Source organism: Lissotriton vulgaris, chromosome 2_1 (assembly GCF_964263255.1).
Source record: "Lissotriton vulgaris chromosome 2_1, aLisVul1.2, whole genome shotgun sequence".
Classification (NCBI taxonomy): domain Eukaryota; kingdom Metazoa; phylum Chordata; class Amphibia; order Caudata; family Salamandridae; genus Lissotriton; species Lissotriton vulgaris.
In genome coordinates, this window is record NC_141687.1 from 213,897,253 (window position 1) to 214,141,045 (window position 243,793).

Genomic DNA, 243,793 nt, shown 5'->3' on the forward strand with positions numbered 1-243,793 from the left:
ATGGTCCAGGAGGAGGCCTGAGACATACTCTCCCAACATATGTCTGACAGGAAAGATGCAGCAAAGTTCACAATTCGATATGGGCAGGCCATGATCAGCTCGCTATGCAGAGCGGTTTTCTACGTCGGTGGTCTCAGGGTGCCACGCCTATCTAAGGACAACTGGCTTTTTCAGGGATGTTCAAGCGTTGCTTATGGGTATGCCCTTTGATGGCTCCCATCTCTTCAGAGATTAGGGAGATTCGGCACTGGAGCACTTCAAGGATAGCAGAACTAAGTGCTTTGGCCTTTCCATAGCCCCTCGCCAACCTCAGTCCGCCTTTTGTTCCTTTTTTGGCCACGTAAGGGACTTCCAGCTGTGTCTTTACCAGCCCAGCCACTGCGGCACGCAAACTTTCCAGCCTCTATGTGGCCCAGGACATAGTACCTACAGACCGCCTGGATTGTGCAGCCAGCGGTCAGGCTAGTCCACCACTCCACCAGCAGCTGCAAGCTCCAAATCCCTTTAGTTTGCCCTCTTACCATCATGGGCACCCAGTAGGAGGCAGAATACGCCATCATCCTCCCCTCTAAAGGTTTATAAAATCAGACTGCTGGGTTCTTCAGATTATCCAATGGGGCTACTCCCTACCCTTTGTGACTACCCCTCCACCCATGCCACCCACTTGCGACAGGCTGACGAAGACCACCTCTCCTTGCTCCATCAGGAAGTGACAGCTGTCTTGGCCAAGGGAGACATAGGAAGGGTGCCAATGCCAGAAATAAGTTGTGATTATTCCAGCTACTTTCTGGTTCCCAAGAAGGACAGAGGCCTGTGTCCTATTCTAGATCTGCACCTCCTCAGTTTCTTCCTTAAAAAGGAGAAGTTCAAAGTGCTCAAGCTCGCTCAAGTCCTGTTTGCTCTGCACCCGGATACTGGATGGTAGCAAGGGACTTGCAGGATGCATACTTCCACACTCCCGTCCAGCCTGCCCACAGGCACTACCTGCGGTTCACGGTGGGCCACGGGCACTGTAAGTTTACTGTGCTTTCTTTTGACCTTACCAGTGCCCCTCGTTCTCCAAGGTGATGATGGTGGATGTAGCTCATCTGCGACCAGTCTTCCCTTATCTCGACAACTGGCTGTTGAAGTCGGGCTCACCCCATGCTATTGTCTCCCACCTCTAGACTATGGGGAATCTCCTGCACTAGCTGGAATGCACTGACAACGTGCCAAAGTCACACCTGACTCCCTCTCAGATGCCATTCCGGCTATAATACCAATGTTTCAGCCTCTATCCTTGATTTCAGTGCGAATTACTTTGAGGCTGCTGGGCCTCATGGCCTCCTGCATCCTGCTGATGGATCATGCCAGGTGGGATATGCGGGCTCTGCAGTGGGACCTGAAGTTCCAGTGGGCACAGCATCAGGGGAATCTTTCCGATTGCATCCAGATCTCGGAGGGCACTGCACGCCAATTGAATTGGTGGCTAACGATCCAGGATTGGGTCAACATCAGATCCGTCTCACTTCCCCAACCAGATTTCGCAGTTGTGACAGATGCATCGCTTCTGGGAAGGGGCGGCCACATGGGGGAGGCTGAGATCAAAGGCCTCTTGTCTCCAGCGAAGTCCGGGGCTCCACATCTACCTTCTGGAGCTCCGGACGATTCGTCTTGCACTCAGTCTGTCCGAGGAAGAGCAGTACTGGTGTTCATGGGCAACACTACCTCCATGTGGTACTGCCACAAACAGGGCGGGTGGGGTCATGGACCCTCTGTCAAGAGGCTCTTCGCCTGTGCACATGGCTTGAACACCAGAGCATATCCCTGGTGGTTCAACAACTGGCAGGTTTACTGAATGCCAGGGTGGACGAATTCAGCCGCAGGTGCATGATGGATCACGAATGACATCTTCACTCAGAGGTGGTGTAAGGTCTCTTTCAGCAGTGGAGAGAGCTTTGGTTAGATGTATCAGCCACGGAAGAGAACGTGCGATGTCAGCAGTTCTGCACATTGGAATTTCCAAGGGGCACTCGCTCTGCGACACTTTTCGTCGCAAGTGGAGTTGCGGTCTTCCATACGTCTTTCCGCCTATACTACTTCTGCCCAGAGTGCTGAAGAAGATCATGCGTGACCGGGCCCAAGCCATTCCTGTGGCTCCGGATTAGTCACAAAGAGTTTGGTATCCCGAGCTTCTGCACATGGCCATCGATCATCCGATCGACTGCCTCTTCAGGAAGATCTTCTGTCGCAGCAGCAGGGGACGGTCTTCCAACCCAACTTGTCCAGCCTCCACCTCCTTGCATGGAGATTGAGTGGCAGCAGTTAAGAGCTTTTGACCTTCCTCCCGAAGTCTGTAATGTTATCTTGGCAGCCAGGCGTCTCTCCACTAAGATGGTATACGCCTGTAAATGGAACACATTTGTTGCATGGTGCACAGAAAAGGTTGTGGATCCCCTCTGCCCCTCTTTCTGAGGCCCTTTTGTTCCTCCTTTCTTTGGCCCAGCAGGGCTCTGCTCTGGGCACACTTAAGGGCTGTCTTTCAGCTGATTATTGATAAAATTGGCAGAGCTTGAAATTCACCTTAATATTTTAGGAGTTTACAGGAGGACCCCCCGGAGTAGGTTTAAATATATAATCAAGTCAGATTCTTTAAAAGATACCGACTTAAAATGGAGCGTGTTCTTTACACTAAAGATAATTTCTACCAAAGCGCTGAGCACATCAGTTTTTTCTTTTAGACTACTTTCATGACCTTGCATTGATGCAAACTGCCGCTTTTTGATTGCAGGGTATTTTTCTACTCTGTATATAAGCACCTAAATAATCTCATTATTAATCTACCAAAAACAAAATAATGATATTCAAGAATGGAAAGAATGCCCTATCATGAATCATAAGTAGAGGTGAAATTGAGCGTGTTACGGAATATGAATATTTGTGAGTCCATCATAAATCATCTTTCTCTTGGGGTCCTCCGCGTCGAAAAACTCAAGAAGCGGGCCATAATAAGGAGACTTCATGTTGGCTTTCCTACTGTTTCCTTTCCTTCTGTGCTGAAATGGCTTTGAATAAGAATAATTCAATTCCCAGTTACATTGCAATTATATACTTCAGTAAATTGAAATGAACACTGTTCAAGTGCAATTAGTTTCTGAATAATTTTAGATTGAGATAAAGTACACCTCAAGAAATTATTACGTAGGAATTCAGTAAAAAAAAAACTTTCTGAGGGATCAAAAGAGGGTGGGGATGCACTGAATTATTTGTTTAAATCTTAGATGGACAAAGCAGACTGTTTTTCTATGCATACTCTTTTGTGGGTAGAAACAAATCAAGTAGGACAAAGGATAAGAAGCATTACCTACCTCTTATCAATGCTGGATTATTACCAATTACATTGTATCTGGAAAGATGAGACTATTGTTTGCATTGTTGCATGTACTGTGTATGCCCATACTTAGCAAAACGTTTTTTAGGCCGATTAAGTAAATTTGAAGTTGGAGGTGATAATGCACCCCTCAAATGTTAACTTAAACTTCAGGTATAAATTAAGGTTTAGACTGCACTTTGGAAATAAGAACTTGATTATGTCGAACTGGACATTAGCTATGTTTACTGTACTGTGCTTTTGTACAGCTTTGCCTAGCTATAAGGAAAACATTTGAAACCAGTTCTGTCAGGGAAAAACGATATAAGTAAAAGATCAATGCTGCTATGTCTTAATGGACGAAAATTGTGTTCTAGCTGTAAAAAGTTGGGATTTAGCTGTATCGGTTTATGTACATTATGAATTAGCACAAGATGCTTTATGAAATAATTGATAGAGTGAATATTCTGTGATCCCTGAAGCAGATTTGTTTTATATTTTTAGTTAACCCCAGATTTTGGAAATTTCCAAATGCTTTGCTCTGTAGTCCTCCTTCAAGTTTCAATAATTAAGATGCGCTCTCTTGGCAAGACCGCCTCTCAAAATAACTGTAGAGTGAAACATACCGCTGCTCCCTCAAGTGAAACTGAAAGGCAAATGTATCCTCAATTATTGACTGACACCTTGCTTTTAAGATGTGTAAATAGAGGGAGGACTCTGTGATGTACGCTTTTGGGATGAAAGATTATTCTAGATGCTTTTCTATGTGTATGCCTAGTCTGACAACGCAGCAGCCAATATAGTAATCAGGTCAGGGGTGGGTTGTGACATAAAAGATTGTATGCAAGGCTTGGTAGTATTTTGGGAGTGCAATAGTCATGTAAATGGACTGGTGAAGTGCACACCCGCACATTACTTCCTCACTCATTGTTTTTCCTGATTCTTCTCTCTGCTTTTAGCGATGCCCGATACATGGCCCGAGATGTGCAGAACACCTTTTATGAAATTGTGGCAGAGTTTGCAAAGCTGGAGCAGGCTCAGGCTGTGGAGTACGTAAAGAAACTAATGACAAAGGGCCGTTACTCCCTGGATGTCTGGAGCTAAAACTATCTTGGTGGAGACCTGCCTGTTGTCCGTTGAAGAAACGCGCATGGAGACGATACACAGAGAAGAATTACAGCCGTGGAATGCATAACAACTTGATGGTCTCCTCCCATCTGCCCCCGGTATATCATAGCAGACTGTGGCTTCCTTTAGCCTTCCCTTTGGGAAGGAGTAGCGGGTCTGAACTTCATAATTACTAATATCAACCACTGTTGGATTCCATTAATAAGTGCTAGCCATCAGTTTCTTTGACTTCACTCTAGTTTCCAAGGTTAAAAACAAGAAACCGAACATGAACATTTTAGTTTTTAAAAACAAATCACGGAAGTTTTTAATATAATGTAGTTTACCATTCTTCATTTTGAGGATTGTAGAGGGTCGGGAGATGCATTCCCCCCTAGACGGTTGTTCACCCCTGCCTCTCGTAAACTTTGTGTCCTCATTAATGAAATGTTCACAGGAAGAAAATCACTTATTCCAGTTTGTGCTGGCTGCTGCAGGCACCTCTCTGAAGGAAGTGTAGTAACTCTCCTTGGTTGCAGAGAACATATGAAATTCTAAAGTTAAAAAAACAAAAAGAAACCTGCGAAGTAACATTAGCACTGGTTTAGCAAAGCAATGAAACCCTTGAAGAAGAGCAGCATTCCTTTTTGTGTGTGGGCTTTGTGTATATATTGTGATTAATCTTGGTGCACACCTACACCTGCTTTGCGTCAATCATTGCACAAGCATTTGTCTAGTTTCTCTGTCGTTTAGCCCAAAATGCCAGTAGGCGCTTGTCTCTCTGAATGGGACAAGCGCAGACTCACCCGAGCTCAGCTGGACTTCTGACCTTAATGAGATATTTCTGCAGGTAGGTTGTGTGCAAAGAGTGATGCCTTAATAGCTATTGTCCTTACCTTTCTATGTCTTCTTTTCTGTCGGTCCTTCCCCTTGGCACAGATTCTCTTTTTCTTCGCGTATACATCACAAGCGTGATAAAGAAATGGCCACCAAAATGGATCACTTGGAGATCTGCCTACAGAAGCGAAGACCTTTACGAGCGCCCAGATCAGCCCAGATCAAACATCTTTCCATTTTTGCCCTGTAATGGCCTTCCCATTGTGTCCCGTGTGTCTGTGGATAAAATGACTGTATATGTACGTCTGTGTGCAAAAAGTGCAACTAACTAAAAAAAAGAATCGATCTCATCCACTATTACTGAACTGAGTCATGGAAATTACTGTCAACTTGCCTTTAGAGCCGGCGGCTTGTGTAGAAATATAACCGAGTGAGTATCCATTTCGTGGCTTGCGACAAAGGGATACCCTCCATCTATTTCCTATGTGACAGATGCTCTCATTGTGTAAGGGACCAGTGCTGCGCTGATGACGCATGGAGTTTCTATAGGAGCTCTAAAGGAAAGGTCTTCAGTGCAGGAGCTGGCACCTGGCCCTGCTGCCAGTGGGCTGCAAGGGCCAGAGCTTCTTTGAGCCCACGCCATCAGTTGCTGGGTGTTCGTTAAGCAGTCATAAAAGCGGTTGTTGCACTTTCCCACAATCATGTTCTTTTCTCTGGAAACCCTTTGTATTCTAAAATACTGTTAATGCCTATTGTAAATGAGTAGTTAACTTATGAGCAATGTCATACGAAAAAAATAATTAAATATTGCACAGACTATTTCTAACGAATGTAAATAATTTTAACTATAGCTTTGACCCTTGAATAAAGTATATCGTTTTCCATCATTTCACATTGGACAATATAACAAGTGCTTGAGTTATTCTGTAGTGTGTTACCTTGAAAATATGAACACTAATCGAGAAGTAGCTGCAGTATTGCTCTGTCTCAGTTTGTTGTGTCTGTTGGAGCTGTGAAGATCAGCAGGTGTATTTCTGATGGAAAAAGGCCGCAGCTGCTGGAAGGGGCGTACCAGGAGGCTGATCCGTTTTCAGAATGGTGATCATTCCTAGGTGGTGGATGAAAGTGAGCCAATCATTGTATGGTTTCAGCAAATATGCACTGCTTGTTCTCAACAAATATTTTCCAAAGGGAAGAAATCGAATTGTAAAGAAGTAGGTGCTTCGACCATTAGGTGTACATGTATAGTAGCTACCCAAAGAAGTGGGGTAGAAAAAAGCTCCACATACAGCACTGCTACACGCATTTCTGTTGCAGGTCATCCTCCGTGTGGTTTACCAATTTATACTGCTGTGTTTACAAAATCTGAAGCGAGCAAGTCTACTTGTGTCCTGTCATGCGTTTATACAGGCTTGGTGTGTGTGGCTCTGTACCAAAACTACTAAGGAAATACATCAGTCTTGGCGATGGTTTAGGTTGACGCTATCTGTCCATAGTTGGGGTGTTATAGCTTATGTACTCTTTTAAGAATCTCCATTTCACCCAATGATTTGGAATCTGGCGCTTGCAGATACAATTGGTGATTTCGAAAAATGGCCCAGAGCAAGTGCAACCTGCTGGATACACAGTGGACCAGATTCCAAAATGTGTTTGTATGTTTTGCAAAACATGCATTTATCGGGAAAAAACGGGATCCTTCCTCCACTTCTCAGATCATGGGTGCCATTTTATACCTTCAGACCTTATTGACTTTCCTTGTTCGTGCCTTTCTCTATAGCAGTTGGGGACTCCCGTGTTTGTGCTGCATAAATTGTTGTTACTGTGGATCTGTCACTATTTGGTCAACATTGTGCTTCACTGGTTAATCAACATTTCCCTGTTTCTGAAATGGGGGTTCTTATTTGCCCACTCACTGAGTTGCTCATTGTTAAGGTCTCACAAAGGATATCCTGGATATCCAATGCAAACGGTATCCTAGATTTCAGTAGTTAAAATAAAGTATTTTCTACTTCATAAATTGTCTTTTTTGTCATTTGTTCAGTCTAAAACCTTTTGCATACCCTCTTCTGTTCTTTATTGTCCTTCTAAAAGGATGACTAATACCATTCAAACATGAAGTGTGAAGAGCGCACATATTTTGTCTTTATATGTAATCAAATAAGTGGTACTCCAATGCAGAAAAAAGGCTAATTTCCACGTCACTCTGCCCGACTGTTAGCTATTAGTCCCTCGTTTTAGCTCTATATAGTTTTCACAGTACATCAGGCACTGGTTCTTTGATGGTCCTTCAAATATATGGTTGTCCTACAAACGCACGTACAGAGTCCCTGGGAGTTTCCTCTGGGCAATTGCCTCCTTTTAGCATTCAAGGTTGCCCAACAGCCTCGGGCCCTTCTCTAAATCTAAGTTTTGACTTCACCTTGTTATTACACGTGTCTGCTGCTGAGAAAAGCCGCAAGAGACTGCGAGAGTGCACATTAACCAAACAAATCCAAAGCGCAGCCTCCAGTTCCAAAACGGCAGCCGTTTGTATTCCCAACCGCATGTATCCTTTAATCCCTTTGCTCATCCATCCTATTCAGAATCTGTGTACACCCGTGGTTCCTGCGTGATATTTCCATACAAACATATCAGTACTCAATAAAAATCTAGGAGGGATTTTTTGTTTTATATAGCGCAAACTCGACCTAAAGGTATCAGAGCACTTTACATGAGCACCAGTTGCGTTATAGATGGACATGTTAATTTTGTTAGGCACAGGAAGATTAAGTGAATTGTCCAGAATCCCAGGATGTTTGCTGAAAGATTCTGTAATGTCAAAGAATATTATGTCACATACTATTATAACATGGATACCACATCCTCTCATTAATGTCCAGTGACTTAGATACCTACCATAAATATCCGCAAGTAATCTGAAATATTCAAGAGTAAGCAAAGTAAATAGACATAAGCCTGAAGAGAACATACCCTGCATCAGCGTTTCACCTACTAAGCAATGTCACATTCCCATATTAATTACCATATACATATATATCGTCAGTGGCGGTAAGCCCAATCATTATTATAAATCTCCAGCATGAGTTTATCCATAAACCCCATCACTTCTTACTGATCCCCCACGTAGGTTTTACTACAAACCATAATGTACAAATCGCATCGCACAAAGATGTTCTCCAAGTGTACATATGTACATATGTTCATACTAGTGAATCCTACAATATAATACGCTTACCTAGTACCTTAGTTCAGGCGTAATGCTCAAATATCCAAGAGTGAGTAAAGTAAATCTGAGGAAAACGAAGACTCTGCATCAACATATCTCCTACTCCGTAATGTCACAGTCCTGTATCAATTGGCATTATATAGCATTAGATAAGTTAAGCCCAATCCTTTGTTAGAAATCACCAGCATCAAGTTATTCCATTAAACCCGTCACTTCTAACCTATCCCCACGTGGGTTTAACTAAAGTGAATGATGCACAAATTGCGCAAAACAGTTCTCAAAGTACACATAAATTCATGCTATTGAATCCAACCATGTAATACTACTACATAATACCTTTCCTCAGGCATAACGGAGAAAACACCAACACCTCTATGTTGCAAAGTCATCCTGGGCCCTGGGCACCCCCCAACTTTTTGCTGACTGTAACTGGTGGTAACGGACTCTGAGCTCTGTTTAACCAGGGCCAGGGCCAAGCTAAAAGGAACACATTAGAATACAGTTAAGACACCCAACATACACTAGGGTACACTATGGTGTGGTGGGGTACCCCTGTAATTGGCATGACCTACCACCTAAGCCCCTAGTATGTAATAGGGCAGGGGATTGAAACTACCTAGAAGTCTCCAGTATCCTGGGGCATGGCAGTTTAGAGGCCAGCAGATTCTCTGCACCAGCATGTGTGCAGTGCTGAAGCCTGAGGTCAGTTTAAAAGCTGCACTGGTGGCCAGGACAGCTTTTAAACCTTAAATTGTGCCCAAACTCGACTTTGGGGGTAGGGGCCCTTAAAAATTAAAAACCTACAATGTTTTTGCATATTAGGGACCCCCAGGGTCACCCCTAGGTATCCCAGGGGTGGGGGTCAGTTATCTATAAGGAGCGCGCTTATAAAATGAGTTTTTATGTGCCTGGGTAAAGTGAAATTTTACATATCTGAAAGAAACCGGTTAGTATTAGATTCCTTACCTTAGAATATCCCCAGGCGTCAGTCTGGACCCGGAAACTTTTGCGTAGCAGTACCCTTACGCGTCAGTAGGCGTCGTCTGCGGCTCCGTGTCCGTCGTCGGCGTAGTTGGATCCGGGATGACGTCGCCGGAGAACTTAGACGCCGCCCTCGCGCGCTGACATCAGTTCTTCTTTTTTCCGCGCCAGCAGCGCAGATCCGGAAAAAGTGGTACCCATAGTCAATTTTTGACTAACTTTTTCGATCCTATTTGATCATTTTTCGAAGTCTTCTCGACTCCGAACGGTGCCGGTAGGGATTCCTGGATTTAAACCCTGTGAGGACTGCGACTGACTGATGTCGGTTACCGACCCTCACCGCCGGTGCCTTCACTGTCTCGGCTTAGACCACGACGACAAGGCTTGCTCCGACTGCTGAGCCCTGACGTCGAAAGCTAGGCGGGAGCGGTCCCGCAAGCGGCTCGAGCTTCGGCAGTCGGCCCCGTGCCGCAAGAGGTCTTGGTCCGGACGGAGGTCGAGGGACCGTTCGCGCGGTCGGAGCCATCATAGCTCCAGGAGTCACCATCGACCTTCGGGCTCGAAGTCGTCGGGTAAGCACAAGAAGTCGAAAAGACGTCATCGCTCTTCTGACTCCCCCCGAAGCTCGCACGACGCGGACGGTGGTTCGGGTGACACCGCCCACGCGGCTCCGTCTGAGTCACGGGCATCACTACCTGCTTCATACCCTCCGGTCCCTAGGCAGGATGCGATGCCGGAGGAAATAGAGTATTTCCTCGTGGCCATGAGGTCGCTCTCTCCTCCAATGGGCTCTGTGGCGCCTTCGGGCCCAACGGACCCATCTGGGGGCCCCAGCGGGTCGGGTGCTTCGGGCCCGACGCCGGCGGGTGCTTCGGCCCGACACCGCCGATGCCTTCGGGCCCGGCGTCGCAGGGCCCTGCTGGATCCGCTTCCGGATCCGGGTTGTCGCCGGTTGACCCGACGACCTCACCGGCGCCGATCCCTAGGGTGTCACCTCCGGCGCTGCCTTCGGACGACGCTGTCCCCGATGCCTCCCTCGATCCGGTTCCGGCATCGGGGCGGCGCCGCTTGGCGCCGTATTCGACGCTGATTGGAGATTTTTACTTCAGCGAACCGGCACCATCCTTTGACAACCCTGATTATCAGGAGATGGGTGATTAGGTGTATTGGGAGGGGTCTGAGGACCCTCTGACACGTGATGGTCAGTCCCAGCAGGACTGGACAGGTGAATTTGGGAATGCCAGTGATCTGGACACTTCGCCGGACACTGGTTTTGTCTCACCTCCTACCGTGGCTACGGAGGAGGGGGCAACCTACATTGTGGTGCTGACGCGGGTGGCCAGGGCCTTGGCCCTTGAGCTCCCCGTCGCGGCAGTGAGGACTAACCTCCTCACCGAGGTCCTTAAACCGCAGTCAAGCTCGGCTGAGCCTCTGCTGCCGTTTAATAAGGCCTTGACTGATGTTCTTTTGGGCACTTGGTCCAGGCCCGCTACAGGTCCGCCTGTAGATAGGAACATGGCCAGACGCCACCGCCCGGCCCCGGGTGACCCTTGTTTCCTGTCCACCCATCCCACCTCGAGAGCCTGGTCATCCAGGCCTACAACTCCCAGACCGCATTCCGGACGGCTCCACCCGATCGGGAATCCAAGAGGTACGAGCAATACGGCAAGAAGGTATTCTCCTCCCTGAGTTTGGGACCGTGGTCTTCCAACACCGCATGCCTCTTGGGCCGCTACACCCACTCTCTGTGGGACACGGTCGCGGACGTGCTGCCAGAATGCCCGGCGTAGGTCAGGGCTAAACTCACCCAAGCCCTTGCGGAGGGTGGAGATGCAGCACGTTTTTCCATCCGGTGTGGGCTGGATACCACCGACTCACTGGGCAAAGCGATGTCAACGACGGTGGCGATTCGTCGCCACGCCTGGTTGAGGACCGCCAACTTTTCGGCCGATGTCCAGAATACACTCATGGACATGCGGTTTGATGGCCGTCGCCTTTTTGGCGACAAGGCAGACCATGCGCATGAGCGCTTTAAAGACTCCTGGGCTACGGCCAAGTTCTTGGGCCTCTCGGCCCGTGCCAGCAAACGGGTGCCTTTCGCTCCTTTCCTGGCCAAGGAAGGGGCTCCCCCACATGTGCTGCCAGCCACGCACCGCAGACTAATTTCCAACACAGTGCCGGCCGTGGAAACCGCGGCGGTCGGGGACAACGGCGAGGTCCGTCCACACCTTCCCCCGCAGCATCTGCCTCTAAAGCCTCTTAGTCTGTTCTTTCAGGCCCATGTGACGGCAGTGGGGGGCAGGGTTCGCCATCACCACTGCCACTGGCTCACTGTCACTTCGGACGGGTGCGTGCTGCAAATCGTCCGAAGGGGGATACTCCCTCCCCTTCGAGGCAACCCCTCCAGCCATGCCACAGCAATACCACCGCGTATCGGTGGATCATTTGCGGCTCCTACAGGAGGAAGTTTCGGCCCTCTTGGCCAAGGGGACCATCGAGCGCGTTCCTGGGCCAGAAGTAGGACGTGGTTGCTACTCCCACTACTTCCTGGTACCCAAGAAGGGCAAAGGGGGCCTACGCCCTATCTTGGATCTGAGGAACGTCAACGGCTTCCTCAGGAAGGAGAAGTTCAAAATGCTGACACTGGCTCAGGTCTTGGCTGCCCTAGACCCAGGAGACTGGATGGACGCGTATTTCCACATCCCCTTCCTGCCGGCCCACCGGCGTTACCTGCGGTTCACGGTAGGCCTCGAGCACTTTCAGTTTACCGTGCTCCCCTTCGGCCTTACCAGCGCCCCACGGGTGTTCACGAAGGTGATGGCGGTGGTCGCAGCTCATCTGCGCAGGTTGGGGGTCTCAGTCTTCCCCTACCTAGACGACTGGTTGTTGAAGGCGGGCTCGCCCCAGACAGTCGTCAGCCACCTCCAGACTACGGCGGATCTCCTGCACCAGCTGGGATTTTCCATCAATGTGCCGAAGTCACACCTGTGCCCCTCTCAGAAGCTCCTTTTCATCGGAGCGGTTCTCGTCTCGGTGCAGTTTCGGGTTTATCCGCCCGAACAGCGGGTTCGGGATATTCAGGCTCTGATTCCGATCTTCAGGCCGTTATCCCGAGTTTCAGTCAGGTTGACGCTGCGGCTTCTGGGACTGATGGCCTCCTGCATCCTTCTGGTGCATCACGCACATTGGCGGATGCGGGCTCTGCAGTGGGACCTGAAGTTTCAGTGGGCCCCGCACCGGGGCAACCTGTCCGACCATTTCCTGATCTCGGAGGGCACTGCGAGACAGCTGCAGTGGTGGCTCACGGACCGCGATTGGGTCAGCGGCAGATCCCTCTCCCTTCCCCAGCCGGAGCACGTAGTTGTGACAGACGCGTCCCTCCAGGGCTGGGGTGGCCACATGGGGGAGGCGGAGATCAGAGGCCTCTGGTCTCCGGCGGAGTCCCGGCTCCATATCAACCTTTTGGAGCTGCAGGCGATTCGTCTAGCACTGAAGGCATTCCTCCCTTCACAGACAACACCACCGCCATGTGGTACTGCAACAAACAGGGCGGAGTGGGGTCGTGGACCCTTTGCCAGGAGGCTCTGCGCCTCTGGCAATGGCTGGAACATCAGGGCGTGACTCTGGTGGTTCAACACCTGGCAGGTTCTCTGAACGCCAGGGCGGACAAACTCAGCCGTCGGTGCTCGATGGATCACGAATGGCGTCTGAACTCTGACGTAGCGCAAGGCCTCTTTCTGCGATGGGGAGAGCCTTGGTTAGATCTATTCGCCACCGAAGAGAACGCGCAATGTCATCAGTTCTGCGCATTGGAATTTCCAAGGCGGCACTCGCTCGGAGACGCTTTTCGTCGCAAGTGGAGCTGCGGTCTGTTGTACGCCTTTCCGCCTATACCACTTCTGCCCAGAGTGCTGAAGATCAAGCGCGACCGGGCACAAGTCATCCTTGTGGCTCCGGACTGGGCACAAAGATTCTGGTATCCCGAGCTACTCAGTATGTCAGTCGATCCCCCGGTTCGTCTGCCTCTTCAGGAGGACCTTCTGTCGCAGCAGCAGGGGACGGTCCTCCACCCGAACCTGTCCAGTCTCCACCTCCATGCTTGGAGATTGAGCGGCGACAGTTAAGGCCATTTGACTTGCCTCCTGAAGTTTGCAACATCATTCTGGCAGCCAGGCGTCCCTCCACAAAGACGGTATACGCCTGCAGGTGGAACAGATTTGTGGCATGGTGCACAGCAAAGGCTGTGGATCCCCTCAATGCCCCTCTCTCTGAAGTTCTCCTCTTCCTTCTCTCTCTTGCCCAGCAGGGCTCTGCTCTGGGCACTATCAAGGGCTATCTTTCAGCTCTTTCAGCCTTTCTGAGGCTGCCTGACCAACCTTCTTTGTTCAAGTCCCCTATCGTTAATCGATTCCTGAAGGGCATCACTCATACCTTTCCTCCTGTTCCCTTCGTGATGCTTCAGTGGGACTTGAACCTGGTTCTAACATTTCTGATGTGCGCTCCCTTTGAGCCACTTCACAACTGTCCTCTTCGTCTTCTTTCTCTGAAGACTGCCTTCCTGGTAGCCATCACCAAGGCCAGGAGAGTGAGTGAGCTCCAGGCTCTCTCTTGTAAGCCTCCTTTCCTTTCAGTCCATCCGGACAAGGTTGTTTTAAGGACTAGGCCCTCCTTCTTGCCTAAGGTGGTCACGGCCTTCCACATTGGGCAATCCATCACATTGCCCACCTTCTTTCCGCCTCCGCACCCCTCAAGAGAGGAGGAGAGGCTCCACCGTCTGGACCAAAAACGTGCGCTCTCATTTTATCTGAATCGCACACAAAAGTTCCGGGTGGATGATCAACTCTTTGTTGGGTACGCAGGCGCTAAGAAAGGGAAAGCGGTGCACAAACGGACCATCTCTTGGTGGATTATTTTGTGCATTCAGGCGTGTTACTCCTTGGCTAAGATGGAACCCCCTGTTGGGCTGAGGGCTCATTCCACTCGAGCCACGACCACTACAACTGCCTTGGGCCGAGGTGTGCCCTTGCAGGACATTTGCCAGGCAGCTACGTGGGCCTCGCTGCACACGTTTGCAAGACACTATTGCCTGGACAGTCAAGTCCGGAGGGACGGCTACTTTGGCCGTTCCGTCCTCCAGGACTTTCTGGTGTGATTATTGGTTCGCAGACCCACCACCACGGGGATGGTATTGCTGGGGTATCTATTCTAAGGTAAGGAATCTATCACTAACGTGTCTCTTTCAGATGCACAAGTTACTACTTGTGTAACGATATATCTGTAAGAGACATTAGTTAGTGATAGATTCCTTACCGACCCACCCATCCTCCCTGTTCTGCGAACAGATATCTAGGGTTAAGGTCATCCCCTTACAGGGCCCTAGTTTCTTGGCACCAGTGTCGGTTTTTGTCATGGCTCTGCGCTTCTGGCGCGGAAAAGCTGTGGCTAAGAACTGACGTCAGCACGCGGAGGCGGCGTCTAAGTACTCCGACGACGTCATCACGGCGCCGACGACGGACGCGGAGCCGCAGACGACGCCTACCGACGCGCAAGGGTACTGCTACGCAAAACTTTCCGGATCCAGTCTGACGCCTGGGGATATTCTAAGGTAAGGAATCTATGACTAACTAATGTCTCTTACAGATATATCGTTACACAAGTAGTAACTTGTGCGTTAGTGGGACAGTGGGTCTTCTATAAGGTTGCTGTGTGACCCAATTCTAGCGCCTTGAAACCAGTGGAGCACTATGAAAATCATGCTTTAACTGATGGTGTTCTCAGCCCGGTTTAACCACCTTGTTAGCAAAACATAGGGGCCCATATTATTCTTAAACACCACGTGGAGAAAGTGCCTTTCACTTACACTGCAGATCTCCATCTGCACACGTGCTTGGCTGCGTCATCATAGCGGAACAGCTATCTTTCAGGGCAGCTTCTGAACAATGTGCCAACAGACCTGTGCCAATCTTATTTAATAAGGCACAGCCTCTCTCTCTTTGGTGGCCTCTCTTGCCCTCTACCAGTGCTTCAAATGGGAAAATAGAAGTGCAGGTACTCTGTACCAGAGTACCTGCTTGTTTCTGAGAAGTGCCGGTACTCTCCAATTAAAAGTATAGCATTTCTCTTGAGAAGTGCCGGTACTCTCACCCTCAAAATAAAAAAGTGCCAGTACTCCGTACTGGACAGTACCGGCCCATTTAAAGCACTGCCCTCTACACTCTCTCTCTTCCCCCAACTATTTCCTCCTTCCCTCTCGTGCCCTCTACAATATATCTCCCTATCTTTCTCTCTTAATCCCTAACTTTTCCAGTCTGTCTACCTCTCTCGTGCCCTCTACTCTCTCTCTCTTCTGTATCTCTGTTTTTCTCTGGATCCCTCGCCCCTGCCCGTTAGTCTCTTCCCCATCTCTCTCTCTCTTGCTCTTTGCCCTCAGACTTGATCTTCTCTAAGCCGACTTTCCTTTCACTAGTTCTTTCTCACTATCATTCACCCGCCTCACTCTGCACACACACAAGCATACAAGCTTATTCACGCACACATCTTGTGCACCACTGAACCCTCGTGCTGCTGCACTTGAGAAGGCCCACGTTTCCTGATGGCGTTCAGATCCCAAAGGCCCTGGGGGCTCTTAGAAACCAAATACAGTGTACACCAAAGGACGGCGCACCGCCCAGTTACAGGTCACACATCAGATGGCTCACAAGTTCATACGAACATGAACATGATTCGATGATCTTTCATTTAGTGAAGATATGCGTGGACTCCTTTAAAAATATGTATCACAATAAATTAAATTAACATAACCGTAATAAAACCTACCTTCCTTTAATTTGCAGGATGAGTTGGAGGGGTCGGCTCGGCTAGAGGTGCGTTTTAACTGCACTGCCTTGTCTTGTTTGAATTGAGAAGGTCCGGAGTGAAGCGCAACTTTCTCATCTGCGCTGTAGCTCCTGTGACCGAGCAGCTCAGGCCGGCACTTCAGTTCGAGGCTGGCAAGACTGAGAGCTTGGAAGGCCCAGACAGCAATCCAAAATGCCCAATCCAGGGTGAGAAAACGAGTGTGCTGTTCTGGGCCATCAGTAAAATACTGCTGTTTGGTTGTTTTCTTCGATTAATGGCACTGCTCCAGACACGCCCTGGGCCATTGCGAAGTACGCCCAAATGGGTTTCTGAATCTCGCAAGGAACAATTGCCACTCCCACCACTCTTGACGTCAAATTTGAATCTTATGTTTGCAGGTCGAGCAATAGCTCGCAAGTCCCTGACAAAGTGCTGGATCGTTCTGTCACAGGCCATTCGTTCAGACCCTCACCCCTGCCTCAGAAAAACAAAGAATCAAATAAAATGAAATGCAAACTTACATTTTAAGCTGCCCAGTGTTAATTATTTTTTACCCTCTTCTTTCTCCTGTAAGTTGGGGGGGGGGGTAGCGCCCATTTCGACCATTAATACCAGCCGCCCCTGCTAATCGGAGACCTGAATTTCCACCTCGACAACCGCAGCGACTCCAACTCCACCACCCTCCGTGACATCCTCGCCAAACATCGGACTCAAACAACTCGTTACCACACCAACCAACAGGGCAGGACTCACCCTCAACCCCATCTTCGCAGGAAGAAACAGTTTCCGCTTCAGCCACACCAATGCAACCCACTTGGACTGACCACCACTGCGTACACTTCCTTGTCGACAAGCCCAAGGCACCCTAACCAGCCCCACACCCACCTCGAAGGAACTGAAGTAAAGTCACTGACGAGCAGCTCAACTCCACCATCATCTGAGACAACCACTCTGTGGCACCCAGGTGCCAAACTCGCAGCCAGGGAGTTCCACACTTGGATCGCCAACTGCGGGGACAAGCTCGCCCTCTACTCAACCCCGACAAACAGCGCCTCAGGAAAGTTGCCTGGTTCACCACTGATGTCCAATAAGCCAGACAGACCTGCAGATGCCTGGAGAAGAACTGGAGAAACAGTAAGACACCCGGAAAATACACCACCTACAAGGACGCTATGACAGACTACCCCCAACAAATCAGAACTACCAAAAGGACCTTCATTCACAAGAAAATCGTCGCCAACTCTAGCAACTCCAAGGAACTCCTCTCTGTCATTCAGGAATTCACCAATCCCCACAGCGAAGCCACGGGCATCACCCCCTCCCAGGACCTCTGTGACAAGCTCGGATCCTACTTCCACCTGAAGATCAAAAACCTCTACAACAACTTTGTCGACCATACGCCAGACTCCTCAGCCGACCCTCCCTCCAGCCACACCAGCCAGCCCACCATCTCCACCTGGACACCCATCACTGTCGTAGAGACTACCTCGACCATGAAAGGCATCCACTCGGGGGCCCCCACTGAACCCTGACCCTGCCCACTGCACATCTACCACAGAGCCGCCACCGCACCCGAACTACAACACACCATTAACACCACCTTCGAAACTGGCACCTTCCCAGATGACTGGAAACTCGCAGAAGTCGGGCCCCTGCTCAAGAAGCTATCCGCAGACCCCACGGACCTCAAGAACTACAGACCCATCTCGCTTCTCCCCTTTGCTGCTAAAGTAGTTAACTCCGAACTGACTAGATTCATCGAAAACAACACCGTCCTCAATCTGGATTCTGAAGCAATCACAGCACCGAGACCGTCATACTTGCCGCCTCAGATGACATCCACGCCCTCCTCAACCAAGGCCACACCACAGCCTTGATCCTACTCGACCTCTCAGCAGCATTTGACCCCGTCTTTCATCGTACACTCGCGGCCAGACTACACAACGCCGGCATACAAGATACCGCCCTCAAATGGATCCGATCATTTCTCACCGGCAGAAGCCAAAGGTTCAGATTGCTCTCTGACCCCCTGGAAATCACCTGCCGGGTCCCACAGGGGTCATCACTCAGCCGACCCTCTTCAACGTCTACATGGCCCCCCTCGCCGCCATCGTCCGACAACATGGCCTCAGCTTTGTATCCTATGCCGATGACACCCAGCTCACCCTCTTCCTCACCCAGGACTGCCAGACTCCACTTCCATAAAGGAATGCAGGACTTCACTGCCTGGATGCCCAACAGCTGCCTAAAGCTCAACTCTGAGAAAAAAGAATTCCTCATCCTTGGAACCACCCTTTCAGCATGGGACTACACCTGGTGGCCCACCGCCCTCGGCAGCCACCTGACCCCCACAGACCACGCCAGAAATCTCGGCATCGTACTCGACTCATCCCTCTCCATGAATCGACAGGTCAACGCTGTAGCCTCCAGCTGCTTCAACACACTCCGCATCCTCTATAAGACATTCAAATGGATCCCCCCCCCTAAGGCAAGGAAGACAGTCACCCGCACACTCATCACCAGCAGGCTGGACTATGGAAACGCACTTGGGAAGGATGTCTTTCCAATACTGCCTCCAGTGTCACTCCAAATATCCTTGGACTGATCACCATCAGGTCTGTAACTTCTCTCTCCCACCTGCATAGGACGAGGCCCTCCCGGCCTGCCTCGCCTTCTGCTGAAAGAAAACGCTGATGTATTGGTGTGATCAGAGACTTTCACAATAAAGATTGCAGCACCAGGAAGGAGGAGACACCCCCGACATTTTCAGAAAATGGAAAACAAAGAGGAGTCTGAGGCTGGCCTGTCCGGAGCACGCACTCTTCAGTTTTGTCCTGAAGCCAGCTCCTGATCAGAGTTGGAGGTGAAGAAGTAGCTGAACCCAGAGGCGCAGCAGCATCTAAAGTCTTTGGCCATGAGTACAGTCTTGCAGTCTGTAGTCGCACACCAACACCGTGACAAGGCCGAGCACCACCCCAGGAAGGGTCGAGCCCAGAAGACGGGACTGCGTTCCACCACTGCCTCCTGGCCATGGTCTGAACTGACAAAAGGTCTCCGATCCACCGGTGGTGAAGGCCCTTCACAAGACTCCGGTGTCTTCGGTGCTGACAGTCCTGCCAGTGCAGCAACCTTATTCAGTACTGAAAAAGATCTCTGCTTGGAGAACGCCGTTCGGCATTGCGCCACTTGGCGCCATAGCCCCTGTCGCCGGCAGTCCCATGTCTTGGAAGAGCTGATTCTCCAGCTTTTGCTGGAGGAGCTTGATGCATGGCAAAATATACTTTTATTGACCCACATATAGGAAAGATCTCTATAAAGTTGACTCCTAAGGCTTAAGACACTCTTCCAAGGAAAAGGAAATTAATCTTTGAGGAGCAGCTTGCCTTGGAAGCCCGCACCTCATCCAAAGCACAAGAAAAATCCGGACAAGGGCACTAATCCAATTTCTGCACATCCCCCTGTGCCATCATCTCTTCCCCAACTCCTCCTCATCCCCCTCTCCCCCTCCAGCTCCCAATGCCATCACCATATGTGCCCCCCACCTTTTCCAGAGGGTTCACCACTCTCCTCTTGTGGCTCCCTATGAGCCCCATATGACTCTGAGCCCAGAGGTGACTCGTGAGATGAAGACTATGTTGATCCCCTAGGAGACACAGATCAATACACTGCCAAACCCTCCCATCCAGATGACACAATTGTGTATAATGAGGTAATTCACTAGGCTGCCATTTTCCATAAGATAGGCATGCACACTATCCAGGAAGACGAGAACTTCCTGGTCGAGTCCTCTGCACCGCGCATCCTACAGTTTCTGCCAACGCTTATGGGGAGGATCTAGATGCACCAGACTCCTTTAAGGAGCTCATCAAAGCTAGGGTCATCAGCCCAGGATGGATTAGAAATGTAAACCCCCACCTAGTAACCCTTCCTACATCTCTGACTTGATAGCGCCAGAATCCATGGTGAGCCACGTGGTGCTGAAACACTCCATTGCACACCTCCCAAAAAGGTGAGCAAGAAGATTTGCACATCAGGCAAAAGAGATGTGGCGCAATCGAACACACATTGGACATACAATATGACAGAGCCTATTGGGACCTAATGGAGGAACTAATTCACTCTTCCCACATCAGAACAATCAGTGTGGGCAACAGTTAGTCACTGAGGGCAAGATGATCTCCAACACTACACCCTTACACAGCTGGTAACATGGCTAGGGGAATCAATTCCAGCATTCTAATTAGGCGCCACACTTTGCTTTGTGTCTCTGGCTTTAAGCCAGAAGTTCAGTTGCATTTGCATTTCATGGGTGCTCTCCAGACACCCTTTGTAGTCACCATTGCAGGAGAGCCTGCAAAACCACCTTCCGAGACTCGCCCATCACATAACAAAGCCAACACGTGGGCAAACTCTAGAGGAGTTACAGAGGTAGCAACATAGACACAGGGGAAAGGGGTGCCTGCAAGGTAGCCAACCCTGCAAAGCAGCGACTCACTCTCTCTTCCTCCCAATCACACTACAACTCTCATGTGAAGATGACAGGAGTTCCTCCTGCATTGGGAAAGAATCACCTCAGACCAGTGGCTCCTCTCTATCATACAACCCTGTTACTGTCTAAAGCTCACTGGATCTCTACTAAGCATTCCACCTGCAGACACACCCTATGTTCAAAACATTAGGGCTCCTTCAAGAAGTACAGGTGCTCACTCTCAGAGGAGCAATACAACCTGTGCCACTACACGAGCATGGCAGGGGAGTGTATTCCCTATACTTCATCATACCCTAGAAAAATGGGACCCTAAGGACTATACTAGACCTCAGGGCACTAAATGCGTACATCCTGTGAGGACATTTCCACATGGTCACTCGACAAGATGTCATACCTCAGCTACAACAAAGCAACTTTGGTAGCCAGACTCTATCTGAAGGACGCATCGTTCAACATACTCATCCACCCTGCACACCGCAGATACCTGTGGTTTGTGGTCTGCGTTATCAGTTCGAGGTACTGCCCTTTGGGCTCAACACGCCCACAAATGTTGCTTCTAGCAGTGGAGATTCTCCTTCGATGCCGACAGATATGAGACTTATCAAGGTCCATGAATATGACTATGAGAAAATGTGATTAATCTCCACGCAGCAAGTCGCACAATTTAACAAAAACCCATGTCTATGACTGTCCATTGTACAAGAAAATACAACTTGGGACACTATACTACGAAGTTTGAAAGGATTCCAATTTTCAGCACCATAAATTTCATCCTAAACATCTCTCTGATGAATAAGACCCTCCCGACTATTACACCTGACAAGAAATTTTATTGCCTTGAAAAAGCCTCAGTGTAGGCGAAACACGTGTCGGCGGTGCAAAGCTGGAAAACTTTTAATGTGTTTGAAAATAAAGATTTTGAAGTACAACGACTGTTTTGGATCCATACTTTGAAGCCTTTGAACTGCAAATGAACTTATTATTGACAGTGGTGTAAAAACCATCAAAACTAATACTTTACATAAATATAGCGGAAATTTTCCTTAAAAAGAACAATTTAGAGAGTGCTTGAGTAACTTGGTTTTCCTAGACGCCCACAAATGTATTTACAAAATACCTTGCCGTTGTAGGCACTCATTTCAGAAGGACCAGCATCCAGGGGTTCCCTTACTTGGACCACTGGCTTAGGAAAAGGCCAAACAGACAACAGTGTCATTCCCACACATACCTTCTACACGATCTATATCTATGCTTTACGAAAAATACAGTCAAGTCTCATAAATACAGTCAAGTCTCACTTTTAACCCCTCCAGGTTAAGCCCTTTCTCGGCACAGTTATCAACATAGTTACCAGGAAAGCTTACCCCAGCCAAGCATAGGTTTAGGCTGTTCCAAATTCTCAGTGCCGAAGCTGATCATCAATTTGGAGGCTTCCCTTTCTGGCTGGGAAGCGCATCTGCAGCATATGACCATCCAGGGTATGTGGACACGTCACCAACAAGGCTTTCCCATAAACTGCTTTGAGCTGCTGGCCCTCCAGTTGGCAATGAAAGCCTTCTACCAGGTTCAACACAAAGTAGTCTTTATCAAGACGTACATTACAGCCATGTATTACCTTCAAAAGCAGGGAGGCACACACTCCCCACCTCACAGCTGTCCGCACTGGTACAGAGCATTTGGCAGTTCACCCCAAAACATCTCCTAGCCAAGTACCTACCAGGAGTGGACAGCGACTGTAGACACCTGCTCAGCAGGATGCGGCAACAAGTACACAAATGGGAACTACACCCACAAGTTCTACTGCCATACTTTCATTGTTGGGGGGTTCCCAAAGTCGACCTCTGTGCCGTAGCCGAAAATGACAATGCTTTGCCCCCAGGTTTCCACACCTATAGTCCATGGGCAATGCACTATGGATGAATTGGTTGGGGATATTTTCCTAAGCATTTCTGCCCCTCCTTCTCCTTGTGTTCTGTTTTGTAGCTTACATTTAGTCTCCATTTTAGCTTATCATTTCAGCTTACCATCGTTTTCTAATGTTGCTTTGCACGTTTTCCGTAGTGTGAGAATATGCTATGCACGCATTTATTCCTGATAGATGTTGTTACTTTGTAGTCTGCATATGCAGTTCCAGGGTCGCACAACTCCCAACATGATTCATTGTTTTATTTTCAGTGCTCGGAGGAGAGGTGTCTGCTGCTTCAGTCTAATTAAAATATCTGCACCTCTGCCACAGTGTGATAAGCTTGCCGTTTTATTATAAAAATAGCATCCATGCTGAAGTCGGTCAGACGTTCACTTCCCTCCGGAGTCATGATGGAATGCTGCTGTGACCTGTGACTGAGATGCAATTTATCTGTCCCTGAACTTCATCCTGAGAAGCTAGATAGCCATGCAAAAATAGGTGTGCAGGCTTGCACATTAACAACAGAGTGCTTTGTTGATGCACAAAGGCCGGCTTACTGACATGCAGTACCAAGGTATGGCATTGGGTCATTCCAATAGGCTTGACAAATGGGTATGCCCAACATAATCTATTTAGCATAGAGATATTAGTAGTAGATACGAGTAATCTTAGTAACACTGTGAACAATTAACATGGTTGAATTGTTTGTGTTTCTCTCCATTTTAATAATGCTTATAACAATGATGCCTCATCTATTTGATCGCAGTTTATGTTTTATTTACAAAGATAAGAGCTTTCCAATAAGCCTTTGAAAATGCAATACCGTATGTTTTCTTTGTTACACGATGTGCATGCAAAAGTGACAAACTAAAAGGTTCGATCTGTTTCCATGAATTTCTTTGGAATTTTACAGTCTTGTTCGAGATTACTGAAAACCATCTATTAGTACGTTTTTTTGGGGGTTTTAAGTTTCTTTTTATTAACATTTTTAGAGATAGAAACCGGTGGACAGGTATGGGTTGGGCTGCCCACCTTCTCCGTTTCCTCTCGCTTACTCACCGAAGCTCCTCTTGTCCCCGGCTGATATGCGATACCAATGGGGATGACGGACGGAGCGTGTGAGCAAATCAAACACTTACTCCTAGTCAACTGATCTGGGTTTAATCCATCATCATTCTTTAGCTCACTCCACCACCCTGGTTCAGACATGGCCATATGCAAATCAGTCTGACCCTGTGCCTCATGGGAACTGTCCAGCCCGAACTGCCAAGCCATATCTTCCCTGGACCAGAAACAAGCATCCTGGGACTGGTTTCGGGTTCATAACCCTCATCAGCCAGGCTACCTTGAATCCAGAGGCAGAGTGAGCAAGGGACCCACTTCTGGGCATACCCTGCCAACTTAGGGAGAGCAAAACGATGCCAAATGTTGGCCGCTTTGAATGATGATGGATTAAACCCAAATCAGTTGACTGGGGGTGAGTGTTTGATTTGCTCAAACGTTCCGTCCATCATCCCCTTTGCTATCGCCCAGCTGATATGAGCTTTGTTTGGGGACCCAATACTCTGCCACTCAGCTGCGGTGCACCCAGGGTGCGTACCAGACGCACACAAGGCTGCTCAGCATCATGATGGTTTTCATCCCGGTGTTGCGGTCTCTTCATCCAGACTTAGGCCCTCAGATATCAGCAGTGAGGCACATATCCCTCACTCTGCAGGCACCTATGCCATTTTTTCGGGTTGATAAATTACGATGATCAGCACCAAGTCGGCTGAGCCTCCCAAAGTGACGGCAATCTTGCGTCCGTGCTCTCTAGCACCCCTCTATAAATCTAAGTTTAGAGATTTAGATGCAGTACTGTGAGTTAGCTAAACAGACCAACATTTACTAATTATATAAGAAGACTCAGTCTCTGTTTTATGAAGTTCTCCATACACAGTCCTACTAGATTTGTTGGAACCGTATTACAATACGTGGTTCGGAAGCTTTGGCAAATATCTCTCACTCTCCTCCTGGTGGCTGGCACGTGAACCAGGCAACCCTAGTTCACAGCTCTTCTAGACTTGTCACTGGTTCCCTTTTGAGAAGCTGACCAAAAGGCCAGACCTTCTCACTTAGAACCAAAGCACGATTGTAAATCTGAACGCCAGGCAACTCGATCTAGCGATTTGGCTCCTGAGTTCCTCGAGTTTGTTTGCCTTAATCTGTCTCCAGCATGTATGTCTATTAAAGAGGCATGTAGACCCACCACGTGGGCCTGTTATGCGGCCGTATGGAGAAGGTTTGCCCACTGTTATCTTCCCAAGCAAAAAGTTATGCTCAAAACAGCGGTCCAAAAGGTACTTTGCAACCTTCATCTTCAGAAATTGAAGCCAAGGCTAAACAGCAAGTACATGCCACTCCCATTCCACAATTCACTTGCAAGAAGAGGACCTCTATGGCTTTCTTTGGAATTATTCCCATAGTTGACATCCTCTATATAGTTCACCTCTCACACGTTCACAAAGTACTACTGTGTGAATGTCTTAGCACACTAAGAAGCAAAGGTTGCCCAAGCTATTTTAAGACCTCTTTCAGTTCTCTGCAACATCCTCTGGCTAGCCACTGGTTAGGAGAGTAATGCTTTACAGTCTATGCAGAGCATTTGTATCTAGATCTACACATGCCATAAATAGAATATGTTACTTACCCGGTAATCATCTGTTCATGGCATGTAGTGCTGTAGATTAACATGCCCTCACCAGCCTCTCTTGATACCTCTGGTTGTTACAAACGTCCTTTTCCTTTCTTCTTTTTGCATGGTCATCCAAAATTTCTTTCTTTATGCTCCATTTTCATCCTCCCCGCAGTGTTGAAATCAATCTAACAATGGAGTCATTAGGAGGAGTCACTATACCTCGTAACTCGAAATACTTCTTTTACGGAAAACAAATTGCACATGTATGAACCCAACATTAGATGGCTGGAGTATGCAGAACATGTGAATCTCCAGCACTATATGCTATAAAGTGATGCCTTACAGGGTAAGTAACATACTCCTTCTCTATCATTAGAATTAAATCATTCAGATACTGAATACATAACAGCCTCTGGGTGTGCAGAAAAAGCACACAAAATTGGATGATTTAGTGGGTGCATGTCTGGCTATAAGTGAGTGATTGAACGTGTCTTAGTGAATGCATGGGTGAATGACTAATCTGTGTGAATGTATCAGTCTGTCAGTTGGTGTGTAAGTGGCTGCATGGGTTGGTGAGTAGCTACATGAGTGTCTATATGATTTAATGATTGGTTGTCCGAGTAACTGTATGGGTGCCTGAGTGTCTGTGTGGGTGGGTGTGGGAGTGTGAGTGGGTGATTCACTGGGTGTATAGGTTCATGAGTGTGTATGCGAGGGGCTATATGGGTGAGTGCATATGGCTGTGTTTGTGAGCGAGTGGATAGCTCAGTGGTATATATGTGAGTAACTGCATATGTGAATGGTAATATATGTAAGTATATTAGTGACTAAATGTGAGAGTGAGGATTGTGAGTGATTGTATGAATGAGTGTGTACTTGTGTCAATGATTGTATAAGAGAGTAAGTGTGTTGGTATCTGTATGACTAAGTGAGGTGGTGTGTGAATAACAGTATAGGTGATTGATTCTTTGTGTGACTGACCAGGTGTATGAGTAACGCTATGGGTGAGTGGCAGTGTGTGAGTATCTGTATGGGTATTTGATTGCATATATCAGTGGCTGTATAGATGAGTGACTGCGTGAATGAGTGACTGTATGTTTGGGTGAGTGGATGTGTGTACACCTATGAGTCAGTGAGTGGCTATGTACTAACTGGTATTGGTGTGTCTATGGTTTCAAGACTGGTAGCCTGTATTTTAGAGTGGGTGTATCAAAGGTTATATTAGGGTATGAGGAGGTGCATCAGATCTTAGGAGGATGATGTCAGTGATGTCATTTGAGATATCATCAGTGATGTCACTAACCATGTCATGAGTGATGTAATATGTGACGTCATCAGCAGTGCATTGCGGGGGCACGAGTAACGGCCAAATTACTCTGGTTTTGTACAAGTGAAATGTCAACCTAACTATAACGTCCCTGAAACCTCTGTTTTTTCCAGTGAATTTCTAAGGTTTTTTAAATGCTAATTTCTAACTATGCCTACATACGTAGGACATTTGCAGAAAGAGGGAGAAAGGTGCAGAAAGAAGCACAAAAAATGCAGAAATAGGCAACATTAGTCAAGAAAGAGGAAGAAAGGTAGAGAGAAAAAATCAAGATATATGCAGAAAGAACCAACAAAGGTGCAGAAAGAGGCCGACTTTGACTGTACCTTACAACAGACTCATACAAAGTAGCCTAAACCCTAATCCTTCTACCAAGATGTCTTAAACCTCAGTTTTCTCTTGAAGGTTCACTATTAATAGACTGCTCAGAATGTTAGGCCTACCAAATATAAAACAGCAATCCTAAGCATATCACTGTTGTAAGTCCGACCAAGTTTGTGAAGGTATGCATGCGTGTCTCTGCTTTCACCTAGTGACATGTTACATAAAAGTAACATACAAATACTTGAATATATGTGTTTCAAACAGCATACTCAGTAAATGTGTGTACAAAAAGGTGTATGGATTTCTTTCTGCTCATAATACACGTCACATGGGTATTCAATAGTATATTTGAGGGGCTCTATAACACCTATATGCATAAGACATGTCTGCTTGTGCAACCGAATGATAGAGCAGAACTAAGAAGATTTGACCACCTGTTGGGGAAGTTACCCGCTTTTTAAGCTACCCTCTTCAGATTCATAACACATTTAAGAATACATGTACAAGTAGATATACACCTCAGTCACAAGAGCACGCTGACCTTAAAACTTGAAAGCTTGCACTTCCCATTACAGTACCGAAAGAGGCGAGAGAAGGTCAGAAAGAAGCAAGAGAGTTGCAGAAACAGCCAAAAAAGGTGCAGAAAGAGGGAACAGGGGTGCATACAGAGACAAGAGAGGTGCAGAAAGAGGAAAGAGGAGTACAGAAAAAGGCAACGGGGCAGAAATTTGCAAGAGGTGCAGAACGAACCAACAGAGGTGCAGAAAGAGGTGAGAGAAGTTCAGAAAGAAGCAAGAGAGGTGCAGAAAGAGGGAACAGTGGGACACAGGCAAGAAAGGTGCAGAAATAAGGAATAGGGGTGTGGAAAGAAGCAAGAGGTGTGCACAAATTGCAAGAGGTGCAGAAAGAAGAGCAGTGCAGAAAGAACAAACAGCGGTGCAGAAAGGGATAAGAGGGGTGCAGAAAGATGCAAGAGAAGTGCAGAAACAAGCAACAGGTACAGAAGCAGGCAAGTGAACTGCAGAGAGAGGCAAGAGTTGCAGAAACAGGCAAGAGGTGCAGAAAAAGGTAACCGGTGCAGAGAGAGGCAAGAGAGGTGCAGAACAAAGGAAGAAGGGTGCAGAAAGAGGCACCAGAGCTGCAGAAATTTGCAACAAAAGTCCAGAAAGAACCAAGAGCAGTGCAGAAAGAACCAACAGAGGTGCAGAAACAGACGAGGGGTGCAGAAATAGGCAAGAGAAGTGCAGAGAGAAGCAACAGAGGTGCAAAAGGAGGCAAGAGAACTGCAGAAACAGGCAAGAGAGTTGCAGAAACAGGCAAGATAGGTGCAGGAAAAGGGAACAAAGGTGTAGAAAGAGGCAGAAGAGGTGCAGAAAGAGGCAAGAGGGATGTAGAAAGAAGGAAGAGAGGTGCTGAAAGAAGCAAGAAGGGTTGCAGAAACAGGCAACAGTGGTGCAGAAAGAGGCACAAGAGGTGCAAATAGAGGAAAGTAGGGTACAGAAAGTAGCAAGATGGGTGCAGAAAGAAGGAAGAGGTGCAGACAGAAATAGGCAAGAAGGGTGCAGAAAGCAGCTAGAGCACTGCAAAAAGAAACAACAGGTGTAGAAGGAGGCAAAGGGTGTGCAAAAAGAGACAAGATAAAGTACAGAAAGAAGCAACTGAGATGCAGATAGGGGGAAGATGGGTGGAGAAAGAGGCAAGACGGTGAAAAAAGAAGCAAGAGAGGTGCAGAAAGAGGCAACAAAGGTGCAGAAAAAGAAAGAAAGAAGCAACAGAAATGCAGAAGGAGTCAATAGAGGCGCAGAAAGAAGCAAGAGTGGTTTGCCCACCATTAGTACCAATTTAACACCCACATTGAGCAATAGGTAACAGGTAACTATTCTAGGTTTGCTAAGGGCCTTCCACCACTTTGTAACACTTGTTGCTGTATTTTTGGTAACAGCCGTTTGAACTAGAAACACATGTTTTTTGGTTCAAATCTGCAGATCATGCAGCAGGTGATGGATTATGTGGCAAATGCGGAAAATGTATAAATGTGCGAAAGTCCCCCCTTCCCAGGGCCACATTACGCCCTGGGGACCTCATCCCCCAGGGCCTGGCCTCACGTTTGGGATCGCGGGGGAGCCCCAGTGACCCCACAGTCCCTGCCGGCTCCCTGCCTCCTGCCAGAGCCGGCCTTGCTTTTAGACAAAGGGGGTACAAAAGGGGGTGGTAATGGACGGAGCATCTGAACCAATCAAACACTCACACCCAGTCAAAAGATCTGGGTTTAATCCATCACCATTCTTTAGCCCACTCTGCCACCCCAGTTCAGACATGGCTATATGCAAATCAGTCTGCCCCTGTGCCTCATGGGAACAGTCCAGCCCGAACTGCCAAGCCATGCCTTCCCTGGACTGGAAACAAGCTTCCGAGGACCGGTTTCTGGCATTCCAGCCGTCTTCAGCCCGGCTTGCTTGAATCCAGTGGCAAAGTGAGCAAGGGACTCACGTCTGAGCATACCTTGCCACACCTATGTCGGCCAAAAGCGGTACAATTACCACCCCCTTTTGTACCGCTTTTGGTGCTATGATAAAGGCGCCAGAATCTTGCTTGGCTCGTAGCTGCCCAAATGTTGTGTCTACAATGTGTTACACGTACATGCCGATAAACAGGCTCACATGTTATGATAACCTTGGCAGCTCAGCACTCACTGTACAGACTGGGGGCATGATGTATGTCTAGAGATGTCGAAAAACAAACCGTTTCTCACGTATAGACCTTCGTGAAAGCTAACTTGCAAAAACATCTAAGCAGTGTTGTGTGCAAAAAGCAGCAAAAAGCAAAATGGCGTTTAAACTTCTAATAAGCCATGCTAACATAACATGCACGCAAAAAAGAGGCCCTAAACCATACTATACCCTCCCTTGTTCGGGGAACGCACAATAACTGGGCCAAGCTTCATAGAATGCAGAGTTCAAGTTCGAATGAGACAGAACCAAGTTCAGGAAATTTGCCAAACTTGATATTTTGGAGTAAATATCCGAATTAAAATAACCAAGTCAGTGAAACCAATCACAGGCAGCCATGGTGTGAAAAAAGTCCTCAAACCTTTAAGGAAAAATTAAGGCATTAAAAGAAAAAAATATTCACAAGTTCAGTACGTGTTTATGAAGCAGAAAAAAATCTGTACTTCAATCCAACAGCGTATTAGCACCATACGTTGCAACTGCATCCAGTAGGAAGTCGTTGTTATCATCCATGAACATTTCAGCCATCCAATTAAGTAAAGGGAAAGAACATACATGTTCCTCGATTGCCCGAGCCTCTAGTACCATCAGAGGGCAACTGTGGCTTACTTCAAGATAACTGCGCATCAGAAAGTCATTGGCCGCAGTTCAAATGTTCCAATTGCCTAGAACCCCATAAACCGCTGCTCACGCCATAATCCCGGCACTAGAAAAATCTAGTTCATGAGGAACTAAGGGACTCATTAGCAGATTAAAATCTAGGTCAGGAGACACCGTGTTGCAGAGACACAAATCCGGGGCCCATTCAAATCCACAATCTAGGCAATGGAAAACAGGCTGCACGCAAGTGAAAAATGAGAATCGGAAAGATAAACTATACGCCACACTCGGTGTCGCCAGGGGCAGCGATCCATAGTATTCTAGCATCCGGTTACGAAGGTGGAGCAGTCTGGACAGATTGTCGTGGGGCACAGACTGTGCATCCATTTTGCAGTAAACAAATTAACAGCAGAATGCCCGCACCTAAAGCCAGGAGCAAAGGGAAACCGCCAAAGACACAAATGTCTCACGCGCAGATGCAAGGGAGACTTCCTTGTGGGCCGAAAGAGCTCTTAATCGACTCATCTTGTTGAACTCTGCTTTCAAGGTCGGAATAGAGGGCCAGATGGAAACATCGAGCCTGCCATGCGGAGGAGGGAACAACACATTCCTGCAGCAAATTACACGCTGGAAAACCGTAACTATATAAGGAATTCCAGCATGCATCCCACAACACTTTTCATTATTTAATAATAAATAACTACCGTTTGCAAGCAATGTGAATGTCGGTGTAATGGCCGGGACTGGAGTACCTTTCATAACACAGGCTAAGTTCGGTGCAAGCACATTACAAGAACCGTGCAATTGAAGATTCCGGCATGTTAATGAATGATCTGGTGTTGTGGTGCAATCTTCGCCATTTAAATAAACTTCCTTTCCATCCCTCAAACATGTATATGTGAACGGGAGAATCCAGACTTCATGAAGATAAGCTCCACCCAGGGGCTCAAACCTGCCTATCGCATAGTGTTTCATTTGAACAGGGGAAAAGGTAGAGTTATCAACCCATGGATGAGCCAAACTGCCGAATTGGATTCCGCTACTGAAAAGGTAAAGGTTCTAACTTTTCAATATGCAACAGTGAAAACGTGGCATCCTTCATTGACATAAATTGCTGTTTAAGAGTCAAATTGAAAGGCAGAAAAAATAAACTCGTGTTCCTGTAATCCCATGGAACTCAACCATTTTTCAAAGTTTGCAGGGTCCACGCAAACTGCAAAACAGAACGCAATTGATTTTGCACATGATACAGTACGGCAACTTCTTCCTGTACAATATCAACTACAGATGACACAATGGTGTTAATGCTATTATCTACAACGGCAAGCACTTTTTCTAAATTGGCCTGATCAATAGCTCTAAGCCTAGAAGCAGCTTCAATTTGCGATAGTTTCCAAACCTCATTATAGCATCAGATATCCATCTCTTTGATCTGTCTGCTGCAGGACCTTCAACAAAATCATTTAAATCGACAGTGTCAGTGAGCTTGGATAAATGAAGTTTAACAGATGCTAAGGATGAATGTCTGAGTCAACTCTGGCATAATTTGCCTATAGAATAGGTTGTGACCGAATGTTGAGTCTGAAAACGGGGATCAACTCTAACCTCTGTATATCCAGGGGTCAGACTCAGAAAACGGTGCTGGCAGGAATCTGCACTTTTTTGCCATAGCAACTAGCCTTCGGGATTAATGTTGGAAACATTAAAAGAGGAATTTCTTACCAGGCCTGTAGGTCACTCAGGGAAGTACTGGTATAATTATTCCAATGGTGAAACTCACCCAAATCAGGAAATGAAGGAGCATTTAATTTTTTAGAAAGAATGATACTATTTCACAAAGCAGGTGGTTTGTGAAATAGTATCATTCAGAAACAACATATGGTTTGAGATGAGACATGCACGATGCAAAGCCTCAGTGCTTTGCACTTGCCACTTTTAGAACCCCAAACAGATTTAAGATCAATAATGTCTTTCCACAGATCATAGACCCCAACAGCCAACTGGTCAATGAAGGACTTCGAATAAAAGTAATTTAGTGTGGGTAAGTCTAACCTTGGAAGAGGACTTCTCAGTCATCATAAAATAAAACGCATTAGAGTTTGATTGATCAAAATCAGTAAAATATGAAAACTTTTTCAAAATGTTTTCGAGCTGCCTTTCATTGGTGCGGGACAGTGCACCCACTGTGTGTAGTTAACCACATTTCTAAATGAATTTGTCTTATGCACAAAGTGATTGCCAAAATGCTGGTAACAGTACAAATCACCATAATTCACGGATTCCAAATATAAATATTCAGCATCGAAAGCAGCATAATATTTCAAATCGGAAAACAAAGCTTCCACAGCTTTAACTTCCCAATCATCAGAGCAAATATTCTGTTTAACCACATCCCCAATAGAAACACAGAGTACATTGGGAACATTAATAACCTCTGCAGGACCATGGATATGGAACTTTACAGCATCCCATACAATCCCATCTAAAACGGGCCAAGCATTTATATTTACAAATATCTGGTCCCTCTTCATGTTGTACGAAGAGGAGTGGGGAGCCAAAGTTCCATCAATCATTCTAATTGAAGTTCTTTCTTGAACGTAGTGTCCATTGATAAAACGGATAAAAAATACACCACAAATCCTATGGACATGAATAAAAAAATTAAAATGTTTTTTAAACCAGGAAGCAAAAATCGAAACTTTTGTATGGGACTTGGATGTGGAAAGAGCCAGTGTCAAATGAAAAACGGGTTTGATTAGCCACACGGGTCTCCAGATCACGCATAGACAAGTCAGTGGGGTAAGTATATTCAGTTGCAAAAATAACAGGTGATGGACAGAATGCAGAACAATGTCATACATTCACCCCAGTACAGAGATCTGGGCCTAAATCCATCTTTTTTTTGCTCACCATGCCATTCCAGTTTGAACCCAACCATATGCAAATCAGTCTTGATCCTGTGCCCCGTGGGAACAGTCCAGCCCGAACTGCAAAGCCAGGTCCTCCCTGGACTGGAAACAAGCATCCAAGGACCGGTTTCAGTCTTTCAGCCCTCATCAGCTTGGATAGCTTGATTCCAGTGGCATGAAGAGCACGGGACTCATGTCTGAGCATACCCGTCCCACTCGGGGTGACAAATGCACAAACAACAGGTGATGGACAGAATGCAGAACAATGTCACACGTTCACGCCAGTACAGAGATCTGGGCCTAAATCCATCTTTTTTGATCACCATGCCATTCCAGTTTGAACCCAGCCATATTCAAATCAGTCTTTACCCTGTGCCCCATGGGAACAGTCCATCCCGAACTGCAAAGCCAGGTCCTCCCTGGACTGGAAACAAGCATCCAAGGACCGGTTTCGGGCTTTCAGTCCTCATCAGCCTGGATAGCTTGATTCCAGTGGCATGCAGATCACGGGACTCACGTCTGAGCATACCCGTCCCACTCGGGGTGACAAATGCAAAAACAACAGGTGATGGACAGAATGCAGAACAATGTCATACATTCACCCCAGTAGAGAGATCTGGGCCTAAATACATCATTTTTTTGCTCACCATGCCATTCCAGTTTGAACTCAGCCATATGCAAATCAGTCTTGACCCTGTGCCCCATGGGAACAGTCCAGCCCGAACTGCAAAGCCAGATCCTCCCTGGACTGGAAACAAGCATCCAAGGACCGGTTTCGGGCTTTCAGCCCTCATCCGCCTGGATAGCTTGATTCCAGTGGCATGGAGAGGACGGGACTCGAGTCTAAGCATACCCGTCCCACTCCGGGTGACAAATGCAAAAACAACAGGTGATGGACAGAATGCAGAACAATGTCATACATTCACCCAAGGATTCAACAAGGGGCACTCCTCCTGTGCCTCACGCAGTCGCACTGCAAAAAATGGGAACTGCTCCCTTCAATTTTGTTCTGTTAATCCAAGTACTCCATTATTTAACCATTGTAACCAATATGTATTCCATTACTTTTTTCCTGCAATTTGCTTATTTGTCTTTTCATCAGTCTGATAAAATTTGCAATCTTTATTTAAACACTTCTAATACCAGCTGCATGTCAATCAATCCAGACTTTTTACAACGGTACGAGCAGATTCATCGTAATATGAGATAGACTTTCATGTACCCAATGCATTTCGAGCCTCCTTAGGCTCTTCGTCAGAGGTTTCTACAACAAATGAAATGGACAGCTTAATTACATCGATCATCATGAGAAAGTAAACAGTGTATAAGTCATAACCCACACCCCCATTGTGTAACTTGCTCTTTGCTTTTCACATCCGAATTATTTCAAATAACTAAAACCACCTTGTTCCCACCCTGTTATCTTAAAAAACATATTCCTAGTACCTTGGTTCGTGATACCACCCGAAAAAAAACTAAACTCCTTATCGTAGTCCTTCATTATTCTCTCTACCCCCACCCATCCTTCTCCCTCTCTGTGAATCTTAAACAAACCTCTTCCGTGCTAATCTTCTCGCGCCGCTCTCTATGTGCGCTGCTGTCTTGCTGCTCTCGGCAGTAAGTGAAAACAACTCCTCTCACTCTCGTATCTTTAACCCAATCCTCCCGCGTGTTCTTGATTACCTGCACATGCCTGCCTCTCCCTTACCCACGCCCGGTAACAAGCCGATTTCCACCTCAAAACTCTATTTCCCATAATACCCTTCTCACACCCTGCTCTTCATAACAAATCAAATCAAATCAGAATCGTGTTGCGTAAAAACCCTAGCAATCTCCCCTATACTGTATAAAAAACCCAAAACCTGTCTGAGCATACCCGTCCCACTCGGGGTGACAAATGCACAAACAACAGGTGATGGACAGAATGCAGAACAATGTCACACATTCACGCCAGTACAGAGATCTGGGCCTAAATCCATCTTTTTTTTTTTTTTTTTGTTGAAAACCTTTATTGTGCAAGTAGAAGCATACAAATACAGGCCTACAACCAATCAGGCCGGCCACGACACATTATAGGCGCACAAAGTCAGCATTAGAATTCCCCAGCAGTTTCTCAGCAGTATATAACAAGCAATTACCATTAAAAAGGCCAAGTATTGCCGCTAGGAGCAGGATTAAAGAAGGTTAATTTTTTAATATAATAGGAAGTATAGCAGGAGCAGTAGCAACTTTTGACATCTGAAGTCCTATGACGGGCAGTTGGTAAAGCATCAATACAAAGGAGCAGTGAGAAGCGGAAGTAATAGCAGCAATTGGCAAAAGTCAACATAGAGTCGCCCGTTTCAAATCAGTTCCCACCGGTGCCCACCATCCACCCGTCACCACCTGAATGTGTGCTGGTACAGTTCAGAGGAATCAGAACAGCAACGCTAAGATAGCCATCTACTATACTATCCCAAATAAAGGGAAAAAGAGGGGGGAAGGGCAGAAAAAGGAATATTAAAAACAGGAAAGAAAGAACGCAGCGCCGCTATACGCGTCCCATGGCGAATAAAGTACACAGAACTAGAGACCCACGATCGGGGTCGAGGCGAGTAAGACATAATATATGTGCTATCATTGTATGTACGTGAGGAAGTCATACCCCACACTGCCGGCTAACACTCCATGGAGGACGCGCGCAGACACAGCGTCCCGATAAAGGGATACAAAAGAGCCATAGAACCAAGAAGAACGGACAATATAAAGATCCCATCCCTCCCACATCACCCTGCACCCCTGCAGAAGGCTACGGCCTACCCCCCCAGCAGCGTGCCTGTCACCCTAAGCGGAACCCGAAATATAGAAGAATCAGAAAGTGAGAAAAGAACACAACAGACAAAAAGAGAAGGGAAGGGGGGGAAAGAAAACCAGTGGGAGAGGAGGTCTGCAATCGTACATTCAGCTCCTACCCACCGCCTTAACACTGCTGAAACCCACATCGAAACAAGATCGACACAACCTCAAACGCCCACCAGAGCTGGGCGTTACCCCGATCCCAGCCTCCGGAGTGAAAAACCTAGGCATTTGGCTGGACCCCGCGCTCACTTTCACGGACCACACTAAGAAGGTGGCTGCCACGTGCTATGGCATCCTGCGGGGCATAAGGCCGGTTTTAAAGTACTTAGATCCCCCCACCCGGCAGCTCGTGGTCCAGGCATCGATTTTATCCCGGCTGGACTACGGAAGTTCGCTGATGTTAGGGGTGAACCAGGCGGAGGCCTCCAGGCTCCAAAGGGTGCAAAATGCCGCGGCGCGGGCCATTGTGGGCCTCCCCAGACATTGCTCTGTGTCAGGTACCATCTCGGCCCTACACTGGCTTCCGGTCAGACAGCGGATCAAGTTTAAAGCGCTGTGTCTGGCCTTTAAAATTCTGAAACTTTCCTCGCCGCCGGCACTTGCCAATTTACTCACTCCTTACATCCCTCTGAGATCATTAAGATCAGAGGCTCTTCATCTGGCAGTCTGCCCCCGTTTTAAATTGAGTAGAATGGGTGGCCGTTCTTTCCGGGTGCTTGCAGCAGGGTTGTAGAACTCGCTCCCGGTGCACATCCGAGCTCTCAATGATTTGTTCACCTTTAGGCGGGCGAATAAAACTTTCCTGTTTCCCGCCTCTGAGTAGCCGTCCCTTTTCTTTTACTGTGTGTTATGTTATAGTGCCTGTCTAAGCGCCAGGACGCCCCTTTGCTGGGGCAGCTGTGCGCTATAAAAATATAAATAACATAACATAAGATAACATAAATATCAGGAACATGAAGAGGAATCGGTCATATTGTTAAAGCTGCGAACAGTCCGTATCTCCATACAGTAATTAGCAGTCCGCCGAAGCAGTTCTGTCTCACCCCTGTCCTCTCTTGGTCATAACTTTAGTACACAGTAAAATAGAATACAGCAAGCAGTTCGGCATGGAGTGTACACAGGATCGAAACAAGGCAGGCCAAGGGCGCAGAACAGGGGATCCCAGTCTCAAGCAGCAACGCAAACAATGGCGGCAGAAGACCAAATTGTCAAAGAGCAGCATCAGGAGCAGCAAACAGACTGGGTGCGGTCCCGCTGCCCAAGGGGGTGCGGTATCCCCCGCGGGGCAGCCGTGGGGCCCCACCAAAGTAGTTCGAGTCAAACAGCCGCCAAGCTCCCCAGCCAGACTGACCTGGACGGGTCCCAACATGGGGCCCTCACCCACGTCCGCCACAATCAAAACTTCCTGGAGGTTCGGGGTCGCAGACATACGGTCTCCCAGATGAGCAGCGGCATCACTCTCTGCAACAGCCGAGGGAGGCAAAGCAGCACACTTCTTCAGTCGGGTCGCATTCACGGGGGACGGCCCAACAGGCATGGCGGCAGAACCGCTATCCTGCACAGCTGCGTCAAAGGCCATGGCCGCACCCCAAGAACATAGGGCGGCGAGGACATCGCCAATCGTGGGCTCACTCCCACTAGCTTCAGCCATCGTGCAGTTCGACAGACCAGACTCGCCGTCCCAAACAGGTCTGAGACCCAGGGCGCCGGCCGCCATTTTGTCAGTGCAGCAGGGACCCTCCGCTCCTCAACTCTCGGACCGGGCCGTCGAACAAGGCCCACCGGAGTTCCGTCAAGCCCCGGCAATGGCAATCTTGGTGCAGAAAGATGGGCCGCCAAAAACAAGGGGTCGCCGGCGCCACCGTCTCACGGGCACCGCCCGCCGATTCCGGGTGAAGGGCTTCAAGATGGCCGGACAGGACAACAAAGGGGGGACAAGCCTCCTGTACGGTCTACCCCCGTCCGAGGTGGGCCGCGCCCCGCAACAAAGCCCCCGGGCCACCAGACCGGGCCCGGTCAGTCGCCACCGGCACAACCGCACAATGCCTCTTCAGCCGGCCCCCCTCCTCCACCTGGGGCCGGCGTCGATGGCCCCCTCCGGCCGAGCGTCACAGGCGAGTACCCGGCCAGCACGCCGCGGAGGCTCCGGAGCAAACAAGAGCACAACTCCTGATCCGCGGCACCCCGGAGCCCCCAGGCCAGACGGTAAGTGCGAGCAGCGTTTCACATTCCCATATTCCGCCAAATGTGTCTCCTCGAGGCAGGATGAAGTACAGGATATGCGTTTCAGGCGGGAGGTTGACGGAGCCGAGCTACAATGCGGCCATCTCGGTCGCGAGCTTGGCTCCTCCCCAATCCATCTTTTTTTGATCACCATGCCATTCCAGTTTGAACCCAGCCATATTCAAATCAGTCTTTACCCTGTGCCCCATGGGAACAGTCCAGCCCGAACTGCAAAGCCAGATCCTCCCTGGACTGGAAACAAGCATCCAAGGACCGGTTTCGGGCTTTCAGCCCTCATCCGCCTGGATAGCTTGATTCCAGTGGCATGGAGAGGACGGGACTCGAGTCTGAGCATACCCGTCCCACTCTGGGTGACAAATGCAAAAACAACAGGTGATGGACAGAATGCAGAACAATGTCATACATTCACCCAAGGCCATGTCTGAACTGGGGTGGTGTGGTGAGCAAAATAACGATGTATTAAACCCAGATCTGTGACTGGGGGTGAATGTTTTGCCATTGTGCAACATTCCGTCCATCAATTGTTGTTTTTGCGGGGACTGTGTTACCCTCATTAAAAGTGAGGTACGTGAAACCCATCGCCCCTGGCACGATTGTTATCACCAGGTTGGTGTGGTTATCACGAGTCAACAAGAATTTTGATTGAAGTAGATCAGCTTGCAAAGATTGCAAGATGGCTGAATGTTCTGGCAACCAGCACGATTTGGAAAAAGAAGGTTGTATCAACGCATAAAGCGGCTTGATACGCTGGGCATATTCCGAAATGTAGGTACGACCGAAATTCAAAAAGCCCAGTAAACATTGTAGCTTCTTCAGTGTTGTGGGAGCTCGCAAAAGTGCGCATTTCTCCAGGAAGTGAGGAGCCAAACCTCGACCTTCATTGTTGAGCTTGTAGCCCAGGAACAACACTGTGTACTCTGCAATGTGCGATTTTGCAAAGTTTAATTTATAGCCTATGTCCGCAAAACGGCAAATTATGCGGTCAACACGGCACAGATGCGGCCATAACTCGTCGTCTGTGAGATAAATATCATCCACATATGAACATGCATCTGTGTCGAGCCTCTCCAGGAGAGAGACAATGCGGGCGGCAAAAACGCCTGGACTATTGATGGAGCCCATAGCCAAACGAAGGAAGTGACGCTGTTTGCCGCCACTGGTAAAAGCTGTCCGTTGACTACTAAGAGGGGACAGATTGTGGGCAAAAAAAACATTGCATATGTCAAGTGTGGTTTTAAACCTTTTACGCACAAGACTATCCACAACAGCAGAACTTTGAGTATTCTGCACCGCACACGTACGACAATGAGAGTTTAACTGGCGGTAATCCAATAGCAAGCGGTACGAGCCATCCGGCTTGGTCACAGTAAAAAGTGGGTTATTCATCGGAGACACAGACGTTTCAATTACACCTTGATATTCCAATTGTTCAAGGATCTTCGCATCGGAGGCTTTAGCTTCACGTCGCATGGGGTATTGGGGTTGAGGCCGTGGCATCGACCGCAAAGGAATCTCATGTCGAGGGGAAAGTTGTCCCATCCACAGTAAGTAAAGTAAAGACGCCGGCGCAAGCGCCTTAGCCCAATCTTCTGCAAACTACAGAGCCTGCTCCTTCGGCACTGTGTGCGCGAAAGCGGGGAGGATCACCTCCTCCCCTTGCGGAGCAGCTAAGACAAAGGGTGGGGGCCAATCGACCTCCGCCAACAAAATATCATAAGTAGTAGTTAGATTTTCCCAAAAGACCCCCTTTATGGTACGTTCTATGTCACCTTCAATTACAAGGACAATTTCATAGAGCCTGTCAGGGGGAGACACTCTAGTGTCAGCTGTCTCTCCTACAACTAAGGTGTCAGTCGCTGTCACGCTCAGCAGCGCCACTCGAATGGTAATCTCTGCCGTGCTGTCCAGCAGTGTCAGCGCCCATGTCAGATTCTTGAAGCTGCATTCTCACTATCTGTGGCATATCTTGCCGTTACCGCAGCAATTTTCTTCTTTTGAAACTGAGGCCTTTGACGCGGAGCTTCGTCCTGCTTGCCTTTTCCGTCAGCCTTACGAGGCTGCTTACGGCTCTGTTAGGCACCTTGAACTCTACCACCGCCTCCTTCACTGGTGGCTGTGAGCGATGTTTCCTGCAAAGAGCGAGGAGAACATTGTTCAGGAACCTGAAATTCTTCAGGTGACTTAATATTACTGCGGTCACGCAACTCACATGTACGCTCAACAGGGGCAGATGTAGGTGAAGCGGGACGGGACCCCTGTTTCTGTTGCTTCCCCTGTTTTTTGTTCTTACTCCAATTTTGTTTCTGAACTTTAGGGCAGTCATCTTTATCAGATGACGCTTGTTGAGTTTGCTGCTGTTTTTCTTTTTTAGCGAAAGGCTTAACACCCAAACTATTACGGCCAACGGTCTTATAAGCCTCCGTAATATTTTTCTGTAACTGACTGGGTTTGTCTGCGTCGGGGACATCGCGCAAAGAATTAGAGACCTGGAAACTTACCACATCTCCTTGACATTTGATCGCGTACCATGTCAAGCGCTCAAATGAGTCGCATTTCCACCTCCACAGCCGCCTCTGGTCCGTGTTTATCCTGAACACACTTGATCACAGAGGGCAGGACAGCCAATAACGGGGTGCCAAAGCACCTAGTATAGACTGCCGCAAATATCACACCCCAAGTTGTACAGTCATTTACGTCTGGCACTAAGTCTTTCTGCAAACTAACTGTAAGGATCCTGTGTTTCTCCACAGGACTAGTATTCGGAAATACTGCTTCCAGTTGGTCGAATTTCTCGCCAAGCCAAAAAGGCATCTCCTCTTTATCTTGGGGACGCTTGTCCATGACCGCATTAACCATGACGGACTAGGCTTTAGCCTGCCACCGCCAACTGGATGTGCCGTACCACCCGGGACCCCACCCGGGAGGTTGCAGGTAATGTAATGAACCAGACTCCTAATAACTGCTACTTTAGAGGCATACAGGGATCTCAGCTGTATAGCTGATCGCTGCCCTGACTGAGGATGCGGGTGTAAGCAGCTAAAACAGGCCAAGTAGCGCCTGGAATCGACTACAACCCTTTTCTGACCGCTGTAAGAACATGAGAGTACGCAGCTGGAGCATCAGCAGGGGTGTAAGTGTAAAAAACACCAGTATTAGCATCTACCGCGGGAAACGTAACCCATGAGTAATATAACTCAAATGGGTACACCCCATAAGCCGAAACAAAAAAAAACACTGCCTGTCCCTCTAAAGAAACAAGGTATTCCTGCAAATGATTCTGCACAGCCACACAACTGTTTGCTGGGATATCAACCGCAGCCATATCGAAACACTAATAGACAAGTACAATGCAATAGAATAAGGCACAACTGGGTAGTAATTCAAACAGAAAACTGTTTTAAATTGTCAAGCTTGAAGAAACCTATGTCTCTATAGGTAGGTTGTATCCGTCACTATCGTCAACCGGAAACAACTGTGAGGGGGTTGTAGACTTATATAAGCCTTACTCAAGTGTCTCATAATTAAAAAAAACGGCGCCATGTTGCAAGGATTTCTGCTCATACACAGAACTGTGCACAGAGACCTAGGACATTAGTGAATTGTGGTGTACCAGAAACTCACCTCAGTACCTAGAAACCCCAACCAGCTAGCAATTAGTGTCATATTAGCTCTTCATCCTATAGCAAAGTAACCAATGATTAGACAACCTAGAACATGCGACTTAGTACCATCTCAGGAATGGTGGGAAGTGAGAACACTCTTTTGTTATACTCTCATACCAGTCCACAACAAGAGTAAAAAAGAGACACGGTAAGGTTAAAATATTTATTTTAACCACGTGATATCATGTGCAGCATTTTAGTCAACATAAGCAGACATATGATTAAAATAATATGGTCAGCATGGTTACAACTCCATAAAATACAAAATGAGGAATCCTATTACAATGATAGTGCAAACAGGTGATACAGCGCCTAGTTTAAACATATATAGGAACTATGTATTATAAGCTATAGAAGGTCTCTTGAGCTTGTTTTGGGGGACCCCATTACCTGTCCGCTCAGTAAGTGTAAAGTACATCTGGATCGGCTAGTCTCTTTGCATCTCTGGAATCTTCCAAGTGTGTGAAATTATGGCAAGTGTGCTATGATAAAGGTGCCAGAATCTTGCTTGGCTCCCAGCTGCCAAAATGTTGTGTCTAGAATGTGTTACACGGACATGGCAATAAACAGGCTCACATGTTATGATAACCTTGGCGGCTCAGCAGTCACTGTACAGACTGAGGGCACGATGTATGTCTAGAGATGTCGAAAAACAAACCTTTTCTCATGTATAGACCTTTGTGAAAGCTAACTTGCAAAAACAGCTAAGCAGTGTTGTGTGCAAAAAGCAGCAAAAGGCAAAATGGTGTTTAAACTTCTAATAAGCCATACTAACATAACATGCACGCAAAAAAGAGGCCCTAAACCATACTGCAGTATAATCTCCCCCGGGTAACTGCCACCGGTCCATGGCATAACCCGGATCATCTGGGGGCCCATATAGCCTGTGATTCACTTCCTTAAGTCCGGCAACCCTATACCCCCGTCATACCAGGGAAGGGCAAATTTAGCGGAGGAAATGCGGGGTTTACCATCCCAGAGTAGCTGTCTCTGTAGAGCCTCTATTTCCTTAAAATAGGACGCGGGAACCAAATCCATCGTGTTCTGGAGAGTGTACAAAAACCGGGGCATCATCTTAAAAAGCACTGCTCTACCTAACAAGGAGTTTGGGAGAGCCTTCCAGGGCGCCACGTCAATTCTAAATCTCGACGGGGGGGGCCCAGGTTGTTATTGTAGCGCCGAGACACCCGTCTGGGTATTTGCGCGCTTTAAAAATCGCATAAAATAAATAACGGAGTTCGCGTCTAACGCAATATAAATGCCCAAGTATTTAAACACGTCAGGAGCAATTTGTATCGAACAATTGTCTGGAATGACCGGCCGGTTACCCCTCAGAACATATAGCACAGATTTAGACCAATTTACCGCGAATCCTGAGTACCTTCCGAAAATTGCCAAAACATCCAAGAAGCAGCTCGGGGCCCCCCTCGAGTTGGTGAGGAATAGCAGAACATCATCTGCATAAAGTGAGATTTTGTCTTCCCACTCCAATGTCCATCTCATTCCAAGTTTGGAACTGTCCTGGTGGACCCAAGCTGCCAACGGCTCCAATGCCAGGGCAAAAAGTAACGGAGATAGGGGACAGCCCTGCCTGGTGCCCCTGCTCAGATGGAAGTCAGGGGACCTACGATTGTTCACCACCACCCGGGCCAATGGAGCAGAGTAAAGAAGATGTACCCAGCCCATAAATTCAGGGCCGAAACTCAGTTTGTCCAGCGCTGCAAAAAGATAGGGCCATTCGACTCTATCTAACGCCATAGTTGCATCCAATGACACAAATGCCGCTGGCTCCTGAATCGTCGGGGCCCTACCCAACACCCCATGTAGCCTCCGCAGATTTAGCGCCTTATTTCGATGTGGCATAAAGCCCGACTGATCAGGATGGATCAGGGCGCTGATGAATTTCGTCAATCTCGCTGCCAGCAGTCTCGCCAGGACTTTCGGTTCCGTGTTTAGCAACAAGATGGGCCTGTATGACAAGCAGCTTGCCTTGGGCTTACCATCCTTGTGGATGACCACTATATTAGCCACTCGCTGATCATATGGAAGTTGCCCCTCTCCATTACTTTCCTCAAACATAGAGCGCAGAAATGGCGGGATTCTACTAGACCTTAGTTTATAAAGCTCTGTGGCTTTCCTGGAGTGCACTCCTCTGATGGCATGCGCCACCTCGTCATCCGTGAGTGGGGATTCCAGGTAATCTAGATTTTCCTCCAATAAAGTGGGCATTTAGATATCCCTAATCATCTCCCTGTTATCCGCTTTTGTGTATGTACCCACCGAAAGTATACACCCCACGATAATAATCTGCAAACGCGTCGGCGATTGCTTGTGGGTCTGTAATAGTATACTGGAGTCGTCCCCTTGCAATTCCAGTACCAGCCTTGACACCCATTCCCTCCTCTTCAACCATGCAATCAGCTTACCAGCCTTATCACCATGCTCATAACCCCTACTTTGACTCTCCGGTTTGTGCCCTCGCACCATCTCTGGCGATACTGACAAACTCATCCTGGTGCCATTTCAAACTGTGTCACCGCGGGAGATACCTCCCTTTCAAGCTTAATCACCTCCTCTTCAGCTTTTTTCAACTCCGCCTGCCGTGCTCTCTTTTTCCCGGCAATCGGGGATATTGCGTCCCCCTGGATAACAGTCTTATTCGCCTTTCATAAGGACTGCGCCAAGTCGACCGTGCCCTGGTTCTCCCAAAAGTACCTATCCATGGCCTGAACTATACTTTTCTTCGTGGTGGGGTCCCTCAGGTGCCATGGACTAATGGGCGGCCGGGACCAGAGTGTAATCTATCCTAGACAAGCTATGGTGTGCGCACAACATGTGTATACTGCGCAGTACCTGGGTTGCGCACTCTTCAGCCGTCTACAAGCCCCATTGTATCCAGAAACTCTGTGAGCCACCTCTGCGCCGGTCTCAATGTTCGAGCGGGGTGCCGGTCCAGTTCACCATCTATCACTGCGTTAAAGTCATCACCCAGCACCAGGATGCCTTGGGGCAGGGTCAGAAAGATGGAGCCCAGGTCCTGAAATGTCTCTGACTGTAGGCCAGGCGGTACGTAAATGGAGACAAAGGTAGCCATCCTCCCTTCCCAATGCCCAGATATCTCAATATACCTACCCCTTTGATCGGCTCAGGTAGCCTCAATAGTCAGGGGGATTGAGGTTCTTACCAGTATGCCAACCCCACTTGACCCTGTAGTAAAACCTGCATGTGCAACCAACTTGTAACCTCCTTTATGGAGGGCCATGCACCTATTCCCAATCAGATGTGTCTCCTGTAAAAGCACCACGTCCGGCGAATGACGTCTAATAAACTGGTTAACCATTCCCCTCTTTAATTTTGTCACCCAATCCATTCACATTCCAGCTCTGCACTCTTATCCCCGATCCCGGTCTATTGTTCATCATGGAACTGGTATAGAAACGTCATGTACACTTTACTGTCATCTGATGTTGCAAAACAAACTAAAACAACCAACAATCCCCCAAACAGTGCGCCCCCGAAAACAGGGATAAGCACGAACCCCACGTACCTCCTCCCCTCCCTGCACCCCTGCTCATGGCTTACGCCCATCCCCAACCAGCAGTATGCCTGTGGGCCTCCCGGGAGGCGACTGTCAATCCAATCCAATGCCATCTCTGGATTATCGAAAAAACAGGCTCTGCCCTCGACCTCCACCCTCAGTCGTAAAACATCATAGCATGTTTCACCCCTTTGTCTCTTGAGTTTTTTCTTCACCGCAAGGAAGTTCCGATGTTGTTTTTGGATGGTTTGCGTGAAGTCAGGGAAGAATGAGAGGGTGGCGTTCTCATATCGTAGGGGGGCTCAGGAGCGAGCCACCTTCAGGATCACATCCCTGTCCCTAAAATTCAACACCCTCGCTATCATCGGGCGCGGGGCGCTCCCAGCTTGGGTCACCCTCCCGGCACCCTGTGCGCGCGCTTAACGATGACAAAATTTCCCAGCCTCTTAAGCTTAAGGTGGTTAAGGATTAGTTCCTCCACAAATAGATCCGGGGCAGGGGCTTTGGATTTCTCGGGTATCCCAAGAATGCGGATATTGTTGCGCCGAGCTCTCCCCTCGAAATCATCCAGCTTTCATTCAGTCAGGTCAAGAGAAGCTTTGAGGTCTCTGAAATCTTGTTGGAGCAACGCAACATCATCAGTCAAAATGGCAGTTTTGATATCCAGCGACGTAACATTTTTGTTTACTTTCGTGAGGTCTGCCCGGATGAGGTTGACCTCTTTTGTGACTGTGTCTAACTTGCTGTCTAGCAGTTCCATTTTTTGCCCCAGTGACGACTTGATTCCGTCAATGGCCGCCATAACATCCAAGAGTGTTGGCTCGGCCGTAGAGCCCGAAGAATTTCCCCCTGCCAACTGAGCCTGTCTTGAGTCCATAGGGGAGCCCCTAGGCATTGTGTACAGGTCCAATGCCTCGCCCCTTTAGAGGTTCGTGGTTGGTGCCTGTCAACCTCAGGTTTGGTCGCCATCAGAGACTCTGTAACTCGGGTGCGTCAGCACTCCTTCCTCCTGCGGGAATGATGAAGGTTCCAGGCCAGACCACCCCGCCAGTTGTCCACCCCGCTCCGTATTTGACTCGACGTGCCCGGGTGAGCCCAGTCCAAAGGCACGGTAGCCTTGCAGGCAGTACTCTGGAACACCGCCCCTGCGTCCAAGGAGCGGCCTGAGTTCAATAAATCCGGGGGCCGCAACAATACCCCATCAGCCACAGCGCCCCCCTGAGAGCCGCACTATTTTGGCACTCCTCCGGGCCCTTGAACGGACACTGAGGGACCCACCAGTAATCACGCCCCCCCGCCCCCAGAGCCACCAACCTCGCCACTGGGCCAACTGGCAGCCATCGTCCAGCGCAGCCTCCAGTAAAGCAGGAACTCGCCCCACAAGACACCTCACAATACCTCAGGATATAGAAGGGAGGGGGGCCCAACCAAACAAGTCACTAGGCCAACTGGCGGCCCCCGCTCCGCCCAGCACAGCCTCCAGTGAAGCAGGAACTCGCCCCACAAGACACCTCACAGTACTTAAGGATACAGACGGGGGCGCAACCAAACACGTCTCTACACTCCACGTGCCCCCGGGCCCACAGTACCTCCAGCGCCCCCCTCTGGGCCTCGCCGCCTCTCCACTGCCACTGGATATCCTGCTGTCTCACCGGTGCCCTCCAGCGCCACTCCTCACGGCCGCCGCCGGGGAATCACTTGCGAGGGGACTGGGGTGCCGCTGTCACATGCCCCCACTCGTCCCCTCCGCAGCAGCCATTCGTAGCAGTCCCGCATCAAACTCGGGGCCGGCCCGGCGACTTCAGGTTCCGACCCCGATTCTGTTTGCCTCAGGCCCGGCCACAGTCCTGACTTAAGCCCCCGGCTTCAGCTCCAGAACAGGCCGTACACTCAATTCTTTGTATCTCTGGCCCCGGTGTCACAGTGGGGCCGGAGTCGCAGTCAGGAGCACCGGAGCCCTTCCTCTACCGATCTGCATGCTCCAAAGTCAGGACTGGGGTCAGGATAGTAGGGCTGGGGGACGGGTGTACAGGAGCCGAGGTTTTACGCGGCCATCTTGGGCCGGTGTGTGACTCCTCTTCCTGCAGCAGGGCTTTTAACTCAATTTTTATAGAAACGTCTCCCTAATGATGGGAGCTCCCCCACCCCTACAGACCGATCAGGAAGGGCCAAGGCCAGTAATGAAATGAATCACCTGCCAGGGAGCCCTTCCAACAACAAGTTCCTTGCAATACAAGAACAAAGTACAAACATTGGAAGTATAAACATTGAAAGACGCTAGTCTCAATCTTGCTCTTGGCTGTGCCACCCCCCAGGAATCAAACATAGACATGCAAGTGATCCACCCACTGACACCACTGCTCTAACTCAAGGAAACCACAAGCCGGTTGTGACAGCCCAAATACACTGCCAGCAACAATTCACTCTGCAGTCTCCTGTTCAGCCATCTCCCTTAGAACCTATAGGACCAGGATCAACTAAGACAGAAGTGTCAGGGCATCAACAAAACCTTGGGTACTTATCAATGATATTCCTGCAAAACTTGGAATCAAAGATACAAAGTACACTGGCGCTCACCCCAAAGCTCTTCAGAACGGTTTTCCCCCACCCCTACCCGAAGCTCTCAAAGTCATAGTCTACACATTAACAGTTTCATTAACGACCCCGGATCAACCTTACCCAGTGAAACAGTCCAATCCATGGGCAGGGCATTACTCTGGCAATCGAACAAAATGGAGTTGCAAATCGACCTCCTATCCACTATTGCACAACGGTTAGTGGAATTGAGCAACAAGGTGGACTTCATAGAGAAAAAGCTCAGCGACAATCAGAATAACCGACTTTGCACCTGTTCGTGTGCAGATCTCATTGATAAATGGGCAACACTTTCAAATATTTTAACAGAACTGGTAGTCTCATTAAAAGCTGGAACAGGATGCACCATGAGCCCGACGAACAACAGTAGCACTGCACTTATCTCAAACCCCGCTGACCCACACGGTAACCCAGTCATAAATAATTCGGGCAACTCCTTAACAAAGCCCGACACTTAAGGACTTTTCGTATACCAAACTCTCCTCAGTCCACCGAGTCTCAATTCTAGCTCCCGAATCTTAAATCCAGGGAAGAACCTTGAGGGCAATGCCTCCATTCAGACAAGTAAAGAAGGAGAGCCAAGAAAAAATTGAAGAAACCAGAGAAAAAGGCCAAGGACTCAAAAAAAGTTGCCCCCCTATTACCAACCCATACTCAAAATTCACAAATTGACAATGACAAAACACGGTTCTATTACATTTTCACTAAAAAGCACATCCCAAGCAACTCAACACCCCCAGCACCAACCCCTTTGGATGCCAAACAAGAGACTGACAGGCCATTACAGCCAATTCCCCGAACGGGGGACTCACACAGCCCATCAGGCCTGGCAACAACAACTCAACTACCTCACTCATCTAACATCACAAAGTTAGAGCAGAGAAGTCTACTATGCTCAACCAAGGAACAAGGGCCCAACATCGGGGACAATTTATCTAAGGGTCTCTTACCCCCGGACTCCCAGAGCCCTCATGATCAACCCGCTCAGCCATTCCAAAGCCCCATCCACCGTCCAGAGCCATGCCAACGGGATACTGGCCTAAGCCTTAATTTAAGTATTGCACAGATGGGTCTAAGTATCCAGCCCAAAGCAAACCAAGCCAGTAAAACTTAAGTAAATGTTCTGGGCATTGGTCAAAAACTAGTTCCAGAGCTACATGATGGCTTCACTGAAACTAAAGATTTTTGGTATCAAACATCTTGTATTAATAAAGCCACAATGATTACAGTGATTTATTTATTAATTCATGCACCCAGAGGTGCCCCCTTAAAACCTACCAACTACTAGTGTGATGGCTGACTGGTATAGACCGGTCTGCCGCCACAGACAGGTTTCTGACCCCCAGCTGTGAGAGCCTACGCTCTCAGGATGTCTGAAATGAAGGCTGCTCTGGAGAGGGTGTTCTACAGCCACTCCTAAAGGATGACCTGTAAATTAACATTCCAAGGAAGGGAGCATCAATGAGCCCACTGTCTCTTGTATTCAAATCTGGCTTCCCTTAGAGGTGAGGGAATGCCAAACCACCTGACCAGGGCCCATTTGGCGCCTGGACAGGAGGGAAAATTAGTAGTGAGAGAGGTGTGTCCACCCTCAGGCTAAGGCGGGCAATCTGATGTGGATGTGAAATTTAAAAGTCTACCATCTTTGCGATGGCAGAATTAGGAATTTTGGGGCAAGGGTTTAGCCAATATCCCACAGGAAATGGTCATATATTGGGGCCGTAATGACCCCAGGGGTAAGTGGCCCATTGGCTACTACCCTCCACTCCCCTAACACCACAAAATCTAGTGTTTAGGGGAGCCCCTGGCACTAGGAAATTGAATCCTGACAACCTGAATAAAGATGAAACCCGAAGAGTCGCCAAAGCAAGAACCAATGAGCAGCTCCTGACTTGGTGCCAACCCTGCTGGCCTGCCTACTGTCCTCGTCCATCGCACCAAAGTCGACTCATCCTGAAGCTGCTGTACCTCCAAAGCCTGGTATGACTTCCAGCCTTTCTCCTAAGACCCAAAAACTCCCATGGAGTGACAGAGCTGCTTTCTGCTCCCAGCAGGTACGGCAAGAGACCTTTGAGGACCCCGGACTGCAAAACCTGGTCACCAGAAAGCACAACTGCACCTGAGCAGCCTAGCCTGAAGTCAAAGTGGGCCAATGGTCCCAGCATGGTCCCCAGACCCTCCAGAGACGAAGCCCACCTTGGATTTGCCAACTATAGCCTTCCCGATGGCGCCTGCATCCTCTTTGTGCAGGCCCTCTCTACTGGATATTAATCCAAACAAGTATTTATTGATCTCTCATGGAGTACACACTCTCCTTTCTTCAAACTTGCCTCTCTACTGTAAGTGTCTCCAGTAACAAAAACCTGACACCTCAGAACACCTTCACACCCAGCCACCCCGACACACGGAGAAGAGGACCAAAGGTGTCCCCAAGCATCATAACACCTGAGCCCGATTGTTGGTTCAGACCGACTAGCCTCCCAGTCCCTGCCTGCAACAACTTTGAGACAAGACCAATTCCCATTGACTTATAAGTGGCACCTGATGTTGTATTGCACCTCTGCCAGAGGTGAGCTGTCGATGCTGCTTTGGACCTTTCCCAATATTCACTTTAAGTCCTGAAGATTTGTCTTGTGAGTCGCTGTAAAGTACCTGTATGCAGTATGTCTCTTTTTGAAAACTATAAACATTTCTCGAAATATACTTACCTGATTTTAATGACCTTAATGCCCAAAATTTTAAACAGATGAGTGCTATTTTATACATTGGTGTGGGTCTCCTTAGTTAGTCATGTGTACCATTTATTGACTGTGCGTGTATCGCAGATGTCTAACACTCCTTTCTGGTAAGCTTTCGGCTGCTCAACCACACTACCCCATAAGAGAACATCTTGGGATTGCTATAGCAAGCCCCTGTCCATTTATATGGGATACATAAACTCTTTGCACAGAAAACCTCTTTTTGGTAATCTAAAGAACCCGCTTTTTACAGTACCCGGAACTCCTGGGCAACAGCATATGTCCTTTGGCCAGGCTGTCACTTCAGGAGGATCTTTTGTCGTAGCTCCTTTTGGGCCTGTGCAATCTTCATCTCTATGGTTGGAAGTTGAGCGTCAACAGATGACTGCATTTGACCTCTCTCCCAAAGTTGTTGTCATTCTGGCAGTCAGGCGTTCTCCATGAAATCTACACACGCCTGCCGTTGGAGCAAGTTTGTGTTTTGGTGCGGTATGTGATCCACTCTAAGCCAAACTATTCAAACTGTTACTTTTTGTGTTGTCCTTAGCCAAGCAAGGCCTTGCCTTAGGCAGACTTTTTTTTTTTTTTTTTGGTAAACCTTTATTAGCATTAGTCGGTTACATTCAGAGTCTACCAACCGTCACGGTTGAACATAGGTATAGAGGTAGAGTAAGCAAACAATGTAAGACAGGAGCAATGCAAAGATACACCTCACAAATCTATGCTGTAACTCAGGAGAACTTAGTACCAATATGGCCACAGGATTAGGGAAGGTTTGTTTTTTTAAATTAAAGAAGAGCAGGATCTGATGCCGCACAATTAGACCTTACCAAAGCCAGGGTTACAAATGAAATAGGATATTCACAGCAGGACCACCATAGGCAGGATATTCGTGTCAGGACGTAGAAACAGGATATTCAATAAACAGTACATGTCCCCACCTAGACAGTGTCCGCCCACCGTGTAATAAAGCATTAAAAAACATACACCCTTTATCTGAACCAGTAAAACGCACGGAGAATAACCTCTAATCAGACCCACAAAGAAGAAGAAAAAGAAGAAAGGAAGAAAAGCAAAAGTTTAAGAAGAATAATAAAGGCCATAGAACAAAAGGGAAAAATGAAAAACAAAAATACCCCACCCCCACCCCCCCACCCTGCACCCCTGCATACGGCTACGGCCTACCCCCCTAGCAGCGTGCCTGTCGCCCCGTGTCTAAACCCGAAATATAGAGAAGAGAGATAAAGAGGAGAGAACGAGACAATATTCCACACAAAGGTAAGAGAAGGAAAGGAAAATGAAGGGGAAAATAAACTAAAACCCCACGATAGGGGAAGATGAAAACATGGGGGGTCCCCAGGACAGGCCCCCGGCCCCCCCATCCCCCGCCGCCCCACGTCATTACAATGATACCAGAGTGGACAATAAAGCGTCAAGGAGCAACAGGTTCAGAATCACAATTGCATCCCAGCCCCTTAAGCTACCGAGCTAGATGGAAATCTCCCCATACTGATACAAAGGAACAGAGTGTCATTGATGCACATGACTCATGTAGCCCTAAGCAGAAGTATGCCACAAATATTAGGAAGTGGGATAGGGCAAGTAGAATATCGCATTGAACGGGCAGGCCAGATCAGAAAAGAATAGGAAGCCTTGCAATGTTCCAGGTAACTACGCCGTCAAAGTTCATCCGCCGCCTTTGTAGCCGTCCACGATCCGGAAAACAATGTGTAGCACAACAAGGACAGCCATTTTGTAGTTTCCGGCACCCACATCAAGACTCGTCACCAGGAGATGCGCGCGAGAGGGAGAATAATAAAACATAGCCGGTGGTCGCTCCAATTGGACGATGTACCCCTGGAATCGGATGTCCATGAAGCAATCAATTAAAAACCAACAGGGAGTCTTCTATGGGCGAACCTCCCCTCTCGCCGCCGATAGAGTCAAAGCAAGGTCTCACCACAGTGCCTGCACAACAAGGCCGAGCAGGGGCCACATAAACAATGTCTCGCAACAAGGATACCGGCGGCAGGTTGTTTTCCCCATTCCAGTGATACCGGGCTAACCCCTGTAGCAATCCAGATCCGATTCCGCCCTTCCAGCGCACGGGAGGCATACGATCCCTCTCCCTTCGATCTATTGTGCGCGCTGCCAACGCCATTTGCGGACACGCCACATCACAACACTACTCACAGGAGGGACCCCCAACAGAACGCCGCATCGACCAGTGTCAGGGCCGCCCGCCCTAGGTTTGAAGAAAGGGGGATGGTGTCCATAGTTCCCCAACATTGGTACACAATAGAGGCATCGCCCCCACTTTGTGGCGTGTGAGCACATACGGGCCCCCGCAGTCAGGATGGTGCAACAGTGGTAAGGCTCCGCAACCAGCTCCAATTAACTGTGATGCGGAGTGTAGGCAGCGCATTGCGGGCCAAGCAAAGTTCCAGCAGAGTAGCAAAAAGCAGTTGGTCAACGACCGATGCCATCAGGGGAAAAAGGGGGGGGACACCAAACCAGCGCTGGAGGACAGCATGTGTCTTGCCCCCACGTTCAACGGGGCAGCGCTAAAGCCAAGTTCTCGGGGGCGGGCTGACCTGCATAGCGGTTCACCGGTACCTTCTGGGTCTGTGCGGCCGTTGTTGTTGCACTCTCAGGCGGCTGCGAGATCACGCGGGGTCCCGGCTTCAGGGCTGGTGCAGGCCAAAATCACGGAGGTCCGTAGCATCGCTTTCAGGGCACGGAAATCCCTTGGAGTCGGACGCGTCTGCTTAGCGCCCCTTCCGACACACGGGAGCACCGGAGCTGTGCGGGGTGGGCGATGGAATCAGGCGGCGGGAGAGGAGAGCCGGCGGAGCCGGGAGCCCGGGCGACCATCTTGGCCGCCGGTCTGGCTCCGCCTCCCCCGCCTTAGGCAGACTTAAAGGTTATTTGTCTGCTCCTATAGCTTTTTTTTGCAATTGGAATATCAGCCCCCTTTATTTAAAACACCTCTTGTGATGCCTTTTTTTCCTCTCAAAGGATTGCAACATATGTTTCAATCTCCTGCAAATGGTCCTCTTCCAATTCATAGCTGTCAGGTAAGTCCAAATTGAAAATCATACATTAGAACCTGAAGCATGACACTCCCTCTTCCTATTACTCTTATCAAGATAATTATGATGGAGGTCAAGGTGCATTTCGGTCATGCTCTCCTACCGAGGGACCGACCGAACAGCTGATAACAACGCTACAACAATTTGAAGCCTTCAAGTAAGCCATGTTGTGCATCCTTGGTAGCCTTCCATGTGCCTCTAGCATGCCTTCGGGCCCCAACGATCTGAGGGGGGCCTCCAGTCAGAAAACCATGGTGGATCCATCCTCGCTGCAGTCTCATGCCACAGTGGGACCTAAGCTTAGTCTTCATATTCCGAATGTCTACTCCCTTTAAACCACTGCACAGCTCTCCGTTGCGGCGCCTCACTCTTAAGACAGTTTTCCTCATTGCCATAATATAGGCGTTGTGTGTGAGTAAGCTACAGGCACTCTCTGTCAACTCTTCATGCATGCCATTCTTTCAGATTAGGCTGGTGTTGGGGATTCGATCCTCCTGTCTCCTGAAAGTGGTAACTCCTTTTCATGTTAGGCAAAACATTCCTCTGCCAATGTTCTTTGCTCAACCTCACCATCTAGCCAGAAGAGGAGGCTATATTGGCTGGATCCCAAAAGAATCAATAGCCTCAACATCAATTGTACTAGGAGACATCTTGGGGATGATCAGCAAGTTGTTTGACTCGCTACAGCAAAGAAGGGCACAGCAATGCAGAAAAGGACCATTTCCTGTTGAATTGTTTTTTGCATCAAAATCTGCTACAAATTGACTAAGAAGCAACGCCCATAAGACTTGCATGCTCATTCTACCAGAGCCAATGCTGCTACACTGCATTAGTACATGGAGTGTCTGTTCTGGACATTTTCTAGGCTGCTACGTGGCTGTCAATTCACACATTCACCAAGCACTATTGTCTGGACAGCCGGTCCAGCAAAGGGGCATTTTGCCCGCTATGTTTTCCAGAATTTTCTGGTTTGAGCCAATTCAAAGACCCACTAACTGGGAGGTACTGTTTTGGTATCTATTCAAAAAGTACAGAATCTGCGGTTAGAAGTATCCATCAGAGAAACAAGTAACTTACCTTCGGTTATTGTTTCTGTTGGATACTCTATCTGTTCTGATCAGGGGGGGAAGGATCACTTGTCCTGCATAACTTTGGGTATGCCGTAACTGTTCCGAGTAGTCCCAATGTTAACCCTCATGCACGTGCTGGTAAAAGGTGTGGTATTGAGCGGTATATCTTGTTCTCCGCCGTCCCTTGCACGTGTGTGCATAATCATCTGGTTGTTTTTTCATGCAACCTCCATCCAGGAGGCATTACCCATCGTTAAAAACAGTAGTGATAAGTGATGGTGAGGTGAAAAGGTGCTGGAATAAAATTGTCTCTCTTGATCAGAAAAATTATTTTTTAGTTCTGTATTTGGAGGCAATGGAATTAAAATTAAGACGGTGAACGTGAGTTATTATGACTCGTTCACACTAAGTGAAAAAAGGTCGACATGTTTCAGCCCTTTCTTATGCCTTGTAGGTCATGTGGTCTTTCTTCAGGACCGTGGTGTGAAATAGAGACCTCTCACGCCTCTATTAGTGGTAAGAAAAAAGATTTAAATAATGGAACAAAACGTTATGTTGCTCCAAAGGAGGTCAAAATGTACCTCCGTTCTTGGCTATATTAAGCCTCTTCGGTATCAGGGTGGGTCAGGGAGGCACGCTCTGGCTCTCCATTCACTCCTTGTGCTGACTCTGCCACCTCTGTCCCGGGATCCGGATACTCTATCTGACCACGGATTCCTCACTGGCCTCCCTGCTGCCTTGTTCTATGTGGACTCTTTATCTAAAAAGCTCCCAAGTCTAGAGATCTATATACTTGTCAGGACCAATCTGCTGTAAGCCCTGAGAATAGTGGCACAGACAGTGTAGAAAGTAACTGAAGTCAGTGCACATGGCCCATATATGCGGCTCCGCATGTCACTTCTAGAGCGGAGCAGTGCTGATGTAGAGCCGCACATCACCACCAACTGGAGCATAGGGGTACTGCTCGAAAAGTTCAAGATCCAACCTGAGGCCAGGGGAATATTCAAAAGGTGAGTAATGTGCAGTTTTATCGTGTCCACCAGAAACACCATTATCAGAGGTAAGGAAATTGGGTGTTATGTTTGGCCTCTATCGTTTATTTCAGTTTCTGAATTTCATGACCCTCTGAAGTGACATGGCAAGGGTTGATGATAAATCTGGTTACCCACTGTTTTGATGTCATAAAGGCCTCCCAGGCCAGGCTGAAGGGCCTCCCAGAGAGGGGGAAGGAAGGCAGGGAAGGTGGTGGGGGATCATCAAGGATGGCTGGGAAGCTATTTTGTTTTGTTTTTTAAGCTTTGGGACAGGGATATATAACAGAGGGGATGTATGTAGGACTCCACCATTACTCTTCTGCTACTTGTTATAAAGACACTGGAGGTAATATCTTCAAGAACAGCTTTATTCTATTAGTTGACAGGCAGGTACATGTGCACGACTTCTGAGCTTGCTGACCCCGTTGTAACTATCTCTCTCACATCACCAGCTTCATGTTCCATATTCCATGGAACGCAAAGTCAGCAAAGTATTCGAGATGATGTACAACATAAGCATAACATAACACTTCCCCATCCTTTAAAAAAAAAAAAAAAAATATCAAAGAATGCATGAATATCATCAAAAACAACAAAGATATATACGAGGAATGCAATTGCAAAATTACAAAGAAAAATGTTTTGTTATATAATCTTTTAACCAAACAGGAGGTATTTTTTCTCGCTTGGTGTGCCTGGAATCCGAAGTAAGTGTCTCTTGATTTAACACAGAAGAACTTCCTATATCGGCTTCTGGACTACATGACCTTGGATCCATGAATCATCTCAAATATTATTATTTACTATTGCAGGAAAATTCACATTAGTGTTGCTAACAGAATTATCATTAGACAATGGATCATCAAAATCAAACATGTTCGGTACCGATTTTGTGCATAAAGAAGGTGCAGAGCATTTAGCAACCCTCTTAAGGTTTCAAACTTTTCCATCAGTAAGGCGTACAGAATTGTTCATAATTTCAACCACTTGTAAAGGTTCGTAAAAACTGCTAATTTCCTTAGAGATTTTACCAGGTTTTTTCACTCTAACCCATTGTCCAACCGTTACATTAGACTCTTCCATACGATGTTTAGAATCGTCCCAATCTTTTCTTTTGGTTTGAAGAGCATCAGCTCTTTCTTTAACAGTGTCCTCGGATCAGTACTCAATATTAGATTTAAATAACCAACCAGGCGTAAACTTTGTTCCGGGATTCCTACCACGCATAAGAACAAAAGGTGGATACCCAGTAGCATCACAAATCGATACTCTGTATGCCCAAACCATTTTCAATACCTGGGTTTTCCAATCACCACACTTAGCAGACATCTGAATAGTGTTTTTATAACTCTATTAAAGTGCTCAACCGTGCCATTACTTTTCGGGTTATACAGTGATGTAGTTCTGTGGTTTATTCCAAGCTTGTTAAAATATTCCTTTGCTTTATTCAACATGAACTGTATACCGTTATCACTGAAAAGAACAGATGGAATACCTTCCAATTGGAACAATTGATCAAGGAAATGAAGAACAGTATCAGTATCTGCTCTGCTGACAACCTTGACAAAAGGCCATCTTGAAAATAAATCCATAAGTACCAAAATGTATCTCTGCTCAACTCCAATAGGACCTATGATATCAATTGCAGTGTACTCCCAAGGTGAACTAGGTTTAGACATGACACCTAAAAGAGGTTTGACTGTGACCAAAGATTTATCAGGAACCTTGCATAACTCACAGTCTCATACAAATGCTTCTATGTCACCGCCCATGCCAGGCCACCAAAAAGAACTCTTAACAGTTTGTTTGGAGCGGACAATGCCAAAAGGACATTCATAACATAGAGCAATTATAGATCAGCGCAAACTTGTCGGGGGAATAACTTTCATCTCTCCAAATATTTTCACCTCGCACACTCAAATAAAATCTGACTTCCCAAAATGGCTTGAGAATTTGGGGGCAGATGTATCAAAGATTTTTTTGTGGCAAACGCTGCGATTCAGCAAAAAACAAGCAGATTTGCAACAAAAAAATCGGAAAATGCAATGTATCATCTAAAACGCATCGCAATATTAGGGATTCGCAAATTTTGCGATTCCTTAATATTGCGTAAGCATTTAAGGAATTGCAAATTGGGATTCCTTAAATGCTATGTAACAAGCAATTAAGTTTTGCGAATTTACACTAAGAAATCGCAAATTACCACCAACTTGTAGTTGGTGGTAATTCGCTAATTCTTTTACAAATGCACTTTTTGGCATTTGTGTAAAGGTGCCATGTGGCACTCGTACATGCCCTTAGGGCATTTATGTGCGCCATATGCTCACACATGTAAATTTCAGGGGTGCAGCAGGGTGTCCTTAAGACACCCTTGCACCCTTGAAATTATTCTCAATTTGCGATTAGCTAATTGCGAATCGCAAATTGAAAATAACTTCCCATTCCTTCCTATGGCCTCCTGGCCCACAGAATTGAATGGGAAATTATTCCTTAATTGTGATTAGTAATTTGCTAAACGCAATTAAGGAATTTTAAGAAATCGCTAAAAAATATAGCAAATTTTTATAAACATACAATTTTGCAATTCTCAAATAGCGATTCTCAAAAAATCGCTATTTGAGAATCTCAAATAGGTATTTTGATACATCTGCCCCATAGTCCTTACCTAACATCCTTGGCCAAGATTGTCTAAGATGTGATTTAACTTGGCATAAATCTACATCTTTTAAATATTCTTCCTCCCATTTCTCTTTTAGAATGCCACAATCTCCAAAATCCTGTGCATACGTAACTTGAAAAGAGTTCCAAATTTCATCCTGACACTCGTCAAGTTGTTTGGGCATTCTTGAAAGAAAACCAGCCATACCATTTTTTCCCCCAGGAACAAATTCCATTTTGTAGCAATAATCTTGTAACCTGATTGCTAATATGGCAACTCTTGAAGATGTATTAATAGTGCCTTCAGTGGTAAGAACCTTGAGTAAAGGCTTGTGATCACAACGTAGTGTTAATTGTTTACCCCATACAAATGCCCGGAAATGATCGACAGCCCAAGCACAAGCTAAAGTCTCCTTCTCAATTACTGAGTATTTCTCCTGAGTAGGTGACAAGGATCTAGAAGCATATGCAAAAATGTGTTCATCACCATTGACACCAACTTGGGCAAGCCAGACCTTTGATACTTGCATCTGTAGTAATTATACTCTGAAAATCAGCGTCAAAACATTTCAAAGAAGCCACTCTGGTAATACAATCTTTAATATCATCAAAATCCTGTTGGCACTCAGGTGACCACTCAAATTTGATTCTGTTTTTCAATAATTGCCTAATGTTGTATGTTCTTGAGGTAAAATTCTGTATATACTTAGTACAGAATTCAGCAAGACCTATGAAAGATCTAACATCATCTTTGCAGTTTGGAGCAGGAGTGCACTTAATGGCATCACTAAGATTAGGTTTAGGTCTGATTCCGTTACTATCAATAACATGTCCCAAATAAGTGACGTGATTACTGGCAAAGGTACATTTTGAACATTCAATAGTTAATCCCTTAGATTCTAAAATCGACAAAACTTTGTCAAAGTTTTGTCATGCTCCATTTTGTCTTTTCCGAAAACAAGAATATCCTCCTGAAAGAATTGAGTGTTTTTGATATTGGAAAATAATTGATGCATCGACGTTGAAAAATGGCTGCAGTGGACGCCAAGCCAAAAGGCATCCTTTTGAATTAGAACCAACCCTATGGTGTAATAAATGTAGTGAATTTCTTGTTGCCTTTAGAAAGGGGAATCTGGTAATATGCAGCAGATAAATCAATCATGGAAACCACTTACACCTTCCAACGAAGCGAACATATCATTAATTTTTGGCAGCGTAAATTGATCAACTACTATGTTCTCGTTCAAACAGCGTAAGTCCACACACAATCTCAATTTCTCATTACTGTGTTTAACTACAACTAATGGAGAAACCCAAGCTGAAGCTTTGACAGGTTCAATTATATCAGAGGAAACTAGTCAGTCAAGTTCCATGGCAACAACATTTCTTAGAGCAATTAGGACACTCATTACTTTATGGATTTTGGGTACCTCATTGTCCTTGAGAATTATTTTGTGTTCAAAACCCTTTAATTTGCCTATATTCTTTTGAAACACAGAAGGATTTTTTTTAAAAGTTTTCTACCAACTTTTGTGCCCTCATCCATAACCAAAACCTGCTTAGCAGAGTCAGGGTCCAAAATAATGTGTACATTTTTCCTGATCTTTCCATCCAAGGACAGATGGACCTTTTTTGGAAATGTACAATTTGCCATAAGAATGACGATTCTTAAACTCGAATTTTAACCAGCGATAACCAATTATATCAATCTTTTCTCCTCCATAACCTTCTGGATCAATATCAGAGCAAAATAGTTTGGCACTCACTTTACATGTGAAATGTTTTTTCCAAACGTCCACATTGACGATGAAATAAGGTGAGCCGGAATCTGCATGCATATTTTTTTTGATAATCCATTTTATTGAGAGTTTTTTTTAAAACATACAAATTTATTGGTTGCAGTTCATTAGTTACCAGGAAAGAACTTGACTTTACACACTGGCAACAGAGAAGAAAAAAGGGCATAACCCAGCAGTCCATACGGTAGATACTGTCGTACACAGAGGAAAACATATAAAGGCAGACCATCAGGGTGAAAACATATTGAACCATTTGCCCCACACTTTATGAAACAGGTCGGAGCAACCTCGGGCTTCGGTCTCTTCCTGGATCCCGCACCAATCCACCCCTCTCCTCCAGCCCTTTACAGAGGGCGTCTTAGCCTGGGAACAGTGCACCGCTATATCCCTCTTTGCAACAGCCACAGCCGTCCCCAGCAGGCGCTTGTCCATCTTGGAGCCATCCAGACCATCAAACACCCCCAGCAGCATGTGTCGTGGATCATGGGGAACCTCCCACCCCAGGGCCTGCGTGAGCTCTCGCTCCACCCCCCGCCCCAAAAGGGCGCCAGAACTGGACAGCACCATACCATGTGATAAAAATCGGCTGGGGCATAAGTGCATCGCGTGCATTCTGGGGAGGCTCTCAGCCGGACCTGGAATAGACGTGTCAGGGTGAGATATGCCGCATGGAGGTAGTAAAGTTTGACTAGGCGCAGCTTGGAGGATGTGGTCAGGGTTTTGGGTGCCATAAGGGCATCCCTCCAGTCCGCCTCGTTCAGGGGGCCCAGCCATCCCTCCCACCGAGCCCTGAGCCGATCAAGGGAAGCAGGACCATTGTTCACCAGGGACCGGTAAAAACGGGACACCCCACCCCCTCCCCAGGTTCCCCATCATAACTTGAGCTTCCAGCAGGCTGAACTCCGGAAGGGAGACAGACATGCCCTTCATACATATGTCTCATAACCTAAGTTGTAGGTATTTATAGTGTTGGGAGTGTGGTAGGGCGTGGCGCTGTTGCAAATCCACACAGGAGCTAATGTAATCCCCCACCCAGACATCCCGAGCACTGAAATTCCAGTAAGGTCCTAGCGTGGAATCCCTGTAAGGACGAAACCTCCTGCAACCAGGACACGTGCCAAAGTGGCGTCTGTCGGGTCAGCTTCCGATCCCATCACACCTGGCGGAGAGCCGTACGCCAGGCCAGGAACACCGTCCTGGTAACCGAGGGTTAAATAGAGAAACGCCTGGATCTTCGGGAAATCCGACATGCTGAGTTGTAAACGATATGCAGGGTCGGACCAGCCACCCGCATACCAATCATGGACGACAATAAGTTTTGTGGCCAGGTAGTAGAGGTGGGGATTGGTGACCCCCATACCTCCATCAAAGGGGGGAATACAACAGTGTGACAAAGATAAACGTGATCTTGACCCACCCCAGAGGAATTGGGTGAGAACGCCGTCCAGCTCTCGGAACCAACTGCCAGGTAGATGAACAGTAGTGTTTTGCAATATATAAAGAAAACAGCGGAGAATCATCATTTTGAAGAGGGCACTCCATCCCAGGGGGTTAAGGGGGAGGTTCTTCCACCTTTTGAGATCCGCCTTCATCCGGACTACCAAAGGCTTAACGTTTAACGCCCATTCAAGTTCTGGCAGGAGGGTTATCCAAACGCCAAGATACTTGACTGAGTGCCTACTAAGGGGGATGTCCGACTGCCAGTCAAAGCAATCCATGGAGGGGTGCAGGGGAACCAAAGTGGACTTCGCCGGGTTCAGGCAGAGTCCGGAAACCCGCTCAAAGGCGGCTAAAGCTGCCAGACATCTGGGGCCCGAGCTGTCTGGGTCCGCCAGGTAGAGCAGAACATCGTCCACATATAGAGCTATCTTGTCCACCTGGCTTGAGTCCCAGGCCCATCCCCGAATCAGCTGATCTTGGCGAATAAGGGCTGCCAGGGGCTCCATCGCCAGTGCAAATAAGAGTGGCGAGAGCGGACACCCCTGACTGTACCCCCTCGGATCGGGAATATCTCAGAGAGCTCCCCTTGAGCACTCGGGCTCTGGGATTGGTATATAAGACCCCGACCAGATGGCGGAACGAGGGACCGAAACCCATCCAGTCAAGCACATCTTGCAGATAGCCCCAGTTCACAGTGTCGAAGGCCTTCTCAAAGTCTAAGAAGAGCAGTGCCAAATATGGGGTCAGGCACTCCCGGTGGGCCAGGTCCAGGTGGAGTCGACGAATACAGTGACGAGAGCCTCTAGCAGGCATGAACCTGCATTGGTCGGGGTGGACAAAATCCTGCAAAAGGGGACGAAGTCCCTGGGCCAAGACCGTGGCGAAGGCCTTGATCTCCGTATTAATCAGTGAGTTCGGACGATACTCCGCACAGATCAGGGAGGGCGGCTGTGTCTTAGGAATAACCACGTTCGTGGCGACATCCGACTCGGGCGGGAAGGATCTCGTCTCCGCAACATGGCGAAAAAGAGCCACCATGTGGGGGGCCAAGATATCCCGAAAAGCTGCATAGTATTCCGGGGGGTACCCATCAGGACCTGGCGTTTTACGGGGGTGTAAAAGCAAGACGGCGTCCTGGACTTCCTCCAGGGTGAAGGGGCGGTCTAGGGCCTCTGCAGTCTCTGGAGCGAGACACGGCAGACGGGTTTCAGTTCCATCCAGGAAGTCGGCTAGCGAGGCCTCCGGGGAATGGGCGGTATAGAGGGTCGCATAGTAATCAGCAAAGGTTTGTGCGATGTCCGAGGACATCATGTGGAGGGTCTCGGAGCTAGAACGGATCTCTGGAATGATACGATTGACTTTGGAGTAAGACACAAGGTTGTGGAGGAGCTTGCCATTCTTATCCCCCCATCTGTAAATACGGGCAACCGATGAACGCCAAAGCATCTTGGCAGATTCCAACGAGATCTGACGGATCTCCTCCCATACCACCGCTAGTTGTCGAGAGGAATCCCTTGCGCTATCAGTGGATTAAGCCGATTCAATCTGCGCCGCTCGGGATTCCAGCTGCACTATCTGGGCCGTCTGCTCAGACCGCTTTGCGTGGACTAGTCCCCAGGCCACCCCCGGATAACGGCCTTGCCCGCCTCCCACAGCGTCCCCGCCAAAGGAACTGAACCCTCGTTGGTGGCAAAAAAGGAACGTTGCTCCTGACTGAGGTACTCCACCATCGCGGAATCCTGCAAGAGCCAGGCGTTTGGCCGCCAAATTGCTCGAGGGCCCGTTGGAGGGAATCCAAGTCGGAGGGAGAGGGGAGAATGGCCTGATATCCCCCTGGGCAATATCGCGGCTCCAGAGACTAGCTGGCAGTCTGCGGCCGGCATCAGGAGAAGGTCGATTCTAGAGTGGGTATGGTGGGCTGTCGACGTGTGGGTGTATTGCTCCCCACGGGAGTTCCAGACCCGGCAGGCATTGCAGAGGCCGAGGGCCGAGGACCAACTGGAAAGGAGTTTCACGGAGGTAGCCCGGGCCCTAGACCGAGGCCCGTCGTGTCGCGATCAGGCTGCAGGACGGCATTAAAGTCCCCCCTCAACCACCACAAGGCCCTGCGGAAGGGAGGAGACCACTTGTGTAAGGTGGTGAAGTGTGGAAGGCAGGAGTGGGGGGGAATGTAAAGACATAGGAGGCTTAGGGGATGCCCCTTGATGGTTCCCGAGACGGCCACGTATCAGCCCTGTGCATCCGTCTCGGCTGTGGCCAGGGTAAAGGGAAGACCCTTCCAAAGTAAAATAGCCACCTGTGTCTGCGCCCTGAAACGGGGTCATGGAAGGTGATGGTCAGCTCTGCAAGCGTGGAATGAAAAAAAGGGAGGACCTGAACTGCCGAAGGAAGTCCCCGATGGCGGCCCGTGGGCGGCCAAAAATAACAAACCGATGGCAGATGTGGTCTACGTGTCACCTGTGGATCAGTCAGGAAGACAGAGGTACCAAGAAGAACTGCAACCAGCGGCCCTTAGGCGGCAGAACAAAACAAACAATCGATGAACAACGGTCCCCCACCCCTCCCAACCACCCCCAACTCACCCCACCCTACACTTCTGAAATGGAAGCATCTGTCACCGAAAACCCCAACTACAAATGACACCACGAACAGGTGATTCGCTATTCTAAAACGATTAGCAAACAATCAGTCCGGAGCATGGCTGAGTCAGACCCCTCTCCATATATATACGGATGCATGCCCACAATTAAGAAACATGGAGCGGATAACTAAAAGTCTCATGATGTTGCAAGTCCAGAGTGGCAATGAAAAGGTAGCCCTTGGCCGGGTCCTCCCGCAGAACCAAGGAGGATCCCACATCATGGGGCCAAAGAGAGGTGCATCATTGCAGGTCCTGAAGGGTGGAGCGTAGACAAGGAATAGTGGATCCGGATCACACCCCCTCCTCCACACCAGAGTCTCGAATCACAGGACTGAATCCGACATGGCCCTCCGCCGGGTGACATCTGTTCATGGGGCGCTGCCCATGTTGATGAGGGAGGATACCGGCGTAGGGGAGAAGGCCCTCTGGTTCAAGGGCTGAATCAGGGAGCGTCTGGGTCGAGCCCCCGGTGACCGAGAGCCCACCCCTCTCCGGTTGCCCCGTCCTCTGGACCCAGTGCGGCGCCGCTGCGCCTTGGCCCCCCCAGCCAAGGTGCTCTCCCGCCATCGGGACAGGGGCCGCCCCAGGTAGAAGGGGCCGCTCTTTTGTAAGCCAAGTTCATGCCGCCTGTGGCGTATCGAAAAGAAGGTATCCCCTGAAAAAGCACCTTAAGGCGTGCCGGGAAGAGAAGCCAATAGCGGAGGTCCATGGCCCTGAGTTTTTGCTTGACCTCGTCGTAGGACCGACGTTGTGTCTGTAACTCCCTAGAGTAGTCCAGGAAGATCATGATCCTGGAATCTTGGTAATGCACCGGACCCTGCACCCTGGCGGCCTCCAAATTTGCGTCCCTGTCCCGAAAGTTGAACACTCGGAGGATAATGGGACGGGCGGGAGCTCCTGGGGGGGTTTAGGAGCAAGGGAGCGATGCGCTCGCTCCACCGCAAACCAGGGGGAGAGCTTTTCTTCGGGGATCCAGGACCGGATCCAGGTCTCGACAAAGGTGTAAATGCGCCCCTTCTCCACTCCCTCCGGAAAACCGATGAGGTGCAGGTTGTTCCTCCGGGCCCTGTTTGGCTCGAAGACGATCACGAGCTAATGCGCATTGCTAGGCAGTTCCCGTTTGAACTCTGAGAGTTACAACATTGCACGGTGAAGATAAGTTTAAATATAAAAGGCTCTGCTCACCGGAAGGGTTGTGATGAATTTTCCGTGAGTTCCATACATCTGAGCTCCTTTGAAGTATGTGTCAAGATGCCGTTGCGTCAACCCTGCCTGTGTCTTTTGTAAAAATGATATCCTTCTTCAATGGTCCTTTTTAAATCCCGATCGTCGCCATTTGGTATAAAGACGCTTTACTCTATTAGTTGACAGGCAGGTACATGAGCACAACTTCTCAGCTTGCTGTCCCCGTTATAACTGGCTCTCTCACATCATCAGCTCCACGTTCTATATTCCATGGAACGCGAAGTCAGCAAAGTATTCGAGATGACGTACAACATAAGCAGGTTGAAAGCAGGGACAGGTGAATTTGTGGAAAAATTTAAGTTAAAATATGTTAACAATATAAGAGGAAATAAGGTTTAACATGGAACTATTTCCTATCACTATTTCTGCATTGATTAGTCCAAACTTCAAAATCAAAGCATCAAACATGGCTTCGGAGCCTTGCATTGTGGCATGCATGAAGCAACTGATCACTACCTGGATATCACATGTGTGATTAATTCTTCTAGAAGTTTAGTCCTTGAACCCCTCAAGCAAGTTATTATCACGCCCCTTTGCTAAATAAAAACCACAGCCACAAATATCTTTGCCACGAATCACTAGACCACCAACCTTCCTTTGCCCATAAAACCCAGAATAAGAGGTCACATATCGGCTACAAATGTATATACAACAAAGCCACCTACTTGTTTACTAATCGGGGTTTTGACTATCTAGAAGCTTTGAAACCACACTAACCTATGAAATCCTCACAGCAGTGGATGCAGATGAGCACGTGGCTCTGACCGGATTCTCTGCTGCAATATTCGCAGTTGATAACTCAGAGCTTTTTAAAAGGCTCCAGTCACTGGAGAGCTCTAGCTGGAATCGTCTCCTTCTTTAACCGCATGCACGCTAGCGGTTTTCCCGCTGAGCGCTGCGATTTTTAAAATCCCGCGTTACGTGACAAGGTCAACTCGTCACACGCACAGCGCAGGTAACGCCCATGACGAGCTGACCTTGTCACACGCATCGAAGGGGTTAAAGATCACAGCAAACAAGAGAGAATTGAGTTTGGTTGAAAAGACTAGAAATCCGTCGCTTTTTAACGGCCACTTGGAAGCCTGCCTTCTAAATACATAAAGGTAAAAAACATGTAATAGTTATGCAATGGAGGTGCATCTTTGTCCACTGAAATAAATTAATTGTCTAATCCTGTCGATCCTTGCTCTGAAAGCTCCTGGCTTTACTCTGCACTCATCTGGTGGAACTGACATGCTGAAGTATTGAATAGTGAGATGTAAAAGAGTCATAAAAAGGTTACTTATGCAGAATCATGCAGCAAGTCTGCACCTGAACCCATAAAGGTGTGGTCATGTAAAGCCACTGTTGACACTTGACTAGCTCCCAGAAGAAGGGAGTAGAAGTTTAATATTTCTTGTTTGGTGCATACAGCACACTGGAAGGAGCAGAAGAAGAATCTTGCCTCATTACATCCAAACCAGGAACCTTCAGTGAGTTCCATCACGCCAGAGCTTCCAACAAGCCTTGAATGAAGCGCAGAGGCAGATCCCCAGGGTGCATGGTCCAGCACTGTTGTATGTTCTGGACCCAACCTTAAGTGGAGAACTCCAATATCTGCACTTAGCGAAACTTTTAAAAACTCAGCTACTCAGAATAGCCTTTGATTAGACTGCAGACTTGATGACGGTGAGTAAAGACTTATGGAAACAGGTCATGCCTTGTAGTCTATTCACCTCCTACTGTTCCACATCCTGGAATTTAAGTCATACTGTACAACCCTATAAAGTAACCAGGATGGAATACCTACAATACTATACATCCAAATGAGAGTGTTCAAGGAAACGATAAAGTATTCCTACAGTTAGTATAACTAGAGTGAAGGAGAGTGTTAACAGTGTCAGTTAATTGTAAAAGTATCCCCATACCAAAAGAAGTTTCTGTTCCACATAGGCGTGTACAGTTATGTATAGCAACGAGATACTCAATTTATGCAAAGTGTTGGTCACTGTAAAAACAAATGTATTGGACCATTGCCAGGACTGATGAGGAGTGAGTTAGACAATCCAGGGAGCATGCATAGGGTGATCTGCAGAAGGTGGTGGCAAGAATGCAAGGCAATAAGAGGAAAATGTCCTTGCACTGCGGTTACTCTGACTGTGATGGAGACTGTCACAACTAAATCAATTTGAATGTATTGAGGGCAGTGAACAGACTGGAGAAAAATGTAATGTAGGCAAAATATATTTACCCAAGGATCCCAGAGGTTAACCACAAGCAGAAACCTATCACAATGGGGACAGGTGTGTATTAGACTAGTCTTAAAACGGAAGAGTCAAATTTAGACTGTTTCAGGACTGAGGGGCAGATTTACAATAACTGGCGCATCCCTACATATCAGCATGGATGCGCCATTTATTGTGCGCCACGGCTTCCCCACCATGGATGCGCCGCATTTACAATGCGGTGCACCATGGGGCAAAAACGGCACAGATGCGTGACGCATCCGTGCCGTAAAGGCGGCGCATTGCTGGAGTTGGGCCGCAAGCGCGAAGCAGCTCCAGCAATGCTCTGGGGGGCCCTATCTTTACAATGCTGCGTCAATCCTTTCGCCAGCTTCAAGCAGGCGCAGGGTTTTGACGCAGCATGGGCTCAAAAGTGACTATGTGAAATCTTGTAGATTTCACTCAGCCACTTTTGTAAGGCGTTCCTGCGCCAGAACGCCCCCCCCCAGTGCAGGAACGCCTACTACTCCCATCTGTGTTTGAACTACCCTGAAATGGCGTACGGCAATGTCCCCACTATGTATAATTTACCTGCATTCTGACTGTACAGAAATCAACACAGCTGCATCCGTGGACAAGGACAAATGGTCCTTTGCAAGAGCATCCAGAGTCTTTTGTAGATCCTGTAACACAGCACAATAGTTATCCAAGTCAAAGGTTGCGGCTGCCCCCACAACGTCTAGAACAACAAGGTCTGGCACAAACATTTGATGCCAAAAAGCATTTTGTATGGGGTCTGCCCACACAAGACATCTTCTAGGGAGATTATTTAAAGCATGTTGGACTCCATACAAATAAATCAGCCAATTATTGCCAGTATCTAAAACTCCAGCTGTCAAAGATTGCTTTAAGTCTCTGTTCATTTGCTCCACTATGGAATTTCCCTCATGCCGGTGTGGAGATGAAAATTGCACTAGCGCCCTCAGTGACTTCATTGCGTCCTTTTAAGCCTCAGAGGCAAATGCTGGACCTTGGTCAGAGTGGAAAGTGCTGCACGCAAATGTCCCGAAAAAGACACGCAAATCTCTAATGATATTTTGAGTGTCAGCACTACGTTGCAGCCAATCCCAAAGGAATCTAGTGCACAAATCTACTGCAACTAAATATGTTTATTTGCAGTATCTGAAGACAAAGAACCGCAGTGATCAAGGTAAATACAACCAAATGGATAATATGTAATATAAGATGGTGGACGTGCCACTGTGGACGGCTTAATCTCTTGACAAATGTCACAAGTAAGGACATAATTATGAGTCTGTCTATACAATCTGCGCCACGCAAGAGAGACACTCTGAGGGCATGAGCAGAAGCCATGCCCTCATGGGTGGCAATGATCAAAGCAATGAGCCGATCCCCAACGGACGTTAATGTAGCAAATGGGACTTGCTCAGGTGACAAATGATAAGAATACTTAGCAGGGAAATTCTGTGGGAACTTTGCCCCATTGTTCGTCGCAGCTATGGCGGCAAGAATATTGTATTCAAGTTTGGTATGGACCAAGTAACAGCTGCTACTGAACATGGGACTACTGCAGATTTGGCTGCCTCATCAGCCAAGGAATTACCAACAGTATGTGCTCCCACACATTGATAGGAAGAGTATAGATAACATGTGTGAGTGGCAAACATTCTTTATGAGTGGCACTATGATTCTCAATCATAGTGCCTGCTATAATAGCGTAGGCCGCCAAATAAGCAAGTTCCGATGCTACGGCTGGATGCGCAGAATTGTTGGTATAAAAGATACATTTGTACAGATCAAGAGGAAGCAAAGGCAACGGAGTGGGATGAACATGTTCATATTGTAAAAACTCATGTGGCTGTAACGACCGGTCAAAGATAAAAGTGACATCAGCTGATGTCAATGAACTTACCCATTGAATCCAGCGAGAATGCACAGCTTTAGAATTGGGAACACTCACCTTAGTGACCGCTTCTAAAGCAGGCACAGGAAAGACCATATGAATGCGTTTACCCTGAGCTCGGAGCAACGCCCGCCACAATGCTAAAAATGCAAGATGTGGTCCATTTTGCTGCTCAGTTTCTGAGGCTGAATAAAATGTTTAACTGCTGTTACCAGCATCACCAGAATAGGAAAATCGGTGGAAGTGGGCCCAAGATTTTACACAACAGCAATATTATTTAAAGGGCAATATTCTGAGACAAGGAAATGTTCAATCTGTCGTGTAGCTGGAGATTTAAAGATATACCTTTCATCAAATATTAAGATCAAAGAGTCTCATTGTGCATTTAAGTAACTTGTGGAGCATTATTAGTTGTGGGAGGTTCGGGTGCTTTAAAAGGTGTGTTTGGCACCGTAACGTCCCATTTCAGATCAGCAGCAACAACAGTAGAGCGCCCTCTTGTAGCCACTGAATGCTTATGTCACTCAGGTGGTCTTCTCACTAGAGCGGTGTGGGTTGAGGCGGCAGTGTTCTGTGTATCTGTGGCTTCCTGTTGTCTTTTGTAAATACCTGCTCCATCATAAGGAGTAACATTGTTGAATATTGTACAGGTGTGTTAGTGTAATGTAAATGGATGTGAAACATATTCAACCGCAAGTAATCTAATGATGTTACTACACGGCAAAGCAACAACTAACTGGTACTATTGACCAGACTTTCATAGTAAGTGATGGAACCATCATTCTTTAACCGACTGCCATCTGATGGGATGATACAGCTGGCTTATAATTAGCACATTTTCTATAAATTGATCTCAGAAGAAACAATTGCCTTGAACGGATATTAGAATGTTTCTATTCTGAGGCAGGTACAAATCGGTCCTTAAGTCCAAGTTCAGCCCTTGGTTTACAATTCTGGAGGAAAAGATTGTTTGCTCCATCAAAAGACAGGTTATTGATTCCTACATTTTGGTAAACGGAAATAAATAAACTCAATACACGAAGGCCTTTGAAGAAGAAAAAAAAAAAAAAGACGAGAAATATAATAATTGGAAGTCCTATTTATACTTTTCAAAATGCAGGGGAATTATGATTCCTCTATGTCGTCTTTATTACGTTGTCAGGCCTGGTAGAATAGTGGATTCTGTTTGTTTGCTTTGGGGGCATTTGTAGAAGGAAGACTCACTCACCGCAGACGCAGGGGGCTCACGCTTGCCATCACTGTCCCCCGCCGCGGTAGAGTATTCCGGCCGCCGAGTGGGGACGAGCCTTGCCTTGCGGGACTACACTACCCAGCGTCCCCTGCCTGACCGGGACGCCGCCTCCTCACACCTGCTGCTTCCGCCCGGAGGTGCTTAAACACCAGCAGCACCTCCGAGGGAGCGGGGGCCTCTGTTTGTTTGCTTTGGGGGCATTTGTAGAAGGAAGACTCACTCACCGCAGACGCAGGGGGCTCACGCCTCACACTTGCCATCACTGTCCCCCGCCGCCGTAGAGTATTCCGGCCGCCGAGTTGGGACGAGCCTTGCCTTGCGGGACTACACTACCCAGCGTCCCCTGCCTGACCGGGACGCCGCCTCCTCACGCCTTCTGCTTCCGCCCGGAGGCGCTTAAACACCAGCAGCACCTCCGGGGGAGCGGGGGCCTCTGTTTGTTTGCTTTGGGGGCATTTGTAGAAGGAAGACTCACTCACCGCAGACGCAGGGGGCTCACGCTTGCCATCACTGTCCCCCGCCGCCGTAGAGTATTCCGGCCGCCGAGTGGAGACGAGCCTTGCCTTGCAGGACTACACTACCCAGCGTCCCCTGCCTGACCGGGACGCCGCCTCCTCACGCCTGCTGCTTCCGCCCGGAGGCGCTTAAACACCAGCAGCACCTCCCGCGTCGCGGGACGCGCGCGGGCGGCGCCGGGTTAAGCCCGGGCAAAGGGCGGGCCCTCTGAGGTCGAGGAGGCCGGGCTGGGTGCACCTCCCTAATATTGACATTGTAGGTGTCCCCAAGGTACGTCTTCCCGCACTTCTTGTTGCCTCTGGATTGTCTTCCGAAATTCTACATATTTTACCTACCATTTGAGGGGTGTATCGCTGACCTGTGTGTATTTCGCTGTCCCTTGTGAACTCTACTGTATGGCATTTTGCTTTTCGCATCCTCCCAATCTCTACCCTCACAGTCACAGCTGGTGATATATCTGAGTGACTATAACGACTGTATATATCGTATTGGACTTATGCCCTACACTGCGTTTATTTCAGTACTGGGTTTGTTCCAACTCACCCGCTTCTGTGCAATAGTTTCCCTATAGGGGATTCGTTTGACATCATTGCCATTTAGCGGGGAAAGTGGGAGGGACAAAGCCGAGTATAACACCTTCTGTCTCTTGTTTTGGATTTGAGTAACATTATAATTGTGATAATATAAACATCTCAAAATTTACATTATGTCTACTAGGGGCACTAGAAGCAAAACTGCAGCTGGGGAGGCTCCAGTGATAGGCCCAATAGATAACTTCATAACAAGGGCCAATGATGCCATAGATCAGGGCATCTTACTCCTGGAGCGTAGGGTTTCGCAAGACCTAGCCCTAGCAAAACGATCATCCCTTGGACTCATTGCATCGGCAAGAACACCTGTCCAGGCTAGAACTACCAATACCGGACCCATAATTGATGTCCGTGCCGATATTCATAGTATACCAAATGAGGTTAATTTATCAGCATCAAACGCCTTAATAGACTCAGACCCAGAATCTAGCATGGAATTGGAAAGGACCCCTGACTTGTCTATCAATCCTACACCAGATGAAGCAGTCATAGACACTACAAGGCAATTAAGGGGCAGGCGGGAAGGTGCCATACGGAAACAAACAAAACACACAACAAAGCATAGTATCCCTAAGGCTAGAAAGTATAGCGCGCCAAAGCGAAAGCCTAGGAAGGGCGCTAACTCATACCCAAATACAGATGGAACAAATGCAACTATAGAGATAGAAAGCGAAGAGTCTCAGGGGAAGTTGCCGGGCACAGGGGACAAATTTGATGCAAATATTGTAAATGACCAACTGTTGGAAAGAATGGGTGAACTTCTCAGCATCTATTTGTCCCCGATAGAATCCAGACTTGTACGCATCGAAAAGCAACTAGCCGAATTAAGCGCTCCCACTAAAAACACTTCGAGCGATGGGGCGCTTATTTGCGTGGGAGCTAAATTAAGTTCCTCAAAACCTACATGTCCCAAACCCAAGAACCCCCCCACACCAAACACAACTACAAAGCTCAAAACCCCACAAGTTCCATGTAAAGGGAAAACTAGCGCTAATCCTACTGATAATCTCAATGCGACCAAGGTAGTTACACTGTCAGGGAAAGGGGCTAAATATTGCCCAGAGTAAGGGGATTCCAACGAGTCAAACTAATAACTCTGCACAATATCTCCCAAGGGCTCAGCCGGTTCAAAATACAGCAACTAACATGAGGCAGATTCCACCATGCATCAACCTGCCGCCTGAATGTGGGGCGTACGTGCTGGTCCTAGTTAATGTTTCCAAACTTAGGAAGGACCAAGAAGAAACCCCCACATCCCTTAAGATTAAGACCCTACATTGGCTTATTGCAAATTGCAACTTCCCAATGGAAGGGGCAAGGGAGATAATTCATACCCAGAGAGTGGGATTGATAGGCCCACTGAGGAAAAAGTTCGAGGGGGACTGCATAACCATAAACTTGAAGAACCCCCAATGGGCCGAAAAAACCCTGGCTAGTGCACCACTACCCACACCATGGGAATTTAACACCACCCTGCTCTCATTGGGTTATTTTTATAGACACCTGATTTCCCCCAAGCCGTATATGGCAAACAACCTTGCTGTGCCTTGCCAGGACCCAAATTTCTGTACTAGGATTAAGTCTCCATTCTTTCACCAGAATCAAGACTTTAATCCCCTGAAGGGCCCCGTCCAGCGTCATCAGGCACCATTGCCAGCACATTCGTTGTACTACCCTCACTTTCCCATAATGCCTCAGTACGACCACAGGGAAAGGTTATATCCAGCTATCACCCCAAACCAGTATACGCATCGGAATGAAGCAATGCCATTATTCAATATTCCAACCTATAATCGGTTTGAATATGCTTTTTCAAATTTAGATGAGCAGGATTGACTGGATAAAATGGCTGGTAACAACACCGGAAGTATAGACATAAGCAATGACAACAAGGGATATTTATTATCAGTAGAAGATAGAACAATTCAGAATAGACTAACTGGTGATATGGATGGCATTAGCGGCTGTCCAGTAGTTGGGAACATTAATGAGGAACACCCACTAGTAACACCAGCTAACTCCACCCAGGGAACAAATTAATACATGACCACACTGCTACACTTTTAGCCACACATGAATATAAAATTCTCAGCTGGAATGTAGCCGGGCTAGAACCAAGGCTCCCAGATCCTCAATGGGCCAAGATAATTGATGGCATAGACATTGTTATGTTTCAGGAGACTTGGGCTGTTGTGAAGCTACATACAGAGGGCTATCACTGCTTCAGTGTAACAGCGCCCAAACCTAGTTTTGGCCGAGCAGTGGGCGGTTTGTTCATTGGGATTAAGATATTGGCTGGTGGCACAATCAGAGATTTGTCTAGAGGGAATCCGAATATACAAATTCTTGAATACAAGTTAAAGACCCGGATTTATTTAATCAATTTTTATAATAATGATTTTTATTGTGTACCTAATAAGAACTTTGGGGCACTTTCAAAGACCCTACACAACCTGGAATTTAGTCCACAGGCTGATGTTGGATCAGGGATTTTAATTGGAGGTGACTTCAATGCAAAGATACCAAAGAATTATGGGACTGAGGATAGGACCCACTTAGATCAAGCGGAACGAAGGGGCATTGAATTAGCCAACATACTAAATGAGTTCACCCTTGGTGATGCCATGGAAACAGGCCACAACTCTAGTACTTCTCTTGCTCCTACGTTCAGAGGTAGGCACCGCAGTTCCACCATTGATTATATCTTTATGTCGCCCCATTTAATAGATTGTGTAGTAAAGTCTACAGGGATATATGTTGATACCACGCATACTTTTAGCACGCATACCATTACCACGCATTTTTTACATCGCAGGACCCATTACCACGGATACCTTTACAACGCATTACACTACAACGCAGGTACTATTACAACGCATACCATTACAACGTAAGTTTAGGTAAGTATATAATATTTTAAAATAATGTAATTAATAATAATTTACATATTTTAATTAATTAATATTTAGTTAAATTATTAAATATTTTAATTAATTAAATTAATTTTTATTTATTTTTTAAATATATATATAAAAAATACCCCTGTACCCCAAAACCCAAACCCAACACTGAAACCTAAAAATACCCTTGTACCCCAAAACCCAAACCCAACCCTGAAACCTAAAAATACCCCTGTACCCCAAAACCCAAAGCCTACCCCGAAACCTAAAAATACCCCTGTACCCCAAAACCCAAACCCAGCCCTGAAACCTAAAATACCCCTGTACCCCAAAACCCAAACCCAACCCTGAAACCTAAAAATACCCCTGTACCCCAAAACCCAAACCCAGCCCTGAAACCTAAAAATACCCCTGTACCCCAAACCCAACCCTGAAACCTAAAAATACCCCTGTACCCCAAAACCCAAACCCAACCCTGAAACCTAAAAATACCCCTGTACCCCAAAACCCAAACCCAACCCTGAAACCTAAAAATACCCCTGTACACCAAACCCAGCCCTGAAACCTAAAAATACCCCTGTACCCCAAAACCCAAACCCAACCCTGAAACCTAAAAATACCCCTGTACCTCAAAACCCAAACCCAACCCTGAAACCTAAAAATACCCCTGTACCTCAAAACCCAAACCCAACCCTGAAACCTAAAAATACCCCTGTACCCCAAAACCCAAACCCAGCCCTGAAACCTAAAAATACCCCTGTACCCCAAAACCCAACCCTGAAACCTAAAAATACCCCTGTACCCCAAAACCCAAACCCAACCCTGAAACCTAAAAATACCCCTGTACCCCAAAACCCAAACCTGAAACCTAAAAATACCCCTGTACCCCAAAACCCAAACCCAACCCTGAAGCCTAAAAATACCCCTGTACCCCAAAACCCAAACCCAGCCCTGAAACCTAAAAATACCCCTGTACCCCAAAACCCAAACACAGCCCTAAAACCTAAAAATACCCCTGTACCCCAAAACCCAAACCCAATACCCCTAATAAATGTTACTTAAAAAAGATAAACTTACCTATAAACTTACCTAAACTTACGTTGTAATGGTATGCGTTGTAATAGTACCTGCGTTGTAGAGTAATGCGTTGTAAAGGTATCCGTGGTAATGGGTCCTGCGTGGTAATAGATGCGTGGTAACTGTACTTCGTGCTAAAAGTTGCGTGCTAACAGTTACATACCGTCTACAGTGATGGAGTCATCGTTTGGCGATCACAATCCACTTATAGTAACCCTGGACGTAGCCCCTAGTTCGGTTTACACAAACTTAAATGGTGCAAGGGATATCACACCCTCGGCTGATGGTTTGCGATTGAAATGGAGGGGGGTTGACAGCGGGGTAATTTTGGATAGTGTACAAACTAAATATCCCCATCTGATTAACTCCTGCTTATCCATGGACGGTAATCATCACAGGATAATTACTGACTTTGGCAAACTGTGTTCAATCATAAAAACTCTCCCGTCATGACGAAGGTGGTTTGATTCGGCTTGTTCACTGGCAAATAGGGAATTACGAAGGGCACTTACCATTAAACCCAGGTGTATAACGACTGTTCAGACAGCTAGGAAACAGTACAAACTTAAAATAGCAGAAAGAAAGGCCACACTTCTCTCGGAACAGTGGGAATCGCTGGTCGCTAGCGCAAATCTGGGGGGCAGCGGGCCCTTCTGGTCTGCAGTCAGGAAAACAAGGTAAATGGGTAAAAAGCTAACACCAATTAGCTGTAATATAACTAGGAGTGTATGGGAGGCCCACTTCTCTAAAATTTATGCCGCACCATCCGAGGAGTCGATGACTTTCAGCCCCGGACAGCTGTGTGGCCTACAGATTGATTCCCATGAAGTAGAAATAGCTATAAAAGAGGGCCTTGGAAACAAGGCACCGGGCCCCGATGGTTTGCCTATTGATATCAAGCATAGCCCGGATTTATGGGCACCAATTCTTCTTAATGTCTTTAACAGCTTGCCAACAGCGCCCATGCCCACTACTTGGGCAACCAGCACCATCGTCCCAATCTTTAAAAAGGGAGACAGGTTGGACCCAGTCAACTATCGTCCGATCTCCCTCTTGGATAACAGCTTAAATATTTTGGGGCGAGTAATTTATAACAGGGTGCTCGAATGGACTGAAGACACTGACTTACTGGACCCGTGTCAGATGGGATTCAGGAGCAGGGTGGGGACAGTGGAGCAATGCCTGAACCTAAAATTGATAATTGACAAGTATAGTATTGCTCGATCATCCCCCATCTACCTCGCTTTTATGGATCTTTCATCCGCCTTTGATCTAGTGAATAGATATAAACTCTGGACCACTTTATTGAATTACGGACTAGATGAGGCTCTTGTTAACTTCTTGGCCTATCTCCATACTGACCTCAAAGCACAGGTCAGGATTGGAATGGGTGGAGAAGTCTCTGGAGCTATTGACATCGGCAGGGGGTGAGAGGGGTGCGTTTTAGCACCCCTGTTGTTCATTATCTACATTTATGGCCTAGCCGGAAGTCTTAAACAAGTCACTAGTGACGTACCGATAATCCTGGGGAAACCTTTACCAGTGCTATTATACGCAGATGATGCGGTGCTTATGGGTCGCACACCAAATGCCCTCCGCTAACTTGTTCAAAGCTTTGTCCAATATATGGAGGGATTAGATCTGCGTGTACATTTAAAAAAATCTTTTATCATGTCATGCGGCCCTGGGAAACGGAAGCTCAATACCATACATATAGGGACAGATAAACTTGAATTTGTCCCTACATTTCCATATTTAGGATTGGTCTTCACTGCGAACGGCTCGTGGAGTGGGCATTTGGCCCACGCCACGAGCAAGTTCTCGAAGGCAACCAATTCTATCTTGAGCCTGCCTAGCCCACAGAAAATTGGTGCCACAAGAGCTATCTTAAATTTTTTTTAGACTACAGTGCCTACCAGTAGCCTCATATGGAGCCGAGGTTTGGGGGTTGGGAAGTAGCCCATGCATTCAGCGGGAAGAATGCCGTTTTTGCAGAAAAATACTGGGCGCCCCAATCTCATCTTCTGATTTTATCTGTCATAATGAATTAAATCTTCCCTATGTATGTGATTTTATCAGAGCCAGACCAGCACTATTCTGGGTCAGGGTTTGGAGGAATAACTCAGCCACCCTCACACAAAATATTATAAAGGATTGCTTAAATTGTGACCATGGCATGGAGATTCCATGGCTCTCAGGAGTCTTTAAAACACTGAGCGCCGTGGACAGAGGTAATCTCTTCTCCGACCCCTCCAGGATTGAGCCCAAGGATAATATTGAGGTTAAACACGCACTGTATGCACTCTACAAATCTGAACGGATGGGACGAGAATTATCAAAATCAACTGTTGTAAAATATATGGGAAACGAACTGTGTAGGCAACCACTCCCGCCCTATCTTACTCTACCCATGACCAGCTGGGAGAGATCACTTTTGTTTCGTTTAAGAGCTGGTTCAGTGAAATTTTTGTTGTCCTTCCCTTTGGGTTACCGACATAGCACTGATTATAATCCATGTCCTTGTGATGGTGTCAGTACACAGGATGATTTGCACTTCCTATTCTTTTGTAAATTTTATCTAAGATATATCAAATGGTTTTTAACTCCATATTTTAAGAAACATAGACTCCTCTCGCTCGAGGAGTCTTATTTAATGTTGGTTTCCCTGGATTCAGATGAATTAATCTATCGCACCAGCACTTTTCTGAGACCGATAACACGAGTGCGCAAAATGATGGAAAATCCTTGAAATTAGCCTCATTAGAATTGTATTACATTTTAATCATGAATTTTTTGTAATAATGTGTAATGTAAATGAATTGTTTTTATGTGGTATTTTTATGAATTTTATGAAATTCGAATAAAGGTCTTTTGAACTTGAACTTGAACACATTAATTGCAGGGACTAGGGTTTGGCCTCATGGTCACAGGTGCCATTCCCGGCGGATACACCTAGCCTTGCATTTTGGGGGAGGTAGACAAATTGAGCACAAATCAATCTTTTTTGTGGGTGGAAGTGCACAGTGCACATACAAGTCATGCTATATGTCAAAATAGGATGGGCTGCATCTTGCATCACAAACACCTTTTGTGCTGGTGGGCAGGTTGCATGTTATACAGCGCAGGTTTTCAGGCAACTATTGGGGATTAATGCGGGGATCTACACCCTTCGCTACTGCTCGCCATAGCGCTATTATGTTATTAGACATCAGATTAGTGACGGTCTAGAGGTGATCGTATGAGGTTAGTAGGGCAATCTGTATTAAGCAACTAAAATAGATAGAGGAATCACTCATCCATAACAATACTTTACAAAGGGAGCACTTGCACTTTGGCACCGAACAGCCGTGGCAAAGTGACCAAAGCATATCGACCAGCAAAAACGAAGTCCAACACACAGCAAAAACACAGGAGGCAAAGGCAAAATACAGGGGAAACCCACGCCAATGGTGCCAGGTCTAACATCATCTTTTTACTTTTGCATTCATATTTCACTCTAGCTTAGTGCCCTTCATTGGCTGCCCAATAAAAAGCTAGCAATATTCAAAGCCCTTTTTTTTTATCATACTTAGGATCTTCTATTCTGTGAAGCCACTCCACTTGGCCCAAACTTTTTCCACAGAAAATCTTGGCCCTACAATTCATTTGGACTCAAGCCAATTTAAAATCGCCCAACTTTAAACCTGCCAAATATGGTGAAATATTGTTCATGATTTTAGGATAAAACCTCTGGAACAAACGTTCTATCTCTCTGGAAGATAAACTTAATTTGCTCAAATTTAAGAATTCTTTAAATGCATGGCTCTTTGATCAAAGTCTCTATGTGAGAGAGTCTAGCTCGATTGGTTTCATTATAGCCAAGAGACCTCTGACAGTATGAATGTATGTCGTGCTCAACAAATACCTATATAGATAGATACGAGAGTTAGTTAAAAGATATACATTAACCCCTTTAGTAAATATCTGAAGAGTATTCTGAATTATAAATTTTGCCCACTTGTAATGAACAATTTCTATGCCCTTGTCACTATAGTTTGAATTGAATTAATACAATACTGGAGCTGTAATGTACACCTCACCACCGCACCAAACCTTGAGTTCCATTGTCTATGTCTAGCTAAAATTATGGTTGAAAACAGCAGTTGAACAGGTTCAATTATTATGTAGCATTTCTAGCTATAAGCCGAGATGGAAAACAGTGCTCTATAGATCATTCTATTTTTTACTCATCTTGGCTGTTTAAATAAATTCTTGGAGAACGCATTTGGTTGTATTTTAAGAGTAGACTGCCTCTCTGAGGATGGCAGCTAGAGATGTTAAGATGTTTTATGTTTGAAATATCTGTACAATGAATTTAGAGAAACATGGTGTTCCTTGAATGGTTACTGTTCCTAAGAGGAGGTGGATTCTTGAAAATACATTTATGAGGACACTATAAATAGCTGCTGTCTTCATACTCCTCAAGGGAATGGTTACCTGATAGTCAGTGTTCTAGTGGACCATGAATAGGGTGTATTTATGAACACGAGAACGCATCTCCAGAGGATCCACTGACTAAACCCCTCTCTTAGAAAGGAATCCCCATTAATGACAGCGGTTTAACTGGGCTTTAGGGATCCTAGCCATGTTACTTAACCAATATATAGAGGCAATGTTTACCAAAGGATTGTCCTTCATCATACACTACAGGGTATTGAACATTCTACAATGAATCTCTGCACTTTTCCTTTACATAAATGCACCAGAAATAAACAGCTGTGTGAAAGGTGGAGGACCCAGCCTCTCAATGGGCCGAAGCTACCTTCAGGCTTTGGGTCATTTGAGGTTCTTGGTGTAAGTCATTATACCAGTCCATTTTATTCTTTCATGTAGGTTCTGTTTCTTCGTCCTTAGAAGCAGCTCAAAGTTTTGCTATGGCTTTAGCGGAAGGATGATCATCATGCTGTAGGATGCAAATGTGTTTCATCCTCCAAGATTATCGGTTCCTTTCTCTCTTCTAGTCATTGTTCTCTTACATTTCCCTGTATGGAATGATGTTTTCCGACTTGTCCATGGGCTGAGAGAGTATGTTTCCACCATTGCTTTGGGAGGTTTCCTTCTGTGTCTTACTCTTTGATAAAGGCATGTACGGAAAGTGCAAATGTGCACTCCTGTTAGACTTCCTATGGAGCTTGGGAGAGAACTACTATAACTCTTGGATGTATCTTATTTCAGGTTTCCACAGACGGAATCTAGAAACCAGATGGATAACTCCTTCCTTGGGTAAGATCTACTTTTGGAGAGGCGCTACTGGTTGCCCAATCAGTTAAAAAAATGTTTTATGTGGCTAGAGATATCCACTAATATTCAACATGCAATATTTTGTGCCCTAGTTAATTAAGTTCAGTCCTGCATCTGGGTCAGAACTGGCTCTATGAATCCACTCATTGTATGGTGACATGTCACATTGGATTACTAGCAATTGAGTTACCCTCTTTTTTAAAATGTTTTTATTTTTTTTATTTTACAGAGCTTTATATAGCGCAAACTTGACCCGAATCGGGTATCAGAGTGCTTTACATAGCACCAGTTGCGTTACAAGAGGACACATTCATTTTTGTTAGGCACGAGGAGATTAAGTGATTTGCCCAGAATCACAGGATGTTCAGCGTTATCGCCGAGACTCGAACCCAGTTCCCCAGGTTCGAGGTCGACCGCCCTAGTCCTAGGGCGAACTCCTCTCCTCCTATCTAGAATAATGATTTTCAGTAAGTGGTGGTAAGGTTTGCAAGTTAAGTTCTTCTTGCTCTGATTATGCCACGGGATTAATGTAATCTAAAGGAAGATATTGTCCTAATGTTATTATGTAGCTTCAATATCAATGCTCATTTTCTGCAAGTCCTCCCAATATTAGTTGAACAACATATTGATTTGATGGCCTACATGACAGAACTTTAGCTCCTACTTCAATACAGAACTATGCAATTGGGATGCTTCTATGAATCCATTATGTCTTTTGATGTTCAGTAGCTGCTCATTCTTCTACCAGTTTGGTCTAAAATTGTGTTGTTATTGCCAGCTGCTATATGGAGTCATTCCTCCCATTCAGTCAGGTACTTTTACCTGCCTCTAACTATAGGAAGTTAAACCATTTCATTTTTTTTTTATTCCTTTACACAGCATTAGTAAAGTCTTCCTGAGGGGAAATGTCTTTCTCGTCCCAAAATATTACTGCGAGTGGGGACAAAATGTATTCGCACTCAATATTTTGCGGCAAAGGTAAGAACAATTATAAAAAAAATTATAATGAAAGATTTAGAGCGGATGATTCATAGTTGTAAAGAACAGTTCGAATGGCAGAAAGAAAAGTGTCCACTTTCAAGAAAGAGTACAGAATTGAATGCAATTCTTTTTGTGTTGTCCCCGGACAAGTATTCTGAAAAGTGACAATAGATCCTCTGATAAAGAAACTTTACACTAAATACATTTTTCTGAAGGAGATACTGTACTGAAATAAATCCTTTGATGGGGATTTTGAATACTTACATACATCCTCGAATAAAGCTCATGAAATAGAGGCATACTAAACAGTGACATATCACGTGATATGGATAGAGGAGATACTGAAAACTGGCAAAGATCACGAGATAGGGATATTAGGTATAAAGCATGTGATAGGGATAGAGAGGAACATGAATACAGGTGTAAAATAAACACACTGGGATACAAAATGTTGGCGCACATTCTGTGATGGGGTTTGAGTATTTGTATAGATCCTTTTCTGGTAACTACTACTGACATAATGACTCTGATAAACGTAAGTATTCTTAACAAACATACACTATATATAAAGCTAAATTACTAGAGCTGATAGCAGCAAACACTGGGACCCACCAAAACAGCATTAATGTTACAATTGTTTAACTTTGTGTAAACTACCGGGATTCACACCTATGGCCGGCATAGTATATGGTTTCTGTACCAGACACTTACCAAACTAGGTTCTCTTGCTGGAACACTGATGACTAACTTTTTGCTGGATTACTACCACAGATCCTTTCCTGAGGACAATGATCACTGTCATTGATCTCGTTTCGAACGCGATGACTGCGGACATCGAGTGATCACTGGCGTAAATACTCTGCTTTGGCTATTGAAAGCTGGCATAAATTATCCGAAGGGGACCAATGAACACTTTGAACATTAAAGAGGTGTGGTGCTGGTGGCACCAAGTCAGCCCTGGTGTCCTTTTTCCTGCAGAAACTTAACAGAGAAGATATATTGAAGATGCATTCAGACGGAAACATAGGGAGGGCTGGAGACAGCTTGACCACATAGGTTTACTCAAACCCTTACAGGTATTCCCAACACTCCCTGACGTTCCTAGGGCGGCTCCCTGTTACCCCGGGGAGCAGTGTCGTGCTGAGAGGTGGGTGCCAGCATTGCAGCACATTGAAGACTGTTCTGCCCCAAAAGTGCCATGTTGCAGAGCAGATGCACTGCCAAATTATGGTGTCGTTTGAGCAGTGCACACAAAATACTCGTATTTTTTCCTGAACAAGTGCTACAGTGCAACTGACATGAAGGGTCCCAGTTTTGGCCACATTGCATGTACCATGTCCCATGGTGGGTGGATCGATTGCCAGAGGCACAGTTTCTAACAGTCACTGACCGACTCTACTTTATATTTGCTTGATTTTAGAAACGAAACCGTAAAGAATAGAAACTCTTTATCAAACAAATATTCAGTGAAAACCTATTCCCACTGTGAATGGGGATCCCATAATATAGTGTTTTATGAATGAGACTTTAATATCTTTTTTTAAAGAAATGCTCTTTCTTGCACTGTTTTATTGTGGAAATATGCGGCTGCCCGGTTCACACACGCGGGGCTGCACAGCAGCATAGTGATTACAGTGGTAGCAGGTCTGTGTCCAAACCTTCCTCCATTGCATACAAGGAGTGCCTTGGTAAAGTCCAGCCTCCCTGCGGGATCCAGATCAGCAAGATGCCGGCGAATCACATCCAAAGCGTCTGCTTTGCTCTTACATCTCCTTGGTATCGGTGTGCTGTGTCTTGAACTTCTGGTGCACCACTCTGAGGGTTGTGAAAAAATTTCCAAGAAAAAGAACAAGAAAGGGGATTCCACACATAAGCACCTAGGGAGAGCAGGAGGAGAACAAATGTCAGACATAACTTGCCAAGTTCCTTCCTATTATCACTGTGTACAGGTATTAACAATTAGCAATATTTATGCCTATTTAACATCTCACACACACACACGGAAAGAAGCCCCCCCAAAAATGACGGCCCAGCACCGAAGCAGGCTCCATTTGCATATTTCAAGCAAAAAGACTGCAGACTGACGCCTTTCAAACTTCAAATGGGTCTTGATCACAATATCGTTATGTGATGACGTACATCCATAACTATGTGGGCATCAATTAAAATAAAGGAAAGACATTACACTACATGAAAACATAGGCCATCAGAGAAATATATATAAATGGTAATCATCATATTCCATATAAATTAAAATCATTCTGAAACTGCAATATTCATGTTTTTTGATTATTACAAAGGCAGTTGAATATAACTCCAGTGGGTAAAAATCCGTCCTGCTGGTTATCGTGTTGCTATAAAGAATACAAAGAACTTTGTAGTAATCAGGACAACACTGGTGTGATGACATGCAATGTAGGTTTATTCCAATGACAGGTAAACAAGTATAAATCTTCATCAACAGGTATATATCAGTAGTTCTAAGTATCCATCAAAGTCCCACTGTGAGCAGCTTGCTAGCTGCTCAGCCCCATCCATCCAACTGTCATTCTGCTCCAGTCACCCAAGCAATCCACACACCAAACATTCCACTCAGAACACTCACACAGGCTGAGCAGCTAGGAGCAAGTTATCATAAGAGATAGATAGTAATAGAGAATACTACATATCTCTTTCCTTGTAAGCAAAAGACGAAAACAAACATCTTGAAAATATAAACCTAAAAGTACAAGATCAAATAAATATTCAAAACATCTTAAAACTACAAGCATAAATGTATAAGACAAATACATATACCAAACATCTTAAGACTAATAAAAACAGCAAAAGATAAGTAAAATAGTCAGTAACCCAGGGATGACAGAAATAACATCACGAGAGGGATAGCGACTATACTAGATAAAAAGAGAAGGGAAAAAGGTAAATATATAAAATACGAAATACCCATCTCCCCCTCTTAATAAAGGCAATAAATGGATAATAAAAACGTGTACAATCCCATGTAGGGAACACTCCATGTAAAGGTGTGGAAAGAGGGACCCACATTCCTGCCCCCACCCTAAACAGGGGACAACATGTATGTAAATGTGGACAAGAGGGACTACTACCCAATGTCTTGCCCCCGTCAACCAAAAGGGACAACCTGTAATTAAAAAAAAAAAACACACTAAACAAAGAATATAAAACGTCATGAGAACATAGGGACTTGCACCCAATGTCCTGCACCAATAGTTACTAAGGGACTACTTGTAAAGTAAAATGTGAAAGCTCTCCAATGTGAGGAGACAAGCAACAAAACTTGTGCGGCGCAATGCGTTCATTGCAGTGAATGGTAGTCCACCACAAATAATCAAGTCACTAACCTGTTAGGCCCAGACAAAGGTTTTAATAATTGAAACCTGAGCTCAACCCGTGGTAGCTGTGGTACAGAGCAGAGCGGCTTAACTTAAGAGAAAATGTGTAAAGCATTCAGAAGTATCAGAACATTTGAAAAGTCAGACACAACACAATAAAAATCCCACTCCAATTTATAAAAACAGGAAAAATTTTAATAAGCCAAATGATACCAAATAAAAAAAGGGTACTGGAGATAGGATTTTTTTAAAAGATTTAAGTGAAAATAGCAAAAAAAAAAATCAATCAGGATTTGTAGAGCGCAGCTGTCTCACCTGCGAGGGTTTTGATGCACTATCGGATGATGCGCCTATTTGTTGAAACATCCAAGTCCTTCCTGAACTACTGGAGTGATGGTGACGTTCTGAAGTGCAGGGGGAAGGTCGTTCCAGGTCTTGTCTGCCTAATGGGAGAACAAGCGGCCTTCACTGTTGGTGCGGCGGATGCGATGGTTGGCAGCTAGAGAGAGCGATCCGGAATCGAGTTTCCTGGTGGGCTGGTGAAAGGTCACGCGTTGGCTGAGGTAAGCTGGTCCTTTGTTGTGTAATACCTTGTATGTGTGAGTGAGTAGCTTCTATTGGCATCACTTCATGACTGGTAGCCAGTGGAGTTTCATGAGGTGAGGGGTTATGTACGTACGTCTGGAGAGGTCGAGAATGAGCCTGTCCACTGTGTTCTAGATTGTCTGGACTTCCCCATGAGGTGGACAGTTATTCCTACATAGAGGGAGTTGCTGTAGTCGAGTCTGTTGGTGATGAGAGCTTGTTTGACAGTTCGCCTGGTGTTGGTTGGGAACCATTTGAAAACCTTACTGAGCATGTGGAGTGTGAAGAAGCAGGCAGAGGAGACGGCGCCGGCCTGCTTCTTCCTGAATAGTTGTCAAGGATGATCTGGAGGTTGAGGAAGTGTTTGGTGGGTGTCGGAGTAGGGTCCAGCTCTGGAGGCCACCATTTGTTGTTCCGGTGTGTGACTACGCCGTTTTATGAAGATGAGAACTTCTGCCTTGTCGCTGTTGAGTTTGAGACAGTTGTTTATCCAGTCTGCAACATCTTTCATGCATCTTTGGAACTTGTCTTTGAGGGTTCTGGGATTGTTAGTCAGAGAGAGGATGAGTTGGGTGTCATCTGCGTAAGAGATTTTGTTGAATCCATGGCAATTGAAGATGTTGGCCAGGGGGATCATGTATGTGTTGAAGAGGATTGGGCTGAGGTATGACCCTTGAGGTACACCGCCGGTGATGCTCTTAGAGTGCGAGGAGTAGAGAGGGAGGATTATTTTCTGCGTTCTTCCTGTGAGGTAGGATGAGACCCACTTGAGGGCTGTTCCTTGGATTCCGATCTGGTGGAGCCTGTTGATCCGTGTGTGGTGGGATACAGTGTTAAATGCTGCTGAGAGGTCAAGAAGGATGAGGGCCACTATTTCCTTGGTCTAGCAGCACACTGATGTTACCTGTAGCTGCGACTAGAGCTAACTTAGTGCTGTGGTTTTTCCTGAAGTGGGGGAGGGGTGTCCAAGAGGTCATGGTTCTTCAGATGTCTGGTGAGCTGGATATTGACTGCCACAGAACCACAGTGTGACATGCCAGTCAATGGTCGCAGTAGATGGGGACCTACAGATGATTTGAAGTGGACTATGCTGGAGCCCGGGTCAGAAACAAGAGGTATATTGCTTCCGGTGAAAGTCTGGTAGCCCAAAAAAGTTAGAAAAAGTTTCTATATCCCATTTTAGAAGCGGACTTTGTCAATTTTTCGAAGAAAACATTTAAAGTTCTTCTCTGTCCCAACACAGAAAGGGACATTATCACTTTCTGAGCAGAAAAATCCTCCCGGAGTGTGGCACAGCTGAAATTGTAGCCATGGGACTGGAAGCTAAGGCTGGATACTTGAGGCAGGTTGGTTTCAATGGAGCCTTGGAGACTTTAAGCTGAAAATGTTCCAAAACAGAATGCAGAATGGGGTTTAGTTGTGTTTCTTTTAGTTTGTTTATGTTCTGTGGGCCTTGAGTGGGATAAAAATAAAATTCTATTCAACACCGTAGAACTGATGACTGGATACTTTTCCAATGGGTCTCCCTGGAACTCTGCAGGAAAAGTGTGCAAAAGTTTGCAAACATTCTTCTGGTGCCCATACAACCACAATAGTACACTTCTAAGGCCCCAGGGGTTCAGGCAAGGCAAGTAGAGACTCTCAAAGTTTCAGGCAAAAGCCAATCAGGTGCAGTCACCACTGGTCAGCTGGGCAGTTTAGGAGCTAGGCCTCTTATAGTTAGCTATGTCCCTATAGCTGCACAAGAGGTCAGCCAACTGACCCCTGGAGTCCACGTCTTCATCCTGGGTACATGAGGAAGCAGGTCCAGCCCGCAGGGCTCCTATCAGGTCATTGACAGCAGGTCCAATGATCTTCTGATCTTCTGCAGGTCCAGAAAGTGCTCTGAATAGGTGCCTTTGGGTGCCACATTTACGGAAGGCACCAGCTAGTGAGTGGGAGTGACTCCTCGGCATTACTAAATTCGGAGGGGTATTTCCCTGGGCAAACCTAACTGAAGTTTCAGCCGTCTCTGTTTGCCATACTGTAAAGACATCACAGAGCCTCCCTCTCACAATTCAAGATGGAGGAACCTATTCCCCTTGTGCCAAGCCCACCCAGAAGTGTGCCCAGGGTAATGAGCAGTGCGCTCCTCTGTGGTCACCCAAAACTGGTTCTAGCGACGTTTGAGATTTCCTTCCACCGGATCTGGAGCCAGCCTGACTAGGGGGACAAAGGACAGGGCCTTTGCAGGTGTCACCTGTGAGGGGGCGGAACCTTTTGAAGTCAATTACCTTCCTTGACCTACCTCAACTGGTCTTCCTGCTAGGGGTAGGAAAAACACCTTCCTACTTCCAGGCCATGGCTGGGACAGTCCCCACACCTGTTTTAAACCTCATTCATGCCAAGTCCCGATTGGCCAGTGCCTGGTGAGCTAATACAAATTAGCCTCAAGGAGCTTCATGCAGAGTAATGTAATTTTTGAAAGGTTAAATTTTCATTATATTTAATGAAAACCCTACTTTACGATTAGATTGGATTTTTTTTAATTTCAAAAATAAGTCTTTGAATGGAGTCTGTAGCAAGTACAGGTCGAAGGCTATAGATTAAGGTGCGCCATCTATAGTTTGACTTTTCTTATCTGGCAGTTACCGTCAGTGACAATGGAGTTTTGGGCATAGTCACTGGGAAACCTGCCATTTCTAATGTCACACATGTCCCACTCATAAATATTATAAATCTTATCAGTGGAAAGTAAGGTGGGCTAATGTGTCACAATTAAAATGCATAATCAGGTTTTCCAACCTGCCAAAAGGGTGAGTTTGACAGGTCTATACAACAGGGTTTAAGCTCCTGCTGCCAGGCTACACAAGGTAGTGCTGAAGTCATGTCTTCACTTGTGGATGGCACAATAAGTGCTGTACTTCATAGGCGGCATTTAACTTTCCATCCAAAAAGAGTAGAGAGCAATTACGCCCCATGCCCATTCGCACAGCAACATCCGAGATACTCAACAGACTCCATTTTTTAATATGATCATCCATTTTATTCAAATGTACTCCATATTTTCATCAAATGTTAATTCATGACTTTCTCTGTCCACATGCTAGGCTTCATGTTTTCCCATAGCTTCAAATGCTCAAGGTATACCTATCCAGGTCTTTCTCTCGATCACGTGGAGAATACATCGTTCATCCTGAATAGTCATCTTCGCATAAACTCAATGAATTTTGGGCTCGATGGCCCTTCATCAGGTGTAACTGCAAACTCCACGACCTGTGCTCCGTATTGAGTCAGCCTCAGCTGCTTCCCTTTCCACCATTGTGAAAGTGCAAAACCATCTTGACATTTAACTTTGCATGCCATTTGTGTAGTTTCTACACCATATACTCTGGCCTTATAAAGAGATAATATGCCAATCAGGAATCAACCAATCTGTACATGCTTTAGGCATCAGAGCACCTACACTGGGCACTGGACAGCAGTCACTCCCCAGTGTGTAGAATCTAAAAACCAGCAACAAACTACAGCAAAAAATTAGAGCAACCATGCAATTAGGGGTAATCTTTCAGACATGTTTTCTATAGGCAATGCAAAAATCCTGAGCAGTCATCCTTCTGCAAGTGCTTATTAGACGATGCTAATCTTTTTTTCTTCTTCTTAAAGTAGCTTTTTTTAAAGTTTACTTTACTTTAATTTTGAGCGTCAACATACATGTTAAAATTCAAAGTGGCATCAAAGGCAATGCAGGAAATTCACCATATTACAATGGAGAGTCCTCTATACATTGTAAGCCATTTGCATGTCACACAGGTGCAGGAATGTGCCATTGCTCGGAGTGGAGGGAGAGGAAGCATACAGACAGGATCCTCTGCCAGACTAGAGTGGGAATACTGTGTGCATTATTAAAGTCCTAATGCTCATTGCTCGAACTATACAGAAATTATGCTGTAGCCAAATCAAACACAACGGTAATGGGCCCACCATCAAATACACTTTGTACCCGATAATATATCTGTGATATAACCTCCACTGGAGCCTACATCTGTTGGGCCTTGCAGAAGATACAACTTCAAAGTTTGCCATATATCTCGAGGCCTGGCAGTAGGAGGTAACAGTTCATCATACAATCCAGTTGTTCGTTGCAGAATATTAGTTTGTTGAGCTATTGTTTAAGCATGGGTGCTCTTTCCTGACCCATCTACAACCCACCTGTCTTTTAGCCAACAGAAGAGCCAAGGCCACAAATCTCCTCTGCGGTGCAGTATTTCTTTTACTTCGCCTAAGAGAGCAACCACAGGGTTTGGTTGTACTACATCACCTATCATAGATGGCAGAGTTGTCCTAACCCCCACCCAATATTACTGCACTTTGCCACAGGACCATGCCAAGTGAAGGAATCCTACCCCAGGTAAGCTGCATCTGAGATAGCAATCATTGTTCTGCAGACCAAAGTTATATAGGCCTAAAGGAGTGTAATGGGCCTGCTGCAAAAACTTGCAGTGTATAATCCTGAGCCAGCTACTAGGGAAGATCTGAGTGGTCTAAATGCAAATGAATTTCCACATCTTACCCAATATCTCATACCCCAGCTCCACTGCCTCACCCCCCTTTGCTCTTATGAGGGCATATGATGCTTCCTCCTGGGCAGTATTATAAGGTATATTAATTAGATATTTGCTGGTAGTTGCATCTAGCAATCTATTTAAGGGTGCTGAAGCTAGGTGGCTCCAAAGGAAATCCCGGGGTGGTATGCCTACAACTAACACTTGGACCGTAATATGTATATATGCCCAAAGGAGAACCACGAGAGGCCACCTAAGTACTCTGACAATGAGAGGAATGTGCCCTGACATTGTAGGTCACTCGACCAAGACCAGCCCTTCGCACAGAGATGGGATCTTACATGTTGTTCATGTGTGGCTGGCACCAGTGGGTGATATGTCAGCAATAGCTGAGGGGAATAAATGATTCCTGTCCCCACTCTTTTGCACAGACTTCCCCATGCCCTAGTTGTGCAATCTTCAGTGGGCTGGCAATTGGCAAATTTTGTTAACAGGATACCATAAAAAGGAAGGGAGAGGTAAGGTGGCCATGTAGCTCTCTTCTACCGCCAGATGGGGGGAGGATGGGTATCTGGTGGCACCAGTAAATGGCATAATGGGCTTGGGTGCATAGATAATAAAGGTCCATGCCTGGAGCTTCAAATCCCCCTTAATGGAATGGCACCAGGAGCGTCGTCCATTTTAATTGGGTTGTTTCCCAGCCCATGCCAGGCAAACAAGCTGTGCTCTGAGTGCAGAGAAAAATGTAGCTGTAAACAGGAAGCGGAAATTCAAGAATAAATACAGCAGTTTGGAGGGCAGGATGATCTTAATTGCCCCTTAGTGTCCTACAAAGGACAGTGGGAGGGAAATTCAGCGGTTAATCTGATCTGTAATGTTATAAAGTGTGGTGCCATAATTAGTTCGTATCACTACTTATCTCTCCCGGTGTACCCAGACCAAGTATTTAAGTTTACATGTGCACCAGTGCAGAGGAAAATCGGGTGCAAACTGCATTGTAGGGAGTAAGCTGAAAAAGGGGGCGATTTTCTCATATTCCAGCAGCATGGCATCTAGGCTCCTACTTGGTTCACGTATGTAGAGGGTTATGTCATCAGCATACAGGAAAATTAACATCTGCTGGCTCGTGTAGCGAACTACATAGCTTGTGTAGGGCTGTCTTAGCTTAGCAGCCAGCGGCTCCATAGCCAGAGCGAAAAGGAGGAATGATAGCAGGCAGCCTTGCCTAGTGCCCCTCAAGATCTCAAAGGGTTCAGATAGCAGCCCATTAATCCACACCTTGGCCACAGGCTGAGTATATAGTAACACTATCCAAGTTAGGAACGCTAGGAGGAGCCCCATCCTGCGCTGCGCAGTGCGATGAACAGAAAGTCCCATTCTAAGGAATCAAATCCCTTAGTGACATCTAAGAACTCTTCAGCAGCATCTATATCGGGGTTTAGTCCACAAGTTGTGAGCGGTTGACCGCCTAGGGATAAAGCCTGATTGATCAGACCATACCAGATGGGACAACAGGAACGTTAGTCATTTCGCAACCAATTTGGCCAGAATTTCCTTTAATAGGGAGAGTGGTCTTTACTAGTCACATAGCCACAGGGCCTTCCTAGGCTTAAACAGCATAATGATCATCTCTTCATGCATGGGTATGTTAGCAGCCCTTGTTGCTATGCCACTTCGAACTGTCCAAGCAGATGTGAGCTTAGCAAAGCAGCGCATCGTTTATAAAACTTCGATGGGAGACCATCAGCTGCGGGTGCCTTGTAGGTCAGAAGCCCACCAATGACTTTGAGAATTCCTCTATGGTGAACGACTGGCCGAGGGACAGCCTGTGTTCGTTACTCAGGCACTGAAGGGCCACATCTTCAAGATAGGCCGTAGAGTTTTTGGAGTCAGTACTTACAGATGTGTATAGTGACGTAAAGGATGTGCACACTGCAAGTATATGTGTGGTGTCATGGCACTGCTCGCCCGGAGCATTTACTACGTCAAGTACATCATTAGCGGCAAATGGATGCTTAATCATAGCTGCCAATGTTTTCCCAGGTTGCTCCCCCTCCTCATAGGTCCATGCCCTGGTATATTTGCTCGTAAAGCTGCACTCTCTCTAAGTCAACTCAGTGTATTCTGAAAGCTTCTGATCTAGTCTAGCATGGTGATGTCGTTACCCAGTACTTGTGTCTGTTCTAGAAGTTTCAGGTCTCGCTCCAGTAGCGAGAGGTGGTCGTCTCCAGTAGTGAGAGGTGGTCGTGGAGTGTGCACAAGATGCCCTCTTGTTTAATGAGACACCTACCTTTGATGGTGACCTTGAATGCCTCCCATATTGTTCCAACCGAACTGACTGAACCTTTGTTATGTTCAAAGTATTCTGCAATTTCAGCCTGTAGCTCATCAGTGAACAGATTATCTAGTAAAGTGCAGGGACAGCTGTTCCAATTAAGTCCCTCTGGACAGGAGAGTGGTCTAAGAGAGTGTGTGCCAAATGCTCGACCTGCAGTACCCACGTGCCTAACATCACTAGTAACCAATGGCCAAGCTTCAGGTAGCTACCATGCACCTTAGAGTCATTCCCTGATATGCAGGTGTCGGACCCCACAAATGTCTACCAAATTGTGATTGTGCATCATGGCTTGTTAGTAGCTCGAGGCAAGAGCGCGGTAACTGGGAGGAATGAGAGTCTTATCAATGCTTTCTTGTGAGCACAGTTGAAGTCTCCGCCCCAGATTCAGGACTGCGGGTCAGTGGAGAGGACTTTGCCCCATAGATGATGAAAGAATCAAGGGTCCCATAACATTTGGCCTAGAACAGTTCACTTTCCCCATTTTGTTTCAATGTGCCTATCTTCTACCAGGCACAACAGCCCTGGTTGCCTTCAAGCAAGCCCAGGGAGTGAAAAGGAATCCTATTTTTTCTTATTATTGCTTCTCCACATGCATAAGAGGAACATGACAATAGTAGTCGATAGGCCGCTTACTTTAATGCAAAGGAAATGTTTGCTCACAGTGCAAAATTAGTTTCCTGTAATAGTGCTAGACTAACCCGATGACGTTCAATATATGAAATAAACTGGTTTAGTGTGTGTCATTAAGACCCCGCACCAGAGGTGTGTTTCTCCCCACTGCATTAGCCCCTGCCACCTTCCAAGAGGGAAGTCACGCTGCACTTGAGCAACTCAGGATATAAGGTGTATGACAGCTCTCCATAATATGTTCAGTGGGCACTGCCCTATGAAGGCGGATAAAGCCGATCAAATTTCCCTAAATTCGTCCTTGAATCCACACTGGAGGATCAATCCCACCAGAACAAGTATCCCTCCCACCAACAACAAAGACAGTGTATCGAACTGTAGATTGAATTACGCGCTCTCCGATTTCCCCATCTCTGGACTTTTTTGTTTTGTTTTTGCTTATCTTCCGTCCCGTTTAAAAGCCCCACGGAGCACAACTGCAGGCTACTCCAACTCAAGGAGCTAGGCAGTGTGCCAAAAGGGCTAGTAAGGGAGAGTGCGGTTAACCGCAGAGCAGCTCTTTGACGTGTGCAGCTCCTCAGTACATCAGTTCAACACAATGGAAGCCCTCAACTGGTGTTACACTCTTGTACTGGGCACCTCCCTCTGTGTTTGAGACTAGGCCTGGACAGTGAACTTCACTCCATTCGCGGAGTTTGCAGAGTTTTCTGCACTTCCGTCTCTCCCACCAAAATGGTGCAGTGGGAAGTGGGGGGTCACGAGCAGACCTCTTCTCCCTGGGGTGGCTGAAAGTTGAACATCTGTCCAGGTGGAGGCCAATTTGCAAGGATGTGCAGACAGGCCAACTCACTTCCCCCAGAACAGGGTGCGAGGGACCTGGACTAGCTCCATTGTGGTCGCTCCCCCACGCTCCCAGCCACGATCTCCAGGCTGATTGCTGCACTCCTCCTGCTCCGCTTGCTGCTTCTGACGACTGCCTGCCCCAGCTGCTGCTCCTAACACCCTCTGCCTGCCTGGGTGATCGCGCTCCGACGTAGCCTGCATTCCCTGAGCGCCTAGAGGGGAACATAGCGCCTGATATCGTTTTTACTACGCAAGGCATCTCATTGTATATTGCGCTGCTTTGAATGTGTATTTGTTTACTTTTGACGCTCTGATTGGAATCCCTGTTTGGTTTCCGCCCGTCCATTTTGGGTTTGGTCATTCGTGGACCGTGTCTCCTCCCCGCTCCCCGCCTCCCAGCAGCCCCTCCCACGCTCCGCCCCCCTCCACTATCTATATATGACAGTTGCTCCCGCGCGCAGCGTCCACGCGCAGCGACCACGCCCCATCCGCGCCGAAGGTGCGCCAAAGGTAAGCCCGTCTACGCCCGTCCGCGCCCGGACCACGCCCAGCGCCAGACCCCCTGGCCCTCGCATTGCCCAGCCCTCCCGCATTACCTACGATGCCACCACCCTCCTAGCCCTTAACCCCGGCCGCTCCCCCAACTGCGTCCAAGCCGCTCCTGGACACACCCATGGACCTTTCTCATGCTACTCCTGCAAATTCATCGGCACCGACAACAACTCCGCTACGACCACACCACAGATTCCCGACCCCAACCACCTACAATGCATCTTGCTCAACACCCGATCGGTCCACAGGCACGCCATTGACCTATGGAATCTACTAGACACCATCTCTCCGGACGTCGCCTTCCTTACAGAAACATGGATGAACGCCTCCTCCGCCCCAGACATCACCATTGCCATCCCAGAAGATTATAAGATCATACGCAAGGACCGTACCGGCCACACAGGAGGAGGAATCGCTATCGTCCATAAGAAATCCATCCGCATCTCAACCAGCTCTGACGTCAATCTCGCCAACTCTGAACACCTTCACTTCCAGATCCACATCGACCCCAAGACCACACTCAGAGGCACCCTCCTTTACAGGCCACCAGGACCCCGCGCACAATTTAGTGAGGACATCACGGACTTCATCACTCCACGTGCGCTCCCCTCCAAAGATTACATCCTTCTGGGAGACCTCAATTTTCACCTTGAAAAGAACAACGACCGCAACTCCACCACCCTTTTGGACAACCTCGCCAACCTCGGACTTAAACAACTGGTCACTTCCCCCACCCACATCGCAGGTCACACCCTCGACCCTATCTTCACCTCCAGCAATCATGTCTCCTTCAGCCACACTACGGCTCTCCTCTGGACTGACAACAGCTGCGTTCACTTTACCTACAACAAGCCCAAACCCAACAACCACCCCCTACCAACTCTGCAAAGAAACTGGAACAAAATCACCATCGACCAGATCTCCTCATCGCTTCTCTAAACCCCCCAGCCCACTCCTCAAACCCCGACCAAGCCGCCACCAACCTCACCCTATGGTTATCCAACAGCGCCGACATCCTAGCACCACTGAAAAAACGACAAAGCAAACTTGGCAGCAAGAAGACCTCATGGTTCAACGATGATCTTAAGAAATCCAAGAAACTCTGCCGCTCCCTTGAGAAGGCCTGGAAAAAAGACCCAACCACCAGCACCAAGGACGCCTTCAAAAACGCCACCCGCATACACCACCAACTGATCCGAAAGGCCAAGAAAACCGCCTTCAAGGACCGACTAGATAACAACGCCCACAACAGCAAGGAACTTTTCAACATCGTCAAGGAATTTACCAATCCCTCGGCCAACTCTAACGACATCTCCCCCTCTCAAGCCCTCTGCGACTCCCTAGCTTCATTCTTCCACAACAAAATTGCAGACATCCACAACAGCTTCGACAACCAACCCGGAGACCAACCCACCCAACCATCTGCTGGACCTTCACCCCCCTCGAACATCCTTAATGACTGGAACCCAACCTCCACTGAGGACACCATCCGCCTGATGAACTCCATCCACTCAGGATCCCCCACAGACCCATGCCCTCACCACATCTTCAACAAAGCAGACTCCATCATAGCACCGCACCTCCGAGACGTCATCAACTGCTCCTTCAACTCCGCCACCTTCCCGGAAAGCTGGAAACACGCTGAACTCAGCGCCCTTCTGAAAAAACCCACAGCGGACCCCACCGAACTCAAAAATTACCGCCCCATCTCGCTCCTTCCATTCCCGGCCAAAGTCATCGAAAAAGCTGTCAACAACCAGCTCGCCGCCTTCCTCGAAGCCAACAAATCCCTCGACTCCTCACAGTCCGGCTTCCGAGCAAAACACAGCACTGAGACCGCCCTCATCGCAGCAACAGACGACATTCGAACTCTACTGGACAATGGAGACACAGTCGCCCTCATCCTCCTCGACCTCTCCGCAGCCTTCGACACAGTCTGCCATAGCACCCTTCTACAGCGCCTCAGAAACATCGGAATCCAAGGAAAAGCACTAGAATGGATCACCTCGTTTCTCACCGGAAGAACCCAGAGAGTCCGCCTTCCACCATTCAAGTCAGAGGCCACTGAAGTCATCTGCGGCGTACCACAAGGATCTTCACTCAGCCCCACCCTCTTCAACGTGTACATGAGCCCCCTCGCGGTCATCGCACGCCAACACAACCTCAATATCATCTCCTACGCGGATGACACTCAACTGATCCTATCACTCACCAATGACCCTAACACCGCCAAAACTAACCTACACGAAGGAATGAAAGAAGTAGCCGAATGGATGAAACACAGCCGTCTGAAACTGAACTCAGATAAAACAGAAGTCCTCATCTTAGGTACCTCCCCCTCCGCATGGGACGACTCTTGGTGGCCAGAAGCCCTTGGAAAAGCACCCATCCCGACAGACCACGCACGGAACCTGGGCGTCATCCTGGATTCCTCACTTTCAATGAACAGACAAGTCAACGCCGTCTCCTCATCCTGCTTCAACATTCTTCGCATGCTCGAAAAAACATTTCGTTGGATCCCCACCGATACTAGGAAAACGGTCACCCACGCTCTGGTCACGAGCCGACGACTATGGAAACACCCTCTACGCCGGTACTACCGCTAAACTCCAGAAAAAACTCCAACAAATCCAAAACGCCTCAGCCAGGCTCATATTAGACATCCCGCGTAAAGAACATATCTCTGGTCACCTGAAAAACCTCCACTGGCTTCCCGTCAATAAGAGGATCACTTTCCGGCTCCTAACCCACGCACACAAAGCACTCTACGAAAGCGGACCAGAATGCCTCAACACACGACTGTCCTTCTACACCCCCTCCCGCCAGCTACGATCATCCAGCCAAGCCCTTGCCACTGTACCTCGCATCAACAAAACCACCATGGGAGGTAGATCCTTCTCCTACCTGGCAGGTAAAACCTGGAACTCACTTCCCACTTACCTTCGCCTTACCCAGAACCACCTAGCATTCAGAAAGCAACTTAAAACGTGGATATTCGACAAGTAATTCCCCACCCCCCCTCAAGCGCCTTGAGACCCTCTGGGTATGTAGTGCGCTATACAAATTCTCTGACTTGACTATCGCGTGGGTCCTAGCGCGGCCCCGCAGTCAAGCCTTCCCTCTCCTACAGGAACACTGCAACCAGCGGATCACACTGCAAAGCACAGTTCTAAGGGTTGGGCCACCCTGCAGGATCAATGCTCAATCAAAAGTATGGGGGCCAGTACAGTCCCACGACGGGCTCGCAGTCAGCGGGACACTGCCCAACAAGGCCTAGCTCTCTAGAGTTCTGCCGCAGTCCCCTGGGGAGGGGGGAAGAGGGCAAATTGGGCCCCAGTCTCACTCATCTACACACTTGAGAAACCACTGAACCCAGCAGAGCGCACTCCACAGGACAAGGCATTCAATAATGGATAGGGCTGGCTTGTAAGATGGGGGTCAGCCCGCATGCAGGTCCCATGTCCAGCGGCATGCGCCACACACGGCGAAGCCTCCCCCCCTGGGGCCAGGAGGCAGAGCCACGGTCCGCAGCACAGCAACCTCCTGTCCAAGCAACTCGCCTCACATGAGATGGCATGGTCCACTTCCAGACCTGGCTAGATTGCCACCGACGGCGGAGTGCGGAGCAGCATCTAGAGCTGATATTGTCCATGCGGTCCACCACAGGCTCCTAAGGCACAGAACAATCTAGATGTTTATTTCTACCGGCGCCACGGTCCCCAAGTCAGCAGGAAGGTAAGGAAGATGGCGGATTGTTTCCTCCAACTGCCAGAGCCTCATTGGTTTTCCAGCACTCCAGAGAAGATGAAGATGTTAATCTAGTGCATATGTTGCTGCCTTGGTACCAACAAGTTCTGGGAAGTTGCCTACCCTAACTTAGGTAAAATATGCATCAAGATCATCTGTCTCACTCACTACTGCCTGTACCTTGCTCAGCCAAGATCTTGAGCACCCTATTCAATTTTGGCTTTTCTAGCTTGCCACCCCTGCGGATGCTAATTTTAGATTCAAAATACAACACCCAATGATTTTCGTTGGCTTCCAGATTTGCGGGTCTACCACTTCAGTGACGTACCCTGCACCTACCATGTACTTCTTGCTCCATTATATTTAAATGATTTGCACACAATGTGTTATTGAGAGTGATATGCTTCCATCTACTCTATTGGTGATGGAATCATTTTAGCTTGAGTATCCCTGTTTGACTACTAAGTTCACTTGATATTCATGAGATTTATGCTGACCTTATTAACTAAAATAAATGTAGAAATATATAAAAAGAAGTCGTTTCATGTAAAAGTGCTTCAAAGGAATAGAATGTCGTGTCTGCTAGGCTTTCAAGATATATGTGAGGGTTGGGTACTAGTGTACATGTTATGGGAACGCGTGATACATTGCAGATACACCAGTGCTTGATGACCGGGGCAGCTCTGTGGTGTTGTGACTAATCTATCCATGATGCAGACAAACAATGTTTCTTTTTCAAAAACATATGGGGAATGCTTCTTTGGCAACTGCACATATACACGCAGGAAAAGACTCATTTAGAAGTCTGCTAGATGCTTTATGTTATGTTATGTTATGTTATATTTACTTTTGTATAGCGCGCGGCTACTCAAAAAGAGTGTCCCGGCGCTTTGAGTAAGGAGGGCTACAGCGTAATAATATAACACAGTTAAAAGAAGAAAGAGACCACAGACAGAGAGGACACACAACAGCACGGCGGCCTACTGGGTAAACAACCAGGTTTTGAGGCCTTTTCTAAAAGCAAGTAGGCTGGTGGCTCCCCGAAGTGTGAGCGGCAGAGAGTTCCACAACTGTGGCGCCAGTAGTCCAAAGGAGCGACCTCCCAGGCGCGCTCTCTTCACTCGTGGAACAGCCGCCAAAAACAGGGATTCCGACCTCAGAGAACGAGCCGGATGGTAAAAGGCAAGTCTCTTTTGGAGGTACTTTGCTCCCACCGCATGGAGGGCCTTATAGGCCAGGGTCAAAGTCTTAAAGGCGATCCGTTTGCGGATTGGAAGCCAATGCAAAGTCTGCAGCAAGCCCGCTGCACTGGCACGTCTATTCAAGCCAAAAATAGCTCTCGCCGCAGCATTCTGCACAACTTGGAGCCGCTGTAGCAGATACTCTGGCAGGCCCAGGTACAGAACGTTCGAATAATCTAACCTAGAGCCTATCAGGGCCTGCACAGTCAGCTTCTTGTGCTCCTCGGACAAAAGGGGAAGAAACCTCCGCAGCATCCTAAGGAGGCCGAAGCAAGTGCCCGACACCCCCAGGATCTGGGACTTCAACGTCAGCCCCTTGTCCATCTTGAACCCCAAGTTCTTAGCCATTTGGGATGAACAAGACGGAGGGAACATATTGATAGGCCACCAAGCCTGCCAGTCTGGCTCCGTGTCACACCCAAAGAAGAGTACCTCGGACTTATCGGAATTGCACTTGAGGCTGTTCAGTTGGAACCATTGAAAAACAGCCCCAAGGCGATCCCGGATACTCTCCCCATCAAAGTCTCCTCCTCTCTTGCACGAGAAGAGGAGCTGGGTGTCGTCTGCGTAGGATACGATCCGGGCCCCAAACGACTCCGCCAACGCCGCCAAAGGGGTCATGAAGATGTTAAAGAGGGTCGGGCTCAAAATAGAGCCCTGTGGGACCCCGACTCCCAGAGGCGGCATCACGGCGGAATCTGGCGAGGCCCAGACCGTTTGCCGGTGGCCAGCTAGAAAGGAAGAAAACCAGCTGAGCACCGTCCCCCGTAGTCCTATCTCATAGAGTCTTGCGAGAAGGCCATCGTGGGGGATGGTGTCTAAAGCCGCCGACAAATCCAGCATCACCAGCATGGCTTTGCCCCCAGTGTCCAGAACCCCTTTAATGGTTTCTGAGACCTCGAGGAGCGCGGTCTCTGTGCTGAGATTTGGACGAAAGCCCGACTGGGTGGCATGCAGAATCTCATTTGTCTCTAGAAAATTGGAGAGCACCGTCTGCACGTGCTTTTCCACAATTTTCGTGAGAGCCGGCAACAGAGAGATAGGCCTATAGTTGACTGGGGCCTTTGGGTCCAGACCAGGCTTCTTGAGCAGCGGAATAACCATTGCCTGCTTCCAAGCCTGCGGAACCACTCCCTGGCTCAGCGAGAGATTCAATAGCGGGTTCGCCAACGGATTATTCACCTCCGCAATTTTCGCCAGAAATTTAGCTGGGCACGGATCCAGGGGCGAGCCCGATTTGAGGTTGCCCATGAGTGCTAAAGAGGCAGGGGCAGAGATAGGTGGAAACACGCCCAACGTCAAGCCTGGCGAGGCCGGAGGGGACCGGACAGCCTCAGGGTTAATCAGCCCCGCAGGTACAGCCGATGGAAAAGAATCCTGTATAAGTTTGATCTTGCTAGTAAAAAAACTAGCAAGGTCAGAAGCCCAGGAGTCAGAAGGCCTCGCATCAGAGGTATTGGACCGTGGAGATATAAATTCTCTCACTATGGAGAAAATCTCCTTACAGGAGTTGGAGGCAGCTTCTATCCTCCCTGCCAGGTAGGCTTTTTTTCCCAGGCGAATGTCCTGGTGATAGGCCTTGACCGCCGTCTTGTAGGTCAGCTTGGTATCAGTGTCGTATTTTGCCCGCCAGGCTCTTTCGGCCACCTTACACTGCTGCCGCATAGCCGACAGTGCTGCGGTGAACCAAGGAGCGGAGACCCGTTTCGGAGTCAGGCGGGGGGCCAATTCCGGGGCAAGATCGTTAAGCCTGTCTGAGAGCCATACCTGCAAGGACTCCAGATCCTTTTCCAGGTCGCCAGAAAGGGGGCAGGGGTGATCCAGGGCGGCCTGAGCCAGCATCGCAGGGGTCACTCGATGGTAAGCCCTATGGATTTGACCCTGCTGCTGTGGCGTAGCAACAGTCGATTTAACTGTGCCTTTGATCGAAAATTTAGCAAGCAAATGGTCTGACCATAGTACCGGGATAATCTCTATCACCTCAAGGGGGGATGACGAGAAAACCTGGTCAAGAGTGTGCCCCTTGTCATGCGTAGGCCCCTGAAGATAAGGGATCAGTCCCAGCGGGGCCATAGCCTCTGAAAGTTTAATAGCGGCAGGGTCAGAAGGATCATCCATCCGAAAGTTAAAATCCCCGGCCACGATGCAGTGTTCCGCTTTCAGGGCCAGTCCCAATAAAACGGAGTCGAGATCTTCAAAAAACGTTCCAGGTAGACCAGGCAGTCTATATACCAATAATCCCTTAACTGATTGATGCTGAGCCAAAGCGATAGAAAAAGCAAGGGTCTCCGAGCCGCGAATGTCATCCACTGGCAAGACATTACAGGACGTGCCTTTCTTCACCACCAGTGCCACTCCACCACCCCTTCCCTTAGCTCTATCCTTCCTGAAGATGTTATAATCAGGCGGGATTGCCATGGCGACATCTGGGTTAGAGAGTTCTCCCCACCACGTCTCAGTAAGCATAAGACAAAGTGGCTTTACCGTATCGAGGAGCTCAAAAATGTCTTGTGCATGTCTACACGCCGATCTAGTGTTTAATAGCATGCAGAGATATCCAACACTGGCGATGTTATTGCTAGGTGACGATGACAGAGCGCGGTTGGGGCGCCAGCCACAGCCGGGGCAGATGGACTTACCTCGGTGGCGGCCAGGAAAGACAGTGCAGCAGCCACTGGCAGCATTGAAGAGAGAGCGAAGCTCCCCAGGAGTGTAACGCAGCGCTGGTGACCCTGTATGACACATGCCTGGTCGCAGAGCCCAGCCCGCCGCCCCGACCGCCTCCGGGACGCTGACGGGCGCAGACGGGCAGGACACGGGCGCAGACGGGCAGGACTCTGGCTTGACTCCGGCGCGAGTCAGGCGCCACCGCTGCGCATCTCCGCTGCGCGAAGGGAAGTGAGCTTTAAATGCAGCCTCACCTGGTCTCCAAACGGAGCTCTAGAGCGCTGGATCCGGTGGAGCGCTGGAAGAACAGCAGCCCCAATATGGCGGCCAGGCGCCACGAGTGAGCGACCAAAATGCAAATAACTCCGCTCTACAAGCGGTGGGGGGCCCAATTATGGTGCAAGTGTGTGGGCGCGGCGGCGATAATAAAAACAGGGGGTAAATAACAGAAACCAACAAAGATAGTAAAAACGGCAATTTTAAAATGCAAAAGCGCTGCGCGCCTACTGCAGCATAAGACAGACAGTGTAGCGCGATGATAATGCCAATCACTCCTTACTAGAGGTCGAGCAGCTCAGAAAGCTCGCCTTAAATGCAGCCTCACCTGGTCTCCAAACGGAGCACTAGAGCGTTGGATCCGGTGGAGCGCTGGAAGAACAGCAGCCCCAATATGGCGGCCAGGCGCCACGAGTGAGCGACCAAAATGCAAATAACTCCGCTCTACAAGCGGTGGGGGGCCCAATTATGGTGCAAGTGTGTGGGCGCGGCGGCGATAATAAAAACAGGGGGTAAATAACAGAAATCAACAAAGATAGTAAAAACGGCAATTTTAAAATGCAAAAGCGCTGCTTTAGAATCTATTTGTGCCATTATCAAAGAACAAACTTCTCAGAACCACGTCCTTAAAGATATTTTCGGACTGCTTGAAAAAGACAGAGTGGAGCTCAGCTAAAATGTACAACTGCCCCAAAAGTGAGTCTTCTGAAGTTTTTCTTAGAGGCTTCTGCAGTAACACTTAAACAGCTCAGTGTTATTAAAAGCGCAGAAACTTCTGCTTGTCTGTTCTAGGAATCTCCTACACCACAAACGCCCCAACACCATCCATGTTCAGTTTACTCATTAACAAGTAAGTGTTCTAAAATGTTTTCTGTGTTTGTTTTCGCCATACATGCTGCATAAGTGGATCTTGTCGAGACTTGTTGCTCAAGGTCTCACGCTTGTAAAGGTATGCATGTTCGAAACAATCTTTGAACGTCTAAGGCTAAACAGGGGGTCTCAAAATGTGATTTGCTTTACAAGCAAAATTGGCTTACAAGCAAAATTGGCTTACCTTTTGTGCCCTGAATGATGCACTGCTCACTGTGATTGTGTTATGTAGGGAATACACAGTTTGCAATGTGACACCTTTTCCCCTGAGATTTTTATGCGAGTAGAAAGACAGAAATTAAGCATTTGTATTCAGTGAAGCTATGTCCCAGCCCTACTTTTTCCATTCACAAAGCACTGACGTAATATTTTAGTTTGAATTGGGAAAATCAGTCTATAACTTAAGGAATGCAGGAACATGGTTTTCTTGTTGGTCTAGCGGCTATACACTGTAGATCAAAGCGTGTGATTTAGGTTTTACGTTGTAACTCCCCTGCCACAATTAACTTATCTGTCATGGGTGGGAGCACTAACAATAAACTGAGCACCAGTATAAAGTGCTGGAATGGAATTTCTCAATATACCTACTACACTCTACCAGTGTCACAGACTGCAAAGAGGTCAGGAGCTAATTTTAAGTAGGGGATGAACCGGTTCAGTTAGTGCTGTTCCACTAGGAATATGAGGTCTGGGGTAACCTTGGGCCTATAGACGCTCTATTGACCATGGACATGTCAATCCCCTGCTGCGGAAACCTATCTGATATCCAAGGCAGCACACACCCACACATGCTTTACAGAAAGGTTACAATACAATCCCTCCCACTCCCTGTACACCGTCCCTTTCAAACATGATTGCATCCGCGTCAGGAGAGCTTGCTCCAAGAATGCTGGACTCCATGTTCGACTGTTTAGTTGTCGAGAGCTGCCAATCCTAGGGCTCGGTAGGGCATGCAGGCTCCTGCACTCAGGTATTTATGTGTGCCTCATCGGTACCTCAACACTTCTGTAGAAGTTGTGCCAGGAGAGAAGATTAACCCCAGTGTGCTAGTGTGGTGTAAAGAGAGGTTTGAGGTGCCAAAAAAAGGCTGTAATCAAATACTTAGAATATTCAAAGTAAACTTACAAAGCCAACATTTGTTTTACTACTGGCATGGCCTGGATAAGTTCTACAGAATTACGTAAATCGACTGTTGCGAAAACAGGGGTTCGTAGTTTGGGTATGAAGACAAAGACAGCACGGTGAACTTGATACATTGCGAGAATTTATTGTCAGATTTGATCTGTATATTTTTTCAACAAGATAACACTGCTTCGTGCTACACAATCAGCTGTGCATAAGTCTGTGTACTACATGGCGAGACCAAGCCTATATCTTGGATTATGTCTCATGATAAGTAAATGTAAAGGTTTAATAAGGAAGTGCCTCAAGCCATTACAGTATCAAAAGACCCACTACTTAATTTTGTTCTTATAGGGCGAAGACTACATGTGACATATAAGAAGACCAATGCCAGCTGCTACAGAACGTCACAGCTGTGTTTGCAGAGCATTGGTTGGCAGTAAAGTAACATGGATTGAGGGCAGCAGGGAGAGAGCGTGCAGGCCATGTGACTAAGGAAAGTAGGGCGCTCCCACACACCTCTGAACCCTGCCCCTGAATATTGAGGCAATGCACAAGGTAAGGTCCTACAGATTGGCCCCATAATTCCCATATCTGCAGCCACCTGCTGGGAGAAAACCGAAGTCCAGCTCCTGTCTTGAACAGAATATTAGGAGCAAGATCTCCAGTGGCATGGGCGCCGCTGGAAACGTTTGGCTTCATCCAAACTCCCCCATAGGCATCAAGAACGTCAAGTCAAGTGTGGTGGGGCAGAGGTGGCCCGGGGACAGACCCCATTCAACCGCAATGAACACAGGCTTCTCAGACAGAATCTGCAGTAAACACCAAAGACCAAAACCACAATGAACATCAAAACTGTACATCCAATCCCATTGGACAGAGAAGAAAGGGCAAAGTGACTGAAGTAGATCAGAGAGTAAAATCACAACTCCTGGATACCTCATCCACGACAAGATTATCTCATCTTTGACAGGAAATATACTCCAGCAAGCCCAGCCCAGGTAAGTCACTAACGCCGCTTAGACAAACCAGGTCACAATAATACAGCGGACTGTCTTAAATGGAATTATCTCAGTTCAAAAGATCTGGAAGGCTCCCTTTTCCTCTGTATTTCTATGACTAAAAGACGTATAGTGTAAATGAGTGAGAACAGAGAGGAGTCCCTGCACCACGAAGCTAAAACCATCAGCACTTGAATTTTAGCATCACACGTGCCAATAGTTACCAAGCTTTAACAGGCGCCCCAAGACTACTTCTTGTTACAGCTCAGCCACTCACCTGCCATTCTTTGCACTCCTTGTGTTTGGCCAGTTGGAAGAGGGTGATCGCGTTGTACAGCTGCCAGAACTGCGGAAGAGAGAAACGGATAGTTTGAAGTCATCGGCAGGATCCAGAGCTTCCACGTCTGGACAGTGATGAGGAAATGACATGGGTGCTACAATCGCCATACCTAAAGCCCTCTGCCTGCATGTTCTGACATTCAAACTATCAGCAACACCAACTCCATTCCAGACTTTCCAAAGACTCTGCATCCCAGGATATCCAGTGGCGAGCTGTTCAGTTAGGACCAGATTCACAAAGGGCCTCTGCACTTGTGGTGGAGGCCCCGCAGTGGTGGGGGAGTCTACGCCTTAGTGGCGGAGGCCCGCAAAGTCGTGGCTGGGATCCCACTCTCGTGGTGGGACCGCTTTACAGCAGTTACCCATTGTGGAGGTCCAGCCACAAATTTGCATCCCACCACAACTGTGCAGCCTTCGGCACGTGTGCAGAGGCCCTTTGTGAATCGGCAAAATCTACTAACTCCGGTCCTGAATCCCCTTGCATGTGTGCACCCCGTTCCCACAAGTGTATTTCCCAGAATCCCCCAGGTATGTCATGTTGACTTTCTGATAGAACACAAGACCTTTAGGTGGGTACACCCTTGGACAGTCCCCATTTGCTCCAGCACTTGCTACCCAGAGGCTTTTTGTTAGTGGCTGCAAACTGGGCTTCTATTACTATCTGATACATTCTCAAATGTGGCTTTCCACCAAAAAAACACTTTTTGGGAGAGCGTTTCACATTTGAGGGATGCTCATCAGGCCCCTTCTTTTATTTGACTTTATTTTAATGTGATAACCTCTGGGGCGCCATTTTTGCCGGATACTCTGTAACCTAGAATTCCATGTCAATCCTATTTTTTACAGTACCGTGTTATTACCACATTAGTGCCCCAGCTGAAAAGGTTTATTAGGACGATCCATCCGTATCCTGCAGTGGCAATAATGCTCGAGACCACACAAGAAACAGGCCACACAACTGCTTCAAACATTCATACAGCAAAAAAAAAACTCTGGATGTCAGCGTGTGATGACATGTTCTATTTCACAGACCCCAACAACTGGTAAATAGCAACGCTGCCTTCAGTACCCAAGGAGTCTGTGCTTAGCGAAGGGATATCCACTCCTGCGCAGTCAAGTGGAGGGAGAATGAATGGAAAGATCAGGTGCTCACTCACCTGTCCAAAGAAGAGGAAGGGGAGCAGGAATGTCAGACCCCTCCACATCCAGGACTGGAAGCCCTCTGCAACGAGAGAATAGATGTTTGTGCTGGCACGATTGGAACCAAGAAGTTGTGGTTGCCTGATATTAACTTTCCCCCAGACCACAAGCCATGGTAAGCACAAATAAATATATTTATAGGACAAAACATCAGAAACTGACAAAATAGTGAAACAAAGAGCAAAACAGTGCTCTGTGTAAAACCAGTGGTCATAGTATTACCGCACGAGCTTTAAGGATCTACTCATAAACGCTAGATGCTATTGTTAGGTCTGGATTGACAGCGCAGCTGCCTTGCAAGACATTTTGGGACTAATACTTTTAAATAGCTTCAGCTCTACCCTGAGAAGTATTCCTCTCATACTATTGGTTGTTTGGTGTATCATTCCACCTCCTATAAAGCGCATGCATTGTAATGAGCACGGGACTTTTTCCCTCTCAAAAGTCCATTCGGTCATCGCATAGGAATCTGCTTTTCTCTTAAAGCGGCATTGTAAACAGAAAGTAATAGATTTTTTTGTTTTTCAAAGCAGCAGGGTTTATCAATGAGGAGTCAGAATGCACACCCAACCAATTTGCTTTGCGAATGCTGATTACGTTTGGCTTGATGAATGCCATTTGTGTTCTAATCCCAGGGTCTAATGAAGGTAATAATAATGACCTGTGATGCAATAGACCTGATGACTGTGTGAGGTGTTGAGCTGCTAGCTCCAAACATTAGGACTGGAACACGCCTTCTGCTCATCATTCTTCCAATGAGATTAGTGGTTTTCAGAGGTTCAGTTGGGGATAGAAATCAACATAAATCTTCACGACAACTTTGTTAAGGGCAGACATTCACCATCAAGTGCTACTGACATGCATATCAATGCCTTTTCCTAACTTATATTTCATATTCTCAGGGATGTGTCCTGAAGACAAAGCGAATTAGCTGTTTCACACCAATCCTCAAACTAGAACGATGAAGGATGTTCTGCAACGGAAGGCACAGCTAATACGTTGGAGAGCCCAGGAGGATTAAATATTTTTAAAACAAGTGTGCATTTCTGTTTTATAAGTGTTGCAGCATTTATTGAAAAATACTTTAAGTCCACTTGGGTCTAGGAAAATTACTGATGCTATGAAATTACCATACGATAAGTGCATGCTAACTTGCATCTTTCCTATTCGCATGTCTATTCCATCATGGAACCGTGTGAGAGCAGTACAGTTAATGAAAGTAAAGAACATAAACGTGTTCATTAATACATGTTTTGCTCATAACAAGTAAAGCGAAAAAGCAGAGAACCCATGGAAGTGACAAAACAAAAACATAATTAAGCACATTATAAAGAGAAAATACATTTTATTATCCACCAACTGATACTCTTAGCTGCTAAGTGGCGCATGTCATGTGAGACACTTTCAACAGAGTTTTGGAATTTTAGCCAACAGTGCTTGGTATACTTGGAATTGTAGTTTTGCTTTTACCATTATAAGTAAATATTTAAAACATCTAGCTTGCAAACCTCTGCTGCCCAAAGCACTAGGACTTGATTTTATGTATGACAAAAGGCATATGAACTAGGCCTGGGCGGTAAATTCAGCTTGCAGAATTTGGGTAATTTAGCATCCCGTGGAGAACTCGAAATTGCCCAAAATTCTGCGTTCCGCAGCTTCGCAAAATGTTTTGCTTGTTCGCGTTCTCAAAATGCATGTTTGCGAGATATTTCCCCCCCCCGAGCACGCAAACAGCAATTACGAACAGGAAAAAAGCATTGCGAACAAGCAATTCCGCGTGTTGGCGGAATTTCTGCGTGTTCGCAGATATTTTTTACGGTTTCACGGAGATTTGCATAACGCGATTACGCAAATTCCGCCCACCCCTAATAAGAACGTGTTTCTAGACTGAACATCACCATCCGTCCTCATTGTAGATCATTCTGTGTCCCTGCTGCATATCACCCTGTGCACACCTCATTCCCACTCTGGAGTGCCACTGAACTATAATCAATCTAGCCAACCCTGCTGTACAGAAAGTTGAGCTCTGTTCATGCACATTGTCACTTGCTATACGGTGTATGTATGATTGGTGGTCAAAATCATGTTTATTTCGGTTACTTAAACCCATAAATTACACATCACAAATGAATTAAAAGGTTTACAAAGAAAAAAAACAATACCCTCGTTCATAGGGAACAGTATCAGCCCGTATTAACTAGTTCTTTCGCATCCAGACTTGTCTTGCACTACGTCTTCCATAAAACCAGGTATAATGTGCAAATGTGACATTGCGGAGTGTACTAAAAGTGCAAGGGTAGCTAAAGTGAGAAACAAGGCAAAGGTAAACTATTTCTAAGCCGCAGGGATAATCCATCTCCGACTGTTTGCCTATTGTCTTATGAAAAAATGTGCATATAAACTGCAAACGTGACAATATAAAATTGGCAAAAAATGGAAAAAGACATCAAGCTAAAAAACATTTACTCGACCCCCTCTTCCCATAAGATGTGGCTCACCGGTTAGAGGAGGCAGTCCCTGATGCAGAGGTCAGACCCGGGACCAGGGTTCAATCCCCGACGCGGCAGGGCCTTGAGCTCAAAAATGTCCATGGACTCGATAATTCTCGCCTCAGTGGCTACTCGAATCGTGAGTTCACACTCTGCAATTCTGGAATAGCTTGCTTAATCTCCACTACGGCCCCACCGCAATGGGATGCCTGGTCTTCACCTAGGGGATGCCCAGTAGGGGTAATCTCGCAGGGAAAGGCCAGGACGGGTTCCCAAAGCAAGCGCCTTGAGACCTTACGGTGAAAGGCGCTATATAAGAACGTATGATTTACGATTTACGATTATCTAACAATGACCTTTCCACCAAACCGGATATATAGTGCAAATGTGACAGAGCAAGATATGCTAATTGTGCAAGGGTGTCCTTAAAGAGGAAAAAGGAAAAACTCTTTTGGACAACAGGGTCTCTTATACCACGTTGTCACCTATTGTCTTACTCTGACTCTTCCATAATACCAAATGTACGGTGCAGGTGTGACAACAAGATAACATTTACTCCAACTGGAAGAAAAAGATTTAAAGCTTAATACGATTACTCAACTGCCCCATCCCCACCAATCCTGGAACATTCACAGTTTAGCATTTTAGATGTAGGATTGTTATTCTGCGTTCAATGATGTTTCCATATGTGCCTTTTGGGTGCATTCTCTATGTGTACACGTGTACCAGAATGCCTTGTGCATCTATTTGTGTGTATGCTCTTTACGAAAGGAAAAACAACTGGCTTTGTCAGCACTTGTTCTCTGCATGCATCTGGTTTTAGTTAATGGCCTGTGCCAGTTGATCTGGCCATAGATAACTAGAGATGAGGCATTCACCTTTATGTCATTACTCCAGTATATGGACTAAGCACAAGATCACTCAAATACAGTGGAGAGAAGACTTCTCAGCAAGTATTCTCTGCTTTTAGATCTCTGTCTACATAAAAATACTTGCAACATAGACGGACGAGCTAATGTTCAGTTTTCAGAAACCCTGATGTCAAACAACTCTATCAAGGGAAATAGTAATCCAGAAAAATGCTTTCTCACAAAACTTGGTGTCTTTTATGACCAATCTTACTTACTACTAAAGCATACACTTGCATTGGGAAACATGAGCTGTGAAGGAACCTCTATGTCCAAGCTACTTGGGCTCCACGGACCCCTCTTGAAAGGGGCACAGACGAGATGCCGACGACACCCAGCTCATCCTCTCCCTCACCAGCGACCCCACCACCGCCAGAGCCAACCTACACGAAGGGATGAAAAACGTCGCCGATTGGATGAGGAACAGCCGCCTTAAACTGAATTTGGACAAGACGGAAGTCCTCATCCTGGGATCATCTCCCTCCGCCTGGGACGACTCCTGGTGGCCCCCGGCCCTGGGCACCGCTCCCAAACCGACGGACCACGCACGCAACCTGGGCTTCATCCTGGACTCCTCCCTGTCAATGACCAGACAAGGCAACGCCGTCTCATCCTTGTGCTTCAACACCCTGCGCATGCTCCGCAAGATCTTCAGATGGATCCCCACGGAAACCAGGAAGACCGTCACCCAGGCACTTGTCACCAGCCGACTTGACTACGGGAACACGCTCTACGCCGGAACCACAGCGAAACTTCAAAAAAGACTCCAACGCATCCAGAACGCCTCCGCCCGACTCATCCTCGACATCCCCCGACACAGCCACATCACCGGACACCTAAGAGATCTGCACTGGCTCCCCGTCAGCAAGAGCAGACTGTTAACCCATGCACACAAAGCTCTCCACGACCTGGGCCCCAAGTACCCCAACGACCGCATGACCTTCTACATGCCCACCCGCAGCTACGATCGACCGGCCACGCACTCGCCACCGTACCACGCATCCGCAGAGAAAATATACTCCATTCTCCGAAAATATCTTCCCTGGTAATCAACCAACTTGATTGACATGTTAGTTCATTCACGCCCTAGTAAGAAATTGCAATGCGTGAACCAAGCATCCATAACAGGCCTACCTATAATACTAGGTAATCATAGGTGTGGTTCTTGCCACGCTTGTGAGGCAGCCATTGTATCAGATGGTATCTCATACAATGGAAAGGAAATCAAGTTACGTCATCTTTCCAACTGTCGCAGTAACAATGTTATATACATTCTGTTCTGCAGTTGTGGATTAGCCTACATAGGAGAAACTGGTCGCGAATTTCGCTTACGATTTAGTGAGCACAAGTCTGCAGTTAGAACTAGGAAATTGTCAGCACCATTAGTACAACATTGTGCAGACATGAACCACAATGAACAAGATTTTAAATGGTCAATTCTTGAAAAGGTTCAACCCCTACCAGGACAACCAGTGGAAGTCACTCGAAAAAAACGAGAAACGTTTTGGATTTTCCATCTTGATTGCGTTAAACGTGGCCTCAACGAAGAAATAAACTGGTATGTCACTAGATAACTGCACTTCTGTAACCTATATTGACAATATTATTGGGTTTTATCCCATGATATCACATTATCATTATGATTGTGTTTATTTTTGTGTTTCAAAAGACTCCTTTTCTTCTTTATTTAATATAGTTGGTCATTTTTCTGCTTCATACGACTCTGTTTTATATATATCTTACATGTATTGTATTTACACATAGATTATTATAAATAGAGTCTTTCTCTTCATTACAAATAAATGTTTTTCAAACCTATTTTCTTTGTCTTTATTGTATCACTGAGGCCACTTACTTTATTTTTGTGGGAGCTCAGTTTATTATTCATGGCACTTATTGTTTTTCATCCTATGCACGTATTGAGTACGTTGTATTTTGTGCATTGGTGCATATTTCAATATGGCGGTACCCTAGTGCGTCTTCTATTTTCCTTAAGTGTGCAGTTGTCATTTTTTCGTGAATTGTTTATTTAAACGCGATATGTTATTAAGAGTGCCATTCATTGTACTGGCGTTTTTGTATCCCACATCCTTTATATTTATTGCTTTTCTACTCGGGTTTGTATTATATTATTTGCACTGTGCAAAGTGATTTACTTTAGTGCCCATTCCAATATGGTGTTACCCAAGTACGTCCTTTATTTTCATTTAGGAGGTTCATTGTTTTTGTTTCCTGGGTTTCCATTACATATCGCGAGATCACGCTGTTGCGCGAGTGTTTAAAATGAGAGACCTAACGTTTGATATTTTTTTCCTGTATTGGAGTTTACTGTGATGCGGATACGTTAGAATCGAGGCTCTATTTCGATCAGGTGAGCGTTAATATTCCGAATGTTGGGACGGCTAGTCATCTCACTTATTACGGGTTGTTTGCTTTAAAGTCCCAAACGCCGATTTCAGTCGTCTATGTAGCCGCTCTGCTTCTTCACGGGGCCTTGTGTTTCCATTCATCACCGTAAGGTCGCATTACATCGTACGGACCTAACCTGTTAAGCAAAAATGATCGACGCATGCCGTTCTCTCCTTAATACTCCTGAAATATTTTTATAGTCGGACATCTAGGTGCTTTCATTTCTTGTATGGGCTCAACGCGGTTTCTCTTTTCTGTGTAAACAGTATATCGGCAAGCCTTCATTAGTTTGGGAATCCTTAAACAGCTAACGGTAGTAAGGAATGGTTATTAAGTTGAAGTCAGATCTAGGATTTTGTTGTTTGGAAACCTCTCATGTTCATCCACTTTTAATTACTTTAAGCTACGACATGCCAGTATCGTTTTCGCCACATTGCAGTAGCATACATGCAGTGGTGCTTTAAATATGTATACAAAATGTACGGTGGTATCATTGTATATCAGCCTATTGAGATCTGTACTTTTATTTACTAGGACGCTCTAAAGTTTGGATGCAATACCCTCAGTGTTCTGAATAGAAAATGGATTTATAAAACCTTGTGGACATAATTGTCACCTAATAGAGGTAAGTATTGTAACAGATTTTTAGAGCAACGTAGTTAGCGAGAAATCATCACTGATTCTTCCATTTAGTCCTTCTCTATCTCTATTTTTATCTTTAGCTGGGACCCAATATTTGGTTTTTTTCAATAAATAGAAAGTCAAGGATCATACTGTATGCAGTAATCACGGAATACCCGATTTACTCCAACATCTACCTATATAGGGGTAAGAGCTATTTGTGCACTCAGTGTTAATCTCTTGTTGATGGGAGAGTCGTGTTATACGTTAGGCTTATGGCATGGGTTTTTGTATATTCTTCTTGCAGATCATTATTTGGAAGATAGATAATAAATTATCTTCTGAAACTTTGTAATTGGATTGTACCATTAGAACTCCAACTGTATTGTCAACCCTCGCTTCTCTGTGTAAGTATCCATGCACTTATGATCTTTACCAGTTAGACCCTGATTTTAACATCAAAGCTAGTGCGCAGGGTGTGAGAGTGTGCAGGGTGTGAGGGTGTCACCTTCCCTCTATTTAGATATTAGACAACATTGCTGGGACCTCTGTATGTCCTATAGGCTAATCCATGCATGCTTTCAATTTTCCTGTACTGTTGTTTTTACATGTATTAAGCATTATGTGCTATCTTATTGTCTTTTCTAATGTTCTGCTGGTCGCATTTATCGGGATGTCTCATTGTTGTTTTCAATGATGTGAAATATATACTTTTTCTTTTTTCTTTTTGGTGACAATGTTATTATTTATATATTGTAGGCCCCCTGGATATCTGGGTTTCTTTATCGGAAGTGGTCCTGAAGAAGGTGGCCTTGAGCCGCCGAAACGCGTCGACCAAGTGCGGGGTCTCACATTGACCTTGGAGACCTGTACTCATGATTTTTCTTCCGTGTTTTATATGTTGTGAGAATGTGTGAAGTTTGAGTGAGAATGTGGAGATTGTTATGAATGTGTTTGGATGTTGTTACCTTTTCTCTTTTTTCCAGGGGCTGTTTCAAATATGTACTAGTCTTCAGTCATTTGATTTGTTATAAATGTCTGATTCATTTACACTTTATGATATTTTCCTGTGTTCTCTTTTTCTGTATTTATAAAAATATTTTGTCTTTATAAAAATTGTAAATCTCACTATATCTGATGAATTCATGAAACAATGTTATTTGAAGTAAATTTATGGAGCATATATTTATAAAAATGAAATAAATAATATATATTTTGTTGTAATATTGCAAGTCATGGTCCAGTCCTTGTCACCTATATCTGAGAAGTTGCATTTTTCAATTATGTGGTAGGTAAGGGAAAATTGTTCTTTCTTGTCAAATCAACCAACTTGGGTCTTGACATCAGTCTCACGTCGTTTCCTCTCGGGGCCAAAATGTAGGAGTACTTGTTAGTATTGTGGGAATTCAGAACTAAATCAGTCCCCGAGTCCTCTTTAAAACATAGCACAGTGCAACGCGGTGCAAGAAATGGAAAACATGCTTCTGATGCCATTTTGACACATTTGTTTCCATAATCTAATGGATCAATGAGATGGTCTTCTCGAATGATGTCCAGTGGGTATTGCCAGTCTTTTCTTCTCAAAGCACTGCTGACACCTTAGCACAGGTCATTGTCAGAGCAAAGCTATTGCAATATTCTATAGAACAGGCTCCCCCAGAAATAAAAAGCAAAAAAAAAAAATCTGAATATTTCCATATGAAAAACAAGACATCCATACTGGAGCCAGTACCTCCCTCCCCCTTACCTAATTTTACAAACCCTTAAGGCTCCTTTACTCTAAGAAAATTATTTTCAGCATTAATGCAAAGTTATCGGTGTAAGCTACTACTAGACAATAGTACTCTGAGACAACTAATGCATTCACCGACTTCTTGAATTCCTATGGGTGACATACTGGTGATACTACGTCAAAAAGCACATGGTATCCGGCTTAAAAAAAGTGACCATGTTTTCCTTTACACACTTTGAACAAGTGTTGCCACAAGGCCCCTAAACTTACCTGTGTCCCTGATATCAATGAATACATTGAAATACTCTTTTAAAGTAAATCATATGATTTGTGATCACACTCTCGCCCACATTAGCACCAATATTATGGTTTGCCTGTCAATACCTCTGCAGCCTTATTCAAGCTAGATAATATTCTGAGGTCTTTCTGACGGATTACAGTAAGGCGGGCTCATTCAAGTCCTTCAATAAGACCGATGACATGTCAGCAAAATCCTTCTTCAGGATTCTGATGTTTTGATATAATCTAGGACTGGATCAATAACCAGCTTAATCGCTTCAGCACAATCCTAGGCCTTGGCAGGCACTGGTTACTTACAGTATTGATGGAGGGGCATCCAGACCCAGCTGCCCCACAGTCTTAATAAGGCTATGCAACACCGCGGCCAAGCTACCTATCTTGCTAGGAGGAAGCTTGCGAAAAGAAACAAAATACATGGGGTTATCCTTGAACTGGGCTGGCTGTGGAAAGTCCTTTGAAATGTCATTTTTTAGGATAGAACCAAGATCCTAATGTACAAAGGTTTTGTGAGTTGCACACAATTCACAAAAAGGCTTACGACACTTAAAATAGGCCAGTGCAATGGATCAAGTGGTCAAGGATCATGCCTGTATGCATAAACACTGTTTTCTGGCATTAGTTTGTGTGTTAATAGTAAGTGTTACAGTAGAAGCAGAAACTGTTGTGAACGAATGGACAACAGTTCCATTCCTTCCGTAGTGTAATATTAGTGTTTTAAGTGTAACAAGGTATTCCACCACTGATGGTTCTTTAAAATCCTTGAACTTGTGTTAATTTCTCATTATTTTAGTTTTTCCTTCATATCAACATAATTTTGTATTTAAACTTTGCAGGTGTTGGCTATAGTATTCATCCAATATAGAATGTCTTTACAATTTCTAAAAAATAAAAATCTTGCTCTGAATTTAATTATTTTCAAAAATAACCAAAAAATTTGAAACTGAAAAATAAACGTTTAATTTAAAAAGTGGATTCCATTAATTAATTCCTCCATTGCTTCAGTGATGAAACCCCAGCCCGTTGCTGCAGACTCTTGCCTCGAGTTCGCAGTTTTTTCTTTTGTCCTGGACCTTAGGTCATACCAACACTTTATCTCCTCCACACTCCTGTTGGTGTCGCCCATGGCTTTACTTGTCTCTTGATTACGCCTCCAAATCACTTTTTCAGTGCCCTCTGGAGTTGTAATCTTTCTAAATCATTTACCATTTTCAGCTGCACATTCTTCCAAGTAAAATGTCATGTTCTTGGTCACGTTTTCTTTTCATTCTCCTCACATCTTTCTCCTATGGTTCCTGGGTTGGCATTCTGTTGCCTTTCAAAGGTTCAGAAGACAAAGAAAAGTGTGCTCGTCTCCATGCTCTAAATTTAGTTGTTCATGGACATTACCTTGGTCTACGATATCAGTTCATTTAGTCTTTATTTCGAATAAAAAATTCATAAAAGACAGCAATATTTACAAAAGACATTATCAACATTACAGTATTATACAATGGTTCCCCCAGGTACATAGAAAAGATTTACCACAATCATATACAAACATTAAAACTGATTCATGTTAAAAAAGGGGTTACAATTAAAAAAGGGTTTACAGTTTCTTTGCGCGAATTAACCACATCCAACCCAAAAATTTAGCAATACAAATCACTGATTTAGCAGTGCGTACCGTATTTTCCGGCGTATAAGACGACTTTTTAACCCCTTAAAATGTTTTCAAAAGTCGGGGGTCGTCTTATACGCCGGGAACCAAATTTTTACGAGTCGAAGCAACGCTCCACCGCCTTTGAATTTGCACCCACGAACCCTCCAATATGGCCTCTGGGCTCTTACTCGCGCGTTCACACTCCCTGTGCCGTAGCAGGACTTTACCCGAAGGTGTCTGCCCGCTTCACAATAGGACCGGTAATGATACATGAAGAACAAATAACAAATACACGTTTACCGGTACATTAATCAAAAATTGCACATGATTCGAAAATAGTGCACAGTTACTTACAGTCCCGTAGTGCTGTAGTGCCGATGGGAGAGGGTCTCACGGGGCATTTCGGTATTTTCTTACTGCGTGTTCAGCCTAGAGACACAGCGGTATATGCGCTGATCTGGCGCCATAATCCTCACGTTCATCGGAAGGAGAGGAGCGTCACTACCGTACGTCATCTCCTCAGTTCATGGGCATTGAAAGGGGACTGCAGAAGGTTCCCGCCGGCAATACAGTACCGGAACATAATGTTTGGAAGTGTTGGAAGTGGGGGTAGTCCTATACGGCGAGTATAGCACGAAACCTACATTTCATCAAGAAAAGTAGGGGGTCGTCTTATACGCCGGGTCGTCTTATACGCCGGAAAATACGGTAAGTCGCGCAATTTAAGCAAGGCTACATTGCTTCCTCGACAGTTGAGTGTTTTGCAGATTGGTTTCAGCCATTTTAATCTAGGCAATCGATAAGCAGGACATGCAAAGAATATATGTCCTATACTTTCCACCTGGTCGGGACAGAAGGGGCATTTGTTGCTTGTGTTCATTGCCCACTTCGCAGTGAAGGACTTGATCGGCAAGGTTCCCACCCGAAACTGATGATACAGCTTACGGTCGAGTGTTTTGCATATCAAGTCCCAATAGGGTTCAAGGAACGGAGTTAACTTATGCGTTAGAAACTGTCCCGTTAGGCTGTTCTCTGAAGAAAGGGTGACCAGTACAGATTTCTTAGTAGCCCAAAATAGCTCTTTGAATTCCACTTTAGATGGGAAGCTAGAACATTCGGGGTGTAACCATAGTTCGGGGAGGCCCATAGAATACAATATTTGTTTAACCTCTTGTAGCCATGGAATTATCTGGGCACCCCACAATGCTCTAACCTCACCCAATTCATGAGCAAATAGACTGAGCTCTTCGGTCGTCCAAAGACGACACCATAGAGCTACAAGGCGATACTGTGCCATCTCATTCAGCGGTTTACAACCTAGGTCTAAAAGCAAAGGTTTAACGGGGGAAGATTGAGGAAGTCCTACTAAGTTCCGAAGAAACCTGTTCTGTGCGCTGGTTAACGCCAGCAAGCCCTTATAACCCCATATATCCGCCCCATACAGGATAGCTGCATTCACCTTGGCCTCGTAAATTTTTTACGCGGGTGTAATGCGTTTGGTCAAGGTTTTTTTCTGTTCCTTCAACAAGCATCCTGTGAGGCGGACAAATTTAAGAGTCAACACCTCCAGTTGGGGTTTCCATGTAAGTTGATGGTCAAGAGTCACGCCCAAATATGACATGACTTTAACCTGTTCTATTGGGACACCCTCTAATAAAAATGAACTAGAAATAGGTTTGTTTTTATTAAAAATCATAAATTTAGTTTTGTCAGCATTAATCTGAAGGTCATTAATTGTGCAAAATTCTGCAAATCTGTTTAGGGCAGCCTGTAGGCCGCTCCGAGTCCTGGAGAGGAGCAGGGTGTCATTGGCGAATATTAACATGGGATACTTTGAACCCCCCAGGGATGGAGCATCAGTATGTACGTCATTGAAAAATGCAACCACCCGGTTGATAAACAGGAGGAACAAGGTGGGGGCCAGCACGCAACCCTGCCGGACCCCACGTTCCACAGGGAAGCTAGCAGTCACCTGGCCCTGTTTACCCCATCTTACACGGGCAAAATTATCCTCGTGTAGGCGCCTAACCAGCTCTAGTAATTCAGGTGGAAAGCCCATGAGTCTAAGGGCTGCCCAGAGTTTTGCCCTGGGTACCAGGTCGAATGCCGACCTGAGATCGATAAAGGCAGCGTAGATGACACCACCGCCCAGAAGAACCACCTTCCAATACAGCATGGTAAGGCGAAACACCTGGTCTAAAGTGCTGGTGCCTGATCTAAACCCTGCCTGCATGGGGGAAGAGTATGTTATTTTGCTCTATCCACCCCTGTATTCTAGCTAGGGCCATTTGTGAAACCACTTTTTGAATAGTATCGATCAGGCTAATGGGGCGATAATTTTTCGGTGAAGATCGATCCCCTTTCTTATAGACCGGGAGTATCTCAGCCCCTTTCCAGGATTGCGGAATCCTTTCTCCAGCTGCGATGGAATTAGCCAAAGTTGTTATATAAGTGACCCACAGATCTAAATTTAGTTTAAAAAGGTCAGCTGGTACTGCATCAATGCCTGGTGCTTTCCCGGACTGAATAGAATTTAGTGCATATTCAGTGTCCGAGTTACTAAAAGTAAGCCTATCCCCGTGGGAAACTAATGTGGTCCCTGCTAAGGGGTCTTCAGCCAGCCGGGAGACGTTTGGGTTTTTGAACTGAGTCGAAAAAAATTTCACCCAATCTGCAACGGAGACATGGTTTTCAGGGGATAGTGAGTCTGAGCCCCTGCCCCATCTGACTATCTCCCAAAACTTGGTTTGGTTGGACGACTCACAGGCTTGAAGGAGATCAAGCCAGTAAGAATCGTCCCAATCCCTTTTAGCCTCCCAAATAATTCGTTTATAATCCTGTCTCGCTGCCCTGATAGTGGGGGTATTTCTAGATTTCACTGCAGCAATGAGAATGCTGTGGGCTTCTCTACAATTTTTATTATACCAACCCTTGGGTTGCTTCGCTTTCTGTTTCCGGCATGGCCTAGTAAGAAGTTCCTTAATAGCCACGAAGCAAGCCTCATGAAGATCAACAATGTTGGGCTTAGGCATGTCATATGAGGTTACTGCCATCATCCTATCTCTTGTGTCTAGGACCAATTCTTCTATCTGGCAGACAAGCTCATGGTCGGCTAAAACCCTATGCCATTTGACCCGTCTTCTGTTGTCACACAAGACAAGGTCAGATGTAATACAAGCTGTTTCTGCCTGGGGAAGCCCTAGTCCAGGAACCTTGAGTACAAGTGAGAGAGGATTGTGATCACTCTCTGGCCTGGTTTCTATAGACATGTCACTTACTAAAGCCCAGGATTCAATGTTGATTAGAATATAATCAATGCGACTTGCGCTAGACCCATTATCAAAGGTTGGTTTTCCCTCCTTGTCAGATAAACTACGGCCGTTCACCGCTCGGAGCCCCCATTCTAGGCAGAGTCCAAGCCAGTGGAGGGCAGCCTCGGTACCCCCGACACCCTTGGTAATTGATAGTGGGGGAATATCCCAGGCGAAATCTTCATCTGAACCTACATCCTCAGCAAGATTCAGGATGGGTTCAAATGAGCAGTTCAAGTCGCCAGCCACTATAATGAGCTGGTCACTTTTATACTCATTTAAGAAGACATCCAAATCATTAACAATTGGTTGCTTCTTACCCCCCTGACATCCTCTGGCATAGATATTAATAAGGATGATATCCTTACAATTCACCTTACTTAGGGATATACAAAGGAGATCAGGGTTCGTCACCGGGATTTCCTTAATACTAAAGCCAAGGGTGTTTTTTACCAATATGGTGAGACCACCCGAAGCACTACCCTTCATACCCTGTACAGCAGGTTTATAGAAGTTTAAGAAGCCTAATCTAAACAGAGGGGCAACAGACCAGGTTTCCTGGAAGGTGATGATATCATGTGAGGTGATGTAATCTACCCAATCATCATTGTCCAGGCGGCCCCGTAAACCTGCTATATTCCAGGAGGCTATTTTAATTTCATGAGCTGGGATACCAGGGCAAGGATTGTCTGACTGTGCCAAAATACCTAACTCAGCCGGGATGAGATTTTGGGCATTGACAGATGTTACTCGTTGGCCTGGTGGTAACATAGGACAACCCATACTGGAAACTGTCGCGGTGGGCGGAGTAGAGTCTGCTAGGTGTATTGTAACGTCCGCCCCCCGAGTCAGTCAACCTCCTCCAGGCAGCCAAACATATTTGATGTAGGAGCCCCCTGCCACCAAATACTCTGGTTTGGTCCACCGTTCCCAAAACCCCTATGCCTGGTTTTTTGAATTGTCGTCCATGACCCACCCATTCTATGCTGATTTTTAGGAGGATAGAAAAAAGTGAGGGGTCTGACAACAACTGTGTGGTCTTCTTCACAAGGGGCCCAAGAACAAAGATGCTGAGCAGTATGGGGGTCAGCAAAGGTCACCACTATGCAGTCACCCATGATGGATTTATGGGTGGGTCCAACCCATGGTACTCTTCGCACCCTTAGTACCCGGCTTCTTTGGTGACTGGGAAGCTGTCTGTTTGTATTAAGCCAGTATATTACCTTGTTTTTAAGAGACCAATGGTCCTCTTTTGTTTGTGGATCAAGGGTAGGTACACCAGCTAATACAATAACATATTGACTGGCTTCTGGCGGTAAGTCAATATAACCACCTTGGAAGTTAGGTCGATTATATTCGAGAGGTGGCAGGGTATTATAAGTTGATTGTTTGGGCTGCTGTGCGGCAGCTTGGGGCCTGTGTTTTGAGCGTGCCACATTCTGCTGGTGATGTGATTGAGTCCCAGCAGGATGTGCTGTATCCCTAGCATGACAGGTATTAGGTTTAGGTTTGGGTGGTACCGGGTCCTCAGACGGGAGGCAAACGCCATGATTTGAAGCGTTAGTGGCGTTGTTCCCAATTTTCGTGCGGGGTTTGGGTACAGGTTTGGGTCTTAGAGGGGGAACAATCGGTGCATCTGCCTCTATTGTCTGTGAAGTTGAACCCTCCCCCTGTGGAAATTTGGCTTCCATTTGCTTAAGACTTAGACTAGCTAATGTGACGATTGTCCTGTCCATTTCTAGCAAATGGTTTTCCATTCTGGAAAGTCTAAGTTCCAAGGGGGTAAGTAACTTTTTAAGTGTGTCCCAGACAGTTTGTACAAATTCCTCGTCCCCCCTCTTGTCCCCCTCTACGCCGCTCAGTCTACCCTCCCTTGGTCCATCTTTGCTCATTACAGGGAAAGCTTCCACCAGGGGAACATTCACAACACCATCTGAACCATAGGAAGTGGCACTAACAGGCAAAACTGTGTTGCTTTCTTCTTTTGCTTCCCCATGGCCAGAGGTACCTAATTGCCGTCGACAATTAAAAAACTGGGCTCTCGCAATTTTGGCCTTTTTGCGGGCAAATGCAGACCTAGCCAAACTTTTCTTTTGCTGAAGGGCAATTTTTTTAGCATGCGCAGCAGCTTTGGGCAGTTTACTTTTCCCTAGCGAGCTTTCACCAGACACAGGAGTGGGTGGTGGAAGCTCCACAGTAGGATTTAATATGGAATCATTGGCTTGCTGAGATGGGGACAAGGATGGGCGGTGGTGTACATCAACCGTTGTGAGCAGGGGTCGAGGGCCAGATATACGCTCAGGAGTGAGTGCCAAAGCAAGGTTACCTAATGATGATTTCTTAGAGGTAGCTATATTTAAGGACAATTTGCGAGCAGCTTCAAGTTCTAGGGAAACCCTATGCTGCATTTTGTTAATTTCGGCATCAATGGCCAAATTTGTCTTAGCTAGGAAATCGTCCAGGGTCCCGCTAGGTCCATTTAGACCCCTGGCAGTTTTACTGCGTGTGGCTCTTGTACACATGGTAAACTAAGGGGAGCTATAACACAAGTAAGAAAAGCTAGCTCACATGTACCCAAAGAGTTCAGCCAAGGGATATGGCCCAGACCAGACCTCTAAGACCTCGAACGGCCTCAAACGGCCCGCTCTTAGCCCGGTCTCTGCCCCGGGCTGCGTCCCGCGCTGCAGGAGTTCACACAATGTTTATAGTAGGTGGAAAGGGCGTGGGGCGGAGCTTCAGGGAGAGCGGACCGGAAGATGGGCTCGGTCTCGCAGGGACACCTGCGTCAGGTAGTCCCTGCACGCTCGCAGCCCTGAAGCTTTGCAAGTTCCAGACGCCAAACCAAGGAGCCCCCACGGCAGCAGGCAGAGACAGCACAGGTCCCGGCGCGAAGCGGCACCCGCAGAGCGGGTGCGGCGAGCTCCTCACAGGAAGACAGCAAGGGCGGCAGGTAAGCGCTGGTCCCACAAAGCGCTGACAAAATGCAGGTGTTCCCAAGGGTCAGGAGCAACTCCAGTTGCTTATAACACTCCTCCGATGGGCGGGGGCGGAGCTTCAGGGAGAGCGGACCGGAAGATGGGCTCGGTCTCGCAGGGACACCTGGGTCAGGTAGTCCCTGCACGCTCGCAGCCCTGAAGCTTTGCAAGTTCCAAACGCCAAACCAAGGAGCCCCCACGGCAGTAGGCAGAGACAGCACAGGTCCCGGCGCGAAGCGGCACCCGCGGAGCGGGTGCGGCGAGCTCCTCATAGGAAGACAGCAAGGGCGGCAGGTAAGCGCTGGTCCCACAAAGCGCTGACAAAATGCAGTGTACGATATCATAATTTGCTACTGCTGCAACATTTGCAATATGCATGTTAAGATTCTCGATTTGAAACCCATATTAAATTGGAAATTGGTATTGACGGGATTCGTGTACTTTGATATAATCCCGGGGCTAATTAATAAGAAAATGTTACATACAGATGTTCCTGTTTCTACATCGTCGTTATCTTTACTGAAATCAAATACTAGAATATTCTCTGCCGTGTTTCACAGACCCCGGAACACCATTTTACATAGTTTTCTTCCATGGAAAACAGCAGCATTAGAGCCTCTGTCCAGGGATATAATAATAGAAATTTAGAAGAAAAGCCTATCAGAGCTCTATTTTGTATTCTGAATGTGCATAAAAAAAGGTCATAGATTATTGAAAGAGGACTACTTTGCAGCATCTGTAATGGAAAACATTTGTTCACAGAATGTACATGAAGTAAAAAAGTAGTCGAACAGGCCAACATTGCAGTTAAAGCTAAAAGAAAACGAAGACTGTCTTTTTAGAGCATGGGAGGCTCTCCTTCCCACAATGCCTTGTACTGGCAGTTTGCCTCCCAAAGTTAGTTTTTTTCATGGCTAGGTGATTCTCTGACGGTCTATAGAGTGTAACAGCCGGGGACGCGGAGGGTCGTTTATGACTTCAATGAAGATACCTACAATTCGGAAACAGGACACGTATATAACCTTTTCTTCTGCATCGTAGGATCTTCATTGATAGTAATAAATGCTAGAATGAATACAGTAGCAACCTACGTGTGTGTGTGTGTGTGTATATATATATATATATATTATATTACTTTGAATCTTCTAGACCTCTGGTTCCCTTCTGACAGAAGTCACGGCACAGCAGCAGGTAAGTTTTCAAAGGTTTTTTTATTTTTTACACACCATGTGCAAAATTACGTTTAATTTAGGATGGCCTAAGTGTTTCGGCTACTGCTAGCCTTCCACTGGACCATAGGATATATATATATATAACGTGAACTCCGCTACATGGAAATCTTCCTTCCACAGATACGGACACAGACCCAGTTAGGTGCTTCAAGAGTTTATTCACCCGTCGCTATTACGGGAATACCTAATTGTGAATTCCTGTGAATCGCAATTAGGTAATAGCAATTTACAATGCATGAAACTCAAAAGGTTTCAAATTGTGATTCCGAGGGGGTTGCAAATTGCTCTACCTCATTAATATTAATGAGGTAGAGCGCAATTTGCGACCTCCTTGGAATCGCAAAAATCATGGGGATGGGCGTGCCAAGGAAGCCAGCATGGCGGACCCAGCCTAGACGAGCTCCGTCCCGCCTACATTGAATCCGAGAGATTATCCTGTCCCTCTCCCGCCCAACGCTTACCAAGTGGGGCGCCCGAGCTGCGGTGGCCAGCGGCGACTCCGGCCAGTGATTTTCGAGGCGCGGTGGCGCTCTGGTGACTGCTCTTCGAGCCCCGAGACAGCGCGGCCTGCACCGAGCCCGGAGACCGGGACCTCGAGTTTCGTGAGGCCCGGCGGCGGACAGCGTGGGCGGGCGGCACAGGAGCCGCTCGGTTCAGTGTGGTGCCCCGGAGACGATCCAACAATTCCCCGACCCCGCCGGGCGTGACCAGGTGCCCGGGGCCGTGAGAGTCGGCTGAGTGTTCGGGACGGTGGCAACGGCGCGGCCTACCCAGCGGCCTGACGCCGGGGACTAAATTTGTAGTGCTCCAGCGAAGGTGAGGAGGTGTGCCCCCCGGGTGGGCCGCGAGGGCCCGAGTGGTGCAGAGGCGGGTCAGGACTGGCACCAGACAGCTCGGCGGCCAATTCGGGCCGCAGAGGGGCAGTGGGCCTAAGGGGAGCAACTGTGGGCCATCGCCGGGGGCCGGGCCCACTCGAGACCAGAACACACAGCTGTATTCACTGCGGTGTGGTGCATACCAGGTCCGGACGGCGGCGCACCTAGCTCTTCATACATTCTGCGCCGAGAAGGCCTGCCCACTGCAAGTTGGGGCGCAAGAAGGGGCCCACGCCTACATAGCTGAAGGGCCAGCGGAGGGGCCCCCGGAGTGGCGAAGAGTGGTGGAGTGTGTGCCCTAGGCCGCGGACGGCGCTGCATGGACCTGGGGGTGGGCCACGAGTCGGCGGGGCACCAGGATCCGTAGCTGGATGGTGACGAATGCGGTGCTGTTGGTGACATTAGCCGCAAGCAAGGAGAGTCAGTACAGGCTGGTGGGGAGCCGAGAGTGGCAGAGACTGAATGCCTGACAGGCCTGCTGGGCCTTATGGAGGAGCGACATATTGGTGAGGTGAGCCCCCCCCCGACACTTGTGACAAGGACTGGGAGGCAAACACAGCGGATCCAGGAGTGGGATCCCCAGTCGCAATTCACGATGACCAGAGGCGGGAGCGGTGGGGGTGCCTCGAAACAGGGCACTATAGACAAATTCACCGGGCCCAGTGGGAGCGCCGGGGGCCCCGGGAGCCAGCAGCCGCAGGGGCCAGACAACGCGGCCCTAATGGCAGCCATCACGCAATCCAGAGACATGCTGGATGCGAAGATCAGGGCAGTTGGGGCAGATGTTACACTGCTGTGCCAGGACCTGAGAAATGCAGTGGCCCGTATAACTGAGGCAGAGACCAGAATAACAGGAGTGGAAGACGATGTGGCAACCCTGAAGAAGAAGGTGGAGGGAATTCAAAGGGGCCTGGCACTCCGAGTGGAGGACGCGGAGGGGCGGGCCAGGCGGAATAACTTGAGATTTGTTGGTTTTCCGGAGGGCTGTGAGAAGGGCAACATGGAGGCATTTTTAACGCAATGGCTGGAGGGATGGCTCTTTCCGGACTCCCTCTCCCGCTGCTTTGTAATTGAACGTGCACTTCGAGCGCTTGTCCAGAAACTACTGAACTACTACGACAGGGGCACCATTCTACGGCAAGCGCGAGTGAAGGAGCCTCCGAAGTTTGAAAACCACTCAATCCTGATATTTCCGGACTATACTAGACTGGTACAGCAACAGCGGCAGTCCTTTACAGCGGCCAAAGCTCGCCTACATGGCCTCAAGATCCCCTATGCCTTGCTCTACCCGGCTCGCCTACGAGTAGAATTCCAGTCCCGCACCTTGTTCTTCACTACTCCAGAGGAGGTGTTCAATTGGACGGATGAAACGGTCAGAATCAGGGTACACACTCCCCTGGGCCAAGACTCGGACTCACCCTCCACGACGGCACCGCCGCGGACCCTCCGACGATCACGGAGTAGGAGCAACTGGAGAAACCGATCCAAAAAACAATCTCCATCTAAGGAAGGCGCAGCAGAGGCTGCCGATGCTCCCAGCACCCAACCGTCGAACCACTGAAGGATTGATTTCTGTTGACAAACAATGGCGCTTGGAACTATGTATTATTCCTGAGTCACCCTGAGACTTCAGGCTACGAACTGAGCAACATTTAAGACTCAATATTGGATGTGCCTTGAAGGCCTTGGGTCGGCAGTAATGGGATGGGTGGGATTGGGGGAAGGACAACAGAGAGGGCGGGCTCACTCCCCAAGTTCATAGGAGTTCAACCCTTAGGGGGATAGAGTTGGGACTGGGTGGGTAGTTTATGGGGATCCATTGGGATAGAGAGTCCTCGACCTCCCGTTGGAGGTCGACGATAAGCTATGCCGGGACAGGTACTTCAACGTTTCTGAGGTATGGTGGGGGAGGCCGGGGAGTTGAAAGGGAGTTGGGGGATGACTAAGGGTCTGGAGGGTGGAAGTTGGGAAGGAAGGGAGGGTGGGATGGGAGTTGGGGGTGGGGAAGTGGAGTTACTTGGCACTGTGTCGTTGAGATCCTTGTTTTTGCTATGTGCATGCCAGATACGCCTTCTGTGGGACCCGGTGATGTGTCTGCGGTTGGATGGCGGTTGAGGATGCTGGACTACAGGCCCCTAGGGCCTCTGTGCGGGTGCTGAGTTAGAATGTGCGGGGAATGCTGGACAAAATTAAGAGAGGGGCAGTTCTACGATTAGGGAAAAGGGAGAGAGCTGACATTCTCTTGCTACAGGAGACGCACCTGCTGGGTAACAAGACGCTTAGTCTGCAGAGATATGGATACGATCAGGTTTATCACGCTGGGTTTGTGAGGGGGTCTCGAGGAGTGGCCATATTGATTCACCGTAGACTGGCCTACGTCCACTCGACACAGTGGGTGGACCCGCAGGGCCACTATGTGTTTATTAAGGGAATGATTGGTGCGGAGGCCCTGGTGATTGGAAGTGTGTATGCCCCACCCCCGCTGCAGTAGTCACTAGTAGAGAAGCGGTTTACGGTGTGGACTGAGATTCCGGGGGGTCTGGCTGTGATTGGGGGCGATTGGAATGATGTTATGCACAGCCGCATGGATAGATGTAGACCAGGAGATAACCAACCGGTGAACACACCTACTAAACTAGGCAATATGGTGCAGGGGATGGGTTGGATTGACACATGGCAGTATCTACACGCCCAGAAGCGGGAATATACCTATGTCTCAGCAGTTCACAAATCGTTTTCTAGACTCGACTACATATTTGTCCCTACAACAGCAGTTGAGAGGATCGACTCCGCGGCTATCCTGCTGCGGGGACTATCTGATCATTCCCCAGTCACGGTAAACATCACTCTAGACAGGGCGAGACAGCCGTTTAGATGGCGCCTCTCGGGGTGGAGCTTACAGCAGGAGGACTACCAAACTCACATGGGAGAGGCTATAGCCCACTATTGGGAAGACAACTTAGGCTCAGTGAAGGATGCCACGACGCTCTATGAGGCTTTAAAGCCTACACTCCGTGGAGTGGACATTGCCTGGTGTGCGGCGGCTCGTAGGAGGCGCAGAGAGGAGCTAGTGAAGGCCGCTGCGGCGGTTGAACTCTTTGAATCACGCTACGGAGCGACTGGGGATGGTGGGGAGGTGGGGCAACTACTCTTGGCTCAGCAGTCTTATGCATCCTTACTGCTAGATGAGGCCCGACAGCTGTGGTTGGCGACACGGAGTAGGATCTACCAGTGGGGCGATAAGTCGAGCACAATTCTGCATAGACTCTGCCAAGCCTCAGCACAAATGCCAGTGTTGCCGGCCCTCAGGGATGATACTGGGGCCCCGATTTCATCGGCAGGGGAGCTGGCGAACAGCTTCGCTGAATACTATGCAGCCCAATACGCCACACGGGAATGCCTATCGGCGCCGGACATTGATAAATTTATTGCAGACCTCCCGCCACGTGCCCTCCCCGAGGAGGCGCGAGAGCAGTTGGAGCTCCCATTGTCCGCGGAAGAGCTGGGTGCGGCCCTGGGAGAACTTAACACCGGCAAGGCCCCTGGCCCTAACGGGTTCCCGAGCGAGTTCTTCAGGAAGTACCATCTCCAGCTGGGACTCCACTATCATAGGGCCTTGGAGGAGGCGAGGGAACGAGGACTCCTGCTGCCCGATTGGAGACATGCTGAGATTGTAGTGTTTTGCAAACCCGGAAGGCCCCCAGACCGACATGAGTCGTATCGCCCGATCTCTCTTCTAAATATTGAGGCCAAGATCTTGGCCAAGGCGCTTGCGAACCGGCTACTTCCCCTAATAACGCACTTGATTCATCCGGACCAGGCCGGGTTTATGCCCCACAGGGCAACACGGAATAACATCAGGCGCGCGCATGTGACAATCGAAGCCATTGGGGGTCTCCGGGACCAGGCGGCGCTATTCCTAGCTGATATAGACAGGGCCTTTGATTCCTTGAGCTGGGTCTACATCTTTGCACTCCTCTCTCGCCTCAACCTGGGGCTAAGGTTCATGTCCTACCTGAAGCTACTTTATACAGATCTGACGGCCTCAGTGAGGGTGGCTGGAGCTACGTCAGTGTCTTCTCCATACAACGAGGCACTCGACAGGGATGCCCCCTCTCGCCATACCTCTTCGCCCTAGCCATGGAGCCACTGGCCGCTTGGGTCCAGATGGACGCACAAGTACGGGGCCCCGAGTGGGAGACGGGTCCGTCGGACAGGATTGCGCTCTATGCGGATGACGTCCTGTTTTTCCTTACGGACCTGAACAGGTCGGGACCGCGAGTCTTGGAAATTATGAAAGTCTTTGGCGAAGTATCAGGACTATACCTAAACCCGCGCAAATCCACCTTGTGGGTGCTGGGCGACCCTGGGGGACTCGGCTCATGGACCTCGCCACTACAAATGGCTACCGGCGGTCTCATGTACCTAGGAGTCTTTCTGACGACATCCCCAGTTATTGCTTGGGAGCGTAACGTGGTTCCGGGTTGGGACCGAGTTCGGATGGACATGAAGTCTTGGTGTCGTATGCCCCTCAATATCTATGGCAGGTCGGCCATCGTTAAAATGGTTGCCCTTCCACGCTTGCTATACCAGCTTCAGAACCACCCATATTTGATTCCGCCACAATGGTTCCGTCAAGTAAATTCGGCACTAAACCAGTTCTAGTGGGCGGGGGAGCCGTGAGGGTGGCCGTACGTACGTGTTTTCTGTCTAGGTACTGCAGAGGGCTTGCGACGTCCGATATTATGTCCTACTACCAGGCGTCCCACCTCCTTATCCTAAATGAATGGTGGTATGGGGATAGAGGAGACCCAGCATACGCCCTCGAGAGATACCTCATGGAACCGAACATGTTGAATACCATTCTTTACTCCGCACGGCTGAAGAAGGGGTTACCCAGGGTCACCCAGGTGGTATTCCAGACTTGGAGGCAGATACTGCGCCGTATGGGGTGGTGGGGTAGACTGACGGAGGAGACCCCGCTCTGGCATAACGGTCGACTGCCGGCGCTAATGGCGCTGGAGGGCTTTTGGGACTGGGACTCCATAGGGATCTCCACTTTGGGCCACGTCCTAAACGGCACAACACTGGAGTCCTTTCAGGAACTCAGTGAGGAGTTCCATATGCCCCGAACGCAGTTTTTCAAGTATTTACAATTCCGCCATGCCATTACACCTACTCTGGAGGGCTTAGACTCTTTGCCGGAGTTTAGCCCAATAGAGGCCAAACTGTTCATGGGAGACCTAGAAGACAAGAAAATATCCTGCATCTATCAAACCTTAGTCACACACTGCTCCTCCTCACTACAGAAACTGAGGGAGACTTGGGAAATGGATGTGGGGGAGCTGGAGGAGGAGGATTGGCGAGAGGCCCTTGAGTCCCCAAGAGGGGCGGCTATTGCTGTGCGCCTGCGCTTTATTCAATGTAAATACCTACACAGGGCTTACTACACCAGGGAAAGGCTTTGGCGTGCTGGATTGATTGAGTCCCCTGAATGCTTGCGCTATGGACATGCGATGGGCACTTTTATACATACAGTGTGGAGCTGTGGCCGTTTGACTAGATTCTGGACAGGAGTGTGGGATTGTTTGGCCGAGGTGTTGGGTTGGGACCTCCCGCGCACTCCCAGACTGGGACTCCTCCACGTCTTTGATGGAGTGGGAGGCAACATCTACAAGAGACATCTGCTCAAATTGGGTCTAGTGGTTGCAAAGCAGGACGTGGCTCAAGCCTGGAAGGATCCCCAGGCTCCTAAGATCGGGGTGTGGAAAAAGGGCCTAGATTTTTGTATGGGGTTAGAAAGGCCAATTTTCGAAGCCAGAGGCTGCCCTAGAAAACATTACAAAATATGGAAGAGATGGGCAGACTACTGGGCCATATGGCAGGAACCGCCAGCACTGCCAAGAGACACTGACGGACTGTTGTAGAGGGGTTCTATGAGCGTCATGCTATGTACAGCACTATATATTTAACTCGTTATTTCTTTGCAGGATGTAGATGACACTGTGCCGGGGGCGGAAGGGGGAATCCGGGTTGGGGGGGGGAAGGGTAGTGGTGGGAGGAGGATTTAGATGGGTCGGGAGCTAAGGGTTTTGTTATATGATAAAATATGGATTGCTGTATTTGATGACAATTGCTTGCTTGCAGACCCTCCGGGATACGGAGTGCTGCTAACTATTGATTATGTGCGATCTATCAATAAAAAGAGTTTTGAAAAAATCATGGGGATGGTGGCCTGCTGAGGTCAGCAGACCACCGTGTCAGTGATTGCTTAGCAATCTCTTTTTTTTTGTAAAGAAGCCTGATTCCATAAAGGAAAACTAGATGCTTTACAAAAAGTAAAATTAAAAGTTTTTTTTTCATTTTTTAACACCAGGCAGTGGTTTGTGGGACCACTGCCTGCTCTTAAAAATGCTTTCACAGCCATTCACAAAGGGGAAAGAGTTCTCTTTGGGACCCTTTCCCATTTGCGAATGAGTTACCACCTACTTGAAGTAGGTGGTAATATGCTAATGTTTCGCGACGCATTCACGGTCACAAAACATTAATGCAGGATGTTAGGATTCGGTATTTGGAAGGGACACCCTAAACACGCCCCTTCCAAAGACCGTATCGCAAACCCATTTTGCGATTCGGTAACAGGCTACCCAATTGCAAATTAGGGTTTCCTGAATCTTGAAATACAACAGAACAAACAAGACAGCATATTTCAAAAACATTGAACACAGGTCCATTATACAAATTATTTGTGTATCTCTGACCTCCACATTATTCAGTCCCCCCTACATACATTTCTAATTGGCCCTACCACAACAGAACACAATAAACAGACCTCTGGCACAATCATGAGCACAACACAGCACCAAAGCCAAATAATTAACTATCTGGTACAACCTCAACAATTCAGAACCTTACAAATCTACAAAGCAAAAACTCTCAGAGGAAGTTAGTTTATAAACATCACATTCACATGTGTGCAAAACTGGACGCAAGTCATATTATCAGTTAAAGAGGTCTTAAAACAAAACAGTCACCTCTGGTTCAATAATGAACAACTGTGCACTCCAGCTGGACAAAATAAATTGCGTGGTCAATTGGCTAAAATATCCACACTAGTAATGCATTGCAAGGATCCCTGAAAGGACCAGAAGAACCTGATTTGACCAATTATTCAATATAAAGCAGTACCAGACAATGCATTGAAAAAACGAATGCTCTACAACCAACTGATCACTTTGCATCCTGTTAATGAGAATCTCAGTACAGTAGAAAGACACCCAGCCATGAAAGCAACAGAGGAGTATACTCAAGGGTTTGATATATGCTATAAAAATCCTGGTAAAAAAACATAACAGCATATATTGGATACATCAAATAGAATGTCGTGGCATATTGTCATAAAAGAAAACTTTGGAGGAAATCATCAGTTATAGCCATTGCTGAAGCTGTATTTTGTTAAGTTGTTTGTTTACAACAAAGCGGATGTTCAGAAGTCAGCTCCTGAGTTTTAGAGATTTATTCGCTAAGCTACAGGTTGCAAGCTGCATGGAAATTACTGTCTGAAATCAATAGTCGTGTGTTGCGTAATTTTTCCTATGGGGTCTTCTATGCTTGATCAATGGGACACTTCCTTAACATTAATACAATATGCAGAAAACCAATTTTCCAGTAAATCAAATGATTTTGTTGTAAGTCTACAAAGGTTTTCAAATGCCACAACTCTTCCCCTGCCAACACACCTTCTGAACTGCCTGGAGAGAATGGTCTGTTTATGAGGGCATCATAGTAAATAAAGAACAAAAGATGGAAGATAACAGGTTCTACTTACCCACTGTGAGATCCATATTATGCCTCTCCCCTAATGCCCTCAATCTGTACAGACAGCCACTCTGGTAATAGTACTGGAGGAACTGAACGAAACCTGTGCGGAATCAGAAAACCAAAGTGGAAAAACCTTCTTAATCCAGCTATAGAGGTGGTTATAGTCAATATAGGGTGCTTGTATGAGCTTGGTGAGCATGCTGATAGCCTAACTATTTGTACCTATTGCACAACTCCCAACACAGCAATTAGTAAAGATCAGGACATCAGCACTGCGGAGAATGGGGGGACTTCCACCAAGTTCCAACACAGAAAATACGGTCCGAATACAACCTGGCAATCTTTTGCACTTCTGAACCACTTAAAGAGGTTATTCAGAAAAGGTAATCTTCTTAACCACTTGAGGCTTCGTTCTCACTCCCATGGAGACAGGAAACACATTTGCATGTTTAAACCCCACCTTAGTAACTCAGGCTTCTAATCAGACCCCTAAAAACAAAGAATGTACATGCATAAACTTCCTTCTTTTTACTAATTATGATTATGCAGTCTTAAACTGCTCTTAACCCTCTCAAAGCTAAGACTTGCTGAGATCATGCCCAGAGCAGAAAGCAATAAAAATGCATGCAAAAACTCCCACACCAACCACTTCAAAGTACTTCTCTTCAAATGATGATGAATCTACATGCATATTGTCTCTTGTTACACACTCATACTGCATGCCCTGGGAAACTGCACACAATGAATGCACATACTTACACTCTTCCTCATCCCTCTCAAAGCTAAAATTCAAGGTGAAGAGCAAGACGATCACCCACCCAATGTCAAGAAAGTAAACAATGAATGTAAATGCATACATTCAATTTCTCACTATTCAATGTTATCTCCCAGAGCCACTCCAGACAACAACTATGAGCCTTCTATAAATCACTCAATGGTATCTGCCTAGAAAGACAGTAAAAAATGTAATGGTATGTATGAACAATTTATAACCAGTCAAGGCCACCTCTTCAGTAGCCCACTCCTCTCCAGTAATCCACCGAACAATCAATGCACAGTTCTCAACTCTTAACCACTGAAGATGACTTCTGCACTAAGGAAGACTAAACAAATCGATGCACCTTCCGCCAGCAGCAAATGGCAAATCCTCCATTCTCCATGAATCAGCGTGAAGTACCTATAACCAATGCATTTTGAGCTGCTGCCCTTCGTCAGGGATAAAATTCACTAGTTAAATAAACCAAAACTCGTCCGTCTGTTGCTGTTGGAGGTAGGCTGGAAATGGCATCCAGTTGAATGTATTGGTTGAACATACTGTTTTGAAGATTATAAATATGCACATTGGATTAAAATCACAGAGTAAAATTACCAAAGTTGAGTCAAGACTGTTTATTACAATTAAATTTGCCCTACGGTGGTGCGGCCTGGGATACCAGACGGGGTTCCAGCTTCCTGTTTCAGAAACACCAACGCGTGCACAGACGGAGGGCGATACCGGGGTCACCCACCAAACTATTGCCATTGAGCATTTTAACATGGATTGAAATTTAGGGTGAAAGATTGAGATGAATACTGCCATTTATGTAAGTTTATACATTAGTGTAATTTGCAATAGGATGGAGCTAAACTTCAAGACAGTAGAAATCTTTTTACATTTGTCAATCTAACTTCTGCTACAGGACATTCTCTTTATGTATTTAGTGTGTGTGTATGCAAAAATGGCTTACTTTGGTACATAGAAAAGGAGAGGTACTGGTTTCGAAAGATCTGGTACATTAAACCGTCTGGCCTGAAAGAGGGAATACAATATATAGGATTAATGCAAACCAAAACTCCTCAACTTTCCCATTCTCCAGCATCTACTCTGGTAGTTACATCACTGTTTATAGTAGAAGATGCTTACTACTGAGACTCTGTCTCATTGCTGGTATTTGCAAGCACATGTTTATGGACATTTTAGCTTGTTTTCAGTATTTTTCTATCTACTGCAAAAGGAAAAGTAATATTGCATCCCGCAACATTGATAATACACCTGCCCATACCAATATCACCAGATGTGCTAGCAAACATTTTCAGCTTTCCATGCGTTTCTGAGAAAGATGCACTATTTTGTACCTTAAAAAAGTCAAGAGGCTGAAACTTGCCAAACTGCAGTGCTAATGAGCAGGCCCATGGGGATCTTTGTTGACCTTCTAAATTAGAAGAAAACCTTTCAAGCAATGATGGTCTGTGGGAGCATTCTTTCTTCTTTGCTTGCTGCCCCTTGTCCCCTCTGCCCCAGCTCTTACACGTTTTTTCCACCTTCTATATATCACAACAGAGCTAAAACGATGTACCCAAGTAAAGAGCCACTTTGCTCAGCTCCCAAAATACCGCCAGTCATAGCCTATAAAGATTTGGCTTTGCTATAACCCAATACCAATTTAACATGAGATTGCATGGCTAGCAAAGGACTTTCTAATGTGGCAAATAATATGTAGATAGGAAGAAAAACTGTTTATCATTAAGAAGTTTTCTGCTGGGTCCCAATCAACTTCTTGAGCAAACTGACCCAAGTAGATCTGCTCTCTGTCTTGGCATGCTTTGAGCATCTGCATGAACCATAAACAATGCCCATGTGCTGATATATTAGGAAGGGTACAGCCTCACAGATCTGACCGAAGAATAATGGCACATCTACCAACCCAACCATGAACATCTTTTCTGTTTTGTTGCCAGCGACACTGTTACATCAAACATTTTAGCTAACTCCAACTATGCAACTGTTCTTAGTTGTAAAGCATGTGCTTTGGGAGCTGTACGATGATGGCACAAAACTCTTCTAAAACCTTGAAATCATAGTTTATTAGTAGAAAACAAAAACCACTCAACTTTTAAGATCCTTAAAATGGCAATACCAAATGTACACTTTAATTTAGTACAATTAATTACTTCAATTCCTCATCCCTATATGATTGTTCTCAATGAGATCCTGCTGAAATTGGAATGAATCTACTGACTATAGCAACTCACCAGGTCAGCATGACACCAGACAAGAAGGTGGAAATATAGTGATTCAGGACCCACCAGCCCTTGATTCTGAAAAAGAAAAACACAATCAGAAAATCCAAGACCATAATTATAGTCTGTATAAGAACCAGGGGATGTCATTGTTTTAGGCTCCAAAAGGTGAGATTGTTTTGGGATGACCCGATTCTTTGAATTTGTTAATCAGACAAAATGATCGTGCCCGTTATGGATTACAACTCAAAATGAGAATATAGAACTACTGGTGTTTTGCCTCAAATATAAGAAATATAGCTCCAGCAATCTAGTGTTATACAAGCCTATTAGCTGGATATTAAAAATACACCTACACCAACATTTTATTTTATCAGGAAATAGCCTAGCACCTTTTTCAGGACATCTGGTGAATGCAGAAGCCAAAGCCCTCTCCTGTGTATGTCCACTCTCAGCACCTTCTGTGAGGCAATGAAAGGAACATACAAGTAACAGACTGAGGCCATGGCTGAGATTACACAAGCAGTTTAAAAAACAAATGTTTGAAAACTGCCTTTCAAGGACTTTTCCAGACATGCTTTTTATACTGCACACACAATCTTTCATTCCATCATAGGAGGGCCGAGGAGTGGGTAACACCCCTTGACATGCTGGGGCATGCACACTCATACTTGTAGTGGGCAAAGAAAAGTTACACACCCCAAAATGCAAAGTTCTATTGGGTTGGCTTAAAGCATTGGCGACTGTCATCTATAGCGCTTTGATGTGCTCGTCCACTCTCTCAGACCAAATAAAGAGACCAGTCAAAGAGATTAGTGTCCGCTACCAGGACCAACCCAATGTCTTGGAAAAAAATCAAATTGTGCTCTCATCAGTTTTAGTTAATTCTTGACACACTGACTGGTATTTAGTTGAATAGTAAAATAAATATTTTGTACACTCAAAAATCTAAATATTTATTTCAAGGGGGTTTACCCGATGTGGCTCTTTGAGAGTTCTTCAAAATAACATTTTGTGTAAAAAAACAGGTAGTGAAGCAAACAAAAGTAGTAGTTTATGGAAGGTAATACAACATCAAATGAGAGAAGGAGAATGCAAGAAATTAAAATACTTAAACATGTTACCTTCGCTGGAGCTAATCGTGCCTTTACAGCACTAACGTACACATGCATCGTACACACAATCAGTTTCTATAAAAGACATGTTTATGTCTGTAACTGTAAAAACCTACAACTTTCTATTAACTTCACAACTGCCCAATAAAGGAAACAGAAATGACATTGTGTAGGTAGGTGTGGTAAATATTTAATTACCGTCCTAATTTCTATGCAGGTAAGTACTTAAAATAAAATAACTCAATCGGAAAGAAAGACGCAGAGTCCGTGGTGTTAGAGTTCTTAGGGGTTTTATTCCTTAAAAAGGAATGGTTCTTGAACCGGATATCGGATTCCTGACACCACTGGGGTTCAGGAAGGGATAGAGCATACTTTATTGACAATACATAACTTTTATACTTAATGCACATAATGAAAACCAATGCAGAAGGCGTAACAGCTGAGAGAAACAAGATAAGAGCACACACGTGTTAGCAATACGTAATCAGAAGGCGTGAACTCGGGCGTGCACGGAGGTGTGTGCTAGAAACGTCATATGAAAGTGTCACAAGTGGGTGGGTACATGGCAGAATCTTGCAATGTCAGCAGAAATCTGAGGTCTGGATGCGCGCGCAGCTGCATGACGTGTGATTGACGTGAAGCTGGAGGGTGCAGGGGACTTGACATTTACACTAGAGGAAAAGAGACAGAAGTCTGGCATGTCAGATCAACTCGTTCCTATATCATATCTGATATCTGATGTTTGGGAACCATATTATCTAGAAGGAAAGGTCTCTTGGGCAGAGGCTATCCTACACTGACTATGAATACGTGCATATGTGCCTACGTGTCTGTGTGTAAAGCGAGGGGGCCATGGGCCTACCATGGTAACGGGAGCTATGAATTACTTGCATGGAGACAGAAAGGCCGGGCCCTTTGCTCTGCAGCCGGGGATTGTTTATCTATTCTGCTGGACTGGAATGTGTTTTCGGGAAGCTGAGCTTGGCTATGCTGATAACGTGAAGGTAAAATACTGTCTTTGGCTGGCAAGCAGGCCGAGCCAGGCTCCGCTCGCCTCGCAGGGAGTAGGACAGAGTTCACGGGGGGCATCCCACGTTGCAGTTTCAGTAGGCAGAGATGATTTTGAAAGGAGGCTCGATGACAGAAAACAGGGCCTAACTCGCACAGAGCCAGGAATACGTGAAAGTGCACCATACAAAGACGGTGGCAAGGCATATTTAGGAACGGAATATCCGACCCATTCAGGGTGGATCTAAAAGAGGACACGTTAACGTTAGACGCAAATGTATTTGCGTCTTCATAGCTGACACAGGAGGGAAGTTACATGCACTTTAAGCGCGTACATGGAGACAGTGGGGTACACGTTAGGGAACATTTCTTGACCATAAAATTTATATTTCCTCATTCCCTCCTTGTTCCCTACGGACCCTTCATGATATATCAATCTTCATTAATCCATTTATTTGAGTAGTTAGCATCATCTGCTCATCCTTTTTCACATGGGATTTAGAACGTTGACTTGAATGGGGAGTGCAGGATGTGGCGCACAAGCCGCAAATCGCTGGCCCACATTGTAAACATAGACAGCAACTGAACACTATAAGTAGTATTGTTCCAAGGAGTGACAGTATTTTCCATCCCCATGCTGAAATAGTAGTCCAGAGCCAGCCGGACCAAGTCCAAGTGCCTGGATTCTGATGTATCTGACTAGCTATCTTATGGAGACGTGTAATAGCCTTATATACGGACGGAGCATTATCTGGGATGAAAACACAGCAAGCTGACCCGAGGACCTTACAGGCTCCTCCTCGATCGGCTAGTATGACGTCAATAACAAGAAGATTTTGAAGAACGACAAGTCTCATAGCAGACTGTTCCTCAGTCAAGTTACCTAGGGCGGAAGTAGTCTCTTTTACTACTGCTTCAAGGGTTCTGGTCAAGTGACGGATAGACTTACTATTAAAAATAGCTCCTAAATAGGGAAAGAAACCTTTATTGAAATCTGTATACTGTTCCCATGCTGTCTCAGTATAGTCGACAATTGGGAGATCTCTTTTGGGTCTGTGAACTAGACGGGAATTTCTATGATAATCAGGTGGAGCTAGGAAAACAGGTGGCAGTAAGAATCCAATGTAACAGGTCCCATCCCAATCTAGAGGCAAACGTACATATGCTGTCTGACCACAAATAAAATAGGAATGACGTGTAGCTTTGAATGTGGACTTGCCCTTATCACTAAATTCGACCAAAGTAGTACATTTACTATGACCCAGGTGTACGGAACCATTCTTTCTGACACATAATTCACCTTTGACTGGTAGTACTGACATAGTGGGCAAGTCTGGCTCGGTTTCGGATTCAACATTCAGAATCATGAGATTAAGTGTAAACTTTCCTAATCCATATACTTCATTTTCTAGATCAGTCCCTGTCCTTTTGGGAAGTCCCTCTTTGTCAGGATAACATATTTTATGCAAAACTGTGTTCAGGTTTCCCCATACCCAGTTACCCTGATAAACTACGGAATTTGAATCTAAGGAATTAATCAAACTAAACCAGGCTCCACATGAACCATTGTGTGTGAACGGGTACGGGAAGAGGGGCAGAACTCCCCTGTATTTCTGGTAGGGAGGGAGTCGGCCACATATCCAACAATTAGTAGCGTTGCTGGTCTGATGAGAGTGGTGTAACATACTAATGAATGTATTGTTGCGCAGCGCAAGTCGGTAGGACAACTCGTGAGGGGGTAACTCACTAAAAGAATGCTCGGCAGTATTATTAGAAAAAGAATGTGCACGTGTAGCAATAGGAAAATAGATATGCAAAATTATACTTGTGACAATAATAGTAAGACTTAACGAAAACATAATCCATATGGTAACAATACAGTAACTTTTGAGAGATTTGCAATATCGTTGCTTCTTGATCTGTTTCTCTCTATCTCTCTCTCTATCGGGGTCTAGGGGATACATGTCAGAAACTATTTAACCGATTCACCTAGGGGAGGACTTAAACAATTAAACTGTCTGACTTGCTAGACCGCAATTTTAATTTATACTCCTCTTGCGGAGTTTTCTCTACCTTGGGGAGTTTAGAGTCACTAGAATATGGGCAGTCCTTTGAGGGGGTGGAAGAGTCAGTCTCTGGCAACAGTTCATTACATTTTTTAATATGACTCGTATGGATCCACCCCTTGCGGCCCTCGACCTTGATTGCAGTCCTCGTGGTCAGAAGGACGAGCTTCGGCTCCTGCCAACGGGGCTCCAGCGGACTCCTCCTGTCGAAATTTCGTATCAGGACAGTATCTCCGGGACGGACATCGTGTGGCTTCACGTCAGTGTTGTCGGGAAAAGCTGCGGCAACCTGTGAACGACATGATTGGAGTGCAGACATCAAGGAGGCAAGGTAATCTGTCAGCATATTACAGTCAACATCGGTTATTTTCTTAGGCATGGGCGTCCCCCACATATTTGGTGGCCGGCCAAAGACCACCTCATACGGGGATAGCCCTGATCTCGAATGTGGGACCATTCTCATATAGAATAGTGCAACTGGCAGGGCGACTATCGAGTCGACCCCTTTCTCTTTACATATTTTTGCAAGACGGGTTTTCAGTGTCTGGTTGTGCCTCTCTACAAGGCCAGCTGCCTCGGGATGTCGGACGCAATGGAATTTCCACTGATATCCTAGCAGGAGTGAAACCTGCTTCATGAGCTCGGATGAGAATGGCTGTCCGTTATCTGAGTACACGATACGAGGCAAGCCGTACCGTGGGAAGAATTCTCGAACCAGCTGCTTGGCAGTGGTCGGGGCAGTGTAATCTGGGACTGGATATGCTTCGGTCCAACGGGAAAGTGCACAAACAACTACGAGGACGTACTTGAATCCTCGACAACGTTCCATCTGGATATAATCCATCTGGAGGACTTCAAAAGGGTGATCGGGAGGATGAAATCCACCTTGCTCTACAGGGACGCTTTTACCTGGATTGAACTGACAACAGATCATGCAAGTACGCACTTTCTGTTTTGCTGCTGCTCGTAAATGTTTGTTGAACCAGAGATTCTGTAAACTGTCTAACATAGCTTTTTCTCCCAGGTGTGCTGGACTATGAACTGTATTTATTATGACTTGAACCATAGAGTCGGGGAGAAACCATGTAGATTTTCCCTTCGTCATCCATCCCTGATCTGTCTGGACCCCTCCTAGTTCAGTCCATTTCTTTATTTCGTCTGGAGTAGCATGTGTCTGAATATCGATTACATCTAGTGTGGGATCCCTAAATGTCATACAATGTGTCGGTACTATTGTCTTTGTCACATCAGTTGTCTGAGTGTGAGTCAATGCGGTATATTTTGCTGTTTGGTCTGCCAGGTCGTTACCCTGGGAAATAGAGTCTGTAACTTTAGTATGTGCTTTACACTTCATGATGGATATGCCTGAAGGCAGATGTATTGCTTCTAACAGTGCTTGAATGAGGGGACCGTGTTGGATCTTGGCACCGTGAGAGGTCAAGAAACCTCGTTCTTGCCATAGCATTCCGAAGTCGTGCACAACTCCGAAAGCATAACGTGAATCTGTGTATATGTTAACATTTCTGTTCTTGGCTAGTATACAAGCTCGAGTCAGAGCGATAAGCTCTGCTGCTTGAGCGGACAGCGTATCAATACGGTGTGTTTCTTTGACTTCAGTTTCGGTGGTCACTGCATATGCGGCCACTAGTTCTCCTGTGCTTGTTCTCATACATGAACCGTCCACGTAAAATGTCAGGTCTGGATTTGTCAGTGCAACATCTGTTAAGTCTCGTCGGGGCTTTGTTACTGCATTAATGATCTCTATACAATCATGCGGGGCTAAATCTGTCATAACCGAGGGTAACAATGTGGCAGGATTTAGAATGTTACAGCGTCTGATTTCTATGTGTGGCTGGAATAGTGTCAGTTCATAACCTGTCAGTCGTGCTATAGTCAGGTGTTGAGTCTGCGTTCGGTTTAGAAGGACTTCTACAGAATGTGGAACTTGTACTATTAATTGGTGTCCTAATACTATTGAATCGCTTTGTCTGATTGCTAAGGCTGTCGCTGCAACTGATTTTAAGCACGCAGGCAGAGCCTGGGCCACTGGATCCAATGTACTTGAAAAATAAGCGCAAGGCTTATGTGAACCTGCTTGATCTTGTGTGAGGACAGACAACGCTGTACCATCACGTTCTGTAACAAAAAGTGTAAAAGGTTTGCTGTAACATGGTGTCGCTAGAACTGGTGCTTGACATAAAGCTTTCTTTAATTCCTCAAAAGCCTGTGTATGTTCCTGAGTCCAAGGGAGGACAGTCGAAGTTGCTGCCTCCTGTGTTGTCAACTGTATCAGTGGTTTAGCTAGAAATGCATACTGAGGAATCCATTGTCTGCAGTACGAGGTGAGGCCTATAAAGGCCCGCACTTCCTTTTGTGTCTTGGGTTGTTGTAACTGTGCAATTAACTGAACTCGATCAGGTGCGAGCTGTCTTCCCCACTTGGACAGCAAGTGCCCAAGGTACACCACTTGCTGAACACAGAATTGTAGCTTCGAAGGAGACACCTTGTGTCCCTTGTCGGCCAGAAAATGTAAAACTGTCAGTGATGCTTGTTCACATTCGGATTCGCTTCGTGCGGTGATCAGAAGATCATCGACGTACTGTAGTAAGGCAGTGTTAACTGGCATTTGGATACAGTCAAGTTGTCTTTTTAGCGCTTGGCTATAGATGCTGGGGCTTTCTGTGAATCCTTGAGGTGCGCGTGAAAATTTGAAGCTTCGGCCATTTAAACTGAAACCGAAGAGATATTGGCTCTGTGGATCAATGGGTACACTGAAGAAGGCGTTCTTGAGGTCAATTACAGTAAAGAACGTCGCTTCTGAATCAATAGCAGTCAATAAGGATGAGATGTCGGGAACCACAGGATACTGTGGTACAATGCATTTATTCAGTTCTCGTAAATCAATCACCAGCCGATATACTGGCGGTGCATTGGGATCAGTACGTTTAAGAATCGGAATGATAGGGGAATTACAGATATTGGAGTCGGTTTCTACGACCACTCCTTGGGCAATGAGCTCTTCAATGATTTCCAGTAAAGCCACTACAGCATCGGGCGGCAACTTGTATTGTCTGATTCGGGGTAAAACAACTCCTGGTTTGAGTGTAACACGGTATGGTGTAATGTGCATACAACCTACATCGGTTGGGCCTTGTGCCCACAGGTGTTTCGGTACATTTTTCAATCTGACATCAAACTCCCGTAATACATAGTGACCCTTAAAGTCACGTAGGAAAAGTCTAACTCCCTCCGGAGAACAACATATCACTGCTCCTAGAGCCTTCAGTGTCTTGATACCTAACAAGTTTTCTGGACATGATTTTGTGAGTAACAGGTCTGTAACACGTGATAATGGACCTACTGCTAGGGGGACAGGTTCTGATACTTCATTTACAATAGGCTGTCCTGAAAAACCAAGGGAAACATTCTGTGAGCCTGAGAGGGGTGCCCCTGGAACTTCGTCGTGACTGATTGTGGTGCGACTTGCCCCTGTGTCAATTAGAAACTTTCTGTCTTTTCCTAATACTTGACTATGTACATAAGGACCCTCTTGATCTACAGGAATCTCAATAAGAGGCAAGCCAACCTCCCTCTCTAGGCTATTTCATGTGTATCGCTGATAATTGGGATAATCAGATTGGGCATACTGGTACATCTGCTGCGAAACTTGCTGCGTCGCGGCAATGGGCTGTGGCTGTGATACCGCTACGGTCTGTACTGTATGTGGGGGAGCATGCATAGGCTGTATATTCTGTGAAGTCTGTTGCTGGACCTGGTCTTGTCTAGGCTGACGCGGTCTTTCTTTAGTTTTACCTGTTGATATATTGTGTTTCAGGACTGGACATTCGTTTACGTAGTGACCTGGTTGTTTGCAATAGTTGCATGTCCCTTTAACAGGAGCTGCTGAATTACTTGTCTGGGTCACACCCTTTTTCTGACCGTCGGCTGAAACCGACTGGGCCACTAACATTTTCATTTTCGTGTCTTTCATACGTCTCTGTTCGTGATCTTGTTCTTCTCTAATTCTGTTCTGGTGATATTGTAACATTTGTAACATCTGGGATGGCATATTTGCTTGCCATGTACTTTCGACTTTATATACACGGTTCTTAACTTGTGTCAGGGAATTCTCGACTAATTTTGTTACAAAAAGGTGCGGGTATGACTCGCTACCTGGTTTCAGGCCACTATTAATAATGAAACATTTCTCGAATCTTAAATAGAAGTCACTAGTATCTTCATCGTGTTTCTGTTTACAAGCTGAGATTGCGTCCCAATCTTCCTTTTTAGTTGTCAGTAATCTTGGCAAAACCTGTACTATTAAACCTGGTAATGCTTTAGCTTTGTCCCCAAGGCCTAGCCCTGGAGTACGACCTTTTTCCTCGTCTTCTATTTCAGTCCAAATAATCTTTTTGTCTCCCACCTCCCATTCTTTTTCCTTGAGTTTCTCGTAAATGCCCGTGGGCAGCAGTACTTTTAACAATTTCATAATATCCGTATACGTGTAATCTCCCATGAGTAACATGTCCTTAAGTTCTCGGTGAAAACCTGCAGGGTCTTTATCGTGACAGGGCACTAGTTTCTTCATTTCTAACAATTCCAACTTTGTTAAAGGTGTGTACACAAACACACGTCGTAGGGTATTATCAGTATTCATAACTGGGTGTACTTCTCGTAAAGGATTCTGCCTGTCAAAATGAAACATTTTCCTTTCTGGGGGCGGAGCTGGAACATATTGTGGGCCTAAGAAAGCGTTATATCTGTGCCGTTGTTCTAGAATGATTTGAATTAACCTGGTACTTAGGCCTCTCCATCTATTCATAAGTAGTGCTTCTAATGTATCAGGTAAAGGACCTGGATCAGAATGTTGATGTCTGTATAACGCAATGAGATGCTGAATCATGTACATACCAGCTAATTTCTGCTCGTCTGGGGAAAGGTTCAAAAATGTCTGTGCTACTGTATCATCATTATATGTACTAGGATTGTCAGCCCATAGTACTGCTGACCGGGCTAGTTCTTGTTCATCCATAGAATTGAGTACATGGTACCCCATTCGTTCTTAAAGAATTTTATCAGTAACCTGAAACAGATATTCAGGAGAACTCGTTTTTGAGATGCCAGAGAGAAAAACTCTCCTGCTTTCTGGACGAATGCCTTTCTTATGGTAATTTCCCTTACCTACATATGCTATTATTTCTTTAGCCGAGTCTTGTTCCTCTGGTTCGTCCTCCTCGGAGGAGTTATTCCTGTCCCTATCTCCATCCTTTTCTTGTTCCTTTCTTTCGTGCATTTCTATTACTTCTTTCCTGATTCTTTTATACATACTTGCTATACAACTCTGTTTATCGTGTTTTCCATCGGCTATATTCTGACCCCACTTGTTTAGTGCGTCCATCTCGTCCTTGTCTACTCCAGGCCTGTCTCGTTCTCTTATTAAACAATTTATGAAGAAGCGTAATATACAACCTTGAGTGTCAGCTTTCTGGTGAGCCAGGGCCTCTTTAATACTTTCAGGATCTTCCCCAGTCTGGATAAAATGATATATTCTATCTAGGTGTTCAGTCATTCCTGGGAATAACACTAAATAATCTGTAACTTTTCGTAAGCGTAGAGATGCTAACAACATCCTATCGTCTTTACCAGGTACTGGATCGTATCTGCAAATTGGAAGGGGTTCTTTAAGCATGTCGTAACTTGGTGTTCGGGGTGTACGTTGCTTTAATACGTCCCTAAGGTTTAACCTATGTGTTTGTGGCGGGGTCTGGTGACCTCCTGTCGCACCTCCTGAGGCGGAGGCTTGAGCATGACTTGTCTGCGGAGTCTGTGTAAGTAACTGAACTTGGGTTTTACCAGGATCAGGCCCAAACGGATTCAGTGTATTCATCTTAGGTGTAGGAAGTGGTGGAGGAACAGGTGGAACAGGATTTCGAACAGGTGAACTCTGTTGCGGTACGGGCTGGGCATTGTCTTGGAGTGGGTTGCCACCACCGTCACCGTCAGTAGGCGGTACGTTGGTACGTGAATTGGTGTAAGCGGGAGCTACATCGTCTAGATAGGAGGCAAGGAATATGTCTTTGGTGGTCCTGTGACTTACTTTAGTCGGAACCAATGGTGGCGGCAGATCTTTCGGTATTTCTGGAGTGGCCTTAGGCAAACCCTCGGCCACTAAATACATGCCATTGGCAAGAGTGTTTCGCATGCGGTCTACTTGTTCTGCTTTTACTCGGATACCTTCAATAACTAATTTGTTTTCTCGGACCTCATCTGACTCTTCTCTATGTTTTTCTGCTTTTCGGAGTGCCTTTTCTGTACGCTTATGCGATTCTTTACGCCACAATTCTATGGCATCTTTCTGGGATTGTCTGGCTTTCTTTTTCCATAGCGCTTCCTCTACTCTCATGATGCACTCGGCATCCCATGTTCCTGTAGCAGGCCACCTGTGTCTCTCTTCTAGGTGCTTGGTATAATCAGCCCATAAATCTAGATACAGTATGGCATCTAAGCCATGCTTATGGTACATAAAATTTCCAGGAGTGTCCCTAGGGGGGACAGGAATTTCTTCCTCTAGTATCCCTTTCCTAGTTCCTATCTGTCTTAATTTATTGAAAAACGGCATCTTGTTACGTGGTACTGGTCACTCGATACTTGTTACTTACTCTGAACACAGCTAGTTACACAAGAACACAGTAATGTACATCAAACAGTCACTCATACCACGACATTTATCACATGAAACATTTTGAACACATATGGACTACCCTTGAATTCCAGAAAACGAGAACAAAAATCGAAACCTTGAATACTTTATATACTGCTAAACAGTACAGATACACTGCCAAGAACAGTGCAAGAACTTGAATGCCTGATGTACTGCTAAACAGCACAGATACACTGTCTAAAACAGTGCAGACCGTGTTTGTGTACCCAAACCCGTCTTTACCGGATACATAATAATGCACCCGTCTAGATGCGTCCCCAGCAATGGTACTCACCGGGAAGCACGGAACAGAAGGCCTCGGAAAACTCGACTGGACTGGACCGGACTGGACTCGACTCGACTCGATACGTGAATACTTCGGAACTGGTGGGCCTCTTGACACCTCGGACCTTGCTTCTTTCGGCTAGGCTCTGGTCGGGATCCTCCGCACTCCTCACCGCCTCGTCTGGGTGCTGATCGCAGTCTCCGTCACCTCCGTAGGCCTGAGGGAGATACAGGAAATCCTGCGGGTACGCGTAGTTGTCCGTCTTGACTGTGGCAGGGGGCAAAGGCTGCAACGCACCAACCGGCGCGTGGGGTGGGGGAGGGGTCCCTGTTCGGGCGCCAAATTACTGTGGTAAATATTTAATTACCGTCCTAATTTCTATGCAGGTAAGTACTTAAAATAAAATAACTCAATCGGAAAGAAAGACGCAGAGTCCGTGGTGTTAGAGTTCTTAGGGGTTTTATTCCTTAAAAAGGAATGGTTCTTGAACCGGATATCGGATTCCTGACACCACTGGGGTTCAGGAAGGGATAGAGCATACTTTATTGACAATACATAACTTTTATACTTAATGCACATAATGAAAACCAATGCAGAAGGCGTAACAGCTGAGAGAAACAAGATAAGAGCACACACGTGTTAGCAATACGTAATCAGAAGGCGTGAACTAGGGCGTGCACGGAGGTGTGTGCTAGAAACGTCATATGAAAGTGTCACAAGTGGGTGGGTACATGGCAGAATCTTGCAATGTCAGCAGAAATCTGAGGTCTGGATGCGCGTGCAGCTGCATGACGTGTGATTGACGTGAAGCTGGAGGGTGCAGGGGACTTGACATTTACACTAGAGGAAAAGAGACAGAAGTCTGGCATGTCAGATCAACTTGTTCCTATATCATATCTGATATCTGATGTTTGGGAACCATATTATCTAGAAGGAAAGGTCTCTTGGGCAGAGGCTATCCTACACTGACTATGAATACGTGCATATGTGCCTACGTGTCTGTGTGTAAAGCGAGGGGGCCATGGGCCTACCATGGTAACGGGAGCTATGAATTACTTGCATGGAGACAGAAAGGCCGGGCCCTTTGCTCTGCAGCCGGGGATTGTTTATCTATTCTGCTGGACTGGAATGTGTTTTCGGGAAGCTGAGCTTGGCTATGCTGATACTGTCTTTGGCTGGCAAGCAGGCCGAGCCAGGCTCCGCTCGCCTCGCAGGGAGTAGGACAGAGTTCACGGGGGGGCATCCCACGTTGCAGTTTCAGTAGGCAGAGATGATTTTGAAAGGAGGCTCGATGACAGAAAACAGGGCCTAACTCGCACAGAGCCAGGAATACGTGAAAGTGCACCATACAAAGACGGTGGCAAGGCATATTTAGGAACGGAATATCCGACCCATTCAGGGTGGATCTGAAAGAGGACACGTTAACGTTAGACGCAAATGTATTTGCGTCTTCATAGCTGACACAGGAGGGAAGTTACATGCACTTTAAGCTCGTACATGGAGACGGTGGGGTACACGTTAGGGAACATTTCTTGACCATAAAATTTATATTTCCTCATAGGGGCTGCACAATGCATTTAGCCTGAAAGAGTTTTAATGGCAAGGGGTTGCAATCAGTGTAGGATGTGGGGGTTCGTGCTTATTCAAAAAGTAGCTGTGAGGTGACTGTAACTGTATGGCTAAAGGTTGTGCAGCCCCCATACTAGGGATCTGGAGGAGACTGAATACTATCCGCGAAGGTGCAACGCAAAGCCCTTCTAACTTTCAGGTGGGGAGAATTCTAATGAGGAAGACAGTTGCGCTTTCCTGGAACAGTGATATTCTTCTGCTTGCCATTATCCAGATCATTAGAGAAAACAAAGGAATCAGAAACATAATGTGTAATGCAGCTAGTTTAGGAATCCTCTATTTGAACTAACTCCAGGCTACACTACATTTTTCAGCCTATGAGACCATGTGCAGTTCCCATGTTCTGGCATCAGCCGGTACATACACTATGAAGAATTTCGTAGATGATGTGGAACGGCCTTTCGGTATATTATTGCATCTGTGCCTCTCAAAGCAATAAAGTCATCCCAAAGTGGTTTTATCAAATTTATTGCAGCGAATAATGTTTCACTAATGGCTTTTATGCGTTGATGACTATGTAACTTTCAATGTATATTTTGATTTTAACTTGGGTAATCAGCCTTGCTGTTTTGGTTTCATCTCTTTTATTGCCACCATTGGGCCTGAGCCCTCGTGTGACTAACAAGACTTATACATTCAGTTTGACAGCGGGGAGACGCTTAGTGGAAGAAATGCAAACCACATACACGTGACACTTCAAAATATACAGATTTACATAGTTTCTGAAATAATTCAAAAAATACATTTCTGTTTATACGACTGCATTTAGATGTTTTTTAATAACTATTTGTGAAAACTTGACTTGAGAAAGGATCCCTTACACCACAGGTGCTAGCCTGAATCTCAGCCAATGCCATTCTCAGCAAGGCTTCTAGTTGTTGCAGCTGTACTAATGGTTGCTCCCTCTACCCTAGATAGGCAGGATGAAGATGCAAAACAACAACCTCAGCCTTGGTAAATGTAGCAAACTACAAAGAATGTCAACTCTGAAGCACTTTCCAGGTCAAACACCAGACACGTTGAGTTTCCATACATTGCGGCATGTATCTTACCTGGAACCGTTGTTGATAAGAATACTCTCGCGGATGGTAAGAGTGCAGTAGTACCAGACCAGGAGGAAGTTGAAGAGTGCATCTGTCACCCTTTAAGGAAGAGGGCGACAAATTAGTTGAAAGAAAAAATATATAAGGAAATGGCAGCTTCTTTATACTAGATCACTGGAGCTTCGCAAACATTAACAAGGAGCAGGCAAAGGATGATGGGTGGTGGGTTAAGCGATTGTCTAACTAGTCTACTATAAACTGAAAAACAATAGACTGAGAAGTGGTGCTGATATTGGTTTACAGTGTATGTTTGAAAAAGATAAACATATAATAGAAAGGGATGCAACCCATAGGGTCAAAGTGGGGTAGCACCATTATAAACACTATCTGTTCACCAGTCGCATTTCAAATATAAATGGCCAGGTTGTGTTTGGTGTGACCGCCCCATTGCAAGTTGATGGTTGGACCAACAGTGCACTGTTGCAACCGCCAAGGATCTCGGGGGCACAGCAGTCTTGAAGCTGCAATATGTCTGGCTGGACCACTGCGGTCCTGCCAAGCATATTATGAGTTTCCTATTCGCCACAGTTTTCATGGCGGTTCCTCGTCCATGAAAACTGTATTGCCTATAGGCCATTGGGTGCATGTGGGGGGCACATGTTGTGCCCCCCTATGTGCATGCACCCCGGTAACTGCACCAGTCCATGCTGTGCAAGTACTGCCGTTGGCGTTCCCATTGCGGCGCCTATTTCATAGGCACTGCTGTGGGAACGCTAAAGAACTGCCCGTCAGTGACTAAAAAAGTGCACATGGGTTTGGCGGTGCAGGAGTGGGTGGTGGTCCCGCTCCCACACAGCCAAACTTGTAATCAGGCCCTAAGTAGAGTTGTTATTCTGCATCTCTAGCAGAATGTGATAAGATCAGTGTTTTATCATTTAAACAGGGCCCGTGTTGGAGGTGGTGAGAGACACTAAATACGGAAGTTATCATAAATACTGCAGAGAGCTGTAAAAAAAATGAGATCTAGACCCACAGGTCTGACATTCATCGTAAGTGTAGGGTCTTCCCCAGCCTGGGTACCTGTCAATAACTACACCACACATGGGGAATTAAATGTCTTTATTCGTCTGCGTGTAACTGCGAACTCAATAATCTAAAACAAGCTTTCAGTCACCTATGGCAGAGCTCTACAGAGCCTGATAGGAGCGAAAAGGGTTCATTCATAATACTCGCAAGACACTACACCTCCTCCCTTGTTAAATATATATATTTCTTTCCATCACTCACACACAATGACATCTCTTCAATCAACCTCGTTGGCACTTTAATTATTCGACTTGACCTGGTTACGGACAGCTGGGAGCTGTCATCTTCAGTGTCAGAGATTTTCAAACACGGTGAAGAGGTAACAGCAGTCACTAAGTTTTCAGGTTTAGTCTTTTCTTCACCATCTTGATCAGAAGACCGATGAATCAAATGCCGAAAGTGAAAAGAGTCTCTGGTAACAGACTTTCCAGTATGCGCGTCAGTCACCATGTGTCCCTTTGTGACCACCACGTGGAAAGGTTCAGCATTATATGTAGCATCAGATTTACTTCTTCGCAATTGTTGTGTGATCTCTAGATGACCTCTTTTAAACTGGATGTTGTTTACATGTTACCTCTAATCTGCATAGGCTCCTACCTGACCCACTGCACCAAGTGCAGTGGTACAATGACTCTCTTTAATGGTTTTAGTAACTTAATTATTTCTTATTTTGTAACTGTCAAGTTGCACTTTATGAGACCTGTTTGATCTCTGCCTTGCAGCGCTTCTATTCAAAGTGTTGTTGGTAATTTATGATTATCAGAGGCTGCGCTCCGTAAACCTGGTTGAATCTTCCTTCAGCATTAACATTCTGTAGAATGTAAAAGATCTGATACCACAAATTCCTTGTGAATAGGAGTGGAGTGGTTATGTTCGAGGTTACTGACAGCATCTACAACTCTGGAGGTTTAGGAATTTAGATGTACTAGTGTGAGCTAGCCAAACCAACATTTACTAATGATATGAGTAGTCTCGGTCTCTATATTGTGAAGTTTTGTTGACCTAATACACAGTCCTACTAAATTCGTAGGAACCATATAACATGGCGCCACCAATGTTCTAGGTTTGCACCCATTTAATGGATCTCCTGAATAGTTTCTGTTGCGTGCCCAAAGCTCCTTTATTGCCTTCATTCGGAGAAGTCTGTGGTGATAAGGGTTCATATTCCTCAGTTTAATGGAACGCACCTATTTATTTCTGCAGGTTGATCAAGCTTGGTCTTTTAAAAGAATGGTCCACTATAATTTTTCCTTTCCTTGAATTCCATTCATTAATATGGCGGATCAAGTTTTGGTTATTGCTATTAACTGCAGACAAGAACTAAAAAATAATTTCACTAGATATGGGTTCATCCAGGACAGTGGAGATGTTACCTTTGTGGTTGAGGCTCACAAAGCGTGTAAATGCAAACATCTTTATTCCTGGGTTACTTTTTTCTGTAGTCGATGTTAACTCACTAACATTTCCCACGTATGATGAGGCCGCTGTTCCAGCAGTATATAGACCTTATGAGTACTTAGAAGTGCCTTTAACTTACCAGGAACATCACAATTGGTTCCAAGGTGCCCTCCCACATACACTCCAAAGTGTAAGACTGGGCCCTCTCAATAATAAAAGGGCAACCTGGCCAGCCTTATCAGGCTACACGTCGTTTCCACATGCAAGTCCATAAACACAGTGGGAGCCGCCTGCTTTCTCGAATCATTTGATTAAACTGTATCAGCATCTGATGCAGTACATCATGGGTACATTTTTGCTGGATAGATGCAGTTAGATGTGAAAGCAATTAGTCAAATTACTATTTTGCTATTATGGGTAAGACCTCAGCCAAACAGGATTGCCTTTTGGATTGCACAAAAGAAAAATCAGTTTAAGGCGTTTTTTCCCTACACGGGATGTCAAGATGAATTTACAATTCTCACCATGGGGCTGATTTTGATCTCGGAGGGACCGCCAAGGACCGGCCATCAATGGCGGTCATACTGACAGGCAGCCCTTTGGTCCGACCACCGCATTATGTTGCAGGCGGTCGGACTGACACCATGGGCAGGGAAGACCGCTGCCTCCAACAGGATCTATGATCCCGTCGGGCGGTGGTCAGAATCGTATCTCATGAATGGTGGCGGTGCCAAGGCAGGCACTGCCATTGGGATAACAATGGACCTTCCTTTGCCTTTTCATGGCAGTCCTACCACCATTAAAAGACTGTTGCAAAGGGACTTGGGGGGGTGGGGGGTCTGAAATGTCCCTCGTGGGCCACTGGTGCCATATGTAGTGCCCCCATGCACATCCACGCACCACATGCTGCCTGGATGTGCCCATAGTGCTGTTTACCACTGCTGCTTGTGTTGCAGGCCTTTTCCTGGGCTGCAGCACAAGCTGCCGTGTTAAGGAGCATTTTCCAAACGCCAGCACAGTGGTCGCAACATAATTCGGCAGTCGGACTGCCGACTGCTTGTCAAGCCATCTCCTGACCGCCGCCATGATAGCAGTTGGTGGTTTGACCGCCGATATTGTAATCAGCCTCTATGTGTCATACACTTCACATGGTTCCTCAGTTGAGGGGTGTAATGTGTGGGGAACTGTATTTGCTTCCTTCTACACCATTACTCATGGAACTCCTTCAATTGCTCTTTTGCCTGAAGTGTTAGTACAGATTTAAACTGAACATGGAGCAGTCCCTGTCCTAGACTTGGGGATGAAAGTAATAGTCAATTTTGCCACAATTACCTCAATTGTTTTATGGAATATTCGGGGAGAGACAGCTTCTCTGGTGATACGCTAACGTCACTCTTTAGTTCCCGTTGAGGATCAGGAACACTAGCTACTTAAAATAATCTCTGAAACCTATACTTTTATAGGTTGGGATCGTTTTTTGAACCAGGCCTAACAAGCCACAAATTAAAGGCAAGTCAGAAGCAAAAACAGCTGAGCAGGCACCTGAGTATCTAAAAAATTCTGGGATAAACTAAAGAAAAGACTAGAACTAAAACATGGACTTGATCTCCTCAATCATTGCATTCCCAAAACCATTATATTTACATGATCGTAATCAAATTAAACAACCTGACAGGTATCAGTTTTCAGATACACATTCTTCTCGTTCTTTGAAGGACTCTCCAGACAAGTGGTCAGAGAGGGGGGGGTCGAGGCGATGGTAGACAGGAGGAGTATATGAAACCAAAGGCGAACTCACAACGCACCTCTGACGTTTATATGAAGAAATAAGAGAAGCTTCCTAACAAAAAAACACAGTTTAAAAGGAAGACACTGGCAGGTACTTCCACAAAAAATGCCACAAATGCTCAGAACTATTCCTCAAAACAAGACATAGGTGAGAACTCTCTTTGACAGCGGTCACAATAGTTCACCAGAATCTTCACAAGTATCTTGTGGCGAGACCTTTTGATGATTATATGCAGGTGGAAACTCCAGATCAGAAGCTCAGCCCTCCAGAGTGAACTTATGATTTGGACATTCAAATTCAGGGCGACAGATTGCTAACTTTTAAAATAATATTATGGCAGAATTTGACCACTGACTATGACATTCGCTTGGCTATGGCATTCTCTTGGCTGAGATTGACTGGGTCTGGAGTTTGTTAGAAATGTTTTACAAGGGAAGAATGTAATGATACCTTTCTTTTCCGTTCATGTTCCAGAGGATTTGAAAGCAGCATATCCTGCAGAATGGGCTCTTGTGGAAGCTCCAGCTTTCTATCATAATCTGTCTGGTTGGGAATAGCGACTCACCTTATCATGCTTTAACTATAACAGCACAATATTCACAAAGCACAGGCTTAATAAATATTATAGTACATAAGAAATACAAAAAATCCATTGGAAATTCCCAATGGATGTTTCTGTCAAAATATAGCGCCTGAAGGCGGGAATTTGAACACTTTCCCAGCGGTAGCAGCCCAACGAAGATTCTGTCGGTTTCCACAAGGAAATAATAAAAGTCCGGGTATGTTTTCAGCCTGTGCGATGTCAGTTTTTCAAGAAATTGACTTCGAAGCATTGTCTTACGCTTAGGATATTTACATCACAGACAAGGATTTATACACACATTTGGCCAGAGTGGATTGTTTAATTCTAGGATTCGCTGACCAAGGATATAAATTTAATTTTCCAAAATCTAAAATTGCCTCTCGGAGGCCTACACTTGGGATATTTATTATCAAATGAAGGCAAAAGCCTAGAACCACATTTCTTATAGAAATGTGTTTTATTGCAAACATGACATACATTTAAAATGCTTTAAATCGCTTTAAGGATTTCTACATTTTGTCAGAACATACACAGCAGATTATGCACAATGGGTTAGACCGTTGTATGATTTCATTTTCCCAGATTATTCTTATAAACATTGGACTTCTGAATATACAGATATTCTTCAGAATTTACAGGCAGATATGCTTGAATCGAAACACTTACATACGTGTGTTAACTACTAATTTAATGATCTGCATAATTGTGGGTTCTAGTGGTTTCACATATGTTTTATTTAATGAAGGAGAAATGGTACCAATTGCTTATAAAACACAGTTATATTCCAATGCGGTAATGCATTTTGCATAGACAGTAATTTTTTTACTGCAGTTCAAACAGCTGTATTGAAGAAATGTTCATAGGCACAAGGGAGACGTATTACTATGGTGTCGCCTATTCTGGCCTTAGAGGCCATCACAAAGACCAATGTTTCAAACGCGAAAGCCTTGCACCTAAATGTGAGCAAATACATGTGAATCCTACAACAGAACATATTTCGAATAGACAGACTTGAAGTATGTACCTGCTTGATCCACGCACATTCCATGCATCACTTTAACGGATGGCACCTTTGTAACTTTTTCACACCATCAATCCCAGATGCTATTTAACTCATTACATGACCGGTTGAAATGTTTCTCAAGGGGTTTAATGAGATATACTATTACAATGATGACTCACCGGTGTCAGAGCAATTGACAGACTGAACTCACCTTTGAAATAATATTCTCACTATCTGCCAATACCATAGTTTTTCTATGCCCTTTCTTAGTCGCTTCAGTGTTTTAACCATTCACAACCACTGCTTTAGCTACATTCAGGGTCTGCCCATGCACTATATGTTTTGCAGTAGGATTGAAATTATTTTGCTTTGATGCTTCTATGTATAAAAAGAAGTATCCTTTGTGACAAAATACACTAGTGGTACCGTTGTTTCTCCTTATATCAACCTCCATATTACAGAGCAATAACCCCACTCCCACCATTCTTGTGTATGTGTACCACCATGAGTGCATGTTCTTACGTGTCTTTACCTAATTAAACTAATCTCATATGTTTTGGCCAGATGCATGAACAATTAAATAAAATAAATGCATTTTTGAGTGAGTAAAGTAATATTTTATTTGTAATTCACAGACTCCAGCCAGAGAATTCCGCCACGCATATTTTTTGTGTGTGGAAATCTCTGATCTCGTGGCGGAGATCTCTGCACACATAAAAATAAGATTTAGTAGTAAATGTGGAAGAAACCGGTCAGAGTGGTAGGATAATGGGCAGTATTTACTCCTAAATGGATTGGGTCAACTGTTAAAGGAGGTGCGTGCTAATACAAAACAAACGCTCATAGAAGAATAAGACAATTGGAAATCAAAAAAATACACATTTAAATCTGCAACATTAATAATATTGACAAAAAAGGTTCAGATATATTCCAGATCAGCCTTATAGGTAGGCAAGCGCTAAGCATGACAAACCACCAGTACTGCAACAAACTCCAATAGAAATCAATTGAGGCAGGCAATAACACATAGGGGGAACCAGGTAAAATAAAATACACTGAATAACAGTTTGTGTTAAACTTCATTTACATTATTTAAACTTTACTTTTTTAATACAAGTAACATTTAAATAAACTATATTGTAAATGATAACTTATTTTAAGCAAATGCAATAGTACACAACTAGGATTCAAAACTGTGATTCATTCAAGACATCAGGAGATCTATGCATGCAAACTTAAATTTGTGATTCGGGCCCTGTATATTTTAATCTTTTCATACTGCAAAGGCTAAACCAAAATGTGCTATTAAAGCTGAATTTACACTGTAACCAGGGCTCGAGTCGGGATACCACGCGGGTGGACGGCGTCGCCTCACTTATTTTACCGGGTGGACGCCGTCCCCCCTGCCCAAAACATGGAGCCGAGATGGTACCCGAGTCTGCGCGCGCGCTCCGCACTCACCAAACCTCACCTCCTATTGTCGAGAGAGGGCGAACAGAGCTCTTTAAGTTGTTTCACGCTGATGGAGCTGTTCAGTATGACAGACGGGCACCCGTGACGTATATTAGAAAAGGTCAGTATGTATGCATGCATTTAAGACGGAGACCGGCAAATTTACTGTGGGCAATAAATACGCACCGAACAAGAGCAGCTTTAATTTCCCCGCTCCTTTGAGTGTCAATAGGAGACGAATTCCAATGTAAAGATTCTGCTTTGCCCTTTGAACCTGCCGCCATCACCTTGTAACCTTTGTTAATGAGAGGGGACTACATTTCGTGACGTCACTTCCTGTCATGACGTCACTTCCGGTGACACCACCTAACTTGGCGCGTCCCCTACTTCTTTTTTTAGGATTTGTGCCCTGACTCTTACGTGATTGCATACATGCAGCTCAAATATTTATTGTGGAGTATATTTGACATGTGTCTAACTCCCTCAATTATTTTCATAGACTGCCTCTGCACTGTACTGTTCCCTCTACCCTTAAGTCACATTGCATTATTCTGTTCTGTACAGCCAACCATGGTCATACTCACCCAAAGTCCCTTGGGCAGCAAGCACATTCGCAATATGTGTGGCTGAACACTGCCAACGAGACGCGAACACAATTGCCCCATATGACTGTGCAGCTCCACCATGCCACAGTCTGTACTTTGTGAATGTATTTGACTTTATCTGGAGTAATTATGTTTTCAGCTTCAATAAAATTGCCTCTTTTTTAACGGCTTAGTTTCAATTTTTAGTTAAAAAAAAATAATTTACATTTAATTACGGACTTTTTGACTGATGCCAAGTGGCTAATGATAACCTTAGGAGAACCCCCGCCTTCTAACTATTTCCTTCTAACTGCAACAGAGACTTACCTGGAGTTAAAGACGAATCGAAACATGAAGGAGAGAACCATCAGAATGGTAGTGAGGTACAGCTTGAACTTCTCATACTCATCCTTATAGGCAAACCTGCAGGTAAGAGGCAAAAGCTATAGGTGAAACCCATAACCACTCGCACCAGCCGGTGTCTTCAGCCTCGCAGTGTCCGTTAGCCACAAAAATGCATGATACTAGCTTCATGTACATATCACTTGCTATTCAAAGCAGGCACTCACTTAAATGCCCCTATAGAGCCTCACTGTCCTCCTTCATTTCTTCTTGGTCCAGGACAATAGTAAACTCTACTTTACATAATGATCTTATTCTGGCACTGATTTTCAACTCACCTTAACTAGGCAACACGAATCAGTTGGGCAACACCACATGCATACACTCACATATTACCACACAATCACTGGGTACAGAAGCCGGATCCACTACCAGACATCACACATCTCCATCCAACATGCCACTTCTCCTCAGTTAAAGGTACCCAGTCAGTACTGCTACAAGAACACCCACCCCTAGGACTCGTCCCTATTAGAAGAGTTCACAATTCTTGCAATTTATAACGACTTGCGATTTTCATGCAAAGAAAGTTTGATTAAATAATAAAATGTTATTTCTATTTAAGTCGAATAAACAACTAATTCTGTGAGTGAGAATTTAAGTGGCATTGTACAACAAGCTAGACATCAAGATATATGTTTCTACTATGGTAGGTGTACTTACTAATTTACGGATTCATTTCTGAAGTAACACAGCTGAAGAGATGGTCGCTTTGCACTATTCTGAGTTAATTCTGACAATAAACTATTTTAACTGGATCGGCTAAGCAGAAAGTGATGTTTAGTCATCAGATGTGTTACAGTGGTTATGCTAAATACAGGTTTTATATATCACTTCTGTACATTTCCATGCATTTGGTAGAGCAAATGAAAGTAAAAAATAAAACAAGTAGAGGAAGAAGGCCAATTATTACCTCTTGTTTTTCCACACACAAAGTAGACAAATAGGTCTCCGTTTAGCTTTTTGGATTATATCCTATAAAAGTCCTGGACACCGCCTATTATAGTAGGCTCTAGAAGAGGTCGTTTTTTCTGGTAAACCCATACTTATTTTTAAGGATTTAGTTCAGACTATTATCGATATTATTTGTTTACAAATGTAATTAGCTCATTAAACCCTAGATAAATTAGTTGGATGAGCCCTTTCGTCCTAAAATTGTAACCTTTTAATTTTTCCATCTGATTTATTCCCTCTATCTTTAAAGTTGTATATTAAGGAAACTGTTGCAAAACAAGTCATATGGGCATTTAAAAGTCTGAATCTCTTTAGAAACCTAGTCACAAGTTATTTATGGTATGTTTATGTTATGTTAAGGAGATTGATAAAGTGCACTGCCACTCAGGGGATTTCTTCGTGTTCACCACAGGTAATGAGCAAAGGGAAAGGTGAGATATAACTAAGCAATACATAGGATTTTGATAAGAGATCTGAGTCTGCACCAGTAACCAGTGCAGATATCTTAGAGTAAAACAAGTGTGACTGGTCCGCTTTATTCTGGAGAGTTTGCAGGCAGTAAACAACAGCGTTTAACACATTACAGTAGTCTAGTCTGGGCCTAATCAGGGCCACTATAGTAGTATGGCAGGCATCAAAAAAAACAATGAAGAGGTGGAGATAACTTTTGTAACAAAAGTATAAGGATGCGACTTATCCTTAAATTTGGCATTGCATTGAAGAGAGGCGTCAAATTTTACCCCCAGACTCTTCAACAGCTGTAAGTGGTTACGGCATAAGCCAACATCAGTAGGTTAAAGAGAAGGCAGAACAAGAATCTCGGTCTTTTCGGTATTTAGTTGTGCCCAGTGATGTTGCATTTGGATCACTGAAATAATATCGACGGACACAATATCGACTTGCCAGAATATCGTGGACAAAATATCGACAGTCAAAATATCGAGTTTGTATCTACAAACAGGTAAGTACAAAAATATCGAGTACAAAATATCGTTAACAATAATATAGATGTAAAAAATATCGACTTTATTAAAAACAGTGTTAAATTAAATTAATATTAAATTTAAATTACTAAAATATACTTAAAACTACTTAAATTAAATTATAATAATTAAATAATAAATTAAAATAATAAAAATAATTTTTTACAATCTTATTAGTTGACCCTGAACCCTAAAAATACCCCTTTACCCAAAAACCCCAAACTGACCCTGAACCCTAAAAATACCCCTTTACCCAAAAACCCAAAACTGACCCTGAACCCTAAAAATGCCCCTTTACCCAAAAACTGAAAACTGACCCTGAACCCTAAAAATACCCCTTTACCCAAGAACTGAAAACTGACCCTGAACCCTAAAAATACCCCTTTACCCATGAACTGAAAACTGACCCTGAACCCTAAAAATACCCCTTTACCCATGAATTGAAAACTGACCCTGAACCCTAAAAATACCCCTTTACCCATGAACTGAAAACTGACCCTGAACCCTAAAAATACCCCTTTACCCATGAACTGAAAACTGACCCTGAACCCTAAAAATGCCCCTTTACCCAAAAACTGAAAACTGACCCTGAACCCCAAAAATACCCCTTTACCCTAAAACTGAAAACTGACCCTGAACCCCAAAAATACCCCTTTACCCTAAAACTGAAAACTGACCCTGAACCCTAAAAATGCTCCTTTACCCAAAATGTATCAATATTATTTAATTACCAATTAATTATTAATTAACAATAACAATAAAGTAAATATATTAGAACATTAGCTGTAATTATTTTAATAATTAATATTATTTTTTCCAAATTAATTACTTAAAAATAACACAAAATTAAATATATTAAAAATTTACTCTAATTAATGTAATTAACTAATTGCAAATAATTAATTAACAATTAATTACTAATACAAAATATGTTCAAAATTATATTAATTAATTAACTAATTAATATTAATTAATTATCAATTAATTATTAATTAAAAATATTAACAAACATATATTAATTATTTAATTATTATTAAATTACTTCCCACCCTATTCCCCTATAAACCCACAACCCGCTACAGAATTACATTACGCAATTATTATAAAAACAAAATTAATGTAATAAAATATTTTATAACATTAATACACACTATTCACACATATTATTACATAAAAATACACTATAAAATATTATATATTATTAAAAAATTCGATATTTTTGCTATCTATATTTTATACAGTCGATATTACTTCACTTACCTGAAAAACGATATTTTTGTAGTCGATATTATGTCCAGTCGATATTTTGTCCAGTCTATATTTAAAACTCGATATTATGTCCAGTCGATATTTTGGAGTCGATATTTTGTCTGTACACCGTTGCATTTGTAAATGAAAGAGTGCCAGTGCCCGAAGACGCTATTAAATGTCAGGACGTCCACACAGTCTTAAATCCAACTCATGCCTCTCTAATTCACTGCCAGACACTCCCCGCCCCTTGATCTCACTCTTGCAGGATCTGCTTTCTCTCTTTGTATCGGGGTTTTCCTTCTTTCTCTTCATTCGTTTTTCTGATTTGTCTGCTTTTACGCCTGTTGCTTTCGGGAAACGTACGTCGGAAAATAAGTGCTGGTCCCTCTAAAAAGAGTGTGAGTACCCCCGCTGGCAATCACCGGATCAAATTAAACACTGGTTCTAACTGACATTTCCAGATATTTTATCTTAAAGGAGATAGGAATGCATCCAACCCACTCAGAATTGGGATACATCATTTTTTCCAAGTTTTGAATATTGAGAGTTCTGAACACCAGATTGTCTTATCAGCTGAAAACAGCTGATCTTAAACCATTTGAAGCATTCGCTAGAACTAATTTATTACATTGTTTTTTTCTTTGTTTTTATCCTTCTAGACGGAACGTTGACAACATTCTACTGGAACCTTATTTTCATTGATTAGTTCTTTTCTCGCTTAGCAGCTCTGAGCTAGCTTTATACATATTGATTCCCTAACCCTAGGTGGACCACCTCAATCACACACAGCAAAATACCAGTTCCACTACAGGCATAAAGCAACAGACATGATTATTCAGTAATAAAGCAACAAAACCATCCTCCTCTTCAGTAAGAAACTGAAAATGGATTTCTTATCAACTCTGCACTCATTTCTATTGTGACGAAAAGCATCTACGAGGCATTAAGACCACACTCAGCTTGCTGTGTTTAGCAATACAAGTTATATCAAACAAAGCAATACGCACAAATTGTAATTCAAATGCAGACGAAATACATGTCGGAACGCTGGCTTTAATATCGCAATTTTCTTTCGGTTTTAGCCTTTCCACTTTTACCATTGTTGTACAGCACTCGTGTTATCTCCTTTTTTAAGGACATAAAGCCTGAGTGTGGTGTTTATAATTACATTATTTTAAGTGCTGATCCTAAATTCAGATAACATTGAGGATAGCTACCTTCTGGTAGTCATGTTGTGATTGGCATTTTTTTTCTGATGAGTGGAAGGGTCAGTGATAACTGAATAAAAGCAATATGATTGTGAACCAGATTAGAAATTCAAAAGTACAGATTGAAGGGGCAGCCTTCCAGTCCTACTCTTCCACTACAGGAGGGGAACAATCACAGGCATGTCAGTCGTGCTCCACAGGTCACTCGGACAGAGCACGTGGCCTTCTATACAGCAATTTAAGCAAAATACCCAGCTACAACTTTGGCAGCCATGAACAGAGTTACCCACCCCGCTCTTCTGTCAATATGTGTTCCGCAAAGTTCATGACGTGCTTGGGACTATATCTTGTCTGTGTGCTCTTTATTTTATGAAACAGCTCCATGAGCAGGAATCTAGACCCTCAAGCTTTTACATCAGCAATTGTAAAGACACCAATAAAGAAACATTCCTTGTTTCAATATTTGGTCAAACCTCTGGGGAAGCTGACCCCTGTGCAACACCAAAGCTACTGCAAAGGTACCAAACTGTTGTCTTGGACATAGCAGTAAATTAGTTGGATTCCACATAGTCGGACTGCTGTTCTAGCAAACCGTTTCCCTATTTTGGCAACCACTGGTAACTCCATTCTCTTGTTCGATTGAAAAAAGGCAGGCTCACTGCTTCCGTACTGGGATACATGAAATAGTTTGGGCGACATGAGCCTGTCTGTACCTTTAGCACTACTTCATGCAGAACTCAGGCTGATTGGTTGGGTCTCGGGGATCAAAACTAGGACTATTGATATATAACATCTACATGCTGCCGCTGGCCAAATTGCTCCATCTGACCAGGGTCCAGTTGTAGACATAGCTAGTGAAGCCCAGCGGATCTTAGTTCCTTCTCTAACCCCTGGGACCAGCCCAGGATATTCCACTCAATTTCCTAAAGCCTAACTCAGTTCAGGAACTCCTGATGATCAGGAATGCCCCCTCCGGTTAGAACCAGGCTTTAGGGCCAGCTTTGGTAGCCTGTCAATCAAAGTCTTGAAAAATGGAATATGTTTTTGGTATTTTCTTAAATGCAGACTTAGCACTGGACACCCGTGAGACTTGTTTACAGTAGCTGTTTATTTTTTTTAAGCAACCAATACCCTTAAAGAGGGTGCCCATTATCAACTCTGGTTATCCCCATCTCTAATCAATGCCTTCGTACAGCTTAGACTCGATTTTGGCGACTTGGGGCCAGATTTAGAGTTTGGCGGATGTGTTACTCCATCACAAATGTGGCGGATAGGACGGCTGCTGTATTACATTCTATGTCACTTGTAATATAGAGGATGGAGTAACTCATCTGCGAACTCTAAATCAGGCCCTTGGTCTACTTGAGTGCCCCTTTGAAACGTCTGAAAAGTTTATAGTCGGCTCAAAATGCTGCAACACGACTACTCACCAGACCCCTAAAATATGAACTTCAGTAGCTTCCGGTACACAGCAGGATGCTCTTTAAACTGATGGGTATCAACGCCTGGGCATTATATCAATGTGCCCTAGATTACAAGACAGCTTACTTTACATGGCATGGGCAGCTACACGGATGATCCACCCATTTACTTATTCTGTTCGTCCTGCAACTAGAATTGCAATTTTGTTGGCATTTATCTGTTGCAGCCGTGAAGGCCTGGAATGCACATTCAACAATTGTGCAAATGGAATCCAGTATGCTATAGGCCTCTATTACATTACGTGCTAAAGTAATAAAAGCAGAACAACTGGTGCTGTAAAACTCATGTACTTTAACCCCTTCCACGCTGACGAGCTGGGCTCGTCATGGCGTAGCCTCCTCCCACGCTGATGACGAGCCCAGCTCGTCACGTAACATGCGTTTTTAAAAATCTCAGCGCAGGAGCGAAATTCCGCTAGCACGCATGAGGTTAAACCTGAGTGTACGAAATAAACGTCGCTGGTATGCTGGCACTGCTCTACATAGGTTTCCTAGTTTCATCATGCAATAATCTACAAGGAAAAGATGAGTAACTACTTCTCAGTAAGAGGAATATATTTGCCAAATTGAAGATAAAAATAAAAAATGAATCTGGTCCAGATAGTGATAGTTTTCTATAAACACACCATGTAGGGGTTATTTGGAGTGTGGCCGATGTAGGGTGCCACCAAAACAAAGGATACACTCCTGCCAACCTTGTGGTTCCCACGCTCCATTTAGAGGTATAGGGAACTGCTGGGCTTCTGACGGCCATCTCCCAGCATCAGACCACAGGGATGACAGCCCTGACCCAGGGACACCGTGCCTGGATTTTCCTGCCTGGGGCCCATGGAAATCAATTTAAAAAGGACTATGCACAGGGAGAAATCTTCCTCAGCGTAAGGGCTATTCATTTTTGATTTTTCAAAAACATAAATTCCTTCTTTGGGAGTTTGCTTTTAAAAAACAAAAACACGTACTAATCACACGCAGCAAACATATTCAAATAGAGCCTAGACATATCTCTATCTATCTATCTATCTATCTATCTATCTATCTATCTCTCTATATTTATTCCCTGAATAAAACCATAGGTTTCAGGAATGTTATAGTTAGGAATTAACATGTGAAAAACCTTAGAAATTCACTGAAAAAAAACATAGGTTTCAGTGGCATTATAGTTAGCTGGACATTTCACTCGTAAAAAACCAGTGAAATTCACCCGTTATGGTTAGTACAGCTAACTATAACAGGAGCGTCCGCAATGCACTGCTGATGACGTCACATATTACATCACTCATGACATGGTCAGTGACATCACTCATGACATTACTGATGACATCTCAAATGACATCACTGATGACATCATCCAGTGAATGTGCGTTTTTCTGAAAATTAACTATGTTTTATATATGTATATCTCAAGGTCGATGGAAGAATAAATGGGTATATAAGTATCTAAATGGATGATTTTTTTTTGTAAAATTGATTGTATAACTGAGTGACTAAGTGTATCTTAGTGAATACATGGGTTAGTGAGTAATATTTAAATATGTAAATATCTGTATCAGTCTCTCACTTTGTGTATAAGTGGCTGCATGGGTTGGCGAGTAGCTATATGGGTTATTTGTTTTTTTTTAGTATCAGTAGGAGTGTCTGAATGGTTCGGCGGGGACTATTACTTAGTGCATAGATGCATGAATGAGTGAGTGACTCACTGTTTGTATGTGTTGAAGACAGCATGTGTGCAGGACTGTATGGGTGGATGAGTGTGTGTATGGGTGTGATAGTGAGAGAATGACTGTCTCAATAGTGTCTTTATGAGTAACTAAATTTGTTTTAAACTAGTATATGTGAGTATTGGTGTATATAAGTCAGTATACGTGAGAGTGAGAGATTGGAAGAGTTCCTATATAAATAAGTATGTGTTTCTTTACGCGATTGCTTAAGTGGGTAAGTATGTGTAAGTTTCTGTAGAAATAAGTGTGGTGGTGTGTGTATGATGTATATGCAAGTAAATGGATGTTTGATACTTTGTTTGCATGTGTGACTATGTGTGTGAGTAACTCTGGATGAGTGTTGGTGTGTAACAGAATGTATAGGTGTATGAGTACATATGATGAGTAAGTACATGAATGAGTGACTGTATAGACATGTTGGAGAATGAGTGTTGTAAGTAGTATTGGCATGTCAATTGTTTTGAAAATGTTAGTTTCTATTTTTGAGTGTGTGTATCAAAGGTTATATTCGGGTGAGAGGAGATCTGCCACTCTATCACAAGGATGATGTCATCAGTGATGTCATTTGAGATGTCATCAGTGATGTCACTGACCATGTCATGAGTGATGTAATATGTGAAGTCATCAGCAGTGCACTGACGGCCATCTCCCAGCATCAGACCACAGGGATGACATACCTGACCCAGGGACACCATGCCTGGATTTTCCTGCCTGGGGCCCATGGAATCATTGCGAGCGCACAAGTTATAGTTAGCTGAACTAACTATAACGGGGGCATTTCACTGGTTTTGTACGAGTGAAATGTCCAGCTAACTAGAACGCCCCTGAAACCTATGTTTTTTTCTGTGAATTTCTAAGGTTTCTTAAATGCTAATTTCAAACTATAACGTGCCTGAAACATATTGTTTTTTCAGTGAATTTCTAAGGTTTTTTAAATGCTAGTTTCTACCAATGCCTACAGAGGTAGGACATGTGAAGAAAGAAGAACACACAGAAAGAAACAAAAGAAATGCAGAAAGAAGGAACAGAAGTCCTCAAAGACGAAGAAAAGTGCAGGAAGAAGGAAGACATGCAGAAAGAACAAACAGAGGAGCAGAAAGAGACCTTGTTGCAAAATCCGGTACCCTCAACACCTACATACACTAGGGAACACTATGCGTCGGGGTACCCCTGTGATTACCAAGTCCTCCTCTGTAAGCCCCTAGTACATAATAGGGCAGGGGGATTAAAATGACCTCTTAAAACGTGCCACAGGGCACATCAAGGTCTAAAAACAAATAATGCATCATGCGGCTGAGCTTAACAAGACTGAATAGAAATGTTGTGCCAGTGAGTAACTCCTACTGTACTGTGAGTAAAGGGAGTGATTTTAGTGCATTGTCTGTGTGCCGATGAGCACTGTAATACCATGTACCAAACACCCTCTTTCCACAATCACTACCACCACCACCACCACCACCACCACAAAAGACCAACAATCAGTGTGCAACACCAATTGGTGAACGGTGGGCAGGAAGGTGAGCCTTACTTTGCGTGTTTGCTGAGGAGTGTTACATTCACGTTTCCAAGCACCAGCCTTAGGTACAACCTGCAAGAAGAGAAGCAACACAGGATCAGAGGTACATCTGACATGCTAACTATACATTTATCAGTATGTATTCAGGTTCTGTGGTTAATACCTTATGTTTCCATTCAATCAGCCTCCAAATGTCTTTCTGCCTTTGTTGGTGTCCAACGTTATCCTCAATGTGCTTACCTTATTCTCATCTTCGACCCACCTAACCCACTTGTCATGACTTGTCATCTTCGATCCAGCCTTCATCCTCACTCCGTACAGTTCCAGATCTAGTCTTGTACCCAACCCCCTTTTGAACATGAATTCATCCACTATCCTAACTCTTTAAATGAGATCCCTACTAAGGATCAGTTCTCTTACCCATTTTCTTTCGGGAGGAAAGCTTCCATGTCAAAGAAGGTGCTCTGGCGCTCTTTGATAAGAACCTCAATCTCATTGAGTTCCTTTGAGTCATCTCCAGGGGATGCCTTGCACCTAGGAAAATGAGAAACTTTGAGGTTAAACCAGCCAACATTAACCTGCTTCCTTTTAAAGCTCTTTATTATCGTAACCAGGTTAGCTCAGCATATACCAAAAGTTACCTTGAACTGGTATGGAGAAATATGGCAAGAAACCACCAAGATACCATGTTGTGTGTGATGTTGTGTGTGATTAACCATTTGCTCACGATTAATGCCCTGAGAGCTGGAAGCTTACAAATGGCTGTAAATGCTGGTCTGTTCCCGGGACAATGGGAGAAGATGCGGGCACAGAGATGATGTGATGTTTGTTTAATACACAAACAAGAAGAGGCAAGTCCTACCCTTCATCTCAAACCAACATACTACCTAATTACTACTCTCACCACATATCAAACGTCCCTATGGGATTCCAGTATCCTGTCCTCCAAAATCTTCACTGATACTCCAGCATATTACACACCACAATCAAGACAAAAGGAGTAACAGTTGCCATTTCTGCAAAGGTCCCTCGCTCAGGCACATCCAAAGATCTGATCAGCTTCAACTTTCTTTTCTCTAAAACAAAAACTATATAGTGTTCGACCATATGTTGAAAGGTTTCTCGTCTCACCAACAATGGTCTGCACAAGAAGGCAGATTCAAGTTACTGCTATAGCCCACAAAAACCATGCTGTGCCAGATCATAATTGATAAATGTTTACTTTAATCTTTTACCAACATGATATTACTCTCTGTAAGCACCTCGTAGTTTGCGTTTCCACTTTCTGTGACTTTTTTTTTTAGATTCCAGGATCGCTGCCTACACTTTCTTTTTCGCAAAATCCAATATCTTTGTTTCACCATTTTCAAGCAGAAAAAAAAATTACTGGCATGAAACACAGCCAGATGCAACACACATTAAAGTAAGAGGCAGCAGCCAAGACAGAAATCCTCCAGGCGCTTTAAAACCATATTTTGAAACTTAAAATAAAGTATTTTTTTCTAAAGAGGTATTTTTCAAGTTTGAACTGGAAATGTTGCTAGGGCTCAGGGATGCAAATTTTACACGCACTGCAATATGGTAAAACAGGCTCTCTCTTTTACTAGCCTGATAAAAGTGAAATTCCTGCATTTAAAAAAAAATATTGATGTTTTAGGTAAAATTGCAAGATAAGGGTTACGGTCTCTGAGCATCATTTTTCAACTGGAGTAAAAAAGTTGCAGAAGTTGGTTTGTGCCCACCTTCTGCAAACTGTGGAATGAAGCATCTTAGTCAGGTTTCGTTAAATGTAAATTGGTATTCGATAGAGGGCGGCAGTTGGCTACAGCGGACACTGAAGGTATTGGGTATATTTCTAGTCAACGAGTGGAGCACAGAACTTGACCAAGACTCACAAGAAAGTACTCTAGAAGTATAAAAGGCAAAGATGAGGAAGCAAAATTCAGGGAAATAGTCAAATCCCTAACATTAGTGTTACTGAAGGATAACCAGAGGAACGCCATTGGAGCATCTATGGATTCAGATGGAACTTTGACCTCAACATGATATAGATCTGTGGCTGGAGATTACACAGAATCTGCAGACCAAGCTCACCATTATCAGGTGTTGATCATCATGACGGCCATCGTTGATCATCATCATCTGCTTTGAAGGCAATGAAAAGAAAAAACCCTAAACTTTAAGAGCAGGAGAGTTTGTCAGATAATAAGATTGGAAGAGCATGCCAATGGCCTGGGTCTCATTCCAAAGAGACCATTGCAGTGAGTGACAGTGAGATGACAGAACGATAGAAGGGTAGGAGCAGGACCCTCCCATCTGCATTATACAACCACCCTTATTTGATATAATGCTATACATTTTCAAACCGCAATGGTTACCACAATAGAAGTGTCCCTGGGCTAGGATTGCCCTGGGAGAACATCAACAGAAAATCGGGTAAAAAAACTACCTTACACGAGAAGGAAATTAAGACTGAGCCAGGAGCAAGAAAAAGGCCAGGCAGCAATCTCTAGCAGTACCATTTTAGGTCAGCATGAACAACCAGGTTTTAAGATTCTTCCTGAAAGTTGTTCCTAACGTTTTTCTCAGGCGAAGGGGCAGAGTGCTCCACAGCTTTGAGGCTCGGAAACCAAAGGAATATCTACCCATAGGAGTTCTCTTTGTAATGGGGACCGCCGCCAACGCGGTGCCCGTCTCCCTAAGTCTTCTACTGGGTTGGTAGGCTTTCACTAAAGGAAGAGATACCAGGAACCTTTGCCATTAAAGATCTTAGGCAGAGGCACATGGCTTTAAAGGATATTTTTTGCTCAGCGGCAGCCAGTGTAGTCTGTCAAGGGCTGGGCCAGAGGGAGAACTTCTCGGGAGATTTAGCAATAGACGTGCTCCTGTATTTTACACACACTGCAGTTTTTTTTTAGTCTGCCCTGTGTGGTTCTGATACAGAGTATGTTTCAATAGTCCAGTCTAGACATAACGAGAGCCTGGGCTATTATTTTCCTGGCAGACATGGGAAGGAGGCCAGTAATTATTGACAGAGTTTTGAGAGTGCTAAAACATTTTCCGGCCAAGCAGGAGATTTGGCAATCAAATGTTAGATTTGTGTCAAACCAAATTCCTATTTTTTTTTCACTTTGGACTTGGGGGCTGAGGTAGAACCATGTGCATCAGGCTGATGACCAAACAAGGTTGTTTATCAACAAGGAGTACCTCTGTTTTATTGGCACTGAGCTTTAGGCTTTATTATGCCCTTTTCTTTTACCTATTTCCAGGATGATGAAGCATTCTGAAGTGACCAAACGGCCACTTATACGCACTGTACAAAACAGTGAATGAGTAAGTAAATACTTCCCTTTATTAGCGACATTAAGAGGAAACAGAAGTTGTGAACTTTGTGTGAAAACTGAAGGAGGGCAACAGCTATAACCCAGCAGTTATCGCCAAAGGAGAGGAAGACCGTGTTCAGCAACAAGGGTATCACGGCAACAAAACCAAAGTGAAAACGCACGACCTACGGCACACTTGGAAGGCTTACTGGCATCAATCACATCACAAAGATTGCCACACATATTAGAAAATTCACAAGAAAGGTCTGGAGCTCAACCAAGCTATTACTGCTCCAAGGCCTCACATCGTGGTCATTCCCGGGGGCTTGATTTGTAAAGACATCTTTACCCTGCTCATTAGCAGTAAAACACAATGATAATTTAAACACCACAATATACCCCAGTAGGTATAATATAGAGGTCACCAAATACAATGCACACATACCTCGACCTTGTCGGTGTTAAAGAAAGACAATATCTGAAGGTGGTTCTCTTTTTGCTACTCGTACTCCAAAAAAGGAAGCCTGCAGGAATTAATATCTGTCAATAATATGGCTGTGAAATTACACTTCAAATTCTTCTGGTTAGCAAAAACAGGCAATGGAGCAAGCCAAGCCATTTAAAAAAAAAAATCTTATTTTCAAATAGAACAAGTTGTTGTTCATACAGAGCATGAGAGTCATACAGAACAAATATAGGATGTGGGATAAAGCCATGAACCTACCTTGTGATGAAACAGGTGTGAGTAACATTCAGTGCTGCCTGCCATTGCATTTATCTTTAATAACATTTATAAACAAGTTGAGCGGAAGTCCTTCACAAAAATACATTGATTTGTCAGTAATGGAACAAAGTGCAAAGCTCAAAGAAGAGAGACCATCCCAGATGAAGGTGGTATGTCATATGTTTTAGAGTTTCTCTGGAGCAGGATAGTGTCTCATTAAAACAGTTCCACAGGTTTGCTTTGGAGGAAGAGTAAGAGGGAAATCACTGCATCCTCAAGCAGTGTCCACTTGAAAAGTTCAGAAGGGCCTTGAGTTAACTCTCATACGACCCCGCAGGCTGACCAATTCATCCTACCTATAGAGCCCCATGAATGGCGTGTTCATGCGGCACCTGAGTTGCTGGAGGAGCCAGCATTACGGTGGCTCCTGGTTGCAGGCCACCTGTCAGATACCGGGGAGAGGCCAGAGGAGACGCCAGTGGCTGACTGACAACAGTATCCCTCGAAGGCGCTGGGGAGAGGTCCACTCCCTTCCATTAGTGCTGGTGATTGCTACCAGTTTGCCCTCTGGTGAGGAGGCATAGATCACAGTGCTTGGCCCTGTCCAATCCAAGATGGTGGCTGGATCGAGTCAGCACAGGAGCTGAGGGGGTGTAGGTAAAGCCCAGGCCAGGCGGAGTCTACTCATTGGAGTGGAAGAAGCACCTGTGTTCCCAGCCTGGTGGCGATGCTGGGGAGTAGGAGTGGATGCATACGAGGGGAACTTGACCAACAGATGACCAGTAGAGGTGGAGCGGCTTGCAGTGGGTGCTCCTGCTGACAGGGTTGTTCCCCGGAGCACACCTTTGGCTACTTGACTGGCATTGGTTTGTGTAGAGGGCCATGAGTGAGGGACAACTCAAGGGCACCACTGCCACTCAAGGATTGTGGCTTGCATAATAGCTGCAGCTGAAGTCATGGATGATTTTGGAGCATGTCACCACTATACAGGATGATGGTTGATCTTGGAGACAATCGAGTAGAGAATAGGAGACTGTCATGATTGCTTTGTAATTCACTGACTGAATAACAGAAAAAGCAAGGGCTGTCTGAGCTACAGTTTTAGGACTGCCAGGAAACACTAGAGGAACCATCGGGCAATGTAAATGTATGGGCATTTATATAGCGCACTACTTACCCGGAGGGTCCCAAGGCGCTTCGACCACTGCCAAACCCTTCCTGGCTTCCCTGAGAGATGGTCCCTTAATGGGTATCTCCAGGGTGAGACCAGGCATCCCCGGCGGTCTGGTGGGGCCATTAGTGAAGATGAGGCAAGCTAATGCCCAGAGTTGCCGAGTGTGAACGCTGATCAGAGTGGGCACGAGGCGAGAGAAGTATCGAGTCCGCTGACCCTGGTCCAGAAACCTGCCGCGCCGGGAATCGAACCCTGGTCCCGGGCCGTCCTCTGCTCTCGGGTCTGCAGCCTCTAACCAGTGAGCCACACTACTTCACAATGCGGAGTTGAATATTCCAGACTAGCCCAGTGACTACAAGCCCTTCAACTTGACCATTTGTCTGGGCGGACGATATTGAAGGGTGCCTATGGACAGGCACAGAAGGATCGGAAATGGCAGCTACTGATAGCCAGGGCAGAGCAAATGGACCAGACTGGGTGGACAGCATTTTAATTGCCATTAGGGAATCCAGGTGGGCACTGAAGCAAAACACTGACACTGTGGCAGTGGACCTTAACCAGCTTAGAGCTTACCAACTGAAAATAGGTGGAAGAGGCACACTGCAGTTGAAAAAAAGAACACTGGATGAACTTCAAACTGCAGTCTCTGGGATCCACAAGCAAACAGACATTATGAGGTGGAAGGTTCGAACTCTGGATGCAAGAGATGGAGAAAAATATGGACGATCCTGTCACAATAACTTGAGAAGAGTAGGGTTGCCGGAGCAAATTGAGAGCCACAACTTTACTAAATTTCTTGGAATGAGATTGCTGGTAAAGCTGACACGCAAATGGATACCTCCACACTTCACCACTGAGCAGGCGCATAATGTTCTGGTGACCCCTCTGGCTCCTGGTGCGTCACTGCACGCAATAGTGGTCCAATTCTTTAATTATCGTGAGAAGGATTTTATAGTGAAATTGGCTAGACTATCTGGCCCATTGCTCCTGGAAAATCAGAGACCGGTCATTTTTCTTGACTACAATGTAGCGGTTCAAGGTAAGTGCTGCTCATTTCTGGAGATGAAGCACAGATTCCTTCAACTGAAAACCAATTATATGCTGAGAGTCCCTGCAAATTTGAAAGTCAGGATAAATGATAAAACAATCTTCTCAGAACCGGGAGAGGCATGAAACTGTACTACGCAATGGCCACTGATAATGGCAAACAGCTCACTTATGCTCAGGACCACGACCAAGGAGATCAAGGAAGAAAGGTGCTGACAAGTTCCATGCAACTAAACCTACATTACATCAAATGGAAGCTGCTAACAGGGATTTGTTGAGAAGAGTCAAGAGGACTTGGTATGGTTCCATGCAAAGTGACCACACAGGGCTCAGTATATAAGTGCCTCGAGACACATGAGGATAAATGGGTTGGACTTTGACTTTTCCCGCCGAGTGAGAAATTCCCATAACATTGGATGTGGTCATACCCTAAGTCTCTTGCTGGAGAACTGAAAAACTATTTCAGCCAGAGTTTGGATGAGAGCAGATGTGATGGTATCCTGAGGAAACAGGTGATGGGGCCTCCTGTCTTATTGTTGCAGTGGGGTATCAATAATGAGTATTTTTTCTCTGTCCCTTCTCCTACGTCACTGCATGCATATTGTGGGGCCGGATTGAGGGCCCAGATTGGCAGCCCATGGTCAGCACCTCCTGGCACACAGTGGCTCACTTGGCTGCTAAGTTCTATGGATGGGTGTCCAACTGTAGGTCGGTTGATATATGGCATGTGATGTGTCCAGAGGAGAGTGTGTACTCATTATTTCCATGTCCATACATTACGTACAAGAATTTATATATTTCTGTGTGACCCAATTCATCAAAGTATAGTTCTGCACTCTGAATATTTAAGTAAGACTATATCAGATCATGGCCCAGTTAAGGTATCGTTCAAATGGGGAATATCTACTGCTAGAATAAAGGAGTGGCGTTTACAGCCAGCTGCAGTATTGGATTCTCCATAAAGCACACACCAATTTCCCACCATAAAACACTACAACTTCTAATCATCAATACCCTTGCAACCATTTTCCAGGCAGAAGACACGGCAGCCTTCATCACAAACGTATGGCTCAACCCTACCTCATCACACACTGTTAATCTCTCTCTAAATAGAACATACTGCTCATTTAATTCCACACAAGGCTGCTACTCGTTCTTTATCCGAGACACTAACCTCCCACTTCCTCTATGGGCCACCAGACCCGAGGGACTTTTTTTAATGAAGACCTGATCAACTTTTTCACAATCACAACTCACTTCACCTGCCCATAGGCTACAAACCCTATTCCACTACAAAGATGAAAGACCTCCTTTAATTGACCCAACACACCACCAATCACACCCATGGATTTTGTTCTCAAAAGTTCTCACATTACTTGAATATCACGTGTTACCTCTAGATCAGACACATCACTTAGCTGTCACAATCGCCACCTTTTACAACTCAACCATTCAGCACAGTCAACCCAAGCTCTTCAAACAAATATAATTCTATGTGAGGACCGGAGGCTTAAGATTATGCTTTTGTACCTTCTCCGCTGCTTTCCGAGAAGAGTTATACCCTCCGCTCCTTGCAATTTGTTGCCAATCTCTCAGCTCTGCCCAGGTCCCGGACAGCTGGTAACTAGCAGTTGTTTCTCCATTATTGAAGAAAGAATCATTGGACCCCCTTTGTCCCGCCAACTACAGACCTATATCGTTACTTCCCTTTCCGATTAAGATCCTGGAAAAACTGGTCACAAGACACCTGTCCAGTTTTTTGGAAGTTAATGAGTGTCTGGATGCGGCGCAGTTTGGTTTCAGACCAGCGCATGGAACCGAAACAGCATTGGTGACTGTCCTGAGCGACCTTCGTTCGCGTGCCGACTATGGACGAGCAGCCTTCCTAGTGCTGCTCGACATGTCGGCAGCGTTTGATACGGTCAGCCACGCCATCTTGACCAGGAGATTGGAGGAGGTTGGGGTGACGGGCATCGCCCGGGATTGGCTTGTTTCCTACCTGGCCAATAGACATCAGGTGGTTGCCTTGCCCCCCTATAAATCCATCGTTAAAAGGGTTGGTCAGGTAGTACCCCAGGGCTCGGCCATCAGCCCCATTCTTTTCAATCTGTACCTCCACGCCCTGATCAAGTTAATAAAAACATTGGCATTTCAGTCACCAATTACGCTGACGACACCCAGCTTATTTTCTCCTTTGAAGGGGAGAATGCGGTGTCCCTGGAGACCTTTCATCATTGCATGGCCACCACGGCAACATGGCTGAGCAACAACTCGCTGCAATTTAACAGCACTAAGACAGAGGTGTTACACTGCTCAGCGGACCGGGTTCCTCGTCCTTTGCCACAGGATTTCTGGCCCCCCTCTTTTCAGGGCACGGCGGCAGTAGCCACCTCGGTTCGGAATTTGGGAGTAACAATGGAACCGAGTCTTCAACTGGACGGTTTCATTGATAAAACAGTATCCACTTGTATGGGCCTATTGCGTTCTCTCAGGAAGATTCTTCCTCTGCTCCCTGTCAACGCCAGACCAGAAGAGGTGCGCAGCATCATTTTAAGCTGACTGGATTACTGCAACGCACTACTTCTGGGAGCACCTATTACGGCGATTGGTAAGCTGCAAAGAGGGCAGAATTTTGCGGCCAAGCTAGCACTCTCCCGCCGCCGCTCTGATTCCTCCTCTGTAGCTCTCAGAGATTTACATTGGCTCCCTATCCCTCAACGGATCGAATTTAAGGCGCTCTGCTTGGTCTTCCGGGCTCTGCATGGCACTGGAACCCTGCCCCTACAGGAGATGTTCACCTGGTACACCCCCGCAAGAGCTCTCCGCTCTGCTTCCGCCTATTTGGCGGTTGTCCCTAAGTTTCGGAGAAAGCGAATGGGTGGCCGTTCGTTTGGTTTCACGGCATCTAAACTGTGGAACGATCTGCCACTGTCGCTCAGATGCTTGGGAGACCTTATTTCTTTTAAAAAACTCTTAAAAACTCATTTATTCCCCAGGTCAGGATAACTACTCTCTGATCCTTCTCTTGACCGTGTTTCAGGACCTGTTAGATCTCAGCGCCAGGATGCCCGTCGGGTGACAGCATGGGCTTTACAAGTGTAAAAAAAAAAAAAAAAAATCACAAAAGTCACAGCAGCCCAAAAATATATACAAATAACAACAGCCCTATCCCAGAACAAGGGTATGGGCAAACAAATGAGAAATGTTTGTCCATCAACTACAACTCCCATGGATATCATCAGGTAGTCCTCAACATAGTCCTTTCTCAGTATCCACTGCGGCTAGATAGGACGTCCCCTTCATGACCACTTCCTCTTTCTTCGCTGCTTCGCAGCCAGTTAAGTGGTTTTTATTCCTCTCTCCTCATTTTCCTTCATTGGTTGGGGTTTGATGGATTTAAGGTTGTCGTTCTTCATGTATTCATTATTGTGAGGTTTACTTTAGTGCTCCGTTTTCCCTTACAGAGCCCTTTCTGGTCGCGGGAACTTTTTTACGTTCCTACGCGAATTTACCCGTTATTCGGCCGCCTCCGGCCGCTAGGGGTGCTGGTGCGTCTCGTTCTCCTCGGGGCGATTTCCGTCAGGGAATTGCGCTGAAGAGACCGTTTCTGCGGAGCCTTCCCCTGTCACCTCACCCAGACGCTCGAATTCGAGTCTGTATTGCCCCACAATTGTTTCAAACGCCCCGGTGGGGGTCTGTATTGCGACCTGACCGCGTTGCCGCCTGCGGGCGTATGAAGGCACTCTGAGCCGATTGCTTCCTATCATTGGACCTAGTGCGCGGGGAGGTGACGAAGGCCCGGTCCTGTTGGGAGGGCCTGCGCGCTAGTGGGGTGAGTGCCCCCATTATTCCCGGTTACACTGGGCACTACATTCTGGCAGTTTCGCTCTGCCCCAAAATTTCTGCTCTGGCTATAGCCAACATCCCTGTGGACTCGAGACCCCTTGGATTCCTACATTGGATCTTGCACTAGGTGCCAGGTGAAGATGGGGGACGAGTACTACGAGGAAGAGGAGTCGCAGGGCTACCTTAACGACGACGAGTTCTACCAAGCTGTGGATACAGATGCGTCACAGAGATCGTAAGCCTATGGAAGAGCGCCTCTCAGCGCGCATTATCCAGGAGTGCGAGAGGGTGACTCAGGCACACTTAGGGGCTTCTGCTGGTCCAACAACACCTACGGGGACTACCCCCCCAGCCCCTAAGAGACCCTGTAAGGAGGGGGCGTCGAGTGGGACACGAGGCGTGGACAAGGACGCCTTTGAGTGAGAGGTTGCGCGATGCATTCCTGGCCAAGGCAAGGATCCTGCCCCTGCGTCCTCACCGGCCCCGGGCCCTTCGGGCTCCGCAGAGTCAGCTCCTTTGTCTCCTGGACCGACCTCCTCGGTGGACACAGATGACAATGAGGATGGGTCAGAGCGTTCTTGGCGGCCTTCGAGCTCTGCCGCCGAACTTCCACGGGACAATTCGGGTATGCTGGACCCGGATGCGAAGGAGTCCGGGACGGCCATATCTCCGGAGGTCCTCTCCAACCGGGCGCAAAGAGTAGTGGTGTTCCTGGGGAATGCGAACTGCGCTCTGTCGACAGAGCGGAGGAGATCCCTCCTAATTAAATTAGATCCTAAGCTGGGGGATCTGGCCTCTTCGGAGGCGGGGGCTGTGGCCCAGGGCGGCCTCTTTGGAGAGCCCTTCATAAAAGAACTGGGGAAGTTCGTTAATACCTTTACGTCCCTGGATAGGGCTCAGTCGAGTGTTAAGAAGGTATTCCATCAACGTTTCTCCAGGGGGGCCGGTCGCGGAGGGAGCCGCGTGACCGGCCGTGGTGGTCAACAGGCGACCAACAGAAATCAAGGCCCCGGAAGAGGACAATATACCTCGTCACAGAACTACAACACCTTCTACCCCACCAAAGGACAACGTTTCCGTGGACGAGGTGGCTTCAAGAATGCTGCAGGCAACGCCTCCAACGGTGAGTGTTATACCTGCGGACCGAGTCCGGGTGGGGGGACGGTTGGCTTTGTTTCCAGATGCCTGGGCCGCTATCACGGCAGACGCATGGGTTTTACAAACCATAAGGGGTTTTCATGTAGAGTTTTACGATCAGCCCCGCCAGGGCAGACCGCCGCCCGCTATCGTTTTCTCTTGTGCGGACGCCCTCTTGATCGATGAAGAGATTTCAGACCTGCTTCGCAAGGGCGTCATTTGCCGCTCGGTTCAACACCCTTTTTGGGGTTTCTGAGAAACTTGTTCCTGGTGAACAAAAAGGATGGTGGGAAGCTACCGGTAATCAACCTCAAAAAGTTCAACGGATGGTTGATCTACCGGCACTTCAAGATGGAAGGTATCCATCTTTTACGAGACGCTTTGCTTCCCAATGAATGGATGGTGCGGTTGGACCTCAAAAACGCTTATTTGGTGGTCCCAATTCACCCACCTCACCGGCGTTTCCTGCAGTTCCGGTGGAGAGGTCAAGTGCTCAAATTTACCGCCCTTCCATTCGGTCTTTCCTCGGCCCCTTGGAGCTTCACCAAGCTCCTCCGGCCGGTGGTGGAATTTTTGCGGAGCCAAGGTATCCAGATGATAGTCTATCTGGACGACATCCTGTTGATGGCGCAGTGCCCGGTACAATTGGACATTCAGCTTCGCCAGACGATAACAAACCCCAGATCCTGGAGTGGGGTTATCAACAGCGGAAAATCTGTTCTGGTCCCATCTCAGTCAGTGGTGTTCCTCGGGTTTACCATGGATTCGGTGTGATGCACCCTGAGCCTTCCCTCCAAGAAACTAGGGAAGATTCGCCACATCCTACGACAGGCGATCTCTCGGTCGCATACCTCCCTCCGTTAGATTTCCCGGGTGGTAGGTCTACTCTCTTCCTCCATCCAGGCAATCTTTCCGGGGCACCTGCATTACCGCGCCCTGCAGCGCCTCAAGGCACATCACCTTTGTCGCGGTCTGTCTTACGATCAGGTGGTTCCCCTGTCCCAAGAGGTCAGAGAAGAGATGAACTAGTGTATGACACATATGGAAGCCTGGAATGGCCGAGCGATTTTCGGTCGTGTCCCCGAACTGGTGATAGAGTCCGACGCCAGCCGAGCAGGTTGGGACGCCTGCTGTGGAGAGCTTTCCACAGGCGGCGCTTGGTCATCCGGGGAACAGGAACTTCATATAAACTGCCTGGAACTGCTGGCCGGGTCCTTCGCGGTTCGCTGCTGGACCAAGGACAAGGTTCGGTCCTGCGTTTTGCTTCGCATGGACAACATCTCGGCTGTAAGCTACGTCAATCATTTAGGGGGGCCTCGTTCCAAGGCTCTTTCGGATTTGGCGAAAGATTTTTGGAATTACTGCTTGGAACATCAGGTTTCAGTGACGGCGGAATATTTACCGGGTCAGGACAATCAGGTGGCGGACTGGCACTCTCGACATCTGCGAGACTCCAGCCAGTGGAAACTGGACCCACAAGTGTTCAAGTGGCTGAGCAGCACCTGGGGCCCGTTCTCGGTGGACCTTTTTGCGTCCCACCTGGATTTCCAGCTTCCTCGTTTCTCCAGCTGGAGGCCGGATCCCAGGCGGAAGCCACGGACGCTTTTCTCCAAGATTGGAGCAGGGAGAAGTCTTACGGCTTCCCCCCGTTCTCAATGATCCTGAGGGCGGCGGCCCATCTTCGCCGCCAACAAGCGGACGTGGTCTTGATAACTCCATGGTGGAGGTCGCAAGTCTGGTTTCCAGTTCTTCTGGAACTTTCTTGGGATTCTCCAATCCTTTCCCCCCCAGTTTCCGCTGCTTCTTCTCAGCGTGGACGGGGAACTCCATCACTTGCTCACTCAGAGCTCGCTTCACCTCATGGCGTGGAGGCTTTCGGGCGACGTTGGTCGATCCCGGGCCTTTCGAGACCAGCTGAGAGCTTCCTCTCGAAGGCCTGGGCAGGCAGCACGACGAAACGCTATCGCTCTGCCTGGAATAAATGGTCATGTTGGTGTCTTCGACGGGACCTGGATCCCGTGGTCGCAGGCGTCGTTCCTGCGTTAAATTACTTGGTGGAGTCAGCATCTGCTGGCCTGGCCTACCGCACTATCAATGCGATGCGGTCGGCGATTTCGGCAGGCCATCAACCGGTGGCTGGAGTACCGCTTGGAGAGCATCCCTTTATGTGTCGGCTCCTGTGGGGGGTTCGACTTCCCTGCCTCCAGAACCGCGTTATTCGGTTCTTTGGGATGTTAACCTGGTTCTCAATCTTTTTTTGTCATGGCCTCCGAATAAGTATCTGTCCTTGAAAGAGCTTTCAGCAAAGTTGGCTATGCTTCTATGTCTGGTTTCATGCAGGCGAGTGTCAGATGTGCGCGCTTTGGATGTCGCGGCGAGGGTTTTTTCCCCGGATGGGGTGATTTTCACGTTGGGGCGTCGCACGAAGTGTGCTTCAAGGACAATTTCCTACCCATACTTCGTGGACACTCCCAAGTTGTGCGTGGTACAGTGTTTAAAAGCTTATGAGGAATTGACCTTGGAACTTCGTCCTCCGGGCGAACGACAGCTGCTAATCGCGCTGCGTAAGCCGCACAAGGCTGTCTCTTCTCCCACCATCGCCAGATGGGTTCGGTGGGTAATGCAGGAAGCAGGCATTGACACGAAACAGTTCAGTGCTCATTCGGCTAGAGGGGCCATGGCCTCGAAGGCTTTCTCTTTAGGTGCCAGATTGGAGGATCTGATGCGAGCTGCAGATTGGTCTTCGGAATCCACCTTTAAAAGGTTTTATTTCAAACCGGTGATTGATATTGCTCATTTGGTGGTGAGTAAGCTTTGAACTAGCATAATCTGAAGCCTCCGGTCCTGACATAGAATCGAAATTTGCCTAGCAGTGCAACGGTAAGTTTCAATTCTATTAAGGACACGGAGGCGAGGATTATCCCTCCCGGACTTCCTGGGGAGTTTTTTTCCCACCCGTACGACAGTAAGTACTTAGGTTTTCCAGATCTGTGGTTGTGACAGCTGTGCATAGTGCGTTTTTTGCTTATGGTACATTGCTGGATTTTCCCTTTCACTGCTGACGCTGTGATATCTTTTATAGGTAATGATGGCGCCAAGCAGGACCAAATAGAACATAGCGTGCCTCGCGCGAAGAAAGAGGAAGTGGTCATGAAGGGGACGTCCTATCTAGCCGCAGTGGATACTGAGAAAGGACTATGTTGAGGACTACCTGATGATATCCATGGGAGTTGTAGTTGATGGACAAAAATTTCTCATTTGTTTGCCCATACCCTTGTTCTGGGATAGGGCTGTTATTTGTATATATTTTTTGGCTGCTGTGACTTTTGTGAATAAAACAGCGGAGAAGGTACAAAAGCATAACCCTCGCCTCAGTGTCCTTAATAGAATTGAAACTTACCGTTACACTGCTAGGCAAATTTCGATTCTCTTTCAAAACTATTAGCCACCTTAATGGCCATTCAAAATGCACACCACATTCAAGCATGGACCAGATGCACCACAGAACAGAGAACCATCAAGTCAAAGCCTACCGCTGCTAGTGGCACACAAGAGCTGAATGAACCAAAAGAATCACCAACAAGCAACAAAAGCTCTTGTGCAACATCAACAGACTCCATTCAAGAAGTGCTCAAAACGCTCAAGCTACTGATAGTTTTAAAGTGGGTTGCTTCAATCAATCAATCACGTAATTTGTATAGCGCACTACTCACCCGGGAGGGGCTCAAGGCGCTGAGGGAGGGGAAAGTTACTGCTCGAACAGCCAGGTCTTGAGCTGCTTCCTGAAGGCGAGATGGTCTTGGGTTCGCCAAAGGTGGGTGGGGAGTGAGTTCCACGTCTTGGCTGCCAGGTAGGAGAAGGATCTTCCTCCGGCGGTGGCTCTGCGGATGCGTGGTACGGTGGCGAGTGCGTGGCCGGTCGATCGTAGCTGGCGGGTGGGCGTGTAGAAGGTCATGCGGTCGTTGAGGTACTTGGGGCTCAGGTCGTGGAGAGCCTTGTGTGCGTGGGTGAGGAGTCTGAACGTGATTCTCTTAATGACGGGGAGCCAGTGCAGGTCTCTCAGGTGTCCAGTGATGTGGCTGTGTCGGGGATGTCGAGGATGAGTCGGGCGGAGGCGTTCTGGATGCGTTGGAGTCTTTTTTGAAGTTTCGCTGTGGTTCCGGCGTAGAGGGTGTTCCTGTAGTCCAGTCGGCTGGTGACGAGTGCCTGGGTGACGGTCTTCCTGGTTTCCGTAGGGATCCACCTGAAGATCTTGCGGAGCATGCGCAGGGTTTTGTAGCACGAGGATGAGACGGCGTTGACTTGTCTGGTCATTGACAGGGAGGAGTCCAGGATGAAGCCCAGGTTGCGTGCGTGGTCCGTCGGTTTGGGAGCGGTGCCCAGGGCCGGGGGCCACCAGGAGTCGTCCCAGGCGGAGGGTGATGATCCCAAGATAAGGACTTCCGTCTTGTCCGAGTTCAGTTTAAGGCGGCTGTTCCTCATCCAGTCGGCGACGTTTTTCATCCCTTCGTGTAGGTTGGCTCTGGCGGTGGTGGGGTCGCTGGTGAGGGAGAGGATGAGCTGGGTGTCGTCGGCATAGGAGATGATGTTAAGGTTGTGCTGGAGTGCGATGGCTGCGAGGGGGCTCATGTGGACGTTGAAGAGGGTTGGGCTGAGTGAGGATCCTTGTGGTACGCCGCAGATGACTTCGGTGGCCTCGGATCTGAACGGAGGGAGGCGGACTCTCTGGGTTCTTCCGGTGAGGAAGGAGATGATCCATTCCAGCGCTTTTTCTCGAATTCTGATGTTGCTGAGGCGCTTCACTAGAGTTCGGTGGCAGACGGTGTCGAATGCCGCAGAGAGGTCCAGGAGGATGAGGGCCGCTGTTTCCCCGTTGTCGATCAGGGTTCTGATGTCGTCAGTGGCTGCGATCAGGGCGGTCTCGGTGCTGTGGTTGGCCCGAAACCCAGACTGTGAGGGGTCGAGGTATCCGTTCGTCTCGAGGAAGGCGGCCAGCTGTTTGTTGACGGTCTTCTCGATGACTTTCGCTGGAAAAGGAAGGAGCGAGATGGGACGTAGTTCTTGAGGTCGGTGGGGTCCGCCGTTGGTTTCTTCAGGAGGGCGATCAGCTCGGCGTGCTTCTAGCTCTCCGGGAAGGTGGCTGTGTGGAAGGAGGAGTTTATGGTGTCTCGGAGATGGGGTGCGATGGTGGCGTCGGCTTTGTTGAAGACGTGGTGTGGGCACGGGTCGGTTGGTGATCCGGAGTGGATGGAGTTCATCGTGCGGGTGGTGTCTTCGGTGCTGATCGGGGTCCAGTTGCAGAGGGTGGTGGTGGCGGGCGTTGGTTCGGAGGTAGGGTGCGTGGTCTGTGCGTCAAAGCTGTTGTGTACGTCGGCGATCTTGCGGTGGAAGAACGAGGCGAGTGAGTTGCAGAGGTCTTGCGAGCGAGTGATGTTGTTGTTTCCGGCGCTGAGGTTGGAGAACTCTTTGACGATGCTGAAGAGTTCCTTGCGGTCGTGGGTGTTGTTGTCCAGTCGTTCTTTGAGTGCCGTCTTCTTGGTGGCGCGGATCAGCTGATGGTGTTTGCGGATGGCGTGCTTGAGGGCGGTCCTGTTGTCTGTGGTGTGGTTGAGCCGCCAGGCTTTCTCGAGGGTGCGGCAGTTCTTCTTGGATTCCTTGAGTACGTCGGTGAACCAGGGGGTTTTCTTGCTGCCGTGTCTGCTGGGAGGGTTCTTTAGTGGTGCGAGGTCATCGACGCAGGTGGTCAGCCACTTGGTGAGGTTTCTGGCTGCTTCGTTGGGGTCCGTTGTGCTGGTGGGAGTGTTCTGGCTGAGGGAGGCGGTGAGCTGCTCGGCGGTGATCTTGCTCCAGCATCGGCGGGGGACCTGTTGCGGGTGGTGGTCGATCGTAGTTTTTTTGAAGCTGAAGTGGACGCAGCTGTGGTCGGTCCAGTGGAGTTCAGTGGAGTCCGGTGCGAACTGCGCTCTGTCGACAGAGCGGAGGAGATCCCTCTTAATTAAATTAGATCCTAAGCTGGGGGATCTGGCCTCTTCTGAGGCGGGGGCTGTGGCCCAGGGCGGCCTCTTTGGAGAGCCCTTCATAAAAGAACTGGGGAAGTTCGTTAATACCTTTACGTCCCTCTTGATCGACGAAGAGGTTTCAGACCTGCTTCGGAGATGTGCTTGTTGGATGAGAAGACTGGGTCAAGAGTGTGGCCGGCGTAGTGGGTGGGGGTGTTCACTAGTTGCTTGAGTCCGAGGTTGGCGAGGTTGTCCAGCTGGGCGGTGGTGTTTCTGTCGTTGTTGTTCTCCAGGTGAAAGTTGAGGTCTCCTAGGAGGATGTAGTTGGCAGAGGGAAGGGCGTGCGGGCTGATGAAGTCTGCGATGTCTTTGCTGAATTGTGTGCGTGGTCCTGGTGGTCTGTAGATGAGGGTGCCGCGGAGGGTGGTCTTGGGGTCAGTGTATATCTGGAAGTGCAGGTGTTCGGCGGCGGTGAAGGTTTCGTCGGAGTTAGTTGAGATGCGGATGGTGTTCTTGTGTACGATGGCGATGCCTCCTCCCGTCTGGTTGACGCGGTCCTTCCGGGTGATCTTGTATCCGTCCGGGATGGCTATGGCGATGTCGGGCGCTGAGGAGGCGTTCATCCAGGTTTCGGTGAGGAAGGCGACGTCCGGTGCTGTCATGTCGAGCAGGTCCCAGAGTTCCACGGCGTGCCTGTGGATGGAGCGGGTGTTGAGCAGGATGCACTTCAGGTGGTTGCTACTGGTGCAGGGCTTGGCGGGGGCCGTGCAGGTCCGGTAGCAGGAGAAACGGCAGGCTTGGCAGGCGAAGGGTCCGTGGGTGCGTCTCGGGGTAGCTTGGTAGCAGGCAGGGTTCCGGCCAGTGTTGAGTGCGTTGAGTGTTGCGGCGTCGTAGGTCCGTCGGGTCGTCTTGCTTCGGCGGGAGCCAGGGGTCCTGGCACAGGACGCGGTCCAGGTGCGGACGGGCGCCGATGGGCTTACCTTTGGCGCACCTTCGGCGCTCAATCGGTGTTCCCGCTGCGCACGTCCACTGTGCGGTCGCTCAGGGGGCGTCATAAGTAAGGAGCCGGGAGGGAGGAGCAGCTGGGTGGCGGGAGCGGGCGGCGAATGGAGTCGGAGGGGGGCGGGGCCGCAGGGAGGCAGCGGCGGGAAATCCAAGGGTCTGCGGGCAGCGGGGATCCCAGGAGCTGCGGGCGGCGCTCGAGGGAAACTGCAGGCAGGAGGCGGCAAGGCAAGGCAAGGCAGGCAGGAGCGGCAGCAGAGGGTGGAGCGACCAAGCCCTGAGGAGAGCTGAGCGGTCACAAGCTGAGGTCCCCTATGGTCCGCTTAAGTAAGGAGCCGGGAGGGAGGAGCTTCGATTTAAACAATCAGTTACAGAAAGAAACAGGGGCAAAGTGTAACTGATGGCTGTCAAACGGTTTCTGAATCCGATCGAAGACCCAGAAATATCATCCCCTCCAAGCCACTGACCAACATTTTTTATCAAAACGAACAAAATTCTGAATTCCTTTTAAAATCAGCACACACCACAATCATCACACCAATCACCTGTAGAATAATGGCAAATGAACAGTCTCTATTCCTCTCATGCTAAATGGTGACACTTCCATCTTAAATATACTGCACATCACCTTGTATAAAGTTATCTTCCCACTGCCATCATGAATTCCTTCACAACAAACACACTCATTCTATGTTCCATAATAGAAAACCAAACCAGAAACAGACATACCCCAAAAATTGTCATACACAATTGCGATTTGTAACAACCTTAACGCTCAATGCTAAACATTTTAGTCAACATTTTACAATTAAATAACTACATTAAGCTTGAAAATATTAGTATAGAATGAATCAATACATTTACAATAATTATTCAAAAGGGACATTTAAACAGCTAAAACCATACCCCCGAAACTCCTCTCTTACAACACAAATGCTGATACTCTGACATATTGAAAACAAGCATTGGCAAATCCAATGGGTCTCGCCTTTTTGACTACTGGCTATGCCAATGCTTTTTGCTGTTGAAGTGCTGGATCGTCAAAGAGAAATGTTTTTGTTGATTCTGTGGAATATCAGCAAACAAAAAACCAAGGAAATAAAAACACGAGCATGGTAGAGAGCACGTCATTACGTTGCTTGCAGCTGTGTCAATATACATGTATGTGTAATGACATATCTACATGCATGCGCCAACACGTATGGTGAGCAAAGAGAACGATGCAGGCACCATTTTATTTAACATTCGGAGACACCACTTGGAACATTAAATCCAAATTGAAATAGGTTTTTTGGTTTTTAAATCGGACCAGACCAGCATCAAATGGCAGCTCTTAGGCCCCGGACAAACAAATTGATAAGAAATGATTTCCAGAAAGGAGGGGTTAGGGTGAGTCGCAGAGATGTCAGTGTGGGAGTGGGAAGCCTGGGTGGAGGAAAAAATGGATGAGCTGGGGTGGAAGGGTGGAGGGAGCAACACAGACCTATCTGGGAGCTGGCACACAAGAGGAAGCAAGAAGAGACATGAACTCTCATGGAGGGCTTCAAGAAAAAGCAGTTCCCTGCATGCAAGAAGTGGCCATACATTCAGAAGGATAGTAGAGATGATACGCCCCAGAGGAAGGACAAACACAAGCAGAGGAAGACAAGAGTCTGAGTGAGAAGAAAGCAAATAAGTGTGGCAAGAAAGCCAACCAATATTAAGCAATGGGCTGGATCTACACCCACTGTAAGGTTCTGGCAGTATCCAAAAGAGGTCATTTGGCAAAAAGCAAAACCCAATAAAAGAACAGTATTAAAGGAAAAGGAGCCTTCAGTTTTGCCTCCCTTTTTATTCTGTGAACAAATGCCCAGTTGGAGCAAAATTTTTAAGAAGCCTCTACGTGGGAAAGGCAGGCGGGGGAAGCAAGTAACACACAGAAGCAGATACAAGAGGCTGTTGGGCAGGGGAACGGGACAAGTAGAGGAGAAGGCGGCGGGAGTGAGTTATGCGAGCCTGGCAGTGGAGGTGAATGAGAAGCCCACAGGGGAAAAAGGGACTAGCGATAGAGTGATACAAGAGGGATAGTTCCCAGGGGGCCAAAGAGTTATAGTGGAAGGAGAGGCAGGAGGAAGTGAAGCAAGTCAAATTGGAGGAACAGCAGCAGTGAACTGAGCAGGAAATAGTTCTAAGAAGGCTTCCAGGCACTTCAATGCAAGCACGTGAGTAGAGGCAGCAGGACACCCAAACAATAACTAGCATTAGGTGGTAAATAAATACTTCACCGGGCTGACCCAAGGCATAACTGAAAAAAGTCACAATCCAACGTCTGACGGAGGTTGGTCAAAGAAAACCAATGGCTGAAAGGGGCGGACCCCAAAATCCAGTCCATGTATATGGTAAGGAAAGGGTCTGTTTGATAGCTGTGCAATCAAAACTTAGACTACATAATTTTCTCAAAAATACATTTATAATTATCCTTGCATTTATGCTTATATCTAAATGATCCCTTCAAAACCTAAACTGCAGATAGGACTCAAAAATACATTTATGCTTATCCTTGCATTAATGCTTATATCTAAATGATCGCTTCAATTGTCTAGTTTATAAAAGTCCATATTGCAGCATAGGCACTATAATACTTCTTTGGCAACAGGGTCCTTTGTGTGAGGTCTTCCAAACTATATTAACATGTGAATCCTGTTTTTGGGTTAGTTGCTCAATTTCCTGCTGAGTGTTCCAGTTGGATGTTTCAAGGTTCCCGAATGTTTAATCACTTGCATTAATTTTGTCAGGGGCATCAGTGCAACATGTACATTGCCACAAGGCTTTTTTTGCCTTAATACTGGACTACGGGTGGAGCCATTGCTTGCAAGGCCCATGGCCCCCTGGCGACATCACTGGGTTCTGGAGTGAACAAGGAATTTTGAAAAGTCTGGAAATGCAAGTGCATGGTGATTAGGGATTGGCCAAGAGGTACTTTAATTGTGATATATTTTAGATAGTTTGTCCATGATGTGGAGAGTAATGATGGTGTCCCTTTGGGAAAACAAATCTTTGCTTCTTTTCAAGGAAACTCCCCAACTTCCTTCTTCAGTTCCGGTACCACATCTGACATTCCTGGCATGCTTGTTCTCAGAGTAGCTTTTGCCTTCTGCGTAACTCTGGATTTGATTTTAGTGGCTGGTATGCATCACCCTAAAATCACTGTGCTATCCTCCATTGGGTATTCTGAGTAGATAGGTTCTCTTTCCGTCTCCAACAGGATATGGTCTGGGCGTGGATCAATTGTGCGGAGTTGGCGTCACAACAGGGTGTGATGGGAGAACACACTTATCTAGTAGAGACCGAGTATCGCTGCAATTTGAACTTTGGACCCCTTTTGGCTGCCAGGATCACGACGCTGCTCTCAAACCTGCGCTGTGAGCGCATGCTGCCTGTGGTTGTTGTTCCCCCCCGCCGCCGCTACAGCCATCAAGCGGCCGCAGAGCGGGGGGACTACAACCCCCAGACACGCCCACTTCCGAGCCCGGAGGTGCTAAAACACCGCGGCTCCCTCGGTGAAGCGGGAGACCGCGAGTATCGCTGCAATTTGAACTTTGGACCCCTTTTGGCTGCCAGGATCACGACGATGCCCTCAAACCCGTGCTGTGAGCGCATGCTGCCTGTGGTTGTTGTTCCCCCTCGCCGCCGCAAACAGCCATCAAGCAGCCGCAGAGCGGGGGACTACAATCCCCAGAATCCTCGGCGGGATTCACCGCCCACAGACGCCCACTTCCGCGCCCGGAGGCGCTAAAGCCCCGCGGCTCCCTCCGCGTTGCGGGATGCGCGCGGGCGACACCGGGCTAAGCCCGGGCAAAAGGCTGGCCGACTGTGGCCGTCCGGGGCAGGAGGAGGCAGGGCAGGGCCACCCCCCTGACATCTGATATTTGACTCGTGGGATACATGAAGTAAGACATTACTGTTCCAACTCTGACTATCGGCTATTGTACGGGGTAGGACGGGACGGGTTACCCCTCCTATCCGTGTACTAGGTGCATAGTCCTTATTGGGTATTGGCTTTGCTGATAAAAACGAAACCGCAGGTCTGGTATGGTCAGTAGTTATTAATTAAAATATGGGTAAAAGTACACCAATGCATACCCGGTCTAAATCGAAGCAGAAAGCACAAACGACTACACCACTTCCTACCCTGACCGCAATAGACAGAATGCTTCAGAGAACGATAGGGGTTGTTGTGACAGCAATTAAGAACACTGAGAGACGTCTCTCTCTGCCACCAAATATGTGCCTTGCAATTCAACAAATAAATACATCCATAACTACAGCATATGACTCCATGCTTATGGACTCATATGCTGATTTTCCAGGGTTAGACAGAGGTTGTGACGTGGGGTTACAGCAAAAGGCTACCACTGAGCATTCACTCCCAGCTACCAGGCTATCACGGACACCAAATTTGCAACCGCTATCGCCAAATGAGGACCCCTCGCCCATTATTAATGTTTCTGATACTGTGGAGGGGTTGGATCCCCACTCTAATCCTAACACTGATGCTGAATCAACAAGTAAAGGGAAAAATGAGAGTCCCCCCCCCAAAAAAACTAGAGGGCATAAAACTTAACGTAGACAAGCATGCAGCAGAGGCAAGCAGCCTGTCTCTGGAGTAAGGGGGAAAAGTAAAGGTAGTCGAAGAAGAAAGGTTCAAACCTCAGCTAGGCAAGAGGGTTTTAGGAGTTCAGACCAACCAATAGAGGCTAATACTTTACAAAATAAAGAGAGAAATAGCGCCCAGTCAGAAAAAATATGTACAAATTATGAGGGCCTTATGACACATATGGAGCAATTAATGAAATCTCTCATCCTACCAGTGTTAGAAAGAATTAAGACCCTTACTGCTAAACTAGGCAGCTTAGAAAATATGATTATAGCTAACTCTGAGGTTCTGAAACAATTCGACTTGCATGGAAAAGTGTAATCACGCAATCCTAGTTTGCCCTCAAGTGCTACTAGCAGTGTCTTAAGGCCAAACGCTAAAACAACTGTATCAGAGACAAAGGAGGCTAACCATTCGGGGCAGCATAGTCTGCATCAAAGTAACAGAGCACAGGCTCAAAAAAATACCAATAGAATGGGTCTACGAGGGAGCCGGAAAAGGTACGGTTAGGCAATGAGCAGATTAGGGGCCCCAGTAATAGTGATTTAGAAAAGAATAAAAGCAATTTTGGGAGGACAAGCTATCCGCGTATTGATCTTCCACCTCTGTCCCTGCCCTATACTGTGATATTAACGGGGGGGCCAGAGTTAAAAAATGAAAGGGAGGAATCCCACTTTGAGCTAAAGAATAAGGTAGTATTTTGGCTAAATGCCAACAGGCCACTACCTGGGTATGTACAGGCTGAAATTATACATTTTCGCAGGGTAGGCTGGATAGGGCATAGGCACAAAAATGTCCCTGGGGATTGCATAATCATTCATTTTAGAGATAGGCGCGCTGTGAGATTCATTCTTGGTTGGAATAACGAGAGAAGGAACAGAGAAATCCAAACCATGGACCTGACCTATTTCTATCCAACTATGAATCTCACAGCGAACTTATCCAAATCATGGCAACAATGGGAATTAGGGGCACAAAATAAATTTGAGTACAATTTACCTACTTCCAATCGTTATTGTATACTGCAGGGCCTAGAGGATATCGACTGACTTGCGAACGATTTAAGGGATATTGCACCCTAAACGAGTAAAAAAAACCCTGGTCAAAAGTCAGCACTCGACGACCGTGGTATACCCATGATCAACGATAATGATAAGGGTAAGGTTTGTGCAATAGCCTATAATCGCATAGTACAGGGTCCGAAGAATGTAAGTTCCCCAAACGAGAGATCACCTATTGGGTCTCTTGCGGAACCTACTATTAGTACAAACGTCTCGGATAAAATACAAAATAAGGAATCATGGTCCTTTTTAAGTGGGAACATTGCAGGGATAAGTTCCAAATTGGAAAATGAAAACTGGGTAAATCTTGTAAATAAGTATGATGTTGTGAGTTTTCAAGAAACTTGGACCATGGTCCCTGTCCACTTAAATGGCTTTAGGACTTATTGTACGCCAGCCATTAGCTCTGCTCGTGGTAGGGCTAAAGGAGGTTGGTGCACCTATGTCTCAAACATGTGGGATTGCGCTAAAGTAGAAATGGTTCGTAATAATATTTATTATCAGATTATAAGGTTTACAATTGATAGTGACTTTTCTTTAGTTTTGGTGAATTTTTATAATAATGTTCCAGATGAAGATGTAGACAATATTTTTAAATCTTTGGGAAGCAACATTAAATCCATACTGGAAGAACATAAAAGAGAAGTCTGTGTTATATGGTATGGGGATTTTAATTGTCCTCTGTGTAGTAGAGGAGAGAGAGGAAATTGCGGAGTGTTGTTAGGAAGGACATTAGCTTTAGTCACTTTGAGCACACCAAATGTGGGGAATACATAAATGAAGTTATTTTTGGCTATGATATGGGCTTTGTTAATAGGCTGATTGGTCACAAGATCCTATTTCTCCCCACTTTTAATGGTAGAGGAGCAAATACAACAATCGACTTTATAATCATGACTGCAAGACACGGGGAAATGATCCAGAAATACAACACACTTGATAATTCACTGAGTGACCATTTCCCCCTTAGTCTAGTCTTAAAAGCCAGAGTAAAAGCTACACATAGAAAAGCCATACCCGAAACGCGTGTAGAAAACATTTCTATGGACAGGAAAAATGGATACTCTTTAAAATGGACAAAAATCGTCCCTGACGATTTCCTACACAAACTTATTAAGAGTACTATCCCTCAAATTTATGCCTGTACAGATATAAATACCACCAACCCTGACATTATTAAAAATGTCTTAATTATCACTAAGCAAATCGAGAACTTGTTATTGGTTGAACTTAAAGGCATTAAAAAAGTAAAACAGGGATGGTTTGACACGGCCTGTACTAAGGCCTACTCACAATTGAAACGTGCCCTACACGCTACAGTAAAGGTTTGCTCCTTAATCCGAGCCTGCAGAAATTCTTATAAGCAGGCACAGAAAAGAAGACAAGAGGCCTTAAAAAAGGAAGCATGGGATTCATTGTGTGAAGCTTCTTTGACTAAAGATTCTCTAGCATTTTGGAAAGTTGTTAATGCCCCGTTCCTGCAACATAATAGCACAGCAAAAATTGAAATAGCGATACCCGGGAGGGAGTGGGTAAATCATTTTTCACAATTATATTCTGCTGAGTTGCAAGAGGATAATGCTGCAGAGATAGATTTAGCTGGGCACTCTTTATATTCAATGAGTAACTCAGCCCTTGATATTTCTGTCATAGAAGTAACTTCCAGCATCAATGCAAGTTTGGGGGGTAAGGCACCGGGGCCGGATGGGGTCCCTGTAGACCTATTTAAAAATAACACAGACCTTTGGGCGCCGATTTTAACACAACTTTTTAATGCCACACTTAAAGGAGAAGTGTGGCTCACCGGTTAGAGGAGGCAGTCCCTGATGCAGAGGTCAGACCCGGGACCAGGGTTCAATCCCTGACGCGGCAGGGCCTTGAGCTCAAAATGTCCACGGACTCGATAATTCTCGCCTCGGTGCCTACTCGAATTGTGGGTTCACACTCTGCAACTCTGGGCAATAGCTTGCTTAATCTCCACTACGGCCCCACCGCGATGGGATGCCTGGTCTTCACCTTTGTAATGCCCAGTACGGGTAATCTCTCAGGGAAAGGCCAGGACGGGTTCCCAAAGCAAGCGCCTTGAGACCTTACAATGAAAGGCGCTATATAAGAACGTATGATTTACGATTTATTTATTTAAACATGGCTTACTGCCCTCCTGGTACAAATCATTGATAGTCCCCATATGCAAAAAAGGAGGCAGGACAAACTGTCAATGTTATTGTCCTAGATCACTCCTGAACTCTACTATTGAAATTCTTGGGCGGGTGGTTTTAAACAGATTGCAATGTTGGGCAGACGAAAAAAAGATTATCAGCGATTTACAGTATGGTTTTAGAAAAGGGCTCGGCACAATTGAACAATGTCTAAATTTGTACATTTTAACAGAAAAATACACAAAAACCAAGGCCGGTCGGATGTTTTTAACTTTTGTGGATTTAAGTACTGCATTCGACTGTGTGTCGCATAGTAAACTTTGGCTGGTGATGACGAAATTGGGGGTAGAGCCCTCAATCATTAACTTTCTGCGTGAACTCTATTCTGCCGCAACCGCCAGAGTCGGGCACGGGAAAAATGGCGAGTGTACTGGCTCCTTTGGCATTGCCAGGGGAGTACGCCAGGCTGTGTTTTGGCCCTGTCCCTCTTTTCACTCTATATCAATGATGTGGAGAACACTCTTCTGAAGGAATGTAGGGACGTGCCGATGGTGGGGGTAAGACCAATTCCTGCACTGTTGTACGCCGACGATACCGTCTTGATGGCTAGAACTCCTATGGCGTTGCAGAAGCTAGTCACGTCCTTTGCGGATTTTATGACTGGGCTGGATTTAAGGATAAATTGTACAAAGACTTTCACCATGACCTGTGGTTCGGGTGCGCATAGAAAGAAAAAGGCGATTGTTATTGGCTCTTCCCCAGTCGATTTTACTGCAACTTTTTCCTATTTAGGAGTTTTGTTTGATCAGACGGGCCTATGGAATACCACAATCAATACCAGAACACTTTTGTACTGTAAATCCATTATGGATCTGAAAAATTTTAGGCAAAAAATAGGGAGAAAACCCATTGGAGAAATGTTGACTGGGTATAAAGCCACTTGTGTGGCAATAGTGACATATGGCGCAGGTCTATGGGGCTATGCAAATGTAACATCTTTACAGACGATCGAAAATTGCTTTATGAAATATCTTCTAGGAGTACCTAAAAGTGTCTCAACATACATCTGCCATGTAGAACTTGGATAACCATACCTAGAGGATATCATAAAGATCGCTCCAATATTATTATGGCACAGAATTTGGATGTCCTACGAGTGTGGGCTAAATCGTTTGATCTTGAATAATGTGGTCAGTTTAGAAAAGAGCAATAAAGTAAAGTGGCTGTGTTACGTGAGGAAATTCCTCACTGACCTGGGTATGGGGAATTACTTCTCCGGCCCGTCCGCTCTACGTAATATCTCAAGGAAGGCTTTGAAAGAAAAATGTATGCTTTATCTACATGATCACAGATCAATGATTGAAATGAAGAAAGTGTCTGTGGTAGCCCATGCTCAGATTGTAACTTTAGGAAAAATTTCAACCATATATAAGATTGCAAATGAGTGACCATGAAAGGTTTTTATTAATTCGTTTCCGATTTAATTTACTGTTTAGATTACTTAGTTTTCCAGTAACGAATGATTGGTCCAAAAATTTGCCTATGTGCCCTTGTGACGATCAGTCAGAGCAGACTGACATGCATATTCTCTTCTTTTGCAAATTTTATACTATGCCACGTCACAAATGGGTAGTTCCACTATTGAAAATAATGGAAATTAATCGCTGTCGCCCTGCCTTTTTAGCTCTACAGAAATTGGACAATATCTTAACAATTGTATTTATTTCCTCATTTTTAAAGAATGTTTTTAAATCAAGTAAATCAATTGTAACCTAAACTGAGTCGAACAGACCTTTTAGTGGATTGGATGATGTTATGTATTTTTAAAATTGCATTTTTAAAATTGTGTTTTTATATGTACTTTTATGGTTATTCTGTCTTAATAACCGAATAATGAATATTGAATTGAATCACTGTGCTATCCTCCGTTGGGTTTTCTGAGTAGATAGGTTCTCTTTCCGTCTCCAACAGGATAAGGTCTGCGCGTGGATCAATTGTGCGGAGTTGGACGTCACAACAGGGTGTGATGGGAGAACACACTTATCTAGCAGCTAAAATATGTAAGTTAAAATAGTCTCTACCCTAGGCTGTACCAATTAAAGACTGGAGGAACAGGGGGATATCATACACGAATGCTGGGCTGTGATATATTGCAAAAGACTTACTGATGTCCAAAGAATTAATGCTAAAGTCATCTTTCACTTTCTAGAAGGAGATTAGGATGGTGTATCTGATTTTACTACACCCTCAAGTAAACAGGTATTACTGCTTCATGTTCAATACAAATATGGGCTCTCCCTGAGCGAGGGGAAGAAGGGGACAGGGTCCCTGAAAAAGCCGTTCAGTATCCAGCTAAAGCCCTAAAGACACAGAAATAATGTATCGAAGCAGTAAGACGTCGACAGAAAACACAAGGAAACAAGTAATATCATCATTCTCAAATCTGGTCTGCGCATCTTTCTGTTCTGGCCCTTCTTGCAGCAAACTTTTATTACCCTTCAAGGAGGTAAACAGCAAATATAACGTGAATAGAACAAAAAAGCCTGCTTTTCACCTAAAAACACAAAAGACGCCAGAGGCATTTCCTAACGTGTCTTCCATATTGTGATGGGTGTGACACTGCAGCCGCATGTCGGCTGAGCTCATCTGATCACTTTCTAGGAATACGGAGCACGTGGTGTGCCGCTGGCTTCTTTCTGTGGACAGGAAGAGCATCACGCAACAGGTGTGACGCTCACGCATTTCAGTACGGTGTTCTGCATCACCGCACTGAAATGCATTGTCACGCATTTTGCCAGCCACTCACAAGTGCGCGCCACCGGCGTCACCTGTGCCCTAACTCTGCTGCTCCGAAAAACGTGCTGCCAGCAGCTGCTTGCTGAGGCGAGTTCATAAATAGTTAAAGACTGAGCCATGATCTGCTCTCTCAGCCCTGGAGTGGCTGAGAGCGCTACAGTGTAACAAATCTGCCGAGCAGCGCCGCGCGGTTTACACACTCACGGTTGCCAATTACCGATGGGGGAGCGGGGCCTGCCCTCTCAGCAGTGGATACTATTGGCCGTCAGTCACTGTGTCACATGGATTATAATCCGGATGTGACGCACTACTCACTGTCCGTCCCGTCTGGAGGAAGAGCAAGTAAGGTAGAACGGCGGGGACTTCATCTGAGTCAGTCCTCGCCATGTGCACAGTGCTGACTGTCTTGGTTCTGTGGTGCGCAGCGCTGCAATATCCCCGGGCGTGCCACCTTCACACAACTACTTGCCTGCCCAGACCGGCGGGGAGCCGAGAGTGACCCAGGACACTCACTGAGTTACTCAGGCTTTATTTGTTAATCGTACTATGTTTAAGGTAATTCTGCGTAGAAGAGCAGCCTGTCAAGAGTGGTAAATAAAAAAAAAAACAATTCCTGAGATCAGCCGAGCCCCCGTCCTCCGCAACAACGTGAATCCTGAGTCTGCAGCATAAGCGTGTCGGAACTATCAGGTAGTCCGAACCAGCCTGCCTCTTGTCTGGGCCGGGGTGCAAGGAAATTCTCACTTGGCCCAAAGTGTTTAAATTGGTTTCCGAGCGTGCCGGCACCTGGGCCTACTCGTATCTGCTCACATACATTGGTGCTGTAGTGCCTCGCAGCCGCTGTGTAGCAAAGCGGGTACGGATCTAGATGACTTTGCTTTCGTCGTGGCGGGCACCACAGGGAAGTCAGGCGAGGGCATATCTTTTAAACGGCTCTCGTGCTCCTGACCTCCCCCGCCCCTAAACAACATAATGACTGTGTCTCTGCTCGCTCTTCAATTCACACCCAAGGAGCTGTGAGGCCCCTCTGTACCTCGTCAGCAGCAAAACACTGGAACAGCTGCCATCCTGGGACCGCAATAATAAGGAGGTTAGTAAAAAAAAAAAATCATGTCCCAATAGGGTGACCAACTGGCATTGGTGCAAATTCAGGACGGTGAGTGTAAAAATTCAGGACAAAGGGTCAAAATTCAGGACACAAATTCAGGACAGGAGGTCGAAATTCAGGACAAAACTTCAGGACAATTGGATATGTTTTACAGACACATCAGAGGTCGCGCAATAGTATATGTAAATGTATGTAAATGTATAGGCATTTATATAGCGCACTACTTACCCGTAGGGTCCCAAGGCGCTTCGACCGCTGCGAAACCCTTCCTGGCTTCCCTGAGAGATGGTCCCTTAATGGGTATCTCCAGGGTGAGACCAAGCATCCCCGGCGGTCTGGTGGGGCCGTTAGTGAGGATGAGGCAAGCTAATGCCCAGAGTTGCCGAGTGTGATCGCTGATCAGAGTGGGCACCGAGGCGAGAGAATTATCGAGTCCGCTGACCCTGGTCCAGAAACCTGCCGCGTCGGGAATCGAACCCTGGTCCCGGGCCGTCCTCTGCTCTCGGGTCTGCCGCCTCTAACCAGTGAGCCACACTACCTCTATGAGTAAGCCCAGCCATATCCAAACATATTCAACCATTTGCAAACCTATCCATCATGTATCCTTCCATCTATCCTTTCACTCATCCATCCTTTATCCATCCATCCACCCTTTCACCCTAGCCATCTGTACACTCATCCATCCACTCTTCTACCCATCCATTCACTCATCCATCCAGCCATTTACCCTTTCACCCATCCAGCCATCCTTTCACTTACTCATCCATCCACCCATTCACCCTTTCAGTCATTCATCTTCCTCCCTTTCTCTCTCCATCGTCCCTTTCACTTAGCAGTCCTTCCTTCCATCCATCCTTCCACCCATCCATCTACTCATCCACTCATGAATCCATCCATTGACCCTATCACTCATCCATTTATCCTTTCACTCCTTCACTCATCTATTCATCCTTTAGTCCATCTACCATCCCTTTCACTCACCCATCCTCACATCCACCCTTTCACTCATCTGTCCATCCATTCACCCTTGCACTTATCAATTCATCAATCCATCCATCATTTCACTCATCCATCCACCCACCCACTCATCCACCTTTTTACTCATTCACCCTTTCACTCATCCATCCACCCTTTTACCCATCCAGCTACCCTTCCACCCATACATCCAGCTATTTACCCTTTCTCCCTCCCATCCTTCCACCACTCACTCATCAATCCATCCATCCTCTTTTATTATCCATCTATTCAATATTTATTCATCCATTCACCCTTTCACTAATTCATCCAGCCATCCACCCATCCCTTCACTTGCTCACTCGCCCACCTTTTCATATTAATTTTGAGCTGAGCCTTTTTGAGCTGCAGAAGCCATTCCTGGACTGGGACAGAAGCCACCCAGGGCAGAGACAGGATCCACTACAGGTGGGGGGGCGAGTGACAAGAGCCATCACTGGGGGCAGGGTGGGCAGGAGGGGGACCAGGATCCACCAGGGTGGGCACAGGGGTGGGCATGCGGTATTCTAGTATCATCTTTGTCTCTTCCAGGGTGGGGTAGGGCTCCTCACCCCCTCCTGGACAAGACAATGAGAAGTCAGTCTCTCTTTCCAAAGTGTTACTTTTACCAGCCCCCACTGTGATGTACAGTACTTAAAGGAGATAATCCAAGAGAACCGATTTAACCGATTGTCCTCCATACTTTGTTAATCAGTTTTGGTGCGATTTGTGCCATTTCTTTATTTTATTACATTAAAGACTTCATGTTTGAAGAATCGAGGTTTGTTTACAATTTAGTGACAGTAATTAAGCTGTGTGCTGTGAAGAGAACCACGTGCTGCCTCGGTGTAATCCAGACTGGTTGTAGGATGTTTGGGGCCCTGGGCAGAAAGGGAATGTCTCACACAAATTGCAGAGACACAGGCCCGGACTGGCCGTTGAGGGCACCGGGAAATTCCCCGGTGGGCCGCATGGTTGGGGGCCGGTTTTGGGCCCCTGGGGCCGTTTTTGTTACAGGGCCGTTATGCTGCAAAAACGGCCCTGTAACAAAAACGGCCGAAAACCGGCCCTGTCGCAGAGCGCGGTCGCACCTCTCCCCCCCTCCCCTCTCCTCCCAGAGGGGGAGAGGGGGGCCGGCCGAGCACTTTGCCAGGGCCGGTTCTGGTTCCCAGTCCGGCCCTGCAGAGACATGACACATTCAGGGCTGTTTGCATCTGAATAAATGCCCCCTGCTCCTGAAGCTGCACCCCCTCCCTCTCAGTCACCTTCAAGCACCTCTTAACAGCTCATCAAGGGCTGGAGGTGTGAGGGGTGGGGACTGCAGCTTCAAGAGCAGGGTGCATCTATTCAGGTGCAAACAGCCCTGAATGCGTCAAGTCAAGAAGGGAGGTGGGTGGAAGCTGTGCGGGCTTTAGGGAGGTGTGACCGGTGCCCGGTTAAAATTACGGATAAATGGCGTCCGTTAAAAAATCCTTCATGGACAATGGACAGATGACCGAAATTACGGACTGCCCGTGAAATTTACGGACGGTTGGTCACCCTATGTCCCAAAGAGCAGTAGTGTGCATTTGTTAGCGTAATATATATTTCGTTCTTTGTCTAATGACTTTATTATCGGAATTGAGTTATCTCATGACTTTGTCTTAATGAGTGGCACTGCTTTAAAATAGTAACTACTTCTGCAGCTATCAAGATAGTTAACATATTTTGGGCCTGTAAAGGAGAAGGAATATTGGTGAAGCTTTTGTCAAACGGGTTCTTACTTTGCACTGCAGGCAATGGGTTATGAGAAGGGCTGGTTATAAGAATTTGTTATGAAAAAAGTAAAATTGCAAGAAAAAAACTATGGATAGCTTTCTTTAATTCGTTACAAAGTGTCAAACATAAACCAGTGAAATGTTACTCATAAATACCCTAAAAGCCTATAAATGACACACATGGGCAAACTGAAAACCTGTCTGCTATGCCCATACCATCCAGAAACCAGAGCACCCACCCCCTAACTTAAACAATTTACGGAAACTACAGAAAATGAGTTAACTGGCTGATGAGATCCATTTTCTCTGGGCAGGGAGAGACATAAACTAATCACAGGGCTCTCCCTCACACAGTTAAATACCATCCTGTAACTTCCTGCAGCGGCAATTGCTCTGACCAACTGCCATCACCAGTCAACCTGGCGTACTCACTACCAATTTTGCATAAGCTGCATGGTGGGGCTGAGATTATGTTCTGAGCACCTATAGGGCCTGTCTTCTGTTGCTAAGCACTGCTCTCATGCAGTCTGTGTCCCATTAGTGTCCTTCAATTTCTGGTGCCTTGAAGCAATTTTAAGATACAATTAGAGCCTTTTGTTGCTCAGTAGGAAGTAATTTCTAATATTTCCTTCATCTTCATTGCTTGATTTTGCTTGTGAGAAAGTGTCACTCATAGTCTTTGAAATGTCACTCATTATTACACTAAAATTATGAAAATGTCACACATCGCAATCTGAAACCTTGGCAGCTATTGATACACAGCAAGCAGCAGGCTGCATTCCTAGGTCATGGCAGATGTTACCATCTCTTGTAAACTACAAAGTGTTTCACATTAGCGGGATAATGTCGGAGCCCACAGACTGACTCCGTCATGTGCTTCAACACCGTAAAGAAGGTTGGGGAGAACAAAACTGAGAGTGGGGGGATATGAGTGAAGGAGAAGGGGAGTGAAGATGCACACAAGCACTACGGTGGCGTGCTGGAACGAAACAAAAGAAAACGTTTACTAAAAAAGTGCGATGGAAGGAAGTCAGCAAATCTGAAGGATGATAAAGAGGCTGTGCTACTGGGGAGGGAAAACACGGACTTAAGACTGTTCAACATGGTCTACCATGATGGCTTCATCGTTATTTCCTGATAAATGTACTTTGAAGCGGAGGTTCTATATTAGTTCACATCGTTTTAAACCACAGTAACTAATTCATTAAAAGTGAACTCTCCTAAACAAAGCAGCTACCAGTTGCATGTGGAGGTCTGCACAGATCCATCCTATGCACAATAATCTTCAGCCTGGACATAGACACTGGTTCCATAAAAACAACAACCCCCTCATCAGCATGGCAGATCTCTCTTCGAATTAAGAAACGAACTCAAAATCCACCTCATGAGCAACCTCTTCACCATCACTCCTGACCACCGAGGCCCCGACCCGCCGGCCATAACTAGCTACGGATCCTATTTGCTCCCCACCCACCCCACTGGGACGGTGTCCCTCTTCCCCCATGCAGGTGCCCACTTGTACATTGCTCCACGGTTCATAAAGCTTTGTTTGAGCTATACAAATACCTAAAAAATGCAGTGCAATACGAACCTGGGACACAGGCACGGGAAACTTACACATGCGCCAGGCCATAGACATTGTGAGGCAAGGACACACAACACACACTATCACACTGCACTTGACATGGTGACATGCAGCAGTGTCACGATCACATTTTGATACTGACACTTGGAAATTTGCACTGACACTCAGACAAAGTGACACTGACATTGAGACAGTCACACCTGGCAAGTAACGCAGACACTTTTTTCGATCTTGCCTACGAAGCGCGCATGCGCTGTACAAGGGGACCTCTTGTAATCGATTCTCTTTTTCGGCGAAAAACTTGCACCGTTTCATTGCTTTCAATAGCAACGCATGCACGTTTGCCGATTCCCTTGAAGGAGCGAGCTTTGGATGGTGCCCCTGCTCGCTCCCGCAAGGGAAACACTGTGTGCTCTCGGACGCATTCCCCCCACTCCTCCACCCTCAGCATCTACAGGCGCGCAGGGACCATATGGTGCTCGTGCTTGTTTACAGTTTTCTGTGGAAAAAAAACCAAGTCCTCAATGCGGGTGTATTATTGCTGTGATATCGCACCCAAGCTTTCCCCCAAACATCTGCCATTGGCAGTCCTACATAGTGGAGGGAATAAACTGTGCCATTACAGACTGAGTGGCACGTGCCAGTATCTTCCAGGACGCTGGTTGTGTGTTGTAACAGTTACCGAGTAACCTTGACTACTGCATCCCGAGGTTTCTGAGTATCTATGGGCAGTCAGAGGGGAGATTGAGATACAGCCAGCTGCACCCCGCCCTCACCCTGCAGCTAAGCATGCACGTCTTTGCAAATGCCCGAAGCTTCGGCCCTGCAGCAGGAAGTGCTTAGAGTGACTTTGACAGCTGTGGCTTGGCGCCTGCAATCTCTCACGGTCCACCTTAGCAAAGCAGCAGTGGCACTGCCGATCCACTTCCTGGCACTGCACGTCTTCCGTGCTCTACAGTACCTCTCTCAACATGGCAGGCAGCAGCAGCGGGGACACGGGCGATAGTTGAGAGGCTCCCGGTGATCCCGTGCTCAGCCCATCTCGCTGCAATGCCACACAGGTCTCTCACCGTCACCCTGGCGCTGAGGGCAGCCCTGGCTCTACGGCTTCTCTGCTGCAGTCACAGAGCAGAAGAGCAGCGACCTATCCGCCTTCAACTGGACCCTGCTGCTGCAGGGCGAGCGGATGGTGAAATTGTGAGTAATGAAAATAAGCATCGCAGGGGGTTGTGGGTTCTGGCTGCAGTGCCCCTCAGATACAGTTCTTAATTTCTATACCACCTTACACACAGTGCGCACTATCAGTGCAGCGCATGCTGCGTGTGCATAGGACGTTCATAGAACAGAGGAAAGTGCGTTTGTCTTCACCTAACATCTGCACTGATGCACGGTTACTGACCTTGTTCAATTGTTATGCATTTCATTTTTGCAGGCCTCCCACCACAGTGAAGCACTCCAAGACTGAAGTTGCAAGGGCGGAGCCTCATCAGGGTTGTGTTGTAGAAGGGGACATTGTGCAGACAAGCGCAGAAACAACGCTTTGACAGCAACATTGTTATGACAGGCCCATTGTCAATCGCATCAAATATACACAGGGACACTGCTTCACTAATGATCAAAATACACAGTTTTAATAAAGCTGAGTGCTCGGAGCAGGATAATCACGCCTCACAACTGTGTGTAGTTTTCTTTCGAAGCAACGGATGGACACGCTTTGTTCAAAGATTGGGGCCGAAGCTTCATGCTACTTGGCTTCAATCTTACAACAAGAACTGGCATAGCCAATAGGTCTCGCCATTGGGACCTTATAAGTATTTAGTTATGCAGCACAATATCCTTACTGATACAAAACAGTAACTGTTGCATGGCTAAACACTTATAAGGTCCCAAAGGCGAGACCTATTGGCTATGCCAATGCTTGTTTTATCAGGAGAAGGATAGAGATGCAAGGACTAATATATATGTACGCAGGCACCGGACAAGGATGTTTGTACCAGGACACTCGGGCTAGGGACACATTGGCGCATGATCTCTGGAACATGGAGTCAGGAACAAACACTGAGAAATGAAAAATGGGAACAGACACGTAGATTAATCAAAGATTTAAATACAGGGTCCAGAATGGCGCAAAATTGACACAATGACAACACCAACTACTATGAAACCAGATATAATGTTGGTACACTGAAACATGGACATAAATGGACACAGGCACCAAGACATGTACCCTGGATCATGATTCTTGGATATAGAGGGAAGCGGTCACCGATTCAGGAACCAATCCTGAATCAACAGGAACAAGGCCTTTGCTCAATGAATATAAACTCTTTAGTTGGCAAACTTTAGTATATAGCATCCTGTTAATGCAAGCAAATAGCTCTGAATTGCATTACGGTACCAAACAAAGGCGTCTGACCGGCGCACCTCAAGTCTGAATACCATTCCGGATCACCAGGTCAAGTGGCATGGAATTCCTACATTATAAGATTGCCAAATTCAAAATGATTAGCAGAGAATGGCGGATGAATAATCATACCCAACTGAGAAAGGAGGCAGCACTAGTAGCATGCATTTTAGACCAGATTAGAATTGTGGTTGTCTCAAAGAGTCAATACAGCTACTGGCCTAGCAGACCGGTGTCACAACTTTTTACATCTCCTCAAACAAAAACCTCTTACCCTAGATAAAGGAGGGGTGTAATTATTAGATCAAAAGACTTCTGGACTGCTGCTGCAGAAATTACACCTCCTTACTCATGTATGGGATTATTGGCTTCAATTACAGCTACATTTCCAGGATATATGCTCCTCTGAGGCTAAAAGTAGATCAAGGTGGTAGTGTGGGCCCCAGACTCTCACCCGCATCTAAGTGGTAGCTCCCTTTGGCCCAAATATGGTGGAACGGTAGAGTGAAGTTCCTTCCGCCCCATGTTCCTCAGTATGTATTTGATAGTACTGTACCCAACCCATAGTATGGTGTAAGTGACCCCAAATGTCCCTTATAGTGGTGTGGTGTGATATTGGGTACCCCCTTCTTAGTAGGCTAGTTTTGCCTATTTGCCCAAAGCCTTCTGAATGTCAGATGTTTGAGGCTCTACTTCTTGCTCTATTAGTAGTCAGATTTCTGTGCAAGGCTACAGAGCATTGGCCTATTTCTCGGTTGGCTAGGAGCACATCGCACTCTCTGGACCTCTATGTACCTTTTCGGAAGAATTTGTGGCCACACGTCAGAGTCCATTTTGCTCTTTCCCCTGGTGATTCCGTGTTTCTGTTCTGCAGCCCTTACTCTCTTGACTGCAAATTCCCCTCTCCTCACCATCACTCTTTACGCTTCAAAGTAGTGCTTAGTCTAATGCAACTTACTTTTTAAGACTGTCCGACAGTGCTTTTAGTTTTTTCTTCTGGCGCAAAATGGAGCTCACACAGCTGCCCTGCAACTTGTTGACCTCGTCCAGTTTCTGCTTGTAAAGCCTATGAGTGTCCTAGAGAATGGAATAAGATATCTGTGGTTAAAGTGTTCTCAATGTAACTTCAAACTAAGCACAATCAAGTTACAAACTTCCTCAAATGGCAGCAGTTTTGAGGCTTAATTTTAAGTCAAAACAGGAGGCTTGCATTATGCATAAACCTTTTATTTACTCCCCAGCTGCAGCATTCTAAAGAGCAATCCAATTAAAACAACATGACTATATAATTTCAATTATAACCGTACAACGTTGAGAGCTCTACTGAAGACAATGGAGTAGCTCATTGTTTACAGCGGCCGCCCACGCCTTGTTTACAGAATAGCTCCCAGAGTGATTAGGTCCATTTTTTAGCTGTGGGTCGAATTTTTTCAAAGGGAAAGGGGGAAATCCGGTCTTAGCCTCTACTAGCAGAAGTGTGACCTATTTTGCTGATAATTAAAATAAGCCAAGACAGAAAAGCTACATTAAAGAATGAATACAAACGATTTAATGGACAATTCTACGCAAGAATTATGACCTGGCCGTTGCATTAATGTTTACAGGTGTACTGCTGGCCAGTATTTTTCTCTGGGAAAGATGGCATCCGCTCACAAAGGAACACTGTGGTTTCCATGCACGTTGAGTGTATTATCAAATGGAGGCAGTTGCCAAGTACGGCCCCTGGCCTTGAGCAGCTCGGGTCAGAAAGATCACTTCTGCATTTTCAGTGGCAAGTTCCACCATTTTTGGTGCGGGTACTGTACCTGCTGCACATGTCTGTGTGCAATGTGCAGACGACACGCCCCACCACTCATGAGACAACTCAAAGGGGTTACGGCACCTGCTACAAAGATATGTTATAACATTGATGCGATAAGCTTCACACTTCATAAAACAGCTTGCGAGGTTACTGTACTTGCTGCAGATATCTGCATGAAACTTGCTGCTCTCGGGCTTCAAGCTCTTTAAAACAGTTTAAGGATTATTGTAGCTACTACAGAGATCCTGGTGCAATATGCATATCACAGATGGAACCCCAAATTGGACAGGTTGGGACTTTCTGTACCGGCCACAGAGATCTCTGTGCAAAATGCAGATCATAGGCGTCCCTCCTGGTGATACGGCTTGTCTTGGTGACTTACACGGTACAGACTACAGAGCTGCGTGTTCAACAGGCAGGCGGCAATATCCCCTCTCAGTACAGCAGATCAGGGTGTTACCAGACCCACGGCAGGAATCTGTGTGCAGCATGAAGACTATAAACGTCATTCCCTGTGACTCTGAGGCAGTTTAGGGCGCTACTGTGAACCCTACCCGGCTTACCCACGAGTCACCTTTTTCTCTCGCACCCTCACCAAGCTCTCCCTCTACATCCACCAGCCCTCCTCCAGTTCTCTCCTCCTCTTTGTTTGGAGGTGAACTCGAGTGAAAGCCTCTCTGCCTCGCCTCTCGGACGTGCAATGCGGCGCCCTCTCTCCAGGGGCTGGCAGGCTCCGCTCCGACTCACTTGAAAAACGCCACTTCTGGCGGGCAGACGGTTTATAGCTAATGCGGCCAAGTCGTGGAAAGCTCGTTCACCATCCTTGGGAAAGGAGACCCATCTTTTGGCCTTCAGGAAAGCACTGAAAACATGGCTGTTTTCTAACGGATCTGGTTATATTCCCACACACCTTTAGTCCGCAGAAGGCCTTCACACATCGCCAGGACACCTTCGGGCAACAGTTTGCGCTCTACAAATACCAATCAAATTGACATTAACATTGATTACTGCTCTCCGTTCCCTCCAATCAGGGCCCGGTGTTGTTGCAGTCTACTCTACAACTTGTGATCGTGCAGGTGAGGGGCAATATGTTATTTCATCCCAGGATCGCGCCCACACTGCTCCCGGTCTCTGGCAGCGCGTCGCCTTGCTGCTGCTAGGGGAGTATGTGCTGCACCCACAGACCCCAGGGCACCACCGAAGCACCCGCTGCTGGGGACTGCCTGACCCCTTCAGCCGAGGCCTCCACCTGCTGAGGACGTCCTGCAAGCCCGTGAGGGCTCATTTTATGCCATCGAGAGTATCTTTAGCCACAAATCAGTAACGTTCCACAACATTTAGACAGCATTGTCTCGGCTTACATCAGACCCCTATGGTGTGAGCCGGCAGGGCCGGCTCTAGGCTCATGGTGGCCCTGTGCAGGGAGCGTAGGTGGGGGCCCCGGAAGTGGGGGTCCGGACCCTCATGGACATCGATTCGCCAAAATGTTATGAGTGACAAAAGCGACATGTCACTCCCTTTCACACCCAGTGACATCACAGGCGTGTCTAACCTTGGACTTTCGACGGCCTCTTATTTACTGCTTGAGGTGTTATGGAAAGAGCAAGAAATGGAGACAACAGAAAAGAAAACAAAGCTCCATGGGCCCTCTTTAGTTTCTGTTCTCTCTGTCAGTCAGTCTCTCTCTCTGTCAGTCTCTGTCAGTCAATCTCTCTCTCAGTCAGTCTCTCTCTCTGTCAGTCTCTCTCTCTGTCAGTCTCTCTCTCTGTCAGTCTCTCTCTCTGTCAGTCTCTCTCTCTGTCAGTCTCTCTCTCTCTGACAGTCTCTCTCTCAGCCAGTAAGTCTCCCAGTTTCTCTCTCTCTCTCTTAGTCTCTCTCTCTGTCAGCCAGTCTCGCTCTCTCCCAGTCAGTCTCTCTCTCTCCCAGTCAGTCAGTCTCTCTCAGTCAGTCATTCTCTCTCTACCTCAGTCAGTCTCTCTCTCTCTCTCTCTCCCTGTCAGTCCCCCTCTCAGTCAGTCTCTCTCTCTCTCTCTGTCAGTCTCTCTCAGTCAGTCAGTCTCTCTGTCAGTCAGTCTCTCTCGCAGTCAATCAGTCTATCTCTCTGTCAGTCAGTCTCTGCCTCTCTCTCTGTCTCTCTCTCTGTCAGTCAGTATATCTCTACCTCAGTCAGTCAGTATCTCTCTACCTCAGTCAGTCTCTCTCTCTGCCAGTCAGTCTCACTCTCAATCAGTCTCTCTCTCTCTGTTAGTCAGTCAGTCACTCTCTTAGTTAGCCAATCTTGCTCTCTCTCTCTGTCAGTTTCCTAGCCAGTTAGTCTCTCAGTCAGTCAGTATTCAGTCTCTGAGTCAGTCAGTCAGTCAGTCTCTCTCTCTCTCAACTCTCTCTCTCTCTCCATTCTCTCTCTCAACTCTGTCCACTCCATCTCCACTGTCTCTCCACTCTCTCTCCACTGTCTCTCTCTCCACTTTCTCTCTCTCTACTCTCTCTCCACTATCTCCCTCCACTGTCTCCCTCCACTCTCTCTCCACTCTCTCCCCACTCTCTCTCTCCACTCTCTCTCCCTTCACACTCTCTCTCTACTTTCTCTCCACTCTCTCTCCCTTCACACTCTCTCTCTACTTTCTCTCCACTCTCTCTTTCTCTCCGCTCTCTCTCTCCCGCTCTCTCTCCACTCTCTCACTCTCTCTCTCACTCTGTCTCACTCTCTCTCTCACTCTCTGTCTCACTCTCTTTCCACCCTCTATCTACTCTCTCCACCCTCTTTCTACTCTCTCTCCACTCCCTCTCCACTCCCTCTCCACTCCCTCTCCACTCCCTCTCCACTCCCTCTCCACTCCCTCTCCACTCCCTCTCCACTCCCTCTCCACTCCCTCTCCACTCCCTCTCCACTCCGCACTCTCTCCGCACTCTCTCCGCACTCTCTCCGCACTCTCTCCGCACTCTCTCCGCACTCTCTCCGCACTCTCTCCGCACTCTCCCTCCACTCTCTCCCTCCACTCTCTCCCTCCACTCTCTCCCTCCACTCTCTCCCTCCACTCTCTCCCTCCACTCTCTCCCTCCACTCTCTCCCCTCCACTCTCTCCCTCCACTCTCTCTCCTCTCTCTCTCCACTCTCTCTCCACTCTCTCTCCTCTCTCTCTCCACTCTCTCTCTCCACTCTCTCTCTCTTCTATCTCTCTCTCCACTGTCTCCTCCACTCTCTCTCCACTCTCTCTCCACTCTCTCTCCACTCTCTCTCTCCTCTCTCTCTCTCCTCTCTCTCTCTCTCTCTCTCTCTCCTCTCTCTCTCTCCTCTCTCTCTCCCTCTCCACTCTCTCTCCCTCTCCACTCTCTCTCCCTCTCCACTCTCTCTCCCTCTCCACTCTCTCTCCCTCTCCACTCTCTCTCCCTCTCCACTCTCTCTCCCTCTCCACCTCTCTCCCTCTCCACTCTCTCTCTCTCCACTCTCTCTCTCTCCACTCTCTCTCTCTCCACTCTCTCTCTCTCCACTCTCTCTCTCTCCACTCTCTCTCTCCACTCTCTCTCTCCACTCTCTCTCTCCACTCTCGCTCTCCACTCTCTCTCTCCACTCTCTCTCTCCACTCTCTCTCTCCACTCTCTCTCTCCACTCTCCACTCTCTCTCTCCACTGTCTCTCTCTCTCCACTTTCTCTCTCTCTCCACTGTCTTGCTCCACTCCCTCCACTCTCTCTCTCTCTCTCTCTCTCTCTCCACTCTCTCTCTCTTCACTGTCTCTCTCACCACTTTCTCTCGCTCTCTCCACTCTCTATCCACTGTCTAGCTCCACTTTCTCTCCACTCTCTCTCTCTACTCTTTCTCCACTCTCTCTCTCTACTCTCTCTCCACTCTCTCTCCCTCCACTCTCTCTCCCTCCACTCTCTCCCCCTCCACTCTCTCTCCCTCCACTCTCTCTCTCTCTCTACTCTCTCTCCACTCTCTCTCCACTGTCTTTCTCTCCACTCTCTCTCCACTGTCTCCCTCCACTCTCTCTCTCTCTCTCTCTCTCTCTCTCTCTCTCTCTCTCCACTCTCTCTCTCTTCACTGTCTCTCTCACCACTTTCTCTCGCTCTCTCCACTCTCTATCCACTGTCTAGCTCCACTTTCTCTCCACTCTCTCTCCACTCTCTCTCCCTCCACTCTCTCTCCCTCCACTCTCTCTCTCTCTCTACTCTCTCTCCACTCTCTCTCTACTCTCTCTCCACTGTCTTTCTCTCCACTCTCTCTCCACTCTCTCTCCACTGTCTCCCTTCACTTTCTCTCTCTCCACTCTCTTGCTCACTCTCTCCACTGTCTCCATGCTCTCTCCACTCTCTCTCTCTCTCTCCACTCTCTCCCACTCTCTCTCACAAAGTAGTGTGCGTTCCATGGGCATCCGCAGAAATGTTTCCGGGGGGGGGGGGGGGGGGGGGGCACATTTTTAACTTCATCTCCATCCCCCTTGCACCCTTCTCCCCTCTGCCTTGCAGCACCCTTCTCGCCCTCCCCTTGCACCCTTCTCCCCCTCCCCCTTGCACCCTTTTCTACCTTGCACCATTCTCCCGTCTGCCTTGCACCCTTCTCCCCTCTGCCTTGCACCCTTCTCCCCTCTGCCTTGCACCCTTCTCCCCTCTGCCTTGCACCCTTCTCCTCTCTGCCTTGCACCCTTCTCCTCTCTGCCTTGCACCCTTCTCCCCTCTGCCTTGCACCCTTCTCCCCTCTGCCTTGCACCCTTCTCCCCTCTGCCTTGCACCCTTCTCCCCTCTGCCTTGCACCCTTCTCCTCTCTGCCTTGCAGCCTTCTCTACCGTGCACCCTTCTCCTCTCTGCCTTGCACCCTTCTCCTCTCTGCCGTGCACCCTTCTCCCCTCCCGTGGCACCCTTCTCCTCTCCACCTTGCACCCTTCTCCCCTCCGCCTTGCACCCTTCTCCCCCGTCCCCGTTGCACCATTCTCCCCTCTTCCTTGCACCCTTCTCCTCTCCACCTTGCACCCTTCTCCTCTCCACCTTGCACCCTTCTCCTCTCTGCCTTGCGCCCTTCTCCCCTCTGTAGGAGAGTAGGGTCTGCAATCCTATGATCACCCAGATTTTTTGCTTTTGTTTCACTGGTTTACGACTTTCTCTGGCTGTGGGCCTGCCAATCAGACCCACAGCCTGGCTGTTCTCTTTCTAAATTACGATATGTACCCTAGGTGCATTTGCCAATTGGTACTGGGCCACCTTATCAGACCCCGTAACGCAGGGCATAGGTGTACCCAGGGCCGCCAGGGACTGCAGCATGTATTATGCCACCCCTGGCTGGCCTCTTAAATTTGACACAACTGGCTGCACGACAGCTGGGGCGAAGACGTGTAACCACCCTTCGCTTTAGGTATAGTAGCCCTATATCTAACCATACCATGGACATCCGAGTTCCTATCAGTCACTCCTATGGCAGGCCTTAGCAATCCTGAAGGCAGAGTGCGTGGGCTCGTGTGAGCTAGGTTCAGGCCCGAGCCGAGCCCGGTTGCAGCTTGCGGAATCAAGACCCAATGGCTGTTCCATGATAACGCGTACCACATCGGTAACTTCGGTGTCGCGTTATCAAGACATGTCGAGTAAGGTGTCATACGAATCGGGATGCTGTCCTCTCACCAACCCTGGCGACGAGGTTAACATTCCACCCTTCTAGAGGGACACGACATGTACGTAACTGTGAACCCCGGTTAAAGTTAACTGAAGCCTCAGCTCCACAAAATGGATGCTGCCACCATAGACACAAGTCTGACCTCCTGCTGCTGGGAGTCCTTCCAGCGAGGAGCACTTGGACAAAGGGTTTCCTGTCGAGGGCGCTGTTCGCACCGTCCCAGACAGGGTTTGTGTATTCTGGGTAGGTAGGGCTTTGGCGAGAAGGTGACTGCGGAGTGGCACCCCGGTGCTCACTACGCATCTGCCGGTTGGAACCAGTTCCAGGGGCGACAGCCCTGGCCTGGGGAAGGCCCGGCAGGGGAGAGGGGCGTAACTACCCCCCTTCCTGGTCCCACCCTTAGGGCAGGACCTAGTCATGTACCCACCCCTTTCTTTAGGATAAAGACCGGAGCGGGGACCCTTCCAAATTAGATCATCTTTGAATCAAGAATACTTTCTATGAAAGGACTTCAAGACTCTTCTCAAGATTTCTCCCTTGTGGCTAAGGAGTAGTCACCCTGCATCAGCGGGCACCAACTAAGAACTCTGCGGTTTGCTGCAAGTCCTTCCTCAAGGATCCGACGGCCCAGCTCGACGAGAACCGGCTTCCCTGGCACCTCTGACCTCTACCCGCGTCATCAGCTCAGCTGTGATCTGTGGGTGCGACGAGACCTCGAGGGACCGGCCATCATCAGAACCTGCACGCTCTTAAAAACCAGCACGACCATCGAGGTAACTCTCTGGTGAGTGCTCTGGGGTCCGAGAAGCCCCGACCCTGAGCCGCTCTAGCACCGAAGTGCAGTCTCCCAGCATCTCCACGATCTGCGTGGGCCCTTCTGCTCGCTGCTCAGCACGTTGTCTGGTCACTCGCCGCTGGCTTGTGCCCTTCTGTGACGACACCCGAGAATCATCACTGCTGGTCTGGTTGCTCCAGACTGGCCCTTGCTTCCATCTTTGCGAGAAGCACCCCGGACCCTCCTGGTCCACTCAAGACGCCATCTTAGGCCCACCCCGTGGCCCTGAGATCTGCCAAGGCTTGTTGCCCCATCCTGGGCCCAGCGACGCCGACAGCATCATCCTTCGTGGGACAGCTCGCACCTCCACCGTGGTCGCCGACAACGCCTCCTGGTTCGTGAGACTGCAGAGCCTAGCGTCGCCCACTCACCTAGTCGAGGTGACGGCCAACCGGGTGCCTTCCTGGTACCCTCTGACTACTGGCTAGTAGTACGAACTTGGTCCCCTCTGCTTTCAGGTTTCATCAATCTCCGATCCAGGCTTGGATCTTTACGAACTATTCAGCACTGGTCGCCGGCCAGCAACTCCTTTCTTCCGGCTCCTGGCTCGTCAGCGAAGACCCCGACGCCTGTAAGACTTGTGCAGCCGCAGCCCTCGTGGCTAGGTAACTCGGCATTTCGGTGCCTGCATAGCCTCCTTACTCTAGGGTCCCGAGTCCCTCGCTTCCGACTTGCCTTATCGGGTCCGCCCGAGACCTTAACCTTTCCGTGTCCTCGGACACTTGTTTTAATTGTGCACTTGAAGTATTTGCTAAAGAGATTTGGTTTGTGCTTAGTACCCTGTCCTCATAAAGAGTACAGGGCTGTTGTGATTCTTAATAAATATCCTGTTTATTTTCATAACACTTGTGTGGTGTCCTTTCACTGGGTGTTCAAGGGGTATATGTGTGGTAAACAGCTGGCTTAACACGCCCTCTCGAGTCTTTAGCCTTAGACTGCTCGTATCCACGCTACTAGGATAGCTGGTCTATAGGTTGACTTACAACCAAACACCATAAGGGTCGTTGGAACGATACATAGCGGTCGCTAGAATAGCGAACGTTGCATATCGGGCCAACTTCTCACATTGGTGAGCAGCGGGTGGGATTTGAGCTTGCTGTTGTTTTACCACACGTATCCTAAGAATATCTTGTTGAAAGATCGCATAAGTACTGTTAGTACATATAACTAAAGCTTAGAATACTCTGAGTTCTACTGAACCAGCTGTTGTAGCTCCTCAAGGCTTAGCACACCTTGGCTGCAACTCTTAGCAAGGGAACAGTAGGGAAACACATAGTGTAGGTAGGTGCATCACTTACACCACACTAGAAACAGTATGTCGGACAAAGGAGGAAACTCTGAGTCTCCCCTTGTGTCAGTTGACCCTCCACAGGTCATCCCTTCAAGATATACTGCGCTTAACTTCCATGAGTTACGACAAGTATGTACCTCTAGGAAGATTAAGCAAGGGGCTAACCCCACCACCTCCTTTCTGATTGGTCTCCTCGAGACTTATGATGCCAGAAAGGCTGAGAAGCTTCTTAGCCATTCTAATCCAGAAGGAGACATGCCTCCCCTCGAGGGAACCCGAGACGATCCTGACCTCATCCACCTCGCAACTGAGAACGAAGATGGGGAGGAAGATGAGGATGAGGATCTCTCTGGGGATGAGGCAGATAAGGGACAGGTAGAAGTCGTCAGACTAAGCAGGTCCAACTTAAGCAAACATGATAGCGGTACTGGGGGACCCCTGGGGCCACTATCAGGTCAGCTTAACATTGGGAATGGACGAGCCCGATCTCTGTCAAGAGACTCTGGCAGATCCCTTCAAACCAATGGCTCTCACAACTCGTCTCGGAGAGGGATGACGTCCCCTCAGAGGAGAGTGTACGAAGCTAAGGAAAGGGCAGCTAATCTAAGGATCGAAAGGGAAGAACTTGCCCTGGCCAAAGAGAGGCTCGCCTTTGCAAGAGAGCAACAGTTAAGTGGGGTAGTCCCCACTGGTGGCAGCAATGTACCTAGCAATAGGGAAAAGAGTTTCGATACGAAACACCTTGGGAAGATAGTGCCCCCCTTTAAACAAGGGGACGACATCCACAAATGGATTACTGCTTTGGAGAGGGCCTGCACTGTGCAGGGCGTTCCCCAGAGTCAGTGGGCAGCTATCTTGTGGCTCTCCTTTGAAGGAAAAGGAAGAGACAAGCTCCTCACCACAAGGGTAGAGGATGCGAATGATTACCAAGTCTTGAAAAATACACTCGTTGAAGGGTTCGGCCTAACCACTGAGCAGTACAGGGTGCTGTTCAGGGATACCCAGAAAACGCAGTCTCAAGATTGGTCTGATTTTGTCGATTGTGCCACTAAGGCTTTTGAGGGCTGGTTGCTGGGCAGTAAGGTTACTGATTACGAAGGATTGTATAATTTGATGATGAGAGAACAAATTTTAAACAATTGTCAGAACCAGTTGTTGCATCAGCATCTTGTCGACTCGGATCTGACCTCTCCCCAAGAATTGGGAAAGAAGGCAGACAGATGGGTTCGTACAAGAGTTAAACAGAACCAGGGCCAGAATCAAGGTGGTCAGAAGAAAGCAGACCAGAAGGGTAAAGATTCTAAAGGGGAACAAAGTGACCAGAAGTCTTCGACAGGTCCCCAACAACCCAAAGAGGGTGGGGGTCAGGCTCCCCAAAAGAAGAAAGAAGGCCAATCCAAAAGATGGTGCCAGTACTGTAAAAGTAAATCTCACTGGTTTAGTGAGTGCACCAAGAAAGGAGGAGGGCAGACTCCTGCCACTGCAGCCCCTAAGGCACCTGTGCCCCCTAGTACAGTCAGCAGTGGTAGTGCGCCTCCCAAGGGTTTAGTAGGGTTAACCCTGGGTTCTGAGGGGCGTGACAACTTAGTTGGCACACTCACTCAGGCTGTCCTTGTCAGTACAGGGGACGTGGACGTGTCCCCTGACGTAAGCCCCAATTCTTTGGGCAAATACCGACAGACGCCTTTCATAAATGGGAAGATGGCTCAGGCCTATAGGGACACTTGTGCCAGCGTCACCATGGTGACGCCTAACTTTGTGGACCCTGGACAGATCATGCCAGGTACAGAATTCCTGGTGACTAATGCAAGCAATGTCACTACCAATCACAGTATGGCAATTGTAGCTTTCTCCTGGGGAGGGGTAACTGGCCAAAAGAAGGTTGTAGTTAGTCCAGACCTCCCAGTGGATTGTTTGTTGGGCAATGATTTGGAGTCGTCACAATGGTCAGAAGTGGAGCACCGGACTCACATGGAAATGTTAGGTTTGCCAGCACATGTGTTCGCTGTGACTAGGTCACAGGTCAGGAAATGCCCCACTGAACAGGTGCTGGATCCTGGAACAACGGACCAGACACCTCCCAAGAAAAAGAGCAGTAGGGTTAAGGCTGCGCCTTCCCCCTTGCCCCAGGTCGAGGATCAAGTCTCAGAGGAGGCTGACCTACAGGAATTGCGGGAAACTGAGCCTAGGGAATTCGAACTTGATCAAGTTGAATTCTTGGGTTCAGGGGGACCCTCAAGGGAAGACCTGGGGAAGGACCAGTTAGACTGCCCTTCTCTTGAACCCCTCAGACAGCAGGCTGCTGCTGAGGCTGCTGGGAACGCCACAGGTACCCACAAGGTATACTGGGAAGATGGACTCCTGTACACTGAGTCAAGAGACCCCAAGCCTGGCATGACCAGGAGGCTGGTTGTACCCTTGTCTCAGCGTGGTTTCCTACTTACCTTGGCCCACGAGATTCCCTTAGCAGGTCACTTGGGCCAGACGAAAACGTGGGACAGGCTCGTCTCACACTTTCACTGGCCTCACATGAACGAAGATACCAAGGAGTTTTGCCGCTCCTGTGTCACTTGCCAAGCCAGTGGTAAGTCAGGTGGCACGACAAAGGCCCCCCTTATACCACTGCCGGTGGTGGGGGTACCCTTTGAACGGGTGGGGATCGACATCGTCGGTCCCATGGAACCACCAACAGCATCAGGGCACAAGTTTATACTGGTGGTAGTGGATCATGCCACCAGGTATCCTGAAGCTATTCCCCTTAGGACCACTACAGCCCCTGTTGTGGCAAGAGCCCTAGTTGGAGTGTTCTCCAGAGTGGGCTTCCCTAAGGAGGTCGTCTCCGACAGAGGTGCAAACTTTATGTCGAGCTACTTAACTGCTATGTGGAAGGAATGTGGTGTTAACTACAAGTTCACTACACCCTATCACCCACAATGCAATGGGCTTGTTGAGAGATTCAACAGGACCCTAAAAGGGATGATTCATGGACTACCGGAAAAGCTTCGGCGTAGATGGGACGTCCTGATCCCCTGCCTCTTGTTCGCCTACAGAGAAGTCCCACAGAAGGGGGTTGGCTACAGCCCTTTTGAACTTTTGTACGGGCATCCTGTAAGGGGACCCCTGTGTTTGGTGAAGGAAGGATGGGAGAGACCTCTCAAAAAGCCTGCAACCAACATAGTGGACTATGTGCTTGGCCTCCGCTCGCGGATGGCTGAATACATGGAAAAGGCATCTGAAAACCTTAAGGCCAGTCAAGAACTCCAAAAAGCTTGGCATGACCAAAAGGCTGTCTTGACTGTTTACCAGCCCGGACAGAAGGTGTGGGTGTTGGAGCCAGTGGCCCCAGCAGCACTCAAGGACAAATGGTCCGGGCCCTACACCATCCTGGAGAAAAAGGGAGAGGTCACCTACCTGGTCGACCTGGGAACTCCCCGAAGCCCCCACAGGGTGCTTCATGTCAACAGGCTAAAAGCATATGTCGACAGGAAGGACATGAGTTTGCTCATGGCCCTAGATGAGGGACAGGAGGAGGAGAGTGACCCTCTCCCCGACCTGCTCACTCAGAATCCTGACGATGGATCGGTAGATGGTGTTGTCTTTTGTGGCAGCCTCTCCGAACATCAACAGAGCGACTGTAAACAGGTTCTTCAGTCGTTCAGACATATGTTTTCTCTAACACCCAGCCAGACCGATTGGTGTACCCATGAGGTTGACACTGGTGACAGCTTGCCCGTGAAGAGTAAAATCTACCGGCAGCCTGATCACGTTAGAGACTGCATCAAGAGTGAAGTGCAGAAAATGTTGGAGCTGGGAGTCATTGAACCCTCGGATAGCCCTTGGGCTAGTCCCGTAGTTCTAGTGCCGAAACCTCACACCCAGGGTGGTAAGAGAGAGATGAGGTTTTGCGTAGACTACAGGGGTCTCAATGCAGTCACTAAGACTGACGCCCACCCAATACCAAGGGCGGACGAGCTTATCGATAGATTGGCTTCGGCCAACTACTTAAGTACGTTTGACCTGACCGCTGGGTATTGGCAAATCAGGTTAGCTGAGGACGCCAAGCCTAAAACCGCATTTTCAACCCCTGGTGGGCATTATCAGTTCGTGGTGATGCCCTTTGGTCTGAAAAATGCACCTGCCACCTTCCAAAGGTTGGTGAATCAAGTCCTTACTGGGCTGGATGACTTCTGTGCGGCGTATCTTGACGATATCGCTGTCTTTAGCTCCACCTGGGAGGATCACCTGGTCCACCTGCGGAAGACGTTAGAGGCACTGCAAGCAGCAGGTCTCACTATCAAGGCCACCAAGTGCCAGATAGGGCAGACACGGGTTGTATACCTGGGCCACCTTGTAGGTGGAGGCCAGGTTCAGCCACTGGAGAGCAAAATACAGTCAATCAGGGACTGGGCTCCTCCAACCACCCAGACTCAGGTTCGAGCTTTCTTGGGCCTGACTGGATACTACCGGAAGTTTGTCAGGAACTATGGTTCCATCGTGACACCATTAAACGAACTGACAAGCAAGAAAATGCCAAAAAAGGTTCAGTGGACAGCGAGCTGTCAAAAAGCATTCGATGACCTAAAGCAGGCCATGTGCACGGCGCCTATCCTCAAGAGTCCGGACTACTCCAAACCATTCATTGTCCAAACAGATGCTTCTGAGTTGGGTGTGGAAGCTGTTCTTTCTCAACTGAATTTTGATGGTCAAGACCAGCCCATTGCTTTTATAAGTAGAAGGCTGACCCCTAGAGAGAAGAATTGGTCAGCTATTGAGAGGGAGGCCTTTGCTGTGGTTTGGGCCCTGAAGAAGCTGAGGCCATACTTGTTTGGCACTCACTTCAAGATTCAGACCGACCATAAGCCCCTCTTGTGGCTAAATCAGATGAAGGGTGAAAACCCCAAACTGCTAAGGTGGTCCATTTCCCTACAGGGGATGGACTTTACAGTGGAACATAGACCTGGTACTGATCATGGCAATGCCGATGGGCTCTCCAGATATTTCCACTTAGAACAAGAAGACTCACCTGGTCAAGGTTAGCTTATTGTTCCGACGTTTGGGGGGGGGGTCATGTAGGAGAGTAGGGTCTGCAATCCTATGATCACCCAGATTTTTTGCTTTTGTTTCACTGGTTTACGACTTTCTCTGGCTGTGGGCCTGCCAATCAGACCCACAGCCTGGCTGTTCTCTTTCTAAATTACGATATGTACCCTAGGTGCATTTGCCAATTGGTACTGGGCCACCTTATCAGACCCCGTAACGCAGGGCATAGGTGTACCCAGGGCCGCCAGGGACTGCAGCATGTATTATGCCACCCCTGGCTGGCCTCTTAAATTTGACACAACTGGCTGCACGACAGCTGGGGCGAAGACGTGTAACCACCCTTCGCTTTAGGTATAGTAGCCCTATATCTAACCATACCATGGACACCCGAGTTCCTATCAGTCACTCCTATGGCAGGCCTTAGCAATCCTGAAGGCAGAGTGCGTGGGCTCGTGTGAGCTAGGTTCAGGCCCGAGCCGAGCCCGGTTGCAGCTTGCGGAATCAAGACCCAATGGCTGTTCCATGATAACGCGTACCACATCGGTAACTTCGGTGTCGCGTTATCAAGACATGTCGAGTAAGGTGTCATACGAATCGAGATGCTGTCCTCTCACCAACCCTGGCGACGAGGTTAACATTCCACCCTTCTAGAGGGACACGACATGTACGTAACTGTGAACCCCGGTTAAAGTTAACTGAAGCCTCAGCTCCACAAAATGGATGCTGCCACCATAGACACAAGTTTGACCTCCTGCTGCTGGGAGTCCTTCCAGCGAGGAGCACTTGGACAAAGGGTTTCCTGTCGAGGGCGCTGTTCGCACCGTCCCAGACAGGGTTTGTGTATTCTGGGTAGGTAGGGCTTTGGCGAGAAGGTGACTGCGGAGTGGCACCCCGGTGCTCACTACGCATCTGCCGGTTGGAACCAGTTCCAGGGGCGACAGCCCTGGCCTGGGGAAGGCCCGGCAGGGGAGAGGGGCGTAACTACCCCCCTTCCTGGTCCCACCCTTAGGGCAGGACCTAGTCATGTACCCACCCCTTTCTTTAGGATAAAGACCGGAGCGGGGACCCTTCCAAATTAGATCATCTTTGAATCAAGAATACTTTCTACGAAAGGACTTCAAGACTCTTCTCAAGATTTCTCCCTTGTGGCTAAGGAGTAGTCACCCTGCATCAGCGGGCACCAACTAAGAACTCTGCGGTTTGCTGCAAGTCCTTCCTCAAGGATCCGACGGCCCAGCTCGACGAGAACCGGCTTCCCTGGCACCTCTGACCTCTACCCGCGTCATCAGCTCAGCTGTGATCTGTGGGTGCGACGAGACCTCGAGGGACCGGCCATCATCAGAACCTGCACGCTCTTAAAAACCAGCACGACCATCGAGGTAACTCTCTGGTGAGTGCTCTGGGGTCCGAGAAGCCCCGACCCTGAGCCGCTCTAGCACCGAAGTGCAGTCTCCCAGCATCTCCACGATCTGCGTGGGGCCCTTCTGCTCGCTGCTCAGCACGTTGTCTGGTCACTCGCCGCTGGCTTGTGCCCTTCTGTGACGACACCCGAGAATCATCACTGCTGGTCTGGTTGCTCCAGACTGGCCCTTGCTTCCATCTTTGCGAGAAGCACCCCGGACCCTCCTGGTCCACTCAAGACGCCATCTTAGGCCCACCCCGTGGCCCTGAGATCTGCCAAGGCTTGTTGCCCCATCCTGGGCCCAGCGACGCCGACAGCATCATCCTTCGTGGGACAGCTCGCACCTCCACCGTGGTCGCCGACAACGCCTCCTGGTTCGTGAGACTGCAGAGCCTAGCGTCGCCCACTCACCTAGTCGAGGTGACGGCCAACCGGTGCCTTCCTGGTACCCTCTGACTACTGGCTAGTAGTACGAACTTGGTCCCCTCTGCTTTCAGGTTTCATCAATCTCCGATCCAGGCTTGGATCTCTACGAACTATTCAGCACTGGTCGCCGGCCAGCAACTCCTTTCTTCCGGCTCCTGGCTCGTCAGCGAAGACCCCTACGCCTGTAAGACTTGTGCAGCCGCAGCCCTCGTGGCTAGGTAACTCGGCATTTCGGTGCCTGCATAGCCTCCTTACTCTAGGGTCCCGAGTCCCTCGCTTCCGACTTGCCTTATCGGGTCCGCCCGAGACCTTAACCTTTCCGTGTCCTCGGACACTTGTTTTAATTGTGCACTTGAAGTATTTGCTAAAGAGATTTGGTTTTTGCTTAGTACCCTGTCCTCATAAAGAGTACAGGGCTGTTGTGATTCTTAATAAATATCCTGTTTATTTTCATAACACTTGTGTGGTGTCCTTTCACTGGGTGTTCAAGGGGTATATGTGTGGTAAACAGCTGGCTTAACACGCCCTCTCGAGTCTTTAGCCTTAGACTGCTCGTATCCACGCTACTAGGATAGCTGGTCTATAGGTTGACTTACAACCAAACACCATAAGGGTCGTTGGAACGATACATAGCGGTCGCTAGAATAGCGAACGTTGCATATCGGGCCAACTTCTCACACCCTCCGCCTTGCGCCCTTCTCCTCTCCGCCTTGCGCCCTTCTCCTCTCTGCCTTGCGCCCTTCTCCCCTCTGCCTTGCACCCTTCTCCCCTCCGCCTTGCACCCTTCTCCCCTCCGCCTTGCACCCTTCTCCCCTCCGCCTTGCACCCTTCTCCTCTCTGCCTTGCATCCTACTCCCCTCTGCCTTGCACCCTTCTCCTCTCTGCCTTGCACCCTTCTCCTCTCTGCCTTGCAACCTTCTCCCCTCTGCCTTGCACCCTTCTCTACTGTGCACCCTTTCTACTCTCTGCCTTGCACCCTTCTCCCCTCTGCCTTGCACCCTTCTCCCCTCCGCCTTGCTCCCTTCTCTACTTTGCACCCTTCTCTACCTTGCACCCTTCTCCTCTCTGTCTTCCACCTTTCTCCCCTCTGCCTTGCACCCTTCTCCTCTCTGCCGTGCACCCTTCTCCTCTCTGCCGTGCACCCTTCTCCTCTCTGCCTTGCGCCCTTCTCCTCTCTGCCTTGCGCTCTTCTCCCCTCTGCCTTGCACCCTTCTCCCCTCTGCCTTGCACCCTTCTCCCCCTCCGCCTGGACTCCAAAACGTAAGCTGATCACTTTCTTCAAACAAAATAATTTTGACCTAATAGACAAGCTTTTTATTTTTAGTAAATGCATGGCAGGTGCTCTACTATCAGTTTGCAGTTTTCATCCAGTATCCATATGTACTCTGGCTATACAAGGAAAGTGCCACCATCCCAAGCCAAGTATACACACTAAATACTAAGAACTACCCACAATATATCGGCCAAACAAGGGTGGGCAGAGAGCACATCACCCTCACATGCATTCATGTTTTAATGAGGATGCTTTTCTCTCACAATAAAATTAATGTTTGTACAAATGCCATTTTGACACCTCTATGTGCTGTACATAACGATTGTCACTGTAACTCAGCTTACCGAACTCAGAGGGAAGGTTGACTTGGTACACCGAGAGAATAACAAATGACTCGGAGGACTTAAACAGATGTCAGGGTGAGCGTGAAACGGACTACGATAAAGCAAGCAATTAAAATTGTATTTTGTTTAAAAGAACCATGACTTGTCAGAAAACACAGTTTCTATTATGTATAAAAGTTCCTAAAAATGTCACAGTGATTACAAACTATATTACACAGGCACGTATGTTGGAGAAAGGACCTACAGGCTGTCTGAACAGAGATCAGATAATCTTCCCTTACTTGCAGGCCCGTTATCCCATTCCACCGAGACCTCTGTTTCACCTTTCAACAATAAAAATACACTTACTCACTGTCTCGTTCCTTGTCCCAAACTTGGTGGCTGAGGAAGCGCTTCTGCATCTGGAGCGTTCTTTCTAATAATTATAATTCACCATGGGCCAACCTGTGCACAATCACACAGCAGAACACAGCGTCTTCGCCACATGCCAGCATGCCAGCTCTCCACATTTACCGAGGCCCACTCAAGAGGGGTGTGCAAATCGCTTTCACTTTCGCAATGTTAGACATGCGTAGTCGAGCCGGCTGAAATCATCCAGAAAAGGGGAGCATGCTTTTAAAATGCTGATGTGGAAACAGAGCCAGCTTCAGCATTGTAATTGTGTCTTTAGGTAACTTGTAGGGGGAGGCAGGGAAGCAGTTTTTTTAAGGGTTCCACAATCACATTAAGAGGTCCCCAGCCCATGTAGGCCCCCAAACCCTGACAACCCCTCACCCCTCACAGACAGCCCTGGCCTCCTCCCTTCTCAAAGGAATAGTGCCCTGAGGAGAATGCACCATCCTAGGGCCCCCACCCCCTCCTCTTTCCGGGCCTGGCTCGTGGCTTTGACTGAAGAGAAACAATGGAAGTTGATACTTTGTTTCTCTTCAGTCAAAGGTCAGAAGCGCGAGGAGCGAGGAGCAGGCTGCAGACAGCAGCACCTGCTTTAGAGAGAGAGAGACACAGCTCTCTACCGGAGAGCTGAGCTGAGGGGCCCCCTTCATCTACTGGAGACTGCCCCCCCCCCCCCAAAACAACAACACGTGCTGAGAGATGGAGAGAGAGACAGGGGAAGCGCGAGATATCCTAAAAAATAATAGAAGCCGGGAGGCTGCCAAATCCTGCCAGGGGGCCGCCAGTGATCCTTCTGATCTGATCCTCGTCGTGGCAGCCCCTGGGGTTTGGCGGCCCTGTGCAGGTGCACAGTTTGCACATGCCTAGGGCCGGCCCTGGAGCCGGCGACTGTAGAGGTGTACAGGCCCAGCCCCGTCTTCATGATAAACAATGCCCAGCCCAGTCCTAAACTATCCGTTCAAAAGCATCATGTAGCCGCCGCTGCAGCTGTCCCCGAGCGGCGCCTAGATTTTCTTTCCAGACCCCCTTCCACTCCTCCACACGGCTTAGCTCTGATCAATGTTCTGTCAGTCGATTCAACAAAGTATTTGCAAAGCACAAATTGTTATGTAGTATAAATTATACATTGTGTAATATATACACACAGAGGCGCTTTAAAAATGAAAAATGTTTTTTAGAACAGCTGTAATTTTAAGATAACAGCAACATATCAAGTTGTATATTGCCACAGTGCTTTGCATGCTGAGATTTTCCAGCGCTTCTAAGTTTCCCGTGTAAATGCCTGAGCACCAGTCCAGGTTATTGCTTCATTCTGGGACTTAGTCCTGATTTTACAACGGTATAGAAAGAACTACAAGTCCCAGAATGCAAAGCAAACACTTAGGCATAGACATCAGAAACTTTAGAGCTCTGATGTTCCTCCTGCATTTAGAAAGGTTAAATCAAATCTACAAGACCTACGATCAGGGTCGGATTGGGATCACAATTCGGCCGGGCACTGACGAAAAAAGTGGTCCACATTCAAGAGGCGTGGCCCACATTCAAGGGGTGTGCCCTTTCATGAAACACCATTTGCACAGACAAGGAATGAAAGTGGGAGGATAGAGAGGGAGGAGCCTAGCCCGCGACCATGATGGCCGCCTGATCCCTCGGCTCCGCCGACCTTCCCGTTCCCCTTCCGAAACGCCGCTGATCCTGCAAGCTATCCTGCTAACCTGTCGGCGTCCTGGAACCGGGTGGCGCTCTTGTGTCCGACGGTGTGCTCCCCGGCTCGATCCCCGCGGCAGAAGCGGCACGGAGTCCCAGTCTTCGCTTCAGTGTTGCATGGTGGAGGCCGGGTCTTTGTTCTCCGGAGATGGCCGTCCCGGATTGCAACAACAGCGGACATTGTAGCGGGGCGGGGCGGGGTTGGCTGAAGGAGAGCGATTACTGCATTGACTTCTTCGATACAGTGAGCCGCCCTGCCCCGCACGCTCCCACGCCTGCCTTCTATCAATGCTGCCGGTGCTACATTGTATCGCTCGTTCCGGCTTGTGGACGGCTTTGATCGTCTTCTTGTTCTTCAGCGCTGCGATGGGTGCCATCTTGAACTGAGCGCTCGGCACCTGGGACTCTCGACCCCTGGAGGCTATCTGGGGTGTCTACTGCGGTTGGCGCTGCACTGCAGCCGGGTGGCAGGCGAAGAGGACCGTCTTGCTATTGTAACCCCCTGAGTGGAAGTCTTTTGTGTGCTGGATACTTGAGGGCTGCTTTCACGATGGCCGTCGGCGAACAGCCTCGAGAGCTACGGTGTGACTACGAGCCTAGGGTGTGCGAGACGGCAGTGCCCTCTCATCCTGAGGCGTCCCTTAGGCTTGCTGATATTCTGGGCGCCTTGAGTGATCTTCGTGTGGCTATACGTGACACGGCCCAGGACCTGGAAAGCCGACTGGATACCGCTGCGCTTGCAGAGCCCTCGAATGGCCGTGCTGATCCTCCTGTGCTGTGCACCTCGCCACACCCCGTGTTTGACTGTGATTACCAGCCTGCCCAGATGTACGTGGAAGCGCTGGGGACGAGAGACATGGTTGCTGCCGCGCTACCCATTACTGATGTGGAGACGAGTGGGGATCTTGGCCCTTGGCAACGGCTGGAGGTTTGTGTCCGGACGCCTCGCCTCACGACTGCTTCGTGGCCTCATGGTGGGTCTTTCTGTTCTATCCTGGTGTTGCAGCTACTGTTTTGGATGTCTGCCCTTCAAGAATTGATGTCGTGCATTGCTCTTTCTTGGATGCCCGCTTACCATTTGGCTCTCAGGTGGACGGACTTTTGTGGATGGTGTCTTGCTCTACTGTGGACCTTCCATTTGCTTTCTCCGTCCAAGATGGCTGCTTTAGAACTGGACATCGTTGACATGCTGGATCGAAGGGGACAAGGCTGAGGAGGTTTCTCCCCTTCTGCAGCATCCCGTTGTGTGCATTGCTGGGACTGTAATGGACAGTTATGGGAGGTACACGTTGGTTTGGTATAGGGTCGGGGTCTGGGGGATGGGTGGCCGAGGGTAAACATGCTGGTTGATTTGGTCATTTCTCTGGCCCTCCTCCTGTCTTATGTGACTTTCTTTTTCCTTCTTTCTTCTGCTTCTGAATTTCGGGTACTCTTTTGGGGCGACAGACACACTGCTTGGGGGGGGGGTAGGCCGTAGCCTCTGCATGCGTGTTGGGTGGGGGGGGTTTTTCTTTGTTCGTTTCAGTTCCTATGGGCCTTAATTTTTTCTTTCCTTCTTTTACTCTTTTCTTCTCTTATTTCCCTGGGTCATTGGTTGGTTTGAGGCGTTGTGGGTGGTGGCTGGGGCGTATTACACTGTTTGCTCGTTATCTCTCCTGTGCTACTCGCCTGCAGCCACTTGTTTGGTACATAATGCCCGCTGACTTTCTTTGAGGAACGATGCCCACTTATGTCCTAGACGGATTGTTTGGACTCAGATCCTACTTAGTTTTTACTACTTTGGACATTCTTTAAAAACTTTAAAATTAAACCTTCACTTCTCCTACTTCTTGGTAGCGCAACTACTTACAGTGTAACTCAGATTGATCGTGCTTGCCTTGATATGCTACTGAGTCGCCCAATTGCTTGCTATTGTGCTTCAAATGATGTCGAGGCCGGCCGGTAGGTTGTAGGCCCGTACTTGTTTGACTGAATTGTGAAATAAAGGTTTTCAAAAAAAAAAAAAAAAAAAAGGAAGTGGGAGGATACTGTTCTTGCACACGACACAGGGCCAAGGTGACAATGGCCTACATGCTGAGCAACTAAAAAAAATAGCAAGGCCCCTTTTTGTCACAAAATTATTCCAGCCCTCCAGCACAGGAGCACCTGAAAAGCAGCAAATCCCCTGCTATTACTAACCTACTCAGCCCTCCCCAGACCTTCAGCTCAGGAGCACGTGAACAGAGGTAAGGCCCCTGCAATTAGTAAATTAATCAACCCTCCAGGCCGTGGGAAAATGTCCTGGCAGGGGAGCACAAAACACAGCTTTCTGGGTCATCCAAGGTAGCCAGGTAGCCAGGGGGGGGAGGCTGAGGTGAAGCTGGTGCATGGGAAGTGCCTTCCCAGTGTGTTCTGGCAGTTTGAGTGTTTACCATTTACTGTAGTATTACCCTTGTACCTGTGTATGGTACCCTTTTGTAACTTGCACAAGTCACTTTTCTCTTGTAATACACTGTTTGCTACCTCTCACTTTTGTTTGCTTTAGATACTTTCACAAGTGCCACCATTGCCTACGTAACGTTTCTTCTTGTGCTGGAGTGTCTGCCATTAATTGCAGTATTATACCTCTACTTGTATTTTGTACGCTTTTGTAACCTGCACACATATCTCTTTTTCCTCCTGTAATGTATCGTTTGCTCCTCTTGGATTTTGGTTGCTCACTATTGTCACTTTTGATTCATGTAACTTAACGTTTGCTTTTGTATTTTGTCCACTTATAATTTTCTCCTCATGTATTATTGCTGTTCCTAGTGTGAAGCGCTCGGACACCTTCGGGTAAAGTCTGTGCTATATAAAATCGCATACATAAATAAATAAAACAAAAAAATTCCAAACATCACCAGGCCCCCACAGCAAGACCCATTCTTCCTCGCCCACTATGCCCTGAATGTGAAGGGCTGTGGGCGAGGTGTTAAGACTAACACCGTTTCTGGGCTGCATGAGCGCCAGGGGGCCGAGGTGCAAATGGCTCAAAGGCCTGAGAAACACCTGGACCCCAGGGAGGCTGATTATTGTAAACAATCACCCCTCCCCAGCCCAGCCTCAGCTTGATTACTTGGCAGGGCAGGGGTGAAGGAGAGCCCACAGCTGACAATCGCTGTCTGGCCGCACAGCGAGGCTGCTTTAATTTTCTCAGTCTCTGTCTCAGTGCCCTCTGTGGGCCGTTTTTTTTCCTCCCCTTTCCCAGTCCACTCTCTGTGGACTGGGACAGGGGAGAAAAAAAAGGCCCACAGAGGGCACTGAGGCACCGGCCCTTCGGCCCATTCCCGAATGCCCGCCTTGCCAATCCGCCCCTGCCTACGATGCAATCCGGGGTTGGTTAATACCAGAATTGTTTCAAGGATTTCTGTGTGACACGGTCCATTTTGCTGTTAAAGTGAGCACTAGCATTTACTTTACAATCAGCAACGAGTGACACATTTAAAAGAAGGAGTGTGTGTGGCAAAAGAGCAATACGTTATTGGAAAAGAGGACAATATATCTTTGTTAGAAGTTAATGGCAAAGAGACCCATGCTAACAGCACTAAAAGCAGATAGGTGTAAAGCTGCGTTGATGAAGATTAGACTTAAATTAGGTGATTAGGGGTGTAAGGAACCAAGTGAGGAAGCGAAAAGGTCTGGTCTTTGAAGAAGGTATGGTTAAAAGCTTGGGGAAATATGAGGTAGCTTATACAGCCCTAGATAAAGCACAATCCTCATTGCACTAAGTGTTTAGAGGAAGTTTATACTGCAGAACCGAGAGGAGAGGGCAACCTCTAAGCCACAATTTTTACAAGTCTCAATATGCCCAACACCGACATTTGTCAAGAGGATGCCAGAATCAAGCTTGATTTTACCATCACAGAGATAGAGGGTTCAGAAGGAGAGGCACAAGGAGTATAGGATTGCAGCAAATTCCACTAGTGGATGAACGAGACAAAGGAAATGAGTTTTTCATTAGAAACGGAAAAAGAAGATAGGTGCAGAAGTAAATAAACTATGGAAAAAAGAGCAATAAGGAAGGTAGAAGAGAACTGTGTGGGATTTATAAGCACATTGTTTATAATCAAGAAAAAAGACAAAGGGTGGAGACCGCCAATTCACTTGAGGGAGTTAAACCAAATTGTGGTATACGCTACGTTTCAAAATGGAGGGTGTGAACCACCTAAGTGACTTGTTGCAGGAGAAAGTCTTGCTAGTGAAAATGGATCTACAAGATGCTTAGTTCACAATTCCCATAGCACGAGAGTCAGAGCGCATTGCCATTCAGATGAAAGGGTCAACTTTATCAGTTGTTATAGCTTCCCTTTGGTTTAAGTTTGGCAACCTGGTGTTTAACAAAGGTAATGAGGGCAGTCGTTTTTTTAGGCAAACAGGTTTGAGAATGACAGTACTTAAACGACATTTTAATAATGAATCACAACAGATGAGAATTAACCAATAATTTAGAATTAAAGTGGACACTGGAAGGTTAGGCTTGATAATAAACAGAGAGGAATCAATCTTAATGCGGATTCAAGATTTGGAATTTTTGGCCTTTAGGCTAGACTCTGTGAAAGCACAGTTGTTATTACGGGAACATAAAATGAAGTTTGTGAAAAAAGAATTAAGAATGAATTGAAATTGAAGGAGGTGAAACGGAGGGATTTGGCAAGGATAACAGATTTACTCTCCTTGTCAACGCAAGCAGTTTTTCCAGGCCCTCTTCACTACTGGACTTCACAGTGCTTTAAGACAGCAGGTTTAGCAAAGGGATTATAACATAGAGACGGAATTTTCTTGAAAGAGGCAAAAAAAAGGAGATGAAGAAGTTGCTGCAGAATATAGAGGCATGGAAAAGAAATGCACTTTTTGGAGCAGAGAAGGATTTTGTATTGGAGAAAGTTCCAAGCATGGAAGGATAGGGTGCACGGTTTGAGTAACAGGGATTTGGTAGCAAGAAGAGAAAGCACAACACAATTGTTTTGGAAATAATAGCAGGTTTGTTTGCAATTCAGTGTTTGAGAAAATGTAAAGAATTGTTCAATAGTTTTGAGAACAGACATTTAACAGCAGTGACATATATTAACAACCTGGATGGAAGCAGGTCAAATAAACTTTCAGACATAGCAAAGGATTTGAGACATTGTTGCTTAGAGCAAAAGATAAAGTTAAGAGCGAAATATTTGCCAAGAGTAAAGCACAATATAGCAGATTGGAAGTCTCGTAATTTGCTAGATTATAGTGATTGGGAAATTGCACAAGAATGTTTACAAGGAGATTACGAAAAGTGTTTGAGCTTCCGGAGGTGGATCTTTTTTCATCAAGAATAACTTATCAGTGGAAGAAGTAGTTCAGTTGCAGCCAAGATCCAGACATAAAGGCCATGCATGCGTTCAAACAGGATTTGAGAAGGTTGAAAGGTTATGCCTTTCCACCATTTTCAATAATTTAGAGTATTGCTTCAGGTGAGGAGACAGTGTTGTCAGTTGGTGCTAGTGACTCTTATTCAGACGACTCAGACTAGGTTCCAGTCTCTCATGGAGGTAGTTGTAGAGGAACCCTATAAATGATTCAGAAAACAGAAGGTTGAAAACAAAACAGAACTAAAGCACAATGTCTAACTAGGAAGGGGAATGTGATAGCAGATTGGAATTCATGTCATTTAATAGATTATAGCGATTGGATGTTGAGAAGCAACATGATTCTGAAAACACAGTAGTGTCTGTGCACACTGGAGGTGTGTTTATTTCTTTTTAGACAAAGTAGCATTTCAGTTAGGATAAATATCCAGGAGTATTGGCAGTAGATGTGTTGTCAGAATTACAAATAAATGAAAAGTTATACCTTTCCTCCTTTACCGATGATTCCAGCCTAGGTACAAGTAAGGAGACAGAAATGTCAAATAGTCTTAGTGACTCCTTTTTGGACAACTCAAATTTGGTTCCCATCAGTTCTCGAAATAGGTGTGGGAATTTCTTTGCTGATTCACCCTACAGAGGACTTATCGTGCATAGAAGGGGAGCAGTATTATTTAGTTGAGTCAGGTGTGTTCAACCTTCTAAATTTTAAAAATATAAAGAATTCATGAAGGTTCTCAGAACTTTCTAGAGAGGCTTTAGAACTCCTCAACGGGCCTTGAGCTTCAGGAATGAGGAAGAGTTATTAGACGGTCTGTGGTGTCTGGTTAAGTTGGTGCTTGGCAAGGGATTTGTACCCCATGAAAGCTGGTGAAATAGAAGTTGTAAAGTTTTTGGCAGAGTTGTTTGAGAAAGGATGGAGCTATAGGACAGTTATATGTTATAGTACGGCAATGGCAGCTCAACATTTCCTATTGGAAGGTATATCAGTAAAAAAAAAAACTTCGATATGCAGACTTATGAAAGACTGTGGGATGTCAATTTGGTTTGCAGATTGTTTGAGAACTGGCCAATGACTACTTTTTCAGCATTAGGAGTTGTTTGAGAACTGGCTAAGGAATACGTTTTTAACATTAAGAGAGTTAACATGGAAATTAGCTACATTACCTTCTTTCCTTTATAAGGGTATCAAACGTGAAAGCACTGAATTTGAGTAATAGGTTTTATTAACCAAACAGAATGTTTTTTTTAAATAAGGCAAAGAACTAGGACTATTTCCAAATTGGTAGTTTATCTGAAATTTAATGAGTATCCAAAATGTTGTGTGGTAAGATGCATAAAAGAATATGGATCAAGAGTGCAAGGAAATAGAAGGGCAAATGTAGATCAGCTGTTGATTATTTATGTTAAACCATATGTTTCTGTCTATTGCAAGATGAGTTAAGACAGCAATGAAGGAGCCAGGAACGAATATAACTCATTTAACATTCACTGGGAGGGGTAATGGCCTCAAATGTTTCATGTGCAGGGGACAGACTGTTGGAGATAATGAAAGCAGCAGGCTGGTATAATGCTGAGGTTTTCAGGAAATTCTACTTTAAACCTATCTAGCATGTATCGGACTTTGCAACAGAAGGCTATGAACATGCATACTACTAGCCTGGGTGCTGAACGTTCGAAGCAGCTAAGGTGTTAATCAAAACCAAGCTTGTGTGGCTCACTGGTCGATAGAGTGGCAGAGTAGGGTGATGGTTCAGATGTGAAGGAGAGAACCAGTTGCTGAGCTATTAGGTTAAACCTTTTAGGGACATTACATCAGAAATAATTAGAAGGTGGGCAAGGCAGCTATGTCTAAGGCAGGGGTTAATACGGACATATTTAAACCTCATCTTGTATTATGGGCAATGGGAGTGTAAAGATTTTCTTTCGGTTGGAAGATAAAGAGGTTTTAAAGGCAGCAGACTGCTCTAATGCAGAAGTTTTCAGGACATTTTATTTCAAACCAGAGAAGCATGTAGCCGGTCTGTAGCTTTCAGCATGCATAACGCTAGCCTCCTGTCTTGACATAAAATGGAGATTCTCTAAGCAGTTTATAATGTGATTTTATTAAAGAGTAAGAGGCTAGCATTAGGTCATCCCACCCATTGCTTCCCTGCGGAAAGAAAGATTTTCACAGAGATCATTTGTTCTCCCTGCCTGGTATTTGCCACAGCAAAGGATAGTGCCCTTTGTTAAGGATTATGAAGGAGTTGGTAAATTGGCTGGTGAATCAGTTTAAATTGGCTATGGGCAATCTCTATTCAATATATTTTTTATTCCCTGTGTATGTACGTGCCAAGATTAAAACAAAATGATGAACCAGATGGGAATTATGATGGGCATGTAGCTCAACCTATTGATCATGTTTAATGCCCAACAAGGGCCAACAGCAATTTTTCAGGACCAGAAAGAGAAAACCCTAATCTACTAGCTAGGTGATGGCAGCTGGCATTTGGACTTTCCAACTTTACAACATGTTGAATAGAGGTCTACACTGTTTTGCTTTCAATTAGGTCCTCAGTCAAAGTCATGCTTTCTTTCAACAACACTATTTATCTAGATCTGAAGCATGAGTTAGAATGGGTCTAGTATTTAAGGATGTCCACTCTTGTTGCCCATATACTGAAACCAGACCAGCTACTCAGGCTAAACACTTACTATGTAATAGTTCCCATTTAGTTTCATTGTGCTTATATTTATCCCAGGTGGCTATCCTTAAAATATTTAATGGTTCCAGCCCTCTTGGATCAAGGTTTGACATCTCTTGTCTTGACCAATATGCAACATCAAGTATGTACATCCTCACTACTGTCCCATCAATCAGTACATTCTACTAGTCTGACGCGATCATTAAGGTAAGGCACAAATAGACTACAGAAGGTTTCCTGTCTCATCGAATTAGATAGCAACCACAAACACCCAATCCAGTGCTTAATTTGAGCCGGTGGTTTGGTGGTGTTGTTTATCATATTTACTAATAAGTACAACAGTTGTTTAATAATTTAATATACATAAAAATAACTAATACCTGCTGCCCAAATACATTATTATAACTTTGGGGGTTTGGGGTAGTCTGAATGGTCACACTTGTTGGACCGTGAAGGTTAGTAGTTGTTTTGGTGCGGTCATTGGCGGCGTTGTCAGAGGTAATGGGTGGTGCAAGTTGTAGGAGCCTCCTGACGAGGGCCCTGCCAATTATTATTATTATTTATTTATTTACAAATTTGGACTGACCTAGCCCATTGTCTTGCACGTCTTGATAAAAACTTTGTAAGTAAAAGAAACATCTGTCATTCTGTGATTCCATTGTCCTATGATGTGTTGATGAGTGACAGCCTTTTGAATGCTTTTTGAGATTTCTGATCTGATTAATTGCACAAGTGGTCCACAGGATGTTCACAGTGGACTGCCCCAATCCTCCGAAGGGGAAAGAGGAAACTGGCATTTGGAAAGAACGGTCAGTGAGAGCATGGTAGAGAAAGCTTATGAAGTACCTTAATTATCATATTCACCCAAAAATGCATCAATATTCTGTCCTGAGGTTCAGCAGTTGTGGTCCCTAGCTCAGGGGCAGTCACTGGAAGGAGAAACCTGGATCCTTGAGACAATAAGGCACTGCACCAAATTCAAAATTTATGAAATGGCAAACCTAAGTTTGACACACTCTGCAAAGACCTTGTACGAAAGTGCTACAACACATCAAACGAAAAGAAAAAGAAAAAATAGCAATAGACTGTACAAGGAAGCACCAAAGAAAATAAAACAGCGCAAGACCACTGTTCTACTGACGAGGGTGAAAGAGTAGGGCTCAGACATCCTCGGTGTAAGTGTACCTGTCAATGATGCTGCATCTAGACACAGCATAGATGCAGAATGGAAATAAACAGTAGCCAAACAGACATGGCTGTGGTGAAGTTGTAGAACATGAATCACAACCTTACAGTAGAAAAAGAATAACCAATGTCCTAAGTCACCCTCATATAGTAACGCAAAAAGTAAGTCCACACGATAGTCTTTTCCACTGTTCTTTTTTGACGCTTTATTCCAAGTCGCCAGGATCGGCAGTGGAGCACTCTCCGTCGAATTACATATGAATTTCGCAAGACAGAAGTCAAGTGTCTGATGATGATTCCCTATTGAAGGAGTTGATTTGCGGAACGTTAATACCTTGTACTTGATGGGTTCATATAGCATATGGACGGTAGTTTTGACTGTAAAATAGGATTCCATCTATAATGTTTCTACGGATATTGTTGATTGTGCCCTGATTAAGTCTTGGGTTAATTCCGTAAGTTAAAACACATGTTGGCACTGTGGCAATCTGTTTCTTGAGATGAAGACCTGACGCATATTTTAACAAGACTTGGAATAAAGCATCAAAGAAGAACAGTGGAAAAGCCTACCGTGTGGACTTACTTTTTGCATTACTATATGAGGGTGACTCAGGACATTGGTTTTTCTGAGTGGGCTAAAGAACGGTGATGGATTAAACCCAGATCTGTTGACTGGGTGTGAGTGTTTGATTGGTTCAGATGCTCCTCCGTCCATCACCACCCCCTTTTGTACCACTTTGTTCGCCATAAGTTGGCAGGGTATGCTCAGACGTGAGTCCCTTGCTCACTTTGCCACTGGATTCAGGCAAGCCGGGCTCAAGACGGCTGAAATGCCAGAAACCGGTCCTCGGAAGCTTGTTTCCGGTCCAGGGAAGGCATGGCTTGGCAGTTCGGGCAGGACTGTTCCCATGAGGCATAGGGTCAGACTGATTTGCATATGGCCATGTCTGAACTGGGGTGGCAGAGTGGGCTAAAGAAGGGTGGTGGATTAAACCCAGATCTGTTGACTGGGTGTGAGTGTTTGATTGGTTCAGATGCTCCGTTCATCACCATCCCCTTTTGTACCACTTTGTTCGCCATAAGTTGGCAGGGTATGCTCAGACGTCAGTCCCTTGCTCACTTTGCCACTGGATTCAAGCAAGCCGGGTTGAAGACAGCTGAAATGCCAGAAACCGGTCCTAGGAAGCTTGTTTCCGGTCCAGGGAAGGCATGGCTTGGCAGTTCGGGCTGGACTGATCCCATGAGGCACAGGGTCAGACGGATTTGCATATGGCCATGTCTGAATATGTGTGTGTAGACAAGTGTTTACACACATTTAACAATGGGGGTGGTCGTTGTGTCAATTTCCTTGGAGCACCTTCATATTTGAGATGATATAATTGTTGGCTCTTAGAATTTACAATTACATTGCACAATCAATACTCTACTACCCTGTCTCCTTGTGTTCTACCTTATAGTAGAACACTGCAGTTGTAAAAGGGACACACCTGCTATTTCAGTGAAATGGTCAGATGGCACAGCACTGGTTGCACAGGAACACCTGACAGGGAGCAAGATTGGGATGATCCATCGCCAACAAAATCTTCTTGACTCAGAATTGGCAACTAATCACAGTAGGGATTGTGGGTAACATCAAGACTCTCTCCCTAGATCTTGGTGTGCTTCTTCAAAGTGCCCATGGAAGGCATGCAATAGGACGACTAAGTTGAATTGAGCGAGAAATGTGACAATGTGAAGGAAATCTGGTGGTGCTCATATGCATAAATTCTGATAAGAACATTGGCCACTGTAGAGAGAAAACAACAAAACTGGGTTCAATATGAAGATGAAAGTGCTCTCAAGGCAACCACAATTGATCTACGCAGAAATGAATAATCAAGGGATCTAGAAGAAAACCCTTGTGTTCATAATATGCAAGTGTAGCACAAAGCTTATATGAGAAGACAGTGTGAGGACATACAATCATGGACAGAGCTGAAGCAACACTGCCCTGCCTGTATAATCTGCATGAGGAGCAGGAACAGTTCAGAAATATTCTGAAAAATTGCCTCTCCAATATTAAACCTTTTATGTATTATTAATCCAAATTAATTTTTCTCTCTTACAAAAACATTTTTCCTTGTGTTAGACCTGTCAGCATTGGGGTGGTCTTACCCTGTTTTTTTTTGTCCTTTTCGCCTTATTTTTGCCACTGTCTCTTGTTGGACCTAGGTCTCTGGGCACCTTACCACTGCCAAACAGTGCTGAGGTGCAGGTGCTTTCTCCCAATAACATGGCTGCCACAGGCCCCTGCTACTGCGGAGTGGCCATTGAATACACGCACTAGTAGTTAGGAGCAGGCTGGGACATCCCGATACTGTATCTCTGCCGTCCCACCTTTTTGTCCCGTAGCCCAACATGTGGAAGCTCCTGGAACCCTCCAGCCCTGGGAGGGGTTGTGCTTAGCCGCCTTTACAGGAGGGTACCCTGACCTAGGGGTATAAGAGGAAAGGAGGGAAACTGAACGAGTCAGTTGGGGCACCACTGGACTGGGGGAACCTCTGCCGGAGTAAAGGCGGTTGGGCCTAGGGGAGGAACCTACACTACTGGGACTGACTGAGCTTAGGCCCTGCTGTACCCAAGTTAGATGAGGGACTCTGCCTGCCTGCTGACTTTGCCCAGTGAGGGGGAAACCCAGGGGACCAACTCCAGTGTGCTGCAGGGAACCATCCTGCCTAACTAGATCAGACTTGCAGCCCTGCAACCGGCCCACACCTCAAGGGACCTGGAATGAGCAGAAAAGGCCCCATTTAACTCTCCAATGGAACCCGGGGGCCTAAAATAAGCGTGGAACTGCTTAGAGGCCTGCTGAACTGGGCATAAGGCTGCCCCGGGTAATGATGTACTGTGCTATAATTAACCCTTGACAAGGGACTGTTCTTTTTAGAGTGCCCCTGCCTAGGGAATGTTAATGTTGCTGATGCCATACCCCTGAATAGTAGAAGTGTTGCATTTTCCTGACATATCCCTTTTGATGTCTATGTTTACAGGAAATGTTGCTGCCTAGACTACCCCTAAACAGAGTGTTCTTTTCAGTGAATTAATTTCAGACAGATGCTAACCCCATTTGCCTGTTGTATGAGAAATGTTAAGTACCTGAATTGATGCCTAGTACATATGAAGAGTTACTTACCTGCACTAACGAGATTAGATAAAGAGTTTTGATTTAAACAACTACCTGGTGTGGTGTCAATTTATTGCGTGTGCCTTCATGAGTCAATCTGAGTGTGTGCTGCACCACTGCTTTGCACATTGCCTTCCGGTGCCTTCCTGCCTCGCGCCAAGCTACCGTGTCGGAATTAGTGACCCCAGCTCTAACACCCTGTCCGTGGACCTTCAGTTACTCCACATCAACATGTTCTGAAGAATGCTCAAGCAATGCTGAAGGGGGGTGGAGGTGAACCCCAAGGGGCCTCATCCTCCATTCGAAAAGGAATAGTAAGGGACATCTTCAGCGTCACCTGATGCCGCCGCAGCGCCGCCAACGAACGTCGAAGGAGGCTCCATTGACCGGCGTTGGGCGGTGTCGACTCAATATACAATGCGTTGAGAGACTGTAGTGTGGGACAGCGTCGACTCTGGGACAAGTCCCCTGCGGTGACCACATCAGACATCATCCCAGGGAGCCTTACCAGGCTGTCCCCTGAAGCCGGAGGTGGACTGTGGCCTGACATTTGTATGGGAGGCCCTACTGACGTCACCGGAACACTGGGTCGGGATTTAGGGTACTCGATTGGCGCTGAGGGTGAACCCGCCGGCGAGCTCCCAGTCTGAGTCCTGACCACCTCTGTGGGGCCTGAAGGGGCGCCAGGGAGAGAGGTCGGCCCAAATATGGCCTGCAAAGCCTGGTAATAGGCTTCCATCTGGGCTGTAGTCGCCCCAACACCAGGAAATGGTGGGAAGGCAGGGGTCGACTGCTGAGGGGCTGTGTCCAGTAAAGACTAGGAACCACGGGCCCGACGTCACAACTATGGGAGGCCGACTGCCTCCGTGACTTTCTTCTGTGCTTACCCGAGGAAGTCGAGCAACGTCCTCTGGGACGACTTCGTGACCTGTCCCGAACAGGAGTCCCGGCTCGAGGAGGAGACCGACAACACTCTGACTCCGAGCGAGACATCCGGGCGGACAACTTCATCCTACCTTCCTACAGGGACTTCGGTTTCAGCTGCCGATAGGCCTCGCACTCCTTGGAGTCATGGTGCTTTCCCAAGCAGCACATATCAATGACGTGTGGATCCTTCGCCGATGTCTGCCTCGTACAGGTCTCACGCGATTTACAGTGATTATGTGATGTTTTGAAGAGTTGTGTTTTGGTTGCATTTTGTTGTTTTGGGAGGGATGTTCTATAGTAGGGTGTTGGTATGTTGGGCACAGGGTCCAGTAGAGTGCCCTTGTGAATGTGGTGTGTGACAATGGTTCGATACGGGACATGGGAGCTGATATAGGAATATGTTCCCAGTAGTGGCTGTCATGGCTCCCAGGGGGCAGGGGCAAGGGACCATAGAGTTGCACGGGGATGAGGGGGTATCAATAATTTTTTTTAAACCTATCTTTCTGCCAGCCTCATGGAGAGGTGCAGAGTGGACATGACTGGTTTGGGCAGCCTGACAGGGACGACCTAACCAGTCTTGACCATTCAGGAGTGGGCAAACCATTCCTACCCTGCCAGCTCGGTCCCACCCGCCTGCCCACATTGCAGAAAGAAACATAAAATGGTAATAACCAAAAGTTATTACCATTCTATGTTTTGGCTTTCACGCATTGCGAGAAAGCAGTGAGGTGACACTCCTCTGCCCTAGTGGAGGAGCCGCCCCTGTGTGTTCCTCTCCAGAGTGGGGTGTTAGTTGTTGGAGTACAACATACATGCCAACAGACCAGATTCAGTCAGGAGACCCACGCTTTCCAATACCAAAAATATCTTTGATTTTACTTTCTCCCACCTGAAACTGTTGGCAAACAAATTGCGTGTTGTAGCACCCCTACCCTAGGGACACAAAACAAGCGACTTCTCACTAGCCATAAGGGGATTTTCCATATTCCTATTATTTTATCAGTACTAGAACCATATTGGGGTGATTATACCTTTTAAATATTTTTAGCAACAAGTATAGGCATCACCTCCAGTGTTAAAAATGGCAAACCCCAGGACTTTTTTCTGACAAAATGGGACACTCTTAAGAAAAGCTACCAACAGGAAGGCAACCCTGCCAAGTGTCACGCATCCAGGGTTAAACTAACGCAAATTATAATATTTGCACATAATCATATAATGCGCACTCAACTGAAAGACCCTTTATGAGCACCTCTTCATTTGGGCACTGAATAGTGGGCACGCTCTCTGTGCCTCATGCACGCTGTTGCTCAAGCTGGATTGTGACTTTTGGTACCAGTACATGCCAATAAACAGGACATCGCTAAGAACCAGGTACCACGCCTCACACTGCAGCAGCTGAGTTGAGCCTTGTCTGGTCGTCTCTGAGAGACATCTGGCAATTTAGTTCTGTAGTCGCATAATGACTCCCGACATCTGTGCCCTTTCGCATTCGGGCATTTGCCTCTCGTTACCCGATGCAAATACTCTGCAGGTTTTTTCCCTGGCTCAGCATGCCATACACCTCTAGATCTGTCTTTCTCCCTGCCAGACTGTAGATAAAAGTGATAGTTTCAAAACGATCGGCTTATCAGCAGAGCGATCATCTGGCAAACTCAGTTTATATGAGGAGGCTGGCTGTGCAGTGCAAAAAGCACTTTGATACCAGTGCAGGATAAGGAACTCAGGCAACATATCTAGACTCATTTCAATTACAATAGCTCTGAAATGACTGTTATGTTTGACACCTTCACCCAGAACTGTATAAGGGTTTTTAAATAGTGTCACTTGGCGCTTTAGATAGTTAATATCAAATTCCTAACTGAAAAGATAAACTACAAGTCCTACAAGGAAATGACTGTGGACTGAAAAGTCAGAACTGGCAACATGTGGTGCAAATAATAAATAGCCACTTCCAGCTACACATCGTTAATTCAAAATAGTTTGTGATTTACTCACTATATGAAATTAAGCAATGGAAAATTAGTTAGCTACAATGAATGCTATTCATTTCATATTGCCCTCCAATTCCTGAACTCCGCAGTTAGTGATGGCAAAGCAATGCAGGCAAGGTCGACAAGTCTTTGAGGGTTATGGTGGTAGGTGTCCATCATGGAAATGTTAACTATTGGGGGGACTGCTGAATTGTCTATACCAAAGTCCATTTTTGTTAAAAGTATAGTTCGTTCCTGCTGCTTTTAAGGAAAGTTCCCTACTAAAGGAGCAGGGATTATATCAGGCGGGGGCAAAACCTGCTACTTGAGGCTGAAATGTTACTGCTTGAGTGACAGCTCATTGACAACATTTGCAACACGGTGTCACTCAAAGTGTCACACGAGACTGGGAACGTCACACATACGCTCACTACAAACCGAGAAATGTCACAGATACGCAGACTGGAACCTTGGCAGCGTTGGGAAGGTAGAGCTGAAAGCTCTAATATGTGATATCTATAAACAAAATACAGAAGCGTAGGCATTTCGTTTAGCCAATCCGCGTAAACGAGAGGCACTTCCAATGCACAGGTAAGATATTCCACCAATCAGCTTTTCAGAGACGATGCTTCAAAGTGCAGACAGACGATTCAGCCAATCAGATCATCGGGGAGGAACTATTTTGACAGGTAGATGCGCTCTGCTGCAGCAGGGTCGCGTTAACCCACCTGAAGCTGCTGGTAGTTGTCTTGCAACTCCTCCCAATCCCGTGCGCACTCGCGCATGGATGTAGAGGTCATGGCGGCGACTGCCCTAGCTCGTCCTCCCTGCCCTCCACAGCGCCGCAACCCTGATCTCTTCCGGGAGGCTGTGCGGAACCAATGGCCGAGAAAGAAGAGAGAGCGAGCGAAAGTGGCCGACGTCTTCTATCCCCGCCCATTAATGACGTACAACAATGCGAAGGTCGAAGAGGGAGGAGCATAGGGGGAGGGGGAGGGGGGGGGGGGAGGATGAATTGCTCAAGCTCGGTTGGTTAGTTGATTTAGGTCACGTGACGAAAACTGAAAGCCAGAAGAAGAGTAAATTGAGCAAGTTGTCACTGCGGTTTTGCCGTGGGTTATTTTAGAGTCGAGGTGCTTTCTTGAAGTAGGTTTCTTTTAAGGCAGTGGAGTCTTGATTTTCATACTGTTTTTGACGCCGTTTCAGCAAATTTAGTCGCAGGGTTTGTTGTAAGTACGGTTTGGCTTTTGAGTAATACAACTCGTTTGTTTGAAATGCAAAATCCATATTGGTGGACGAGTGAACAAACTAACAAGGAAAGCCGAGGCAAGGTCTGGCTGGGCTCTTAAGAGCCTGTACACGCCCGCAGCCCTGAAAATATTTGGCATCATACATCAACTGTGAACATACAATACTATTGGTGAGCCAAGTGACAGGTCACTTGAAAGTACACTTTATACATCTGTGGTCTAGTTTCTCAGCTCGAACACTATTATAAACCATTTAATACAACGTTTTCACACAGCACACATCCTAAAGTTGCATATTAGAAGTATAGGCAAAGCCAAGAGTCTTGCACTGGCCTCCAGCCTTTAGGCTTTAACAATTTTAGTTTTCTTCTGTCATGGTTTTTGCAAAACTATTCTTGTTGGTTAAGCTAGTGAGCCCTCATAAGTAAAAAAGATAAAAAGGCCACTCAAAAAGGAGTTTACAACACCATCAGCAGGAGTTGGGAACTGACAAAGCTGGGTTATGCCCAAGGAACAACACAGAGAGCTGGTACAAAGCATTCTACTATCTCTTCAGACTCTAAAGACCCAAAAAACATCAAAGTAATAAAGTGAAAATCAAAACACTGGTATTGAAAGTAAGTTGTTGTCCCTCGGTAAGAAGTCTCAGGACCCCACAAGTCTTACCTTCTGCTTGCAGAGTGTTCTCGCAGGGATGACATGAACAACTTCCACCGTCTCCCACCCCTCCCTTGTCCTAGCATATAATCTGACCAGGGTGATGATGGGGCACGGGGGAAGGAATCCTAGTGTGTGGTGGGTTGTCTTTTAGTGTGTAGGCCCAATTAACACAAAGGAACCCCTCTAGGAACTATTGCCTGATAGGACAAACAATAAGGTAAATCAATACTGCCCCCTGTATCACAAGCACTCAGACATTTATACCATCAGTAAATCTAGTCAAGGGGAACATCTATAGTCACCTGGGATTTGGTCCTTCGATAGGTTGTGGTGTGACCTCACACACCAAAAGTAAAGCATAACAGGCTGGGAGGGGTAATTGGCGGTTTGGTCTCCCCGTGGCAGCATGGGTTTATCCCTGGTAGAGGAACAACGGATCATATAAGGCGAGCTATTACGCTCTTTGATGCTCATGCTGTCACGGGGGATCCGATCACCATGATCTTTCTTGATGCCAAAAGGCCTTCGACCTGGTCATATTTACGGGGCATATTGGAGCGAAGGGGCTTTGGCCCCAAAATAACTAAGGCGATGAATATTGATCCATGTGCTAGAGTCCAGTTAATGGGTGGGGGGTCGGATAAAATATATATTTCCCGGGGACGCGTCAAGGGTGCCCCTGCTCCCCAATCCTATTTGCCCTTTATATTGACCCGTTAATTAGAAAGATACTGGGGCATGAGGGCATCAAACCGGTTATGTGCAATGGGTTAGAAACCAAATTATTGGCATATGCCGATGATTTGCCGGTAACAACTCCCGATCCGGAGGCAGCTATGCTTGTATTGAGGGTAATATCATCTGACTTTGGACGGCATTCGGGTTATCTCTTGAATGAAAATAAGACACAAATAATATGCTCCAGCAATATTATTAAACTGGATGGTAGATATACGGACTCAGAAATTTATCTCGGGGTTAGGATAAGCCCTCTAATGGAGTCTATAATTAAGGAAAATTTTGAACCATTGATTGACTCAATGTCAACTGAGTTAAAAAGGATAGATTCCATTCATCTGTCCATAATTGGGAGAGCAAACGTGTTAAAAATGTCAATGTTTCCGAAAGTATTATACCTCTTTCGTGCGATTCCACTTATGGTGGGGGAAAGCGCGATAAAATCTATTGAGTCCGTTTTTATCAAATTTATTTGGCAGTATGGGAAAACGAGAAGATCTCT

General features: G+C 46.7%; 2 protein-coding genes across 5 annotated transcripts in view; one reads left to right on the forward strand and one right to left on the reverse strand.

Moving 5' to 3' along the window:
* Window positions 1-7,310, forward strand: part of POR (cytochrome p450 oxidoreductase) — a 532,686-nt gene extending 525,376 nt beyond the window's left edge. For all 4 annotated transcript variants that reach the window (XM_086954766.1, XM_086954764.1, XM_086954765.1 and 1 more), the window contains one exon: window positions 4,309-7,310. In XM_086954766.1, the coding sequence (XP_086810892.1) occupies window positions 4,309-4,453 (145 nt within the window). In that variant the 3' untranslated portion in view covers window positions 4,454-7,310. The remainder of the gene's footprint in view (window positions 1-4,308) is intronic.
* Window positions 7,311-84,049: 76,739 nt separating this feature from the next.
* On the reverse strand, window positions 84,050-241,587 carry TMEM120A (transmembrane protein 120A). The gene is made up of 12 exons (XM_086954768.1): window positions 241,372-241,587; window positions 206,198-206,316; window positions 168,909-169,022; window positions 168,501-168,560; window positions 159,303-159,398; window positions 151,090-151,179; window positions 137,246-137,311; window positions 135,961-136,022; window positions 134,241-134,333; window positions 107,879-107,943; window positions 106,660-106,728; window positions 84,050-84,493 (listed from the first exon to the last, which is right to left on the reverse strand). Exons 1-12 carry the CDS (start codon window positions 241,441-241,443, stop codon window positions 84,380-84,382), a joined length of 1,020 nt encoding a protein of 339 aa, XP_086810894.1. The 5' UTR covers window positions 241,444-241,587; the 3' UTR covers window positions 84,050-84,379.
* Between the last annotated feature and the right edge of the window lie 2,206 nt (window positions 241,588-243,793).

What these genes read in the sequence shown, in the direction of transcription:
- TMEM120A (XM_086954768.1), bottom strand. Translation starts at nt 241,443, where the DNA reads ATGACCTCTACATCCATGCGCGAGTGCGCACGGGATTGGGAGGAGTTG. An exon ending in CTGTCGGACAGTCTTAAAAA is followed by an intron (nt 169,023 to 206,197) that starts GTAAGTTGCATT and finishes TCATTTTCCTAG; the next exon opens with GTGCAAGGCATCCCCTGGAG. An exon ending in CTCCTCAGCAAACACGCAAA is followed by an intron (nt 159,399 to 168,500) that starts GTAAGGCTCACC and finishes TCTTACCTGCAG; the next exon opens with GTTTGCCTATAAGGATGAGT.